Genomic DNA, 288358 nt, shown 5'->3' with positions numbered 1-288358 from the left:
CATTGGGGTACAGGTGCCCCTATGCATCAGTACTCCTGTATCCCTTGGATAAATTCCTAGCAGTGCTATTGCTGGGTCATAGGGTAGGTCTATTTTTAATTTTCTGAGGAACCTCCACACTGCTTTCCAGAGCGGCTGCACCAATTTGCATTCCCACCAACAGTGCAAGAGGGTTCCCGTTTCTCCACATCCTCTCCAGCATCTATAGTCTCCTGATTTCTTCATTTTGGCCACTCTGACTGGCGTGAGGTGATATCTGAGTGTGGTTTTGATTTGTATTTCCCTGATGAGGAGCGACGTTGAACATCTTTTCATGTGCCTGTTGGCCATCCGGATGTCTTCTTTAGAGAAGTGTCTATTCATGTTTTCTGCCCATTTCTTCACTGGGTTATTTGTTTTTCGGGTGTGGAGTTTGGTGAGCTCTCTATAGATTTTGGATACTAGCCCTTTGTCCGATGTGTCATTTGCAAATATCTTTTCCCATTCCGTTGGTTGCCTTTTAGTTTTGTTGGTTGTTTCCTTTGCTGTGCAGAAGCTTTTTATCTTCATAAGGTCCCAGTAATTCACTTTTGCTTTTAATTCCCTTGCCTTTGGGGATGTGCCGAGTAAGAGATTGCTACGGCTGAGGTCAGAGAGGTCTTTTCCTGCTTTCTCCTCTAAGGTTTTGATGGTTTCCTACTGTCAGGGTTTAAATAGATAGTGGTACTGTGTCGTCATTGTAGAGTCAAAATATGAATCCTCTAAAAATGTGATTTTTCACAGGAAGGTGCAGAATTGACTTAAGGACACATTTTTCCCCCTTTCATTTTGTCAGGTTTGACTACTGGTATCATTAACTTAAATTGCATAATCAGTCTGCTTCATTGCACCAGAGCAGTGATTACCATTGTTTTTAAAGCTGGTACTGTTTTTGTGGCAGTTTTTTAAATGACAGCTTTGAAACTCTTGCAGAATTTCTTCATGGAAAGAAAATTAACTGAATAATAATGCTATTGTAAGAATATCTACTTGAGATAATTGACTTACAACTAGCAAGTCCCGGTCAGGAACTTTTAGAAGACTTTACAACCAGTTTAAAAGGTAGTAGCAATTCCCTGTTGTGATTTGGCTTAGTGAATGTAGCTGAGACATACAAATTTTCTTTCTAGTTACTTACTAATAAACACATTATTTAGACCGAGATTCACTTTAACTAAATTGGTGATGTACATGCACCCTGGGGTTTCTTTCTACTTAAGTTAGTGCTGAATCAGCCTTGGGTTAAAACACTTTGTTGCCAAAAACCTTTGGGTTCTTTCCAGTTTCTTTGCTGGCGTATAGTTTCATCACATGAAAGAGAATTCTTTCATATATTTGCACCCCTTAGAAAGCTTTGACAAATTAGAATTCTTAGGACAAGCTATTTTTTTTTTAATTTCTATTATCATAGCAAAAATTCAGTATTCTTTTAACCTATTACATTATTTAATTTGAAATTCAAGTTTACAAACTACTGTTTTACAGATACTATTTTTCTCAAGCAAATTTGAATCTAGTAGCAGTGCATAGGAGTGCCTTTTTCAAACTCTGTAGTTAAAGTTACCCCTATAGGGCTGTTACTAAAGGACACTTTAGCACAGCTTATATGCTGTACTAAAGATCATTTCTTATAAACATGGACAGGTCAAAGTATTTGTCCCTGGTAGTAATTACCAGGATAGTGAATGACATTTACCTGTCGGTAAACCATTTGAAATTTATTTTGAACTTTTTTAATGTTTTTATTTTTGAGACAGAGACAGAGCATGAGCAGGGGAGGGGCAGAGAGAGAGGGAGACACAGAATCGGAAGCAGGCTCCAGGCTCTGAGCTGTCAGCACAGAGCCCGACGCGGGGCTCAAACTCACGGACCGTGAGATCATGACCTGAGCCGAAGTCAGATGCTCAACCCACTGAGCCACCCAGGCACCCCTTATTTTGCCTTTTATAACTTACTGAAAATAGTTTTCAAATTAGTATCTTCATATGTACTCTTCTTTGCCCTGGAAAGAAGGAGAGCACATTTCTAGCCTTTCAGAGCAGGCGTGCCTGTAATAATAGCAGTTGCCATCTCTTGAATGCTTATTACCTTAAGTAGCAGGCACCATGATGGGTCCTTTACATGTATTATTTCAGTTCATCTTTGTGAATAACTCTATGCAGCAAGGACTATTATCTCTATTTGTAGATAAGGCAGTTATCTGCAAATAATTTTACAGATAAATGAAGAAATTAAATAGTTTGCTCAAAGTGCACATCTAATAAGCAGTAGAATTTGAATCAGGCATTCTAACTCCAGAATCTGTACTCTTAATCACTAAGCTCTGCTGCCTAATTAAATTCTCCATGTAAAATCAACCAGTGGAAGTTGACATGTACTCACACTTAACCATGTATGCTTCTAGGCTCAACCCTGGCCCTCTGGTCTTCTCCTGTACTTCTCATTTGGCATTCTTATGCATACTCTTGGCCTCCAGTATATCTGGAAACTGGAGAACTTTCTCCAGTTGTCTTAAGACATCTTGTTTTTGTTTTTTGTAGTCACTTTGAATGTAACAGGATCAAAACTTAACTTGCCCCTGATCCGTTTCATCCCTACCCAATAACCTCCTCCTTTAGTGTTCTCTTAGTGAAGACAGCCATCTCCTCACTTCCTGAAGCCTAATACCTAGGAGTGTTCCATGACTCCTCTCCCCTCTCATCTACCTAGTCAGTAAGTGATACTGTTTCTACTTCCTTGGATCACTTGAGTACATCCACTTCTTACATTCCATTGTCCTCTTCAGATTACCATTACCTCTCAATTAGACTGCTGTCACAACCTTTAAACTGGTCACCTTGCATCCAGCCTTGTTTCTCTCTATTCCATTTTCCACTCTCTTAATAAAAATGCAAATATGAGCGTGTCACTCCTGTTTAAAACTCTTAAGTGAATTTCCATTGTTCTCAGGATGAAGTCCAGGCTCCTTAATTAGATTTGTCAGGGCCTTCCTACTCTGGCTTCTTCAGGCCACTTTAGCTTTTAGCCTCTTCTCTCATCCACCTTGGCACTCACACTGCATGTTCTGACATACTGAACTTGTTGTAATTTTTCTACTGTACCATGCTGTCTTTCATTTGATTCTCAGTGCACAAGGTTCTCTCTGTCTATAATACTTCTCCCACCCCACCCTGAAGCAGTTCATCCACCCTCGTCTCCTACATATCCATGAAGTTCAGTATAAACCTCAGTTCCTGACAGGGGAGGCTTTCCTTTTCATAACATAGATCATACTTTTGTTTAATGTCTCTCTTCCTTGCTAGGCGGTAAGTTGTGTATAGCAGAGGCCTCTGCTCCACCTCGTTTCCAGCACCTGGCATAATTTCCAGCACCTAGAAGATACTCAGAGCTTAAGAACAAATTAGAGATATGGTCTTTACTTTTAACAAGCTCGGGGTCTAGTGGAAGCTAGAATATGGAAAGAAAGAACCTCAGCACATATGATAAGTACTCTGATAAAATGCTGTCGGATCACAGAGGTGTACATGAGTGATTAACTTTACCTGTATAACTTTATACTACTAAAGAAATTGAATTACAACATTCAGATAGAAAAAAGAGTTGTGCTGAACAGTGGAATTAATTTGGTTGCATTTGCCTTGTTTTTTGCTCACTAGTTAGTTGGGAGTTTTGCAGTAGACTCTTAACATTCCAAGGTTATCATCTCTCAAGACCTTCAGAGATTCTAAGCTAGATACAGAGCTGAGTAGTCAATCAGCCATGTCCACTAAGTTGACCCACCCTTAAATCGTCCTTACAGAAAATTGATGCTGACCCTTTCATGTTCCCCATTTATTTCAAATCGTGTATTTTTGTCTTCAGATTCTAATCATTAGAATGCACAGTATTAAATCCATGAATACCAGAGGTGCTCTTCATGTTTAGAGTTCTTTCTTATCTTTTCAGCTTTGACCGCCATCGAAGGCACAGCACATGGGGAGCCCTGCCACTTCCCTTTCCTGTTCCTGGATAAGGAATACGACGAATGTACATCAGATGGGAGGGAAGATGGCAGATTATGGTGTGCTACAACCTATGACTACAAGGCAGATGAAAAGTGGGGCTTTTGTGAAAGTAAGTAGTGTTCAGTAGGAGGCGTGTCCACATTGCTCTAGGTCTTGCATAACATTTTTAAGGCTTTTTTCTAGCCATCCTTTTCCCACCTTGATCAGAAGTGGTCAGTGCTGATGACATAGTTATGGTCCTAAAGACTAGACTTATGAGTAGGAAGCTTGCGGTGTACTTACTTCCAGGCTGTCACTGGGCGGTGTATCCCACTCGTGTTTTATTTAGAGGTGATTTTCCGTTGGTGTGCACAGGTTGTCCCGTAAACCCTCGGGCAGGCTGCTAAATTAATTAATGTAAAACATTTTTTGGCAATGACGGAAACAGAACATTATGTTGAAGGTTAATTAATAGCGCTTAGAAGAAAAATAATACTTTTTTAAAATAACTTTGAGTGGAATGTGCTGTGCTAAGGGAATATTTGGTAGATAAAGTGTATTTAACTGCCTGAAACGTTAATGTCAGTATTGCCTCTAAAGGCAAGCCATGTTTTCAGGTAAAACTTTCTAACTGTCAAAGAACAACAGAAAACCTTGAACATACCTCCTTTGTTACCAGGTAACATTTTCAAAGTACTGGTTCTGATAGAATATTTAGGCATTCCTTAGAGATATCACCAAATATAGTCTACCTTCAGATGTGGGCCAGTATGATTTAGGTATTCCTGTTTAATACATCAAATTTTGTTGTTATATTACAAGAAGTAGTCTCTTCTATTTCTATAAATATTCCTAACAAAATATTCAAATGTCTCTTGATGAGTTCTAGATTTCTGCTAAAATGCTCCAGTATAGTAGCAAAATAATTTGGGGGACATCTATACCAATGCTATGATTTCCAGTGTTATATCACTACACTGGGAAGTACAGAGAACTTGAATATTAAATCAAGATCTCTGTTTAATAAAAATCCTTTTTATTTTTTGTTATGTAATTCGTCAGCTATCTTCTTGTAAAGATGCAACCTTTCAGGTAAGGCTAAAGAGTACTTTGACTACAACAGTATTTTTCTGACTATTGTTTTTTACTCTTCTTCTGTCCTGGTTTTAGCTCACCTTGGTATATAATCATAAGGTCCTCCTGGAATTTTAGTTTGAATTATATAAAAATTTTTATAATTACTAGCAGGAAAGCACCTTCCAAAAACAGGTTGATAATTGTTTTCTTTACAAGAAAGTGATTTCAATGAGTTGTTTTTTTTTTTTTTAAGTCCTCTTTTGTCAGATAAAGGCCACACACAAAAACCATGTGTCTTTAAAGTCAGATTTGGAAATAGTGAAATATTGTGTTTGTATGACTACCCAAAAGAAAATATATACTGATGTTTGATACATAAGCGGTATAAAATTAAAATACATTTAAAAGCATCTGACATTTTGTTTTTAGCTGAAGAAGAGGCTGCTAAAAGACGGCAAATGCAGGAAGCAGAAGTGATGTACCAGACTGGGATGAAAATCCTCAATGGAAGCAATAAGAAAAGCCAAAAACGAGAGTAGGTAGCACTACCAAGTCCATTCCTCCCCTAACACAGGCCATTACTGAGATAAAAAGCTAAAGTGTGGTATTTTTTTTCTTTTTGAAGTCTACTCCCAAAGACAGGATTTCTTAAGTTATACTATAAGAAAACCTATGAAATATGGATAGTAGGGCCATTACTTTTATCAGATTTCAGCTTGTTGGGATTAAAACATTATAAATACTCGTCACAAGAATGAACAATAAACAAAAGGGAACTGATTAAAGCTGTAATAGTTTCTGAGAGCCAAGAATACCTACACTGTTCAGATTTCAAAATGACGTAAAACAAAAGGAATTGTTGTCAGGTGTTTCGTTTTTTTGTTTTTGCTTTGTAATTGTCTTGCAGACAAAGACTAGAATTTAGGAATTTGGAAAGAATATGAAATGAGTTGACTGTCTTCCAACGTTTTATGTGCCTTACTTTTAGTTTTAGCTGACTTTTGTTACAGTCTGTGCAAAGATTTTAAAAGAAAATTGCCATGGTTATCATTGGATTATTTATTGGATACCACATTATTATAATTCTGTCATTGCAAATCTAGATAACTTTCTTAATAGAAATTTTTAAAATTAGACTGTTCTAAAATATTGGAATAACAGAACTGGTACTTTATATAAAAACAAAAGTAGCCAGAATGCTTTCTACATATATAAGTAACACAATTTAGTAGAAATCAAATATCAGAAGGATTCTATAGAACAGGGAAATTAATTTTTCTGCATTTTAGCTTTTGTAAAAAAAAAAAAAAGAAAGAAAACTTTTTCAAGTTTTTTTTATTTCAGTAATCTCTACAGCCAATGTGGAGCTCGAACTCAGAACCCCAAGATCAAGAGTTACATGCTTTTCTGACTGAGCCAGACAGGCGCCCCAGATTTTGTCAAAGTGTATATATATATATATTTTAATAGTAGTTCCAAAATATTGCTAATTTGTTTTGTTTTTTAATTGCTTATGTTTAAAGAGCCTATCGGTATCTTCAAAAGGCAGCAGGCATGAACCATACCAAGGCCCTGGAGAGAGTGTCGTATGCTCTTTTGTTTGGTGATTACCTGACACAGAATATCCAGGCAGCTAAAGAGATGTTTGAGAAACTGACTGAGGAAGGCTCTCCTAAGGGACAAACTGTAAGTGCACTTCCACGGCAGAATCTCTTGGCACACAGCACTTGTTTATTTTCACAGCAGTTTACTCTCGATGGTCTGCCTTCCTTTAGTAAGGATGGCTGCGAGGTAGAATATCTTTAAATACTAATTTTGCAGCAGATCATTTTACCAATCTTCTCAGACAGTCTTTTTCCTTAGTCTGAGAACACTTGTGGTCATCTACAGCGTTCTTGAGGTTGCATCTTACCACAATTATATTTGTAGTTTTCCAGATTCAATCTGTAAAGAGTGAAACATGAAGGTGATTATTTTTTTTTTATCTGCAGTCACTCCCCACTGCCCTTTTTCCAAACTTCAGATACTGTAGCTTTTGGTAATCTTGGTGGTTTTTTAAATGTTCATTATAGTACGTGTCCATTATAGGAAACTAGAAATACAAATTAAAAAATACTAAGAAAGTAAGCATCCTTCTGTACCACCCAGACCTGAACATTGGTAACATGTTACTGCATGCACACCCTTCTTGACCTTTCTCTTTGTGTATTTATACTGTGAATTTTTTATTAAAATGAGACGCACAGTCTTCTGTTCCGTTACTTGCTCATCCAGTAAATAGCCCTCACTGCTTCACTCTGGTAAATGTAATACCCACACAGTATTCATAGGGTGTTGAACCAAAACATTTTCTTTATACTTGTTTTGTCCAAAGCAGCATCCAGCCTAGGACTACACCTTATATTTGGTCTTTATTGCTAGCACAGTTCCCGCTTTTCTTTCTTATCTGTGTTAGAAACAGGACCCATTTTTCATTTCTGTTTCCTACAGGGGATGTCACAGCTAAAGGCTGATGAACACAAGGAAAATACTTTTGGCCCAGACTGCCTTATGGGGGGTGCTCTGTATCCCAGACTGCATCACACCAGTTGGTACATGATACCTGCTTAATTCCCCTTGGTAATAGTAAGATTGACAGCTGGATTTAGGGGGCCACCCCATTTCTTTTAAATGCTCTCCATAATTCAGGTTTATTGAAGGTATGGGATATGCTTAAATATAAAATTTCTAGTCACAGAGGAGGACTGTTTTCAGACTGTGTAAACAATAACAGGAATTGTGACCATAGTTTTCTGTAGGACCGAATACCTAACCAGTCTGCAGCTCTAACATGGTCGTGGTTTAATTTATAAACAGGTTATATCTTAACTGTTCCTCCTTTGTTTTCAAAGCTTTTTTCCCCTTCTTTGTGTAAGTCATTTTATATAAAATTCACACATACATTCTTTTTCTGCAGACACATTTGGCTCTGAAGTATGGTTTTTCTTCTAAGGCATCTTTTCCCTCTAATAATAGCACCTTACCGTGCCACGGTGCTTTATGTTGTACATTGCAAAACACTCTCTCTGTGGTAATTAATTCTAGCTGATGTAACAGACACAGCCCCCAAATCACAGTGGCTCAGCACTACAGAGAGTTATTCCTTGTGCATGCCAGGGTCGGTGCAGTTCCCCTGCCTGCGTCCTGTCTTCCAGATGGTGACTCAGTCAAGGGCTGCTTCTGCCACATAGCTGCAACCGTCTGAAACGTAGGGCTTTGGGGCCATCATGAAAGGAGAAGTGGGGGCTGGAGGATTCTCTGGAAAGTTTTTAATGGCCACACCTAAAAATGGTTCACATCTCTTTGCCGCATCCTAGACATGTGACCCCAAGTACAAGGGAGGCTGGGAAATAAAACAGAGCTCATGATTTTGATGAGCACTGGCACGTGATATATCTGCCTTTCTAATCCTCAGAAGACAAAGATCATGCTTTGGTTGGTTGGGGTTTTTTGTTTTGGGTTTTTTGTTGCTGTTGTTATTTTTTAATGAAAAAGTATGTGTGCTTTAGCATTGTAAAGTGACCTTTCTCTGTTGACCCCTTCAACTTGACCCTTGCTGCCCCTTTTTATTGCTAGGATAGTTTATCTTGGTAGTCTCTTACCATTTTCATTGTGTTTTCTCCTTTGCTAGGTAATGTGTTGATCATTATATCATTATAGGGGTTGTTCTCAAAATAGCTATCGATCAAGATAAAATAAAAGCCACGTTTGTGTTCAGCTTTGTTTTTCTAGTTAACATTTTACTAAGTTGTCTTTAATCTTCAAGGTAGACGATTTGTTTAAAGTTGTATTTCATTGTGTAAAACCTTGAATGCATTTCTGAGTCTCTTTAATTCCACAGTTGTACATACTTGGAGATTCAAGTCTTTCAGCATCTAAAGATTGTTGCGTCTTTTCGTAGTTCATAAAACCATGTCTCTGCTGGATACACTTCCACTAGGGAAGAATTCTTACTTTTATCATTTTATTTCAGGCCCTTGGCTTTCTCTATGCCTCTGGACTTGGTGTCAATTCAAGTCAGGCAAAGGTAATAATATGAAAACTTTATCATGTGCAACAATTTGAATTGGGTCAGTGTGTGCCTATGATCAGTTAAGTGTCTTTTGTTCTTTCTCAGGCCCTCGTGTATTACACTTTTGGAGCTCTTGGGGGCAACCTGATAGCACACATGGTTTTGGTAAGTAAGATTTCAGGGGAAGACTTAGAAACATTGAGTAGCAGAATGTTTGGGTTTTGAGGAGCCATAACTTTTCTAGCTTTCATGAACAAGATCTGCTTGTATTCATTCAGATCAAATATTCAGTTGAACGTTAAATTCTTATTAACAGATATAACACTTGAATCTACATGTGGATGAAAATTTGTAGAGTCCACAGTTTTTCTTTAAAATGATTAGTTTGGCTGATTGCCCTTAAAATAGAGATCTGATAAATGGCTTTTTTTTTTTTTTCTGTAAATTGGAAGCTTGTTTGTCAGAATCATTTCCTAGGTTGAGTTTTCACAGATTTTACATTTAAGTTGATTTTACATTGAACATTGATTTGTTTTACATTTATATTCACACGAGTAAGGAGATCATTACAGTACAAGAATCACCTAGAAAGGTCCTTAATTCACACTGGTGTCAGAAGGAGAGGTTAAAGGAAAGAGGTTAAAAAGAGGTTAAAAGAAAGTTTCTTTCTGAGGAAAGAAACAAAGTAACTTTTGAGGGATAAACAGTAGTGAATAGAAGTGGAAGGGCATCCAGACAGCAGAAGCAATATATACAGAGGGACAGCAACAAGGAAACATGGTGCTTGCAAGAAAATACAAGCTTTTTAGTGGCTGGAGAGGAGAATGCCAGGAAGTGCATCAGGAATCACGTAAGTGAACTCTACATCCTGCCAAGGAGCTTGGACCTTGTCTGTGACAGACACAAACTGCTGAAGTAGTTAAAGCCACTGAAAAACAAGAATGTTGCTCTAGCTTTCTGAAACATTCCTCACTAGTTCTGAAGCTTTTTTTCCCATTGGTTTTTTCATCTGTGGTCACATTTATTCCTCAAACAGTAATTGAAAAGTTGCTTTTAGATGAATTTTCCAGAAATTTGAAGCATTTATTTTTGTGTGGCAAAAGTATGTTAAATATTTTTACAGATAACTTTTTTTAATTTACCAATCTTCTTAAATAATGGCTACAGGATAAAAACATGAAATATTATACACGTAATTATACGATAACACCCTAAGGATTGTGACAGTTTGTAAAGTTGAGTCTGTTGCTAAACGACTCAAGAGGCTCTACTTTGCATCTAATGTTCTTTATAATTCACTATCTTCCCCCTCATTCTGAAATCATTTTTTGCTGGTGTCTTTGCCTGCATCCAGTAATCGTTTGTTTTCCCTGTTTTGCTAATTGTTGCTTCTTTGCTGGTTTGGTAAATCAACCCTGTTTTGGTTAAAATCCTGTCTAAAATAAGATTAGAATGTGTTCTTAGCAAGAGCCCAAGTAATTTTCTTTTACACATTAGATACACAGAGTTCATGCATAAGGTTCATAGCATCTGTTTTGATTTCTGTGGGAACTTCACTATTTCCTAGTGCTTAGCTATAGTCTGGTTGTTGGAGTTGCCGAACTTAAAACTCAGGATAAATGAGGTGGTGATGTACTGGGATCAAGGAACCATAGAATTACATCCTGAATGCAGGTGGCTTTCTTTGTTACAACGAGAGCTCCAGTGAAACCGCAGGCTTCTCACCAGAGATTGTCTCACAGGGTTACCGGTACTGGGCCGGCATCGGAGTCCTCCAGAGCTGTGAATCGGCACTGACTCACTATCGTCTTGTTGCCAATCATGGTATCTATTTTTTTTTTTTTTTTTTGCCTTTCACCGTATCAAAAGAAACAAAAACCAAAATGGATTTAACTTTAAATACATCTATTTTTGTTGTATTACTTGAAATAACCGTGACTGACTCTCTTAAGTGGAATGGTCTTTACCCTAGTTGACTAAGAACTTGTGTGTGTATGTGCACATGTGCTTTGGATTCCACTTCTTAAATAGTTTGTCGAAAAAACTGGGCTTCTGTAATTACTATTTTATAATCTGTAGATTACTGTTTGCATAAGGTCTGTCAGCATTTGGCAGCTGAAATGATACTTTTTTCTGTGGAACAATGCTTCTGACCTTCCTCCATGCTATTACTTCGTCCCCTTGTTTCAGTTGCTAGTGACATCTCACTGACAGGAGGCTCAGTAGTACAGAGAATACGGCTGCCTGACGAGGTGGAAAATCCAGGAATGAATAGTGGAATGCTGGAAGAAGATTTGATTCAGTATTATCAGTTCCTAGCTGAAAAAGGTGATGTACAGGCACAGGTATGTATTTAAACATCTCACGGTATATCTTACTGCATTTTATATTATAGTCTCGGGCAAGCACTTACATCTATTAGAAACATTTTTATTGCTCTGAGCGATTATTAACTATATATTAGAATCACCGGAGGAGCTTTTTTTGTTTTTTTTAGAGTGTAGGACTCTTGGTACTTTAAAAAAAGTTCCATTTGGGGGGTGCCTGGGTGGCGCAGTCAGTTAAGCATCGACTCTTGATCTCAGCTCAGATCATGATCTCACGGTTCGTAAGTTCAAGCCCCTCATGGGGCTGTGTGCTGATGACGTGGAGCCTGCTAGGGATTCTCTCTCTCCTTCTCTCTAATCCTGCCTGGTTTATGTGCTCACTCTCTCTCTCAAATAAACTTTAAAAAAAAAAAAAAAGACATTTCCATTTCCGTTAGGATTCATCTGGGATGTAGACTAGGCATGTGTTCCTAGAAGCTGGCCCTGTGATTGCACCACAGTTGAAAACCATTGCTTGAAAAGAGCAGAGTTTTACAGATGATGAGGCTCTTATTAGAGTCCTCAAGGATGAAAACTGCTACTTTTTTTAAACAGAAAGTCTCTGGAACATTTGTAATTTCAGATGCCCTTCAGAGCCATTTACTGTTCATGTTTCCTTTGCTTGTTTTAGACCATAATTTCCTCAAGGGCATCAACTTAAGTAGCCCAGTTCAATGTAAATTGTACAGTATATCAATCAAAACACCATGTATAATTTGTTATTTCATGGATTATTTGATAATCCTAAAAAAGGAGAACTTCAACACCTGCCTGTTTTTTTCTATGAAATTTAACAGATCTTTTCTGATTTAGAAATTTAGAGATAAGCATTAGATACTTTTTGAGAACAATTAATTTTGAGACTTAACAGAAGGGAATCTTAGGTTTAAGAAACAAAACAAACAGAAAAACGGGCCACCTGGGTGGTTCAGTCGGTTAAGCGTCCAACTTCGGCTCCGGTCGTGATCTCACAGTTCGTAAGTTCAAGCCCCGCATCCAGCTCTCTGCTGTCAGCACAGAGCCCACTTCAGATCCTCTCTCCCCCTCTCTTTCTGCCCTTCCTCTGCTCTTTTTCTCTCTCTTTCAAAAATAAATAAACATTAAAATTTCTTTAAATTTAAAAGAAAACCTGCAGTGGAATATCTAAATCTTAGCTTATGGAAATTATAATAGTTATCTTGTCTAATTAAACATCTTTCTTTTATATGAGAAACCAGTTAAAATTCAAAACCATCTAAATGCCTCAAAATAGGGAACTACTTATTTCAAATATGACACTTCCATGTGATGGAATTTTATGCAACCATTAAAAAACTATGTAGAGGGGCGCCTGGGTGGCGCAGTCGGTTAAGCATCCGACTTCGGCCAGGTCACGATCTCGCGGTCCGTGAGTTCGAGCCCCGCGTCGGGCTCTGGGCTGATGGCTCGGAGCCTGGAGCCTGTTTCAGATTCTGTGTCTCCCTCTCTCTCTGCCCCTCCCCCGTTCATGCTCTGTCTCTCTCTGTCGCAAAAATAAATAAAAAACGTTGAAAAAAAACTATGTAGAATATAGAATACTTCAGTGTATTCAGTGGAAAACTCAAGTGAAAAAAAATCCGTATGTGGTATTATGTATCATTTACTTCTTTTTACTACTTGAATTATGACCTTAATATAGAAAAGTACATAAATCTGAAGCATACAGCCCCCTGAATTATCACCAAGTGAGCATCCTGTGTAGCACAGCTAGCACCCTGGAGCCCCCTCTTCCCCAGGGGTAACCCACTGAACTGACTTCTAACACTATGGATTGGTTTGGCCTGGTTTTGAATTTTATGTAAAAAAAAAAAAAAAAAAAAAAAATCCTACACATTTTTTGGAATCAGGTTGTTTTGCTCAGCATTGTTTATGAAATCAATCCATGTGTTTTCATGTAGCTGTAATTCATTCATTTACATTACCCTGTGGTTATTTCATTGTATAAAATCCCACAGCTTACCTGCCCACTTTACTCTCCCCAGATTTGGGCTATTGCAAATAATGCTCTGTGCATATTCTCTTGCATGTCTTATGCCAGTACTGTCTTAAATTTCTGTAGCTTTAATGGATCTTGATATCTGGTAGAATACATTCTCCCACTGTCATATTCTCAATATTCTCTCATATATTCATATGTGACCCATGTGTAAATTTAGAAGTGAATTGCTTAGTTTTCATATAAATGGGGATTTTCTACTTTTTTGTTGAGTTCTAGCTTAATCCACCATGGTCAGAATGTACTCTGCATGATTTCAGTTTTTTGAGATGTCCTGACACTTGATTCATGATCCATCACTTGGTCAGTTTAGGCAAATATTGTATGCTGAAGAGAATATGAATTTTCCAGTCTTTGGGTATAGTGTTCTTTGTGTGTCAGTTGAGTCATGTTTCTTAATGCTATTGTTCACATCTTGTGAATCCTTACTGAATTTGTCTGCTTTTTCTGTCCAGTGCTGAGACAGTATTGTTTAAATTTCCCATTGTGGTGTGGATTTGTCTCTGTCTTCTTGTAGTTCTGTCAATTTTGATTTATGTATTTTAAGCCAGGTGGAGTGCACTTAGACTTAATATTGTTATCTTTTTGTTAAACTAGCTTGCATATCATGAAATGTTCTCTTTTTATGTCAAGAAATATTTTTTGCTTTTGTGCTCTGCCTGCTTCTAGCTATGCCACTTTCTTTTGGTTAGTATTTACATGGAGTATCTTCTGTATTCTTTTGTATTCAACTTCTTGTGCTTAAGATACATCTCTTGGAAGCATCAGAAGACTACTTTTATATCTTTATCCATTCTGACAGTCTTTTAGTTGAAAGTAGTTTGTGATATATTCAAGTTTAAATTTTCTATCTTGCTTGCCTTCTTTCCTTATGCTTTTCCATGCTTCTTTATCTCTCCTCTCTTACCTTCTTTTGGTTTGAGTGTTTTTGCTGTTGCTTCTCCTCCCTTCTACTAATGTGATAGTTGGACTTTGTTTTACTACTCTTTTATCAAAGTTTAGTATGAATGAGCACTTTTTACCGTTTCTTGGACAGTGCAAACTTTAGAGTACTCTGTATGTCTTAATTCTGTCAATTTTTGAATTCCACAAGATATTATTTTATACAGTCCATATAATTTAGATTACTCACAAATTTAACTTTCCATTGCTCTTTATTTCTTACTGCATCTTTAGGCTTCCCAGGATAAATTTCCTACCTCCTAAAGCACATCCTTTAGTGTTTCCTTTAGAGTAGGTTCCCTGGTGACAAGTTCAGTTTTAGTTTGCCTGCAATAAATGTTTTATTTCAGAAAGATGCCTTGTAATTAAAAGCAGGCATTTTCAGTTCTTAGAAAATGTACGTTAAAGTAGAGTAATATCTTCAGGAGTTAAGACTAAGTCTTTAAATTTTTGAATGATAAACAGAAACCTTTTTGTAATTGTAATTACACACCAGATGCTACCATTTACTTCTGCTCATTTTTGTTAATTTTCAGGTTGGTCTGGGACAACTGCATCTGCACGGAGGCCGTGGAGTAGAACAAAATCATCAGGTAACTTTCCTATTTCCGGGGCTTTGCACTTCATGTCGTAGATGGAAATGATACCCCAGATGTATTTCTTGTCAGTCAATGACAATATCAAGTTTGTGTTATTTAGATAATCTTCACAAACGATCTTTTAAGATCCAGCTAACCCCTGAGAAAGCTGAAGACTAAAAATGTGATTATACCTTATAGTGGTGGGAAAGGCTTTTTTAATTCTGAAACCTAGTTCTCAGTACTGCCAAAAATACATACACAGTGTCTTAGTTTCCTATAGGTATGTGATAGAAGTATGTCTTAAAACTCCCATTAGAAAATAGTTTAGGGGTGCCTGGGTGGCTCAGTTGGTTCAGCATCCAGCTTCAGCTCAGGTCCTGATCTCGCAGTTCATGAGTTCAAGCCCCACATCGGGCTGTGTGCTGGCAGCTCAGAGCCTGGCTCCTGCTTCGGATTCTGTGTCTCCCTCTCTCTCTGCCCCTTCCCGGTTGCACTCTATCACTGTCTCTCAAAAATAAATAAACATTAAAGAAATAAAAGAAAATATTTCATAGAACTTGGGAACAGTCATTGTTGAGGTTGTGAGCAGTAAGGAATATACAACTATAGCAGTCAGGTCTATATCCAGTCACCAGCTTTTGTCTGCCTTATGCCCGAAATCTCTCTCATCTCTTCCCTTCTATCAGTATACCTACCACTTGTGTGAATCATCTCCTGCTTGCATTTGCTAAGCAGTAGCCTGTATTTGTAAGCCACACACCTGATACTGTGTTCCCTTGCTTAAAACTCTTGAGTGGTCCATAATTTCCAGTCACTTAAAGACCAAAACCTGGCCTTTTGAGTCACAGGCACATGGACCTTTTCTCAGGTCTTTGAAAATATCAAGAACCTCCCTATCCCCGGATTTCTGGAATACTAGTCCCTCTGTCTAGAGTGAGTATTATTCTACTTCCTTTCTTTATGTAACTAATTCCTACTTATCCTGAAGAATTCAATTCCAGTATCTCTTACCCCAGAATATCTCCCTGCACCCCTAACCCCACTCCAGGAATAGGTCATGTACCACAGTTACAGTTTCTGAAAATCTGTATTTATGGCCCTTTCCCATTATAAATGTGTTAATTATATAATTAAGTTGTTTCCTCTGCTAGAACTAAGTTGCAAAAGAGCATGGACTTTGCTACTTTATTCTCAGCATCTGACAATATCTAGTACATAGTGAGTGCTTGATAAATGTTTGTCAGACTAATAAAGCTGTTATTCTGCCATAACAGTTAAATATTCTAATTAAGGGTATTTCATTCCCATATCCCATCAACTTTAAGAATTAGGTAACAGAGTACGCTTAAAACTATACCAGATACCCATGCTTTATTATTATTTATTTTTTAAATTTTTTTTCCAGACAGCATTTTGACAGCTTTCATTGCTGTAGGTCTTTAAAATGTATATCATTAGGCCAGATGAATCGGTTAATAAAAATGTCAGGTACAGAATTCTGGATGGTGAGTTTGCTGCATACCTTTTATACAAGTTTTGGGATATTCTTGGTGTATGGTGCCGACTTGTGAAACATTCACACAGTGATCAATTTTTTCAGTACCTTCACAGAAGAAATAAACTGAGTTCCCAATATATAACTGCATTAACTCAACAAATATCTGTTGCTTTAGGTGACCCAAGAAAAAAAGGAAGGGAGTGATCCATAAGTTCAGGGCAAGATAGTGTAGCTTAGCCTAGAATGGTGGTAGTGGGGGATGGTAGGTGGATTCAAGAGGAATTTGGTAGTGAAAGTTACAGGACTCAGTGATGGATTGGATATGAGATTCGGCGGGGGGGGGGGGGGGGGGGGGGGGGGTTACCTTAAGCAGCCAAGAGATGTCATGTTGCTCTTTACTTAAACTGAGATAACTGCAATATTACAAGATTTTTTAAATGTTCCTGAAATAATTATTTTGGTTAAAAGCCAAAGGCAGATAGATTCTATAAAAACTAATTATCTTAATAAATTCTTTTCTCACAGAGAGCATTTGACTACTTCAATTTAGCAGCCAATGCTGGCAATTCACATGCTATGGCCTTCTTGGGAAAGGTACTGTATGTCCTGTGAACATATTATGTAACAGCAAGAGGTGTTTGCATAATAAGCACATGTTGTATTTAGGATCTACGGTTTACCAAAAATAAAGTGGAAATGAAGTTTCCAATACAAGGATGTTGTGTCTTGTGGCAAAGTAAGAAAAACTTCCTTTTTCATTATTTTGAAAACAAATACAGTATAAACCAATGGGTATTTTCATCTATAACAAATCCTAAGGTTAGGATGCTCAGAATAAATATGTCACAGAAATTCTTGCAAATAGAAAAATCTCAGCAGTGTTTGCCACATAATTGCAGCAAGTTATTTGGGGCCTGAGAACTTTACATTCAGACATCCCATCTATTGTAGCATAGAAATTGGTATTCCTCATATATTTTTGTTTAAGCATTAATTTTCTATTCTTCTTTCTTTTGGCCCTTTCCTGGTACTCTGATCATTCAGTGTTTGAAACCTTTTAGTTCTTTCTTTTCCTGAACTTAAGACCTACCCTTTATCTTACCCTGGAGACAATAGTGGTGGAAGAGAAATGGAAGCAGATATTGGTAATAACACTCCTTTTTTTCTCATTTAATCACTGATCCCAAGCAATTTATCAACCACTTGACTGCCTTGGGATAGAGTGAGAGAAAAGATTCACCTTGAGTTAAAGATTTCCCCTCTTGAGATTGATCCGTGAGCTGATTTTAATGTATTCATATTTATAGAGAAGTCATAATGTGATATGACAAAGAATATATAATAATGCTAAAATGTTTACTTTTAATGCTTTGCTTTTAATTCTAAAATATCCTGTGGGGAATTTTAAACTTTGTTGGAGGATTTCATGATCTCTCACAAACACCAGAATGAGATGAGCTAGAAATACATTATAGGAGAGACGGTTATAGCTCGTAATAAAATCAGGCTTTGTTTTGTAGATGTATTCAGAAGGAAGTGATATTGTCCCACAGAGTAATGAGACAGCTCTTCACTACTTTAAGAAAGCTGCTGACATGGTAAGATCTCATGACTTAACATATTGAAGTGTGTGCCATATTATTATTTTAGTAAGTTTATTATACTGAAGGATTAGTCATAACCAACTCATGCCTCAAATTATTGAAAGCACCTGTGATTTGTGTGAATGGATTGGCTAGAAAAAAAACCTTCCCAATAAAAGGCATTTTATTGGTTGGGCAGGGGGTGGATAGAGAAGACCACATTATTGAATATTAAGCCTCTGTTTCAATTTCATTGAGAAGTTTCCTGATTAAGGAAATACTGATTTTAGTAATGCAATTGAAAGTCATATAATCTACCCTATTTGTATTGCAATTTGAGGCTTAAAACTTACACAACTAGGTACTTTCAATAATCTTAAATACATAATTTAGACTTTCTTTGGCCCAGAGAAAACTACATATGAATTTTTAAGACCCCATATGCCTCCAGTGTGTGTACTTATCTCCTTGCCAACTACATGTTACTTGAGTTCTAAATGTCAGTTGAGTATTTCCCAAAGGAGTGCTGTGACACTTTTTAAAAGATGCCTCTGTCCCTATTAGTTTAGATTGAATTTTAGATTTTTCTCTTGCAGGTCTCAAAACAGTGATTGTCTTTGCTCTGTGAGACTCCAGTAACCTTTAGCATATCTTTGCCACCTGATCCCAGTGTTGCTTTTTACCTGGTTGTTGACTTGACACCATAGCATCTTCCTTCTTTATCGGGGAGGGTGATTACCAATGAAAAACTACAAAAAAAGTGATATACTTTTTGGGATGCCTGGGTGGTTCATTTGGTTAAGCGTCCAACTTGTGCTCAGGTTGTGATCTCACAGTTCATGAGTTCAAGCCCTGCATCAGACTCTGTGCTGACAGATCAGAGCCTGGAGCCTGCTTCGGATTCTGTGTCTCCCTCTCTCTCTGCCTCTCCCCCACTTGCGCTCTGTCTCTCAAAAATTAATAAACATTTAAAAAAACAAAATAAAATACTACCTATTAAAAAAAGTGTTTAAAGGGGCGCCTGGGTGGCGCAGTCGGTTAAGCGTCCGACTTCAGCCAGGTCACGATCTCGCGGTCCGTGAGTTCGAGCCCCGCGTCGGGCTCTGGGCTGATGACTCAGAGCCTGGAGCCTGCTTCCGATTCTGTGTCTCCCTCTCTCTCTGCCCCTCCCCCGTTCATGCTCTGTCTCTCTCTGTCCCAAAAATGAATAAAAAACGTTGAAAAAAAAAAAAAAATTTAAAAAAGTGTTTAAAAAAGTGACCTACTTTTAGTTTAATAAAAAAGAAACACATTAGTCATGTTTTCTATCATAACTCATGGAACAGATGGTCATAAGTCACCAAAATTTAATTCTAGATAAATTTACTATTTGCTCTTTTTCCGCAAATTATTGACCCCCAAATCTCTAAAAGTCAGCATTACATTTAGCCTGATGGGAAGGAGAATTTTGAATTGAAAAATGCAGTGACATTTTTTGAATGTGTTTGTAAATTATTTCTTTTGCAGTCATTTATTCTTGCCTAGTTTCTTAATGAATCCATTCACTCTTTTTTCTCGGTTTGCAGGGCAACCCAGTCGGTCAGAGTGGACTCGGAATGGCTTACCTCTACGGGAGAGGAGTTCAAGTTGTAAGTTTTCAGTGTAACATTCTGACTTAAACAAGCAGTCAGCTGGTGAGTTGGAGAAATATAACTAGCTTCCAGCCTGGGTGAAATCCTTTCTTTATAACCAGAGCTGAACCTTTTCCTATTCTCTGACTTTGGCTGCTTACCACCCTTCACCCCGCACCTGCCATATGACTGCCTTCTTCGAATAGCTCTGTCTCTGGCACCTTTTCTAAAGGTGTGAAGCTGCTTCTCATTCTTCTGTCTATGCTGTCTACTCTCCAAGACTTAAGCTTCTCCCTCTCTACTTCTTCACTCAAGGCTAAGAAAATGCTTGTCCCTCCCATTTAGGAGAAAAGCTTTCTGTTCTATTCTTTGCTCTTCTCTTCTCTCCAGTCCTTCACTGCAAAGCCAGGTTTCTCCAAAAAATGAACGGTATTAGTGGCTACCACTCACTCATTAGCTCTTAGGCTTCTGCCTCACGTAACTGCTCTATGCAGATCACCAGTAACCTCCTAAGGGTCAACACCTGTTGACTTTTTGGCTCTACATCACTTGAACTCTTTCCTCCCTGGAATTCTGCAAGTTCTCTTGCTTTTCCTAAGCCATTGCTTCTTATTCTTCTCTACTACTTCCTCATGGTTGCCCCTGGATTCTCAATGCTGTCCTCTTCTCTTCACTTTATGAACCCTCCAAGTAGTATGTTTTTAATTGGGCCTGAAACTAAGCATTAGGTTTAAGATTCTAATCTGTAGGTGTTCCCTAGCACAGAAACCAGTATAGCGTGGTCTCATTTTGATTCTTTTTAGTCATTTTAGGACACTAAAGTTCAGTAGTGATCTTTTAGTTTCTCTCTGTGGATACGTAGGGTATTTGAAATCTAATAATCATATAGTGCTTGATAAGTTACACAGGAAAAGAATGAATAAAGAGAATAATTTTCCTTATTTAAGGAAATTAGAAAAATTAAGGTTTGGAAAAGATTTGTTGGTTAATAGGAAAGATTGTTTCTTAAGTCCTGATCTTGTGTTTCACTGGTGATGTGTATGCTTTCTGAGAGTGAACACAGCAAATCGTTTCACAAAAACTCTTACTTGCTTTTCTTTAGTCTTAAATATTTAAGTCCCTCTGTGACTTAAAGTAGACTACCCTCTGTACGTTATGAAAACTTAGAAGGTAGTCTTTTTAATGGCTCTTTGAGAATATCCTGTATGTGTTTTGTTGACTCTTTTTAATAAATGAATCTCCTAACTTCTAAGTATATCAGCCTTTTGAGCTTTCTTATCATGTGATCATGTGACCTCTTTTCCTACAGAATTATGATCTGGCACTAAAGTATTTCCAGAAAGCTGCTGAACAAGGCTGGGTGGACGGGCAGCTGCAGCTTGGCTCTATGTACTACAGTAAGTAATACTGGAATTAAATGCTTCATCCACCAACATCGAAATTGCCTATTTTCCATCAGATACCACTTTGATGTGGAAACGAGAGCTGTCGCATTCGGGCTGATTAATGTTCTCCCATTTCAGTAATTTGTGCATCTTGTTTTTCATGGTAAATTAGGTTCATCTGTATTAATATACAAATCTGTATTGCTAAGGTTCCCATCTTTCCTGAGTAAGAATTCTGAGTTTCATTTGATTTTACTCTTTATATAAGGCTGCTCTCATGCTTCAGTTAAATCTTATTTAAAACTATTTCTGACCTTTCATGTGATTTTCCTTACAGATGGCATTGGCGTCAAGAGGGATTATAAACAGGCCTTGAAGTATTTTAACTTAGCTTCTCAGGGAGGCCACATCTTGGCTTTCTATAACCTAGCACAGATGCATGCCAGCGGCACAGGTGTGATGCGATCGTGTCACACGGCAGTGGAGGTAAGGGCTGTTCTACCAGCTCGTACACAGGAACTTCATTTTCCCAGGAGGAAAGTCTATCGTTTTAATTCTCGTTTTCTTTGCATGATTTCTTCTACAGTAGAAAGAGATTCGACCTAATAGCTTGGGTACACTGAGGGAAGACACTGAGGGCCTGTGTGTCACCCTCATGCTTATTTGTTTCATTTGGGTCTCCACGTTTGTAAGGACAGTGGGTGTTGTCTGCAGTCTCTCTAGCACCTCCTAGACAGTATCTGAGCACCACGAGGTCTGTGTCGAATGAATGTTGCAAAAGGCAACGCTGATGTCTTCTAAATGGAACTTTCCCTCTTTAGCTCTCTCATAACTGGCACTGCAGAGTGGCATTTGCTAAATGCTTAGCACAGTTTCTAAACCTCTCTGTGTTTCAGTTCCCTCGGTTGTAAAATGGGCCTATTAATAAGACTTATTTCATAGAGTGTCCCCCATGAACCTCGTGGGAGCTGTAAGGGAGTTTCTGTACGTACTGTACATAAAGCACAAGAACAGTGCCTGGTGGGGGTAATGGTATATAATTGTTTACTATTATTTTTATAAACCTGCTGTAAAGACTAACTGAAATCTTCAAGTAAATATCCCAGACTTTTATATATATTTAATAAAGTTGCCAGAGATTCAAAGAGGTAGCTTAATAATCACTTGTAGCCAAAGTGCAAAAATGATATTCTGGCATATGTTCCTTGTTTTGTTACTGGTTTGGTTTTTTTTTTCCTGTTCTCACAGTTGTTTAAGAATGTGTGTGAACGAGGCCGGTGGTCGGAGAGGCTAATGACTGCCTATAACAGCTATAAAGATGGCGACTACAACGCCGCGGTGATCCAGTACCTCCTGCTGGCCGAACAAGGCTATGAAGTGGCACAGAGCAATGCAGCCTTCATTCTAGATCAGAGTAAGGTTCACTTTCATTCTGCCTTGGGTTTAGACTCTGAAGGCTCACATCAGGTAGCTCGTTTTTGTTTTAAAGAGAAAAGCCACAAAGAAACTTCTTTATTGTTGTAAGTAGACCTTAACAACGCACGTGCTGGAGTACTTTACCTCAGCTCCCTAAGCCATCAAAGTTAGTTTTGCAATTAGCATTAACTGCTTTCAGTAAACACATTTTTCAAAATACAGCAGATAGAAGAACCTCATTTTTCCAGTGGTCTGTAGATCCCTAGAAGTGGCTCCATGGTTACTCTCCGATTAGTTCTGTGGATAAAACACGTTGCAGAAAGTAGTGTTGTCCTGCTTACAGTGATTCTTTTGAACTCGGTATTTCCTTCTAATACTTGTTTAATTTCAATACAATACTTTGGTCATTTAATACTTGTTATATCCCAGTTATGCCCCACATATCCACCCTAGCTTGTAAATGAAGCCTAAAAGTCTAGTGCCTTTCCTTAAATGCCTAAGTTGTATTTATTTCATCTTCCCTGTAGGAGAAGCAACCATTGTAGGTGAGAATGAAACTTACCCCAGAGCTTTGCTGCACTGGAACAGGGCTGCCTCCCAAGGTGAGTAGCCCACTCATTCTAGGGTAAGAGTTTCACCCAGGGTTCTTTCTGTACTGTTTTTGTTTTGTTTTTGAATCTCCCATAAAAACTAAATAATGTCATTCATCAACATACTAACTGTTGCTTAAGTTGCATCGTGATTTATCTATTCTTAAAACGGAAGTTCTAGTCACAGGGTTTCTAAATTATTGAATTGTGATTGGTCATTTATATCACGTTATGGTTTACTCTTTGATTTTTTGTTTGAAGCCAGTTATATTGCATAAAATGAGAATCACATGGAATAGATAATAAAATATTAGTCTAAAACCCAAAAAGATTTTAACCTTTCCCCATCTTTTTTTGTTTGACTATTTTATTCTCACACATACTCCTCTCAACAGTGCCTGGCTATCCCTTCTTCAAACCTAAACAATGGTCCAATTGAACTACTTTAAAATGTAAATGGCAGAATATTACTCAGCCATCAAAAAGAATGAAATCTGGCCATTTGCAGTGACATAGATGGAGCTAGAATGTATTAAGCTAAGCAAAATAAGCCAACCAGAGAAAGATAAATACCATATGATTTCACTCGTATGTGGAATTTAAGAAATAAAACAGATGAATTTATGGGAAGAGGGGGACAAAGAGAAGAGAAGGAAGCAAGCCACAAGAGACTCTTGGCAATAGAGAACAAACTGAGGGTTGATGGAGGCAGGTAGGTGGGAGATGGGCTAGATGGGTGATGGGCATTAAGGAGGGCACTTGTTATGATGAGCACTGGGTGTTGTATATGATGAATCACTGAATTCTACTCCTGAAACCAACATTGTACTGTATGTTAACTAAGTAGAATTTAAATTTAAAAACAAAAAAGGAAAAGAAAGTATAAATGGCATGATAGACTAGAACATGCTCATTTGAAGAGTACTGTTGTGACATGGGGAGTACCACCCACCTTGTTATACCTCTCCCTGTTGCAAAACCTGCTTCAGAAGAGCAATACCTCTAGTTTCAATCTTTATTGAATTTATAGCTTGGCTGAAGGATTTGTTATAAAGTTTACATACTGCCAATTAAAATTGTGTTTTATGTAAGCATGTTAACAGGAGGAGAAACAACAATTTGGTCCGTTTTAAACGCACTTTATTTACTGGCAGTTTTGCATTTAATTTTTGTTTAAGGCTATACGGTGGCTAGAATTAAGCTTGGAGACTATCATTTCTATGGATTTGGCACTGACGTAGACTACGAGACTGCGTTCATTCATTATCGTCTGGCATCCGAGCAGCAACACAGCGCACAAGCCATGTTTAATCTGGGGTATATGCACGAGAAAGGACTGGGCATTAAACAGGTGAGGCTGGCTTCAAAACAAATGTTAGAATGATGTAATTGTGATTTGGGGGAAACGTCTGCATTTATTTCTAGAAAATAGGCTTTCTTTCGGAATGTGCTCCGATTTTAGGTACTAAGTTATGAGGCAGTTTTGTAATATTTCAGAAGCCCGCCCTTGCACCTCTCCCGTCGTCAGACATACGCATGTTGCTGTCACATGCACACTGCTTTATGTACAATAAGCCAAAAGCAGAGTCGTGGAAATGGAAATATGGTGCTGCCTCGATCAGCAACTCCTTGTTTGAGAAACTATCTGTCCATCTTCAGCCAAATTCTGTTCTTTGTAAAGTATTTTGAAATGAAGTAAGATGTTTGCTACTGACAAACGTATTTCTGACTCTTATACCTTCCTAATGGAGTCTAACATTCTTCAGAGCCGTGGTCTTAACTTTTTGCCTATATGCCCTTAAGAGAATTTTGAACAACTGTGTTTTGTCCTGCACATTTTTATTTTAATTTTTTTTGTTTTTAAATTAGGGTGAGCTCAAACAGGGGTAGAGGGGCAGAGGGAGAGAGAGAGAAAATCCCAACCAGGCTCCACACTGAGTGTGGAGACCAACGCAGGGCTCGATCCCATGACCCTGGGATCATGATCTGAACCAAAATCAAGAGTAGGACACTCAACTGACTGAGCCGCCCAGGCACCCCTCTCCTGCACGTATTTAATTTGACATTTAAAATTTTTCATCATAAGCTTCAGGTCTGAGTTCTACCTATTTTAAGCATCAACCCTTTTTTTTAAATAAAATGACTAAGTTACTCCAAATACCAAAATGTTGATACCCTCATCATTAATTTTTTTAAAAACACAGCAAATTTATTAAATGAAAATTGTGTCTTTTCCTTTTCTTCCTGAATTCATATTTTCAAGTCATTGTTTTCGTAGATTTGCATGTAAATGTAATGTTTTTAATGCTTAGATATTTTACTGATCAATCATACTTACCTGAAACAAAGTATGTAAATTCAAATTTTGAATTTTATTTCCTATGATTATAGGCTCTAAGTGTTAAGAAAATTTCATAAGATACTAGCCATAGTTGGTTAATTATCAATACAATATTGAACAAATCAACATAATACTATGAATTTCACTAAAATTTTACTTTCTGTGATAATTATTAAAAATGTATTTTTTAATGAGTTGAATGGAGCATCTTTTAAAAATTAGTTTAAGTATCATTGAGTAAATTTAGCATTAATTTCCTTTTTTTTTTTTTTTTTTTTAAAGTTTATTTTGAGAGTGTGAGAGAGTGTGAATGGGGTAGGGGCAGAGAGAGAGAACCCCAAGCAGGCTCCATGCCATCAGCACAAAGCCCAACACAGGGCTCGATCTCAAGAGTTGGACACTTAATCAACTGAGCCATCCAGGCGCCCCTCATTTTATAAATGTATGGCTGGAACCTTGTTCACATAAACAAGTATATGGAATTGGGGAGAATTTTATTATAGCAAGGTCACTTAGTTCTTTAAACTGCTTTCGAGTTGCTTGCTGTTTTCCTTCAGGCTGCTACACAAAATACCATAGGGTGGCTTAAATAATAGAATTTCTCACAGTTCTGGAGGCTGAGAAGTTGAAGTTCAGGGTGGCAGCAGGTTTGGTGTCTGGCGAGGAGGCCCTGTTTCCTGGTCAGAGACACCGTCCTCTGGCTTTTGTCCTCATCTGAGCAACGAGCAGGAGAGAAGCAGCAAGTACTTAGGGATTCTTTAAGGATGCTCATCTCATTCATGAAAGCTCTACCCCTTTAACCTCATCTAATCCTAATAACCTCTCAAAGACCTCACTTCCTAATCCCAACCATCACATGAGGGAGAATAGAGTTTCCACATAGAAATTTAGCAGGAGGATGGGACACATTTAGTCTATAACATATGCCAAAAATCAGAGTGATCTGTCACTGACACTTTGGTTAGGTCCCCCTTCAATCTTGTTGGAAACTGGAGACTTGGAAAGGATACATTTATTTATTCCCTTGTCACTGGAGTCATTCATTTTCTAGTTTCTGTAGAGAATGCTGAAAGGCTTTACCTAGGTTTATCAGATAACTAATTATATTCCTCTTCATCACTTAGAGACACTTTGTTGACCTGATGTGCTTAAGGGCAAGTTACTCATTTTCATTTTGCTAATGCACCATTTTTTGTCAAAGTGCCTTTTATTTTACCACATTTGAATATGTATTTTAAACCCAATATGTAAATGTTCATATTTTACATTCATGTTACTATTAGATACTTGAATATAGTTTTATCAAGACTCTGGAACTGCAGGTGGAGTACATTCAGTTTGTGGAAGATCTCTGCCATGTTGACCAAGCTACCAGAGCCTCTCTTAATTGGCAGACCACTCAGCTAGGTCAGACTTTGCCTCCATCAGCAAGACTGACTTCATTTTTTTTAATTCAAATAAAATTAATGTGTGTTTGATGACTAATAAAGATTACACATAGTTGTGGTTGTTTTGGGATACACTTCATAATAATTTACTGAAAGCAATCAAAATTAAAGTGATAGAACTCTGACAGTCTGCTTTTATAATAGATTAGAAACCAAGAAAATTAATTAGTGTGCATTCTCATAATGTAATTTGCAATATAATGTTATATGTAGCTTATATAAATTCTTGTCAATAAAGACAATGGTAAAGAGCATAGTATTCCTTTGATAAGAATGGGGAGGACAGAACTCAGGGATGCAGCTTTTAGGAATAATTAATCATGTGTAAAAAAAATGATTCCATTAGTTTCATTCCATGATTATCCATGATCATCTTTTCTTATTTTTTCCCAATTTTAAAAGCAGGAAACTTAAATACTACTAAAAACTATCAATCCAGCATGTAGTACAGCTAGAAAAATATTAAGGATTAAATGAGGATTGGTGTTACACAGAGTAAATAATTCAGGATGTGATTGATAAAATTTAGTTACCCCTTTGAATCATCCACACAAAAGTCTATGTTGTCACATAAAGTTTGATCCATGATCTTGAAGAATGTGGCAGTCCAGAAAAAAACTTGTTACCTTTTTTTTTTTTTTTTGAACCAAAGACACTGACTCTACCAGTACTGTTGTTGGTTGGAAGGTGCCCTTCTTCACTAACGACACCCCCTAGGGACAGTATAGGGAAGAGCTGACAGTAACTGCTTACATTGAACTATGTGGGAAGGTCCTTTTTAATGTTTAGCCTTTCTTTCCCATGTCTCATGGAATTCTTGCCTTGGAGTTTGGTATCCTTTGACAGTAGTCAGGGCATGGAGAAAGGGACGTTGTTAAATGAAAATTTCACTGTGTCTCCCCATGCCATTCAACATTTATCTGAATGCAGAGCACTCGGTCTGGGCCCGGATTCGTAATGACTCGTTTCACCCCTTATGGAAATATGTCTAAGGCAGGAAACCCAGCATGCAGGTCCCTTAACACTATCCATGCAAGTACCATTTGAAACGTCTTGAGCATATTACCAGTTTGAGGATCACTGCTCCAAACTGAAACCTGAATTGCTTACACTGAGTGAAGTTTTAAGAAACTTACTTAACTTGACCCAGAACTTGAGACTTCTAGGTTGCCCCCGGGAGTCTTCAGAGTGACAGTGTTATGCATACACAGCAAGTAGGATGTCAGACAGGAGGAGCAGGAGTTAAACCTTAACATTGTTCAGTTAGATTTTTCAAAATTAAGCCATTAGATGATTAAAGAAATATTACCCAATTAAAGGTGGGGTTTATCCTTTTAGGTAAGGGAAATTTTAAAATGAAAACTTGAAAGGTAAAGTCAATGCTCTGAATGCACAAACTGATATGACTATATAAACTAAATAATATTATTTTACTTATTTTACCAAGAGATGAATTTTGGTTTATTTCCTGTATTATAGGATATTCACCTTGCAAAACGTTTTTATGACATGGCGGCCGAAGCCAGCCCAGACGCACAGGTACCAGTCTTCCTAGCACTATGCAAACTGGCTGTGGTGTATTTCTTGCAGTACATCCGGGAGACAAACGTAAGTGTTCCGTGCCTCTTTTAATTAAAATATAAGTGATATAAGCTGCTCGGTCCAGAAGTTTTTATTGGAAAAGTTCAGGGAGTAGGGAGGAGTGTCCTTCAGGGGTCTGGTGCTTTCCCTTCTGCCCCAGATGAAGGACCAGGAGATCGCATCAGCTGTGGGGTGAACATAGCCACAGAGCAGCATGTTTTCAGGAACCATTTGACAGTAGCTCCAGGTGCTAAAGCAGTTTCCACTGATGCAGGTGTTTTCTGGCTCAGAGAAAACCGAGACCAACCCTTGGCGATTTGAAGGAGTGGTTAACTAAATTCAGTAAACATTAAATCAGGTGACTGCCTGGCAGTGGCTCAGACCAGACCCTTCAAAAGGGAGAAGGAGAACCTGAGAACTTGCCCAGGCTGTTGTACTTCAGATTGTGCTATTAGCAAGAAACATGTTAAAAACACGTCTCGAACTTTGTTCTCTAAAAATACCTTGAACTACTTTAAATAAGCTCATGGTGGAACCTAGACGAGAGGTGGGTTCCCCATTCCTTTCAAAACTGCTGACCTTATTTACCAGTATTTCTGTGTAGGTGCTCTTGGGTTCTCCAGTTTTACATTTTGTTAACTGTACTTCCTTATAATGGATTAACTGGAACAGGATTTAACTCCGAAAGTCCTGAAATGTGTGCAGAAACAAGGGCTACAAAACTTGAATTTACTCCAGACCAGAACAGGATGATGTTTCAGTCTTTAATTAACATCTTTCAGAACAGGTTGATACACCGTTTCGCATTAGATTCCAGAAAGGGCTTTTCCTCCTGTGTGATACAGGTGGAAAGGGTGATGTTCCTTTTCGCAGCCCTGTCTCGTGTACTGAGGTCCTCCCCGCATAGGGCTCCGAAGGACTGGAGGTGTTGGACTCCGTCCTCCTGGTTGCTTACACACTTGTAATGGCACCTTTAGAACTGCTTGGTGGCCTGAGCCAGACGCACCGTACCCTCCACCAGTGGAAACAGTCTTTGTTCCTTTCACTGAAAAGCTAACAGTGTGGCAGCCTGCTGTTTTCCTCTCTCGGGGCTGTTTCAGACCCTTGTCTCTCACAGTTTGTAAGACTAAGAACTGTTAGTTACAGACTAGGATTTAGTCACGCCTTATACCATACTAAGTGTATCCTATCTTTGTTGTTTTTTTAATACAGAAGTATAAAGAAGACAATAAATGCTCCATAAGCCTACCACCTAGATATTCCAACCAAAAGAAAAGAGTTACCAAGTATGGATGGTGAGAAAGTCAGTGCAGAAAAGACAAAAATCCCCTATCACAGGTCCCACCCCAGGAAACACAGTTAATAGTTTCTTAGAATCTTTTTTGAGGAAAATTTAGCACCTGCATCTACAAATCTATATTATGGGGACCTTTTAAATATAATTTTAGTTAAATATAAAGGATTATACCACATGTTTACTTCCTTCGTAGGTAAGTAGCAGTCAGGAAATTTCAGGAGTAACTTCTCTTAAGTGACACCCAAACAAAGTATTATGGACTAAGAACATAACTTTAAAGTTCAAGTTCAAAAGTGTTAAATATTTAGTGAAATCCTAGTTGAAAAGCATTAGTCATTCAGCTATTAAACGCTTGAATTCCTGCCATCTCCAGCTAGATGAGGGAGGAAGTGAAATAACCCTGCTGTCATGAGAACAGGGCTGCCATCACTACAGATAGGTGACAGGTGCTGAGAGACTGATTGCCTCCCTGTGGCCTTCCATTGTCCCCAGTATTCCTTGCAAATCTTTTCTGTGAAAAGTGGTTGGAAATGCATGCATTCGATTACTGATGGAAAGGAAAGGAACCCGGCTAGACATTCTGTATCATCTACTGTCATGAAATAATAACTCAGTTCCTGAGACACATTATTTTTTGAATTCTTAAAGCCTTTTTATTTAAGCCATTGCAAAACATTCCTAAAACCAATTATTTTAATAAGTTCTGTATTCGTCTCTGATTAGTGATACAACTTTTTCCTGCTTCCTTCTCTGACATTTTAGTGATTGTAATGATTTTTATATTATTCTCATTAAGATTCGAGATCTGTTCACCCAGCTTGACATGGACCAGCTTTTGGGGCCTGAGTGGGACCTTTACCTCATGACCATCATCGCATTGCTGTTGGGAACAGTTATAGCTTACCGGCAGAGGCAGCACCAGGACATGCCTCTACCCAGGCCCCCAGGGCCACGGCCAGCGCCACCGCAGCAGGAGGGGCCACCAGAGCAGCAGCCACCACAGTAACAGCCACCGTGTCCAGCCTTGATCAGTGACAACCAAGGAAATTGTTTGCTGAGAACACTTGCATTTGATTTAGGACTTCGGATCAGTGGTCACCTCCTGGAAGAGGCACAAGGAAACATTGAATTCCTAAAGCTGCTTAGAATCTGATGCCTTTATTTTCAGGGATAAGTAACTCTTACCTAAACTGAGTTGAATGTTTGTTTCAGTGCCGTTTGGAGTAACAACTCTCAGTGGCTTTCCCCCTCCCACCCCCCCCCATTTTTTTTTTCCTGGAAACATGTGAGACGCAATGTCTGCTGTACCCAGCTGTCTTTCTTGGGTCCTTTTGGTCATTCTCTCAATGTGCATAAGTTCTTCTATCAGCCACCTTTAAGGTCTTGTGCATCAACACTAAAAACTGATCACTGTAAAAAGGAAAAACCAGTTAGTTGCAAGTTTAACCTTAACATGTTTGAAAGTCTGAAAATAGAACTTGCCTTTTAAGTAAAAAAAAAAAAAAAAAAAAAAAAAAAAAAAAAAAAAGTCTTCAAAGTGTTTCAGAACTGCAATAACTGAGAAATTTTACCAATCCACATGCAAGTATACGTATTCAACATATTATTTTAAAAGGGAAGGCTGGGAGGTTTCTTCTTACTGGTGATTGTCACACTTGATACCGTACTTGTGTCCTTCAAAGACTGAAAGTCCTGTTAAAGAGTTTTACGTGACCTTCACTTCTCTGGAATGGAATAGATGAAACATTGTGAACTGACTCCTTGAGCTAACATGTGAATCTGCCCCACCTACTCGATGTAATTTGCTTGTTTGTTTTGAGTATACAGAGCCTTGATCCGGAAGCCAGAGGATGGACTAAGTGGGAGAAATTAGAACAATACTAAAGAACTCTGGGTGGGGTACCAAAATGATAGACACACTTGCCCGAAAGATGAAGTATTTGTTCCCAGGGTCTATTTTACTTTGCATTTTTTTATTGCAAAAGAACAGTTTGCACCCTCCTGAATTCTTTAAATTTGAAATATTATTGCCAAGATGTGGCATACAGTGACTACCATTATAAAACTAAAACTCTGAGAATCTAAGATGTATTAAACTCAGTGGTTGAGGAAAGCCAAAGCCTGTTTATACTGTTCAGGTAGATTTTTACTTCTGCAGTTTTATATTACAGTAGAAAGTCAACCACTTTGTTAGCTGTCCTATTCACCACCCTCCCACTGTTGACGTTAGGAAAATCAAGGCCATTATACTTCAGAGTCTGGTTAAATAGCGTGAAACACAACAACAAAGAAAACCGAGGATTTCACATACCATACAAATGAAGAAATTTAAACCGAATTTGTATTTCTTTTTACTATCAGATGGTGGTATTCACCAGCCTATGTCTAGTCTGAGACTACATTAGTATCTGAGCAGGCTTTCTATGCCTACTGACCTCAGTCTGTTTATATTAACCTTTATACTCTTTCCGTAGTCCCTCATCTGCCAGAAAACTTGAAGAGTTTATTACCTGTAGAGTTGTAAGACTTTGGGTTTTGAAATTGGGATTGTATTTAGAACTAGATTTAAGTAGTCTGTAATGAACACGAAGGCTTTAAATGTGAAGTTGTATGCTTTTCATGTGTGTTTAGAGTATTCTGAGAAACCTGGTAAGCAAATTTTACACCCACGTAGTTGCTTCCAGATTTGAAGAGGTGGCGACAGAGGGAACCATATGTATAAATGCATATCTGAAAGGTAGGAAATGCCACCCTCAAAAACATCCCCTTGCTTTGGGCAGCTCTTAAATATTAAGACTTCTTTGATCTCTTACACAGAGAGAGAGAGATCTGAGTGCAGTTGGTACAATATGTTGGTGTCTTCACCACTGCGTCTTCTCCTCACCCTTCAAAACTGTAATTCACGGTAGCAGCCACATTTCTTTTCGAAAGAACTGTTGTAATTTATTTAAATGTTTAAAAACCCCTCTAAGATGAGTAAACAACCGTTTGTTTCCTCTACCACCCACCTGATTTCTCCTTTAGCAGCATTTTTATCTCTAGCTTTACTTCCCTCCATTAGTACTCTGAGAAGACATTTCATAAAACAGTGTGCACTACCTAAATAAAGCCAGATGGGAAAGCGCAGTCTTGTTCTTCATGCAATAACAAACTTCCTGTTAGTTTACAACTACTTGCCATTTCCTCTTTATTACTAATATTCTAACCCTTTTCTTGGCCTTTTCCCCCCGTCCTGCCAAACCCTTGAGTCATTTGCTACTGGAAATTTGAACGGTCTATTTAAAATAACTTAGTTCCTAGACGGCTTTGTGACTTCAGTCCTTACGACTGTCTCAAAATACTCTGCTCCCTTTTTCTTTTCTGTTCACGGGACATAATACCTAGGCAAGTAGGAACTGGGTTTGGTGTTTCTCCTAAAATAATGCTCAATACTTACCTAATCAAATGGCATCCATTTGAATAAAATGACAGTAACTAAAGCTAGTTAATGTCAGTGACATTAAACTAACTCCAGAATTCAGGAGTTTTAATGTTAGAACTTAGAGTTAGCAGATTGAGCACAGCTTCATTTCTCCATGGTAGCCTGTCTCCTGACCCCTTTAATAGCCTGTCTTCCTGCCATCAAAGGTGACGACAGTAGTACTCCACTTAGCTTATATTCTCCTGTGCGTGTGCTTTGTGATTAGCCAACTGTTCCAGAGTTTTGAGACCATTCTTCTTCTTTTTTATGTCACAGAGGTAGCATTGGTGTTTGGGGTTGTTTTGTTTTGTTTCTTTCTGTGGTTGAATTTTTTTGTTTCTGTTCTCTGAGTAAGGCTTATCTTATTTTTGGTTAATATTCAGTGTCACAGAAAAAGTAACTACCCCCCCCTTTTTTTTTTTCAAAATTCATTATTTAGCACTGAAATGAGATTAACTTGGGAATCGTTTATCTTGATACTCTTGAGGATTTGTTACCCTTGTGCATATAAGGTTAATTTGTGAAAGTTTTACTGCTAAGCTGTTCTGTCTCTGTACCATTGGAAAGTTGTAGAAACTCTACCATGATCTGACCATGATCTGATGCTTTATTTAAGGAGCTGCTGTTGCCTCCGGGAAACTTAAGTATTTTGTATAGGGTTTTTTTTTTTTTTTCTTGCTTCGTTTTTCCCTCTTTTCTTTGCTGCTCATATTTGTTCTTCAAACCGGTGTTTTGGAAGTATGCATGCAAGCCTGTAAATGGAGACCACAGCTCTTCATGTGTATAGCATGTGTATTACTGTCTAGCCCCGTCTGCAAAAAAACTTCCCTCACAGAGGTTTGGACTAACATTTCACATGCACATTTCAAAACAGTGTCAGATAAACAGCCCCTTCACCTGCCAAGAAGAGCAGAATGGGCTACTTTTGCCCCGAGGACAGCCAGTATTTGTTCTGGAAGTGAGTTTAATACGTGTTGCACCACATTATGACGAGGAGAATGCAAGAAATAAAGCAAAAGAAAACGATTTTCATGAAAATCTTTTTCCTCAGTCATTGTCCTCCACTATAAATGAAAATGGAAGATTTTTGAACACCACACTGTCTGAGGCACTACCTGATTTTTAAATGTGTGGCAGTCATTGAAAAGCAGGTAAATTTCTCCTGCCACTAGGTAGTTCAAGAAAACCTAAAATACCCCAACTAAAAATGATTTGTGTTTTAAAATGACTGTTTGCACCAGCAAAACTCTGATTTTGTGTGCATGGGAAGGATGTCTTGGCTACGTGCAGGCAGTCCTCTTTACACGCACTGTTTTTCCTGTTTGCAATGACAAACACGCTGACACTAGTCTCTTTTATTTAAAAAAAAAAAAATCATAGTGTCGATTCGATCAAGGTATAACCACTGTCAATACTTAGGAGAAGCTTAAAAAGACCATAAGCTGGCATTGGAAGGAACACCATGGTAGACTTTTTTGTAAATTTATTTTGTATTTAATTAAATACGGTATAAAGGCTGGTGAAGTGTAATATAATTGTGTAAACAAATCCTGTTAATAGAGAGATGTACAGATTCGTTTTGTACTGTATCTTGAAACTTGTGAAATAAAGACTCCACCTCTGGTTATCCTGTATGCTGTAATATGCCGTGACCACCTTTCCAGTCAGACTCTTTGTTTTTTGTTTTTTTTTAACCTGAATGATTCAGTTTTTAATGGCCCTTTCTGGAATTTTAGAAGCTTCTGGGAACATTGATTTGGAGTAGTTTGAATCCATCTTTCATTTACTTTTAACTCCCTAAATTCAGAGTTTTATAAGTTGAATTTTGCCCTAGGGACAATATGAATATGTTAAGAAATGTTACTTTTTTTTTTTTTTTTTTTTTTACATTATAAAATCGCCACCATAAGTCTAGTTACCATCTGGCATTATATGAAGTTATTACAGTGTTATTGACTATGTCCCCTGTGCTGGAGGTTACATCCTCATGACTTATTTATAACTGGAAGTTTTACCTATTTTGCCCTATTACCACTTTTTAAGTAACCTCTACTCCCATCATGGGGCTTGAACTCACTACCCTGAGATCAAGAGTCACATGCTCTACTGACACAGCCAGGTGCCCCCTCCATTACCACTTTTTAAATCTCTGAGATCTTTGACCTGAACCAGCCTGTGATACATAGTGAAATGTATCTAAAGTGTATTTTATGCATTGCCCTGTCCCAGAAAGTTTTTGAGAGCTTACAGAGCCTCACACAATGATAAAATTTACATAGATTAAGGTTATCTGAGTAAAGAGGAAGTAAAGAGGAGTCACTTGGTACCCAAAATGCATGTTAGAAATGAACTATGCAAATCTGGCCCTAATTTTGTAGCAGCCACCTCAAACAGTAAATTGAGCCAAAATGTACCAGTTTAGGGGCATCAGATCCTTGGGTAAAATGTCTGGATGATGCAAATTGTGGCAAGTGAGAAATTGGATCTCCAATTTTGCTTCTGGGAATGCAATCAGCCACCCCACATGACCTTGACTGACCTTGGCTATAATTAACGTGGGGATGTTGGACGTCAGAGCTGTAACATCAGGGGTTTGACCATGCAACTTGGGGGGTGATGCTTATTTAGTGCTTAGTCTCTCTCACAAGTCGTTAAAATGGGTCCTTGGTCTGCAACTGGGTGAAAACAGCCTCGCTCCTTTAACTTCCTTTATGATACTATACTAATTTTGATTGGTTATACTAGCCCTGACATTTGCCAATACTATGTAACAGCATATACATGAATATATGCAAGTAAATAGAAACAACTTCTTTAGTAGAAACTCAAAAAAACATGATTTTTTTACTTTTTGGATATTTTTAGGCAAGTAACAAAGGGGTTTAGAATCTGTCCGTTCAAAAGGAGGTGCTGTGGTGTTACGGGTTTCCTATTTTTCTTCCTGCGTCATTTCTGCCACTACTTGGAAAGTCATCGGGTTAACCTTATGATTGAATCCTGAAAATTCTACCAACCTTATAACTTACTGTTAGTATTACATTTTGAGCAAAACTCTTGATCTTCCTAGTGTCCACATATTTTTTTGGGGGGGGGGGGGTCTGGATTAATTTTTTAAACATGATCTAGTGTTAATGCTGAATTGTGTATTAAACTCTTAAAACCCCACATACTTTTTTCTCATATAATGTGAGTGGAATGTGGCCAGTTACTTGACTTCAGAACGTTCGTATAAATTTCTTCTGTTGCTGCTGAATGCATTTTCCCTTTGCCTTCTTCCTACCTCTCATTAGAACTCTGTTAATTAGCCTGACAGGATTGAAAAGAATGTCTCAGAAGTAAGTGCTAGGTATGAAGTTCAAGTATCCTAAATAAGGAATCTTAACTTTGAACATAAAGCCGTCATTGATGTTTTGCATGATTCAAGATTTAAATGTGAACAGAAACTTCCGTTCTTGGAAGCAGATTTATTTCAAGATCTGACAGCACAGCTGTGGGTTTCAGAGTCGGCACATCTGGGTTTCCCCACTTGCCTCCCATGCCCTTGCCTGTAATCTTTTTTCCTTAGAAAAATTTCATTCGTTAGTTTTTTTTTTTCTAAATGAAATCTTTTGAAACGAGTAGAAACTAATCTTGCTTGTGCAAGGGAAGAGAGGTTCCCTTAAGGTTGGTAGAAGCGAGGTTCCCTCGCTTCCCTTAGGTCCTCATAAAGAATTTACTTGAATTTTTCCAACCTATACAAATAAGTTATTTTCTTTTCCATACTATTTGGAAAATGTTCTTTGGTGACATCTTAGATGATGCCCAGAAATTTGCTGCCAGAACACAGAGGTGAAAACAGTGCACTATTTGTCTACGGTCCCTATTTTGACTCTAGATGGAATAAGTGTGGTAAGTGGAACTGTCTACACTGGAGCAGTGAGCCGTAGCCTCTAGTATTTCAAAGGCAAAGGGGAAAAAAAGTAATTGAAGAAGCCTTAAGTTTGTTTAGTTGGTATCTGTATCTCCTCACTCATTTGAAACGTAAAAGCAATTAAAACTACATAACTAATTTACCTGATGCTTTGTGTCCTCAGGTTTGCTGAACCAAAGATGAATCTAATAGGTCTCACAGACACAGGAAAGCAGGTTAGAAACGGGACGTTTATGCCGTAAAGCAGTGAAATAATAGAAGGAAGGCCTAAGAGCTAGGATGAAACCCCAATCTTAATTACAGAAAAATTAAGTTGCATCCCAGAAGACTTATTACTATTACTAATAAAGGGACTTCTTACTTGTGAGTCATTGTTCTGGTGCGAGTCATGATGATGAGTGGGGACAGATGCAGAAAGGAAGGGTTCCCCACACAACCTGCATGGCCTGCAGGTGGGGCCTTGCATTCCTGACAGGTTCTCCCATTGGGTCTCCCCAGGTACCCAATCCCTTCAAAGAAGAGATTAGTGATCAGTCCTGACCGCACTGAATGGCCCTGAAATGCCAGGGAAGAGGGTAAGGATGCCATCACCATCACCAGCATAAGGGCGAAGGAGACTACAGGGAGCTCTTGCGTCCACAGCTAGTGGGTGGCCTGAGGCAAGCCACTCACTTTACATATGCACCGTGAGAGGGGGCACCAGGGATGGTCCTTAAGGTCCCATCCAGGCTTTGGAGGTCTTAAATGCCAAAAGTAATTGAATTGACTTATTTTTCCACTGACACCCAGCTCTTACAGGACTTCTCAGTAGAAATGACATATTTCACTGACCTAAAGGGTTTGGCTCCAGAGAATTTATGGGCAAAGTTATCCTTTATGTTAAAAAGATCAGTCTTCCCTCCCCGCTCGCACTCTCTCTCTCTCTCTCAAAAATAAACATTAACAAAATTTATTTTAAAAAGATCAATCTCAAAGTTTATAACATAGGATTTCGTTTTGTCATTCATGCAACACCCTTTATTAACCACTATTTCAGGCACTGAAATGTACATTGAATTTAAAGATGAGTAAGAGAAGGGGCACCTGGGTGGCTCAGTTGTTTGAGCGACGACTCTTGATTTAGGCTCAGGTCATGATCTCATGGTCATGGGATCAAGCTCTGTGTCAGGCTCTGCGCTGACAACACAGAGCCTAGTTGGGATTTCTCTCCCTTTTTCTCTGCCTGTCTCTCTCTTTCTCTCTCTCTCAATGAATAAACAAACTTACAAAAAAGCAGTAAGATCAGGCTCTTGTGCTCTGGGGATCACTCCCAATCACCATTTGATTAACTGACCACAAAATGTGACTACATAACAGGCCCTGAGTGCTTTACATGCATTATTAATCTCAAATACTCCACGATGTTGCTACTATTTGTATCATTCCCATTTAACAGATGAGGAAACTGAAGTCCAGGCTAAGCAGTTTGCTCAAGGCTGCTGAGCTAGTGTAAGTTATAAAACTGGAATTCAAATAAGAGACTGTCTTAGCTATCAAATTCAAGCTCTTGAGTAGTGTGCTATGCTGTCTCCTCAGCGCAGCATGGGGAGGTGTGTAGTGGAGATGTGAACACGCTGCTGGGTGGGGGGTGGGGGGACAGGAAAAAGTAACAACAAGACGCACAACGTTCTTCAGTGCGCCTCAGCCTTGTTCTGGTTCCTGCTAACATGCTGTTCTATTTTCAGCATGTGTTGCTAAAGCAGTGTTTGCAGGCATCTACTGCTGCTTTACAAATGTAAAGGCACAAAAAAACATCTAGAGCACATGGAGGTTGGTTCATGCCTGTTCCACCTGTCTGGGGCTTCTGCTGGGGTGGCTTGAATAGCTTCTGTTTGACATATTCCAGAGCCAGCACATCCAAGACTGCTCCTTCACTCACACCTGGTACCTGGGCTAGGATGGCCAGAACAGCTGGGCTCTGGCTGGCCTCACCCGCTCCGTGTGGGGGGGCCTCAGGGTCACGAGCATCCCAAGAGCCCGGGTGGAACTGTAAGGCTTCTTAGGACCTGGCCTTGGAAGTCCCAGACAGCATTTCCACTGCATCCTATGGGTCAGTGAGTCACCCGGGCCAGCCCAGATCTATCGGGTGTGGCGCAGAGGAGAAGATGCCACCTCCTAGTGGAGAATCAGCTGGGCGGAGAGAGAGGGAAGGCAATGATGACAGCCATCTTGGAGACTGGAGTCCACAGTCACACATTTGTTCTTCACAGCATCAGCAGCCTTTGAATTTAATAAATAGTCTGTTATGGAAATACCAGCAGTTGACCTGCTTCTAGATAACTTCTCTGTATAAAACTCCTGCTATTAATTATGGGAAAACAAGGGGACACGATGAATCAGACATCAGGCCCATCCTCAAGGACTGCATTTAAAAATGGCCTCCAAGGGGCACCTGGGTAGCTCAGTCAGTTAAGCATCTGACTTCTCTCAGGTCATGATCTCACGGTTTGTGAGTTCAAGCCTGGCGTCTGGCTCTGTGCTGACAGCTTGGAGCCTGGAGCCTGCTTTGGATTCTGTGTCTCCTTCTCTCTCTGTCCCTCCCCCACTTGTGCTCTGTCTCTCTCTCAAAAATAAATGAACGTGATTTTAAAAAAATGGCACCTGGATGACTCCATCCGTTGAGTCTCTGGCTCTTGATTTCAGCCCAGGCCATGATCTCATGGTTCATGAGTTCAAGCCCTATGTCCGGCTCTGTGCTGAGAGCACAAAGACTGCTTGGGATTCTCTCTCTCTCCCTCTCTCTCTGCCCCCCGACCCGCGCTGCCTCCCAAAATAAATTTAAAACCAATATTTTAATGGCCTCCAAGAGCTTCTCACAACCAAAGCTTCTTTCCCCAATTCCAATTTTTAAGATCTTCTAATGTAATTGTAGATGCTCCCACCTGATTTGTCTACAAATTTAGCACAAGACCTCCCACATCTACTTTCCTGAAACAGCTGAACTGGTGAAAACAATTAACAGAGCCAGTGTGGATGAGTGTGTTCCTGTGCAGCGTTCAGACCAGGCTTGGTTCAATTCCTTGCCTATCCCCCCGTTAATTTGGGTACGCCTGTTATGCATCCCCCCGTATTTTCCCTTTACAGCACTTCTTATCATTGATTATTCGCAGAGGTTGTCCATTCTAGGTCTCCCTGCTGGTAAATTCGAGGAAGACAGACACCATTTCCCTCGTATTCACCAATGTGTGCCCAGAGCGTGGCATGATGCCAGACACACAAATCAATTCAGTTAATGTTGGAATTCGTGGATGGACTTAAAAATAACATTGTAAAAGATGATGAAGATCCAGAGTCGGCTCTTGAGAACACTTGCTTAAATGCAGATGTACTTGAAGGGTTTATTAGTGTGTGATTTACTCACTTGGAATAAGATTCCCCTGTTGCCCCTGCTCTGTTCTCCCAATTGCCACCCAAAGAGGAGAAATCCCTACTAGAAAGCCGCCCTTAGGGGAGGGAAAGCAGTGGGTGCTTTCACGGGCTGTGGAGGCCCCACAGAGGGGTGGCTGTGCTCCAGACAGAGGGCTGGAGGACGCTGCACTGAAGGCAGCCCTTTGAAGTGATGGAGCCCTTTGCGAATTGAAAAGCAGAAAACATTAGTACAAAAGCCACAGCGCAGTCCGTGTCCTCTGCCCGGGACCGGTGCTCCGAGGGTGTACAGTAAGTTGTGTTGGGTTATAATGTAACAGCTCCAAGTCCCTTCCGCTGTGGTTTAATTGGTATTCTACGGCTCTCACAGCTAATCATTTAAAATCTGATTCTTTTCCTTGGAAAATTAAGACTTCGTTGTTACCACAAGCTCCACTAGAGGGCGCCCAAGGGCCACACCAGAGGAAAAGGGGCAGAAGTCTTTTCTGGGGAAAGTCTGAGGGGTCTATCCTCCTGGCTTCCCCCAATAAAATCAGAACTTTAATAATCGCACCAGACCAGCACTGTGAAGTGTTCACAAAGCTTTCTTGCTTCTGCCACCTAAAATATTTTACTGTAGCAGGTTCAGTGGTGCTTCCCAAAAAGACATTTTCATATCTTCACCCTGGCACCTGTCAATACAGCCTTTTCTGGAAAAAGTTAAGAATCTCGAGATGAGATTATGGATTATCAGGGTGGGCCCTGAGTCCAGTGACAGGTGTCCTTCTGAGAGAAAGACAGGAGATTTGACGCAGATAGAAGAGGGGAAGACAGAGGAGTGAGTCCATGGGAAGTCAAGGCAGAGATTGGAGTAATGCAGATACAAGCCAGCAAGCGCCTGGAGCCACCAGAAGCTAGAAGAAGCCACAGAAGAATTCTCCCCTAGAGCCTTGGCGGGAGCACAGCCCTGCTGACATCTTGATTTTGGACCCCTGGGCTCCAGAACAGTCAGACAATAGATTTCTGCTGTCTTAAGCCGCCATGTTTGTGGCAATTTGTTACAACAGTCCAAAGAAACCATTACAATCACTCTATACCATGTATTCTCAGTGAGGATGACATGGCCCCCAAAGGGGAGAAATTTTTTTTTTAAGTTTATTTATTTATTTTTGAAAGCACATGAGAGGTGGAGAGAGAGAATCCGAGGTGGGTTCTCCACTGACAGTTGGAGCCCAATGCAGAGCTCGAACTCGCAAACCATGAGGTCATGACCTGAGCAGAAATCTAGAGTCGAGAGCTTAACTGACTGAGCCACTCAAGTGCCCCCAATTTTTTTTTTAATTGGGGGAGGGAGTATGTGAAAAAAATCTTAGATATTACAATGGGTTGTCACCTCCATAGGACCACAGTGCATACACAGAGTGTGTGTGTGGCATTAAGATTGTATTCATGGGGAGCTGGGAGGAAGACGATTAGGAGAAAAATAACCTAAAAAAAGTTCTATTGGGGAATGATAGTTTTTGAAAAGTTGAGAATCCTACCCTAACCCCTATGCTGCATATACATCAGTACTACTTTTACTTGCTAAGATGACGTCTGGAAAAATTAAAATATAACAAAACAAAAAGAAAGAAAATTAAAAAAAAAAACAAAACTAGAACCTATGAGGTTTTTCCCCCCCTCAGAAAAAAGGATTTTATTGTATTTTTTCAAATGTTTATTTATTTATTTCGAGGAGAGAAGGGCACTGAGAAAGGGAGAGAGAGAGTCCCAAGCAGGCTCCACACTCAGCATGGAGCCCCATGTGGGGCTTGGTCCACGACTGTGAGATCATGACCTGAGCTGATATCAAGAGTTGGACACTTAACTGACTGAGTCACCCAGGCACCCCTATTTTATTTTTTTAAAGTAGGCTCCACACCCAATGTGGGGCTTGAACTCATGACTCTGAGATAAGAGTTGTGTGCTCTTAGAATCTCCTGCTAACTAGAGTAATGTCTCCCGTCTTCTCCAATGGATAATATTTCTTTTGTATGAGCCAGGCAGCCATCCCATAAAAAGTGTTTTAGACTCTTCCCTCTTTTCTAGCTCCCTAAGTACACATAATCTGCAGGTTAGGCACCCAACGTAACACTGAAAAATCAAGCTCACTGTCCTTGAGAGAGACACACAGTCCAGAGAAGGGACAGACCAGGCCATACTTCCAACTCAGTGGGTAAGGGGGGTGATGGAGGTGTGGCCTCGCCGCTCCTGGTTGGCGGAGGGAGGTGGTAGTTGGGGGGCTTTCTGAAAGAAGAGCTGGCGTGTAGAGGACAATTTGGAGTCAGCCAGGAAAGGGGGAGCTAGGGGCTGCAGGCAGAGGAGACACTCCCGTCTGAAAACAGATGCTTCCTCCGCCACCCTCTTCATTCCTGCTGTTACCATGTTGGTTAAGACCTTCCAATCTACCATTTAGCATCTCCATGCCATCTCTGCTCCTCTCCCCTTCGATCTCCGCTGTATACCAGACTAATTCCTCAAACAATTTACAACACACATTTTATCTGCTCAAGAACCCTCCATGGCTCCCCATTACAGGCTAAAGCCCTCCCCGCACTTGCTGCCAGAATCCCAACAATTTGGCCCTTCTTACCTCACCTGTCTCCCATCTAACCAATCCTGTGTTTTCGCAGACACTGGCACGCTAGAGGTAAAAATAGTTTCATATTGGGGCGCCTGGGTGGCGCAGTCGGTTAAGCGTCCGACTTCAGCCGGGTCACGATCTCGCGGGCCGTGAGTTCGAGCCCCGCGTCAGGCTCTGGGCTGATGGCTCGGAGCCTGGAGCCTGTTTCCGATTCTGTGTCTCCCTCTCTCTCTGCCCCTCCCCCGTTCATGCTCTGTCTCTCTCTGTCCCAAAAATAAATAAAAAATGTTGAAAAAAAAATTAAAAAAAAAAAAATAGTTTCATATTGACACTATTTCTTTGGCTCCAGCTCCCCCCTCGCTGTGAGAACCCTGGACCCATCGCAAATTCCTTCCATTTAGTCTTAAGAGTCTCCAGGCAGGCTCAGACATGGTCTTGGAATCTCCCGCTAACTAGAGTGATGACTCCTGTCTTCTCCAGTGGGTGCTACTTCTTTTGTATGATGTGGGCCCCTGCCCCCAGGTGCTCTGAGTTAGTCCCCGGGGAGAATGTGTCCCTCAGCCCCATCCATTCACTGGCTCCAAAGCAGCTTCACAGTGTGCTCCCACCGTGAAGAGAGATGTTCAAGAAGCAGTTCAGGCAGTTTTATAGTCAGCCTTCAGACTCTCGCAGGAAGCTGGGACACAGAGACACAGACTAAGGTCCAGACCCTAGGCTGTACTTAGATTTGTCTTCTCCTCCATCGCTAGTCCATTGTCCTTGGTACATATGTTTATTTTTCCAATGTTTATTTATTTTAGAAAGAGAGAGAGAGCGGGGAAGGGGCAGACAGAGAAGGAGACATAGAATCTGAAGCAGGCTCCAGGCTCCAAAATGTCAGCACAGACTCCGATGCAGGGCTCGAACTCACGAACCGGGAGATCATGACGTGAGCCAAAGTCGGGTGCTTAACCGACTGAGCCACCAGATGCCCCTCCCTGGTACATAGCTTCATGCTTCAACTGCTCTCAGTGAGTTCTTTCCCATGAAGATCCTGACACAAGGCAGGATCCTCAGCAAACACAGCTTAGATTCTCAATCTGAGGCCCCCCCTGCCTCTGCACATCTGGCTCTCAAGGCACGCAGGTTGAAGAGTTCCTTTACCTCCACCCACAGGTATTTTTCTGTCCTCCAAATTCCTTGTATTTATCGTCTGGGCCTCTCTTTGTCATCAGTGCTGTCTCCTTGCCCCACTTGTGTCATTTTCTTTTGTTTTTTAAATGAATTTTTTTTAGCATTTATTCATTTTTGAGAGAGAGACAGAGGACGAGCAGGGGAGGGGCAGAGAGAGAGAGGGAGACACAGAATCCAAAGCAGGCTCCAGGCTCAGAGCTGTCAGCACAGAGCCCGACCCCGATGCGGAGCTTGAACTCACAAGCCATGAGATCATGACCTGAGCCGAAGTTGGACGTCTAATTGACCAAGCCACCCAGGCGCCCCTGTTGTGTTTTGTTTTAAAAAACACTGAGGTAGCAGAGGACAGAGGCTGTCTGACAGCAACCGGACAAGTCGTCCTGTCTACCTGGCTTTGAATACAAGGACACAGGACACAAAGACCAGCTCCCAGGGGCCCAAACATTATGCCACTTCCTGAGACCTCCTTGTCCTCTGTCTTTCGTTCAGTCTTGTTCCTTCCACGCCCTCGAGAAGCTGAGAAGCAGATAGAAGCAGGCACTTGTGGGTGTAAAAGAATTTCGATCTAAAATAGAACCGGAAGAAACAAAATGGAAAAAGGTCCCACGTGTGGCCTCAGGAAGACAAAACTTGAGGACTAAGAGACAGATTTCCCAGAGGTGCCCGATTTACAGAAAAGTGATAGTGTTGGAATTTTCTTGGATGATAAGTTGATCAGGGGTTGTCTCCCATCAACCCTGGCAAGCTTTGCCAGACGTGTGAGCAAGAGCTGACCAGGTCGGGTTGCTCCCACAAAGCATGCTGACTTGAGCCTTGTTTGTGTGACTGGGCTAGTTTTGTCTGCTCAGGAAGCTTTCAAAGCTGGTTTCCATTTTTTTTTTTGTTGTTGTTACTTGAACTGAGCTCTCCTTTCTTTCCATACCCTTCCCACAAACATGGCTAGCCCAAACCCTCAGCAGACTCGCTCACAGTTCACTTGTCCCAAATTGCAATTCCTCTGCTCTTCCTGAATAAACTCATCTTTCTAAGGTTGCCTCAGTTTACCTCTTTGGGCACAGGAAGTGAGTCTCGCTACAGGTAACTCACAATGGGCGGGGAGAATGTCTGCCATATAAGATGTTCTCATTTTCCCAGTAAGAATCTCCAGAGCCTCCCAGAGCCTCTCAGTGTTGTTTTAGCTTGCATTCCTGTTATTTTTTTTTTTTTAATGTTTATTCATTTTTGAAAGAGAGAGGGAGGGAGGGAGGGGAGGGGCAGAGAGAGGGGGAGACACAGAATCTGAAGCAGGCTCCAGGCTCCAAGCTGTCAGCACAGAGCCCAATGCAAGGCTCGAACCTACGAACCTTGAAATCATGACCTGAGCTGAAGTCGGACGCTTAACCGACCTTTTATGAGTGAGACTGACCATCTCCATGTACCGTAACTCTCTGTGAACCATGCAACTCTCCATGCAACTCTCTGTGAACCATTACTCATTTCATTTGCTTGCTTTTTCTAGTGGGATTGTTGATCCTCATTGATTTCTATGAGCTTTCTATATATTAAGCAAGTTAACCTCTTGCTGTAAAATGAATTCATTTAGAGAATAGGCTGGATGGTGGAGAGAGCGAAGGTGGGAGGCAGCTCAGCCTCCCCATACTGTCCTGAGCAGTTCTACTCACCCTGAATGTGCATACCTCACTCAGGAAACATGCTCTATGTCAATGAGACCCTCCTCCCTGGAAGGCAGCTGGCGGCCACCAGGTCTCCTGGAGCAGGTGTCATGGGCAAGGTAGGGGTCCTCCCCCTCCCTCCAGATGTACCCTCCCTGAGAGGAATTCTTCATCTGGTTGCATTTCATGGATGTTTTTAGCATTTTGGTGACATTTACTTGCCCTTTGTGACCTGAGGGATTCCTCCCCCCCCATCCCCCCGCCACCCTCTGGCCAACCCTCCAACCTGGCTCTGCTCCTGATGAACAAAAAGAATAGACACAGGTCAGAAGCAGGAAGCTGGTTCAGCTCCAGGAAGGCTGGGCAAGGGTTGGCAATCATTTGTGAGGAGAAAAACAAGTGTGATGGACTGAGAAAGGAAACAGCTGGGTGTGGTGAGGGAAATGCCCCCTCCCCACCATATGTGCCACAGAAAGGGAATCCAAAACAAACAAGGAGGCTCACATATGTGTGAGCCCCGTATGTCTTCAGGGGATAAATGCTGTGTTAACCAGCCCTGAGGTGGAAAAGGACTCACAAGATATTTTTTTTCAATTTGAGCTTTGTTGAGGTAAATTGTCATATAAAATTCTAAGATATTTAGGGGCTCCTGGGTGGCTCAAAGGGTCGAGCATCCGACTCTTGATTTTGGCTCAGGTCATGATCCCAGGGTCGTGGGATAGATCCCTACATCGAGGTCTGTGCTGAGTGTGGGGCCTGCTTAAGATTCTCTCTCTCCCTCTACCCCTCCCCTGCTCATGCTTTCTCTCTCTCTCTCTCTAAAATAAATAAAATGGAAAAAAAAGTTAAAAATCTGAATGCAACAGCATTTATACTTTTTGGTGGATCTTCTTTAAACATTAGTGCTTGCAAAATTAGTAGGGTTCCACTTTTGCATCACCAAATGAAGGATTCTCTCAGTAGCTACATTTAAGGACCCAGCAGAACAGCAAGTGGCTTTTGTCTCCATTTTCTATTCCTACAATGTAGGAGTAAGATTTTATCATCGCAGGGTTTTCCATCACACGTCCACACCACAGAGAAAACTCTGTGTGGAGCCGCAAATGGAGCTCCCAGACTTCCATTTTCATCTCTTTGCCCAAGCACACAGGTAACTCCCAATGGCCAGATGTGGCTTGTCCCCATTGTTGTTGACACAATGACTTTTCACACTTGCCACAGTAAACTCTGGGTAAAGAGTCCCTGCGTGATTTGGTGAATATTCTGCAGTCAAAATTCCCCCCAAACATTCCTGCCTTCAATGACTCGCTTTCTAGGCATGGAAAATCATAAGCCAATGAGGAGTTCCTCACACGTTCAGTTTGCTGGATCCTTCCCCTTTCTGTCATTAAGGTTGTCACCCATCTGGATGAAGCTTCACTAAGCTCTTCTCTAAATTTAGTCACCAGGTTGCCATCAACAGGTATTGAGTATTAAGTATGGATTCATGAACTGAGTACTGGTTCCACTCTTAAGAGAACCCATGGCTTAGTCAAAAAGCCACTACTAGAGCATTTTGTTGACAATTATATAAAATCATGAGCAAAATCCAAAAAACCCATGGAGATCGCTGACATTCTTTTCAGAGGGCATGGAAGCACTATGAATATGGTAGCTTGTCTACAGCTATTAGCAGTCAGCAGTGGTGACATCATTGTGTTGGTATTGTTGTCATACCACCTTGAATTTGTCAATGTTCGATTTTTTTTTTAATACTTAAGAATATGGTCTTCAACAATATCTCAGAGCTGCCACCTTAGCTTTGGTGGAAGGACCCAGATCTTTCTCTGGTCAATGGAGCCTGGCCAAAAGTGGAGACAGAATCTGAGGATCTGTGGGTGGAGGTCAGGATGTGGTCCTTCCTGTTGAGGTGTTGAGGTTAGTGGAGGTTGTGGTGGGTCAGGAGCATGGGTCCAGTAGGGAGGGAGAGGTCATAAGGGGTGGGTGGGACCCATAGGGTTAGCAGAGAAGCTGACCTCGATGGATCTCTTTTGAGTGATGGAGGACCTAGTTCCCCAAGTCAGCCTGCTGCAATCATGGTTAATGAAAAAAGGGGGTGCAATGTGGCTCCGTCACCAGGAGCCTAAACTTCTAGTCTTCCAACTTCAATAGGTACCAGTCTGAAGCCATACCACTTTCTTCACAAGGGGTCTCTCATTTTCGTCATCCAATAGGTCTGGCTGGTGCCCCAAACCCTTAGAGACTATCAAACTGTAGTCTAACAATTTTATTTTTTTTTAATTTTTTAATGTTTTTATTCATTTTTGAGAGAGAGAGAGAGCACAAGCAGGGATGTGGCAGAGAGAGAGGGAGACACAGAATACGAAGCAGGCTCCAGACTCTGAGCTGTCAGCACAGAGACCGACATGGGGCTCAAACCCACGAACCATGAGATCATGCCCTGAGCCGAAGTCATACACTCAACCGACTGAGCCACCCAGGCGCCCCTAACATTTTTTTTTAAAGTAGGCTTCATACCCAGTGCAGAACCCAACACAGGTCTTGAAGTCACAACCCTGAGATCAGGACCTGAGCTGAGATCAAGAGCTGGACGCTGAACCAACTGAGCCACCCCGGCGCCCCTAAAAGACAATTCTTATCAAATTAGTTGTCAGTTGTCATTTTGATCTCGAGAGAAAAATAGCTAGCTGTATACTTGACAACTGGAAATCTTCCATTCCTTTGCCGCTTATGAGAACTTGCTCAAATCCCCAAATGGAAGCGGAATTAGATTGAAATGTAATATATTATATTTTAGATTTATTCTGGAAATAATGAAAAATAAATTTATCATTAGGCTGTGGAGTAGGTCTCAGAATCCTACTACAAAAAACTGACCCATCAGACAGCTCTAAAAGTCTAGCTAATTGAAATAGTTAGCCCAGCTGTTGAATATGAAGTATTGCCCCTGTCACTCTGTAAAGATCAAAGCTCTAGGCCCACCTGTCAACTAGGAGAAGCAGGGTATTGATTGACAGCCTCACTAGGGGCTGTGCAGTTGTGGGGGGATTGCGGGGGAGGTAAGGAAAGGATTTTCAGCGGGAGAAATCAATAGATTCCATTACAAATGCCATATTTATTTTGTGCTCTTAAACCATCTTTTCCCCAGGCAATCTACAATATTTTTTCAAGTGCCCAGAGTGTCCAGAGCCATAAACTAAGACTTCATGTCTTTCCCCTAAGGAGTTGAAAGCCTAGCTGGAGTATAGGCACATTAACACACCCATTAGTGAACTTAAAAACTGATAAATGACCAAGTACAATCATACACACTTTAAAAATTAAAAAAGAAGACATATCTGAGGCAAAACCTGCAACTATTCACTGTGACCATCCCTCTGATAGTCTGAGACAAAAAGAATCTATTTCAATGATTCCCAACTTCTCCCAGTATGAGGAATAATTTTTTTTTAATTTCCATGACCTTTATGTAATAGTCATATTTTTGTATTTTCGGTTCATGAACTAGGAAGGCCCTCAAAGGCATTTCTAGCGGCTTGCAATAACTCTGACTTCCACCAGGAGGCATCAGCACACATGTTTTTAAACACCAGTCTACCGAATGGCTTACTGTTCAGATTCCATTGAGGATGCGACTTCTAATAATTCACTTAATTTGTTACCAGGTCTCTCTTCACCATTAATGTAAGAATGGACTTTGAATAACTGTCATCGAGATATCTGTGGGATTAAAAAAAACATAGGCCCTGAAGTCTGAAGACACGATTCTCGTTCCACCCCTGTGTTGGTGGTGGCTCTGTGATCTACACAAGTTATCGACCTCAAGATGAAACACTGGGCATCATAGTAACCATGCCCTGCCTTCTTCATAGGGTTGTTATGAAGAGACAATGTCTTTAAATTGTTCTTTTAAATGTTTATTCATTTCCTGAAAAGGAGAGAAAAATAGAGCAGGGGAGGGGTAGAGACAGGGATACACAGAATCCAAAGCAGGATCCAGGCACTGAGCTGTCAGCACAGAGCCTGATGCCGGGCTCGAACTCACGAGCTCAGAGATCATGACCTGAGCCAAAGTTGGATGCTTAACCAACTGAGCCACCCAGGCACCCCTGAAGAGACAATGTCTCTAACTGGAGATATTATTCAGCTTACTCTTCTGCAGAAACCTCCCCCCTCAGTTAACAATAATGAATGTTAAGTGCCCCTTCATGGATAAGTAGATTGTGGCTGCTATACAATTGTTTGTTTCTTGTCCCCTGTAATTATCTCCCCAGTAATATAAAAGATCTAGATCTGCACTTTCCAATACAATAGCCATTTGCCCATGTGACTGCTGAACACTTGAAATGTGACTAGTTTGAGGTGAGGTGTGTTGTCAAGTGGAAAATTCAGACCAATTTTCAAAGATTTAACATGAAAAAGAGATGTAAAATATTTTATTAGTAATTTTAATTTGATTATATGTTGAGATAATATTTTTGATGTATCAGCTTAAATAAAAGATATTATTAAAATGAGCGTGGGTACTGAAAATTTTATTTTATTTATTTAATATAATTTATTGTCAAATTGGCTTCCCTACAATACCCAGTGCTCATTCCAACAAGTGCCCTCCTCCATGTCCATCACTCACTTTCCCCTCTCTCCCAACCCCCCACGTTACTGAAAATTTTAAATGATATATGTAACTCACATTATATTTTCATTAGACAGTGCTGGTCTTGACTATGCAGGTTTTCAGTTTCTCTCCTGCTATGAGGTTCCATGTTTCAAACATAAACACTCTGAGATGGGAAGAGAAGTTCCAGGGAAGCTTGGTACTTAGGTATTCTGCTCCTGGGAAACTATCCTTCAGAAACACATGCGTAGGTGCCTGTACAATATGCAGATGTTTGTAGTATTGTGTATAGCTTGAAGAAAATACTGGAAACAACCTAAATGTTCAATGATTGAGGATTGGCAAATAAACAATGGTACATCCTTATGTCAGACATGTGCAACTATTAGAAAAACAAGACATTTTGAACCATAAGAACCACCTGAAATGTTGCACCTAAAACCAATACAATGTTATGTATCAATTATATCTCAACATAAAAAATTTAAAAATGAAGTAATCTCTATACCCAACAGGGGGCTCAAACTCATGACCCTGAGATCAAGAGTCGCATGGTCTTCCAACTGAGCCAGCCAGGCACCTCTAAAATTTTAAAAATTAAAAAAAAAAAAAAAAAAAAAAAAAGTCCGCCTTGGTGGCTCAGTCAGTTAAGCATCCGACTCTTGGTTTTCGGCTCAGGTCATGATGTCACAGCTCGTGATTCCGAGCCCTGCATCAGGCTCCATGCTGTCACTGCAGAGCCTGCTTGGGATTCTCTCGCTCGCTCGTTCTCTGGCCTTCCCCTGCTCGTGCTCTCTCTCTCTCTCTCTCTCTTTCAAAATAAAAAAATAAACTTAAAAAAATTTTTTTTAAAGAACCACCTGAGACACTTATTAAAACTACAAATCTGTAAGAACTTCTCAGGCCTCTCTCTGAGAAATTCTGGCTCAGCAAGTCTGGGGTGAGACTCTGTGTTTAAAAAGTGTCCCCAAGACATTCTGATTTCCAGACAAGTTGGAGACGCACTAAAATAATTTGTGTGTGTATATGTGTATGTATGGAAAATATAACCCAAGATAGTGTTGGAAAAATATCACATGATGATTTCTGTTTATAAAACAATATTACGTGTGTGTGTAAACATACATATTTTATGCACAGCAAAAGGTCTGGATGGATATGAGCTCAATGGCTACCTGTGGTCGCCTTTGGGAAGCATAAAGGGGAGAGGAGAGGACTTTCCATTTCCATTTGTGTGCTCCAACTTTGGTTTGTTTATACATCATTTAAAGGGAGGAGGAGAACTTGTGATTTCATCAATTCCCAAGTGTTGAGGAGGGAGGCAAGGGCGAGGCTGCCAGCTGTGCTCACAGACGGGCCAGCTGGGGTCCCGGTGCAGCAGAATCCTTCCCAGGAGCCGCAGCCCCCGCTCCACCCGCCCCAGCCCTACGGCTCCCGCCTCGTGGGGGCTCTTCTCCCTCCGCTGCCCGGCCGCAAGGGGGAGCCCGAAGCCGACTCGAAGGAACGACTGGGGGAGGAGGGCTTCCCAGATCGCAGCTCCGCCAGAAGCAGAGCCAGGGTGGTGAGGTCACCAGCACAGCTGCGAACTATTTCAAGGAAACAGGTGGCGGCTCAGGGCTGGTTCTAGGCTGGGAGTTTGCTGAGAGAGGCCTCTGGAAGGGCGACCTCAAAGCCCAGCCATAGAGCCTCTGTTGCTGGGAAAGGGGAGCACCGGGTGATCCGGGAGCCTCAGGACCCTGCAGCTATCCCCCACCCCAGGGAAGGGCTGTCTCAGCCCTGGTGGCACACGCAGTCACTAGGGAGTTTTGGCAGTCCTGTGTGGAGTTGTACCCCATCAAATTGGAATCTCTAGGACCGGGCCTTGGCATCAGCATTTCAAGAGCTCCCAGGCGATCCCAATATGTGCAGCCGAGGTGAGAGACCACTGGCCTTACCCTTGCAGTTAAAGTCCCTGGATATGCAGCCTCCCCAGGAAGTCTGTTAGAGATGCAAAGTCTCGGACCCTGTTCTGGACCTAGTGATTCAGAACTTTGCACTTCCCCAAGATCCCAGGAGATCTGTGCGCTCTCTAGGGTTTGGTGAGGCTAGGAGATCGAACACACGGGCTCTGGGGGTCTTGCAAAAAGGTGTGGAATGCTACCAAAGCCCTTGACTCCCGTGTGCCCCTCTCTGAGCCTCATTCTCCTCACAGATACAATGACAATAAACACTCTTAGATCCTTGTAATGATTAAGCTTGACAATGCCTGTAAAGTGCCTGATCCTTAGCACTGGGTAAATATGAGCTCCTAGTTAGGATCGTACCGTTTTTCATCCTGAAACAGAACCCGTTCAGTTGGCCAGCCTGGGGTGAGCATGTTCTGGCCATGCTTCTTGTCCAGTTCATCCCCCCTCCCACCCCAGCATCAGATGTCTTTTCTCTCTAGGGACTCAGACTCGGAGACCAGAAAGTCTGTGGCTCAATCCAGACGGTTGGTCTCTGATTCCAGAGTTGTTTTTCTTGTTGAAACCATGTGATTGCTCCATCATTAGAAAAAGAAAAACAATAAAAGGGAGTAGGTTCTTGTAATTGCCATGGAAGCTGCAAATGTGAAGCTTTTCTGGGCCAGCCGGAGAGGGGAAGGGTTTGGGGAAGGTGTTTGCCAAATGTCCGCCTGCCTGGGCTTCTTGATTGCAGATTAACCCCAGACTGAGAGTCTGAGAAGCTGTGTGAAGGCCTCCCTGATGGTTTGGGGAACGACATGCTGATAAGGACAAGTCGTGGACAATATCAAGCAATGCTGTGCTTTCGGGAGTAACACAGTGTCATCCAACGATGGTACTGATGTTTTGGGTTTGTTTTTTGGTTTTTTTTTAAGAACTGTTCGTTCACTTAACAAACATTAATTAAGCACTTTCTGTTTGCCAGGCATTGCACTGTCTCATTTTATCATCGAAATTACCCCCTCGAGGCTGGTATTACTCTAATTTCATAGGTAAGAAAACAGGCTCAGATGTTTTGCTTGAAGGCCAACCAGCCGCTGAATGACAGATCGTGGATTCAGACGAAAGCTCTCCTGGGTCCACAGCCCACTCAGGTTCACTTTAGGTGACAGTTGCGGCTCTGGGAGCTGGAGCTCCTTCCAGTTCAAGGTGGGATTGTTTGTTATTCTTAGCATGTTTCCCTCCGGGTGTTTAGAGGCACCGTCTCCTGCAGTCCTCCGCCAGTCCCTTTACCGCTGAGAGGAAGGGGGTCCATTCCACTCTGAACCACAATTCTGTATTTGTCTGCAAAATACAAGAGTTTCTAAAGCATTCCCCTTAGTCTCTTTCACCTTTCCACTGAAGAAACACTTACCGAGAGCATCAGGAAATACACAGATGACTGAAAAGAAGACATGAGTCCTGTTTGAGAGACGGGAGCAGGAGGGAATGAGCTCTGGCCTGGGGGCAGTGGAGACCGAGCAGCAGTTTCATGGGGCCAGAGGAGACACTTCAAGGGGGACGGCACAGTAATGGCACAAAGACAGGGCGTGTGTCTCTGTCCTTTTTTTTTTTTTTTTCCTCAGTCACCAAAATGCAGGCCCCTTGAAATAAAAGCCAGTTGGGATTTTTAAGAACATACTTTATTTTGAATTTTAGGTGGATTCAAAATTACAATGTTTTACAATGTTAATAGCATTGAATAACTTCTAACACATGTGCCAGCCACGATCCTAAACACTTGATGTACCTTAACTCATTCACTCCTCACGAGGACTCATTTTACAGATGAAGAAATGCAGGCACAGTGAGCGGCTAAGCAACTTGCCAAGCATGACAACTTGTATCTGTGACACGAGTGAGCCAGGATTCCAACCCAAGCCTCCTGGCTCCCAGCTCTGTGCTCCTACCCACCTGCTGCTATCTTGTCTCTCAAATGCCAGATACCCTAACATATTGGTGCAGTCCCTGTCAGTCTCCTTTTGAAAATGCCTTCTTGTAACTTATTCCTCGTGCAGAGCAGGGCCGTCATCCAGGAGATCTGTAGCTCTGCGACAAATATCTGTGTAGTAAAATAGGAATAATAGTTACTATTTATCCGGTACCCACTATGCGTCAGGAACAATGTTAAGTATCTCCTCATTTAATGCTTACCCAAATCCTCTGATGTAGGTATATTATTACCCCACTTTATAAATGTGGAACGGAGGCCCAGAAACCAAACTAGCATCCCACAGCTGGGAGAAGGCAGAGCTGAATGTCAATACCAGGTCATCTAAAATCAGAATACTCCCTCTCAAAAATACTCCCACGGTGCCTCTTCATCTTGGTGGAGGTGGTGGGGGGTGGGGGGAGTGTCACTGAGCTTTCTTCCTTTTTAGTTTTCTTATATTTCAAGTGAAAGTATTAAAAATAACTAATATCTGTGTGCGCTTGTATAGGCCACAAAGGAGTCTCAGGGGCTCAGTTTCATTTGACCCTCCCAGCAACCATATCAAGGTAGAAAACATCTTCCAGCCAGGTCTTCCCTTGAACCCCACAGAATTCCTAGAATGTGATCGCCTTCAGTGTGCACCGCACTCCTACCTGCACACACTGCCCCCCAATGGGGAGGAGGGGGTGGATGAGAAGAGCACAAGGAACATCCATCGCCTGCTACATGGCTGAAGACTGGCCAGGGAGGGCATGATGTCACCACACTGGTCAGAGGCAAGACAGGACCCCACCCAGAAGGGTGTGCTGGCGTCGTGGAGCAACGGGCTGGAAATCTCCAGGAGGACATAGGTGTGAGCACTCCTGGAAACCTGGCGGGAAGCCCATGGAGAGGCTGGGGTAACTGCCCTGGGTGCCAGCACAGAGTGAAGAACGCCTGCCCCCGCCCCAGCTGCCCTCGGGTAGAGCAGAGGCAGCACTGCAGTTGGAATATGGCCAGTCAAGACCAGCGCGTGGGCCCACATACACAGCTCAAGCCAACATGTGCAGCCCAGCGCCCTAAACTCATCTTGTGTATGATGTGAGAGTCGCCCCAAATCGGCAGGCCAGCACCATTCTGGCAGCCCAATCTTGTGCGATCCTGCAAATTAAGTGACACACAGGCCAGTGAGGCAATCTGTGCTACAGGTCACCCTCCAGCCACGTGCAACTAAAAAGATCCCATGGGTGTGAATCTAAGTAGATCTTCAGGGTCTCTGGTCAAGTCCATGTGCAGAACAGAGGGTCTAGGAGTGCCCACACCAAGAAGTGGTAATGAGGGGAAGAGGCACATCCGGGTCCCAGCCTTGGCTCAGAAAACCCCACCTAGATAGCACTGTTAGCCCCAGCCAGTCTGGGGCACAGAGAAGAAAACTGTGGGGACGGCCAGGGCCCTGGTTGCCTGCCTAAGGGTGTCACTGCCAGCAGTGGTACGTGGCAATGTCCTCCTCACGGTTATGGCTGGCAGAGTCCCAGACTGTGCTAGTTCCTCCAGCCTCTCTTGCAGCCAGGGATGGTCACGAGCTCATTTCCAGCCAATGGGATATAAAGAGAACTTCACCAGATGGGGAGGAATGGCTGTTTGAGAAAGGTTTTCCTCCCCGATAAAGGAAAATTTCTTTCCCAGCTCAGTCCACTTCCTTTTTTCCTTGTACATGCTTTCCTAAAGATGAGAAACCTGGAGTTGTGGCAACCATGTTGCGTTTACAAGACAGCCAGCCTAAGATAAAGCCAAAAAGCCAAGGATGGAGGAGCAGAAAGAGCCTAGGTCCTTTAGATGTCATGGAACACTCTACCTTGGGGCTGCCAGCATCCAGAATGTTCATGTCCAATAATTACGTGTCTTTACTGCTTGAACCATTATAACTGGTTATTCTGATACTTGCAAGCTGGGAAGCATTCCTAACTTAAATACAGACTATAAGCATCAAAGTTCAACTCGAGACTGGGCTAGATGCTGATGCCCAGCATGCCAAGATTGAAAAAATCTCTTTTGAAAAGGAGCTTCCAGTCCAGAAATGAGATAAATATACAGATATGACCCCAGGCTGCCTCTTAACACTTGAAAGAGTGCGTAGGCCCAATCAACTACCTACAAGAAGTTAATCTTATTTAGCCAAATATGATCACAGATGGAAGTTCATGGATGGTGGAAACCATTTCTTTATGGGGCTGCCTTTTCATTCACAGAGATTCAGTGACAAATGGGACTCCTAAGGTTCCTTCTTTCCCAGACCTCCCTTTTTCATCTGACCCTCCCCTCCATGTGTTCCTCAGTCCTTCCTGCTGCATATCCAGATGCCACCTCCCCCTCGGTGGTTGTTATTTATGGAGTGTATTTCTAGTCCCATCCTGGTGGGGCAGCAGAGGAGTGGAGCGTTCTTGTAGTTGGCACATTTTTAAAGTTCTTCTTAGGATTAAATTTGGTTAAAAAAAATCTTCATAGTGGAGCAGCTAAAACTTAAGAGATTTTTCCCCCTCAATATTGACTTTACTTCTGGCACAATGTCAATAGATTGCTATGTTCTAAGTTTCCCTTCCCATCAGGTGGTAAATGGAATAATCAAAACTGGCAAAGAGGACAGAACACACTATTTCTCACACCAAAATGTCAAGATTACAAAGATACTTGCTGGTCATGGGTCCAGTGTTACAAGATGCAGGAAGGTATAAGAGAAGAGGCACCTTTGTAGGCCTGGAAGAGTCAGGGAGGGCTTCACAAAGGAATATATTTGTGCTAAGGCTTCAAGGGTGATTAGGACTCTATTAGGAAGCTTGGTTGTAAGTAATAAACTCAACTCAGAGTAGCTTAGGAAAAAGAGACTTAACTGGGTCTCTTTCACAAAATAAAAGGAAAAGGTGAATGACCTTAAAGAAGGAGGGACAAGGAAATGGCTGGTCTGCTGCACAAATGGAGTGGAGACTCTGACTCATACTTTGCTTGCCTCTGTGTCTCTCTGCATCTTAAAATAGAGAAAGAGTGACTCCAACTTTTTGCTCCTGGTAGGAAATTATCAGCTGGGACTTCACCTTCGTTCTATTGCTCACCTATAGGCCAATCGGTTGTAATAAGGGGTGCAGAGTGGTTTGAGAACTTGTCGGTGCCTTGTAGAGACACATGGGTGAGGCAGTGGAGGAAGATCCCCCAGAAGAAAGAGGCAGGTGGTTTTGGAAGGAATCCTGTTATAGTGTGTGTGTGTGTGTGTGTGTGTGTGTGTGTGTGTGTGTGCAGAGCACTAAGCAGATAAGTAGAAATGAGCAGAGAAGGGAAATGGAAGATAAGGTGCATGTAGTAGGGGAACAGCATACCTGGCAGAGGGAACAGCACAGAGGCATGAGAATATATGGTACATTCTGAGAACTACAAAGAGTTCAGCGTTGGTGGCATAAAGAGTAAGATGACAAAAGTTGAAGGTGGAGAGGTAGGCTAAGCCTGATCCAGGAGGACCTTGTATCCCATGGTAAGGAACTCAGATTTCTTCCCTTAGGTAATGAAGAGCTATTGAAGGATTTTGAATAGGAGGGAGAAAGTTAGATCATTCTGATAGGGATGGATCAGATCAGTGTTTACAAGTGTGTGGTACCCAGGATGAGCACAGACTTTTTTTGGTGCTGAAGCTGGTTTTAAGAGGAATGCAAGAGGGACATTAAATTTCATTGGCTCATGTGAAGAGAGAGTTATTCTTTTTTCTTTTTTTTAAATTTTTTAAAAGTTGATTTACTTTGAGAGAGAGATAGAGAGAGTGAATGGGGGAGGGGAAGAGAGAGAGGGAGAGACAGAATCCCAAGCAGGCTCCACATGTCAGTATGGAGCCTGATGCAGGGTTCGAACCCACACACTGTGAAATCATGACCTGAGCCCAAACCAGAATCAGACACTTAACCGAATGAGACACTCAAACGCCTTGGGAGTTATTCTTTTTTCAATTCTCTTTCAGTCAATTTGATTGGACCAAGGAGAAATGTTTGGTTCTGATATGTCTTTAATACTCTTTAAGTCTTGATAATCTTTTTCTTTATGAAAGAAATTGCAGGGCCTCAAACTCAGAACTTTTGGCAGCCAACAGTATCCAGCTAAGATGAGATAATGTGGTTTTACTTTCATTGTATTATTTTTGTGGTTAACATTCTATTTATGGCAAGTGATACTAGTTTTTCACTGATGATAACGAGATACAAATTCCTTTTCAATGAAGTTGAGCAAGATGAGAGCCAATGTAAAGAAACAAGTACATGATGGTGCAGATTATACATGGATATGGAAAAGCTGGTGACAGTAGGGCACAAATGCCTGATATTTGGGATAACTGGAAAAGAAGAAAATAAGATTAAACACAAGAGACTACTAAGAAGGATATTGCAATAGTAGAGGTGAGATATTTTAAATTCCTTGAGATCAGAGAGCCATATATATATATATGTATATATATATATATATATATACACATATATTCACTCAGGAATAAGCCTTGAGAGCAGTAGGAATAACTGTCCAGTTAGTACCCTTGTTAGCAATGCAAAACGTTGTCACAGATATTGAGCTGGATCTTGTTGCTAATTTATTCTTTCAAACACTGTTCTCTAAAACTTCTAACATACTACCTCAAATCCAATTTTGGAAAGTGAACAGTATAATGAATTAAATTTAAAAAAATGTTTTAAAAACTCTTACTCATCCTTCAAGTTCCTTTAGCTTAAATGTCACCTCCACTGAGAAGCCTTCCCTGATTTCTCTGTGTAAACCCACCTGCTGCTTGTCCTGTGCTTTCAGTGAACTTCCTACACACTTAGGCCAAACTTCACAGAACAATTTCTTTGTGTGCCTCTGCATAAGGCTCTAAACTTCCCAGAGACCCTGTCTTTGTTTTTATCCACAGCTCCTAGGACTGTTCTGGTACAAAAAGAAGCAGGAGCTCAATAAACATTTGTGCAACAAATGAATCTTGCTGCGGGTACACCACATTAAGGAAAAACACTTAGAAAGTCATTACATTCTATCGATTTCAAATTCAGTGAAAGTTCAAAGAAGGGAAAGATCAACATAAAGTGAAAGGGGTATTGAAGGAGTTAAGGATGTTACAAGGCTTAAATTGGAAACAGGAAATCTAAATAAAGATTCTTCAACATCACTTCAGCATCTTAATAGCAAGATTTCCCACTTGAAAGAGTATGTGTATGTGTTAACGGGGGATGTTGGAGGGAAGGAAGTAAGGAGTCAGGTCCCTATAATGGATTTATCTTGTCCCTTCTCCCTGTCTGCCTTCTCAAGACCAACCCTTTGGAATTTGTCTGACCTTGTCTACAATCCTTCCTCTTCTCAGACTTCCATATAGTGCTTGTTCCATAAATATTTTTGGAATGGAAGTTTTGCCATAAAGACAAAACTAAATGCTGTATTATTGACTGAAGTTCATTAAAAGTTCATAGAAGGGAGAAGGGTGGGAGCAGTGAGATCCTATTGAAGGATTTCTAGTGGATACAGGCTTGAGTCAGGCTATGGAACATATAGACATTGACTCTCCCACTCTCCAGTATTATCCCAAACTGTCAGTTAAGATGGCTCCAGTCCTCTAAACCAGCAAAAGCTACACTGCCAGTAGAGTAGCCTCTAGCCACATGTGGCAGTTTAAATTTAAACACAATTAAAATTCAGTTCTTCAGTTGCGCTAACCATATTAGTGGCTTCCATATTGAATAGCTCAGATAAAGATTTCCATTATCATAGAATATTCAATTGGACAATGCAGATCTAAGGAGTAAATCCCCTCTAAGTTACTGAAGGTGGGAGCATGAGGGAGAGACAAGCCAACTTTTTAACTATGTTTTACTGGCTTTTCTGTTCCTCTACACTTTTACACTGTTAGCTACTAAACACTCTATGATTTAACTAACATTTCCTTCATTGATGGTTTCTAAACTTTCTGAATGCCTGCTGTGTGTATTTTGTTTTGTTTTTAATAACTCAATGGTTTTTAGTATATTCACCAAGTTGTGTGCCCATAACCACCATTCAATTCCAGAACATTTTCATCAACCCAAAAGGAAACCCAATATCCACTAAGCAATCACTCTCCATTCCTCCTTCCCCTGACCCCTTGGCAACCACTAATCTACTTTCAGTCTATATATATTTGCCTACTCTGGATATTTCATCTAAATGGAATCCTACAATATGTGGCTTTTTGTGTCTGGCTTCCTTCATTTAGCATTATGTTTCCCAGGTCCCCCCATGTTGTAGCATGTATCAGTATTCATTCCTTCTTATGGCTGAATAATAATATTCCACTGTATGGATGTACCACATTTTGTTTATCTATTCACCAGTTAATGGATATTTGGGTTGTTTACATTTTTCAGCTATTATAAATAATGTTTCTATGAATATTCATGGGCAAGTTTCTGTATGGGTATATGTTTTAAATTCTCTTGAGTATGTACCTAGGAATAGAATTACTGGGTCTTATGGTAACTCTGTGTTTAACTCTTTGAGGAATTGTCAAACTATTTTCTAAACCAGCTGCATCATTTCATCTTGTGTACATTTAAGAGAGACCTTATTCTTCTTTTTACCTGACAGTGCCTCACATACAGAAACTACCTATTCCCTATTCGAGTGGATAGATGATCACTTTGACTCACATAAAATATCCATCCAGCCTGGAACTGGAGGATGCCCTGTTGAATAGCAGAGTGGTGTGGCCCCAGTCTCCTTAATGCCACCCTATTAGTTGGTAAGGGATTTTAGTCAATCAGTTCAAGTTTATTGAGTACTTACTACTGAGTTCTATGAACTAGGCCAGGCATTGGTAATAATTAGTTGGAGGGATGGCCATGTAAATGGATCACTAGAATACTGTTGCTTTGTGCCGTACTGAGAATATAACATGGGCACAGGGATCACTATTGTTGCCTGGGAGAGTTAGCGAAAGCCTCACAGAGGAAAGGACATTTTAGTTGAATTTTGAGTGATAAATAGGATTTGCCACAGAAGACATGCAACACAGGAGGCACAACTAAGCAAAGCATTTTTGGGGGGATGAAATGGGGATAGGAGCACCTGGGGGGCTCGGTTAAGAGCCCAACTCATGGTTTGTGAGTTCAAGCCCCACACCCCACTCTCTGCTGTCAACACAGAGCTCGCTTGGGACCCTCTGTCTCCCTCTCTCTCTGCCCCTCTCCTGCTCTGTCTCTCTTTCTCTTTCAAAAACAAATATACATTAAAAAGGTTTAAAAAGAAATAAATTAGGCATAGACAGATACATAACTAGTTCCTGCCCACAAGACCATTCCAGAGTGGACATGGTGGAATCCAGATTCTTCTTTCACTTCTCATCCCTCAGAAGGCTGAGTTTAGTGTGATCCAACCAGGGCTATGAATTTAAGAAATCATCTTGGGTCAACCTAGTTCTCCAGCTAAAATAACCTTTCTTCTTTGGAGAGAGAGGGTGACCAATCCAAATGGAACTTCTGCTTTGGCAAAAGCCACCACAATGGAAAGTGAGCGACTGGAAAGATGGGCTGATGTCTTCATGTGTTTCTGAAGCTTGGAGATGGATGCTGGTATAGGAACCATTCTCACAGTCTATTTTTCTGTGGTGTTCCTACCAGATAAGGCTCTACTCATGCTAGGCCATCTTTTCAATACAGAATGAACTACTTGCTTGTCCATTGATATAAATTGGGAACAGTGAGCTAATTTCCTCCAAGGGTCTTGGGATCCTCAAAGTAAGTGACGTTAAGCTCACGCGAAGGTAAAAATCAGGCTGTTCAGAGTAGGTCAAGCTGGTTTTCACTCAGGTGTTTATTTCTCTACCAACCCAAATTTCTCCCTCTAGGGTTCTGTCAACACAAGAGAATAGAACGAGGGGAGATACTTGTGAAAAATGGCTCCATACTTACTTTCAAGGTATGAATACCACTGGAGTCATAAGTGCTAGAATATAACCTGTGCTGATTATTTCTACTCACTGTTACCTGAATGCTTAGAGAGGGCTCCTTTTATGAGTGGTAAAACAAAGTTCTGGTGGCACCCTGATTTATAGTGATTGTTTTTATTCTTTAGAAAGGCCCAGTGCAGTTGAGACAAAATGTTCGGAGGGCTACAGAACTATGGGAGAAGAAATCGAAGATGGAACAATTTTATTCATTTTATTTTCTTTTATTTTAAATATGAAATTTATTGTCAAATTAGTTTCCATACAACACACAGTACTCATCCCAACAGGTGTCCTCTTCAATACCCATCATCCACCTTCCCCTCCCTCCCACCCCCCATCAACCTTCAGTTTGTTCTCAGTTTTTAAGAGTCTCTTGTGTTTTGGCTCCCTCCCTCTCTAACCTCTTTTTTTTTTTCTTCCCCTCCCCCATGGTCTTCTGTTAAGTTTCTCAGGATCCACATAAGAGTGAAAACATATGGTATCTGTCTTTCTCTGTAAGACTTATTTCACTTAGCATAACACTCTCCAGCTCCGAAGATGGAACAATTTTAAATCCCAATGCTCTCTTTCCGTTCTAATTTGTGCCTTTTCACTGTGGTGTGGAATGACTGCTGGGGTGTCTTCCGGATAAAAACCTCTCACACTCAGAACTTATGTCACTTGTCCACACGTTTCACAGGACATGTGGACATCCTTATGTCAGCTGTTTCCTGTATTTCTGTATTAATATATGTAAAGCACTTAGAAAAGTGCCCGGCAAATAATAAGAGCCATGAAAACGTTAGGGTCATCATTATTATTATAATTACTATTACCATTATTATTCAGCCCCATCTCCTTAGTTAGGTATTAAGTTCCTTGTAAGTGAAGATCTGTGTCACCATTTTTCTCGCTCTTACTAATTTGTTGACAAGACGAGGACCTCGCACAAGTTGCTTCCCTTTCGCGAACTCTAGTTGGACCGCATAAAGATTATGCATCAAGCCCAACCTAAGACCACAAACACATTTTGGCGCCCACTGTTTACAAGCCACTGTCTTGCGTCCTATGGCCTTTTTATAGTAAAAACTGTAAGAGTAAACACGTGGTCAAAACCGCATGTAGGAGTCCAGCCTTGGCAGGGGGTGTAGGAGAGACTCCAAGGCGATACCCGCTCCCCGTCACCCCCCCCGTCACCCCCCTGCTACTTGTGCCACTTTCCGCTCCGCCCGGTGCCTGGACAACCGACACCCCTCGGCGCAGAGGGCAGGACCCCGGGTTTGGCGTCTGGATCGCGGCCGCGAGGTGCAGCGGGGACGCGAAGCAGTGGCGCCGGGGGCACCCAGAGCAGGTCCAGGCGGCGCCGGGTCCGTCCCCCCGCCTCGGCTCCCGGCTGCCCAATCAGGGCGCGGCTCGGGCGCGCGCCGCGGCCAATCAGGAGCTGCGGGAGAGGAGCCAGGAGCCGGCGGGCGCGGAGCGAGCCTAGAGAGTCGGGAGCCGGCGGCGGCGCTGCGGCCGCGAGGGAGGGCAGCGGGAGCAGTGGGGCCGGGCGAGGATCCCCGGGCCAGCCCAGCGGGCTCTGCCGTGGCGACATTCCGGCCGACACTTGGGACCCTGCGGGCGACGTCGCAGGTAACCGCGCCCGCGCCCCGCCGTGGAGGGCCAGCGTGCCCTGCCGGAGGGGCTCCGCAGGTGGAGCCGGCGAGGGGTGGGGGTGGGGGCGGGCCGGCCGCGAGGTCCTAGCGCCGCGGGGGCTGCCCCTCGCCCCGCGTGTCCCTACGCCTCCGCGCGTGCCTCGGCCGGAGCCCCGCGGAGGCGCGACATTTCCACTGGCTGCCGGCGTCCAGGGGTGGGAGGGGGTGAGGTGAGCCCGCCTAAGGCGGAGAAGGGGCGGTGGGGGTGGGGGAAGACACTTGCGACCCCCGCTCCCGTACGCGGACACTGCAGACGGGTGTCCTCCCTGAGATGTGAGTCCCCGCGACGTCTTCGTTGGCCCAAGGCGACAACAGGTGTCCCTGGGGACGGTGACTTTCCCACCCCTCCCCCCCACCGCTCGAAATCCCGGCCTTGGCGTTCCGCCCCACCTTCGGGGTGTCGGAGACAGGACCCCAGCCTGGTCACTCAGGCGCGCTGCCCGCTGGACAGCGCCCAGAGGCGGCCTGGACCCAGCAGACCCGGGCTTTGGATGGAGTTTCCTCTGTGTATTGCCAAGCAATTTGCTGGACACCCGCCTCTCGCTGGGTGAGGAAGAGTTGAAGATGAGAGATAGAGATAGAGACAGAGACAGAGACACCGAGAGAATGTGCCTATGTTGCCCTTACTGAAAGGAGCTCCCCGAGGGCTGTGGGTGAATCATTAACTGTCGTCTTGTGCAGCTACTGACCTCTGAAAGGGAAAGACACCCTTTCTCTCAGGCAGGTCCTTCATGCTCTTATGTGCCTCACTCTCTTAATCTGTAAAGTGGCCATAAATGGTTGCACCTGCTTGATAGCCTTGTTTTGAGGATTAAATAAACCAGTGCCCAAAAAACACTGAGCACAACACTAAGTACCCAGTAAATGCTGGCTCTTATTATTTGTTATACGGAGTGGATGGTTTTTTAAAGAGTAAGGCAGACGTGTTCTCACTGGCCCAGTGACCATTTGGAGCTCTGAACAGCTTTCTAAACTCGAAGGGGAAAAATGCTATTATTAATGTTACCGATGGTATCATTTAAATGTAATAATGTCCTTTGAAGGAATTAAAAAAAACACAAAACTCCATTGGAATGGTGAGAGAGATAAATGGATTCCAACAAGTAACTGAGAAAAGCTTTGCAAACCCTGAAAAAGTTGTTATGAATGTTGTGTGAGAAGAATATCTTGGTGTTTTGTTGAATGCTTATCTTTCACTAATATGGCTGATGGGGGAGGACTTGAAGGTTCTTATACTTTCCAAACTCCTCCCTGAAACAACTTTAAAGAGAGGGGGAAGATGAGAAAAACAAATAAAAAGCTCAACCACACAACAAAATGCCAGCAGCTCACAGAAACCTAAAATTGCAGTTCCTACTTCAGGCAGTTATTTTGGTGTCTGACTTGGGTGGTCTGGTTCAATTCTTTGCCATTGTGTCACTTTATTATCCTCGTTTTCTTTTCCTTGTTCATTTACTTAAAATATCTATATGTAGCCAACTTGCTTGGAATTCTGAACCCTCTGCTACTTAACCTCCTACCTTGTGGCAAACCCAAAAGGACCTTCCCACAGGTTCCCAAGGGCAATGTCAGTGGGAATCTACCTGTCTTAACACACCACACTACCTGGGAAAGGTACAGACAGAATGCCCCAGTTCTCCAAAGGCTCCAGTGCATTTACTTGCCAGGAGCCTTCGAATAAATCCATCCACTTAGAGAAAGTGATTATCTTCTCAGGGGGTAAGAAGCCCACTTCCAGATGCAAGTCTTTCAAGTGTCAAATTAATTCCACAACCTTTTAGTTGTGGATAAGGAGACTTTTACTCTCACCACCACAGTGGGAGGATATGAAAGCTTGCTGATAGAGGAGGGAGGGAGGTGAGTGGGGCACAGGAAAGATTGCTACAATCAGAGCCATACCCACACTTGGTAAAAACTCTGTCTCTGTGGCCGATGGCTGGGAAACCTGGACAAGTCGCTTTGCTTTTCTGTGCCAGAGTCTCCCACTCTGTAAAATGAGGGCTTATTTATTTATTTATTTATTTATTTATTTTTTTTAGAGAGGAGTTGTTGTAAGGATAGTGCTAATAAATGGAAAGTCCCCAGCAAAGTTCCAAGGACATAGTTACTGGTCTGTAGCATTCAAAAGGGATCCTACAGGTGAGAGTCGATCGGTTATATCTGGGAATAAAAAAGACTTGATTGAGGAGATGACACCTGAGCTGAGTGAAGAATGATGAGCAGGTCTCTTATGCAGATAGGACTGAGGTGGGATTGGAAGGAAAGGTAGAGCAGAGGAAAGAGACATTCCAGGCAGAGGGGATATGGGAGATCCAATGTGCTATAATGGTCAGCTTAGGCAAAATAACAAATAATTCCCAAATCTCAGTGGCTTACAACAACTGAGGTGTATTTGTCACGATTGCTGCATGTCCAGTGTAGGTTAGTTGTGGTTCTGCTCCTTATCTGGTTCCTTCTGAGATCCCCAGAGGCTTAAGAAACAGCCTCTTCCTGGGGCAATACTGATCTCATTTATGGGAAGGGGAAAAAAGAGAATGTGATAAAACAAAAATATGGCACTTAATACCTGCTCAGAGATAGCAGACATCACTTCAACTCTCCTGCTGTTGGCCAAGGTAAGTCACACAGGCAGACCCAACGTCAGTGGTAAGGGGGAGTCTAAGCCTCCTGCAGACAGTGAAGAATGGCTGAGTAGGAGGGAAAGTGCAGAAGGAAACAGGGCAAGGGAGGTGGCCCGGAGGCAGGTGATGAAGGGCCCTGGGTCATGTGCTGGGACTTTATCCTATGGGCAGGGAGCAGCCATTGAGGGTTTTAAGTTGGGGTTTGACATGGTCAGATTTTTCAGGCCAAACACATGTCTCTAGTGGCAATGTGGGGAAAAGACCAAAATAGGTGGGATTAAAAGGTAAAGATGGTAAGTGCCCCAACGAATTCAGCAGCCTCAAATCTCCCTCACTATCTTTCACATGACTCGAGATTCAACTGTTAGAAAATTATTCCCTGGGCACTTGAATGATTCTCCTTTGTCCTCTCTTAAAATGTATATGCTCCTTCATCCTGAAGTATTTTATGGTATCATCTAAAGCAGCAGTTTTCAAACTTTAGTGTGCCTCAGAATCACCTAGAGCCCTTGAGAAAACACAGATTTGTGGGTCACACCGCCAGAGTTTCTTAATAGATCTGGGGTGGCACCTGGGAGTTAGCATTTCTGACAAGTGCTCAGGTGATGCTGATGCTGCCAGTCCAAAAACCACTGAACTAAAGGGAGAAATTAAGATGTGGTTGAGGAGGGCACCTTGTGGCTCAGTTGTTAAGCATCTGACTTTTGCTCAGGTCATGATCTCACAGTTTGTGAGTTCGAGTCCCATAGTGGGTGAGCTCACCCACTTCGGGGGAGCACGAGCCCCACTACTCTCTCTCTTTCTCTCTCTGCCCCTTGTGGGATTCTCTCTCTGCTCCTTGCTCACTTGAGCACCCCCCACCCCCAAATGTGGTTGAGGGAAAGGCCTGAATAGAAGGGCCTAATGGAACGGGGAAGAAGTCTGGAAGGTCTCAGCATTCTCCATTTGGCAGATTTGCTGAAGGCTGGCAGTGGCATTGGGGTCTGTAAGAGTGACTGAGTCTCTAGGTTTATATTAAATTGCAGATATAATTCTCATAGTAAGGACATGAAAGGAGCTTGGATTCATAGAAGAAACATACAAGTGCTACTTTATCCCCTCCTTTTGTAATTCTGCCCCACCCCCCCACCATCCGGCATGTCATTGAGCACACACCCTTTTGTCTGGCTCCAGCCCTCTCACTTAAGTTTGTCAGCTCAGCGTATTCCAGTCTCTGATCCATCACACTTCTTGTCCTCCCAGTTTTAATTTCTTTTGGAACTGGGGTTTGCCCACTGGGTGGATGTTTGGCTGACTTGTAAAATAGTCAGACCGAGAAATTTCTTGCTTCACTTGAGGTCATCTTCATGAATACACATCTGTACCATATGATCATGCAAATTGTGATCAACCCTCCCAAGATAACTAACCCCCTGAGAACTCAAGATGTCCATAGTTTAGCTTATGCTAATGGGTGGAGCGAGTCCCATCAATTCCTTTCACTGTGACTCACCACTCCTGTAATGAGAGAACATTCCAAGAAGGACGTTAAGGAGAAAATATGTTGGCATGTACAACATGACACAAGAAATAGAACATAGTGAGCGTTTGTTTTCTTTTTACTATTTTTTTCTCAATTCTAGATGTGGAAAAAGTTTCGACTCTACCGGGTACAGATAATCAGTGATATACCTGCCCACACTGTGTGAATAAATGAAATACTTTCAGAGTCAACATTTTGAGTGCTGGCCAGCAGGTTATAGTATTTGTTTCAAGGTGGTGTGAGTCTAAAATGATCCATTGAGACGTGGATACACTATCTTAGAAATACGCATAGGAAATTTGTATAAAACAAGAAATGTCATGGTAGGCCCGAGCTATAAAATGAAATGAGTAATATTTGAAAAGACCCTTTTTCCTAATTGAGATTTGACAATTCATACCTAAAAGGTGTGCTTTTTGAAACAAGAGAATTCCCTAGGGTTCTGCATACCTCCAGAGGTGGATGAGAAAATTTGGAACCATGACCTCTGGCCAGGAGGCCTGAGGCCATCTTTGTTGGTCTGATTCCCTCTCCAGGTAATTTTGGAAAATCAACTGTTTCACTTCCTCCTGCAGACGTGGCCTTCCCTTGGTCAGCTCTGTAGTGGAACCCTGTAGCTCCCTCGGTCTCAGGTCTCCAGGAAACTTGATCTAAAGTTGTGGGGCACCTGGATAGCTGTCAGTTAGGTGTCTGACTTCGACTTAGGTCATGATCTCATGGTTCTTGAGCCCTACATCAGGCTCGCTGCTGTCAGCGATCCCCGTTGGATCCTTTGTCACCCCCTCTCTCTGCCCCTCCCCTGCTCTCTCTCTCTCTCTCAAAAATAAATAAAACATTAAAAAAAATAAAGTTGCAAAAGATGTAGCAGATAAAACCCTAGGCCTGAGTGAGAGCCAGTGAGGGAAGGGACTTAAACTAGCCAGGAGGGATCTAAAATGCTGAATATATTCACTAGAAAGTGTTACTCTTCCCCATTGGATAGCATTTATCCAGGAATTTGATATTTAAAAAAAATACACATTAAACCACTACATAAATAGTATCTTCTCTATATGTTTGTATTTAATAAATGTTAAATGTAATATATATATATGTATATTTTCACATCTCTAGCAGTTTCAAGAGGTAGGTTTCTTGCACTGTCATTTTTCTGAATCGTGATTACTGAGAAACAGTTGGCCAAAATTCTATAGACAGATGGTGGAAGGGCAGGATTGAAAACTTAAAGTCCTTTGAATTTTCTGTTCGTTGTGTCCACTCCCATCATCCCAGCTGGCCTCAAACTAACCCAGACTTATGCTCTGAGGTAGCCTCACTAACAGGTAACAGCTAAGAGAAGCTTATTGTTCTTTGTGCAGTGTGATCATGAGTGTGAAGCTACTTTGCAGATTGCTAATGGCCCAGTAAAATCTTTGGAAGGTGGTTTCACAGGAATGGCATTGGGTATCTTCTGGGTGCAAGGTTCTGAGGAAGATGTGAGGAATTCAGAGAAGTGTAATGCTTATTCTTTGGACACAGCCTCTAATCTGGGAGTGAAAGGGCATAATATTTATACAGAATTAATAGTAGTCAAATAATAGTGGGGCCAGCCATATAATTAAAGGGGGCACTGCAAGCTGTGAATTCAGAGACAGAATCTTTCTGAGGTGTTGCTAGGCTGGGAAGGTTCACGGAGGAGCAGTTGCGTTGGATTGGAAGTAGAAATGGAGTTTAGGTGGGCACATCAGGATTTAGGGAATGGACCTCAGCGAACCATGGCTCTGACGGTCCACACAAGCTTGTTCCAGGCCTGTGGCTAGACTTCTAGAGCAAAGGAGTCAAGTAGAAGAGGACAGAGAAGTCTGAGGTAGACAGCTTCTTAAAGTCTTCCTTTCTTGACTGCCATCTGATTGTCTAATTCCAATATTCTGATGGCTTGTGTCACCTCCTGAAAAATGAAGCCATCTGGTGATTTGTTAGCAAATGAGTACTCTGGACTCTAATTTGTCCTCTTAACGTGTTCACTTTATTAATAGGAGAGCACTTTGGAGCTAAGAATGTCAAACCTCTTTATAAATAAAATTTAATCCTATCATAAACTCTGTCAAACTGGCAGGCGGTTGGTCTCACTCCGCTTGCAAGGTGACCTGGGAAGGTCAAGCAGCTTGTTTAAAGTCGTGCAGGTATCCCCTGGCACTTCTGTGCTCATTGGTCCCACCTCCCCTGGTGTCCAGCTTAAGTTGCTTTACAGATATTCACTAAGCACTTGGGGACCCTTCCATCCAATTAGGACTTTCTCCATCACTCTTTTATCCCGTAGAGACCCTCAGCCTTAATCCCAATGACCCTCATTAATTTTAATTTGGAGGTGGGATGATTACACCCTTCTCTTTCAGGCTTAACAGGGGCTCTCATTGAAAGAGGTACCGTTTTAGTGCTGTGGGTCTGTGCACACACACCATCTGAATGAATTGGTATTCTCAGCACTTTTCATGCCAGATGCCAGCCAGTATAGCAGGTCTATCAGTGGCTTTCAATCTGCCTGAACTTTGAAGTGAGACACCAGACCCTTGCCAGCTTGATAGAATCACTGCATTGGTTGCCCTTTGAAGTTAGCTAATTGCTTAAAAAAAAAAAAAAAAGTGAGATGCTTTAAATGAAAACAGATTTTATTCCTCTGTTTGCTTTAGAAACAACATATTTGTCTGTCTTTTTCGACTTAAGTTTTTAAAGAAGAAAGAATATAATACCATAGTGAAGTGGGTAAGGTTAGGGTGATCCCTAGTCAGTGAGCTTACTCAGTTAAATGTTATTTAAATGTGTGAACTGTCACACATTAAAAAAAAAACAAAACATAGCTGTCACAAATATAGTTTTCCTATTGTATTTTCCCACCCTTGCCAAACATAAAGTATTAATTTTTCTCTGCGTCATTCCTTGTCCCTACATTTCCCTTCACTTAACCCTCTAAACACTTGAAGGGTGTGAACAACTTTTATTATTGAGATTATCAAAATTACCATAAGTAGCCATCATTCATGGGGTCTTACTGTGTCCCAGGTCTTCTGCTAGCATTTTACTCCACATTATTTGAATTTCCGCCTCAACTCTGTGAGGTGGGGCATTAGTAGTATCTGCAAGGGTAAGTAATCTGTCGGAGGTTGTGGTGGAGATAGGGCTTTGACCCCACCTCTTAATCTCTCAGTTCTAGAAGCTGTGCCCTTAGTCACTATTCTATCTGGAAACAGAAGGAAAAGTCCTCTAAAGAGTTAAGGGGTGGGGGGCCGTCTGTGCACTCCGGGCACACCCACAGAGATCCTGCCAGAAGAACTGTCCTTGTTTTTGCTCCGTGGCTTCACTGCCAACAGGGCTGTTGAAGCACGCTTGCTTCTCTTATCTATTTCTTTCTGCTTAATATTTTTGGTATTAAAGTAACATCTAAAAGGGGGGTCTTTGGGGGGCATCTATTTGAGTACATTCAGCACATCCCAGTCACTCACCAACAGCCTAATTGGCCCAGGTGGGCAGTATCCTCTGAAGCAGCCCCTCCAGCCACACCATCCATCACATTCAGAGGCCCTGGAGCTCTCATGCTCTGCTGTTGGTTGGTGTTCAGTTCCTGATCCCCGAGCAGGCCTTGGGGAGGCAGTTCCAAGGAGGCAGGGTCATGTGCTGTCATATCTCAGATTCAGCTAGATGACTTGGCTGGTCACAGCCCAGTGCTCATGGGACAAGGGGCTTTGGTCTCTTGTCATTTAGTTGCCACTTTCCTGTGAAGAGGACAGAGAAAGTGCAGTCAGTCCTGGCCAGGAACTTGGCAGAGGTGGGCCCCGGCCATAAGAAAGCAAGATAAGAGTATAGGTTCCTTTCTGTACTTAGAGGAAAAAGTATGTTTCATGGATGGAGCATGGTGAAGTGGTTAAGAGCATGCACACCAGAGCTAGGCTGTCCACGTTTGAATCGTGTGGTGTTGGGCAAGCTGGTTAATCTCCCTGTATCTTAGTTTCCTTATCTACTGAAAGAGAATAGTGGTGTCTACTTCAGAGAGTTCTTATGAGGATTACATGAATTCTCTAGTGCTAATTAGCTGTAAAGCACTTTGAGACCACTGTCTGGGAGACAGGAAGTGTTACATAATAGCACGTAAAAAAAAAAAACAAAACGGTAGGTGGACATCGCTATACGCGGGTAGGCAGTGCTATGGTGGATGAAGCTCACCTAACTGCTTTGGGAAAGGTGCTCCTGCTGAGTTGTATGCAAATGAAGTCTTACTATGTGTACTAGGGGAACTTGCTGTTTTAAAGAAGCATAGGAGAAATCTATTTGTCCGCTGCCTAAAATGAACATGAGAGAAACCATGTAGGAAGAAGAGAGGAGTCTAGGATGACTTGATGTTGTGACCAACGCCACTGCCAAGATAAACTGCCATCACGTTGGATGCAGAAGGCTTCTGGTAGAGCAGCTTTGGAGGGAGCGTCGCTATCCAGTCATGGATATGTGACCTTTGAGAGGCCTATTAAACGCTGTCGTGAAGGCACTCAGTGGGCATCAGGTGAGAGGTCAGGGCTGGACACATCGATGTAGGGGTCCTTGGCTATAGATGAGAGTTAAATTCGTGAAGGGATTAAATTAGACCAAGAAGAGAAGGGGCTCTGGAGCTGAACCTGGGGGCCTTCCAGCTCTAGTGGAAAAGTCAAGCCGGCTCTACTTTTCCGGTTTGCTTTCTTGCCTTGCTAGAGGGAAATGAAGTGTGGACCCATTTGATGCTGGCATTCGCTTTGGATAGTTTATCATTCGAGCTCTATAATGCTTGGACTTCTGAGTCAATAAACTAGGGTTAGATACCACTTGACCTCTTCCTACCTTTGTGCCCTTGGGCAAGCTACTTACCATCAGAGTCTCAGTTTCCTTATCTGGAGATGGGAACTGGTAGTAAAAACTCCCATCTCGGGGGTTTGAGGGGTTCAGTGAGTGCAGCTGTATCAGTGCTATGAAGCTGTTTATCGTTTGATCATTGTAAAATTCTCACTGTTCGTGCCAGAGTGTTTGGAAGTAAGGAGCGGTAACAGCTCACACATTTTTAAAGCTCTTTGAATTTCCCCTGAATTGCAAGCCACATTTTAATTTAACCCATACTGCTACTATTTTTTTTGTTCTTATTAAAAGTAAAAGAGGTCAAGAAGATACTACAATAAATTCCACACACATATGTCAGCCATTTATGCTTTCCCTGAAAGCATAACTGAAACACTGCATCCAGAAATCAAGACTGGCCTGTGTATATGGCAGTTGGTACATGAATCCCAGATACACAAGCATTCAGAGAAAAGCGAAACACAGAAGAAAATGGATATCCTAGCAATGACGGTATTTCAACATCACATACGCTAACCTCATATGTGCTCTTTACTACTGTGAGGCAGGTGAGAAGGTTCTCACTTCTCTAGTAAACTAACTGATCCTCCCTTACGTTTTTTTTTTTTATTTTTAATGTTTATTTATTTTTGAGAGGAAGAGACAGAGCACAAGCTGGGGAGGGGCAGAGAGAAAGGGAGACACAGAATCCGAAGCAGGCTCCAGGCTCTGAGCTGTCAGCACAGAGCCCAACGGAGGGCTCAAACCCACGAACCACAAGATCATGACCTGAGCCAAAGTCAGATGCTTAACCAACAGAGCCACCCAGGTTCCCCTCTCCCTTACTGTTTTAAATTCCAGTTTTACACTTGGTTGGAGAAAGTATTCGAGACACTTGATTTCTCTCAGCAAATAATATGATTCTGAATCTATTTTTTAAAAAGTCTCCCTCTCAAAGCTACATAAGAATCCAGAGGCAGGGGAAATCAAATTCTGAAGTCTCTTCTCTGGATTCTTTAATTAGCATGTCTGCTGTGTTTGCATTTGTGGTTTATATGCTTTGAACTTGTGGCTTTTCTGTTTTGCAAGAGTTACTGTCAGTGAGACATTCACCAAAAGAAATACAGCTATTAGTGGTGGCAGGACCAAATACATGTAACGGTGTGGTTGGTTTCTAAATCCCTGCTAGAATTTTTGAGAAAACCTCTCCAGATGGCGGTGGGTGGTGTGAGGGCTGAAAGAAAACATTCGAAATACCGAAGCAGAAAAAATAATAGGAAAGAGCTCCAGTGATTAAATTTTTCTTTCTGGTCTTTCAGGTTGAGGAAGTGAAGAGAATAGGCATAAATGGTGGGAAATTTCCATCAACTTGGAAAACACAATAGAATAAATAATTCTTGGCCACGAGGTGAGAGCCCAGAGAGTCACAAGGTCAAAGGATCCTGTCCCATTTGTCTGTGGTGACAGCCCCCCTCCCCCCAAAAAGGAACGCCTCACCCTTGAACAATGCAAGTGTCCCTGGGAAGCTGAAAAGGTACATGCAAATGATGAAATAAATCACATCATTTCAGAAGTAAGTGGTGGTTATACTTTTCTATATTTCCCAAATTTTCTTTAGTGAGAGTGTGTTCCTTTTATAATAAAATATATATAAATAATGCAAAAAATAGATGCAAAAGAGGGAAATTTACTGGGAGTGTGGAGATGGGTTTAAAGGTGCCATTTAAAGGTGCTGAGTTCCTTGCATTTTATAACAGGATTATTTTGCCCTATAAGTCGTAACACTTCCTAACTTACCTGCTGTCTAAATTTACAATCTTCAAGAATGTACTGGGTGTCAGCCATACCTGTCACCCATCAAAACCCAAGACCCTGCTCTAGGAGAGCAGAGCCAGCACTCAGGCAACAGATATTTATTTGACTCTCACACTGTGCCAAGCCCACCCAGTGTGGCTATATTCCTGGCCACTATCCCCAGCGGTTGGAGACCCCCTCTTGCCCCTGTCTCAGCAGACATGAACTAGGGATGTTTCTTGTTTACAGGGGGATGGCTGCATGAGGATAATGTCACAGTCAGCCTGGGGCCCTTGGAGCTGCTCCTCACGAGGCCCACTGCGGAGGCCTGAGTTTTTGCATTCAGCTGCGTTGTTTTGGTTTCTGTGCCTGAGGTCTATTTTGTTGGGGCAAGGACAGGGATTCTTAGAAAAGGGAAGGAGATATCCTCTGCCTTACTGAAAACGGAAGTAAGGAATTATCAGTTCAGGGTCAGTGGAAGCCACAGTGCCTGGCTTCCTTTTGCTGTGCTCTTCTGGAATGAGTTGGTTTTGTTTTGAACATTCTGAAAGTGACATGAGCTAGATAAATTGTTCTAGGGTGGAGCTTTCAACAGGGAGTCCAGAGAGCCCTAGGGGATTCATGGAGGGACTTTGGCAAAGGTGTCTGTGAAGCACCTGAAATTTTAAATATGTTGCATGTATGTGTATTTACTCGGAGATGAGGGTCTCTGGCTTAAATTGTACCTCAGATCCAGAGAGCCATGCTTAAAAAAAAGAAAAAAAAGGCTAAGACCCAGTTCTAGGGGGAGATGTTCAAGTTTGAGTTACACATCTTGGCCTTGACTCTAACTAGAGAACTCTTCCTAATGGATGATGTGTTTGTAGTTGAAGTATTAGTGTAAATAGGCACATCTCAGGTGCACCCACAGAAGCCTGTGCTGCAAGAAAGGTGAGGAAGGTTTCACTTCTTCAAGTGCTGGAAAGCTGGAAATCCAGAAGTGCACAATCCCTGCAGTTCTAATGCTTCCTATTCTCCTCTTTCTGTTGTCCTTGAGCCCACACAGAGTTCCCTTAACTCTGTATTACCTGAAGAGTTAGCTTGTTGAAATGAACACTAATACCTCTTTTACCTGGTTTTTCTCTGGGCTCTAAGCAAATCAGGTTGATTTTTCCTGCAATGGAAGGCTGGATTCGGTGCAGGCCTTCATGATGATGATGAGAGCAGACATGTACAGTGAGTGAACTGCCACGTGGCCGTTTATCCAGTGCCCCACACATGAGTGTTGACCTTCCCACCCTTGCTTCTTGTTTCTCCTCACATTGCACATTTTCTCTAGGTGACCTCCAAACCCTTGGCTGCCAATACCTTTTAATCTGTATAATCAATACCTCTCTTCTTCTGACTTCTTGACCTGTTTAGTAGGCCCTAAGACGTCTCTGTGGTTGTCCAACAGGTGCATCAAACTCACTGGGTTTAAAACTGAACTCATCATATCCCTACCACCCCTCAATCATTCTTCCCTATGAAGCCCTTCTGAAGACCGGTGAATGGCCAGAAATCTATCCAGTCTTCCAAAGATCTTTTTCATCCGCTGACCACATCACTGCCTCCCTCAATCTAAATGAGCTTCAAATAGACTTTATCCCCATGTCTTGATGATCTTTCATTTTAAATGGCTCATAAAAAACATCCCTCCTGTTTATCCCTCATCTTGCAATGCCTGATCACTATAATTACTAGGTGATCTTCCCACCCTCCAGTCCATCTTCCTCATTGCTTCCAGAATGATTTTCCTAAAATATGATTGAATCGTATTATTTCTTCATTTAAAATTGTTTAATTGATCTCCATTGCCCTCCAAAACCCAACCTTGGCATGGCTTACAAGACCCTTCTGACTCCTCATCTTTCCAGCCTCTTCTCTTCTCTTCTCTTCTCTTCTCTTCTCTTCTCTTCTCTTCTCTCTTCTCTCTTCTCTCTTCTCTCTTCTCTCTTCTCTCTTCTCTGAGCTGCTTGTAGTTCAGAAAGCACAACATGCTTTCATTCATCTCCTACACTTTGTATGAATGTATCACATTTTATTATAGCTGTTTTTAAGTGGGGGAACTTATAAAAAAAACTGTCACACTTCAAGGTTCTAAGTCATGTACAAAACAGTCTAGCTCTGCATCACCCCCATCCTTGCCTCCTCCCCATTCCTAATACCACCCCTAAATCTCAGGTCGTCCTTGAACTTGAACCTCTTTTCTTAGCCTCATCTTCACCTCACGCCATGCCTTACTTGTATCTCCAGATCCTACCCCATCACTGATTCATATGTACTCCAGGGGTTGAGGTCAGTGATGAGTGATGTTCAAGAATGGGTTAGGTAGGCAGGAGGTCTGGGGATGATGTGAGAGACAGGGATGTCTATTGCACATACTTTTTGGTACCAAACTGGTTTTGCGTGTTAACACAACTGTTTAAACATGGCTAAGTAAAATGGCACCCTCTAATTAAGTTGCATTGTCCTGTTTTATTCTTATAGATGCTATGCTGCCAGCTTGGAATCTCCCTTTTCCCTGCCCCCAACTAATTTCTGTTCGTCTTTCAAGCCCCTTCCCAGGTATCACCTTCCCTCAGTTATTCTTTACTGACCCCAAGATTGGACTGGGTGCCACTCCTCTGTGTGCTAATGGCACTGTTGGGTTTACTGTATTGTGATTGTCTGTTTATTTGCCTGTCTCCTTCTCTCTCTCTTAGTCTTCTCTCTCTCTAGAATTTCACTAGGACATGCCTAGCAATAGGAGATGCTGAAGAAATGCTTACTGAATGACTGTAGAATGGATGATGTCCTGTGACAGTCAGAATTCTAAGAACCTGCAGAAGATCGAGGAGCACAAATAACCCACAGTCCAAGGAGATTTATTAGATCATCTCTTCCACTTTCTGTGAATGTGAAATTGCACACCAGTACTGGTTCGTCTCTAGGTTTAACCTTCCTCTGTTGGCTGCCTCTTACACACCATCTGAAATTCTCTTAGCCCCACTTCCTTCTCAGTTGCCTTGGTGACCAGCTCTGCTGGACTGTACCATTCTACCATCCAACGCCATGTTGGGCTTACTCCCACCACTTCTGGACTCAGATGAAGCACCACCCTGTAGGTATGGGATCTAGCTTCCTCATTTGCTGCTGAAGGAGCAAGACAATACACCCCAAAAGTGTGGGGGATGTTGGGTCACCATGGAATGAACCTTGGCCCAGTGGGGAATAAGAGAGAGTCAAGTGATGGCAGACATTTTCCCTCTCAGAGTATCGCTCCATTTGATGGAAACTTTTGGGAGGCTGTAATCTCTACCAGCCTCTTTGGGGGTGTCCCATATGACTGAGTGAGAAGTTTTGTTTATTGTGAAGCCATGGTTGGTCCTGCCCCATTTGTTATTTGATTTTGCTGTCTCACTTCTTTTTCTAAACTCAAGCTTCCTGGGATTGCTAAAATGGCCTAGAAGTTTGGTCTCAGGCTCTCATTTCTAAGCCACACAGCCTAAGACACATTCACACTTACCACTTTTTCCCTAGAGAAACGGGGGCCAGTGAAGGTAGAAGAAGAGGGAGGAACACTACAGATCAGGTGGTCTCTAGGGTATGGATCCGACAGGGCATGACTGGGAGTCTGAGCCTTCAATCCTCCATCCCTGTTCTCTCTTTTTCTGTAACACTGGCTGCCCTCATTTTGGGGAACTGGGAAGATGGGTCTATCAGTAGTAAAAGATCCATCATTTGTAACCTGTGGATCTGGTCCCTGTGTAGGCTAGCCATCTGTTCCATGGTTTCCTATTTTTAAAAATACTTCTAATTAAAAAAAAAAAAAACACATCAGACATCTATCTTTGAATGTCAGCAATACAGCTGTGAAAATTGATCCCATGAGGATGTGTGATACATTCTGGGTTTAAAGCTTACCTTCACCACTTCCAATGTGTGTAGCTTTGAGAAAGTTAGCTGATCCAAGCTTTAGTTTCCTCATCTGGAAATAGGCATTAACAATAACATTCCCCTAGAGTGGTTGTAGAGATCAGGTAAGACGATGCCTGTAAGACCCTTAGCACAGTGCCTTACAGAGTAAGCTGTTAGAAGGTAGTTGCTATGGTTGTTATTCTGTCTTCACAGTACAATTTGAGAATGAGAGAGAGTTAATCTCTGGATAGGAGACAAATGTAAGGTGATATATTTTAGCCCTTAAACGTTTTATTGGGTTTTCGGGAGGGGCTTTTTTGGTAAACCTCAGGCCAGTTTTATACTTGTTGAAACAGGTGGAAAGGCATGCTAAAACCCTTGCATGGAAGCAGCGGTTACCTGCTAGGTATTTTATTTTGTGCAACGTGTGAGAATCACATACGGTTGAGACTAGTTAAATATGTTTCCCGTCTTTTAAGTATTTTCAAGGTTGCAAATAAGTTTATATTAATCCCAAATTAATACATTTGTGGAAACAAAAGCGGAAAGGTTTTGCAACTTTGCCGTGGTCATTCAAAGAATTTGTGGCAGCGGAGATCCCAGGAAATCTCTTGCTTCTTATCTGAGGTGAGTTTCAATTCATGCCAGGTAAAAAAGAAAAGTACTTCCTCCATAGAAGTTTGTAATGGGGATTAACAGAGTGTACACTGTTAAAAAAAAAAAGGTAATTTTTTGCCTTCCTTTACAAAGTTGTATTAAGAGTCATTAAACTTTAAACTGTAATTATGGTATATTATTAACTCTTTACAATAGGCCTTCTAGTCCAGCTGCTTTACTCTGTTCCACAAATACTTGCTGCTTTCCTTCTGCGTAGCTGGTCCTGAGCATTGGGAATACAGTGAGAAAGGGCACAGACCATCCTTCAAGGAGCTGTCACTTTAGTGAACCTTCTGAAGGGTCAGACAGTGACCGTCCAAGCGCCTGTAATGTCTCTCTACAACATTTGACACTAGAGAAACCCACCTTCTTGAGACTTTTCTTTCTCTCATGACCCCAGTGGCCTCTGGTTCTTCTCTTCTCTCACATTTGGCTCTGTCACTTTGGGCGCCCCCTTTTTTCCTTCTCACCTCCCCATTTTCCTATATATAAAGACACGCTGCAGGACTCAGCCATCTTCTTTTGTCTTCTTCTTCCTCGGTTGGTAACCTGTTCCTTTCCTTGGCTTCATGTATCCTCTTTTTTGGGTTGTGTGTATGTGTGTCTCTTATCTAACTTTCTACCTCTTACTTCTCTAGGCCCCAGACCTCCATTTTCTATATCTACCCTTTTGTTTCACAATCCTTGAATCTCAGCATACCCCCAATTAAAATTCTCTGCCCACCTCCACTGCCAATTAATCCCACCCTCCTCCTTTCCTTAGGATACTTAGCAGGCCCTTCTCTGCCCTCTGTTCAGCTGTCATCCTCCTGATCACCCAGGTGGGATTGTATTTCCTATCACTGTGGTTTCTTTTGTTCTGTTGAACGAAGAATAATCACAGGGATCCCTATGGCTGTAGATATTTACTTCCATCTTCTTTCCCAGTCAGGGTTTTCTCCCAAACATTTATCATCTCCCTGCTGTTTCTTAAGCGTGGGTGAGTGGTGAATGAGTACGGGCTGCTGGATTGCACAGCTCTGGGAAGGCATTGGGGCAGCATTCCCCAGGCACCGTTCACCTTAGGGAACACCGTTCCCCTTAGGGAAGGCATTGGGGCAGCATCCCCTTAGGCACCGTTCCCTTCACATCGTGTGTACATGAATGGTGCCTCCCAGAGTTGTGCAGCGCAGTGTTGTGGGGGTGTTAGGGTGCCAGGGGATGGAGTGCTGGTGAGGGCTTCTGGGGGGAAGGGATGCTGAAGACTACAGTGGCCAGGACAGAGTTAAGAGGGACTGGCAGTGCAGCCCAGGAGGAAAGTCCTATTTCTGTGAAAGAGGGAAATATGGGGAAATAGTTTTTCTCTTTGCCCTCTAGCTCTGTGAGAATAAAGCTCTGTGTTTTTCTAGACAAATCTGCACTGAGCTAACCTCATTTAGAGCCACCCACCAAGCTTGAGATCTGTGGCCGGGAGCTTGATTTTCCTCTAATTTTTGTCATTCTTGATACAGGGAGCATTGGCAGGAGTTTCTAAAATGAAGGTCCCACGTTGCTGCCACTGTACTGATAGATTGGGATAATCCCAGATACTCTTGTCACAACTGGACCCTTTTAGATATGGTTTCCGTGTGGCCCAAAGGGGTTGGTGGCAGTGCTGGTTGTGCTACTGCTCTGTTTACAGAAGCAGCCCAGATGATTTGGACACACCAACAGTGGGAGGAGCTATGTGGCAGCGGTGACCAAGGTGCAGGACCCTTGGAGCACCTGCCCAGGCCAGTTGCTGTCTTCAGCCACATGGGTTGTGCCACGCATCCTCCATGGACATTGCTCACGTAGAAGATCTGCAAATGGAGTCCCAGAGTTGTCCTGTGTAATGTCCCTGCGAAGCATTTCCAGGCCAACTAATAATACCTCCCATCCTGCTGGCCGGGCCATTTCCTGCATCATGCTGAAGCTCACACCACTACTTCCTTTTTTCCCCAAATTTCTAAGGTCTCTCCTTTCCTTCCACTTTCACTTCCTGAATGCCATGACCACAGGAATGAAATCAGCAAGTTGTTGCCTGGTCTCCTTGCCAGGCTAACTCCTACTCATCCTTAGTAGAAATAGTAATATAGTAAACTACACTTTATTCAGTGTGTTGAAAATCTTACATACAGCATCTCTTTCTATCCCTATAGGACTCTCTGAAACTGTTAGGTAAAATTCAGGTTTGGAGAGTTTGAGATATTCCCATGATTACAGTTAACAGTGACGGGCTTGGCCTGCATGACTGCACACAGAGATTGTGCTCTGAATCCGTGTGTAATTCAGCTTCCTAAGACCCAAGATAGGCCTCTTCTAGGAAGCCTGCCTGAGCTCCTCCACCCCTGTGACCTTTGGTCATCCTCCATAGTTACCCATGCTGTCATTCAAGTTCAGTGCCTCTTAGAGGTAGTAGAGAGAGACCTATGTTCCTTCCTTTTTCTGAGGTTCCCAATACATTAAGGATTGAAAGAGTTCCAAGACAGGGTTAGAAAAATATTATGACCTTTCTTGTGTATTTGCATTTAACCAAATTAAAACCTTTGATGCATATTCTTACACAGAAAAACACAGAAACCCATACAGAAACACAGAAAATATAATTTTGCTGCATGCAAGATAACTATAGGAGTTATAAATGATATTCGTTGAACTCTCTAGGCAGAGTGGTTTGGTAATGGGGCATGAATTGAAGGTTGTAGGAGGCACCTCTTTCAATCCTTTCAGTGTATTCCTGTGACTAAATGTGTGCTTCCATTTTTTTTTAATGTTTATTTATTTTTGAGAGAGAGAGACAAGTGGAGGAGGGGCTGGGGGAGGGGGGTGTAGACAGACAGAGGATCCAAAGTGGGCTCTGCGCTGACAGCAGTGAGAATGATGTGGAGCTCGGTCTCATGAGCCATGAGATCGTGACCAGAGCCCAAGTTGGATGCCCAGCCAACTGAGCCACCCAGGTGCCCCTGTATCCATTTTTAATAATATTAAAGTCCTTCATGAGTATGAGGCGGTTGGCTAATTATAGCCTTTCTGGATTCTGTCATCTATTTCTCTATCCCTAAAACTAGCACAGTCAGGGCTTGGCACATCATAGGCTCTCAGTGCTTGTTGGTTGGCAGAATGAATGAGTCAATGATTGTTAGAGAACAGTCTCAGAACTTAGAATGATTTTGGTTAGAATCCCAGCACTACCATTTACTAGTGCTCTGACATGAAGAAGTTACTTAATCTCTCTGTTCTCAGCTTTTGTCATCTCGAAAATGGTGATATCACTAATAGTACCTACCTTAGAATGTTGGTTGGAGGAACAAAGGGGATAATGTGCCTCATCTATGGGATGACAGAAGTGAGCTTGTACATGAAGGGTGCTTGGGTATAGACTGGGAGAGGTAGGAGATAGGTCTGTGGGCATCATTGTTGATAAAGGGAGAGCCACTCCAGCTGCTGCCCTTCCCTGAGCCTGTGCCTCCCCAACCAGCCGTGAGGAAGAATGATTGGTGGCTCCAGGAGAGTTGCCAAAGCACCTGACTTTGTTTTCAGGGTGCTGTTTCCTCATTCTGCTGCTTGATTGATAACGATGTGCAGACCTTACTTTTGGAATAACGCTGCAATCTACTGACTACTCTCACCCACTTTGTTTCACTTAATAATTATTCAGAATTGTAAAATTGCCTGTGGTTTCAGGAAATTCCTGCCTGTGTTATAACATGCCTGGTACCTGCCCCTCTCCTGCTGACAGGGTTAGCACTGAAGATATTTGGATTTACTGAGTTCTTTAGAAGCATTTTCAAGTTTTTTTTCTCCAAGACTGGGATTCAAAGCATTTCATGGAGAAAGCCCCACTTCAAACTCTTTTTCTATTTCCACATGGTCGGGTATAGAATGGCCTGGTTGGTTTAGGACCTCTGTCTCCCACATGCCCATGTATTGAAGAGCAGAGTATGGCAGCACCCCCTAACTTGGGCTCCCTCCTCTTTTCTTTCCAGTTGGAGTCACTGGGCCCTGGGACTTGAGTCTTGTGGTGTACCTCCACACTGGCCATGCATGTAAGAACTTTAGCCACCCTTCCTACAGTCTCTCTCTAGTAGACTTGATCCATTCTGTGTAGTGATAACTTTTCAATGTATATCTCCAGCACTGAGCTCCAGACTTGCATGTTCAAGTTCACAGTTGACATGTCTCTTGGATGTCTAATAAGCATCCCAAATGCATCATGTTTAAAAAGAAATATTTACTTTGCCCCGAAATTCTGACTCTTTCCCTCAACTCAGTCAATGGCAGTGCCATCCACCCAGTCCTCGACCATAATCCAGGAGTTACTGTTCCACCCTTCCTCTCCCTACGTATGGCATCCATCAGAAAGTTTTATAGACCCTACCTCCAACATCTATCTCAGATATGCTTCATTCTGTCCATCTTCATTGCTCCCATCCTGATTCTGGCCACTATATATTTTTTTTCTTGATAAAAGAAATCACTTTAATTTTTCAATGACAGTGTACTAAGTGATGTTAGTTTTGTGATTGTTTTTATTACCCTATACATTTATAATCAGTAAGAGAGTTCTTAATGTTTTGACAAAAGGTTTTAAAGACCACAAAACGGTCAAATTTTTCTCTTTGATTATGAAAATTGCTTTGCATAGTTTCAGCTTACATGGTCATTTTTTATAAAAAATTTTATTTTAAAAATTGTGTTGAAATACATATGAAATTTGCCATCTTAACCATTTTTAAGTGATGGTTCAGTGGGATTAAATACATTCACATTGTTGGGCAACCATCCCTACCATCTATTTCCATAACTGTTTTCATCTTTGAGAACTGAAATTCTGTACTTATTAAATACTAACTCCCCAGCCATTTCAGCCACTGGTTACCATCGTTCTACTTTCTGTTTCTGTGAATGTGACCACTTCAGGGACATTCTGTGGAATCAAATGGTATTTGTCCTTTTGTGACAGGCTTATTTCCCTTAGTGTGTGTCCTCAAGGTTCATCCATGTTGTATGTAGCAGAATTTCCTTCCCCCCCCCCTTTTTTTAATGTTTATTTATTTTTAAGAGAGACATGTGAGCAGGGGAGGGGCAGAGAGAGGCGGGAGACAGAGGATCCAAAGTGGGCTCTGTGCTGACAGCAGTAAGCCTGATGTGGAGCTTGAACTCATGAACTGTGAGATCATGACCTGAGCCAAAGTTGGACGCTCAACCGACTGAGCCACCCAGGCGCCCCAGAATTTCCTTCCTTTTGAAGGCTAAATAATATTCTGTCCTATGTAGATACCACATTTTGTTTATCCATTCTTCCATGGAAGGACACTTGAGTTGTTTCAGGCCGCCATCATCTTTCATCTCAGCTATGTGACAGCCTCTTAATTGTTCTCTCCACTTCCACTCTTAACCCTCCCAATCTGTTCTCCACTCAGCTTCTGAAAAGGCAAATTAAATTTTATTGTTCTTTAAATCCTTCGTTGACTTCTCATTGTACTTAGAATAAAATCTAAATATCTAAATTTGGCTGATAAGACCCATATTCCTAAAAAGGAAACACCTTTATAACCGTATCTTAGGCTTCTGTCCTCCTGGCTCATTCTACTGTCAGTTTTTTCTTTTTTGTTTCTATCTCAGACTCTGCCTTTGGTTCCCTCCACCTTGAATGCTTTGTACTTCTTGCTGGTCATAGTTGGCTTCTTCTTACCCTTGAAGTAGTAATTAAATGTCAGCTTTTCAGAGAGATCTATCACCCTAATAATTAAGATCCCTTGTTATTCCTGGTCTTAACCTTGTATTGATTTGCAGATATTGTACATGTTTACAGTTGATTTGTTTCATCCTTGTTTTCCCCTCTTGGATGTAAGCCCCTTGAAGGCAGGGTCTATATTTATCTTGGTCTATATTTATCTTGATTACTTTTGTATCCTGAACATCTAGCAGATGTTTGCTAACAATTTGGTGGATGAATTAGTAAATATCCTATTTTTTAAAAAAAGTTTGAGAGGAGATTCCACAATCTGTTCTACTTCTCCTTTCCTTCCTTTTTGCTCACTCTCCCCTCGGCTGACTTTTAATACATTCCAAAATGTTGACATCCCTATTGTTAGGAAGAGGCATTGGTATGGTATCATCATTACTGCACCAGTAAACTGGTTGAATGTTCATTAGCCTCATGATGTTCAAAGGAAAGATACCCAAAATTGTAATTTAACTTTTTGTTTTAAAAACAATCACCCTTCCAGCCTTGCCCCATGTCTCTGGAAAGGCAGGCTAATTTTGCAGTAGTCTAAGTAAGCAAGGCAGAAAAAGACAAACTTTTTGGAGAGAGATCCTATGTAATATGTTCCAGAATGCTACATGTATAATTTTGTGTTCTTTTGCTATTTTGTATTATTTTTTTAATTTGTTTCCTACTAGGAGTAGTAGTTGATGTCAGTTGAGGTCCAGTCCCTTATCCACACTGGGAGGTTATTTTAGAAAGTCTTTGTTCCTCAAGATTTTGAACTCTCAAATAAATTTTCCTCCCATTTCTAAACTATGATGCTAGCATAGGATGGTTGGGTTCTCTATCCAACAGGGTTGAAATTAAGGATTGGCCCACTGTGTGCTCACTTGGAACTCAGAGACTTCTCCAAACTTATGCTTGTTGTTGGCAGGATTCAGTTCCTTGTGGTTTTAGGATTGTAGTCCCCCTGTGGTCATCTCCATCTGAGCAATGGAGAACCTTCCTTTCCTGCTTTGAACTTCTCTGAACTACCTCTTTTGCTACCAGCCAGAGAAAATTCTCTGATTTTAGTCACCCTATCTTAATGGCAACTGGCTATCATCTGAAAATCCCTTTTACCATTCAATATGACATAATTATGGAAGTTGCACCAGGACATGGAGATCATAGGGGTCATCTTAGAATTCTGATTGCCACAGTTAACCTAGAATTGCATTCATCTGCCTGTATCAGAAAAACTGATCATAATAGTTTAAACAAAAACATTTTTTTTCATCTAACAATAAATAGAGTTAAATGATTATTGATACAGGATCAGTGGCTCAGTGACATCAGGGCCAATGACTGTGATTCGCTTGCCTTTTCATTTGTGGTTGCAGTGTGATTATCACAATGCAGCCATCATGACCATATTCAAGACAGGAAAAAAGAGAAAAGGAAAGGATCAGGCCTGCATGAGCATTATCCGTGTCCTTCATTGAGACATGCAATACAAAGCAAGACAAAGCAAAGACAGAAACCACTTCTCAGAGCTTAGGATCTCACCATACCTTCATCTATGTCTCATTTGCCAGAACTTGGTCAGGTGGCCACCCCTAGGTGCAAGGGAGGCTGGGAAAGCAGGAATAGAAATTTTTGTGATTGGCTTATTAACCAGTAACAGTCCATCCCCTGGTGCTGGATGAGGAGAAGAAATGAATGTTGGGGATTCAGCCAACATACCTGTTATACCTATTTTCTGAAAAGCACAATGTGGTGGAGGAGAGAATATAGAAGTTAGAGTCAGAAGACTTGTGATCCTGACCCAACTCTGTCGTGGTTGTCTGCGTGACCTTAGCCTAGTCAAGCAACCTCCCTGAGCCAGTTCACATATCTATCAAATGAGAGAAATATTTGCTTTACTTATCTCAGGGTTATTGTAAAAATGAATTGAAATACTTAATGAAGTTATTTGCATCCTGGAAATACATACTAATTACAATTTTTGGTCAGTACTAAAAGTACATTTCATTGATGCAAAGAAATGTGTGTATATATATGTATGTGTCTATATATATACACGTATAAGTATACATATTTAAAAATATTTTATAATATCTAAAATTAGATGCATTTTATAACCCATGGGGCCTTAGTTTCAGTGAAACATGATAATAATATTTTGCTTAGCTTCTTGGAAAGTCTTAGGGTTACGCCTAGGAAATATGGCCACCATTGGGATCTGTAGGATTCCTATAGACGCCTAGGCAACGGACATCAATGCCTTATGATGGAACATCTAAAGTGATAGATTCATGGCTCTAAAATGTAGATGGAAAGAAATTATCCACACCAACGTCCTACTTTCATACAGGCAAAATAGTAGTATTCCTATTCCAAATATGAAACTAAAGTGAGCAAGATGAGTTTACCAAGATAGAGGAAACCAGATCCTTCTAAGAGTTGGAGGTACTAGAAAGTGTTCTGCAAACTTTAAAGGGTGACCTGTCAGGGTTATTCATTACATTCTGGATGTAACACACTGTTCAAGCACCTGGGGATGTCCTTCAGGGTCACTGCCTCAGGAATGCACCAAAGATCAGAGACAACCTGTTTTTCAGGCCAAGTGTGACTTAGATCCTTGACTCTGAATGTGGAGTCATAGAGTTCTTTAATTAACACAGCTATCAGGATTGTTTATTTTGAAGAGAAATCACACAATAGAATATTTGTAATTATAACATTGGGATATACATATACGCATGCATGTAAATATATACGTATATATATTTGTGTACATGTATGTGTATACACACACATATAATGTGACTTTCGAGAGGACAAAAACATATCTAGAGATAGGGAATTAGGATGTATGTGATTGAAAGAAAAATAGTGGAGAATCATCGATACATACTGACATTAGTTGAAATATGACATATATTCCTTTTGGAGTTCTTATGTATGTTTGACTTGAGGCTTGGGTATTCATTTTATTCACCAATTTTCAGTGGAAGAGGAGTGATCAGTCTTTTTAAAAAATTTTATTTATTTTTATTTTTAAAAATGTATTTTGAGAGAGCAAGTGAGGGAGGGGCAGAGAGAGAGAAAGAGAGACAGAAAGAGAGAGAGAGAGAGAGAGAGAGAGAGAATCCCAAGCAGACTCCTTGCTGACAATGTGGAGCCTGATGTGGTGTTTGAACTCACAAACTGTGAGATCATGACCTGAGCCAAAACCAAGAGATGGACAACTAACCATCTTAGCCACCCAGATGCCCCATTTAAAAAAAATTTTTAAAGAATATTATATTTAGGGGCGCCTGGGTGGCGCAGTCGGTTAAGCGTCCGACTTCAGCCAGGTCACGATCTCACGGTCCGTGAGTTCGAGCCCCGCGTCAGGCTCTGGGCTGATGGCTCGGAGCCTGGAGCCTGTTTCCGATTCTGTGTCTCCCTCTCTCTCTGCCCCTCCCCCGTTCATGCTCTGTCTCTCTCTGTCGCAAAAAAAAAAAAAAAAAAAAAAAAAAAAAAAAAAAAAATATTATATTTAAATGAAAGAACGAAAGAAAAAAATGGTGAAAAGATAAGAGCATATAACCAAAGCCCCTTACCTTTTCCCTTGGGGAACATCAAAGCATCTGTTAATTAAAGGGCGTGTGTGTGTGTGTGTGTGTGTGTGTGTGTGTGTTTTCCAGTGTTCAGATTCTGTTAAAATGAACTCTGTTCTCTCCTAAAGGAAAAGACTTTAGAAGAAGGAAGAAAAGCAGTGTTCCAAGTCCTGAATCTGATATAGGTCTTTGCCATAGGGTAATTGTGCCTTCTGGGCTTCTGTTTATTCTAAGAAGTTATGAAACAAGTGGCAGGGTTACTTTAACTTTGTGATTAAATCGTTGTGGTTTCTTTAGCCCACTGTGACAGAGGTCTTGGAGTATAAAACCATGCTTGGTATTATTTTGTATTCTACATTGCAAATGCTGAGTTCATAGTAGACGTTCAGTACGTTGGTTGAATGTCTTGCTTTGGAAGAAAGCTTTACAGAAATACATATAATCTATGCAGTCTTAGTTTTTTTTCATCCTTTCTTTCTTCCCAGTTTTCTTTTTGACCTTTAGATGCTTGTCTTTGATCAGAAAAAAGCCGAGGCCTGCTTTGGGGTTTGGAATGGGCACTAGGATCTAGTTTGAGATGTTTCTGCATAAACCCCAGACAGATGGCTGGATAGCGTTGCCAGTAGCCTCAAAACCCAACAAGTGGGTGCAAAGATTTCCAAAGTAGCCATCTTGTTGAATATATATGGCAGAGAGATACAAGAGGGAGATGGTTAAGTTCTCAGATTTAAATTACCTTTTTGGATCACTAACCGAATAAGAATTATGTTACAGTAGTATAAACCATGGCTCCTCTAACAAAATAAAAACATTTTCTCAGCTCTGAAGGGATGGAATTAATCCATATAGCTACATGAAACTCTCCTTTCCTTTTCATATGATGTATGAAAGTTTTCTAAAACTTCTAATTAACATTTCCAAGACATCACTATAAAATCACCCTAATGTAGATTATCTGAACTGGACTTCTTTTTTCTTATTAAAAATGATTACAAGTCAGAAGGGAATGTTTCAGGGGAGGACTTTCAATTTGGGCTATAACTGGTAACATACTAGTCCTTGTGCAGTGAACAACCGTGAAACTACTGGACCACTGTATGAGGCAACTGTTTTTAAGTATTGGTCAACAGAAAGCACAGTATTTCAATCATGAGAGAAAGCAAGCTCGTGAGGTGAACCTGATGATCACCTTGGCTCTCTTCCAGGGGAAAGTTTTCTGACTGCAGCATTGTATGCTGGAGTCTGCACTGAGCACAGCAGTCCTGCTGAGCTAAGGAAACAGAGATCAGAGTCTGGGACAGCGAAGCAGCTGGAATCTGCTGGGCAGGGCATTAGAGAAGAGAGAATTGCATGGGGAATGGGGGAACAGAAGTGTGTCTGGGTGTACCCAGGGAATCCTTGGCCTGGCTGGAGTGCAAATATACAGACTGAAACCATACGAGATTTCTCAGAAGTGGTGGCTCCAGGGTTGAGAATGGGACAGAAATACTAGAGGTCAAGCAATATTGGGAGATAGTGGCAGTCCAGCCTAGCCACATTGAAAAGACCTCCTTAACACATTCTAAGCATCCAGGAAAGATAGAAAGTCTGTGTCTTAGGGGTAAGAGACATGCTTTCAACCAAGGTTGGTAATTTTTTAAATAGATTTAGGTAGTAATTATTCTAGATCTTATGAGCTATACAGCATCTGTTATAACTACTCAATTTTGCTATTAATAGGACAAAAGAAGCCATAGACGGTATGTAAATGAATGGGCATGGTTTTGTCTCAATATAATTTTATTCATAAGGAAAGGCAGAGGGCCAGACTTGGGTCATGGCTGTAGTTTGCCAGCTGCTGCTCTACAGTAAGACCTACTCTAAACCCACCCTAACAAAGCCAGAGCTGTCAAAATCTGCCATGGAGATTGACTTTGAAAGTTGAGATCTGCAGTCAGAGGAGCTTAGGAGACATCTTCGGCTTTTCACAAATTCATCCAACAAAGTGGAAGGCCAAGCCCAGACAAGATGAATGTGAGCAAGCAGTTTGACTTCTGGCAAAAATCAACTCTGCAGAGTTGATTGTCTTCAAATTCAGAAATCTTCTGTGTATCATCAACAATTAGTAGGCATGCAAAAAAATAGGTAACTATTACCCCTAGTCAAAAACAAAACAAAACAAACAGTCAATAGAAACTAATCTCCAAATGGCCCAGATGTTGGGTTTGGCAGACAAAATCTGTAAAGGAGGTATTATAAATATGTTCAAAGAACTAAAGGAAATATTGTTGTAATGAGAGAATATATAGGGCATCTTAGCAGAGAAATAGAAACTATAAAAGTATCTAATGAATCTATTCTAAAATAGAAAAGTTGAGTAACTGAGATGAAAAATTCACAGGATAAGCTAACAGGAAATGAAGATGATAGAAGAACCGATAAACTTGAAAACAGATCAGTAGGAGAGGAGATAGAGAAAGGGGGCAGAAAAACGTATTAGAGGAAATAGTGACTGAATTTTTCCAAATATAACAAAAAAATGACATACAGATTCAAAATAGTACACAAACTTTAAATAGGGTAAGTTCTAAGAAAACCACATCTACACATATCATAGATAATTGCTGACAACCAAAGAGAAAGGGGAAAAATTAACAACAACATAAGAATCAAAGTCAACTCCTCATCAGAAACAATAGAGACCAGGGGCTCCTGGGTGACTTAGTTAAGTGTCCAACTTCAGCTCAGGTCATGATCTCGCAGCTCCTGAGTTCGAGTCCAGTGTCAGGCTCTGTGCTGACAGCTCAGAGCCTGGAGCCTGCCTTGGATTCTGTGTTTCTCTCTTTCTTTGCCCCTCCTCTACTTGCACTCTGTCTCTCTGTCTCTCAAAAATAAATACACATTAAAAAAAAACTGAGAGCAAAAGATAAAATACTGAAGAAAAGTCAACCTCAAATTCTCAAATTCTCAAATTCTTCTATGTCTACTGAAAAATGTTCTTGAAAAAAAAAGATAAAGAATGGATTATTTTAGAGCCATGCTGTTCAATAGAAATATAGTCCAAACTTTTCTAGTTGCCTTCATTTAAAAAATGTTAAAAGAAACAGGTGAAATTAATTTTAAAAATATGTTCTTTTGGACCTGGTATATCTAATATATTTTTAACATGTAGTCAATATAAACATTATTAAATAGGTATTTTACACATTTTTGTATGCTTTGAAATCTGATATATATTTTATACATAAAGAACAAAATTTATTATTTTATTTTATTTTTTTATTTTTAAAAATTTAAATCCAAGTTAACATATAGTGTAATAATGATTTCAGGAATATAATTTAGCGATTCATCACTTACATATAACACCCAGTGCTCATCCCACGAAGTGCCCTCCTTAATGCCCATCACCCATTTAGCCCACCCAGCCAACACCCCACCAGCAACCCTCAGTTCTCTGTATTTAAGAGTCTCTTATGGTTTGTCTTCCTCTCATTTTTGCTTCCCTTCACTTATGTTCATCTGTTTTGTTTCTTAAATTCTACATATAAGTGAAATCATATTTGTCTTCCTCTGACATTTCACTTAGCATTGTACACTCTAGTTCTATCCGTGTTGTTGCAGATGGCAAGATTTCAAAATTTTTTTTTTTTTTTTTACGTTTTATTTATTTTTGAGACAGAGAGAGACAGAGCATGAATGGGGGAGGGGCAGAGAGAGAGGGAGACACAGGCAAGATTTCATTCTTTTTGATCACCAAGTAATACCACATCTTCTTTATCCATTCATCAGTTGATGGACATCTGGGCTCTTTCCATACTTTGGCTATTGTTGATAGTGCTGTTGTAAACATTGGGGTGCATGTGTCCCTTTGAGTCAGCGCTCCTGTATCCTTTGAATAAATACCTAGTAGTGAAATTGCTGGGTTGTAGAGTAGTTCTATTTTTAATTTTTTGAGGAACCTCCATACTGTTTTCCAGAGTGGCTGCACTAGTTTGCATTCCCATCAGCAATGCAAAAGGGTTCCTCTTTCTCTGCATCCTCGCCAACATATGTTGTTGCCTGAGTTGTTAATTTTAGCCATTCTGACGGGTGTGAGGTGGTATCTCATTGTGGTTTTCATTTGTATTTCCCTGATGATGCGTGCTTTTGAGCATTTTTTCATGTGTGGGTTGGCCATCTGGATGTCTTCTTTGGAGAAGTGTCTATTCATGTCTTTTACCCATTTCTTCACTGGATTATTTGGTTTTTTGGGTGTTGAGTTTGATAAGTTCTTTGGATACTAACCCTTTATCTGATAAGTCATTTGCAAATATCTTCTCCCATTCCATCGGTTGCCTTTTAGTTTTGCTGATTGTTTCCTTCATTGTGCAGAAGCTTTTTATCTTGATGAGGTCCCAACCGTTCATTTTTGCTTTTGTTTCCCTTGCCTCCAGAGACTTGTTGAGTAAGAAGTTGCTGTGGCCAAGATCAAAGAGGTTTTTGCCTGCTTTCTCCTGGAGAATTTTGATGGCTTCCTGTCTTACATTTGGGTCTTTCATCCATTTTGAGTTTCTTTTTGCGTATGGTGTCAGAAAGTGGTCCAGGTTCATTTTCTGCATGTTGCTGTCCAGTTTTCCCAGCACCACTTGCTGAAGAGACTGTCTTCATTCCATTGGATATTCTTTCCTGCTTTGTCAAAAATTAGTTTGGCCATACGTTTGTGTGTCCATTTCTGGGTTCTCTGCTCTGTTCCATTGATCTGAGTGTCTGTTTTTTGTGCTAGCACCATATTGTCTTGATGATTACAGCTTTATAGTACCGCTTGAAGTCTGGAATTGTGATGCCTCCAGCTTTGGTTTTCTTTTTCAGGATTGTTTTGGCTATTCAGGGTCTTTTCTGGTTCCATACAAATTTTAAGATTGTTTGTTCTGGCTCTGTGAAGAATGCTGGTGTTATTTTGATAGGGATTGCATTGAATATGTAGATTGCTTTGGGTAGCATTGACATTTTAACAGTATTTGTTCTTCCAATCCATGAACATGGAATGTTTTTCCATTTTTTTGTGTGTGTCTTCTTCAGTTTCTTTCATAAGCTTTCTATAGTTTTCAGTGTATAGATTTTTCACCTCCTTGGTTAGGTTTATTCCTAGGTATTTTATGCTTTTGGTGCAATTGTAAATGGGATCAATTCCTTGATTTCTCTTTCTGCTGCTTCATTATTGTGTATGGAAATACAGCCGATTTCTGTACATTGATTTTATTTCCTGCAACTTTGCTGAATTCATGGATCAGTTCTAGCAATTTTTTGGTGGAGTCTTTTGGGTTTTCCACATAGAGTATCACGTCATCTGCGAAGAGTGAAAGTTTGACTTCCTCCTTGCCAATTTGGATGCCTTTCATTTCTTTGTGTTGTCTGATTGCTGAGGCTAGGACTTCCAATGCTATGTTGAGTAATGATGCTGAAAGTGGACCTCCTTGTCAAAGAACAACTCAATTTAGACTGGCCACATGTCAGTACTTACTTTGTGTCAAGTGGCTACTGTATTGAAATTGGATAGCACAGTTTTATCTATCTATCTACCTATTTATTTATTTAATGTTTATTCTTTTGAGAGAGAGTGTGAGCAGGGGACGAGAAGATAGAGAACCCCAAGCAGGCTCTGCACTGCCAGTGCAGACCCTGATTTGGGGCCCAAACTCACAAACTATGAGATCATGACTTGATCTGAAATCAAGAATTAGATACTCAACTGACTGAGCCACCCAGGCACCCCCTAAATTGGATAGCACAGTTTTAGATCAAAGAGAAAAGGGGATGTATGTGTTGCCTTATATCTAGAATGTTCCTGAAGTTATCTTATGTAAAGAGGTTAAATTAACCTTACTAAAACATTTACCTGCTCAAAGCCCTAAAGAGTGACAAAATAAGTTAATTTGTTCATTCACTAATTTCACCATCTACTCAACATTTAATAAATGCAAGACCCTATTCTAAGAGTTGAAGACATCAACAACAAAATAGTCCCCTTTTCCAGAGAGCATACAGGCTAATTAGCAAGTAATTTCATTATAATTTGGTAAATTAGTGTAAGTAAGATACCATCAGCACATAGACGATAGGGACAAGTGGAATTAGTGGAAGTCAGGGAAAGGTACCATATATCAGAGTTCTTGATTATAAGCAACCGAAACCAACTCTGGCTAACATAAGGAGAGGAGTCTGTGGCTATGAGGGCCATTGAGGAGTTTGTAAGCAGAGCCATGGCATGGACATTTCAGGTTTTAAGAAGAGTACTCTGGCATAATACATTGGGTAATAGGTTGGAGGGGTGTGACCATGAAGGCAGGGAGACAGGTAAGACACTGGTGATTATCTGGATGAGAGACAATAAGGGGATGAATCAAGGCATTGGCAGTGGGAATGGGAAGGGTAGTTTCATGTGTTCAAACTCATTCTAAGATTGAGAACTGTCACTATTCCAGCCCCTCCTTTTCCAGTGCACTCAACACCACTCCTACCATCTCCTGTAAACAGAACGTAACTCACTGTCAACTAGACATACCAGTCCTGTTCCCCCTCCCTAAAATGCCTTTGCCCCTCTGCTGTCTTGCTAAGAGCCCTCCCTTCCAGTTTAAGGTGTAGCTCATGACCACCTACTGCTCAGTAGTCTCTTAATACGTTTATGCTCTGCTGTCATTGTTTTGAGGGATCACCTGTCATAATAGGTTAGAGAGCCTACTGTATTAGTGTTTATGTTGCCGCCATACCCCCCTGCCATCTGCTTTGAACTACTTGAGGCCAGTTCTTGTTTTCCTTGTACGTTCAGGCCCTAAAATGGGCCCAGCACAGAGAACTCAGTACATGTTTCTGATGATGCTGCCCCCTTACTTCGCATGGACACTGAGGTCCTGTTGTGACCAATAGCTTTCATCTCCAAGTTCCTTGTCAGTGTGGTCCAAGGAGCATTCATCTCCTGTAGGTACATTTCTTCGGTCACTCTCCACCCAAACCTTTGGCAGCTTAACATTTCCCACTGAACTCTTCTCCTCAGCTGTTAAGGCTACCAATTCTCTCTCCCCACATTTCCCCAGTAAACACCTCAGCTCTCATCAGACTGACCTCTTCACCCACCTAGAAACAAGCCCACAAAGGTCTGACTCTTAATCTTCACTATATTAATGGTGATCCTTTGTCCCGGGGATGCCCTCAAATATCCTTACTCCTCCCTTCCGGTGGCCCAGAACAAAGGATGTCCTTCAGATCCAAGAAATCTGCTCAATTCTTTATGGCTCCAGCCCTTAGAGATCTCTAAGTGGCGGAGCAGCATTTTTGGTGTGTCCTCCAGCAGGATTATTCCTGGATTTGTTGTGTTTGCTCTTCTGTGTCTCCAGCTAGATTGCAAGCTGCTTGTGGGTCACTGTTTCAAAGGGTGCTTAGTACATTTCCAACACATAGGACTCATGAATGCGTATCAGAGGATTGGCACAAGATAGATCTATTTCTGCGACTCCCATCTTTTCAGCCAACTGTTCTCCACCCCCAGATTTTAGTGTGTAAGGCCACCGAGAAAGAAGCTGCTCTCTGAAGTGGCAAGCCAGAGACTGCAATGAAATTTGCAGTGTCTCTTGGTCAGTCCTGCTGCTGATACTGAGTCACGACCATTTGTGGTGATTTTCAGCCTAACTTTATGATTCACATTCTAAAAATGGGGTGAGGTTTTTATAGAGAAACCAATTCTAGTGTGAACTTAGCCTCACAATTATTGGGTTCCTCTGTGGTTTCTAGCTGCTAGCACAGCACCCACAAGGCCTAGTGTCTCATGATTTATTAGATGTGGCTGTTTCGTGGCAGATAACTAGAATCCATTTCACTGGGTTATGATAAAGGGTTCCCTGTAACAAATTTGTTCCACCAGGCTTTCTTGGGACTGCTTATTATCAACAACCAGCTTGTATCTAGATCTGAGATGGACAAGCTAAGGAAGGGTAGATAAATCCTTGGGACTCTTCTTTCATTCATACTTTCTGAGTAGTGGTCTTGATTCCTCAGCCAAAGTGTGCTTGTATCTCTAAAGAGGAGGTTGAGTGCTTGACTCTGCTTAACATCTGGGAGAACTTCTCTAAAAATGATTGAAAAGAGAAATGACTAAAGCCAGAATGTGTAAGTGACAGAAAAGGGTGGTTTCATGAATTTGTATTCTAGTCCCAAGACTTCTACTAACGAGCTGTGTAACTTCTGGCAAGTAACTTAATAACAGCAGTGGTTATAGCTGACATTTATAAGGTGTGTGGAATGGGGCCTGGCAGGCATATAGTAAGCCCTCTGTAAGGTTACCTGCTATTATCATTGTCATTGTTACAGAGTGTTTATTACTCCCAGTACTAAGCACTCAGTATGTATTATCTCTCTTAATCCTTAAAATTATGAAGTGAATTTTGTTATTCCTTCTGTACAGAGGTAAAATGAGTCTTAAAAGCTGCAGAGGATTCAAATCCCAGGCCCATGCTTTTATTCTCTGTTGCTACATTTGATTTCCTTGGACCTCAGTTTACTCATCTGTGAACTTGAGAGCTGGACGGTTGGTCTTTAAAACCTTTGAGCTCTACAATTTCTAGGTATTTTTTCCCATTACCCTCGCCCTTTTCCTTTTCCTCTTCCCTTGTCCCATCCCCCACCCACACTCATCTGTGAATTTCGCTGGATTCATCATCACGGGGTCAGGAGGATGTTTTCCCCACTGAGCTATGATGCTGCATGTGTCAGCACATGAATTTGTATTGTGGCTTTTTTGTTGCTGTTGGATCTGGTTTACATACTGCTGTTATTGGGAGAGGAGGAGTCTGACTCTTCAATTTTGCTGTCTTATTGTGGCCTGCAGCCATTACCACACTGAGTGACGCTGATGTCTGATGGCACTTGAGAAAGGCTTTATGGGAGAAGCCTGCTGGTGTCAGCTCTTAGGGTCTTTGGGCTTCTGCGTGGTTTTCTGGTGAGATCTGGGTTTGGAGCATTGCACTCTCTGGGCTGTTTGCACATGTCTGGTCTTGTGGTTGGTAAGAATCTTAGGAGAGGGACTTGGAAGAGAGATTGCCAGGCTTTCCATTTTCTGTACAGCTGGAATGCCCTGGCAGATTTCCACATGGGGAGTTCCACTGATCATTTCATTATGGTTCCATTGCCATTGATGTTTGTAAAGTGCTTTAGTTGGACGATAGTCTGCATATATTCTAGTACTGTTTTTGTGGCTTTGACCCAAAGATCAGAGTGTTTTGGCACCAGAAGACCCAGGTTTAAGGGTGTCATTGATAGCTTGGTGCATTGAACACACCTGCTTAATAGGGCCTCTAATTGATCATTCTGTGGATGGGATCTTATAGAGGAAAAAAAAGAGTCCATTTGTCACTGTCCTGGGATGTGTGAATTCTTCCACTTGGAATCCTGGAGGAAACATCTTAGGGCACCAAACAAAGGCCTGGAAACAACAAAAATGTTGGATAAGTCACTCCTCTCACCCCAAATTTCTTCATCTGTAAAGGAATATATAGTTAAATGTCTTACTCAACTAAAATGGCTATCAAATCAAATGAGGTATGGTATGAAAATATGTTTCTGAAAATTATAAATGTCTGCAAGCAGTTATTTTTAGGGAGTATTGTACAGCAAAACTGTTTTAGTTACCAAAAAAGGCAAAAACTATTACATATTTCTATTCAGATTAAGCCCAGCATAGATGATTTATAGCAGATAATAATCTACACTAAAATTTCCTCAACATGTTCTTTGTGTTATACACCAGTCAGAAGACTGTGAGTTAAATTGTTCTAGACTAAAATGAATATTGTGAATATTCCATTAATAAGAACTGGTAGTGTTCAGGGCAGATGGTAACTCTTTTGTGGAAACACATTAATTTTGCATTAATTCAGATTTCATTAATTTATTATGAGAGCAAGAGCTAGGTTCAAGTTGTAAATGGACATTACTAGTACAAACAGAATTATAAGTCTATTAAGTCTATTAAGTTCTATATACATAGAACATAATTGCAATGTGAGTAAAGGCTAGACTTTTATGTACTATTTCATAGTAGATTGAAAATGGGCTAGATTGAAAATATGTTTCTTTAACTCACATGTTTCACTAAAGCAAATATTCCCTCCCCCTTTACTCCAAATGAAAAAGATGACTCCATTTCTGTTTTTCTTGATTGGTAAACCATGCTTGGAGGTACCATCTGGAGATGGTTGGGTTTCTGCCAAGAATTTAAATCAGGCCTGCAAAAAAGCTACCTGCCTAAGGCAAGAAACTGCATTGATTTAATAGGAAAAAACAGGCTTTTATTTTACTGTCCTGTAAAAGAAAGTGAAAGTACTTTGAAAAGTTTTAATTTTTGTTTTACCATAATGGCATTATATTACAAATAAAAGTATGTCTAAAATATGATAATTGGGGAAATTTGGGAATCTAATTGCTAAAATTTGCATGATTATTTGCAAGTCTGATATGAAGTCACGTACAGAGATCTTAATGCTAAAGGCAGATACAGTAAAACCTTGGATCGCGAGTAACTTGTTCTGTGAGTGTTCCGCAAGATAAGCAAACATTTCTAATAAATTTTAACTCGATGAACAATCGATGTCTTGTAATACAAGTAGTATGTGACACCAAACGTCACATGATCACAACTGAGCCAACGGATCTTGAAATTTGTTTTGATAGACAAGTTCTTTGGATTACAAGCATGTTTCCAGAACAAATTCTCACAAACCAAGGTTTTACTTGTACAAGAATTGGGGACAAGACAGGGCAGAGAGAAGGAATACAAGTTGGAAACTCTCCAGAACCCCCTGTGGGCAGTGTTGAAAACCCTGGACCTGTGTGTATTGGATATAAGGTGACAGTTGTCATTTTAACTTTTATTATTTTTTTACACAGATTTCTGCTTGGCAGATTAGCCAGACAAGAAGGGCCAATCTATCTACGTTCTGAGTGCCGCTGTCTACAAGACCCTCATAACAGAGCTGAGGCCCAAGTCCAGCGTGCCACCATACCCCACCCCAGACATTACTCTGGGGTCTGCCCGAGGCCATCAGTGTGAAGATGACCAGTGCCTTCCTAGCATGACTACCTTGGACCATGTGATTGCTACCCACCAGTCAGAGTGGGTCTCCTTCAATGAGGAGCCACTCTTTCCTGTTCCTTCTGAGGGTAAGGAACACTTTCATTTCTTAGGTGAAAAGATTAGCAAAAAACCATAACTCTTTACGATGACTTCTACTTGATCATTCTTTGGGTGGGATCTTAATATGTACAAAAGAGCCAGTGTGTCACCTTCCTGAGGTGCAGATTCTTCCACTTAGAAGCCTTCTTAGAAGCCTTAGGAACCTTAGAATCCCAAACAAAAGGGTCTGGAAACAGCAAAAGTATTGGCTGCTTTCTTCCAAGGAGCATAAACTTCGTATTTACAAACTACTCTACACTTGGCCTTTTAGGGTGTTCCTCCCACCAGCAATTTGGATTTCCTCAGTTTCTAAAGTGCAGATGCGGAGAGTGACAGGTGTTAGAGCCAGACTGCTTGGGCCCAAATCCTGGCTCTGTCACAAATAAGTGATGTGCCCTTGGGTAGATTGTTTATTCAACTTCTTTGAGCGGTAGTTTATCTGAGCAGTAGGGGCAATCACAGTCGCTTCCTCGGGGTGGCTGTGAGGGTTACATGAATTAATATATGTAAAGGACTTAGACCAGTTCCTGGCACACGGAAAGAGCTCAGTTAATTGTCATCCATGATCATGATAAAGATGGCTAAATGACTTCCAGGGAACTGGTGCTCAGGGATGAAGGTCAAGGTAGGGGTCAGGAGATATTTGCAGAGCCTTGTCAGCTGGTTCTGTTCCACTGCAGCTACTGCTGTCAACTGGTATCCGCCCAGCTTCACTTACAGCACCTGGAAAGTGTGAGTGTACAGGTGAGCTCTCCAGGATGGAGCCACGTGGCTCTTGAGTCCTTGAAATGTGGCGAGTCCAAATTGAAATGTGTTTGAAGTATAAAATACCCACATTGAATTTCAAAGACCTAGCGAAAGTGAATATTTCATTAATAACGTTTATATTAATGACATGTTAGAATCATACATTTTGAACACACTGAGTTGAAATTTATATTAGTAAATGTAGTTAACCTCTTTCTTTTTACTTTTTTTAATGTGGCTACTAAAAAATTTTAAATTACATATGTGGTTCACCTTTTATTTCTCTTGGGCAGCACTAGTCTAAAGGGTTTGGTCACATGCAGATGGACTAGTTTGGCGAAGGATGAGAGAAAAAAGTTTTATATTCTTTGATTTTTTAAAAAGTTTTCATGTAATAGAGCTTGACTACTTTCGGTACACATTTGATAAACTTTAACACGTGTATAGATTTGTGTAACCACCACCACAATTAGGACATAGTTCTTTAAGAAAAAAAATTTTTTTTGAAGACTGTGAAGTGTTCCCGCGCCAATAAAGTGCTAGAAAGCTAGGGGAGAAGCTTCTGGGCCTCATTCAGCTTATCATTGGTACGGAGTTTGCACCTGGCGGTCTGCAGACATGTGTAGTTTCGACTGCACAGAGGTTAAAGTTTGAATTTCAAGGTGTTCAGTCCAGACGGATGCTTTCTTGTTCAGTGTGAGTGTCTACCAGTCCTTGTTGCCTTTTGCTTTCCTCATTCGACTCAGTTATATTCCTGTTTGGCCTCTATAAACATTTTTGTCTGTGACTGCCAAGCACTGGAATAGGCACTGGGGTCAGAAGAGTGAGTAAGACTGGAAGTCTCAGCCTGCCTGGATACTGACTGTGGACATGCAGAGGTTATCCTTTGTACACATTATTAGGGAAACACTCCTTGGGCATAGAGACAGATGGGCATGGCTGTTTCTTCACCCTCACCCACCAGAATGGTGAGTCTTGTGATCACCCCTTACCTACCCTTGGTTTTTCCTCCATGAGACAGTTTTGAAGAGTGGCCTCCCTCACATGATTGATGGCAGTGTCTGGTATCTGTTTCAGGGGGCACCGAAGAGCACCTCCCAGGACTGTCTTCTTACTCAGACCGGTCTGAGAGCTCCTCCGGGGAGAACCATGGGGCACATGGAGGCTCTCAGGAACTTTCCCACTCAGAGCAGGATGACTCCTCTGAAAAGTTGGGCCTCATCTCTGAAGCGGCGTCCCCTCCTGGGAGCCCCGAGCAGCCCCCACCTGACCTGGCCCCGGCCTTCAGCAACTGGGTTCAGTTTGAAGATGACACACCCTGGGCCAGCACGTCACCACCTCATAAGGAAACAAGGGAGACAGGTGGGAGGCTGTGAAGGGTTCTGACTTAGGTCTGTGCTCACCAGGGAGAAGTGGGTGGGGGCTGCTAGGGTGCTGGTTTACCAGAGCCCTCTGGCACTGGCCATACAAAAGAGCTGGCAGAGATCTCATCTGACTTAATTCTACAACTAGTTTTTGTTAACAAAGCATATGGAAGGATTAATGTGTTCTGGGCCATTTCTTGCTTTTTATACTTGTCCCTGGTTGTTAACTTGTCTTTGGAAGAATGAATATTTACTTATCTGTCTATTAGGTATTGCAATTATATTTACCCAGCATCTAAATTATATATAAGCTCCTTACAAGCAGAAGTGAATGCCTTTCAGAGCATGGACCACCATCAATTTCTAATAGAGTCACTAGTTACATATGGATATTCTTGTGTCCCAGACCTGTTGAATCTAAATCTTCAGAGGAAGGGACTGTTGTTAATGATAATTCTCTTATTTTTGTGGCATCTAAACAGCGAGAAGCTGCACTGGGGAGCTTAGTGAAGCCAGAGGAGTTGTTAGTCCCCATCCTGGTGACCTGGCTGCTTATTTGATTGTGTACCAAAGCATACCAGCACTGATTGGATAACCTTTGTGACTATCTTAGTTTTCTGTTTGCTGCATAGCAAACTACCATAAACCTAGTGGTTTAAACAACATAAACTTTATTATCTTATATTTCTGTAATTCAGAAGTCCAAATGGGCATCACTGGGCTAATTCAAGGTGTTGGCAAGGCTGCATTCCTTCCAGGAGGTTCTGGGGAAACCAGGAAATCTGTTTCCTTGCCCTTTCTAGCTTTTGGATGCTGCCCACATTCCTTGGCACATGGTACCTTCCTCTGTCTCCAAAGCCAGCAATGTTGCAGCTCTCTGTGCCTTTCTTCTGTAGTCACATCTCTCACTGATTGACTTCTGCCCATCTCTTCCGCTTTTAAGGACCCTATGACTACCTTGGGCCCACCAGGATAATCCAGGATAATCTCCCCATCCCAGGGCCCTTAATTTAATCATATCTGCGAAGTCCCTTTTGCCATGTAAGGTGACATATTCACAGTTTTGGGGAAGGATGTGGATATCTTTGCGGGGGTGGGGGGCATTATGTTGCCTACCATAGAGCCCTACTAGAAAAAAGCATGGTTGATATTATTTTTGTGGGTGGCTTAAATGTTTTGCTAGTTTTAATTTTTAAAAATAATCCTTTTTGTTTTCAAACATGTTTTCAGCACCAATAAAACAATTTAAGAAAATATAAAACATAATTTTATATAATAAATACTTCAATTTTTACATAACAATTCGCATGTTATGTATACCTTTTCACATTTAAACATCAGATTTTTCAGTGAATCATTGGTGAGAGAGCCATGACACTCAGAGCAGCAAGGATGAAATGACAGGTCCAGACAGGCTTCCCAGTCTTGCTGGTGGGAGGAAGTTACCTCTACTGAACACCTAATGCTGGCAAAACAGTGGGCTGATTAAGCATTTATGCATGTGGGGAAGAGTTACCCGACATTGGGGAGTGAATCAGTACAGAAATATTTTCCTTATTTTAATAAGATATATTTACCAAATACTTTCTTAGGCACCGTGCTCAGTGTCTTAACTACATCATCTTAACGCACCTCTTAACAACAATCATATGAGGAAAGCATTAACATTATATTGGACATGAAGAGACTGAGACAGACAGTGGTTTAGGAATTTGCCCAAGGTTGTATGCTGGCAAGTGGCAGGGGAGAGCTTCAAAGCCAGGCAGACAGGCCCCAGGGTCTTGGAACAGTCCAGGGATGCACCATGACTTAATTTGCTCCCATGTCCTGCTGTTCCTGCTATGGTTTTCTCTGCTCCCTCATTCTGGGAGGCTGGGGAGTTGAGGATAGGTGCAATGGTGTTTCTCTACTCACTTGCCCCAAAATGGCCCTGCTTTCAGGTCACTGCTGTATTCATGGCATTCAGATTTGCTCACATCTTGTTCATACCTTACCGTTAGCCTCAAAGATTTCTTGGTGGTTCAGAATTATGTAAATGATGGTCGTATAGATGGTCAGTTTGCTTCAACTCTTCACCACTTATTTTTGCAAAACTAACTCTGGGGTTAGTCCTAATTACGTTGCCTCCATCTGACTGAGGATCTTAGCTTGCCATTGATAGTGCTTTTGACATATTTTTAAAACCTTATCCTTTAATGCAGCAGTTCTCAAAGTGTGGTTTATAGATCACTGGGATTGCCCAAAAGTCTCTCAAAGGGTCCTTGGGGTCAAATTATTTTCATAATAATTCTAAGATTGCCTTTTTCACTGCATTTGAATTTGTATGGTACAAAAGTAATGGTGAGTAAAGATTCTGGCCACCATGTACCCATACTAAAAAAAGAAGTCAATTTCAACATAATATCCTTGATAAAGTAGTAAAAATTATTAATTTTATTGAATTTTATTAAATCTTGATTCTTAAATACATCTTTTTAATATTCTCTGTGACAAAATGCCATAAAGCACTTCTGTGCCATACTCAAGTGTAACAGTTATCTTGAATAAAAATGGTTGTCTTGGAAAAAAAATTGGGTTAAAATTTTTTTTAAATGTCTATTTTTGAGAGAAGGAGAAAGCATGGTGAAAGGGCAGAGAGAGAGAAAAGGGACAGGGAATCTGAAGCGGGCTCTGTGCTGACAGGAGACAGCCCAATGCAGGGCTAGAATTCACAAACTGACATCATGATCTAAGCCAAAGTTGGACGCATAATTGACTGAGCCATCAAAGTGCCCCTAAAATTTGTTTAATAAAAAAATTCATTTAGAAAATCAGAATTATTTTAAAGTTATTCAAATTTTCATTCAAAAATGAAAATAATGCAAAAAAAAAAATCCTTGATGAACAAAGTATCAGTATTTTAAAAAATAAGATTCAACCTATACTTGCATGACTGTCTCACCGGTACCCTAATCCTGGCCCTAGTTCCAATAAAATTTTATTTACAAAAATAGGTGGCTAAGTCTGTGGGCCATAATTTTCTCATTTGATATTTTTAAAATACCGCATTTAAAATGTTACTTGATTCCTGAGATTTTTGTTACCCCCTAAATTTTGCACCCAAAGGGAGTTCCTCACTTGCCTTACCCTAGTCCCAGGTGTGCATTGTAATAAGGATATGGGATGTATGGATATTACTATAGAACAAATCAAGAAATGATAGTTTTCAAATGTGTTGAAAGCATTATGTTGCCTTGAAAATTGTTCAGACAACAATTCCATATGTTTCCACATATGAAGATTTAACTCAGCCTTATAGAGGTAGAGCTCTCTGCCTTAGGGGGAGACTGTAGACTGGTTTCACAGCAGACTTGAGGCTCAATGTGTGGGCAACAAGCAGGAATAAACCATGTTTAGGGCCAGCCCTAAATATTACCTCAGGTAGTATTCTAGGGACCCAAGAACCATGTGTTAAGCATCAGAGTGGTAAAGAAAATGGTAATAAATCCAAGGCTCCAATCCCAACTCTTCTGCCAATACCCAGCCTTGACCCATCAATATCTCTATTACCCAAACCAACCTCACCCATGTATGCTAATTCCCTCGTGGATTTCCTTACACAGATTGGGTTTGACAACAAGGCAGAGTGGTTGGTAGAGCTAAGGTCAACATGATAAGGAGAAAGGAGGCTTCCACCCTCTCAACACAGATAATGCAGATCTCTCCCAAGATAGACAGTTCCATTCTGACAGCTGTCAGGCAGCTCAGATTTTGATTTAAATTCAACAGATTTGAGAACTTGTGCAATGTCAATAATATCTCATACGTAACTGCAGGCATTACACCAAAATAACACAGATCTGTGCAGCAAGTATCCTCATAGTGATAGAGACAGTCTGAGGTTTCTTAGAATCACTGCTGCCTGCTCTATTCTTTTGGTAATACTCAGTTTGGTAATACTCAGCTAAATAATGGCCCCCAAAGATATCAGGACCCACTCCCTGGAACCTGTAAATGTTATCTTATTTGAAGAAAGGGTCTTTGCAGATGGGATGAAGTTAAGGATTTTGGGGGGCACCTGGGTGTCTCAGTCAGTTAAGCATCTGAGTTGGGCTCAGATCATGATCTCATGCTTCATGAGTTTGAGTTCCGCATTGGTCTCTGTGCTGACGGTGTGGAGCCAGCTTGGGATTCTCTCTCTCTCCTTCTCTCTCTGCCCCTCCCCTATTCTCTCTCTCTCTCTCTTTCCCCCTCTCTCTCTCTCTCTGTCAAAATAAATAAATAAACTTAAAGAAAAAGTTAAGGATTTTGATAGATAATCCTGGATTATCTAGGTGGGCCCTAAATGTAATCACATGTATCCCTTATAAAAGGGAGGCAGAGGGAGATTGTGCCCACACAAAGAAGACAATGCAAAGACAGAACAGAAGGGTATTTGAAGATGGCGACCTTGTAAAGTGGAATGTTGAGGCCACAGTCAAGGGATGCTGGCAGCCCCCAGAAGCCTGAGGCCTACGCAAGCAAATGTGTTCTTTCCCAGAGCCTATGGAGGGAGTGCTTGCCAGGCAGGTATCTTGATTTCCACCTAGTGATTCTGACTTCAAACTTCTCACTTCCAGAACTGGGAGGAAACAAAGTTCTCTTGTTTTAACCCACCAAGTTTGTTACAGCAGCCACAGTTAACTAATGGACCAAGTGTCCAAAATCCTAAAGCAGAGCCTTTGCATAAGGCTGAAAATGAGTCAGTCTGGGCTAGAGGAGCATCTGTAATAGTGCAGGCCATTTATTAAGTAGATGTGTTAGCCGGTATGTTTTACTTTCAAACTTGACAGCCTTTTATAGTTTATTCATTGAATCACCAAATATTTATTAAGCATCTCCTCTGTGTAGTTGTCATAGATGCAGACATTCATATACAAAGCTGAGTAACATAAGTGCTCAGAATTTAACAGAAGCCCGTTGAGCTTCCTGGGTCCTCTAGTATGAAACCGGAGCCAGCCTGTGCTTCCATGATTTCTCCATCTGCCTCCAGTTGACCATCTTTCAACCACTGCATGTCTTTAAAAAAAAAAAAAAAAAAAAAGCTTTCCACTTCATGGTAGCTAAAAATCTGAGGCTTCTTTGAGAAAACAAAGGAAGAAGTGGATGTTGGGAGAATTGCTTGCCTAAAAGGTTCATTTTATAGCCAGGCCTATCATCTCTTCTTGGGAAGGATGAAAATTAGAACTTAAAGCATTTCCCCTTGTTATATATCCATTGATTGTGGGTCTTCTCCAGGGCTCTTGTTCAGTTTTGCCCTAGATCAATGATGCCCACTTGGAGAAAGCTATGTGTTGGCTGGGTGGCCAACTTCTACAAAATAAGTGTCCATCTCGTTCTTTTCAGTTTAATCTGACAGTATAGAAATGGTTTGTCCATCAATTTCTCATTTATCCACTTTAAAAAATGCTTCTCTTAGTTTATTAGTTTCCAGCTAGCAGACGCTGGGCCTGTTTTCGGCCGTAGCTGTGTGTATCAAGTGAACTTTTTTTACTATGGGCAGCATGTGCGTGGAATGAAGAGATGTTTGCTGTGCTGTACTGAATGTGCAGAAATTGGGAATCTGTTGGTGGACTATGGAATATGTCAGCGTGTCTCAAGGCACGTAGGTGGTGAAGTGCAGCCACAAATAAGGAAAGTCTGAGTAAACTGTTTATGGCTTCAGCCATTTTCTCATTCACAAGAGTATCACATCAGTATCAGCAGAGCAACACTCATTCCTAGAATGTAGTTGCAGCTTTTCTGTTTTTTTCCCATTTTATTTCCACGTCCTGTTTGCTTCTGTTACATGCTTAGCACTTTCTGATTGGACAGCTCTGTGTCAGGAGAAAGGGGAAAGTGTTTCTTCTACCCCTCAAAATTTCATTGGGCTAGTCTAAATTGACATGAGACAGGGGCGCCTGGGTGGCTCAGTCAGTTGTGTCTGACTCTTGATTGTGGCCCAGGTTGTGATCTCAGGGACCTGTGATCGAGGTCTGCACCGGGGTCTGTGCTAAGTGTGGAGCCTGCTTGGGATTCTTTCTCTCTCTCCCACTGCCCCTCCCCTACCTCTCTCTCCTAAAAAAATTGACATAAGAAATTAATGGGAAAAAGTGTAACTTTGTGCTACATACACAAGAGGCTCATAGACTGGTAAAATGAGGTGTATATGCCATCCTGAGCTAAGGAATGGGATAGGGCCTGATGCTTCAAAGGGGAGGAGGGTGATTCACAGGATGGTAAGAAGAAGAGTAGATGTTTAATAATTAGATGCCTGCCCTGCCATGCAGACAGGTCACTCAGATAAAATTTATCTCTGGTAATAACTCTTATTCTGGGAAAGATACTCCATTTATTTATTTTCTTTTTCTTTTTTTTGTTTATTTTTGAGAGAGAGCGTATGCTTGTGTGTGAGATGGGAGAGGGGCAGAGGGAGAGAGAGAGGGAGACAGAGGATCTGAAGTGGGCCCTCGCTGACAGCAGAGAGCCTGACATGGGACTTGAACCCATGAACCACCCATGAGATCATGACCTGAGCCAAAGTCAGACACTTAACCGACTGAGCCACTCAGGCACCCTCCATTTAGATTCTTCTAGGTGGTTAAGGGAGGGGCAGACGTTTCTCTTGAGCCTTCAGGGTCTCAATTGACTTTAGCTCAGAATAGTCCACATGCCAAAGTGGCACATTTTGAGGAGACTTGTTCTGAACGCCCTCAGCCCCATCCCATGCAGCCTCTTTGTAAATATGTTTTCATGAGACAACCATGATGTAGACCTAAAAGAAATAGGGAGGATGAGAAAGGAGGATACGTGGAACTGATTAACAAACACCATTGCCAGTCTGGATTTCTGGAAGCAAACAGTCAGCCTTACTTAGCCAGCTGTTCCGTGCCTTCACGTCCGGGCTGGCAAGGAGTAGTTGGGAAAGACAGTGCACGTGTGCACACATGGAGGAGTTAGGTGGAGAGATGTTATCTGGGATACTCCTTTTCCATTCCCCCAGCTCCTGTTCCTCTACTGTCCATAGTTTTTCTGGCAAATGAAGAGCAGAAAACAAAAGACTTACCTTTTAAGTTATGCCACCTACGAATAAACCAAGGGAGCATTGCATTTCAGCCTGGAATGGGATTGTACTATTAGCCCAAATAAAAATGCCAGGAGGCTGGAGGCACCGTGGATTAAAAACAAAGAGACCATCATTAGTGGTAAATCTCTTATTTTTGTGGCATATAATTGTCAGAAGCTGCACTAGGGAACTTCAAAAAGCCAGGGAGCTGTTACTCCCCACCTTGGTGACCTACTTATTTTATTGTGCCCTGAAGCATACCAAGGTTGATTGGTAACGGAGGAGCGACAGCCGATGGGGAAGACAACTCCAGGAATGTTTTAAATCCGTCAGGGGGACAACTTTGTTTTGGACTTCAACTGGTGCAGGATTTGAAATGATAAAGTGCCATCTTGGTTGGTCTGGGAAAAGGGAGACACACATGATCTCTCTCGTAAAAATATGAGTAAAATCACTTAATTCAGTGACCAAGCCTTTTTGTAACCAAACATATAAGAAAGATTGCTGGCATCAATTCTTTGGACCTGAGGATCCTGGAGTGAGGGTCATGTAAAGTCAGGCCCCTTTGGTAAATGTTGTTTCCTCCATTAAAAGCCCTAAAATTTGGTGGAGGCCCAATATGGAATTTGTACCCCTTTATTTAACAAGACCACTTAGGCTCAGGCCATGTTGTTGATAAATATTCTCTTTAAATGATTTTTATTAGAAACTTAACTGCCAGATACTTAAACTTAAGACAAATAGCCACCAGAATACTGTTCACATCTTGAGTGTGAAAATGCTATATGATCCATCTGGGTTACCTGGTAAAAAATGTCAAGAAGTTTAAATGAAAACTTGTTTGCTGAACCCCGAACCTTAATGAATAGGTATCCTGCTAAACCTTTAAAACAGCAACAGAACACAGCAGATCCAAAGTGTTAAATAAGAAAAAAACAAAAGCAAAAAAACACAACAAACTTCTGATCAATCTGTTCAAATCAAAATTGAATCTCTATATAGTTCTCTAAAGAAATATTTTCGAAAATGAACCTAACCCCAGGGGGTATTTTATTCACATCGAGTCCCTTAGCAGTAATGTTTCTGAGTTTCCCTGGTGGTAAGAAGTTTTCTTACTTTAGTATTTTCTCTCCTCTGTTCTAAAATTCCACTCTGTACCAGGAAGAATGTAGCAGTCAGCTCATATAACACCTAAATTCTTTGTAAACATCCTCTCAGAGCAAGGCTGATTTCATACATGTGCATTTTACAAGTGTATGTGTGTGCTTAGAATATGTTTGTAAATGCATGCAGATAAATTGAAAGAGCAAAGTTCATTCCCAAAATTAAAAGAAAAAAAATTATGGCACTATTTTCAGCGTGAAGCTTCCTGTTCAGTCATCATGTTATGTGCTGACCTTCCTCCACAGACACGGCAATTTTGTGGCAAGGCCAAGACTGAATTGGACCCATTATGCAGATGATGCAGGATATGCATAATTACAAACACAAAAAATTTTTCATTTCTAGGGCATTTGTTCCACAGCCCAAGAAAAACACTAATATTCCCTTGTGCTTCAAATGTCTTCCCCAAAAGCTTGGGCTGAGGCCTTCCCATTGTGTCTGGGGAAGCTAATTATCTAGGGCCAGAGAAAGAGCCACTTGTTTGGGGGGAAGACCAGAGATGATGTCAGCCACTTAAGAGGGAGGCAGGGGTGACAGCTGAGAGACTTAATCCTGAAGAAGACTAGCCCAGTGGTTAATTTCTATTATACTTTTTATTCTAGCTACTGCGGGTGAGTTGGTGGGTGGGGGTGGAATAAGATCCCAACCATTTGGTGACTGTGTAGCCAAGGCCCATTGCTTTTGGTATGCATATGTATTTCCCTCTTCAACAGAGGAGGTTTTATTTTCTTTTAATACCTTAAATGTTCTCTGCTTTTAAGAATAATTAATGACCTTTCCGGAATCCATCTCAGACAGTGATATACTGAGGAATGGATTCTAACAAAGCCCTTCTTCCTTGGGGCCTGATGCCCTCTGCCCCTGCCCACTGGGCACCACTCTGCTGTAATCGCTACCTCTCTTGCTGTTCCTGACAAGCTCATTACTGCTCTTGCTGTTCCCTTGGCCCCCAGAACTCTTCTATGTTTTCAACTCAGAGCTCTGCTCAAGCATCATTTCCTCCTGCTCCCAGCCCCCCCCCCCCCCGCAACTTTTTCCTGCATTAAATGTCTTTACAGCCCATGTTTTTACCTGAAATTAGGTTATAAGTTTGTTTATTGTCTCTTCCTCACTAGGGGAAAGAGACTATCTCCTTTACTCTCAATAGTATAATATGGAGCATGGAACTTAGTAGGTACTCACTTAGTATTTGTTGGATTAATGAATGAAAGATGTATATGAAACATAATGCAGAATGACTGACTCCCATTTATGGAGTGAATGAGCTATTAGGTGGAAGTTGAGGCATGGCTTCCTCTGTGAAGTATGTATATTTTTTAACAAACTAGGCAAAGAAAATAGGCCAACCTCTTCCCTATTATGTCACCAGCTGACTATCATCAGTTTTGATTTCCCATCATTATACACAGAGTGCACACAGCAGATTCATATACCTGGCACACAGATACACATGCATATATACATATACACACATAGTGTATGTGTGTAACATATGCACTTACATATACATGCATATATAATATAGGCATAACATATGTACATATGATACATATATTTATACAAACACACACATATTTTTCCCCCTGGGGGCTACCTTAAAAAGTGCAATTAAACCTGTCCATTATATTTTTGTCATATTTGAAACTACTACCATCATGCCATGTGGGCAGGGGAGAGGATCTCTTGAAAATTACTTCCAGTTATGTAAAATGGGCCTTAAAATATTTTATTAAAGCTACAATATTCTCCTCATCCAAAGAATGTGCTAACTCACCCAGGGGGTCCTTGTGGCCTATCTCACCCTCAGCGTGGGACATAAAACACAATAAACTGCCCAAGCATGCATTAATTAACTAGTTTATTCATGCAAAAAATATTTAGGTGCTGGGAATGCAATTATGAGAAAGTTGGCCATAGCCCCTGCTCTCCCCACGCTGAGGTTACCTAATGGTTGGGCAGTCTGTTACTAGTAAAGCCTTCTGGGGTAAGCAAGGGCCCTCTGAACCAGTCCTGGGACCAGCTGTTTGTATTGCCAACTATGAACTAGCATGGGAGCCACAAATGAAGAATGGAATTAGATCTATTTTGTATTCATGGATGGGCATGTTTATAGCATTGGAAAAATCACACAGCCCTAGTGAGTAGATACCAAAGTATAAAATAAAGGATATTATATCAAAATATACATAAGTATTTAAATTTTAACCTATTTAGGATCCCAAACAAAAATTTTGTCTTTGCTGTATTAATTGTTTTAACTGACAACTTATCAGTTTATTGTTTATTCAACCAATGGTGTTTTGAATTCCCACTCTGTGGCAGTCACTGTTCAGGGCACTGGGGATACAGTGGAATATTCCTGCCCCATGGAACATACTTTGTGCTGGAGAAGACGTACCAGAAACACAATAAAGGTGTAGATACAGTGTCAGTGTGTGAGACAGTGGTTAGCAGGAAGGAGAGACACATGAGGGAAAGAAAGAATAGAGTAGGGAGGATGTGAAATTTTACATAAGATCAGGGGTGACTCTCTGAGCAGCAACTTTTGGGTAAAGACATGTGGGAGGCAAGGAATGAGCCTTGCAGAAATTGGGGAAGGAGCTGTCCAGGTGAAAGTAACCACACATGACAAGCCTCTGATGGGTGTCTGTCTGTGTTGGTGGTATGTGACTGGAGTGGAGGGACATGGGGAGAAGGGAAGGGGATGAGGCGGACAGGTCATGAGGAATCAGACCATGTATGTGCTTGGAGGGCATGGGGAGGACCTTGACTTTTGCTGTGGGTAAGATGGGAAGCCATCAGAGAGTTTTGAGCAGAGGTATGGTAAGGTCTGACTTCGATTTGAACAGGTAATTCTATTAAAGCTATGTGGCTGCTCTGTTGAGAAGACCAAGAAGAGGAAGACACTTGGGGAAGCGGGGTGACCAAGTGGGAGGCCCCTGTAACTATCCAGAAAGGGATGGTTGTTCCCTGAAAGAGACATGTGCGAAAACAACTTCCAAAGGCCAAAGGAGCCCTAAGGCCAGAGACAAAGGCTGATAGGTCCAGTTTGACAACAAATGGTTTTTTAAAGGGACTTAGGGACAGAGGCAGGTCTTGGGCAGCTACAAGCTGAGTAGATCTCTGTGACCCCACCTCCCATAAGACCTTCTTTCATAGCCCTACAGGCTGGAGAGTCATGCTGGTGGACCACCCCGGAGGGACGGTTGGGGAGAAGTTGTGTGTCACAGTCCTATCTCCTGAGCTGATTGAGGACTTCATGCCCCAAGGGTGCACTTAAGTGAGGTTAGATGAGAAAGAATGTTGGGAGAAGGGGGCTGCACTCAGGAAGGCTTCAGGTCATCACCCTCGAGTCTGGGTCACACAGCAGTGTGTTCGGCCGGTGGTAGCTTGGAGATGGTGGGAAGTGATTGGATTTCAGATGTATTTTGAAGGGAGGACTAGCAGAAGCTGTGGTGGCCGAGTTGTGAGACGAATCAAGGGTGGCTCAAGATTTTATTCCGAGCACCTAGGAGGATGAAGGAGCCCATGTGGAGAGGGTGACAGGAACTTGGTTTCCAATAGGTAAGGTTAGACACCTAAGTGGAGATTTCAAGTAGATTTGGACATAAGTTTATATCTGGATGTAATAACTACCACTTGACCCTCTTTCAGCGCTTCCTTTGTGCTAAGCACTTTTCCAAGCGCTTCATCAATATTAACCTAATCCCCCTGTGAAGTGGGTACAACTTTAAGCTCCATTTGCACAGGTGAAAACCCAGCAGAACAGGTGGATTAAGTAACTTGCCTCTGGCTGCAGGGCTGGATACCAAACAAGACAGGCAGTCTGGATCCAGGGGCCTTGTACCTAATCTCGTAGGAAAGGAGGAGACAGATTTCTATCCTTTTTTCACCTTATTCCTTGCTGGATGGCTGTGGCTGTGAAGAGCCCTGCTGACAGCACTGTCTGGCCCAGGTATCAAAGGCCTGGCGCCTGGGAGAAGAATCAGCCCCAGGCTCCACACTTCAACATTTCAACTAATCTTGTGGCCTGAGGACACTCGCTTCAGAGCCCAAGTGATTCATCCAAGATTTCTAAATTGATAGATGAATAGTATTAGAGCAAATGAGAACAGTGTGTGAGTGTAGGGACTTTGCCTCTCCCAGCTGTGTTATTCCTCGCTTCTCTTTCAGGGGAAATACTGCAAGTTTTATCCAACAAATGTAAAACGCCAGTGTGAAAATACAAATAATTAAAATAGCTTTCTTTCACAGCATTAGAGTCTTTTGATATGTGGTTTTAATAAGCTTTATTATTGAATAAATATAAAGGAACATATTTAAAATGTATATTAAATTATAAAGAACAGCAGTACAACCCCATCACCCAGTTTAATAAATAGAATATTGTCATCACCCACAAGCCCTCAGGTTTTCCTACTGATCATATCTTCTTTCTTCCAGACATCCCATCCCTCCCTCCCTCCTATATCACCACCTTCCTGGGGTTTGTGATATTAACTACATTATTTTTCTTAACAGTTCTCCTGCCTACACATGCATCAAGAATGATATAATTTAATTTCACTTCTTTTTGAACCTTATGTAAATGGAATAATACTGTATGTATTATTTCATAGCTTGCTCCTTCAACACATTATTTGTGACATTTTCCCATATCATTACCTGCAGCAATAGTTCCTTTGGTTTTTATTGCTGTGTATTCCATTATGCTGATATACCACAATTCACTTATCCATTGTATTACAGTTTGTTATTTGCCTTGTTTCTAGTTTTTTGCACTTAAGAATGTCCTTCTATGAGCATCCTTTTTGTTTTTGTTTTTCTGTGAGCATTCTTTTTTTTTTTTTCTAATGTTTATTTTTTCAGGGAGAGAGAGAGAGAGAGAGAGAGAGAGAGAGCGAGCAGGGGAAGGGCAGTGAGAGAGGGAGACACAGAATCCAAAGCCGATTCCAAGCTCTGAGCTGAACTCACGAACCTTGAGGTCATGACCTGAGCCAAAGTTGAAAGCTCAACCAACTAAGCCACCCAGGTGCCCCTCTGTGAGCATTCTAAACATACAACCTGTGAACATGTGTAAGCGTTTCTCTTGAATTAAAAAGTCAGAGAATTGCTGTGCTGTAGGCTGTTTATCCTCAACTTTCTCACTTAGCACCAAGGCACTTTCTAAGGTGGTTCCAGTTTACTCTTATCAGCCATATATAAGATACTGTGTCTGCACTTCCTTGTCTGCACTTGGGATTGTCGTATTTCTCTATTTTAGTCAGGGAGATAGGGAAGGGGGAAGAGTAATGGACTCTCATGTGGTTTTAATTTGCATTTTCTAGATTATTAATGAGGCTGAACTTTATTTTTTGCCATCTGAATTTTTTTTTTCTTTCATAAAAGTCCAGGTATATTCTTGTTGAGGTCTCTCCCTTTTTCTTGCTGATGTCTAGGACTTCCTTGCAGATATGATGCATGGCAGATCTCTCTTACACATGGATGTAGAATAAATTGGATGGTCTTTTCATCTCTTTATGGTGCCTTTTGTAAAAAGTTCTTAATTTTAATGATATGAAATTTGTTTTTCTTTTATGGTTGGTGTTTTCTGTGTCTTGGTAGAGGAAATCTTTCCTTACCCTGAAGTTGTGAGCATATTTGGGTATATTTCTTCTAAAATATTTCTTGTGGAGCCTTTTATACTTTGATATTAAATCCACCTAGAATTGATTTTTCCATTTGGTGTGAAGTAGGAGTCTAATTTCAATTTTTTCTATATAGTATTTTACCATTATTTCTATTATTATTTTATTCATTTTAAATGTATATTAACATTCTACTTTGTTCACATCTAAATAGTGTGATTCTGCTTATTAATACGAGGAAAAAATACGTAAGGTTTTTGATTGAGAATTAACATCTTTACACACTTTTTAAACCCTAGTATAATATCTCTTTCCAGTTATTTAGATCTTCTGTACAATCTGTTAATAAACCTTAAAAGTATCTTCTCTGAGGCCTTGTGCTTATTTTGTTAAATTTATTACTATATAGATAGTTTTTGTTGGTATTATACATTTTTTTTAACATTTATTTTATTTTTGAAAGAACACAAGCAGGGGAGGGGTAGAGAGAGAGGGAGACACAGAATCCAAAGCAGGCTCCAGGTTCTGAGCTGTCAGCACACAGCCTGATGCGGGTCTCAAACCCATGAACTGTGAGATCATGACCTGAGCCAAAGTTGGACTCTTAACCAACTGAGCCACTCGGGTGCCCCTGTTGCTATTATAAATGCTATCTTGTTTTAAGATTAATTTTCTATATATTCTTTGTTACTTTTCAGAAATGCAGTCACTTGTATATATATTTAAAAACAAATACTGTGCTAAATTTATTAATTTGATAATTTATTAGGGTTTTTTTTTTGCATATTCTGTACACAAAAATATCATCTGCAAAGAATGAGTTTTGTTGTTTTCACTCTCTTTTACTTCCTGCCTTACTGTGCAGGTTCTGACCACAAATAGGATGTTGAACAGAAGTGGGAGTAATGGGTGCCCGTCATCTTGATGAGGATCTCCGAGGGAAAGTTCTCCCTTGCATGGTGTTTGCCGTAGGGGTTTGGGGTTAGCTCTATTAGATTTAGGGAGCTTCTTCTGTTTCTAGTTTGCCAAAAATTACTACCATGAAAAGATACTAAAATTTATTCAGTGCTTTCTCTGTATGCATTATGATGATAATATGTTTTTTATTCTTTTAATGTATTATTATGGTGAATTATATTAACTGATTCAGTAATGTTAACCCACACATTATCAGCAGAGTGATATTACCTCCAATGGGGCTAAGAATAGTTCTTTGGTGGGGGGGAAGAAATCTTATTCTTTTTATATGTACAGCATAGCTATATATACAGTACATGATAGGCATACAACATATCTTCCGTGTTAAAATTTAAGAGGGAATTGATACATTGGACTTCATCAAAATTAAAACTTTTGCTTTATGAAAGTCCCTGTTAGAGGATAAAGAGAGAAGCTATAGACTGTGACAAGATATTTGCAAACTACATATCCAACAAAGGACTGGTATCTAGAATATATAAAGAAAACTTAAAACTTAATAGTGAAAAAACCAAGCAATCTAATTAGAAAATGAGCAACAGACATTAAACATATTTTTCACTGAAGAGGATATATAGCTGGCAGATAAGTATCTGAAAAGGCATTCAGTATCGTTACCAATAGTGAAATGCAAATAAAATGAGTTATCACTATACACGTATCAGATGACTTAAAATAAAAATAGTGGTAATATTAAATGCTAGTGAGTATTCAGAGAGATTAATTGCATGTTTAGTTTAATAAGGAACTGTCAAACTGTTTTCCAAAGTCATAGTTACAGTTTACTTTCTCACCAGCAATGCATGAGTGATCTACTGTATGACCCAGCAGTTGTACTCTGGGACGTGTATCCTAGAGAAATGGAAACTTAGGTTCATACAAAAACCTCTCCATGAATATTCAAAGCACTGTTATTCATAATAACTAAGAACCAGAAACAGCCCAGATGTTCTTTGACAGGTGTAAACTAACTGTGCTTAGTCCATTCCATGAAACACTACTCAGGAATCAAAAGGAATGAAGTATCAATACATTCAACACCTTGAATGAATCTCAGAGGCATTATGATGAATGATAAAAGCCCATCGTAAAAGGTTACATACTGCATGATTCCATTTATATAGCATTCTTGAAATGACAAAATTATAGAAATGAAAAACAAATTAGTGGTTGCCTGGGGTTAGGAACAGGGCATGACAGGAAGAAATAGAAATGAATATAAAAGGCACCATTCCTTGTGGTGATGGCACTGTTCTGCATCCTGACTCTGGCTGTGTATACACAACCTATTACACACTGATAACATTACATAGAACTAAATACACACATAAGTACATGTAAAACTGGGCACATCTGAGTAAGATCAGTAGATTGTATTAATATCAAGTTCCTGGTCATGTTATTCTACTGGAGAGGAGGGGATTCAAGGGAGAGGATGATTGGGGAAGAAACCTGCTAGTGGGGCAGTAATGAAAAAAAGTTGAGAAATACCATGTTAAATAAACTAAACTCGTATTAACTGGATAAATCCAATTTAGTCATGATGTAATTCTCCTTTTCATTGATCTCTAGATTCTCTTTGATAATAATTTATTTGAGATTCTTATGTCTATGTCCATGATTGAGGATGACCTATAATTCTCATTTTGGAGAATAGAAGTATAAATGCAATGTACTTTGTCAGGTTTTGATGTCAGGAAATTCTGACCTCATAAAATGACTTGATGGGTGGTCTCTTTTTTTTTCTGAAAAAATTTTTTTCCTTTAAAGTTTGATAGAACTGTTCAGTAAAACTACCTGGTCTTACATTTTCCTTATGGGAAGATTTTAAGAATTCCCTTTATTTGATGATTATTGGACAAGTCAGGTTTTTAACTTTCTTCTTGGATCAGTTTTGAAGTTATACTTTTTTAAAACTTCTGTAGTTCTTTTTTCAAATGTGTTGGCATAAAGACATTCATTATTTCCCTCTCATTGCCTTCTAGATATATACAGCATGTATAATTATGTACCCTTTTTCATTCTTAAGGTTATTTGTGCTTTCTTTTTTCTTGATTTTCCTAACAATTTTCCAATTCTTTTACATAATCTTCTTAAAGAATTTTTACCTATGTGCTTTTTAATTTCGATAACTTCTGCTTCTATGATTATTATTTCCTTTCTAGTATTCTCTGACATATTTTGCAGCCCTTTCTGTAACTTGATAAGTTAGAAGCTTATTATATTAAATTTCAGTTCTTCTTTTCTAATATAAGCAATGCACCTGTCCCTGATAATACTGTTTACCTGCATTCTTTCTTTTTTAAATTTTTTAATGTTTATTTAGTTTTGAAAGAGAGAGAGAGACAGAATGTGAGTGAGGGAGGGGCTGAGAGAGAGGGAGACACAGAATCAGAAGCAGGCTTCAGGCTCTGAGCTGTCAGCACAGAGCCAGACACGGGGCTCAAACTCACAAACGGTGAGATCATAACCTGAGCCAAAGTCAGACACTTAACCAAACGAGCCACCTAGGCACCCCTGCTTACCTGTATTCTTAAAGTTTTTACATATACTATTTTCATTTTTGTTTGGTTCTGGATATTTTCTAATATTCATTAATATTTCTTCTTTGACCAACAATTCATTTAAAAGTATGTTTCTTAGTTTCTAAATTTTTCAAATTGTTTTCTATCTAGTTTCGGTAAGTAGATGCTAGTTATATCTAGATAACTGGTTTGGATAACTAGAGACATCATTGTATTGTGATCAGTGTTCATGGTCTATTTGATACCAGTTTTTTGGTATTTGTTAAAACCTGCTTCATGTCCTAGCATCTGGTCACTTGCCATAAGAGTTTTAGGTGTGGATTATGAAGAATATGCATTCTTCACCTGTTGGTCTGTGTATGACCATTAGATCAGCTTGTTCATTTTGTTGTTCATATCTTCTGTTTCCTTGGTAATTCTTCTCCCTCTTTGATCTATCACTTACTGAGAAAGGTGTAATTAAAAATCTCCCATTATGATGATGGACATTTCTTGCTTTCTGCACTTCTGTCAGTTTTTGTATTAATAATTTTGAGGCTAAGTTATTAAATATATACCAAATTAGAATTATTATTATCATATATTTCTGATGAATTAAAACATATAGTAATTTTGTTGTAACCCTTTCTAATAATGCTTTTACTTTAAAGTCTATTTATAGGCAACAATATATCAGGTTTTTTTTTTTGTTTTTTTTTTTTTTTTTTTCAACGTTTTTTATTTATTTTTGGGACAGAGAGAGACAGAGCATGAACGGGGGAGGGGCAGAGAGAGAGGGAGACACAGAATTGGAAACAGGCTCCAGGCTCCGAGCCATCAGCCCAGAGCCTGACGCGGGGCTCGAACTCACGGACCGCGAGATCGTGACCTGGCTGAAGTCGGACGCTTAACCGACTGCGCCACCCAGGCGCCCCATCAGGGTTTTTTTTCATTAATATTTTGTCTTATATGGATTTTTTATCCCTTTACTTTTATTATTGTTGAATCTTCGTATTTTTTTTAAGTTTATTTATTGTTGAGAGAGAGTGAGCATGAGTGGGGGAGGGGCTGAAAGAGAGGAGACAGAGAATCCTAAGTATGCTCCACACTGTCAGCAGAATCTTATGTGGGGCCTGAACTCATGAACTGCGAGATCATGACTAAGCCGAAATCAAGAGTCGGACACGTAACTGGCTGAGCCACCCAGGTGCTCCAAATCTTTGTATTTTAGATATGTCTTTTGTGAACAGCATGTTGGATTTCATTTGATTTTTCAGTTTGATAGTCTTTTTCTTTTAACTGGAAATTTTAGTCCATTTATGTTTATTATCAAGTACTGATATAGTTTATTTCTATAATCATATGTTTATTTTTCTTGTCTTTCCTTCTTTTACATTAATTGTAGTTTGTAGTTTTTGTTTGTCTAAATTGTCTTTATTTTTCCCTTGCTCTCTGAACATCTCCTCACTGAATAAACAGTCCTATTTGGTCATTTTCTGTCAGCTTATTGAAGCATTGGCTTCTCTTGTTGAGAAGATGGTAGTCAGTCTAATCATCATTCCTTTGAAAGTAGTCTTATTTAAGATCTTCTCTTTGTTGTTGGTCTTGTATAGTTTCGATGTCTATTTGCACAGTTATTTTTGGTTACCCTGCTTGAGATACCATGAGATTTCTAACCTGACGAAAAAATCTTTCATAAATTCTGGAAATTCTCAGCCAGTGTTTTGTTTGTTTGTTTGTTTGTTTAAATATTGTCTCTCATTCTCTACCTCTTCTCCTTAGGAATTCAGGTTAGATAGTTACCTATGAGCTTTTACCACTCTGTCCAACATGGGGCTCAAACTCACAACCTGAAGATCAAGAGTTGCACATTCTACCAACTAAGCCAGGCGCCCCTCCCATGTGTTTTAATCTCTCATGTTTTCATCTCTGTCTCTCTATGCTATCCAGATAATTTTGTATTTACGGTAGTAGTTTTCTTCTCCAGAAGCTCATTTAATTCTTTTTCAATTCTGTGTCTTCTTTTCTAATATTTTCATTTTCTTTTCGTATTTTCTTGTTTCCTTAAACATATTAAACATACTTATATTTCCTGCTAAATAATTCTAGTGTCTGAATTCTTTGCAGGTCTGATTCTGGCTTCCCCCCATCCCTGGCCCCCTTGCTGGCTCTGGTTTGTGTTTATGGTAACTTGATTTCTTATGTATTTCATGATTTATTTATTTTTATTTTTTATTTTATTACCATGTGTAACTAAGGAACATTCTGTCTGGGAAGGCTGGCTTTGAGGTATCTTCCTCCAGAAAGGATTAGTATTTGCTTTTCCCAGGTGCCTGAGGCCACTACCAACCTGGAAATACTTCAGCTATGTTCTCAGACTGGAAGGTTTTCAGACCACACAAGTAGTTTCAGCCGTAAGCCCCTATGTGGGACAGCTTATAGTTATAAATTCTTAGGAGATTTCTTTTCTCTACCCTGCACCCAGGCTTAAGGCAGACAATTTTCCTTGCTGTCCTTAGCTTGGGGGTGGGGCTTATTGCTAATTTACCCTTTAATTGAGCCCTTTAGGAATTCAAGCTTCAGGCATCACATCTTCTGTCAGATTTCCCATCTTGGGTTAGCCCTAGGTTGTTTTCCTTCTTTGCCTTCTTCACAAGACCTTTAAAAAACTCAAACTCAGAAGTCTCCTTGGTTTGTTCAAAAGCCTCAGGGTCTGAAAATCAGGATGAGTGCTCTGTTTACCATTCTGGATTCCATCTTGAACTTGGCCTCTGATAATTCTTTCTTGCTCACCCTCTAATATATTTTAAATAATGTTATTACGTTTTATTTAATTTTTTTCCACAGTAAGGTGTCTAATCCATTATATTGTAGGAAATGGCAGTCCTATAATAAGCCTTTAGAAGTTCAGTTTTGCTTTGGGCTGTTTGATTGTTTATTTTTTTCTTCTTTATCAGTTTGATTTTTTTCTATGTTTGTGTAGGAATTTTATAGGTACAAGTTTAGTTTTAACAGTCTGTACTTAGCATAGACTGTTATGAGTGTTTCTGGTGCTTCTGTTGATAAAACCAACAAATATTGAGTACCTATTCACACCAGACAGTGTTCTAGGAATGGGGATGCAGAAGTGAGTAAAATGGACCAAAATCCCTGCAGCCCCAACCCCATCCCCAAGAAGCTTGGATTCTAGTGGGGAAGACCCTGTATTATGTAGTACATTAGATGGTGATAATACTAAGGAGAAATGAAGGAGAGAAGGGACTTTGCATTTTTGGAGAGAATAGCTCAGGAATACCTTACTGGGAGGGTAATATTTTTAAAGAATAGGGGGTGTGAGCCATGAGCACTCCAGACAGAGAAAAGACCTTCATGTCTTATAAATGTCTAAGAGAATATGGAATGAAAATTCTCCATGGTTTCATATTTGTTCTATGTCACATATATTGCTATTTATTATTTTTTTCCTCCTAAATCTCAATTTTCTCTTTACCCAAATTTCTCTGAACCCAACTCTCAGTAATTTTGATTCTCTAGCTAGGAGAACTGACTGTTTTTAAAATTTTTATTGTAGTTTATTTATTTTGAGAGAAAGAGCACATGCATGTGCACAGGGCAAGGGCAGAGGGAGAGAGAGAGAAAGAGGGAGAAAGAATCCCAACAGGCTTCGAGCTGCCAGCACAGAACTCCACACATTGTCTGAACCCACAAACCATGAGGTCATGGCCTGAGCAGAGAGCAAGAGTTAGACGCTCAACCAACTGAGCCACCCAGACACCCGTAGGGGAACTGACCCTTCTTGAACAAGCTCTTTAACCTCTTTTCAGGTGGTTTCCCCTTGTGTCAGATGAGACCAGTGCCTGTCTCTCAGGATTGATAGTGAAGTGAAGTAACATTTGTATAAGTGTCTGACATTTCGTGAGTACTCAAGAAATGCTAGTTCTTTTTCTTTTGTTTTTCCTTCCCTGTCCACACTGCTTTCAGCACTTGTTTTTAGTACTTATCAATTAATTTGCAGTAAGATTCTCATGCAATTCCATGGAGAAACCGTGTGGTAGGCAATTAACTGAAGACAAATAAACGTTAGAAAACTTCATTTTAAAAAAAGAAACTTTCCAAAGTGGTTTTGAAAGGCTGAGTTTGCTGCTCAGGGTTTAGGAGATAAAGTCAAGCCCTGTGCATTCCTCCCTTGAAGTTTGTTCATTGTATTGCAGATTTCCAGCAGCCCCAGGAAATCTCAATTTGTATATGTAACTGTCTGCAGAATCTCCAGTTACAGTGAGACTCCAGAGGCATATCACCTTCCTATGAAGTACATATATATTCACCTATCTTCTCTTATCCATTAACCTAACCTAGCTGTAATTTTGCAGTATATTTTGGGAAGTTGGCATACCACTAAAAATGGATTCATGAAGTTTTTGTTTGAATGAAACAAATCTAAGTTTAGAAATAAAAGTAGAGCCAAAAATCACTACTTTTCTTTAGTGAGATTTTCTTTGATTTGAGAGTCATGAGAGCCCTTATTTGTGGTACTGGTTTTGATACGGACTTACAATGTGGGGGTCTCAGTCAGTTATTTTGCCGTCATAAGTGATATTTCCATCATTTCCTTCCCTTGTATGGCTGTTGAGATTTCGTAGGACCTGAGCACCGTCAAGGTAAGACAAGCACTAAAGATCAACGAGCACAACCAATTTATATTGTCTGCTTTTGGTTTTTGGTCTGTCCCCAGCCATACCATTGACCATGCCCTGCTGGACGTGCCCTTCCTTCGACTCCTTGAGGAGATGCCCTCTAACCTCCGAGAGCAGCTGGACCACACATTCTGAAGACACCAGTAGTCCTAGTTTTGATCCCTCATACACCGACCTGCAGCTTATCAATGCGGAGGAACAGATGAGTAGCAGGGCTTCTCAGGCTGACTTGACTGGTAAGATGGAGCCCACAGGGCTTTGAAGATCACTTTTGGTGACCTGTTGCCACTCCTAAAATCTCTGCAGCTTTGTTTGCAGAATGAGTTCAGATGTAGTAGTTCTACAGTCAAAAAGCTAGAATAGAGTGGTTCAAAATTGCATTGGGAAAAAACACGTACACAGATTGGCTGATTAGTTGGCAGGGTGTTAATATTGGGAAACCATTTGACAATATATCTTAATGTGTTATTTTCTACTATTCGGTACAAGTACTGTTCCTTGTCAATTTATTTTCTCCTTGGATGACTGAACTATACATAGTATGCACAAGGCTGAATCTTTCACCCAGCCACCCATGCATCTTTCATTTTCAGCAAGAGGGAGGTAGATTTGAGCAGAGAAAAAGCAAATGTTATGTCAAGTGGAATGAGTCAGGACTCAGCCACTGTGTCCAGACCACAAATCATTTTGCAGTTATATTTTTTCTTTTGTGCTTGAATTGAGCTATATACATCAGTCTGTAACATCCCGTGCTCTCATTTATTAAATTTCTAAGAGGTGTAGGAAGGATGCTGCCTGGCTTAGCAGGTGAAATAAGGGCCTATTAATAAGCACTGTATCTGGGTTAGGTTTAGAATGGCATTGGATAGATGTAGTGCATTCTTGGTGTTTTGTTTATTTGGCCCAAGGGATTATTTTCCTTTGAAAGTAATCAAGTTACTAATAATTTCTCTGTGGGTAAATTTGCCAGGTGTATCCAATAATTTTGTTTTTCTCAAAAACATTGTTTAGGAATTTGTCTCTGGATCATTTTTCAAATTTGGGCAACATTCGTCCTTATGCTGTATGTTATTGGAGGATTCTACACATGGAGAGAGAGATTTCTTGCAGACTAAAGGGTTCAGACAGGATTTGGTTTGGTATTTGATAGTATTGCAAAGAATCCTAGTTTATCATAGTCTGTCTTCACGAGCCCCAGTTCTTTATAGCATTTTGTTTTTACACCCTCTCCGTTCTGTTTAATCTCTATGGCTGAGGATCACGGTCAGTGGCTGAACTGTGACAAGCCCATCTCCACTGTGGGGAAAGTTTCATCTTGGGAAGGCACCATCAGAAGCCAAGGCAATTAGGAAAAGAGGCTGTACTCACCCCTTCCTTCGCCTCCTCGCCCTCAACCGCCAGCCTTCCCATAGAGTACACATAGAACAAACACATTGGTCAGGAGAACTCAGACTCTGGGGTTAGACTGCTCAGATCCTCATTCTTCCATGTACCAGCTGTGTGACTTTGGGCAAGATCCTTAACGTCTTTTTGATTCAGTTTCCTCACCTGGAAAATGGAGATAATAGTAGTACTTACCTTACCAAGCTGTTAATAGCTCCAAGTGAGACAGTTTATATACAGCAACTTATATGATGCTGGCCACAGAATAAGTGATCAGCAAGGATCTGGTTGTTTTCCCCTCTCTCGCCCCAGGGTTCTTACTGTTTCAGAGAGGTGGAGGAGGGTCCGTCACAGTGGGAAAGTCAGGACCTCTAGGCTCAGGTTGGTTTTTTTCAGTGGCCTCTCTGCTTAGATGAAAATTGCTTTAATTCCTACAGGTTCTAGTGATGAAAATCAGAGTTCTAGTCGGAACTGGGCATTATTAATCTGTCTCCAAAGCGTATAATTGTTTTCAGTATCTCCCTTTTCTGAAGCCATGCTAACAGTATTACAGTTCCCACTGAGAAAACCTCTTCTCTCATTGTTTTGATCAGGGTCCTGGCAGGTGGCAGATGGTATCCTCAAAAAGGTTTTATTTGAAGAGGATTTAGTGAAACGACTCTTACAGAGGCAGCAAAGCTAGAATCATGGGAAGAGGGGCTGGCCAACAGGTGCTGTGGCTGTATGAAGGACAGAGCCACTGCCAGAGATTTGGTGAAGTGGGGAGTAGGGGGGAATAAATGCCCAGATCTTGTGCTCGTGCTTCCCACTGGCAGATCCCAGCTGGAAGTCAAAGGGCACAGGGCCCTGGTGAGGCAACCCACTGAGATCAGCCCCCAGGGCATAGAGCTGTGGAGAAGGGTGGGAGAATGGATTTGGGGTGATGGTGCGGGTGAAGCATGTGGAGAATAGCCAACACACTTTCATCTCCACCAGGAATTCAGTGGCCTGGAGTCCAGGGTCACTCTGGAGAAGCGAAGGCAAAACTAGGGCTGTAGAATGATGAGCGATGCTCCTACATCTCTCCTTCAGCACGAGATAGTTTCTGTAGTTACAGGAGGCTAGAGGTATGGCCTTTTGGCAACCATCCTTTTTTATAGAAGTAATCGTAATCATAGCTAGCACACAGCATGTGCTGTGTGCCAGTACATGATGTGTATCATCTCTGGCCTTTACAAGAGTCCTGCGAGGGAGGAATCTTTCTCCCCATTTCCTAGTTGACCCTGAGTCGGGGAGGTTAAGATGCTTGTCTGAGACAGTACTACTAAGAAATGGATGTGCCTGGATTTCAACCAAAGTTCCAAAGCCTTTCCCCATGGTTCTCAAACCTAGTGGTGCCCCAGAGTCATCATGTTTATCATTTTGCTAAGTTACCCTCCAGACCTTCTATACAGATAGGGTAGAGGGTGCGTATGAATATATAACATATTTTGCCATGGGTTTATGTTTAACGTAATTAGAATCAAAAGGTTTTTAAATAAGGTGTATAGTAGGTGGAGTCTGAGGAAACAGTTCATGTTCCCTTAACAGATATGAGTGCTGATAGATAACTGCTATGTGCCCACAGTATGGTGTTATGTAAACACGTTTCCCGACACTCTACTTTGAAAAGAAATCTCCTCATTCTTTAGTAATCAGCCAAGGGTCCAGGTTGGCCCAGAGGAATGCCTCCATCTGTGTAGGGTAGAGCCACCTCCCTTCCCTCTTCACCCGCCTATTCTTCTAGGCCCAAAAGTGGCAAGCAGTGTCCCTTTGGGCCCTGGAAAAATGAAAGGCAGGGTGGTGAGCGGCCTAGGCTGTGTGGACCGCCTCTGGATACAGCCCCAGATATAAGACCTCCATGAGCCTCTTTCTGAACATCCTGACTTGTGTAGTCATGTTGGAGTTCTGGCTTTGAAAAGCCTTTAACTCTTCCTGGATAAGTAAATACAAGATTTAGGAGAGTGACCAAGTATTTCTAACCCTGTGACATTTATCTTTCTACTTCAGTCGTAGAGAAGTTATAAATGCTTTCATTTGAGCTATTGAGAGCTTCCAAGAGATCTGTGCTGATTATTATTCTGTACTGACTACCTGCCCACCGCCTGGCACCAGGGCTGTGTCAGTGGCCAACTCTTGGAAGGCTCTACTTGGAGGCTGGATCGTTCGGTCAGGATAAACGAAATCATCATGAGGCCATGGAGCAGATCCTCATCTGTCCATATTTCTGGGCACAGCCCTCTCCCCGGAGCTGTTGTTCCTCATCTGGGAAGTGGGGCAGAGGGTCCGTGTCCAGGCTGGGCAACAGGATGTGTGTGAAGGTGCTTCGTACAGTGCAAAGTGCAGTAGGAATTCACAAAATAAAATCCTGATTCCATAGCTCTGTGCCTCATTTCCCTCTGATATGGCAAATAAGGATAATTTCTGCCTACTCCTTTACTGCCCTAAAGAGGACGGTAAACTATGTACGTGGTGGGATGAGACCTGAGGAGGGTTTTGCAGTCCTCCGAAGTGAGCCATGCGTGCATGCAGACAGGTGCTGTGGGAAGTTCAGTGTGGTTAGTTTCTGTACCGAGGCCTTGAGGGTCCTTGGGAGGAACTGCCTTGGGGAGACTTGAGGTATTTATCTGCCTCCCCTGCCCCATGCCTTTTAGCACTGCAGAGGGAGGCAGAGGGTGAAGAATTGCAGCCTCCATCAGGAGACCCCTCAGCCTAGCTGGCCCCGGCTTTCTCTGGCAGCATGCTGTGTGAGTGTGAAACTCTGTGATTCATCTTATGTGTGCAGGGGGTTATGGGGGCCCGGGTCCAGCCTGTGTCCCTTGGCCCCACTGCTCCATGCTGGGCTGCAGCAAGCCGCAGACTCCTCCCTGTCTTCTGTGGCAGGACTTCTGCAGGGATTCGGCAGCCCTGCAGGGCAATCCTGATTCCCAGCACAATTGTGGAGGGCGAGACTCTGATCAGCCTACACTTTCTTCTCATTTTCTCACCAAGGGGGTAATTAGGAGGAGGAAGACAAACAAATCCCCTCACCTTGGTTACATCACAGAGTATGCCAATATTTGCTCGGGGATGCAGCTCTCCAGAGCAAATGACGGGAGAGCTGAGAACAGGCAAGAGCTTTATTAACACTTGTTTCCTCTCTCACCCCCTACTTCCCGAGGGGGCCCCCTTTCCCTAGATAACAGGCACGCCCTGTCATCTTCGCCAGTCAGCAGAGCTCTGTAATGCCACTAATTTTACATGGGATGATAAACAGGAAGAGTGTCAAGGGAATAAAAATAAGCCTTCTGCCTTGGAAGTCCATTGCAACCAGGAAAGAGAAAACACAGAAATGTTTGCAGTAGCGCAAGCTGTTGTTTAGGTGGTGGGCTTCCATTCTGATTTTCTTTTACCTATCAGGTAAGTGCAGAGTTTAAGTGTAGGATTAGAATGCTCAGGCATATATGCCAACTGAGGAATGTCAAGACTGGATAGAGCACACAGCAGGTGTTTAATGATTGTCAGTTGAGTGGGTCCTTGAATGAACGGAGATTGCAGGTGGGGAGGGTCATCTGCATCCCAGACATCCGTGTCCCATTTGGGTTTAGGAGTCCAGCATTTCCCTCAAGTGTGTTCCATGCAGCAGTTCAAGAAAAGCAAGATGCCGGGGGCCAGTATGTTAGATCATGCTGTGCCCTCTTTGTTGGAGAGTCCTAGCAAGTATTAGGTTATGAAAGACTTTGAGAAGTTCTGCAGGTGTATGTATGTGTGTATATAGGTATACTTTATATATATATTTTTGTATACATACATACACACATATATTTATGTACATATAAAAATACATTTAGCCTTCCATTAGCCCATACTGACTACCTGGTCAGTAAAACCCGTACATAACATAAATTGGCAAATTTGACTTGGAAGTTCATGCCATTGCTAAAGTGTTGGGAAACCAGAGAAACCGGAAAAAAATACTTTGAATTTCCCTGGATCTACAAAGTTAGCCCTGTTGTGTCTCATGCTCTGCTACACCTCTTGGCCATTTTTTTTTTTTCAATTCTAGATTCAACAGACCCAGGACTACATTTTGCCAGACTTTGTGTTAAACCCTCATGGGTTTTAAAACAAATGTAGACCATATGTTCTTGATTCATTGCATTTAACTGATCGCAGTGGAATTCTGCCAGAGCAGTAGAATATCTCCAGGGATTTTTGACTCTTTGTCTCAGAAATAAGTGTTTATGCTGGGTAGAAAGCTATGGACTTAAGATCTCAATTTTTGTGACAAGAACTTTTTAGATGCTCAGAATGTTTCTCTGGTTGTTGTTAGTTAAGGATGGTGGGAGAGAATCATCAGGGGTGCGTGACTCCTTACAAGATGTGACATGTTTCTCTGTTGTCGGTTTTGTCCTGCTCCTGCTGTAGCTGGTAGAGCAGTAGACCGGAATTGGGGGTCCAGATTCCCGGTAAACAGTAATTATCATCATGCATGGTGGGCTAACAGGGGGATTCTTATTGTTCTCAAGACACATTCATATTTCATGATTTTTTTTTACCTTGAATATATTTTCCTCGAAGACAAAAATGAATTAATTTGTCTTTTAAATTATTTTGCCTAGCTACAAATTTCATCAATATTCATATTCTTCCTAAACAATAGTCTCTTCCTCAAAATTAAAGAACAGTAGAACAGTTTTTAAGAAACAAATTACATCATTTTTCTCTTTCATTAATGTATATAAATTTGGCCACATTTCTGTTTTTAGTGTGCCCCGGGATCCTTGATACTCTTGTCCCTATTAAGTTGTGCATTTTGGATTTCAGTCAGTGCTTAAAACAAACAAACAAACAAACAAACAGGCAAAAACACCTCTAATGACTGGTTTCTTTGAAAGTTTCTCCAGAGAGATTCTAAAGTTTTCTCAGAAACACAAATGTTTATTGAGTAAAACTGGTATTTGCCAGTTGTTATGACTACAGAAATAGGTAAGTTATATGTAATAATCTGCAAACAGATTCTTTGCCATTCAAAGGATTTTCATACATAATTTTAAAAATAGTTTCTATTTATGGAATATGGATTATATGCCAGGAATGTGCTAAACACACACACACACACACACACACACACACACACACAATCTCTAATTTTCACAATCTTAAAAATAGATATTAATCCCTCATTTTATGGATGCAGAAACAATTGCTAAAGAGTTTAAATGGTTTGGCTGAAGTAATACAACTCAAAAAGGTAGTGCTGGAATTCAACCCAACTCTGTCTTGTGGGCTCACCTGCCTGGTGCCATGAGAGGCCAGTGTTTATGAACGCAGTGGGTTGTGGGAAGCGGTTATAGAGACCCTTTTGCACAGCTGTTGCTGCCTCCTATGCGTTCCCCAGGAGGTAAGTGCAAATGTGCCTTATGAGCTCATCTTATTAGACAGCAATGACTTGTTTGGGGGTCCCACTCAACTGAGGCCCTCTTAGAAGCAGGAACCACACCACGTTCTTCATTTTACATTTTCAGCATGCTGCCTGGCACATTGAAATTATACGGCGGATCTTTGTGGAAGAAATCAACTATTCTCATATGGGTCTGTGAGACCCTTCTCCCCAGACCTGCTCTCCATTTACGTATGCCTAAGTGTGTTTGCCAATTGAACTGTAGCTTCATGATGGGAAGGAATTAAGAGGACACGTAGGAGCAGCTCGTGTGGAAGGACGCCTCTTTCCCTTGTCTTCAAAAAATGTTGGGCAGCTCTCCAGCGGTCTCCATTCATTTTGTTTTTCCTGTTATTGCTGTAACCTTTTAAATGTTTTTTAAAAATTAATGTACATGGTTGTGTGTGGGTATGGTGGGGAGTACTCGCTAAGTTGGGTGTCTCAGAATCTCACCTGTCTTATACTTTGTGCAGTCTCTTCCCTATTTAGTCACCACAGTGCAAAGATGGCGAGTTGGGGAAGGCTTTTCTGTGCTAGTGAAATAGGTTATTGTGGCTATTAAACCAAATGTGTGGAGCAAAATCTGAGAAAGAGTGGCAGAGTTTAAGATGCTGTGTTCCAAACAGAGAATCTAAACTAGATATTGTGGGACCACTTAATTTAAAAACTGTGGCCTCCTGGGGCACCTGGGTGGCTCAGTCAGTTGGGGGTCCAACTTGGGCTCAGATCATGATCTTGTGGTCTGTGAGTTTCCAGCCCTGTGTTGGGCTCTATACTGACAGCTCAGAGCTTGGAGCCTGCTTCAGATTCTGTGTCTCCCTCTCTCTCTGTTCCTCCGCTGCTTGCACTCTGTGTCTCTCTGTCTTTCAAAAATAAATAGACATTTAAAAAAATTAAAAAAACAAACGTGGTCTCCAATCAAATTCTACAAGTCATTTGTAGAATTGCTAATGCGTCAATCCTAAAGAGGAAGTGACAGCTGAGATGCCTTTTATTGATTATCTTCTGTGGTGTTCTTTTCAGTCTTATGATTTTCCTTTTATAGATGAGGACACCAATGCCCAGAGCCACACATTAGTTAAGTGACAAAATTGAGATTGACACCGAGGCTTGTCAACACTCTGCAGCTGTGTCCCTCTTGTGGCTAAGCTCACTGGAAGGACCACTTCTCTGTACCCAGTCCCAGAAGGCAGAGTTTAAGATGTTCTGTTCTTTCAGTTCTAAATAGGTGATCAATACTGGGTATTTGTGACCACTTAGAATCCAGAGGGGCCATGAATTTGGAGGATAGGTATTTATTGTCTCTCACCTATAGGGAAGTTAGTACAATGAGCATTTCCCTCAATTATGGATGCAGGCAACAAACCCCAGTGGTACTAGAAGTACCTCCCACTTAATCATCAACAGAAATCACAGGTGTTTCCATATCACATTATCACTGTGACAGATATCTCAAAGGATCACTCATCTCATTGCTCCTTGGGAATCATGGTAGTTATTGGTTATATTACTGGTAGTGCTAACATACTGCAGTAATCTGGGTGGCGTATATGGTGGTCTGGTCTAGGGGACTGGATTAGATTAGAGGAAACTGAACAGATTCAAAAGACATTTAGTATTTAGAATGGATGGAACCCCAATCATACTGTTTCTCTCATTATGCTTCAAAATGTTCCATTTCTTTTTTTTAATGTTTATTCATTATTTATTTATTTATTTATTTATTTATTTATTTATTTTGAGAGAGAGGACAGAGAAAGAGGGAGACACAGAATCTGAAGCAGGCTCCACCCTTTGAGCTGTCAGCACAGAGCCTGACATGGGGCTCGAACCCATGAACCATGAGATCATGACCTGAGCTGAAGTCAGACACTTAACCAACTGAGCCACCCAGGTGCCCCAAAATGTTCCATTTCTATTCCTCTACTTACTCCTGCTTTTTACCCTGAGTAACTCCTTTTTTTTTCCCCATATGACAAAGTCTTACTGATTGTTTAAGACAAAATTCAAAAGAAGTTTTCTCATGAAGAATCCTTACTTTGTGCCGTGTATGTTCCTAAAGATGGGGCATTCCTGAGTGAGCTACCCTGAGAAAGTTCTCTCCCCAGCTTTACTCTAGGTCATAGTACCTGTTTCAGCTCTTCTATTTTTGGCAAGAGAGGTCTTTGAGTTTTTCATTCATTTCCCGACGATACTCAGGTCCTTGAGGGCAGCAACACCGATATTTTCCTACTTGGATTGTTCCAACAGTCTGGTCTCCAGTACAGTGTCTGGAACTAATGAGGTGTCCAGTGGATGTTTTTAGTCACATCTCTTGTTGCCAGATTGCATCAATGTTATATCCTTGCCTCCCACCTCAGAAAAAAGAAAAATTTGCTTCCAGGTACCTTGGTCACAAGTACACTCATCTAGAAAGAGAATTTGGGAAAATAGAAATGAGTTTATCTGGTCATAATTTTTAATTATTTTATGGAATATTTTAAATGTATGTCATCAGATTCACCCATTTAAGATGTTATATTCCACTTTAAGTAGCTCCCCGGGTGAGTGGTATAATATCACTGGTGTAAATGAGATTAGGGCTTGCTCACTGAGGCTCTTGTGCAAAGCACTCAGTACCCAGCAAAGTCAGGCTCCAAAAAGAATCATGAGCTGTGCTTTTTTCAGGTAATAAAATGTTAACTCAAACTCAACAAAATATCAGTGGACGTAAAAAGCTCAAACCACAGTGCTAGTATGCCATGCCCTCTCAAGTGTTGTCATTAGCCCAGAAGCTTCTGGAAATAGACGGCTTCGTATTTTGTCTGGGACCATAATGATTGGTTTGGATCCTTTAACTATCATAGACCTTTAAAGTTAGAGGAAATTTAAGAGATCACTTAGTAGAATTTCTTCATTTTATGGGGGGGGAAAAGCCAAGGACTAAGTATTAGCAGCAGAGTCAGGCCTTATAATTCCTTGTCCCTTACCCACCCTTTGAATCATTTAAAACCCTAAGAGATTTTTGGCCAGGTACAACTGGCTATTCTTCATTTCAGTCCTCTCTAAACGTTTTATCTTCTTTTTTCCCCCCTGAAATAAGCAATGGATCCTCTTTCTTGAGGGTTCAGTTCACTCATGAACAAGTTAAAAGCCCCTCAGATCCAAAGAATCATGTTGGTTTTTTTTGTTTTTTTTTCTTAATAATTTTGGCACCTTGATGAGACATGGCCATGGAAAGTCTCTTGACCCCCAAGCTAATGTATTTTAGATCACACGTTTCTTTTCCTGGTGCTGAAGTCTAGGTGGGACAAGGTCTGGGTCTTTGTAATTCTCTTTGGGGGCTCTTTTGCAGTGAGTGGCAGGCCATCTTATTGAAGATGTGCTAAAGTGCTTTTTTCCTAACAGATCTGTTCTCACCCTACCTGACTTTACCACAGTGGCATCTCTTCCTTCCATTTGCAAAGTCCTCAGAGCTTAGAAAGGCTCTTTATTAATGTTTTATTAACATAGGCTTTCTTCAGAAATGGGAGTTAACTTTTCATGCTTCTTTCAAGGGAGAGAATGAATTCTCAGCTTAAGCGAGGAAATAGATTATGGATCAAGTGAGGAAATGGATTATGCTATTTCCTCTAAAAGGGCAGCTGTCTTTGGCAGGAGTCATATCTGCCATGAGCCTCAAGAACAAATTCATGTCACCATCGTACAGTTCATCTAGAAACAGAGAGAAGTGCTAGACACAGGGTTATAAATGTCAACAAGATGTTAGCCCTTCAAAGTGGAAGCACCAAGGGTGTTCATCAGCTCTTTTACTGTGAAATGGACAACTTATGTGGAGTGCTAATTGTATTTGTTTACTAGGGCGGCCATAGGCTGAATGGCTTAAACCACAGAAATTTATTTCCTCATAATTCTGAAGGCCATAAGTCTGAGATCAAGACATTAGCAGAGTTGGTTTCTTCTGAAGTCTCTGCCCTATGTCTTCAAAAGGTATTGTCTCTAGGTGTGCCTGTGTCCTGATCTCTTCTTCTTACAGGATGGTCATACTGGATTAGGGCCCACCCTTGAGACCTCACTTTAATTTAACGATCTCTTTCAAGACCCTGTCTCCAAATACAACCACATGCTGAGGTACTAGGGGGTTAACATTTCAACGTATGAATTTGGGGACACACAGTTCAGCCCATAACATGATGCAAACACAACTTAAAAGTCTTCTCCCTTCCCTGCCCAAGATATGCAGATTGACACTATACACTCGTCATCTATAGTCTTTCTGGAACCATCATTAGCAGTGTGACTTGCTATAGAAACTGGAATCTGCATCTGATGCTCCACTTAGAGGCTACTTCCCACAGCTATAGTAAGGGGAAAGGAATTGCTTATGCTTAATAAATCCCTCGCTCAGCCTTTTCACCTGCTTATCTACAGAATGGCTTGGTGGGTCCTGCTAGACTCTTTGGCTTACATGCTAGTTCAAAAGTAAATATGTTCGTTCATAAAAGAAGAAATGCAAAGAAGTGATATAAAGAGATGATTAATCCCTATTCAGTTGTACAGATTAAACAAGAATATCTGTTAGCTTGGTAAAGTGTAAATAATTGAAAGCATTCTTGTGTTGGGAGTGGAGAATTGTGACTTTGCATGCCTGGAGTGTGGAAAGACCTTTCTAACCCTTAGTATTAATTTAAATGTCACACTCTGTAACTGTTATTTTGTCGCTAGAAAATAACTAGACATGTACCTGAGTATGCCATGCAGCACTGTTTATATTAGTAAAAGCAAACAAAACCCAAATATCCAACCAAGTAATCAAGTAAAATGGAATGCTATGCAGTCAGGGAAAGTGATCCAATTATACTGTTAATTGAAAAAGAGAGGTTAAAGGGGTGCCTGGGTGGCGCAACTCTTGGTTTTGGCTCAGGTCGTGATCTCATGGTTTGTGAGTTCAAGCCCTACATCGGACTCTGTGCTGACAACTTGGAGCCTGCTTGGGATTCTCTGTCTCCCTTTCTCTCTGCCCCTCCCCACTTCTCTCTCTCAAAATAAACATTAAAAAAAAAAGAAAAAGGTTAGAGGATAGAATGTATAATCATTTTGCTATATTGGCCTGTATATACTTTTGCTGTATTCGTCTGTGTGTGTGTGTGTGTGTGTGTGTGTGTGTGTGTGTGTGTATATCTAAGTATATAGAAAAAAGTTTGGCAAGATATATCCCAAACTGATAATATTGATTATCTCAGGGACTTTCCTTACTATATTTCTGCAAATCTGAATTATGTATAATATTCCTAGATCACTCTAAAAATCAGAAAAAATAAAAAATGAAAAATGAATTTAGAAAATTAAATATGTTACAGAAGCTGTTTTGAAAGTTTTTATATGGTAGATGTGTCTGTTTGGGGCAGGCTTATTTGTTGGGGGAGAGTATTGAGTGCTGGCCTCTTTGCTTTAGAGGGGGGTGGCTAGTATTTCAGATACTGCAGTCATGTACTTGTGTTTAAGTTTTCACTTATGTAATGCTAGTTGTTTATTCTTGGCAGGAGGTAGTTACAGTGTAATGGAAAGCTGTCATTCTCTGGGTTTGATAGACCAACACCATCTCCGCTACTCTCCTGCTCTGTGATATTCAGCAAATTGTTTTCTTTTTAAATTTTTTTTGTTGTTTATTATTTTTGAGAGAGACAGAGACAGACAGGCAGACACTGAGAGCAAGCAGGGAAGGGGCAGAGAGAGAGGGAGATATAGAATTGGAAGCAGGCTCCAGGTTCTGAGCACCCAGGACAGAGCCCGACGCGGGGCTTGAACTCACAGACTGCGAGATTATGACCTGAGCTATAGTCGGCCACCCAACCAACTGAGCCACCCAGGTGCCCCGTCAGCAAATTATTTAATCATACTGACTTTTAGTGTCTCAGCTGCGGAATGGAAATAATAATGGTAATACTGACCTTGCAAGCTTGTTCTGAGGGTTAAATGAGACCAGGTCCATAAAGTTCCTGGAATATGGTAAGGAGTTGCCATTGTGATGATGGCAATATAATGTAGTTTTTAGAATTCCTCCTATTTAAGAGCTAGCATCCAGTCTGTGGTAAGAAAATTTCTTAAAGTTGTAGAAAAACAGCTAAATCAAGCCCCAAATATGTTCTATTTTATGTCTGGCTAGTTTTTATAAACTACCTTTACAGAAAGGCAGTTTCTTTTATTCTCTCAGATCTCATTGGCTGAAGGGTGGGCTCACTCAACATGCCTGTGAAACTACTCGTGTCTGCCTTTTTTCTGCAGAAGTGAGATCCGGAGGAAAAGCTTTCCTGAGAAGAGGTGGGAGGGAGGACAGCGGGGGGTTTCGGGAGCAGCTGCCAGGTTTACTTGCATGCCCCGCCTGCTCACCCTCCCCCCCTCCCCCGACTTCAGGATTGGCTTGTTTTGTACAAATTGGTTGCCTCAAGCAACACGTTATTAGTTTGAGCCAGAATGTATCCCGGGAGACTTACTGTTTTCCTTTTGCCAAGTAATTGTCCTTTTCCTGCAGAGGATGCTGGGATTGTGGGGGCATTTTCCACTTTGGCATATTTCAGTCCAGTTCCCCCCTTTTCACTGAGTGTTTGCTATTTGCAAGGCACTTTGCCATTTCACTGCGTTTAGAAATCAACCAGTTGTGAGCTGTTAATGTTTATTTTCAAACTCCTGAATATTTCCCCCCTCCTTCCTTAAACATCCCAGTACTGTGTCTAAGGAAAGAAGATGCTATTCCTGGTGAAAATATTCACCATCCCTCTCTCTGATGTAGCACCCCCCCCCCCCCCCCCACACACACACATATACACTCCTGCAGAATGATATTATATTCCTGCCCCATTGACATCAGGCTTGGTCGGTGAAATGCAGGTGGACGTGATACTTCAGGCACAGAGTTCCGTGTGCTTCCAACACCACTCCTTTTCCCTTTGTCAGAGCCCCCACATGTCACCCTCAGGCAGACCCTGGCTTGGACCCTGTTTTGGTGTTCCTCTGGCTTCACTGGGCCTCACTTCCCATCTTCCAGAGCACAGTCCCTGTACCCAGGACTCCAGGACCCTCTTCCTACAGAGCCACAGGCCTGCTCCCTGGCTTCGTCCTGGACTTGTGCACCCGGGCACAGCCCACACTGCTGGTGTGTGCAGCCCCAGGCCGACGGGCTGAGAATGGAGCTTGAGTGTGGGGCCAGGGGGAGCCTCCCCAGTGCAGGCTGGGGTGGGCTGGGCTGGAGGAGAAGGAAGGGGGCAAGCCTCAGGCGGGGCCACTTCCTCCTACACAGTGATGTTTCTGTGTGGAGCCCCAAGGGGTCCAACAAGCTGCCATTCCATCTTGGCCTTCTGGTTTGTTATGAACACATACTCATCGAGGAGGATAGGATACACTTCATTTAACAGGTTTTAGCTTGGTCTGTACTTTTAAATACTGAGACCTATGTTAGCCAGCATCTGAATCCTTAGGGCAGTGCCCACCAACGCTTGGGGGTAAGTCTGATGGTCTAGACAGGGGCCGCTCTTCCGGCCTGGGCCTTGGAATGATGTGCGACAGAGCCGTGGCGGATTCTTGACAGATGTGAGATGTAAATCTTGTAATAAGCCATTGAGATTCTGGGCTTATCTGTTAACTGTGGCATCGTTTAGATTAAGGTCACTAATTCCAAAATGAAGAGGTGACATTCGTTGAAGTTGTCCTACTTTACCCACTTCAAATATGATATTGGCACAACTTTTTGTTGTTATGTGCATGGTAGCACTACCCAGGAGAGTCTGAAACAAATCCCAGGAGTTGACTGGAGTTCTTGAGTGGGCGCGTACAGGCCCCATACTGCTGTGATCCCTCTGTTGCTGCTGGTGAATTGTTAGCATTCAGTGACATTTCAGGTCCTTTTTCCAGTAGTGATGGTTTCAATTATCGATACATCTGTCTTTTGTCACTTCCCTTGTGACCTTCCAGAAATCAAATTCAGGTTCAGATTTTGGGGGAAAACTCATAAAATGAGAAAATACAAATGAAGCCCCTAATATGAAGAATAGTGGGTGGTAGGAGTGCCTGGGCAGCTCAGTCGATTAAGCATCTGCCTCTTGGTTTCAGCGCAGGTCATGATCTCGCAGTTTCATGGGTTCAAGCTCCATGTCAGGCTCTGTGCTGACAATAGGGCCTGCTTGGGATTCTCTCTCTTCCTCTCTCTCTGCCCTCCCCCGCCCCCCAAACTTGCGCTGTCTCTGTCTCTCTCAAAATAAACAAACACTTGAAAAAAAATTTTTAACAACAAAAAAAAGAATAGTGGATAGTATTTTTATTTTTTTTTAATGTATCCATTATCTATGAATTTACATTTGAATGTATCTACCCATGTGTCTCCCGTCTTGTACCAAAAAAAATGGTCCCCATGAATGGTCTTCAGATTCTGTCTTCTCATATCATATCAAGTATGAGGCTCTTACTAGAGCTAAGGGTGAGGTCTTTCTGGCTTGGAACAAAGAAAAGTCACCTGGACCTCACTGGAAGTAAAACCATAAACTAGGACTCAGGAAATAAAATAGAGATATTCATAATAGCAGTTATGGTAATTATATTGTAGGTGAAAGGTATGCTTATTTTCAAAAAGCTTTCACATACATAATTTTATTTATTCTTTATTATAGCCTGTGAGATAAGCAGAAAAACCTCCCTTTTCACAGAGGAGGAAACTAACCTATTAAGTTTCAATGGTTTGCTCTCTGTTCTGCTACCAATATTAATGTTGGTATTAGGAATATTAATGCACTAATTTATTAATATGTACTATATAACACATTATACTAATGATACACTTTACATTATACTTTATAGGTTTAATAGACTGTATATTATATTGCTAAGTATTAATTATTATTATTTATATAATGTCCTTGTCCAGGAGACTAAGCACTCTAACAAGTCCAAGATTTCAGTGTTTCTATATGGTTCCAAGTTTATTTCTCATTCATACCACTGTGAATGCAGAATGGGGACAGGGTTCCATGCTCCAGAGTTCAGGGACCCAAGCTACGATGTGTCCTCAGAGTCTCCTCCAGTCAGGTAGTGGGTGGGAGGGAAAGGAGAATATCGTATTGGCAGAGCTCAGGGCCTGGCCACGCCTTACAGCCAGAGAGGCTGGAAAATGTGGCCTAAGTATGTGGCCAGAAAGCAGAGAACACCAATATTTATGAACATGAGAAGTCTATGCCACAAAAGTTATAGAAATTCATACGATTACAGGGCCCCTGTTTAAGCTCTACACCATTATATTTTTCCCCAGCTTTACTGAAGTGTAATAGCCATAGACTATATTATGAATATTTATAATGTACAGCGTGATGTGCTTTGACACACATATACATCTGTGAAGTCATCACCATAATGAGGATAATGAGCATATCTGAGGAACACCCAATAGTTCCTCGTGTCCATTTGTAACCCTCCCTTTCTCACTGTCCCCCCACCTCCCGCCCCAGGTACCCACTCTCTGCTTATACAGATTTGTTTGCACTTTCAAGAATTTATAGAAATGGAATTATACAGTAGCCTCTCTAATTTGGGTTCTTTCACTTAGCATAATTATTTGGAGACTCATCCATGTTGCATGTATCAGTAATTCATTGTTTTCTATTGATGAGTAGTGTTCCATTGTATTGGTGTGTTACAATCTGTTTTATTTAAAACAAACAAATGCAACTTTTCAGTGTCAAAGGACCTGTAAGTCATTCCTTTTTGACTTGTCAGAAAGAACAGCCCCGGTGTCTCACACATAACCCCACTCACAAGACAAGGAGGAGTACATTGAACAGGTGCTGTGCTTTTCTTGTTTTTGAACTTCAGGTCAGGTAGATTATTAATCAAGATCTGACAACCTAATGTAGACCTAGCGTTGTGCCCTGTGGCCTTGGGAATACAAGAGAAATAAGACCACTAATCCCAGAATTTGATAGTCTGAGATCTGAACTGTCATTTGCTTGTCCCCTGGTCCTGGAGTCGCAGCCTGTTTCATCCAGGGTGGCATGGTGCTGCCCATGTCCCTCCTGTGTTTACAAACCTTCTGTGATTTCCCCTGCCCAAACTTTGACCTCCTTACCTCAACATCCACGAGTTACACTCAGGTGTAACCTTCCCTAGCCTGTTTCTCACCTACAACATGAGGCTGACAATGTGTATCAGGAAGTATTTACTAAGAAATATATTGAAATAAATAAAAATTAAGTGAAATATTACAAAGTACCTATCCCCATGCCTAGTGGATAGTACATGTTCAAAAATTACATGTCTCCTTACCTTCTGCCATTTCTTGCCCACTCCGTCTTCCCTCAATTCTGGCCTTGTCTTACCTTTCCAGTATGATTTTTAACCATTTCCCTCTATCAAATGTGCTCTCCATCCAAACCAAACTTTTTTGTTCTCCACACATACACCTTTTGCTTTCCTCCCTTTGGACTTTGCTTTGCAGTGTTCCTTTGCCACGAGTACAAATGGTGTTTCTCTATTAAGGTCCAGCCCAAGTGCCTACTCCTCTGGGAAGCCACCTTGGATTCCTTGTCATGCGCCCCAGAGATGCACCAACACCCCAAGGTAGGAGTCACTTCTCAGTAGCTCCACTGTGTCCCTACCAACTTCTTGTTTATCATATTCATCCCAGACTGGCCCACTTGGTGTTCTGTGCCTCTAGGCTCTTTCCCTTGCTGTTCCCTCTGTCTGCAAGGCTGTTCTTCAATAATTTCACACATCTTGCTCTCTTATTCCATTCAGGTCTCTGCTCGTTTACCACCTCCTTGGATCACCCCATCTAACACAGAGTCACCTGCACCCAATTTACTGTCTCCTTACCTGCTTATGTTTCTCCATTGCACTTAACCCCACCTGAGGATATTTGCCTGTTTCTGATTGTCGTACCCACATGAACTCTGTGTGTGCAGAGACTTTGTGATGTTGCTGATGTATCACCAGTGCCTGGCACATAGCGGATGCTTGATAATTATTTGCTGACCAAGTGAATATTCGCCACCCGATTATACTGTAGTCTCTATCAGATGTGCCCTGGGGGTAAGAGCAATGCCAATGTCTGATTCCTTATTGGATCACCTCAAACACATTGCCTAGAATAGTATCAGTAAACATTTCACCGAGAGACAAGTCAACAGTGAGGAGAAAACTCCCCAAGGTCCACGTGACTCAATTGCAGCTTTGGCCAAAGCTTATTGAGTACCTACCATTTGCCAGGCACCATCAGCTACTTTGATGTATGCTGTCTCAGCTGAAGCTCACAGAAGTTCTCACATCCTCACGCTAATATTCTAGTTAGAATCTTGGGAAGGTTCCATGACCTCTTCTACCTCCTTTCCTGTCACTGATGGAACCCTACCACCTCTTGGCCTGAAATCTTGCTCAGCCGTGCTGTTGCTGATCATGTATTGGAGGTCAGAACCCTCTGCCCTGCTCCTTTGGCTTCCATTCATTTATTCACTCACTAATGCATACACTCACTCTACCCCAAGCCGTCTTGTAGCTGTTGAACCCTAGCTGCTGGTGAGGAAATATTCCTGCCTTCTCTGCCTGTATAGTGTGTTCCTCATAATTCCTTGTCCTGAAGGAGTCTGGCTTCCCCTGCTCTCTCAGTGGCCTTAATTTCTCAAACCTTGGGAGGACTAATGTAATGCCCATTCCCCTAAATTACTTTCGGTGCCACTGTTGAGCTGCCATCATTCCACACTTTTAGGTGAACCTCCAGTGCCCCACTTCTACCACTGTCTGCCCAGTTCATGCACATCACACTGCTGATGTTGGCCCTTGACTTATGTCCTCTTAAGTCTATCTTTCCCTTAATGATATTTCCAGTACTCTGAGGTCGTGGTGTAGTGAAATGAGCATTTGGAGGGCTTGCTCTCCAGCTTAGCAGCGATAAGACTTTGGCAAATCACCTCACCTCTCCAAGTCTCCATGTCTTCATCAGGAACACAGTGATAGTGATACCCACTCTACCTGACTACCTCACAGGATTTGTTGAGAAATAAGGTGAAGTAGGCAATGTCAAGTTACCTTATAAACCAGGAACATTATATAGATGTCAGCTATTACTGGAACTTGTCTTCTCAGCTGTTCTACGACATACCAAGCTTCAGATCTCATTTTCAGCTGGAACTTCTTGGGTGATTTCCTGGTTTCACTTGCTTTCCAACCCTGGCTGGACCCCAAAGGCAGTTTTTTTCTTCAATACTCTATGAGTAGCCTTAGAGTTCTCAGAGAACCCTGACCTGCCACCATACCCTTGGACAGTTGTCAGTCCTGGGTGACTCCTACCAGATATTCACAGTCTCTATGCTGCTAAGCTCTGCTAAAAACCAAAGTTTTGATTTGATCCTTTTGCCTCATCAAGAACCTAGCTCCTTCAAGCACCACCCCATTGCATATTGTGTATTTGTCTCTCTCCCACATCACTAAATTCTCTCTCCCCTAAATATGCTTCATTAATTCTTACTCTTAACAAAACAGTTTTTTCAATGTTGCCTTTTCTCATGTTGACATTTAAAAAAAAATTTTTTTAACGTTTATTTATTTTTGAGACAGAGAGAGACAGAGCATGAACAGGGGAGGGGCAGAGAGAGAGGGAGACACAGAATCTGAAACAGGCTCCAGGCTCTGAGCTGTCAGCACAGAGCCCGACGCGGGGTTCGAACTCACGGACCGTGAGATCATGACCTGAGCCGAAGTCGGACGCTCAACCGACCAAGCCACCCAGGCACCCCTCATGTTGACATTTTTTTGAAAGACCTTCCTCAATTAGGTTTCAAGTTGTAGTGTAAATTTTGACAGGACTGACTCCATAGTAAATCCAAGAATATTATTTATGAAGCTTGTGGAATGCACAGCTGTGGTTTGAAATCCTGGTCTCCCTCTAATTTAGATCTTTTTCCCCTCCCTCCATTCTGTCCTGTATCTCCCTTGTAGATGCAGGATTTTTCATGTAGCCACAGGACTGACAGTCCAGCTGTGTCCATGGAACCAAAAGAAAGAACAGCTCTTGAGAGGTGAAACAGTGACTTTTCTTCAACCAGCACCTTCTTCTGTTTCATCTGTCTCTCCAGACCGTCCCTGAACATCTTGTTAGATGGAAACGGCAGGAATGTTAGGGTGGGGAAGACATACTTGGTCAGTTTTGAGAGCATCATGATTAGGGTTTGTACTAAGATCTCTTGTTCCCTACTTTCTTCTTTTCTTTCTCTCAGTTCTTCCTATTTCCTTTCCTTTCCATTACCACAGAGAGCTGGTTCTTGGAGAGTATCTCTTGTCAGTCTTCATACAGGGAAAGGGTCACATTTTTAGTGCTGACTCTTGTAGTTAAAATTGGCAGCCAGTCTTTTGGGAAGGAAGGCATTCTTTCTTTCCAGTTTTATTGAAAAAAGTAGCAGACTTACATCACTGTATAAGTTTAAGGTGTACCATGGAATGATTTGATATACATATGTTGTGAAATGCCTACCACAGTAAGTTCAGCTAATATCCATCTTCTCGTATAAAAGAAGAAAATTAAAAAATTTTCTCTTTGTGATGAGAATTCTTAGGATCTACTCTCTTAGTAACTTTTCTGTATATCCTACAGTGGTGTTAACTATGCTCATCATGTTATACATTACATCCCTAGTACTTATTTTAATTTTTTTTTTTTATTTTAGAGATAGAGTGTGTGTGCGCACGTGAGTGGAAGAGAGGGGCAGAGGGAGAGAAAGAGCGAACGTTAAGCAGGCTCCATGCTCATCACAGAGGCAGATGCAGGGCTAGATCCCACGATCCTGGGATCATGACCTGAGCTGAAATCAAGACTCGGACGTTTAACCAACTGAGCCATGCAGGCGCCCCAGTACTTATTAATTTTAGAAGTGAGATGGCTTGAAGGGGCAGTACGTCTTTATTCAGGAGAGCAGCCTGGCTCCCTGTGGTGGCACACCAGTTGCTGTCGGGTGTTTCCAAACCTCCTGGCGTGTTTATTCTTCACCGCTCTTCCCCTGCTCTATCTCTGCCTTCCACTTGCCAGGGCTTCCTTGCACCAGCCTCACTTGTGGAAGTAACAACAGCCCACGTGCTTCAGATCCCTAAAGGAAGATCCCTTTTCTTCCAGATGCCCAGGAAAGGCATTTTGGAGACATTGGTAAAGAACTGGAAGCAGAAAGGGAGACAGATATGAAGAGCTTGCTTAAGGGCTAGAATTCTAGTTGTGGGCCCTCAGAAAAATAAAAGGTGGTTGTTTTCACTATTTTAGAGGTTCTAGAAACTTGGTCATGATTCTTACCTTAATTAATTCATGGCTGGATGATGAACTCAGCACGTTATCAAACTCCTTTGTTTTGAAAGCTGTATAATGTGTGGTGAGACTTGAATGGTGTCCTAATATTTAAGTAAATGAAGAGAAGGAAAAAAACAGGGAGGAAAAATGAGCCATCTTTCAACAAATATATTATTTCACTTCTCTTTTATAGGTACTTGTTAGATTCAGCACTTCCAACAGAGAGGACGTGGGCATTGGTTTGGCCAGTTACTAATGTTCTGGAGGCACCACGGTGACTTATGTAAGGCTGGTTTAATGGAGTCTTACCTGGCCTCTTATTATCAGGATTATCTTTAGCCTCATGGCCGTGCTTGAACTTTGACATCCATTCTGACTGGAGCTTGCTTGAGAGTAATGTGCACTGCAGGTGCCGTGTAGCATCTTTCCCACTGCAGAGACTGGCTTTAGAACAGAAACTCTGACAAGCTCAGATTGCCGTCCGCTTCCAAGACGAAGGCAGAGAGGCAGTTTCAGAACAGGTGTGCAAACCAAGACCTTTTCTTTAGATAGGAATCGGGATATCACCTGGGATCACAAACTGATCCTCTGCTCTTTGAATGACATACTTTCTGACAAAGAGGAAAAATCTATCTATAGGATCCGTCCAAACCTAGAAAATAAAAGCGTGTTGATACTAAGTAGTGCAATGCAGTGGAATTGGAAGAGCTGAGTATCACCAGGGACCTGAATCCCGAGTGCCGCTGAAGTTCTCACTCTGGTAGTCATTGCCTGAACACCTCTTGTTTTGAAGGAAGCACTTCCTAGAGAGACAACCCGTGCTGTGTTCATATACCGTTGCAGTGGATGAGGTATCACTTTAGCATCTAACCACTAGTCCTTTGGAGGCTAGCTGCCTAATTTGAACACTGGCTTCCCTACTTACTAGCAGTTTGACTTTGTATAATGCACTTAACTTTTCTGAGCTTCAGTGTCTTTGTTTTTATTTATTTTATTTTATTTTATTTTGAGGAGGGGAGGGGCAGAGAGAGAGAATCTTAAGCAGGCTCCACAGCCAGCACAGAGCCTGACCTGGGGCTCATCTCATCACCCTGGGATCATGACCTGAGCCAAAATCAAGAATCAGACCGCTTAACCGACTGAGCCACCCAGGGGCCCCAAGCGTCAGTGTCTTCATATGCAAAATTAGACCCATCTAGTAACAGTTTTAGAGGGTTGTTATGAAGGTGAATAAAAACACTATAATACACAAAGAAAAACACTTGATATAGTAGATGTATTTAATAGATGTCATATCGTCCAATAAAATCATGATAATTTTTAGAGTCACTAATAATAATTAGAGTTATTATGATCACCATGTCTTAGACCCATAAAGGAAAAATCTATCTGTTTTCATGTGATAACTTCTTCCCTTTGTGAAAACAGCTAGACATGCTCAGTCCCAGAAATAGCCAACTTGTCAGCTTAGTTCTTCGAAGACGACAAAGAAGTTCAAGGCCCTTGGAGATATTAATAGTAAAATATTCTAATATCTGAATCATGACAGCTTCTTCCCGGGAAATTTCTCTCCCTGAAAGAGGGATTTAAAGAAGATTAAAAAATCACTTTAAGAAGAAAATGATTGGGTTTTCTTTGCTGGATTCAAAGATAGTATTTTCTTATGGTACTTATTTATTCATTCAGTTGGTCAGTCCCTCAGTCTGCCATTTGTATGCTAGAATCGTGGACATTTTAGAGTGTGAATGTGGCTTTTTTTCAGAATCATGCCTAACTTGCAAAGAAAGCTGGATATTCTCATTTGCTGGTACATGGCATCAGGCAGCTAAGCCTGTAGCTTCAAGACCAAGGAGGTCCTGGCCTAAAAAGTGCCATCTGTATTAGTGGCACAGTGAAAGCCATGACCTCCACCAACTTTCCCTCCCTCCCCAGTGGTGACATTGAGGGACTTCCTAAGGAGTTTCATTTTAGGGCTGGGAGAAATCCAGTCACCTCTCAGGTCTTATAACCTCATATACATGTTTATGACCCATTTTATTGCTGACTCTGGTTTCAAAGGCGGATCTGCTATGTTGTTTGAGAATAAAAATCAGTCCCTTTCAGATAGCCACAGAATTTGTTCCTGGGAAGATGACAGGCCAAATCTTCATTAAGCTGTTGAGGAATGAAGGAGGGAGGGGCTCCCTTTTTCTCTTCCCACAGTGGCTGGCAGCAGTTAGGCTAGGCAGTGTGGGCTCCTGGGAGCCTTTTGTTTGGTTTCTATGGCTCTAACCTCAATTAGCTGCTGAGCATGCAGAGGAGGGAGGATGCAGCTTTTCAACTTACTTTGGTAGTTAACAGTGGGGTTCTCTTTTTCTCCTCTGTCCAAGGCTGGAGGTATGTGTAGAGGCCAGCCTTGTGGAATCATTTGATTCTCCAAAGTTCAGTGCTTCTACTGGTGAGCAATGGCTTTGGGTATGGAAGAAAAAAAAGGCTGGGGACTAACAGTTTTGCTTGATCCTGGTTCTGTCAGCACATATGGCCATAGCGTTGAACTGTGGTCATGCAGGAAGTCTTTGCTAGACTCACCAAGGCACGAGATCCAATCCTGGCTCTGCCCCTTCTGGCCAGTTTCCCAACCACTGAAACAGGGTCAGGACGACCTGGTAGCGCCTCTGAATGGAATAAATAAAAGAGTAGATGTGAAGAACTTAGCACAGTGTCTGTCACTTAATATGCCTGCCCCCACATTTCCGAGACGTGTGGGGCCAATTCTCCTCGTTGCTTCCAGCAAGTATCCCAAGCATCTGTGGCAGCCACAGTGGACAATAAAATTCTAAAGTCGCTGAGAAGGCCTTTATTGGCTTTAGGCTGCAGGTGTTGTACTCATGCCAGTGCACATGCACGCATGTGTACACGCATGCTCACATCTGTCTCCTGGGCGCTGGTGCCTCATAGGTGGATCCCTTAGACCCACTCGCATGTTTTGCCCTATGCTCTCAGTGGTGCCATTTCAGGGCAAACCAATAGGAAATGATTAAACAGATCCTAAAAGTGAGCGGGATGCTTAGTCACAGTCTCTTCTGCCTCCTCCCTTGCCCTAACATAACCACTGGGGCAGCTTGTCATGGCTCGTTTTCTGGAAAGGTAGAAGTCAGTCACAGAGTTCCATCTGCAAGGCCAGCTAATCCTGGGGCATGGTGGGCTTTTGAGTAGGTGCTAACAGATGGTGTGAAAGGAGAGAATTCCTGCCGTGGGGGAGCTAATCCGGGAAAATAAAACTAGCACATCTGAAATAATTAGCTACCAATTAAGTGTGAAATCATGTGTTACTGACCCCATGTTAGCGTGCAGTGTGGGTGGGGGTAAATTGGAGGGCAGCACTATCTCCCTAGGTGCCTGGAGCATTGCCTTGCTGAAGGATTGAGCAGTGTTGTAAATATATACACATATATATTTGTGAAATAAATAAATAACAGAACAGCTGCCTGTGACCGCTTTTCCCACATCTTTTAAAAAAAATTAGATCTGAGTTTCAACTTTAAGCATTTTATTGTAAAACATTATTATAATATGAAAAGACATTTTAAGGAAAAAAGCCATCTCTGATCCCACGTCCCATCCAATCACTTTATCGAAGACTGTAGCTCATTCTTCATTTTCCCAGTGTCCAGCCCAGTGCCTGGCACACAAAGGGGGCCCAGTGAGTGTTTGTGAATGGCCCCGATCACAATTTTCTGTTTGCAGATATCCAGACAATGATTTTGCAGAGGGTACCAAGCCAGTACCATCTGCGTGCCAGGTCCCCTACCACACCGTTGCATTGACTTCTTACTGTTGAGGGGTGGTCTGCTGGGGCTCAGCATGATTAGGTGACTACCGGAGTGTTTGGGAGCATCACCTTTAGACCATAGAGCCTTCCTGACATACACTAAGGATAGAAAGGTGGATGCCTAGGCTGGAGCGCTGTCCCCACCACGCCTGCCTGGACAGCACTGTTGCCCCTTTCCGCCTGCCAGATTCCACAGAGAGCATGCTCATTCCCAAAGTGTCAGTGCCAGCAAGTTCCATGACTTCTGCCTACTTGCTTTTCAGGTAAAGCAGGCTTGCCTGCTGGTACTTGCATAGCTTTGAAGAGTCAGTCATAGGCCCAGTTGATACAAGATGAATTAAAATGGAACAGGTTCTCTTGTCTGGGATTCCCCCCTCTCCTTTCCTCTTTCTCACTAGACAGTTACAGGCACAGGTGGGCTGATTGGTCTATACCTTTGGTCTCGGTTCACTGGATGTATTCGTTTCCTAGTGCTGCCATAACAACTTACCACAAACTGGGTGACCTAAAACAAGAGAAATTTTTTCTCTCACAGTTCTGTGGGCTAGAAATCCCAAACAGCATGTCAGTGGGGCCATGTTCCCTCAGATAGCTGTAGGGAAAAGTCAGTCGTTCCTGCCTCTTGTAGCTTCTGGTAGTTACTGGCAATCCTTGCCATTTCTTGGTTTGTGCAGCATAACTAATTTCTGACTCTATCTTCATCCCGTCTTTTTTTCCTGTGTACCTTGATACCACTGGTGCCTTCTTATAAGGACACCAGTCATCAGATTTAGAACCCCCCGCTAATGCTGTAAAATCTCGTATTAACTTGGCTACATTCTCAAAGACTATTTTCAGATAAAGTCACATTCTCAAATCTGAAGCTTAGGACTTTAGCCTCCATTTCTGTGGGACACAGTTAAACCCACCACACTGAGTGAGGCCTTAATGCACCTCAGGTCAAATATGATGACAATGCTGGTATATTTTCCTTTTGGTGAAAATTGATGTCTTCTCATGTCTTCTCATGTAGTTGAGTTCGTCGTGCTGCCCTCTCATGTCCTGACCCCATGGGTTACTAATAGGTCTTATTTTCAAAAGAGCCAACTGGAATAATTCCCCTGGGAGCAAAGAATTCCCTCTTCCATTCCTGCATAAAATTCATGAACGGGAGTTTTTGTTCACATCTGTATCCCCAATGTCTTGAAATATTAAAGCACCATCAGCTTGGGACAGAGTAAAAAGAATCAACACTTTTTCCACCCAGCATTTATTGAGCTACTGCTGTTTGCCAGGCACTGTGCAAGTTACAGGGGAGACAATGGTACAACTAGTAGTAACTATAATTTATTGAGCATCTACTATTTTTCAGCCACTGGAACAGGCTCTTTGCATAAATCCTCACAGGAGTCATAAGATAGGCATTATTATGCCTATTTTATAGATGAGAAAAGAGAATAAGGATGCCAAATGAAGGTAAGAATGCCAAAAACCTTGAGCAAAGTCCTAAAGCTCACAATTGTGGGGTGCCTGGGTGGCTCAGTCGGTTAAGTGTCCAACTCTTGCTTTTGGCTCAGGTCATGATCTCACGGCTTATGGGTTCAAGCCCCACATCGGGCTCTGTGCTGACAGCTCAGAGCCTGGAACCTGCAGCAGATTCTGTGTCTCTGACTCTCTCTGCCCCTCTCTCTCTGCTCACAGTCTTTCTCTCTCTCAAAAACAAATAAACACTTTTAAAAATTAAAAAAAAAAAGCTCACAATTGAAGGAATCACATTTGAATCTGAATGATGTACCATGGACCAGTCCTCCTCTACCTTTTGATTGAAGGTTTCCCTCAGAAGTCGAGTAGTTTTTTTTTTAATTAAACTTTAAAATTATCTTTTCATTATTAATGAGATATGTAGATAGGAAGGAACTGATATATTGTTTAAAATATATCAGACAAAAATGGCTTTCTTTTTTTGTCTTTCATTTCATTTCATTTCATGCTTTCATTTCAGTCAAATATCAACTTTTAATAATAATAGCATCCGATTTAATAAATGAAGAAGTAATGGGAGAAAAATCACCATTTTCCAGTCCCCATGAAGTAATGCCCTCGACGCTGATTCTCAATGCTGCCAAGTGCACACACCAGAGGTAATCAAATATGAGTTGCTTCCCGATGGAAGTACACAAGAACACCTATCAAGTAACGATTCTGTCCAAAAACCAAACATGAATTGGGTCAAGCCTTTAGATTTAACTGTGAATTCACAGGAAATACAGGGGCAGACGAACATGTTAAATCACACCATTGTCAAGATGTGGTCGTGGGATAGTCTATATGACGAACCAGCTTCTTTAACAAATAAATCGCAAGGAAAAAAAAATAAAGATGGATGAAGAAGCTTTGGATTAGAAAAGACAACATGTATCTACCAGTTGCCTAATTGATTTGACCAAAGTACAAAAAAAAAAAAAAATCTTTCAAAGATTTGTAGAAATTTAAACACTAACCGGATATTGGATTACAGTAATATAGTAGTTCTAGTTTAGTTTTGATGTAATATTTTGGTTATGTTTACACACAGAATCCTTATCTTTTAGAGATACCTGCAAAAATGTATATGGATAAAATGATATGATACTGAAAATTTGCTTCCAAATAATCCAGAATGGGGAGGGAAATGGGTGAAACAAGATGTGAATGAGTTGGTAATTGTTGAAGCTGGTGATGTATACATGGAGGTTTGTTACACCTTTTTCTCCACTTTTATATATGCTTGAAATTTTTTATGACAAAAAGATTTTTTTTAAGTTTATTTATTTTGAGAGAGAGACAGCATGTGTGTGAGCTGGGGAGGGGCAGAGAAAGAGGGAGAGAGAGAATCCCAAGCAAGCTCAGTGCTGTCAGCACAAAGCCCGAAGTGGGCCTCAAACCCATGAACCATGAGATCATGACCTGAGCCAAAATCAAGAGTCAGACACTTAACCAACTGAGCCACCCAGGTGCCCCTATAACAAAAAGTTTAAAGGCTTAAAGCAAAAAGGTTTATAATTATGCTAAAAGGAAGTATTTCAGAAAATCTGATAAAGCAAGAATGGAGGAAAACGTCTGTGTCCACATGAAATTAAGCTGGTCTGTTTTCTACTGGATCTATGCTCACCTGCCAGTTAATATCGTGATGCACCTCCCTTGGGAACAGCAGCTGAGTAGGCCATGTGGTGGGAGATGATGAACAACAGAAACAACTTGGTTCCTCTTTTAAAGCGATTATCGTGCTCCACCGCCAACACATTTAGAGAGCCAGAAGCCGTGATGGTCACTATCTGATATTTGTGTGGTGCTGTGCCATTTACAAAATGTTTTACATACTTCTTTCAGTTAATCTTCAATCACAGCCTTATGAGGTAGATGATTCTCACTTTAGAGACCAGGAAACTGGAACTCTGACCTCTGACTTCATCAGAACATAACTAAACTGGGACCCAAGCCCTGTCTTGGATGCAATCGAGCACTGTTGTTCCTTCCCAACCCTTTTTTTTTTTAATGTTTATTTATTTTTGAGAGAGAGACAGACTGTGAGTGGGGGAGGGGCAGAGAGACAGAGAGGGAGAACCAGAATCCCAAGCAGGCTCCAGGCTCCCAGCTGTCAGCACAGAGCCACAAACTGTGAGATCATGACCTGAGCTGAAGTCAAACACTTAATCGACTGAGCCCCCCAGGCGCCCCCTTCCCAACTGCTGATTGCAGAGCAGCTGAAGCAAGCATTCCGTGTCTTTTAAGTGTGTGCATATGTCAGAGCAGTGCTGCGCCATCCATTCCTGGCGTAGACTTCTTTCTTCGTGGATGGTCATGGCTGGATGTAATTGGGAATAAGAAATAATGCATTGGACGTGAAGATTGTGCTAAATTAAGAGGGCAGGATGGGGGACAAATACCCCCCCCCAAACGAATAAGCTCCTATCGCATTCTCAATACTGTGCTGTTGACCAGAGTCTAATATGGGTGTGAGAGTCACAGCTGGAGGAGGGAAGGAGTCAAGGCTTTCTTTGCTTGAGAAGGTAGATGGGGAGGAAAAAAAGAAAAGAAAAGAATGAGAGAGAGATGGGCAGGAGGATCGGGTCAAAGCATGGGCACCCCGAACTAAAGCTAAGGCCCAGGGTGATGCCTCAAACTGTAGAAGTGCTGCCACCACCATGTGTAGGGGAAAAGTACCCAGTGGACTAATTCTGAAGGCCTATGGCTTCTATAGGAAAATATTGAGAGAATAAGATGGTATTCACATTATTCCTAGTCTTTCTAGGAGAACTGAGTCAGTCACACCATTCCTGACATGACCTTTAAAATTCTAAGGAGGCAGGGAAAACTACTTCTAATTAAATGTCCGATGCTTGTTCTAACGTGTGTGTTAATGTTGTGTCAGATTTGTGATACGGTATATTTTGTATATACATATAGAATTATGTTGGAGTCCCTTAATCACATGGGTTTGAAATGTATGCACAATTAAAAATTGTTTCATGCTGAGATAGTGTAACAAGGTCTTAGAGAAGACCCACATATTTTCTGGATATGTTTTCATTGATCAAGAAAGAGGAGGGGTTGTAGCAGCCAATCTCTCAAATGCTCTGAGCCATGGAACCTCATTTCGCTGTTTTGAATGATTATGAGATTTGTTGTAGCTCTGTTTCTACAAGACTTTATTATGTCTAGAATTTATAGTAAGCCAAGGTGAGGTTTGGGAACAGAACCCTTAATTATAACATTGTTAAGGGAAAAATGGGATCCGCTTTACAGTGCCACTGTGAGGAGTATATTGTGTCAAAGATCAAGGTTGCTGACATCATGTTTACTTAATTGATACAACTTCAGGCATTTATTGTGCACTTGTGTGCTGGGTATGCAGTGGGAGATGGCTCTTTCAATGTGTAAAATGGGTCTAAAATAATACCTACTTCACAGGGTTGTTGAGAGCAAGGCTTAAATTAATACATAGAAGGCATTAAGAAAAATGCCTGGCACAGAGTAGCTGCTCAATAAATGGTGGCTGGGATGTCATTGTCGTCATTGTTACTGATGCTCACGACAACCTGTGATATGAGGTAGGGTTTAGGTTCTTGCCATCTTATACATGAGTGTCAAGTGTGGAGGTTACACAGAACCGAAGGCGAGGCTGGGCATTGTGACTTCTAGTCTTGAGGTATACTGTGACCCAGGTAGGGGACACTTTTATAAAGCAGTAATCCCATATTATAGATGTTCCTTTTGCTTTTCTCTGATTTATCAGTAGCAGTTCTGTAGGCTGATATGAAAAATCTCAACTCTATCATTAACATTTTTTTAAGTGCCAAATAATGCATTGTGGGTATGCTTTAATCCCAAATGTGATATCTTAAAAAGGGTGTTCATGTGTGCTTCATATGCATAAAAATTTCTAAAGCAGATTCCTAAGAAATTTCTAAGAATGCTTACCTCTGGGGAGTGGGACTGGTGGTTACAAAGAATAGGTAGATCCTCACTTTTTCCTTTATACCCTTGTATGCTGTTTGAATTTTTTTGTCATGAATTTTTTTATAAATTAAAAAAAAAAAAGATTTCCTGGTCTACTCGGGCTGCTGTAACAAGATACCACAGACTGGGTAGCTTGTAAACAACAGAAATTTATTTCTCACAGTTCTGGAGGCCGGAAATCTGAGATTGGGGTGGGAACGTGGTCAGGCAGGGGTCCTCTTGTGGGTGGAAGATTCCTTGTGTCCTCACATGGTGGAAGGGGCTAGGCGACTGTGTGGAAACCCCTTCGGAATCCCTTTCATGAGGGCTCCACCCTTATTATGTAATCACCTCCCAAAGGCCCCACCTCCTGACACCACTTTGGGCATTAGGGTGCCACATGTTAATTTTGGAAGGAAGCTAACATTCAGATTGTAGCAGAGGGGGAGAAAAGTACAACAGTGACCCATCTCTAGAACAGTGTTTCCCCAACCCAAAAGATCCTCTTTTCCCACTCACAAAGGCTTCAGGAAAGGACGTGTGGCACACCAAGTCTCGAGCTTGGAGGTGTACCATATATGGTAGTATACTAAAGATTGTAAAAAGCTACCATACAGAAACCTATACAGTACATTCTTTTTAACCTTTGTTACACCTGTTAATATCCTGCAGAATTGTATTTCACGGCACATCAGTTTTGGAACTGATGTAAAAATTTAAGAAAAGGTAACTTAGGCTTAGGTGGACTGCAAGAGGAGAAAAGGTGACTATTTCTTCAGGAATTGTGGGGGACATACCTGGTGGAATACCAGGAAATGTGGGTGACATAACTGTGGGTGACATACCTGGTGGATGAGTCTGGGTCTCAGATTCAAGCAAACCTGGGTCCAAATCCTGGGTCTTCCATTCCCTAGCTGGCTGAGCCCTAGCCAGGCTACCTAACCTCAGAGTCTCAGGGTGCTCACATGTGAAAGAGGAAGAATACTTCCCTCAGAAAGGCATTTTCAGGATTAGCTAAGAGAAGTACCTCGTCCACAGTCGGTACTAATAGGGTTAGTTCCGTCCTCCTCACCCTTGGCTCTATCTCCCCATCTCCTTCTATTGATAAAAGGACAAATTACTGAAGGGTCCCTCCATTTATGAAAGGCTTCATTTCAGGATTTATCAGAAGTCAGGCTATCAGGTAACAAGGTCTTGCATTTTCAATGGGAATCCATTTCTAAAATCTTGATTTCTGCATACCTATTTATCTCAAGCCTGTGTCTCTTATACAAGGCAAGGTTCACAGACTTTAGGAGACTGTTGAGAATCCTGTTTCTCTAAAATTTAGTGCCTAAAAGATAGAGAAATTCACTGTCTTAATCACACCCAGGTTTGCCTGCTCCAGGCATTTCCAGGCCCCTGCACCAAGGTTGCCCCCTTACTCTCATTTCCTAGTCTAGTGTTAATGCTCAAACACAGCGGAAACAAATTTCAGGATTAAATTTAAAAGTACGTGCACTAAAGCACTGCCTTTTCAAAGTAACCTTTGCATGAAGCTCTTGGAATCTAATTACCCAAGTGTTATTGGCCTCCCCCAAAATACCCATGTTGGTGCAGATTGGGTTTAAAGTTCAGGAAGTATTAACAAAAGGAATCAGAATCAAGATCTCAGGCATGGCCTCTGAAGAATCTCCCTGTCTGTGCTTGGCCTCTCCTCCTCCTGGGTGTGCCCGCCTGGGAAGGCCAGTGAGTAACCTGCACATTTTTTTTTTTTTTTCATCTTGGCCCTTCCCACCCAGACGAGAGGACGGAGTGGCAGACAGGCAGGCAGACGGCGGTGAGTCCTGTTCAAGCATGCACGGAGCATACCTCTACCTGCACCCAAGTCCTGGACCCCTCACCACCCTTACCCCACCCCAGGAGGAGCCAGAGCCCCTGCGGGGGTCCGGAGGGGGCCTCTGCTCCCAATGGTAAGGGCTGCCAGCAGCGGGACCACTTAGTTCATTTGCTTTGGTGTTGGCTTTTCTTTTCAGTTATATTTAGATGGGAGAGTTTCTGATGGAATTAAAGATGTTTTGTTTGTTTGCTCTCAGTGGTCCCAAGACAAAGAAATGTCTTCCCCCAGCAGGGTTTATTAGAACTTGTAACCTGTTAGTCTGGCCTTGAAACAAAACTTAACATACTAATTATTTCTGGTTAGTACAGTTTACCCTTTTGGCCCTCCTAAAAAAAAAAGGAAAAGAAAAGAAAAGAAAAGAAACCCAAAGAATATCATTTACCAGATAGCTTTTGAAGGAAGGAAAGTGCTAAGGATTGTGGCCATTTTAATACATGGGCACCTCTGACTAAATTGAAAAGTAGCTTGTTACTATAGCTTTAGAACAGACCAAGATGACATTTTGTCTTAAAATGAGCAAACAGAAAACCCTTTTTAAAAGATTTCAGTGTTGAATGAAGGATGCTGGCAGAGGGGTGTGAATAAGAGAGTTACAAGATAAGTTGGTCTAATTAAATATATATGAACATGAAAGTATTGCAGTAAATCTGTGCTGCTGTGGGAAGAAGAAAGTCAGATGTTCAATGTGGGATTCATGTGGTATTTAAGGGAGAAAACTGAGATCTTTGTGTAGTGTGTTGAGACTTCTTTGAGGGGAGGGTTGGAAGGCAAACGGAGGAGGCTGGGAAGCAGGTTTTTTTTTTTTTTTTTTTTGCGTGGGGCTGGTGCCAACAACTTCTCCCTCAATTGCTGTGGGTGAGAGTAGTTCAGAGTAATCAAGTGCTGCATTGTTAGCAGGCTTCTGAGTTTCAAATATTTATTCTAAACACAAGCCATTGATTGCACTGGCATGGGAAAGAATGAAACTGCTGCCTCTGGTTCCTGGCCTAGCCCAAACTTTACTACCTGGGGAGATTTCAGGAAAAAGGTTGTAGGAAAGATAAAGCTAGAAGTGTAATGTGAATTTGAAACTACACCACTATAGTATATTTGAGACGGCCCCATTCCTTTAGCCTTGAGGAATTGTATTGTGGTTACATCTGAGCTAAGGGGGTTTTGTAAGAGAATGGTTTAGAAACTGCAGTAGAAACTGCCCAAAGCTGAGGCACTCCCATGACACATGTGGAAGTTTGGCCTGTGCCCATGTGTCCCTGCAAATGTAGTACAGGTTCATTCTTGGCACCACTGTGCAGGCAACTTAAGGATTCTCTATAAGGAGCAACCTGTACATCACATAGGTAGGTTTTCAGAGCAGCGGTAAACAGTAGCCCTAAAAAGTACTGTACCAAGAAGGGTATGAAGTTGTGTGTGCATGTGTGTGTAAGTGGGGAGGGGCACAGGCAGGGTGAAAATCCCCTTCTTAGATTGCATACCCTTCTTCTGAGTTTCAGGACGATACATTTTATCTTTTGTTGACAAGAAATGAGTAATTCGTCATCATTATCATTATCAAGGTTCCTGTGGTGATCATACGAGTAGTTTGTTTTCTTATAGCCTTGCTTTCCTCTTGGCTAATTAATCAAAAGCATAGTCTGACTGCAGCCCAATCAGCCAGCTCATTAAAAGACCATCCAAGAATGTCACTTACTTTGTTGTTGTTTTTTTTTTTTTTTTTTTTTTGCCTAGTGAGGGTGGGCACGATTATGGTAATTTTACCTGGGATGCGAAGTTTATATTTTCGACTCTATTGAGTTGTGATTGAGAAACAGACGGATGCCACTCCAAGCCACCCGCAGAGTTGACCGCGCTTGGTAGCGCTTCTAGCCTTCACGAGTGTCTGCGGTTTGGTTCCTACATGTTCAGGTCTAAAACTTCACCAGTCCTACCATACCTGCCTCACTCCCCGATCAAGTGCTCGGGAGTGGAAGACAGTTTGGAGGGGTGCGGCAACATTTCCTCCTATTGATGGCCTGTCCACACATTTTCAAAACTTCATGGAGTTTTTTTCTCAAACTAAATTAAATGCAATACCTTCTTGAATTTGGCTTTTCTGAGGCATCTTTCTGGTGAGTTTAGATTTCTTTTCGTTTCATTGTGTTTTTCATCCAGTCCTGTTGCTTAGTCTTTTGAGCAGTCATAGCAAGCAGATTGAGGACTGGCCACATGCTTGGGGACCAAATATGCACTTAAGACAACCTTGCGTGTGAGCAGCACATGCTTTCTCCTTCCATTCTTTGTATCCACATCCCTTCCAAAGAGCCTCCACGCACTACTACCCAGCCCTGGCCACTTCTCTGCCATCCTGTGTTTCCTGGTTGCTGGAATTCTTTTCCCTACCACCCCCTGCTGTCCGAAACCTCACAAGGAGGTGTTTAGAGACTTCCAAAGGTCATGGTGGTTTTTCTAAAAAAACAGAAAGCAACACCTTTATTGTAGGGATGCTGTAATAAGTGGCTGCTACATACCCCCAGGCTGCATACATCTTAGGGCCTGGGTCAGGGGCACGGTTGTTGATCCAGTCACCGCCCTTTTAGTGCGCTTCCTAAGTGATCAAACACCGCGAGTGAAGTAGGAGTGGAGTGAAGCAGCTGGCGGCTAGAATATAATTAGCCTCGGTCTGGAATCTTCAGTGAGTGCCAGTTTCCTGCTCCTCAGGGCTCTTTTCTGGTCTAGTGTGTTATCTTTTTCCTGTAATATTTCTTAGGCATTGGTGCTCTTCGGTTAATGCTGTGGGGTCCTTTGCAGGATGTAGCCCTATGATCATTTGGTCACATTTCATCTGTAGACACATCCTAAGCCAAGAAGAGACATCATGGAAAGACTCACCCTGAACAAGTCCTCATAAGGATGGCATGTCATCCACATCATCTTTAAAAACCTCAGAGGATAATATGAAAATGCTGAAAGGAATGAGACCGAGGTCTTGAGGAGTAAGTAAGGTGTGTGAATGCAGGCAAGAATGCAGGCAGAAATGAGGAGTATCAGATGAAACTTCACCCTAATGATTGTATAACTTTTTTTGAGGTTAGGGTGAAAACCTCGGCCTGCACTGAGAAATCATATTTGACTTAAGGCAACCTTTTTCTCCCTTTGGTTGTATAATAGACTTTGAAGCTAATCTCTTGTGATATGACTTTGTAGCTCCTCTTGTCAAGAGGTAGGGTCTAATTACCCAGCCCCTGAATGTGGGCTTGGCCTTGTAACTTACTCTGACCAATAGAATGTGCAGAAGTAGAAGGGTGAATGTGTATCCCCAGCATAGGGCTTAAGCGGCCTCTCACACTTCTACTTGCTCACCTAGAATCTAGCCCGGTCACCATATGGACACTCCTGGACCCACTTGCTGTGGCCCAGAGACCCTTGTATCCCCAGCTGATGGTGGTCTTGAGCAGATATGTGAGGAGGAAATCCTGGACCAGCCAGCTGACCTGACATGTGAGTGGGCCCAGGAGAGGTCACACCAATGGGTCCGAAGACTCAGGAGCAATAAGTAGTGCATATTGTTTCAGCTACTGAACCTTGGAATGGTTTGTTATGCTAATAATAACGAATGAATTCGTGTGGTCACCTGGAGATACTGCTCCTGTGTTCACTTCTTGGTCTGCTAACATCACCACAAATGCTTGGTGCAACTCAGCATGAGAAATTCAATCCATGAAGGAACTCTGTTAGATGGGGGACATTTCCAATTCTTGTGATCATCAACATTACTTTGAGAACTTTTTAACAACACATACACCTATGTCAGATTATTCAACTAAATATCTATAGATGGGGACTAGGAATCTGTAATTTAGAAAGCTCTGGTGATTGGCTAGGATTGAAAACCAATAAGCCAATGGTCTTGTTAGTCCCTTACATTACTGAAAGATGCAGTGATTCCAGTTCCTCTGTACTTGGACAAACAACACTCCAGTGGTTCAGAGTTCTTTACTGATTTGATATATGTACAACCTTGGATCACGAGTAACTTGTTTTGTGAGTGTTCCGCAAGACGAGCAACACTTCTAATTACATTTTAATTTGATAAACGAGCAATGTCTGGCAATACGAGTAGTACGTGATGCTGAAGTCACATGATCACAACTGAGGCAATTCTCAGAATTCGCTTTGATAGACAAGTGCTTTGGATTATAAGCATGTTTCTGGAATGAGTTTTACTTGCAAATCAAGGTTTTACTGTATCTCGAGCCACATAAGAAAAGTTTATAGTCACCTTTGAGCAATCGCATTGACCTGATCCTGGATGAGAAAAGTTCACAGGTGCAGATTGATGGCTGCAATTATACACTTTTACTATTGTATCCCACGAGATTTAGAACATTGTATAGATTTCCTGAATAAGTCTTTGGCATTGGGGATGTAATAGGGCCCTTACTTGTTACTTATTAAGAAGACAAGGCAAACAATGTTTTAGCCCTTAAACTACAGGTGAATTTTTGCTGTGGTGGGTGTATCAGTTGTTGCTACAATAATGTTACATTACAAACAACCACAAAATCTCACTAGCACACAACAATACACTTTTTTTAAAAAGTTCATTTATTTATTTTTGAGAGAGAGAGAGAATAGGCATGAGTTCATGGTGGGGAGGGAGGGGCAGAGAGACAGGGAGAAAGAGTCCCAAGCAGGCTCAGCACTATCAGCACAGAACCCTACCTGGGGCTCAATCTCAGGAACCATGAGATCATGACCTGAACCAAAACCAAGAGTAGGACCCTTAACCGAATGAGATACCTGGGTGCCCCACAACAATATATTTTTATTAACCCCTATGTCTGCAGGTTAGGGTGGGAAGAATCAACTGATCTTGACTTAGCTTCATTGGGGGTGGCTTTGTTTTACATGTCCCTCAATTTTTCTCTCGGATCAACTGTTCGGGCACGTTCTTCTCACAATGATAGCAGACATAGAAGAGAAGAAGCCACAATGAGCTATAGCTCATTTCAAGCTTCTGGGTTATGCCATTGACTGTTAACATCCTGGTGGACAAAGCAGGTCATATGGCCAAATCTGTCAAAAGCTAGGGAAATACAAATTTGCAGAGAGAAACCGCAAAGTCACGTGGCAGAGGGCATGGGTACAGAGAGAAGTAAAGAATTAGGGTCATTAAAGTAAACTCCCATGATGGGGGAAGGACATGTGAGGGATTTATATTTTTTCCTTCTTTGAAAAGCTGGTGAAGTCAAAACTGGGTTCCAGAAAGTGTAGAAGTAAGTGTCTTTGCTGCTATGATCTGCAATGGAGTGTTAAAGGGAAAAAAATTCCTATAATTACCTCAAACTTGATAGATAAGAAAGATGGCACTAGAATGCCTCCATTTCTATTCTCACCCCATTCCCCAAAGTGTAAAGGGATCATGAGTTCGGTTATTCACTGGCCACTTCCAGGAAGGGCATGATTTGGGGTGAAGTCATTGTGTTAGGTCACATCACATCCCTTTGCTACCATCACTTCTTTCCAAGGCAAAAAGAAATGAGTTTCCATCTAGTCAGATCATTTGGAACCTTTTCCCAAATACTAGCCCAATGTTGCAGTGGTTAAAAGAGATTTTCGTGAATATACTTTTTGATTGCCTCTTTCTGGATTGCTTAATGAAAGATCTATAGTCCTGTGCCTCTGGTTGAGATAGGAAACCCATGTTCCGAAATATGATTGAGCTTCTCAGATATTCTCCACAACAGAAACTATGTTTTACGGTGTTACTAAGAATAACAATGGAGTACAGTTGATGTTGAACAACGTGGGTTTGAACTGCACAAGTCCATATATACATGGATTTTTACAGTAATGTAAATGTATTTTTCTCTTCTTTATGATTTTCTTAATAACATTTGCTTTCTTCTAGCTTACAGTATTAAGAATACAGCGTATAAAATATATACAAAATATGTTAATTGACGGTTAATCTTATCAGTAACGCTTCTGGTCAACCGTAGGCTATTAGTGGTTAGGTTTTGGGGAGTCAAAAGTTACATGTGGATTTTTCAACTGTGTGGGGTGTCCGTTTCCCCAACTCCCGGGTTGTTCAGGGGTCAACTGTACTTTATTTCAGGCCACAGGTTTATAGGCGTTGCTATTGACCATTCTGTGCTTTTGGATCTGCATAGTGTATTAAATTTACTTCCGAGGAAACTGAGATACAAAAGATTATGTAACTTCCATGAAGCCACATCTACTGGCCATCTGAGATTAGAAACCTGTCCTCTTGGTTTTTCAGCTTTTTCTTGGCAGTCTTATCGATGCTGCCTTGTTTCACAAAAAGCAGATGAGGCTACGATTACCTAATGGGTTTCTCTTCCTAAGAAGCCCCTCCCTCCTAGTATTTATGCTCCATGGGAAATAAAGAATTCTAGCAGGAAGGTATTCAATAATATAAGATTTCTGTATTATAATGTTAAGGAAAATAAGCTGGATTATAGGTCATTTCTAAATTCTATTTGCTAAGGTTTCTTTGTTACTGTTTTGATCACAGAAATAAATTGGGGTGGGGACTGTTTAGATAGAAGTCCTCCCAGGGTCCCTGTGACTGTACTTACTTCATGTATTTTCTGAGCCCTCACCTGCCATTTCTGTTGCCTAGTGACTGTTCAGCAATTGCTTGCAGTGGTTCTCTAACAAACAATGCTCTATTTTATGTGGAAAGCTGATTTGATTAAACAACTCACTTAAACTAATGCTTCGTAGGAGCCATGATATGATTGGAACAGGCATTTCTAGGGGTAGTCTGGTCAAATTAGCACATGCAAACAATCAAGTAATTGCAATGGCTCTGAATATATGGAGTCTGCTACCATTACTGTATAAGCTGGTTCTCTTGGATAGGTTGTTTCCATTCTGGTGATGGTTTTGCTGGAAACCTCTTGTGTCTCCCATATAACGCTAATGCTGCATAATATATTGTTATTTGAGCAATAATTTAATATCCTACACCTCCTCTTACTCAGTCTCAAGGGCCATATCTGCATTGTTTACCACCAAAAACCTAGGATCCAACATAAGAGAATCTAATTAGGTACTAAGTGAATGCATGAGTGAGTGGATGCTGAGAGTATGATATCTAGTGCCTAGGACAAATTTAGGATTCTTCCCAGGTGATTCTGCCCCCAAGAAGGGGTAGTGAAGGGTTAATGTTCTCTTTGGGAGCTGGAGGGATTTGGATATGGATCTCAGCAGAGCTGCCTGAATCACATTCTTTCTGCTACTATAGCAACAGGTTGAGAATTCTGCAGGCTTTGTCTCCTGCCTACATTGGAAATGCCTGTATGCAGGCGACCTCATTGTCTGAGGGACAACTGTGTGTGTGTGTGTGTGTGTGTTTTCTATGATGTTTCAATGAAGCAGCTTCTTTGCAGACACAAAGAAGCCAACACAAAGCAGGGGCTAAGAATCATGGAAAGGCTGAGAGAGATCTTGTTTTGATTGGAGGGACATTTCCAATCTTTTGTCCCCTGAAGAGATGTGAAGTGGAGAAGGATTTGAGGTTTAGAGGTAGTCTATAGTATCTTCTTAATGAGACCTGTCTTCTGAGAGATGCCTCTTGGCAGCTTTTGGAAACCTTTCTCTCTCTCTCTCTCTCTTTTGGGAACCTTTCTCTTACTGTCTTTGCTTAACAAATAGGTGGTAGTGAAGCTCTTGGATTATTGCCCGTGGTGTGTTCACTTCTAAGTTTGGAGATGCCAGAGTGGACCAGAATGTAGGTCTTTCCCTCTGTATTTACCAGTCCTTCTAATCAACTCTGTATCTTTGTTGAGAAGGAAGGACAAGTTAACTGAGACAGAAATGGAGGTGTTAGTCTTTACTTGCTGTAGCAGTGTTGCAAAGAGAGGAACGAAAATGGGGAAGCTGCTGAGGAAAGTCACTTAGGTGGTATTAACTTCCCAGGAGGTGTCTGTCACTGGCATTTAAAAAATGCCCTGCCTGTTTACTCGGGACTGCTTCTCAGGTGGGTTAAGATTAGAGTTTAGGGCTAATTGTAGTTCTTGTTGGACTAATGGGTGAAGTCAGCAGACCTTAAATACCACTTTGAATTGATTAATCACATCACCACAGTAGTGTTTTCACTTTGCACGCAGATGGAGAAATCTGCCTGGTTCACTCTTTGTTGCTGGTTTACGAAAACATTTTGGTCAGAAATATCTGAACGTCTCCAGCCATTCTTTAGAAGCAGCACTGAGTTCTTAAAAGTTCCATTTTAAAAACTTTTATGGCGCCTGGGTGGCTCATTTGGGTTGGGAGTCCGACTTTGGCTCAGGTCATGATCTCACGGTTTGTGGGTTCGAGCTCACATCGGGCTCTGTGCTGAAAGCTCAGAACCTGGAGCCTGCTTCCGATCCTGTGTCTCATTCTCTCTCTGCCCCTCCCCCACTTGTGCTCTCTCATTGTCTCTCATAAAGAAATGTAAAAAAAAAATTTAAAAACTTTTATCCCTGACCCACTACATACCATTTGAATATGGGATAAGCCCTTGGTCTGTATGTCTCAGAGTTCCCTCAGCACTGCTTTTTAAGTCTAGTGTGGCCACTGAAACTCCCAGTTCTTGCGGTGTGGTCCAGTGGGCTCTGGGCTGGGAGCCAGCAGCCCCTGGGGGGGTCTAGTCCTAGCCTGAGTGGCCTTGGGCAGCTCAAGTGGGGATTTTAATTCCACTGCATATAGAATGAGAGATGTGGATGACATTGCTAACATTTCATTCACTTCTCTCATACACACACAAAAACTGGAACTCCGGTTGTTGGAAAAGTAGAAAATGCCTTTGCTTTCTTGAAGGTCTTGTAATTTGCAGCTCCTTTAACTCCTCATACTTTAGGTCTACACTTCAGTGTCAAAGATTCCTCAGGGAAGACTTTCCTGACCCCCCAGGCTAGAGCAGGGCTCCAGGCATATGCTCCCTGCTAAGTGTGTTCCTTTATCTCATCATACTTAGTATAGTTTGTAATTATCTTTTTTTTTAAGTTTATTTATTTTGAGAGAGACAGAGACAGAGTGAGTTGGGGAGGGGCAAAGAGGGAGGGAGACAGAGAATCCCAAACAGGCTCCACACTGTCAGTGTGGAGCCCGATGCGAGGCTTAAACACAAAAACGTGAAATCATGATCTGAGCCGAAATCAAGAGTCGGACACTTAGCTGACTGAGCCATCCGGGCACCCCATTTTTTTTAAGTCAATTTTCTCTCTCGTAATGTGGCTAAGGTCTTTGGGAGGCAAACACCCAATCTGTTTTGTTCACCATTGATTCTGCATAGGAGTCACTCAGTAAACATTTGTTTTAGACTGACAGTGCTGCATTTGGCTGTCTGGAGGGTGCAAAGATGATCACATCACAGTCTGTGCCCTTCAGGTTCTTCAGATTTACTTGTCCTGTTTCTCTTCCCTACCATCTCAACCCATACCCAGAATATGCTGTAAGAAATTGACAAAAAACCCAGGGCTCTTGTCATTGATCTGATCATTAGATAGATTTTCATTTTCCTTGATGGGACTGGTTAGTCTTTTGTGACAAAATCCATGAACTGAAGCAAGGTCCTGAAGGAGGTTATTAGAAGACAGTATAGAGAATAAAAGCAGTGGATGAAAAAGAAAAAAAAAGAGAGAGAGGGAGGGAGGGAGAGAGGAGGAGGAGGAGACAGCAAGAAGAGCTTTGAAATCATGTGGTTCTATCTTTTTAATTAATTTGCCTGTAAGTGTCCTTATGTGACTGACAGGTTTTACAAGCAAGGACATGTTTCTTAAACAGAATTCATACCTGAAGTGTTGAGTAATGGAAACACAAAGAGTTTACAATCAAAAGGTGATTATAAGCACACAAAGAGTTGACGGGACTCCAGAAATCTCTTTGCTTTAAAAACCAGGAAGATACCAATTTTCCAGAGGATTGGCAGGTTCCTGTAAACCAGTACAGTTAGGATCAATACAGGCCTTCGCATTATGAAACCAGAGCTGGCATTGCACATTTGAACAGCAAGCCTAGACCAGATGCTGCCAGGAGGGAAAAGCGAGAATTCATCAACCAGGTACAGGAGGAAGAGGGGGGGGTTGATTAAATTAGAAAATGCAGGGGCGCCTGGGTGGCGCAGTCTGTTAAGCGTCCGACTTCAGCCAGGTCACGATCTCGCGGTCCGTGAGTTCGAGCCCCGCGTCAGGCTCTGGGCTGATGGCTCAGAGCCTGGAGCCTGTTTCTGATTCTGTGTCTCCCTCTCTCTCTGCCCCTCCCCCGTTCATGCTCTGTCTCTCTCTGTCCCAAAAATAAATAAACGTTGAAAAAAAAAAAAAGAAAACACTTAAATAAAAAAAAAAAAGAAAATACAACTAACTCCTTTTGGTCTCACTGAGTTTGGAGGAGAGTGACTTAGGGAAGTTATACTGATTAAGCTTCTGTAGAAAGCATGAAATCTCTAGCTTCAAAAAGCCAAATAACTTCAATTTATCTTGAGAACAGGTATAGAGAGTATGGATAGCTGAGAGAGGTGTAGTGTCTCTTCTGACTCTCTTTAGAGAGTTCAGCTTTCCCGGCAGAGGACAGCCTTTGCCTGCACACTTGTTCCTGCTTCCCTTTCTCACCCAAACCCACAGGCCCAGAGGGTGTCAGTCGCCGGCCTTTAGGCTTGGTCCACCGGGGGGGTTAAACCCCAGCCAGACTACAGGCCTCCCAAAGCCATTCCAGGAAGAGAAGAATGACTAAAACAGTCACATAATCTCTCTTCTTTGTGGGGAGGAAGGAATTTTAGCCAAGAATGCAAGGTGTGCCTGTGGGCTTTGTGCCTACGCTGCATACATCCTACACACACACACACACACACACACACATGCGCGCGCACATGCACACGTATGTCCACTCTGCTTGTTCACTTACTTGGGCAGAGATAGTACGGTATGCCATGTTGGCCAAAGACCAGGACGTAACTGTGTTGAGTTGACAAACAGCCGGGCCATCAGGCTCACGTGTCTCACGAGGCACTATTAACTGGCCCCTCCTTCATTTACAAAACTATGCTCAACAAAGATAATATGTGGAATGTGTTGCCTTTCTATTTGATATCCCCTTGCGAGGTAGTTTCAGAGCAGGTCAGCTCCAGGCGGTCTCTTGGTTTCCTAGGAATTTGCCCTTTTCTAGCACTTTCACACAATTCTTTAAATCCCTTTGTTTCTAGTGGCAAAGCCTTTGTCTTTATATGGAGTTAATAATAATGTCTCTCTCATTGGAGCCTTCTGGGAAGGAAATAAGATCATCTAAGAAAATTTTTTTGCACAGTGTCTGGCATATAGTGTATGTTGAAAACTTGTTGCCATTTTTAATATGATGATGAGATTTCAGCCTTTTTTCTTCTTTCCTCCTCCTGAGTTGGAAACACCCCTTGACATTTGGTAGTTCTCAATATCAGGGTTTATTCCAGTGTGGGCAGAAGAGAGGGGAGCAGTAGCTGGGCAGGAATGGGGGTGATGGAGACCTGTGCCCATGTTCTTCTACTCCCTCCTATTCCATTGCTCTTCCTGGTATATCATACCGATTCTTTACCTGTTGATGGCTGGATGCAAAACTGAGTGCAGTGCAAAAAGGAATGTGCATTCAGCTCTGTCTTCTAGGAAGTGGTAATCTAAGTTCCTGACCCACTTTTACCTATTCTGCAAGGTGCTCAAATCCTAGCTCAAACTGACCACACCAACTAATGTCTAACATAGCAAGCGCCCTAGGGTTACCACTGGTACCAGTTGATTTGATCAAGGAAGACAGGAGTAGTCATGGAACAGTTTGGCACCTAGAGGAAAACACTGTTTAAAAGTCAAAGAGCAAGTCAAGTGTCAAACTTTCTGAGCTACCCAATCTCTCAGGAATGAGAGGAAGGAATATGAATCACTGGACCTGGAAAGAAGGCACAGGAGAAAGGAAACAGGAGGTCCCCGGTTCAGCCCCTCTGTGAAAGAGTGGCCATTACATTATAGCTGAGTAGCAGAGCTGGGACCCTAAGCTTCTGTAGCCCTAGCCTCCTGACCCACAAAGTACAGGTGGTAAACATAAGGTAATGTATATAAAGCACATGCCTATAAGCCCTGGAATAAATACTCAACAAATGTTAGCCATGATCAGCTCATGCAGAACACCTGTGTATTCAGCAATTTGGCTGCCACTTTTGCTTCCCAGTTCAATGTGACTTAACCTCCACCACTTGTTCCTGATGCTGCCTACAGCTTACATGTTGACCACAGTTAGTGGGGAGGAGGCATCGCATCTGTCTGCAGCCCTGGTTAGTCTTGACAGTTCATAAGTTGGAATTAAATGAGCCATTTTGAGGATTCACAGATAGTGTTCTGTCATTACCATAGATGGTGACAAAGAGCAGGCTCATCACACAAGGGGCAGGCAGCTCTCTGATAATGACTGCAGGATGGCAGTATGTGTGTCTATGTGTGTCTATATGTGTGTGTATGTGTGTATATATATATATATATATATATATATATATATGTTTTATTTTATTTTATTTTATTTAAAAAAAATTTTTTTTTCAACGTTTTTTATTTATTTTTGGGACAGAGAGAGACAGAGCATGAACGGGGGAGGGGCAGAGAGAGAGGGAGACACAGAATCGGAAACAGGCTCCAGGCTCCGAGCCATCAGCCCAGAGCCTGACGCGGGGCTCGAACTCACGGACCGCGAGATCGTGACCTGGCTGAAGTCGGACGCTTAACCGACTGCGCCACCCAGGCGCCCCTGTTTTATTTTATTTTTGAGAGAGAGCGCACACCAGCAGGGGAGGGGTGGGGAGGGGGCGGGGACAGAGGATCCAAAGTGGGCTCTGTGCTGACAGCAGACAGTCCGATGCAGGGCTCAAACTCACATGCTGTGAGATCATGACCTGAGCCAAAGTCAGATGCTTAACGGACAGGTTAAGATGCCACCCAGGTACCCCAGCACTGTGTATATATTTAACTTGAATTCATATTTTATCATTTCTTTCATTTTTATGATCAAAGCCATATTTTATTCTTCATTCATTCTGGTGAGAGTGGGGTGGTTTCCATTGGTGTCTTTCACAATAAAAAAGTAGAAGAATGGGTATAAATTATACAGTTTTAAACACGAGACAAATTCAGTGTTATTTAATTCACCCTGCTCACTTTACAGATGTGGAAGTTGAGGCCCAAGGGTATTAAATGAATTCCCTGAGTGGCAGAAGGACAGGTCTTCCAGCCCTAATTCAGGGTCCCCTGTGTTTGGTCTTTTGGTTTATTGCTCTTCCAAAGTGACCATCGCCATAAAACAATTGGAGAGCCATTGTTTTTGAAGCGTGAAGGTGGTCATCTGTGTGGAGAAGTCTCAAACAAGATAATGACACCTTTGACCCAGTCTCTTCCTGTCTTTGGCACATTATCCCTGACTCGCTACAGGACATACACATCTATTATGTGAAAGAGGCAGTGATGACAGAATGAACAGTTCCTGTTTTTCCTCTCTGAAAAAGAACTCCTCCACTAACTCTGTGCTGTTAGATATATAGTCGTGATCACAACAGAAACAGACCCCCTGTACTCCACACATGGTCCAGGGGATTGATTGAAGGAATATTTCATCATCTAGTGAATATCCATCCTCTGTGGAATCTCATCCTCTAGCTCTGTAATTCAAAGAAAATGTCAGACCTGTGGAGCACAAGACCTGGATATTCATGAGTAGATTTTCTCAAGGATAATTGGTTAAGTGGCTTTTAATTCTTTTAATAAAGCAAAATTGTAAGATATATGTAGATAAACAAGGAAGTATAGAGAAAGTATCTGGAGAAAATATACATTCAAGATATAATAGCAATCGTTCAAAACCAAGATTCAGCAAATTGTAGAATTATCCAGACTAGACTAAGTTTTTCTCTCAATCTATAAATTATCTTCTTAGTAGTTCAGATGCAACATTTTGCATTTCCTTCTTTGTTTCAAGCCAATAATAACTTATTCATCAAGCAACTACTATGTGTCAGACACTATAATGATGCTTTTATGAGGTCACATTTAATTTGCATAGTACTGTGAAATGGGTGTGATTTTCCTCATTTTATTGACAAGGACACTAAGACTCAGGGGTCAAGGTAACCAGACTTTGTGGGGTATTTGATGACCTATTTTTGCTCCCAGAGAAGGAGAGCAGAGTAAAGTTTTAGACAAACACCAAGGAAAGATTGTTAATTCAGTTGCTGAAACAAATGAAGCTTGACCACCAGAAGACCAGCGTATTCTTCTACCAGCGTACCACCGTAGAAAACAGCCCTTCTGATTTTTGAAGATGCAGCTTATTAAAGCAGCCATCCTGACCCTGATCCTCCTGCAGTGCCTTAGTGTATATGTCTGTGGGTTAAAGATGTCCTCTGAGTGAATCCGGTTTCCTTTGAGAACTTCTCCTTCCTCCATCAGTTCTTTCATTTCCCCCTGCACCAAAAGCTACCGTCTCTGCATGGGCCTCATCATGGGCATTGCTAGGGATGGGTCAGAATTAGAACATGAGCATCTAGGCCTCCTCTGACACCAAGAGGCACACCTGTGAATAAATGCTCCAGCTTTAGTACTTGGACTCAGTCATTGTATTTTGTTCTTAGGGTCCTTTTAGAAATAATTTCTGGGTCTGTGCTGGATTGCATAAATCCAGAGACAGTGCAAGTTGTGTCACTCACTAATGGTGATGGCTAAAATTTGTAAACTGTTTTGTGGCAAGTCGTTTCAGAACCTGTTTACACTCAACAGACAAAAGCCTTCTCCTTCCTTAGTCACAATAATAAAAGCTAAAGATATAATAGCTTCATATACATTATCTCATTTACCAACTACACCCATCAGACTGTTAGTCCCTTCTGACATATAAGGATATTGAGACTCAAGTAGGCTGTCTTGTGTTCAAGATCATATACCAGCAAGTGTCAGAATAGAGATTTCTTGGGGACCCTGGGTGGCTCAGTCAGTTAGGCATCTGACTTGGGCTCAGGTCATGATCTTGTGGTTCACAGGTTCAAGCCCCACATCGGGCTCTGTGCTAACGGCTCAGAACCTGAAGCCTACTTCGGATTCTGTGTCTCCCTCTCTCTCTCTCTCCCCTCCTCCTCTGCTCGTGCTGTCTCTCACTCAAAAATAAAAATAAAGCACTAAAAAATTTAAAAATAATAATACAGATTTCTCTAACTCCAAAGCCTACACTGTGTTGTGTTACCATTTTTTTTAATTCATTAATTTTTTCTTTTTAATTTTAGAGTACAAGCGGGGGAGAGGGACAAAGGGAGGGAGAGAGAGAGAGAGAGAGAGAGAGAGAGAGAGAAAGAAAGAATCTCAAACAGACTCCATGCTCAGCATGGTGCCCAATGCGAGGCTATGTTCCACAACTCTGGGATCATGACCTGGGCCAAAATCAAGAGTCTGATATACAAGGAACTGAGTGACCAGGCATCCCAATGTGTTTGTCCCCATTTTTTAAAAAAGGAAATATATTTATAGAAATTTACTCACTAGCTTTGACTCTGGGTTTTGACTGTTTTTGAGAATCCAATCCAGTCAATGTCCAGGAATAGAGATTTGCCACCACTAAGGTCATGCTGAAAAAAACACCATAGTTTCTAAAAACACATTACATCTCAAAAAGATGTAATCCAGAAACGCCTAATGTTACAACTGCATCAGTGCAATATATGTATGACTTGCCAGCTTAGACTCATTTGGAGATATAATTTCTTTGCTTTTAAAAAAATCTCTCTTGTTCATGTTGACCTGTGGTCTGATTTTGTGAAACATAAAGGGTCCGGGTGCATGATTATTGAGCTGGTTCCCCAAACACTCTTCCAGTTATAACAGTGCTTCTGCAGATTGCCACCCCCTTCCCCCATGCTTCCTACTTAGGATAATTTGATTTTTAGAAGTTCTCATTTAAATAATATTCTACAAAGTATTGTTTGCTCTTCTACTTATATTATCAATGCTCATTATTATAGCTATCAGTGAAGAAAAGATAGTAATTAGACTTAGGCACAGCTGCAGAACAATCTTTGCCTGATACTTTGTTGAAGGTAGTTAATGCTCTCTCAGTTATACCTTTTTATTGTCTGGGTTTTTTTTTTTTTTGAGAATGTCCAGATTTAGCTAGATTTCCCCTTCTTCATTTCTCTAGGAGCCAATGAGTTGAAACTGCCATTGTTTTTCCTGATGTAAGTGTCACAGCAGAACCATCTCTGGGATGTCAGAAAGCTCATAGTTTTTGAAAATGGTACTGCACTGGGGCACCTGGGTGGCTCAGTTGGTTGGGCATCCAACTCTTGATATTGATATCAGCTGGGGTTATGATCTCATGGTTCATGGGATCGAGCCCCGTGTCAGGCTCTGCACTGACAGCACAGAGGTTCTCTCTGTCCCTCTCTCTGCTCCTCCCCCACCTGTTCTCTCTCTCTCCCTCTCAAAGTAAATAAGTAAACATAAAAAGAAAAGAAAAATCACACTATGGTCATGAAAGAATTGAGGACTGAGTTTCAAGAAGATGAAATTTCTTATTTGCACAGTGTAACTGATCAAGCTATACTTTTGTGGTTAGTGCCACATGAATAGGTAATGTCAATATAGAGAGAATGAAAGAAGGAATCAGTAGAATTCTTTGATTGTAAGCAACAGTAAATAGACTCTGGCTAACTAGAAATTGTTAAGTTTTTTAAAGTATTTTTTAAGTTTATTTATTTATTTTGAGAGGGAGAGAGAGACTCCCAAGCAGGCTCTGTGTTGTCAGTACAGAGCCCAACGCAGGGCTCAGTCTCACAAACTGTGAGATTGTGATGTGAGCCGAAATCAAGAGTTGGATGCTTAACCCACCAAGCCACCCAGGTGTCCCAGAAATTTTTTTTAAAGGAGAGTTTATTGGAAGGACATGGAGGGGTGAGGGGAAAGGTGTGCTCACAGAATTGAAGGAAAAACTGAGAAATCAAGCTGAAAAGCCATACTCAGGAAGAGCGGGGGTAGAACAGAATTTGGGTCTCTAGTGAGGACTTGCAGGTGGCTTCTTCCAGTGCTGTCATCTTGATGAATGAATAACAGCCATTTTCAGTTTCATTTTTATTTTCCTAAAGAGTAAAATTCCAGAGAAAGAGCTTTGCAGTGGCTTAGCTTAGCACATGTGGCTTCAGGGAGACTGGGGACCTTGCCTGGCAGCCCCACCAGTCAGTCTCTAATAAAGCAGCCCCTAAAAAGCACATTTTAAACAACACTCAGAAAGTACTAACTGTAAAGGAAAAAATTGATCAACTAGACTACATTAAAGTTACAACTGTTTATCAGTAGGTGAGAGAGTTAAAAGCAAGCTACATCACGAGAGAAGATACTTGCAATACATACATACCTGACTGAGAACTCCTATCCAGAATGTATAAGGAACTTCTACACATCAACTTCTATAAAGCAGCAGACCACCCAATGGAAAAAAAGCCTTGAAAAGGTACTTGCAGAAGAGGATATCCAAATGACCAGTACATGCACAAATTCATTAGGCATCAGCGAAAGCCCAATTAAAGCCACAGTACCTATCATCATGCACCTACCGTTATAGCTAAAATGAAAAACTAGACAATATCAAATGTTGACAAGGATTTAGAGCAAAAAGAACTCTCAGTCGCTGGAGATGGGAGTGTAAGTGGGTATGATCACTTTGCATACCCAATGTCATATCAGTTCCATACCTGGTTAGGTACCCAAGAAAAACCCACGCATGTATGTGCCAAAAAGCATGTATAAAAATATTCACAGAAGCATTGGCTACAGTTAATTAAGTTTGGAATCTATCAACTGTCCATCAGCCAGAATGGATAAATCCATGTCACACCCACACACTTCAATATAGAAAGTACAATATAGAAATGCAAAGTAACACACCATATGCAACAAAGTGGATGAATTTCACGGATATACAGAGGACATACTATATGATGTCATTTATATAAAATTCAACAGTAAGTAAATGAATATATGGTGTGAAGAGGCAGGTTAGTGGACACCCTGGGAGGGTGCAGTTAGTGTCTAGAATGGGGCGCTAAGGGGCCTTCTGGGGTGCAGACCATGTTCTGTCTCTTGATCTGGGTGTGAGTTATCTAGGTGTCTTTACTTTGTAAAAACCCATTGAATTGTATTTATTTTTTTATTTTTTTGAAGATATCTGCATTGATGCTTTATTTGAAACAGTTCTTCTGAGTTAGAGGGTTCTTGCATCAGATGAGTGAAGATTCAAAGCAGGGAGAAAAAAAAGGTGCTTGTCATTTTGAAAGTCACAGATAGTTTATCTTTCTATAATTAGATTAGGAGACAAAAAATGATCCCACTATTAGTGGGAAGAAGCTTCTAGGGTCTGGCATTTGATGAGGTAGATATTCAGTTGCTGGGCATTCCCATTGTTTTTCCATGGCAGAACATAGAGCAGAGACTTGGGAATACGCATGCCTGAAGCCAGGTTACTCTTATGTTCCATATGTGTGTTGCCTGCGGGGCTGTTGTTGACACAGTAGTTGGCTGTGCCCCCAGACAACTGGGGGTGCTGCTCTGTTCCCACAGATCTTAATCCCAGTCTTCACCACAAGGAAGGCACTGCCATGTGCTCTCAGCCAGAGTCTCCTATCCTCTAGGGTTCCTGGTTTGGTTGATAACATTCTTCTCAATACAACTTTTATCATCACAGCTTGAGATGTGATGACTGATTTTGGCCCAAGGAACCTGGTGAAGGGACAAGTAGCCAATTGGTTTGTGACATCAAGATGATTCTTTCTGCACTTGGTAAGATGATAGAGAAACCTACAGGCCCTGATCTGGTGGTTTTTATCATAGGAGCATTGTAATAGCTTTTCAGCATCCAGGGAATCCATGTACGTTTCTTTCATGTGGGAAATGAAGGCGCTGAATCCAAGTGCCCAGTTCAGACAAGCTCTCCCCACGTTCAGAATGCATTGAACTTTAAATGTGTGATTTATGTTGTCTTTTTTCTACGGGTGTTTTATATTTGAATAAAAATGTTAGAAAAAGAGAAGAGAATAATGAAAGCCCTCCCATTGACACATGCCCTGGAATAACAATGCCTGGGTTTGAATCCTGACTGTCTCTCTCTGACTGTTTGACCTTGAGCAAGCTGCTGCTTTGTGCCTCAGCATTGTTATTTGTAAAAGGGAGGCAATTGCAGTACCTACCTCATTGGACTGTTAGAAGGATTAAATGAGATAATCCGGGTAAAATGCTTACAACAGTGCCAGGTACACAGAAAGCAAAAGTTAACTGTTAGGTACATATATTGTGGAGTCATTTCTTCATGCAGGACGCACCAGGGGAATGCAAAGAAGTATAAACCCTTGGCCTCGAGGAGCTTATAACAATAGTAATTAGAAAGACAAGGTATGTAAAAGAACAAATAACTGACACTATAAGAGGGTATTAGGAAATTACAGATAAGAAAAATCGAAGAATTCAATGGAAGGAGAAATTACAATATGTTAGAGTATTCCAGGCAAAACTCAGAGAGTTGTGAGAAGTCAGAAGAGTGGCTGCCCTTGGAGTGGGTGTGATAAGAAAGCGGTGCGAGGGGACTTGTTTCTTCAGCTGGAACTGCTTACATGAATATAAAAATTTTTGATATGTACGCCTTTCAGTATGTGTGTTGTCCTATAGGATTTTGAACCTGGTTGACATTTGACCTTAGGCAAGGTACTTAACCCCTGTGAATTTCATTTTCTTCACCTGCAAACTATACCTAACACCTTCCATAGGGTTGTCAGGAGGATTATTGAATGCGGTGTGTGTAGGACGCCTAGTCCAGGATGGGACAAATATATCATGTATCTGATGTGCTAACTGGGATAGAAGGTGACTGACTGGGACAGACCTTTCCTGTGTTAAGATTTGGAGCCTTTGTTTGGGGCTTATTGCTTTGTTGAGGGAATGACCTCATGTCATTATTGGTGTTGTGAGTGGAACCTGTCACAGTGTGTCAGTGTGAAAGCGCGGTGACTCAGCTGCTGGGACAAAGGGCACTTCTGCTTATCAGAATCACTGCTGGACAGTTGTCCCACACCACCACTGTCCATTTCCTTTTCCTGCTTAGTCAGAGCCACACCTGCGAGCGAGAGTCAGTGTCTGATCCAGGTGTGTATCAGTAAACATTTACCGAGTGTCTCCTGGGTGTCAGGTGTTGTGGTAGAGTCTGATGGAGTTTGTAGGAATGAATAAAAACAGGGTAAAAAGTAACATAAAATGAAAGATAGGCCTTGCCTTCAAATAGCTTATAGTCTAGTAATAAGATACAAGTTCTTTTTCTGAAAGTCGTTTTTCCCCCTTCTCTCCCTTCTTTGTCCTGTTACCCTCCACTCACCCAGTACATGTTCTCATTTGCACACCCCCCTCCCCATCACATGCAAACCCTTCCCTGAAATTCACCCCGTGTAAGCAGGCTAAAAGCCATTGAACATGGCCTCTATCCAACAAAAGCAGTCAACTCGTAGCACGTATCTTTTCCTTGGCTCCCCCCAAATTATAGAGAGCCACGCCTTAGGTTAATTATGATAACAAGAATAACCACTTATTAGGTGTCTGGCACATGCAAAGAATTATGCCAGGCACTTGCCTACATTATCTGTAACTCTCACGGCATCTTGCAGGGCATCATTATTCCATTTTATAGGTGAGGGACCTGAGGCTTGAAGAACTTAAATAATTTGCCTAACATCATCCACAGCCTGCTTGTGGCTGCCACAGAGCAAGCCTGTTGTCTCCCACGTGCCATGCTCATTGTCGAGCTGTTTGCAGTGTTTGCTCTGATGATTAAATAATGTAAACACCCTTCTGAGTCAGTTCATCAGTCAACTGTGCACATATAAACCTATGTGGTTAGGAGAGGTTGGTGCCATGGTCACTCTTGCTGTAATTATTCTACCTTGACTGGATATGTCAATAAAGAGCCACTCAGCCTTGCAAACAACTTCTGAGCTCTTGTTTTGTAAATGCCTTAATATTCAGCAGCGCTAGCCTGCTGTGCCATCGGAAGGGATACTGAGCCTATTTCATGATCTATATTAAAATCTTGGATGCAGGTGCCACAGGAAGAGCCTTTATGTATTGAGAAAATTCTGCCATTTTGGTCTTCCCTTAGTAGGCTGTCTCTCTCAGATTAATTGATTTCTTACCACTAGCCTCTGTTCTAGAAATCTGTACACCGATAGGGGTATCTCATGCAGATTAAAGTGACCATTGCTGTGAGCTGGGCACAGAGGAGACAGTGATAAAGTACATGTTCTGAGTGGTTTTGTACAAAAAGGAACAATGCAGAGTGACTGCTATTCCCACTAGTCCAAGTGTTTTTGGGTCTTGGCTTCTAACCCTGTATAAGCCACTCAAACTAAGATAGCCAACTCTACTTAATCCCAAGTCTCATGGTGTATATTGGGCACAAGTCATGTTCAAACGAGGAGGGAGATCAAAGCCAGCAAATCACTATGGGTTTGGGGTCTAATCTTAAGCTTTTCAAGCCTAGAAAGTCAATCATGTTCTTGTTTTGAGAGGTAAGGCTTTCTGGAGATTGACACACAATTTACAATAGGAGATGTATGTTGGCAGTATGAGTAACACCAGTTATTTGTTCAAACACTAAAAGCTACTATAAATTGAGTTTCTTCTGCATGTGCTTAGATCCTTAGGTATTCACAACCACCCCTCAAGTTTCTGAATAGTTACTCACATTTCACAAATATCAGTACTGAGCCAGCATCCCAACCAGGTGGACTTAGTGCCAAATCTTACACTCTTTCCACTCTTCCTCAGTGCCTGAAAGCATTCTATCTGCTGTTATATTATCAGCTGAAATGCCCGCCCTTTTGCCAGTTTGGCTTCAGCCAACTCAGGCAGAATTATCAGTCATTTTTCATTTTGGGATCACACAGCACTTTGCATAAACCTATGAGAACACTTTGTATTGTATCATAATTGCAATGACAGTGTCTTACACATTTTTTTTTTTTTAAATGTAGGACCTGTTGCAGTGCCTGGCAGTGTTGTGTAGTGGAAGGACTGAGTTTAAATCTTGTGTCTAATTTTGCTAACATTATATCCTTAGCATGTGACACACCACCTGTTAGTAAACCGTATGTGCTCAGTAAATCTTGAATGAACTAATGAATGAGTAAATACAATCTTGGGTATTTAGTTTTCCTCTGTGAATCTTTTTCATTATTAAAACTGATGGATAATAGTATCTACTTTGAAGGGTTGGTGTGAGATTAGATGAATCAATGAACCAGGGTAAGTGATGGTGTGCTAGTGACTTTTGAGATTCAGGTAGTGGTTTTAAGATTTATCATGTTGCTGCATGTCTAAATATTTAGGTTTATCATAACTGTAGTCCTCTATTATATTAATATGATGCAATTTGCTTATCCCTTCTCTTATTGATGGATATTTGGGGTGTTTCCAGTTCTTTAATGAATAAAGTTGCTGAACATTCTTGAACAAATCTATCTGTGGACATATTTCTCACTTCTCTTGTATACAAACATGGGAGTGGAATTGCTGAATCATATGTTAGATGAATGTGTAAATTTATTAGAGGCTGCTAAACCATTTTTCCAAGTGATTTTACAACTTTATACTCTAACCAACAACATAAGAGAGTTCTAGTTGTTCTTCATCCTGTAACACTTGATATTATCATGCTTTCCAGTTTTAGCCATTCTAGTGGATGTGTGGTATCTCATTGTAGTTTAATTTACACATCCTTGATGTCTAATAACCTTATCATGTGCTCCGTGGCCATTCATATAGCTTCTTTTATGAAGGGCCTGGGTTTTTGGGGGGTTATTTCTCTTTTTATTATTGATTTGTGAGGATTCTTTAGGTATTCTGAATATGTCTCTTTTCAGTAGCTTGCCTTTTTACTTTTTAAGTGATATCTTTTTTTTTTTTTAATTTTTTTTTTAACGTTTTTATTTATTTTTGAGACAGAGAGAGACAGAGCATGAAGGGGGGAGGGGCAGAGAGAGAAGGAGACACAGAATCGGAAGCAGGCTCCAGGCTCTGAGCCATCAGCCCAGAGCCTGACGCGGGGCTCGAACTCACGGACCACGAGATCTGTGAGATCGTGACCTGAGCTGAAGTCGGACGCTTAACCGACTGCGCCACCCAGGCGCCCCTTTTTAAGTGATATCTTGATAAATAAATTGATTTAAGAAAATCAACAATAGCCAAAGTATGGAAAGAGCCCAATGTCCATCAATGGATGAATGGATAAAGAAGATGCAGTATATGTATACAATGGAGTATTATTCGTCAATCAAAAAGAATGAAATCTTGCCATTTGCAACTACATGGATAGAACTAGAGGGTATTACGCTAAGCGAAATTAGTCAGAGAAAGACAAATAGCATATGACTTCACTCACATGAGGACTTTAAGACACAGAACAGATGAACACAAGGGAAGGGAAGCAAAAATAAGATAAAAACAGGGAGGGGGACAAAACATAAGAAACTCTTAAATATGGAGAAAAACAGAGGGTTACTAGAGGGGTTGTGGGAGGGGGGATGGGCTAAATGGGTAAGGGGCATTAAGGAATCTACTCCTGAAATCATTGCTGCACTATATGCTAACCAACTTGGGTATAAATTAAAAACACAAAATTTAAAAAAATGAAAAAGAAAAATAGATAAATTGACAAAATCAATTATTTTTTTTTTCTTTCATGGTAGTGCTTTCTTTGTCCTCAGAAGTCATTGCTTACCACAGGTCATGAGGTGGGTTTTTTATGTTTTCTTGTAGAAGTGTTATAGTTTTGGCTCTCATATAGATCTGTGATCTTTCTCAGTTTAATTTTAGTATATATAGAGAGAGGAAGAGATTAAGGTCAATTTTTTTTTTCCATATGTATGTCTAGTTGCTCTAGAACATTTTATTGAAAAGAACTTTCCCGTTCAATTCTTTGGCACTTTTGTCAAAACCCAAATGACTGTATATGTTTGGGTCTACTTCTAGACTCTCTATTCTGTTCCATTAACCTATTTGTCTTTCCTATCATGCTGTCTTAATTACTGAGTGTTTACAGTAAATCTTAAAATTTAGTAATGTAAGCCCTCCAGAATTTTCTTCTTCAAGATTATCTTGGCTATTGACAGGCTTTTTTAAAAAAAAAAAATTTTTTTTTAACGTTTATTTATTTTTGAGACAGAGAGAGACAGAGCATGAACGGGGGAGGGTCAGAGAGAGGGAGACACAGAATCTGAAACAGGCTCCAGGCTCTGAACTGTCAGCACAGAGCCCGACGCGGGGCTCAAACTCACGGACCGTGAGATCATGACCTGAGCCGAAGTCGGCCACTTAACCGACTGAGCCACCCAGGCGCTCCTGATAGGCTTTAATAAAAATTGACAGCTTATCCATTTCTACCAAAGGGAAAAAAAAAAAGTCTGGGGATTTTGATTGGAATTGCATTGACTCTATAATTCAGTTTCACAAATTTTTCCATCTTATACTTTGACTTTTCAAATCCATTAACATGAAATCTCTCCATTATTTACGCCTTCTTTAATGTCACTCAGCAGTGTTCCATGGTTTTCAAGTATAGAGAGCTTCTGTATCTTTTATTACATTTACTTCTGTGTATTTGATATTTTTATCATATTGTAAATCATAATTTTTAAAATTTCATTTTCCAAGCATGCCTGGGTGGCTCAGTAAGTTAAGTGTCTTACTCTTGATCTCAGCTCAGATCTTGATTTCAGGGTCATGAGTTCAAGCCCCACATTGGGCTCTGCGATGGGTGTGAACCCTACTTAAAAAATACACATAATAATAATAATATAAGATAAAATTTTCCATTCATTTGTTACTAGTATTTAGACATACAATTTGTTTTTAGGTAATGATTTCGTATCCTGAGACCTTGCTGTATTCACTCATTACTTCTATGATTTTGTTGATATTTTTGGATTTGCTGAGTACATAATCATGCCACCTATGAAGAGTTTTAACTCTTTATTTTGCTTTTCATTTCCTTTCCTTACCTTGTTGCCATGCATATGCACTCCACTACAGTATTGAATAGAAGCAGTGAAATTGGGAGAAAACATTCAATATTTCATCATTATAATATTAGCTGAGTTTTTTCTTATATATACACCCTTTAACAGATTGAGGAATTTGTCTTCCATTTCTAGTATGCTGAAAGTTTTTATCATAAATGGGTATTAAATCTTCTTCATTTATTGAAATGGTCTCACAAAATATTCTTATACAACACATTATTGTATGCATGTGTAAATAACTTCTGTAATATTCCAAGGAGGTTCAGAGGACTTGCCTAAGAGGACAGAAGTCCAGGCACATATTGTAAGGTGACCACCAGGTCCTAGTACAGTTTTGTGTCCCATGATTCCCACCTGAGTCCTACAGTTAACTATGTTATTTTCAGTTTCCCCTTCATCAACCTTTATAATAGTACAGATGTCTCTTATTTTGATGGTAAAAGTGGGACTTTGGATGCTTTTTATTATTTTTTTCGCTTGCCTGTATCTTCTAAATTTTCTTCAGTGAACATGAACTGCTTGTGTTAGAAGGAAGTTTTTAACCTTTGGTGTAATTAGTGAGATTACAGATTAGTAGACTTTAGACCCATTCCTATCAATTCTTTCTGAAATTATACCCAAGTCACCTTTTAATTTAACGGTAGATGACTAAACTCTTCTTTGTTGATCTTTCTATTACTTAATTTCTGAAGATGTTCATTTTTTCCGCTTTCCCAACTTAGGGTTCCTAGATGAAGTTCCCAGCACAATTAAGTTCAAAAGACTGTAATGTAGTAGCCAGAGTGGGAAAATAAACACAAAGAGATCATGCCTGTGTGTGCTCTGGCAAAAGTGTAGATCAGGGACTTTAGCCCTGCTTGAGCATTTAATGACTTCCAGCAGGTTGGTCTGATTCCAGAGTGATTTTGCTCAAAGGTAATTCTTTCTAAACTTTTTTTGTAATATTTGTTTATTTTTGAGAGAGAGAGAGAGTGAGCATAAGCAGCAGAGAGGCAGAGAGAGAGGAAGACAGAGAATCTGAAGCAGGCTCTGCCCTGTCAGTGCAAAGCCTAATGTGGGGCTTGAACCCTCGAACCATGAGATCATGACCTGAGCCAAAGTCAGATGCTCAACTGACTGAGCCACCCAGGTGCCCTTCTAACCTTGGTTTTAAGTTCTGGCATTTATGTCTATCCACAACAGTTGGGGATTTGGAATCCTGGAGCTGGAGAAGCCTCTGTGAGACCAGACTGAGAATGATAGCTCTAAGATATGGAATAGGGACTAGATAATAACAGACAGGCTGTTATTTCCAGCTGCTGTGCTTTGTTTTCATGGAACTGGAAGTCATTATCTGGAGAGCCACAAGTCCTTGAAAGTTCATTCCACTTCCGGGAAGTAAGAGTCACTTGCCTGCCGGCAGTTAGAACAGGCTTTTATCACTGGAGATGCAGAGCACCACCCACCCCCCGCCCCCCACAAAGCCATTCTAAGTCACTGCCTGGTCAAAATAATCACAATTTTTTTTTCTTTCTAGTCACAGGTTCCTGATACAGGAATGTTTCCTGCTTTTTCTCAATACCTAATGTGCCTACCAGTGAATATTTGTTATTTCCATTGCTTTATGTTGATTATTAAAATTAAAATGTTCATACTAAGCAAAAACAAGACAAACAAAACAAACCTCAAAATGAAGAAATAAGTGCCCTCTTTCTCTTCTTTCATCAGTAATAATGAAAGTAATTTAAAATGTGTAGCATGCCATGGGGTACCTGGGTGGCTCAGTCAGTTAAGCATCCGACTCCTGATTTTGGCTCAGGTCATGATCTCACAGGTCATGAGTTTGAGCCCCGCATTAGGCTCTGCACTGACAGTGCTCAGCCTGCTTGGGATTCTCTCTCTCTCTCTCTCTCTCTCTCTCTCTCTCTCTTTCTCTCCCCCTCTTTCTCTCTGTCTCAAAATAAGTAAGTAAATAGATAGATAAATAAATAAGCTTTTAAAAAAATGTGTAGCTTGTCATATTTTACAAGTGACATGCAAATGTCTCGTTTGGTTCTCACAACCCTATTGTGATAGATAGATCAGCTTATTTTTATTATCCTTTTTAAAAGTGAGGAAACTAAGACTTAGAAATTGAGTAACTTGCTCGAGATTAGCTAGTTCTATAGACGATGAGCTGCAATCCTAGTGCTGCTGTACACGAGAGTGGTCAAGCTGAAGGTCGTGAGCTCTGACCTCCTGGGTTCAGATTCTAGCTGCACCACTTACTGGTCTGTGACTTTTGTCAAGTCATCTAACCTCTGTGCTTCAGTGTCCCCATCAATAAAAATGGGAGAAGGTAGGATCTATGTTATATAGTGTTCCAGGATCAAGTTAAAAGTTTCCATACAGTTCTAGCAGGGCATCTGGCATACGGTACACGATTGGGGAGCGTCAGCCAAGCCACTGCTGTTGTCTTGAACATAGGGGCAGTGGTAGGTTATTCTTCCTCTCTCCTTCCAGCTCCCTCTCTTGCCGTAAAACCTCAAGTCTGCTCCTCAAGTCACCAGAGAACTCTAGACACATTCCAGAAGTCACCAAGGGCCATGTGGGGTTAGACAATCCAATCCCAAATGAAATACTTTAAAGAAAAACTAACACCATAAAGATCTCTTTCCATGGCTCAATTTTGCCCTGATTTCTGAAGACAGTTTGTGCTTATCTTCTCTTATTCTTAACCATACTCCTCTTATTCTTAACCAGAAATCTTAAGGTGTTAGATAGAATACTTCATCCTCTCTAAATATTTTTGGGACCATTTATTCTTTATTTGCTAACAACCTTTATCAAATGCTGACTCGTGTATTTGCCCCAGTCTGCTCTTGAAGATAGGGCAGAAATTCCTTTGCTCTATAGTGCATGCTGTTGAAAAGTCTTTGAGGAAGCAAACCTCTGTTTTATGTTGTGCAACCTGCCCTATAAAGTCACCAAGTTTCATGCTTTGAAGTAGGCGGATGATTCTGCCTTTATGTCCTCCACTTGACTTCTCTCATTTATGCGAAGACAGGGCAACAGGTAGCCACACATACCAATCTGCTGTGTGTCCAGCTGCAGAGGACACTCGATCTGACACTTAGGAAATGCCCTCAGTGTGGGAAACAAAGGTTACTATTTTTAAAGACTGGAAGGCAGCATGTTTGTCAACATTTCAGCATGTCACAGCCAGGCAAGCTTTAGATTTGAAAATAGAAGCCCTGATCCCATGACCTCATCTCTGTCTACTGAAGTCCCTGACTCTAAATGTCAGTGGGAGTCACATTTACTTCATGAAGCAAATTATCAGCATCGATCACCCTTTATCCAGCATCTCAGTTTCTCATGACCCTTCACGTCCCCTGCATGTCCCCACCAAGGCAGCCAGACACTACATGTATATACTGGAATTAATACAAACTGCCCTCCAAACCCGTTTAGCATCCATCATGCTCGTCCTAACAGCGTGGTCAGCTACTGCCAACAGCTCCTGGCACGTACTGTCTTCCACACTGCCTGTTTTCAGTGTTGTCCCATGAAAACTCTGATGTGCGAATATTAACAACAACAACAACAACAAAAGTAGGTTCTAAAACCGTATATGCAGAATACTCCTGACTTTCAGATAGGTGTGTGTTCATGAATGTGTACTTGCACAGTGAGACAACTTGAAGGAAACACTAGAATGTGATGTCACTTACCTCCGGTGGCAGCCAGATTCAGGTGCTTTTGATGGTATGGGTTTCTGCACCATCCAAATTTTCTAAAATATAACTTGTTCCTTAAAATTATCCAAAAAAAGTTAATCTTTATATTACAGAAACAAATTGTTAGTTATATTAGAACTTGGTGACTGGAACAATTCAAAAAACCAGTGTGCTTTAACATGAATTCACATATGAGTGCCTTGGATTCACTGGGCCTTAAATCCCGAGGTGTCCCCCGCTAAGGCAAAGAACACTCAACCCTGGTCCTGTGGACAGGTGGGGAAGAAGTTGATTAGGCGGCATCTGTCACTTCAGGATGTAGAAAGGTATGAGTGTGTTTTTGGTCTTCCACTTTCCCTACTCTCAGGTTACTTGATGCCATTTATTTCCTCAGAAATACTGATGGTCTCTGGGACAGTTTTGAAAAGGCTATGACCTCTTTTTTTTTTTAATGTTTATTTTTGAGAGAGAGAGAGAGAGAGAGAGAGAGAATGCATGGGGGAGGGGCAGAGAGAGAGGGGGACAGAGGATCCAAAGTGGGCTCTATACTGAGAGCAGAGAGCCCCATGTGGGCTTTGTACTCACAAACTGTGAGATCCTGACCTGAGCTTGTGAGATCATGAGCTGAGCCAAAGTCACACGCTTAACTGGCTGAGCCACCCAGGCACCCCTAGGCTGTGACCTCTTTGATCTGATATGTAATCAAGCCTCTCAACATACAGGGTTTTTTTCCTGTTATTTATTTAATTTAATTAATTAATTTGTTTGAGATAGCATGAGCCAGGCAGGGCAGAGGGAGAGAGAGAATCTTAAGCAGGCTCCACGGCCAGTGCGGAGTCCCATGTAGGGCTCAATCCCACCACCCCGAGATCATGACCTGAAACCAAATCAAGAGCTGGATGCTTAACTGACTGACCCACCCAGGTACCCCTCACCACACAGGTTTTGGTATATCTGTAAATAACTCTTTATGCCAAGATTGCTTTTTGCATTTCTCTTTCTCTGTCTAAATGCAATAACTCTCCACCTAGCACCTACTCAAATGGCATGAGAAATTGTAGGACTTATTTGGAACCTAAAACCACCTCATTATCTGAATAATAATCATAGACCTTACCAAATAGCAATTGAGCACTTTTGAATGTTTAGAAACATGTTCATGTGTGTTACTTCATATTTGCTTCCAAACTAGAACAGGGATTATGATTATCCCATGTTACAGATGGGGAGGGAAATGGCACAAAGAGCCTTGCCCAAGACCATAGCAGGTTTGTGGCAGAGCCAGGACTAGCAGTAAAGCCTTCTCTTCCATGGCTTTTTCCAAGCTCGCACAATACCAAATGTCTTTTTCCAAGATGTTCCCCAAGGGAACCTAGACTCTAAGGAATAATCATTATAATAATAATACCAAATATTTATGTAATGTTTGCTGTGTAAACTTTACCTGTATTAACTCAGTCCTTACCACACTTAAGAGGTAAATATTATTATTATCTCCATTTTACAGTGGAGGGAACTAAAGCCTACTACATTTAAGTAACTTGCCCAAGGTCACCATGTTAATAGGTAGAGTAGCCGGGATATGAACCAGGCTAGAGCCACAGTCCACAGACCACTTGACAATGCAGTCAGAGCCTAACTTCTTCCCACCTGTTTATGTCTAGGGTGACCCAGACCAAAGATGACAGCTCTTCAAATAAGAGTCTCAAAATTCCTCCCCTCTAAACTTAGAGTTTGAAGTGTGTCTTATATTATTTCAACAGTAAGAATACTATTCTATTTCCTTGTGAAAAGAATAAGGGAGAATGGAGAGGAGCAACAAAATAGTTTTGCTCAAAAACCAGACAAGTTTGGGGGCACCTGGGTGGCCCAGTTTGTTAAGCATCTGACCCTTGATTTTGGCCGAGGTCATGATCTCGCAGTTCGTGAGATTGAGCCCTGTGTGGGGCTCTGCACTGACAGTGTGGAGCCCGTTTGGGATTCTCTCTCACTCTCTCTCTCTCTCTCTCTCTGCCCCCCACCCCCCCACACACTCATGCTGTCTCTTTTCTCAAAATAAATAAGTAAACATTAAAAGAAAAAACAGACAAGTTTGGAAGTTTCTAGAAATTTATATTTGCCATGTTTCCTACAAAGATCTGGTCATTTGTCTCCTACCTGGCTACTAAAATAATTTCGATTGCAAGCAACAGAAGCCAACTTTACTAACTTTAAGTAAAATGAATTCATTCTAAGGATATGATAGTTTACAGAATTAGAAGAAAAGCTGAAAACTCAAACTCCAGGAAGTTGGTGTATCAGCTTTTACTGTGCTACATAAAAACCACATTGAAAATTAGCCCCCCGCTCCCTGACACACACGCATACCCAGCTCCCCAACAATCATTTGTTTAGCTCAAGATTCTGCACATCCACAGTCCGGGCAAGCTTGAGCAATTCCTAGTCTGTGCCAGGCTAAGCTGTTCACCATAGGAGCTCACTCATGGGTCTGCAGTCACTGCCTGGTTGGCTAGGGTGCCTTGCATCTCCTCCACATGGTCATTTATCCCCCTGCAGACTCACTGCATCATGGTCTTGGGGTTCCAAGTACAGCAAAAGAGGGCAAGCACCGTCACACAAGCACTTTTCAAGTTTCCATTTGTGGTGTATTTGATCCTGACTAAAATGAATCCCATGTTCCAGCTCAGAGTCCACATGGAAAGGGACTGCCCAAGAGCCTGGAGAGAGGAAAGAAGAATCTGAGGCCATTTTTGCCATCTCTCAGAGATGGTCAGAAATCTTGGCAACTTTAAGCATCAAGCCAGCAAGAACTAATATGCAGGCTCTTCAGGGTGCCTCTATCTGAATAACTCAGCTCCCACTACTTTCCTGCGCTTGCTTCAGTCTATTCAAGATTTCCAGGGGCGCCTGGGTGGCGCAGTCGGTTAAGCGTCCGACTTCAGCCAGGTCACGATCTCACGGTCCGTGAGTTCGAGCCCCGCGTCAGGCTCTGGGCTGATGGCTCAGAGCCTGGAGCCTGTTTCCGATTCTGTGTCTCCCTCTCTCTCTGTCCCTCCCCCGTTCATGCTCTGTCTCTCTCTGTCCCAAAAATAAATAAACGTTGAAAAAAAAAAAAAAAAAAAAAAAAAAAAAAAAAGATTTCCAATAAGTATCTGACTTTGCTTGGGTCATATGCACCATGGATGGGGCACACTGAGTGAAGATCCATGAAGACTTGATTGGGGCGGGGGCGGGGGGTCTGATTGTGAAGTGGTTACCCAAAATAGGGGGGTGGCGGTTGCAGGATAGGTAATACAGTATTTCTTCCATCGGTATTGTTGACTCCATTGATTTTGTCCTTCTGCTCTGAACCATGTAGGTTGAATTTTCCTCGGGGCTTTATTGAGAGCAAAGGTAACAGTCGCAACCTGTTACTCGAACAACAATTAAAACATTTACTTTGAAGACACTTGCTGAGCTGGTGATGTCCTTGGCACTGACCAGGATCTCACAGACATCTTCCTGCCATTGCTATTTATTCCCTGGGCACCAAGAGTGTAAACAAGAAAGGGAAATGAGGAGACTGGTGTTCTGATATTGAGGTCACACAGTCTTTGGCCCTGGCATCGACTCCAACAGTTATTAATTTAGGTCAGTTTCATAATTTCTGCAGAATTAGAAGACTGTTTTTAAAACTTTCTAGAAAGCAGGGAGGAGTGGTGATGAAGTCATATTTAGCATGATTCTAGGCAAGAGGGAAAACCTGAGATAGGTTGTTAGCATGACTACAGGAGCGCTGGGGTATTTAAGATTAAATTATTGCCCAAATAATAGAGTTTAAGGGAATAAAAAATCTTCTTATTTGGCAAAATACTTCTCTCTTTGGACTGATAACCAAGACCATTTTTTTTCTGGTTACAACAGCCCACTGTTATAAAGGACAGGGAAGAGGTGATATCCTTGTGTGTATGTGAAGTCATGCTAAGTATTTGAAACATGCCTAGTGCACCATAACAATTTTCTCCAAATGTTTGGTCATGTTTCTCCAAAGACTTAATCATGAGCCTCTAATATTTGTGTGTGTGTGTGTGTGTGTGTGTGTGTGTGTGTGTGTATATTATAAATTTATTTATATATTACAAACATACTAGGTATTTTAGTAAATGTTTTATAACATATAAACAAAAATTAGAAATGTTTAAAGGATGGGTTAAAAAGTGAACAAAAATAGAGGTTCTGATGTTTTCTTCCCACACCCCAGTGGATCATTCTGGATACCTCCTTGAGTGCATTCCTCTCCACTTTGAGGATTACTTGTCCAGAATACAAAAGCATCTTAGACCTGCCCTACAATTACAAAGGCACTTCTTTGTACCAGAGGAATAATAGAAAGTTGGATGTTCTGTCTTGACCAAAGTGTACTCAAGACTTAACACTTCCTCATGTGATAGACTAGTGCTGCTGTTTTGTAGTCACAATGACTTTGTGAATGCAGACCCTCAGATCCCTTATCATTCCCAAGCCTTTGGGGATTTATCTATGCAATGATTGTGGAAAGATTTGGACTCAAGGAATCATAACCGGAGATATTCTTCTCTCTCCATCCCCCTTTCCATTTCTTCCAGTTTTCTTCCTCCTTTCCTTCTTCAGTCTCCCCTTCAGTCTCCATCAGATTGATAATACAACTTTAAAGGCATTCTCTCTCCTCTTTTCCTTCCCTCTCCCTTTTGCTTCCTTGAGAATTCTAATAATATTTACATATTTTTATTGTGATAGCTAACATTTATTGAGCTGAAGCCCAGTTAAATGCAGTGTCCGTTAATGATCTCATTTCCCCTCACAGTCCTGTTAAGTGGGTACTGTTATGATTTGCTTTGAGAATTGAGAAATCCTGCAGTTTAGAGAGGGTTAAGTAACGTGTCCAAGATCTCATAGTTTTCTAATGGCAGAGCCTGGACGAACTGACTCCAGAGCCCAAGCTTTACCCTTTTCTGTCTGCAGTGACACAAAACAGGCAGTAGAGACCAGCGTGAAGCCAGGAATTCAATCCATCATTAGTACAAACCACTTTAAAAAATTTTTAAATTTGTTTAATGTTTACTTATTTTTAAGAGAGAGAGAGAGTGAGCGCGTGAGTGGAGGAGGGGCAGAGAGAGAGAGAGAGAAAGACAGACAGACAGACAGACAGACAGAATCTAAAGCAGGCTCCAGGCTCTGAGCTGTCAGCACAGAGCCCTACACAAGGTTCAAACCCACAAATGGTGAGATCATGACCTGAGCCGAAGTCGGATGCTTAACCAACTGAGCCACCCAGGGGCCCCTGGTACAAACCACTTTTAAACCAGCCTTTCCCTTGCGAGCCTTGTGTCCACCCAGGAGCTGCTGGTGTATATATGCCAGATGGTGGGAATGCTGTAAGAAGTCAGGAAAAGTACCAAGTGTGCAAATCATCTGGAAATAACACTTCACTGTTTGCCTGTGGATTATCTACCTCATGAGGGCTTCTGAAAAATTTGAGATGTTCAGAAATACAAATAGAGCTCCACCAGCTAGAATAAATTTATTGTCATGCTAGAAATTAGTTGCTCTCCTGTTTTTCTAAAAAATTACCTTAACTTGATATGTTTACAGTTTGTAAGTTTCATCTACCCTCGGTCTACATAAGAATGTCTCCTTCGATCTTGATAACTAAACAGGAGCTGGATAAGTACTGAAATGAAATGAAATTACCAACTCCAAATTCAATTGAGAAGAAGTGGCTTACTGCACACAGGAGCTGTTGGTTATTTCGTTACTGTCATTGCTGAAAGTCCACATGAAAAACAATGAGCTTTGGGCAATATGGGTGAAAAGGGAGTGATTTACAGAGATTTTTTCAGCTATTGTCAATTGCCCTTAACCTTTCTGTGGGTGATCTTAGACTGGCTAATGGTACCCCTACCACCAACAGACCTTTAGAACTTCTCCTGGAAGCTGTGTTATAGCCTAGCAGAGTTAACACATGGAAGGAAGGCTTGATACAGACTCCGTCAGAATGCCCGTTCTGCTCCTCATCCCCAGCACACATGTACCCAAGCAAGCATCTGTAATACTGTGTGAGAGCCCCCAGCTCTGTTCCTTTGCCCTTATCACAACCCCCCTGTTGAACTCACCGGGTCAACCTTGGAGAAGTAACAGTCCCCGTCACTAAGACTCAAGTGGGTGGTTGCTGGGGTCTTACCTCACATGGTAGCCGGATGCATAGTGAGTAAGGATATGGGGGCACACATGAGTGACACATCCACAGTGGCAGAGGGACAGGCGGTCCTAATGACTCAGCTATCCTGGTCACAGTAAGGGCATGGGCACTGTAGGCTTGCGACTCTTTCAGGACATTGTCCCAGTGGCCCTGCAGGTAGTCCTTGTCCTGGTCCCCACCTCTGACACTTCCTGGGTATGCAAACCATGCTCCACTTAGAGTCAGGATGGAGACCCTCTTTTTTCCTTGCCGTTCCCTTATGTTCTCCCTTAGAGTAACTTATGGATGCTTCTCCTCTTTTAAGCTCCTAAACCAAAAGAACCTTTTCTACTTCTCATCACACCAGAGATGAGTTGTTGTTGTTTTTAATTTCTATTTGAACATATTTGACGCATAAGGTTACATTCGTTTCAGATGCGCAACATAGCGATTCAATTTCTCTTATACCTTACTATGCTCACCACAGTGTAACTCCTATCTGTCACCATACAATGCTACTATAGTACCATTAACTATATCCCCTATGCTGTGTTCTTTGTTCTCGTGACTTACTCATTCCATTACTGGAGGCTTGCATCTCCCAGTCCCCATCATTCATTTTGCCCCTACCCCCCGCACCCCTTTCCTTCTAGCAACTATCGGTTTGTCCTCTGTATTTATAGGTCTATTTTTGTTTATTCATTTGTTTTTTAGATTGCACATATGAGTGAAATCATATGGTATTTGTCTTTCTCAGTTTACTTATTTCACTTATCATAATACCTTCTGGGTCCGTCCATGTTGTTGCAACTGGCACAGCCTCGTCATTTTTATGGCTGCATAGTGTGTGTGTGTGTGTGTGTGTGTGTGTGTGTGTGTGTGTGTGAGAGAGAGAGAGAGAGAGAGAGAGAGAGAGAGAGAGAGAGAGATTCCTTATCTGTTCATCTGTCTGTAGACACTTAGGTTGCTTCTAGATCTCAGCTATTGTAAATAATACTGTAATAAACATAGGGGTGCATATATCTCATCAAATTAGTGTTTTCATTTTCTTTGGTTAATACTAGTAGTGGAATTAATAGGTCATATGGTAGTTCTATTTTTAATTTTTGGAGGAACCTCCTTACTGTTTCCACGGTGGCTGTACCAATTTACATTCCCACCAGCAGTGTGTGAGGGTTACTTTTTCTCCACATCCTCACCAATGCTTGTTATTTCTTGTCTTTTTTATTTTAGCCATTCTGAATGGTATAAGGGAATAACTCATTGTGGTTTTGATTTGCATTTCGCTGATGATTAGTGATGTGGAGCATCTTTTCATATGTCTGTTGGCCATTTGTATGTCTTCTTTGGAAAATGTCTATTTATGAGACCATAGAAGAATTTTATGGTCCATTAAGCAGAGCTTCATTGCCCGTTCAAAAAGGCTTAGACTCTAGAAAGTCCTTTGTTCACCCCTCTTTGGTGTGCTCAAATAGTTGAGGAAGGAAATACAGGAGCTTTTTGCTATGGCAATGACAAATAAATAAAACACAGGTTGGGTTCTCAACAAGCCTTATTACTAGTTAAGTCTTTGATATACTTCAGTGTGTAAAATATTAAGAGATTAAGTTATAAAATGGAATGTTGATTTTTCAATTTGTTATAGATATTGGCATCTATCCCTGTTCCCTGCCTATGACCTCTGCTGGGGAACTGGAGTGACTCTCTCAGACAACAGCAAGGTATTTTGGTAGGATCTCTGCCCTGACGAGAGTTGAAGAATAGAGTCTTCGTCTAAGACAACATGAGAAGCTGATATTAAGCCAGGGAACCAGTAAGCCAGTTGAGTGGAGATTTAGTTGTTAGAGGAAAGGAGCCAAAAGCAGGGATCCAAAGGTTGAGTACCAGTGAAGTGGGGGGTGATAACGCAGAAACAAAAGTTTAGAACCAGAGAGAACAGATTCACCAGGAACACACAGGTTCCTGGAACAGTCATCAAACTTAAAGTCTGATACTTGCTTTTCTGAGCAAGAGATGATATATGTTGCTTTTCTGAGCAAAACAGAGATGAGGAGTGTTGAGTGAGCTCATCTTGATAAGCAGGGGTGGGGGGAGTTGGCAGAGCAATTGACTACTGCCTCATAGGTCCTCTTAGCAAATAGAAACCAGAATGTAGTGTCAAATGCTCCTGCTAGGAAGTCTGTCAACTAGTGGTGAAGTACTAGTTTGATGAATTGGCTTCTTCACTTTGGGGATATCCCTGACCAGGTAACTTTACCAGCACCAAATCATCCCGTCTCCTGGATAATGCTAAGGACAAATGAAGAGACTCAAAAACCCTCTGGCTCTCTTTATCAGTGTATTGTGATGACTAAGCAGGTCTCAGCTTGTTTTATCCAAGTTAGAAGCTCCCGTTGATAAGGTTCAGATGACTAACTCTTTTCTCACCCTTACACATTCACACATCAGGGGCTGACATCACCTGACCTTATGCCCAGAGGCTTCTTTGTGTAAATGGATATAAATCCTTGTTTAGTTAACTTCTTTTCCCCTACTGAACAGTGCTCCCAAAAAGCTGTGTGTCAAGGTAACTGTTGCCCATCTCAAAGGCAGTGGGAAAAATTAACCAGATTTTAGCTTAGAGAACAAGCATTAAGAAAATAACAGAGGTAGTGAACATTGAAAGTAGGACTTTGTAAATGTTACCTTGGGTACTTTACTTAAACTTCCTGAGCCCCTCAGTCTTCCCAGCAAAATGAAGGTCAAGTTTTATTATTTCTAAAATCTCTTCAAACCTGAAAATGCTGTGGTCCTCTTTTCACTTTCTAGATCATTCCACAAATATGTAACGGCCTGCTGTGCATCTGAGGCTGCTTATACAGTTTTAAGTATATGCTCTTGTGTAATAGTGACTGCTGTCTCATCTTGAGAAAACGGCAATAATCTAAGAATATTTGTTCTTGCCTCTGCAAATAAATTCAATGAACAGCACTCATTTTTTGCATTTGTCATTGCATGAACAAATTAGGTTAACAAATGGAGAAAGAAGAGGGCGGAGTATCTGCTGTATTCAAAATATAGAAACTTAGTCTTCCCCCATAGTTCTTACTTTTTCTTCGGTTTGGTAACTTTGACTACCATTGTAATCATTTAACTGAGTCTTTGGGGCACTTAAAATAGATTGTGGTCTAGCATTGAAAGAATCCAATGTCTTTTTTGTTGGCATCAGTAAAGACATTAGGAAGCTCGTAGGTACTAGCTAGCTCTCCCAGTGGGCCGATGAGAACCTGATTTTTATACATGGCTTTGGTTTGGCAGCAGCCCAACTCATAATAAAAGTAATTTGGAGGTAGCAGGTGGAAGAGATAGTAATTAAAATTATGCTGGATTTTTGGCTTTGGTTTTATTTTAATAAGTCAATAAAATGAAATTCTGGATGATAGTTAATTTTGTTCTGAGCATAATTAGTTTTTGCCTGTTTCTTACTGAAGAAATTTGCTGGCTTTTTTTTTCTTTCTCTCTCCTCATTGTTCTCAGTACCAACTACATCAGTCATAAGTGTCATGGGAAAGATCTAACTGCTGCTTTATCAACATGAATTACAGCTAAACTGTTCTCTTTCTCTAAGGTTAATTAGCAGGAGTGCGAAGGATGTGTTTTGACCTTTTACTATTTATCTTGTAAGCAAACAGCATTTTCTTAAAGAATACAGATTTAATATTTTTTAAATCACCTCTTACCCCACAGGACACATTGGTTTTCACATCAAAATATTTTGAAGTATTATATTCCAGTGCTTTTTAAATATATGTATACTTTATATCATGAAAATGTATCCTTCTAGTAGGAGTAGTGATAGCAGCTAACATCTACTGAACACTTATCATTTATTACTTGCCAGGCACAATTCTAAAATCTATATTAAATTTTCCCAACAACCCTGACAGGTAGGATTTAATATATTTTTTTAATGTTGTATTTATTTATTTTGAGAGAGAAAGAGAGCATAAGCAGGGGAGAGGCAGAGAGAGGATGGGAGAGAGATAATCTGAAGCAGGCTCCACACTGTCAGCATAGAGCCCGACACGGGGCTCGAGCCCACGAACCTTGAGACCATGACCTGAGCTGAAATCAAGAGTCAGACACTTAACCAACTGAGCCACCCAGGAGCCCCGGGATTTCATGTTTTCTTAATGTCATAGATGGGAAGACTGAGGTGCAGAGAAATTTAAAAACTTGCCCAAAGTCACATGGCTAATGTGCTACAGGTACGGAATTGAAACCAAGGCAGTTTGACTCCAGATTGTAGGCTCTTGTTACTGTTCATGCAAAATGTATGTCATAATCAGCTTCTGTGTGAATAAACATGTGTCAATAACATTTGCTTAATAGCTGCATGGGATTCCATTTTAGGAGCATAATACTCGATACAAACAATCCTCCATCGCTGGGCATTTATGTCGTTTTCCAATTTTTCTGATACAAACATTGCTGTGATAAACCTACACTAAATGTATCTCTGCATGCATGTATTGTTCTTTCCTTACAATACAGTTGTACGAGTAGAATTTTGGGGTCACATTTTTTGAGACTTTTGTACAAATTTTCAAATTGCCCCCAGAAAGATTTTTTTTAACTTTCATCAGAGTGTAAGTTTCCTTGGGTCACCAATAATGATTATTATTCTTTCCCAATTTTTGTCTCTATGGCACAGAGAGAATTGTATTTATTGTTTTATAAAAAGGTTGAACTTCTTTTTTTTCCAAATAGTTATTACACATTTATATTTCTTCATTAGTGAATTATTCCTTTTTAAAAACATTTTTAAAATATTATTTACCTTTGAGAGAGAGAGAGACAGAGTGCAAGCAGGGGAGGAACAGAGAGAGAGAGGGAGACACAGAATCCAAAGTAGACTCCAGTCTCTGAGCTGTCAGCACAGAGCCCGACACGAGGCTCGAACCCATGAACCACGAGATCGTGACCTGAGCCGAAGTCAGACATCCAAACAACTGAGCCGCCCAGGCGCCCCTCCTTTTTTTTTTTTTTTCCAAAGTATCTTTGTTTTAAGAGAGAGACAGTGTGAATGGGGGAAGGGCAGAGAGAGGGAGAGAGAGAATCCCAAGCAGACTCCACACTGTCATCACAGAGCCCGATGTGGGGCTCAAACCATGAACCATGAGACCATGACCTGAACCAAAACCAAGAGTTGGATGCTCAACCACCTGAGACACCCAGGTACCCCCATGAATTGTCTGTTCTTATCCTATTTTATTTTACTTTATTTTTGTAAGGGTGTGTCATTTTTATTAAGAATACACCATACTATTATATGAAGGACGTCAAGTTTTTGTCATATATGATATATGTTTCCCCAGAAATTTTACATACAGATAAGTTACTTTTTATATGTGAAAGTCTCAAATAATGTAATAAAGAGGTTTTAATTAAAAGAGACTCAGAAAATATATGACCTAATCTTTGCAAAAACCATTGAAAATCTCAGTGATAAATGACAGAAAGTTAAGAGCTTACAAATAGAGAAGTCAGTGTTAATAAGGGATAGTTTTTCAAAGTAGTGTTTGTCAGTCCTTGGGTTTGCCCCAAGAAATGCTTTATTTTCATGTGAGCTAGAGACACTTTTGCTTTTCATCTGTAAAAGTATCTTTATTAAGACATTTTTTATAAATTTATTAATTTTGAGAGAGAGAGAGAGAGAGAGAGAGCATACAGGGGAGGGGCAGAGAGAGAGGGAGAGAGAGAGAATCCCAAGCAGGCTCTGCACTGTCAGCACAGAGCCCAATGCGGGGCTTGAACCCTGAGATCATGACCTGAGCCAAAACCAATAGTAGAATGCTTAGCCAACTGAGCCACCCAGGTGCCCCTAAGACATTTTTTATTTAATAAATGATTTTTTAGGGAAAAAAATCTCCAGAAGTTTGACCTATGTCCCACTGCCGTGCCAAATGATGGATTTTTTAAAGCAGTTTGTAATCACGGGAGATGAAACTGTCAAAGGAGAGAATATTTTGTAACAAAGTCTTTTAATACTTTTCAATGGCCATCAAAGAGAATATAGAATCTCTAGAAATTAATTTAATTAAAAACTTTCCCTCCAGATTTAAAGAAGATTCATTTAAATTGTATCTTAAGTCTAATGCTTCAAAACCGTCTAGGACTTTGTGTGATTTTAAATAGCTTCATTTAAAAAGAAATTTATTGTAAGAAAATTGTGTCAAGTGGAGACAAAGCCTCTTTTTTTTTTTTTTTCCACCCCCCTTCTTTTTTGGCTTCATAGAGGAAAATGAGAAATGCTATTTTGGAGACAGGATTCCCAGCAGAAGGGAATCCTTTGGCAGCAAGAATAAAAACAGCTTTGGCAGAAAAGCACCCTCCAGAGGAAAAAGACTTGGGCTTGTTTAAATGAGGGAGTGGTCATGAACCCCAAGGCAAAAAGGATATCCCTCCACAGGGGCTGGGTCAGTATCAGGCTGTTCGGGTGGGAGCACTAAGGTTACAAAAGCTCCTTAGAGTGGCTTCAGAAGAAACTGATGTTTTGAGATGCAACCCCAGTTGTCTAGGGAGGATCAGTTACTGTTCCAAGGAAGTGATTGTATTTTACTCCAGGCCACACTGTTCCCTTTAGCCTTCATTATGATAACAGTAGTAGTTGTTGCAGTAATAGTAGTAATAAGGATAATGATAATAATGATAAATAATACATAAATCCTACAAACCTGGGTTTTCTTGACCCCTTTCCCTTCATTTTTTCAGAAAATAAAGCACACATCTACAAAAGTGTATTAATGATTAATTTGAAGGGAAGTCTCATTTTTAATTTTAAAATGCTTTGAGGGACACCTGGGTGGCTCTGTCAGTTAAGCACCTGACTTCAGCTCAGGTCATGATCTCACCCAGGTTCATGGGTTTGAGCCCCACATCGGGTTTTGCACTGACAGTGCAGAGCCTGCTTGGGATTCTCTCTCCCCTCTCTCTCTGCCCCTCCCTCACTCTCTCTCAAAATAAATTAAAAAAAAAAAAAAAAAAAAGATGAATGACAAGCAGCCATCCCACCACATGTAATTCTACTTCCATTTATGTGCAGCATTACTAATTTGGTTTGATCAGATATGATATTCGTGACAGTTAAGGGAAGTGGTCAGAAAACTCAACTACTTGACTCAACCACTGAGCATCCATTTCTCTTTCATGCCAGATTACTGGAAATAGAAACAGTGGGTAAAGTGGTGGCAGAGGTCCCCCCTCGACATGTCTCCAGGAACAGAGTAAATAGAACTGCTCCAGTGCAAACTCTTTTCTCACTTAGTCACTCAACAAACTTTTACTGAATATCTACTGGATGCCAGACACAGATTTGTTTTCCGTGCCACTCCTTCATCAGAATCCACTCCTTGCTAAAGTCTTCACTTTCCCCTCCCTTCCCACAGTCCCCGCAGACACACAGGGTCTTGATGCTGACTGAAAGGTTTGGATCTTTCCCTTATGGAAACTCGAGTCCTGCCTCCCCTTCCTTGAAGGCCCTGCCAGGGTGGAGTTTTATTTGTAATAATACTTTTTTATCTGCATAAAATAAATAAACTCCAAGATGGAAAAGTATTTTAGGGAAAATAGAAGAAATTATAAGTATTTTCTCATGTTATTGCATACTTGTAAACATTTTAATGGCTGGGTATTCTATTGTGTACCTCGGTTTCTTAACATTCACCCAAAGCTTCGTTCACAATTTAGATTTATTTCCTTAGGGAAGAATTACAAAGTTATTATTTACGCACATTTGTAAGGCCTTAATACAAATGGCCCAACCACTTTCAGAGAGTTTGTAGCAACTTAGAGTCCCATTAAAGGTCTATTTACTGTTCATATCATAGTACCCTTACCTTCATTGAAGAGTAAAAACTTTAAGAATCTTCACTGATTGTTTTTAATCTGCATTTTTTTTCTTATTTCCAGTGAGATTGGACATTTTCACATGCTTATTAGACATTTTTAGTTTCTCTCTCCTGAGCTGTCTGTATGTGTCCTTTGTCTGTATTTCTATTGGAGTTTTTATAGCCTTCTTATTTACCTGTATGACCTTATTCAGGATGTTAACACTTTGTTTTTAATATTTATTGATCACATTTGGGCAAATTCCCCCCAATTACATTATTTGTAATCATATTATCACTTAGAGCAGATAACTTGTCTTGTCTAATGAGATCAGCTTTATATCATTTTATGTAGGAGGTGGTTTTCAATGTCTAAGAATTAAGAATGCATACTTTATAGCACAGTAAAAAAATAAATCTATTCTAGAAACTTCTATTAAATAAAGGGAGAATGTATAAGAGCTAAACTACAAGGGACCTTGGGCCTATCAGTGCTTCTGTATTGATAGACCTATTTGTATTCTTACTGCATTTGATGTGTGGCCCCTTTGGTGTGCTTATTACAAAATTATGAGATTCTGTGCCCAGACTAGCACTTGAGACAGGTAGTGAGCTGCTTTTGAATTTATCAGATTCCAGATAAAATTCTACTCATCCTTCATTCCCATACCTCAGTTTCCCGTACTTGTAGAGGCCCTGAATAGCAGCCCTCATAAGCTCTCCTTTTTCTTGCAGACAGTTCTTCCTCACTCCAGGAAGATGAAGAGGTAGAGATGGAGGCTGTCAGCTGGCCGGCCAGTAGTCCAGCCACGAATGGACACCCTGCAACTCCAGTGACTTCTGCTCGTTTCCCCAGCTGGGTCACTTTTGATGACAATGAAGTCTGCTGCCCTTTGCCACCAGTCACCTCTCCCCTGAAGCCAAACCCACCACCTGCTGCATCTGTGATCCCAGATGTATCTTATCACTCAGCTGGGTCATTTAAGAAGAGGGAACGTCCCAAGAGCACATTGATGAACTTTTCCAAAGTTCAGAAGCTGGACATTTCCTCCTTAAACCATCCGCCTTCCATAACCGAGGCTCCACCTTGGAGGGCAACCAATCCTTTCCTGAATGAGACTCTGCAGGATGTACAGCCTTCCCCCATCAACCCTTTCATTGCTTTTTTTGAGGAGCAGGAGAGACGCTCCCAAAACAATTCCGTTTCCAGTGCCACAGGCAAAAGCCAAAGAGATTCTCTCATTGTCATCTACCAAGATGCCATCAGTTTTGATGACTCAAGCAAAAACCAGTCACACTCTGATGCCGTTGAAAAACTCAAACAACTCCAGATTGATGATCCTGATCACTTAAGCAGTGCGACACTACCAGATGATGACCCGAAAGCCTGGATTGAACTAGATGACCACCCACCTGGTTCAATGCTGTCCCAGCCCAGGGATGGATGGCCAATGATGCTAAGGATCCCTGAGAAGAAAAACATCATGTCGTCTAGGCACTGGGGACCCATCTACATCAAACTGACAGACAGTGGTTACTTGCAGCTGTATTATGAGCAGGGCCTAGAAAAACCATTCCGTGAGTTCAAGCTGGAGATATGCCATGAAATTTCGGAACCCCGGCTCCAAAACTATGACGAGAATGGCAGGATCCACAGCTTGCGAATAGACCGTGTCACCTACAAGGAGAAGAAGAAATACCAGCCCAAACCTGCTGTGGCCCACACAGCAGAGAGGGAACAAGTGATCAAGCTGGGCACCACCAATTACGATGACTTCCTCAGTTTCATCCGAGCTGTTCAGGACCGGCTCATGAATCTACCAGTGTTGTCAATGGACTTAAGCACAGTGGGCTTGAACTACCTTGAAGAGGAGATTACTGTGGATGTCAGGGATGAGTTCTCTGGCATTGTGAGCAAGGGAGACAACCAGATTCTCCAGCACCATGTCCTGACACGGATCCACATTCTGAGTTTCCTCTCTGGGCTTGCAGAGTGCCGCTTGGGCCTCAACGATGTCCTTGTCAAAGGGAACGAAATAGTTTCCCGGCAGGACATCATGCCGACCACCACCACAAAGTGGATCAAGCTCCATCAGTGCCATTTTCATGGGTGTGTGGATGAGGATGTATTCAACAACTCACGGGTTATTCTGTTCAACCCTTTGGACGCCTGCCGGTTTGAGCTAATGCGGTTCAGGACAATATTTGCAGAAAAGACCTTGCCTTTCACACTCAGGACAGCAGCAAGCATCAATGGGGCAGAGGTGGAGGTGCAGAGCTGGCTGAGGATGTCAACCGGCTTCTCCTCTAACCGAGACCCTCTCACCCAGGTTCCCTGTGAGAATGTGATGGTTCGTTACCCCGTGCCCAGTGAGTGGGTGAAAAACTTCCGCAGGGAAAGTGTCCTGGGGGAAAAGTCTCTAAAAGCTAAAGTGAACCGGGGGGCAAGTTTTGGTTCAACTAGTGTATCTGGCTCTGAGCCTGTCATGAGAGTAACTCTGGGAACTGCCAAGTACGAGCATGCCTTCAACTCCATTGTGTGGAGGATAAACCGACTGCCTGACAAAAACTCGGGTAGGTACAGGCTTCTCTTCTGTGAAAATTGCCACATGGTTACAGAAGAACAGGGGTCCAAGTTCCACACTCTGTTCCATGAAGTGCTGGTTTTTGTTGGGTGACAAATGGTAATGGAGGAATGGGACCAGAAAATCAAAAATACTTGTGCGGAGTAAGGAACAAACGTGAATGACCCAGTTCACAACATGTTCTCACCCCTTTGTTATCACGCTTCTTCCAGAGAACTCTGCATTATTAGCGGGTTGAGCCGCTAAGCACGTTTCCAGGGCAGCTTATGAGTTTGTATTCTTTTCTGACTCATGTAAGTATTATATGTGGAAGCTGTTTCCAGATCCTAGCAGGCTTCTGGGTTCTGAAGAGGTATCTTTCTCAGTTAGATTTAAGATTCCAGTCACCATGTGCAAGATCTGTCAGTCATAACATCTCCAACTTGGAGTTGGGATTTGAGGATGCAGGAAGAGGAGAAATGGCCTCTGATGAGACTGAAGATCCAGCCAGGACCAGAAGGTCCAATAGGGGCTGAAATTCTGTCAGACAAAAAAACCAAATCAATAAAGGAAGGTATGTTTGAATTACACAAAGAAAGCAAGCTAACCAGCCCTAGCTGGCTTGCTCACGGCTATCAGGGGTGCTTTTGTGCTTGAGTGAGCACAGAAGGCAATGACTTTCCTCAGGGGTCCAGTGAATTTAACGAAATGACAAAACTAGGGAGTGATCCAACTAGTTCTAATAGCCCTATTTCTTAGAGGAAGTCCGAGTGACTCCAATGACAGGCAGTAAGCTCATGATCCTGTGATCCTTTAAAGCACTTCTCTTCTTGTCTATAATAAACTGTGCCCATCTGTTAACAAATAGATATCCGAGCCGAGCAAAAGGAGTAAAGTTTAGAAAAACTCTTGACGGAAATGTCCTTCTCTTATGCAGATATTCTTCCATTCTACTATTAAATCCTAGTGGTGTGTTTATAGAGTCTTCATTTCCTGTTCTGAAGGTGGAGTGGTCCTGTCATCGTACCCAAAATGTATCGTGATGTGATGGCAAGAGGCAGTATGATCTGGTCACCTCCCCAAGCAGTCCAGGGGGGTGGAACACACCGGGGCATTCTGTGTCAGACACTGGGTGTAGCGGTGCAAAATGAAAAGACAATTGGATCTCTGTGTTTGAGGCTGGGTTGGCCATCCCCCACCCCCCTGCCATTTCTAAACTGACAGGATTTTAAAAAACAAAGTCTTCCTCTCTGTGCTTGCATATTCCTTTCTCCCGGTCAGCACTGTATTCTCCTAGTGATAGCACGGTGATCTCCACCTCAGCCATGGGGCCCACCTGAACTGACGGAGGAGAGGAGAAGCCCTGAACTGTCCTTTGGCACAGAAGCCCCTGAGAAGAGAACTGAGGTGGTAGGAAGCAAATTACTGTTTAACCTGCTGGAGACTTGACATCAGAAAGGACAAGGCCTCAGGTTTATGTTTATCGGAATGCTTAGCTCTTCAGTTTGTTACCTATGGATTCAGATAACTTCATTATGGGATTACTGAGTTTTCAAGCTGGAAGGGGCCTTGGGAATAACTTGATTCAAACCTCTTCATTCTACAGATGAGAAAATTAAGGACCGAGAGTGACATGACTTATCTGAAGTCACAAAGCCACATCCAGGGGTCTTTTCTCAATACCACAGCTGCCTCTTAGTAGAGGACACCAAATAGACACAAACATGAAGTAACTTCCTCTAAGGGAAGAGAGATTTTCAGTTTTCTCAATGTGTACACCTCTATCTCATTTGCTTCAAAGTTCTCTCTCTCAAATATTTAAAAGTACTGTATGAGGAGTTTTGGTTACAAGCAGCAAAAACAAAATGAAACAAGATTGTTGGAGGATAGCTCAGAGCGCTGAAGGAAAGGCTGGAAGGGTTGAATGAGCAGGCATAGAAAGGATGGCTCTTGAAAGCAGAGCTGTGAGATGCCTCCTCAGTCCGCAGCTATTGGCATAAATCATCACAAGCCATTTTCTGTCAAGAGTCAAGGGGAAGACAGCGCATTTTGACTGACACGACCTCCAAAATGACATGCAGTGCTGGGGAAGATTATCTCCCAAAGCAGAGGGAGGGGGAAAAGATTGTTACCAGAAGAAAGGGGGGAATGGATGCAGGACACGGGTAAATATAGGTCTTCAGCAAACATGTTCTTTAATGCTTTCCCAGCAGGTGAGTGTTCAGTAGGCTCAAGGCCAAGTTAATGAAGCTTATATATTACAAATGTGTTTCCTGATTACTGGAACTTTGTGAAAGATTTTTGAAATCCAGGACAGCATAAGGATATTTGAGAATGTTTCTCAGTTAAGCTACCCCCTCATCCCTGCTTTTGTTATTCATGGTTATGCATTTTTAGTAGCAACCCCCCACCCCCACCCCGGCAAAGGGCTTCTAATACTACTCCTGACCAATGGTATATTTCTGGGTCTGTTCAGGAAATTGATAACACCCTTTTCTGGCAACTCAAGACACATGGAATCTGAATTAAGTCAGACAGCAGGTTCTTAGCGTTGCTGGTGTTCCCTGGGACCAGCTCCTCCTGTCCCCATCCAGTGTGCCCTCCATGAAACCACCGAATTGATGATCTATTAGTAATCATCCCTTTTCTGAACTCCTCTATCTTGGACTTCAGAGAGCCTTGGGAAAGTGCCTTTTACAGGTTATTTTCCGTAATTCTCACACCTCTGTTTACAGTAAAGGAGGCCTCAACCTCTGCGTGCTTACTTCTACCGGCAGTAGCCCTGTATCCCTAACTTGCAGCAGGCAGGACAGTCAGACCACAGGCAGCACGGGTCTGTAGGTCTGTAGGTCTGTACCCCTGGCTTTGCTGGCATCTGAGGCTGTAGTCACAGAGGGCTTGTCCCAGTCCCAGTCACCAAAGACTAACAAGCTGCCACTGGAGTCCAACATGGCCTGAAGTGGTGGGCCTAGCCCAGCTGTGTGCATGTACAGTCATCCCCTCCCCACACCCCCTGCACCCCCACCCACACTCTTCAGGGACCCTTTCACCCTGACCCCAAAAGCTTTTCTTAATCCTAGAAGGCACCAGAACAAGTCCTACTGCTTTCCCAGATCATCCGCCAGGAAACAAAGCATTCTGTCCTGCACAGGTAGCTTTCTTCGCTGGAACTCCAGTTCTCTAATATTAGACCAAGAGAAAAGCAATTTCAATATAATTCACCTTTTATGGAAAGTAGAAATCTAAATTTTAAATTAAATTTTCTTGGTTTCATCAAGGAAGATGACAAAATGTGTGGGTTCACATAGTTCATTACCATAAATCAAACTGTACTAGCTTTCAGAATTGCATATCCCTATCTGTCCCTCAGCCTTATACATCGTGGGCGTCCATTAGTGGACGCCTGGAATCCAGAGGGAATACTGCTTTCATAGGGTTTGCTGTGAATACACTTTGGAAGGTGAGAGGAGGCATCTGCTTTGTGGAAAGTAATGATTTCTCAGTATTCTGACAATGTTTAAATAAGGGTAACGGGGTAAAACTGTTGTTGAAGTTGCCATTGAATTAAAGTAAACTCTGTGTACTTCAGAGTGATCTAAATCTATAGCAATATATTGAGAGGAGTTTAGGACATAATTTGGAATCTGTCAGATCTGAGTTTTATTCCCAATGCTGCAATTTAGTGGCTGTAAGACCTCAGGCCATTTACTTAAACCTCTCAGAGAAATCTTATTTTCCTCATTTACAGAAGAGGATTATGAATACCTAGCTCATTAAGATAGAAATTAGATAATGCTTTTAAGTGTTTAGCAGTCTCTGGCCTGTAAGAAATGCTCAGTAACTGAAAGCTGTGTAATCACAATTGTAATTTAAAATAAATCACCTGGGTTCATTTTTAGATAATATAATTTTTACTAACATATGTATCAAATTTAAATTTCTTTCCTAGAAACCAGTGCAAGTTTCTCAATTTCCCAAAGTATTACTCTTTAGAAATAACCACTGAAATATGTTATTTGTGAAATAGAGCAAAACAAATACTTCACTGCGTGATGTTTTCCTTGGAGAGCGGGTGTGTATGTCCTCACTCTCCGAGATTAAAAAGTCCTGTCCAGACCAATAAAGAAAATTGAAATTGTTTATTTGGGGAAGCTCAGATAACTTAGGACTCTTGCTGTTACATAACAAAGTCAAAGCTGTGTCACGTTGTTTATCCATGGTGAGTTGTTGTATGGGGGTTCTTACAGCTCACTTCTCTACTCATGTCACCCTGCAAAACCTGGTCTTGAGATGGGAGACCATGAGGGTGGCTGTGACTCAGACAAAGTGGCTAAAGCACTTTGGAGACTGACTGCTTGGGTTCAGTTCTCATTCTGCCACTTTGCAGTTCTGACTGGGCGGCTCGCTTTACCTCCCCGAAGCCTTGGTTGCCTCATCTGTAGACTGGAATGGCTGTGACCTCAAGGGATTGTTATGAAGATGCGGGGAGAGGGTGTGCACACAGCAGCTGGGACAGTAAAGGATGCTCAACAAACAACGATGCTTCAAAGGTTATAGTCACAGAACTAAGCTCTCTTTTCACTCAGATAGCTAATAACGGTCCTCAAGTTTTTCAGCCACGTACAGTAGAACGAACCATAGATTTGTAGAATTAAAGAACAGGAAAGGACTGTGCCTTGCATTGACCTACCTCCATTTCCCCACTTCCCAAATCAGGACTTGAAGCTGGAGAGAACAAGGATGTGGGTGCAAGATTTCTGACACTTAGCAGGAGAGCTAGAAGTCATACTCGGTGTCCTGTTGGCCTGTGTTCTACCCAGCATACCATGTGCTTCCTTAATGCAAAGCTGTTGTTTATAAGGGCTTCATCATTTACATGTGCCATTTACCCACAGAGACATTCCAAAAGCATCTTTGTAAAAATATGAGATGATTAAGATGATTAAGAAAATTCATCTTCTGGGTGCCTAGGTGGTTCAGTTAGTTAAGTCTACAACTTTGGCTCAGGTCATGATCTCGCGGTTTGTGGGTTCGAGCTTCGCGTTGGGCTCTGTGCTGACATCTCAGAGCCTGGAGCCTGCTTTGGATTCTATGTCTACCTCTCTCTCTTCCCCTGCCTTGCTCGCACTCTGTCTCTCTGTCTGTCTCCCTGTCTCTCAAAAATAAACATTAAATTTTTTTTAATTAAAAAAAGAAAATCCATCTTTCAAAGGGAATTAATTACTTTGCTCCACATGGCTGTCATTGATGCTCTATTAGGTGCTAAGTGCTGATCCCTTTTATTCCTTCCTGCCAATTTACAGCCTCTATTACTTATTATTTGTGTTGTGTTCCCATTATCACCCTGACCTGAGTGGGTTTCTCAGGCTGTGGGTTTTATTGCTAGGATACAAGGCTACTGTAATCAGAAGGGTCTGAGGCACAGGCAGTGTGATTTCTGTTGTAAGTCCTCCGCTCAGCATTGGACCCTCGGAAAGACTGCCTGGTGCTGAGCCTCCTTTGCGATTGAGTGGCTCTTTTGGCCTCTTCTTCCATGTCCTCCCCAAAGAACCTAATGTCTAAATTCTTTTCCTTTCATAGCTTCTGGTCACCCACACTGTTTCTTCTGCCACCTTGAACTTGGCTCTGACCGGGAAGTGCCTTCCAGATTCGCCAGTCACGTGAATGTTGAGTTCAGCATGCCCACAACTTCTGCCTCTAAAGCTGCCGTAAGATCCATCTCTGTGGAAGACAAGACTGATGTCAGGAAGTGGGTCAATTATTCTGCACACTACAGCTACAAGGTAGCCTCGGGAGGCGTCTGGCTAATGTTTCCAGGTCCATTTGTTCACCCCCTTCCCCTCCCCTGTCTTGTTCCCTTTAGCAGTGCCTGCCTTGAATGCAGGATGTTCTCTTACCGCCTTAGAGAGAGGTACACCATGCATAGCTGTGGATGAGTCTGCTCTGATTTGAATGAATAGTCTCACTGGTGGGCAAGAGAAAGGTTGGGAAAAAATAAAGAGGTGAATGAAAGAGGAGAGTATAATGTTTTTCAGTCATCATGAACAACAACAAAAGAGTCATGGGGTAAAGGAATTAGTATTACTCATTCATAATATATGTTGCAGAAGTTGTGAACTTGAAAGTGGAGGGGAGTTCAGGAAAGTGCTAACCCAAAGCATGTATTTCATTCAGCTTCAGAGTTGGTGAAGTAGATCTGAGTAAAGTCAGGACACCTATGACCTGGTCACTGGGCTATACCAGGACAAAATTCAAAAGCCAAGCAAGCTTCTGTAATAGTAACAGGATCAGGGCTGTGGAAGGAGGAAACTAAGTTGGAGTGTTCTGATATAAATAGTGATTCTATCTTCAGGCATTGGAAACTCAATAGCAGATTAAATGCCAAAGATAGAAAATGGGGGTTATTGAAGAATTATTTTGCAAACGGTTTAATAATTTTTTTATTCATAACAATATCCTTAGTTTTTCAAGGTTATTTATTGTTCTTCAATGTTTCCTTAGTTGTGTGATCTAAAACCTTAAACTACCAAAAAGAACACATACTCCATCTTGTGGCCAGGGAAAATATAGCACTTTCATCAAGCATGACCCTCATCTGTTTTTTCTTTAATTGTTCCCTTCATCATAAATATCCAAAGTGGTGAAGAGAAGAGCAGTTTTAATTATGAAACTCTCTAGCTTGATAGATTTCCTTTCTGACTTGTCAAAGGCTTCAGCGTGTGTCACTTTCAAGGCAAGATGAATTTATTAATCCCTTCATAGTTGTAGCTGCCGTATTTTGCAGGAGACACAGGAAGAACTATAAACACTAGAGTACTTAACTTTGGAAAGAGATAAAGTAATGGAGAGTATAAACAGCCAGATGGAAAGGGATTCAGTCATTTTGATAAACTTTTGTGCTTGCCTGCTGTATACCTACATTATTGGAGTACAATAGTCAACAAGGGTGTACCCCTGTCCTATGTAGCCTGTGGTTGGGGGGCAGCCGGGCAGGTGTACCAGGTACAGTGGAAATATGCCCAGGAAGAACGCCTCACTCTACCTAATGACTTGGGAACATGACTCAAGGTGACCTTTGAACAACTATGCAAGACAAAGAATAAGAATTTTCCAGGTGGACTGTGAGGAAGGGGGATTCCAGAGCAAGCAAAGAGCATGTGCAAAGAGATAATCCTAATATACTCAGGGCCAGTATCTTCAGTGTGGCTAAAGCCCAAAACATTAACAAAATTACAGGGGATCTCAACGAGCGTGGTGAGGTATTCTCTTTGAGATTATTTATTATTGGGATGTTTTTCTCCTCTTTCTGATATTTCTCTCCAACTTCTATTCTTGGCAGGTGGAAATTGAGCAAAAAAAGAGTTTGAAGCCAGACTTTGAAGGAGATGAAATGGAAAATCCCAAGGAGTGTGGGGTCCAGTGACAAAGCCCTACTGCAGGGGGCATGACCCAAGTTCTCATGAATAGCTGAAGTTCAAGTCAGTACCTACCATGACTACTCCATGTTGGGAACAGTATTTTGGACCTTCCTTTTGTAGTTACCTGTATTTTAACAGGAAACCTTGAGGTGGTTGCTTTGGAGAGACCCTGATATGCCTGATGATGCACCTAGTTCACCTGACTTTTGGGGCTTATTGTCTAATTAAGCCTCCTTTTCTTCACTCTGCTTATCTCACAGCTGTTGGGTGTGGTTTGTTGTCACTGTTGGAGTCAGGAAGAGAACCTTCCACATGAGTGTTGGCCCCATTTCCTTCTGATGTTCATCTGTCACTTACATGATTTTCTAGAAAACACAGTCTTGAGAAAGTTCATTCAGAATCCACCTCTGTCACTCCCTCTAGAAAAAGGTTCAGAAGAGGTGAGGTACAAAACACATTTCCTCTTTGGGTCTACTAGGCTCTTTGTACATGTCTCCATTCTTTAAATGTTAACACTATGCAACAGAAGTTTTCAAGACGTTTCCCTCCCAGTTCTGGATGGTTTTGATTAAAACACTTTTTCCATCTCTCTGTTCCCAGGGTTCACCACCCTGAGTCACAATAAACAATGGAAAAAAGGCACAATAGGATACTTTTTTATTCTGTGATTAGCCCCACATTCTGCAAAGGGTGGCTATTGAAGGGAAAGCAAAACTGAGCTGATTTTTCTTCATTCTGGGGAAAAGGGCCATTAATTGTAACATAATATTCAATTCAGGAGACAACTTCAATCTCAGAGAATTCCCAAATTCACACTGAAAAATACAGGCCATTTCTGTTTCTGAAACAAATGGATGGATATATATACATATATATACATATATATATATATACATATACATATATACATATGTATATGTATATATATATGTATATATACACATATATATACATATATATATATACACACACACACATATATATGTGTATATATATATATATATATGTATGTATGTATACCTCAGGCATTTGTCAGGGCATTTGGGAGCTCTTTTTATACCTCAAGCCTATAGACAGTTGCATGTCTCTTTAATTCAGACTTTACAGGAAGTATAAGTGGAAAAGATAATTTTAAAAGCTGTTTTAAAACTAAGCTTTTAGTTTTAAAAATTTAAAAGCTGTTTTAAAACTAAGCTTTTAGTATATGAGCTCTCCCCCCAAATTCAGAGTTTGATAATTACAATATTGTAACAGATCTAAAAGGCGGAAGACTCTAGGGTAGAAATGGGGGAAAGGCCTATTTTTCTAATGTTGGGAGCATTAAATCTGATTCCAAAAGTCTGGGACACTCGATCTTCTTTCCCTTCATATGTTCCTGCTTATATTCTGTACTTCTACTTCTTATTTCTATCTTGGTGTCTCCTTACCATACAAGGAACGATATTGGCCATCCCAAAGGGAATACCTGCTCAGCAGCTTAAAGGCCGGTTCTATCTGCCTTCTTCTCCTGTGAAGAATAAAGTAAGGGGACAGAAAGCATACCTGTAAGATTTGTCAGATGATACAGAGAAATAAATGATATATCCAGTCTCAACTGGAAGATTTGGGATTAATTTATCCAGTGAATTTTCACTGAATTGTAACTACGTACTGACACTAGAACATAGACATCATTACCATTTTTTTTTGAAATACCTGAACATAAGACTGAAACTAAAAGGATAAAATTCAGTAGGCATTAACAAGACACTATATTCTGAGTTGCTTAAACACTATATTCTGAGTTGCTTAAATACAACCTTCTAAATACAGAGTGGTGTTACCTATGTGTGTGTTGACAGGAAGGTTGTTGAAAAGTCATGGTTTCACAATGGTTCCTGTAGAAATGTTTTCTTAGGGAAATAGGACTTCAGTTTGAATTAGGAGTGTATGGTGACTATCACAAAGTTAATGCATTCAACCTGTGGTAACAGAAGCCCAGAGAGCCCTGCATGCTGCACTGGTCAGTCCACATTTGGATGGAGGGTTGGATTCAATTGTGGATACTATGTTTTAAGAGAGACATTAATCAGTTGTGTCCAGAGGCAGGTGACCAGGGTTGTGAAGGGTCTAATTACATAAGGGACAGGGGAATAGAATAGGAGAGAATAAAATAATATAGCTGCCCTGAAATTTCCATTGAGTTTTAAAAAGGGAGAAGAATAAGACTTACCTGTGTAACTTCAAAGGGCAAAAATAGGAACAAAGAGGAACTTTATAGATAACAGATGTTTGCTTCAACATAAGAAAGAATTTTCTAATAAGAGGTTCTAAATGTGGTGGTTCTAAAGGGGAAAAGACTTGTGTAGTAATATTTCCTATTGCTGCAAATGCCCAAAGGTTAAAATAATCATCCATCCCAGATGCTATGAAAGGGGCACTGGATTTGGGCTAGATGGCTCCCAAGATCCCTTTTGCATATAGGCTAATCTCAGTAGTAACTCTCTAACTCTAGTTGTTTTCTCCTTGATAAGTGGTTTTGTAAACTTTGTGAAATACATTGGGATTTCCTGAAGGTCTCTGTCAAGTGAGGCAGAGCCCTTCCCCTGTTGTACGAAAGGCACATGAGATTCCTCACAGAAACATCAAGATGCACTAAAGAACTGGCAAGGTAAAGGTCATTCTGACACCTTCCTTACCCAACGTTAGCACCTGCGCACCCTGTCAAGATCTCTGCCTCACCTGCCAGCATCACATGTGTGCTGCCTGTTGGACGATTTCTCCCCATCTTAGTTAATTCTCATTGCCTTTGTGCTTTTACGTGGATTTTTTTTTCTTTCAACCAAGGGTTAGGAAAATCCTTTCCATGCTATCTGCATTCAGCAAGCAAATTATTATTAATAATAATTTTTTTTAAAAAACCTACCACCTTGATTTCATCAAATTTGCTTTCCCACTGCTGTTTTTGGGAAACTGATTATGGGTAGCCTTTGGGACTTTGGGGGATATAATACTATCTATTTTGAGGCCTGGTGTTATGTGAATAGCCTACATAGAAAACACAGGCAAATTACCTTTTTGGTGTGCAGATGTGCAGATTCTTTTACTACCCTGGACCTGGATTGTGTGTATGTGTGTGGTCACAAGTAGTCCTTGTCTATGTTATCAATAATGTGAAGATATTAAAAGTAAATTCACTTTACCAATACATAGTATTACTATTAGAACATAAATTAGATGTCACATGATATTAAGAGCTATGCTTTCTTTTGAGTCTGATGGCTTGCTTTGTGACTTTATAGTAAAAGAGGATAAGAAATGTACTTGTTGTGATATGTCAAACAAGAGAAGCTAAGGTATTTTGTGGTGGGCCATTAAACCCCCTTTGCCACTCTTGTAAACATAATACTAGTTATTTTTTCTCAAAATTTTATATTTCACTTAAATATCATCTGGACATTTTTTTTTTTTTTTCATTTGGTTCTTTCCCCGCTCTCAGCACTCCTGCATTATTGACAGGACTCATAACCCTTGAGAACATTTTTTTTTAATGCAATATATTTCTTATTTGAAATGGGAGCAATTTCTATTCAAATCCAGTGGGTGAGAACAAGAGTTTATTTCCTTAGATATTAAAGTCCCCAAGAAATATGATCCATGATGGCAAGGAATATATCTTATTCTTTATGTTCAGTACCTAGGAGAAAGCTTGGGAAAGGTTTCAGCCACCTTAAATCCTTGCTGATAGGACAAACATATATTAGTGAAATAAAAGGAAATTATTAGGGGGTGCCTGGCTGGCTCAGTTGGTAGAGCATGCACCTTTTTTTTAGATTTATTTTATTGATTTTGAGAGAGACAGTGTGCAAGCAGGGGAGGAGTAGAGACAGAGGTAGAGAAAGAATACCAAGCAGGTTCTGCTCTGCCAGCACAGTGCCCAACAGAGGGCTCGATCTCACGAACCATGAGATCATGACCAGAGCTGAAATCGAGAGTTGAACACTTAACCAACTGAGCCACTCAGGCTCCTGGAGCCTGCAACTCTTGATCTCAGGGACATGAGTTCAAGCCCCATGTTAGGTGTAGAGATTACTTTTAAAAGAAAGAAAAAAAGAAATTATTAGGTATTTAATAAATGTTTGTTAAACGCACACTCACCTGAAACTCTAAGAAACTTAGCCCTTACTTATCATCAAATACTTCTATTAAAATAAGCAAGCAAGCTTTATTTCCTGAAAGACTTAATTTTTTTTTTTTATTCCTGCTTCCACTGTCAACAATGACTGTCAGCACATAGCCTTCACGTGCAGCTGAATTTAAACTACAGTTTTTCTCACTCATATTGAAAAACATTTTTGTGCCCAAAATACAGTAGCACAGATGCTACCCATGAGTCAAGATTATTGATTCAGTTTTGTTCCTTCAAGTCAGACATGTCTTGCCCATTTGAATAGTCAGCAGGAGGAGAAAGCTTGGCCAATCTTGGTGTGCTATGTCTTTGGTTTCCCCACCATTAACTACTGACTGGTGTTGCTGTGTTTTGTCACCATAGGCAGATGGAGGACTGAGATGGTAAGGATGAAACTCGTGAAATTAAATCATGATTTCAGAGCTGCTTTCAATCTCTTTATGAGGTTAGTTGTGGGAAAGCACAGGATGATCTGAAATTGTTTAAAAGCCTTGGGAATATTAAATTAATTTCAGTAGGAAGCATTGCCACCTAGCCTACTTTTAGAATTCTCCCACTTGGGACTGGTAATTTTAATGGTTCTCCAGATGATGATCGTAAGTGAATTCTAGCATATCTAGAGTTTTAGGTCATGTGAAGAATGCCATTTAACAGAAAATTCAAACAAAACTGACCAAAAATGTCCACACACACACAAAAAAAATCACCTAGTAAACAAATCATCTTTAACAACTTATACCAAGTCCCATTCAAACCATGACTGCTCTTTATATAAAAATAGTCATCTCATTCTCCCCAAGTTTTCAAGATGTCTTCTAAACATTGCCAATGTCTGCCAATTTCCTACAAGTCACCATTTCTCCATCATTTCTTAATTGTGCTTTTTGTAAAGGAAACTTGCATTGGGTATTGTGACTTATATTTATGTATTTAAGGAATTAAAAAGTAAACAAGATGTAGAAAATAAATGTATCAGTAATATTTTCCCACATATTAACTCAAAGAAGAAATACGGAGTTTTACATTTCTTCTAGTGTGCCTTAGCAAATCTGACTGAGAGTCTCATCTTTTTTTGTTTGTTTGTTTTAAGAATTGGGGGAAAAATATATCTCTGAACTTGCAATTCCAAGCCTGCACAGATAGAAACTATCCATAGGAAGGTGTTTGGTAGTGTCTACAGAGAGGCAAATAATACTGGGTAATGAAAAGCCACAAAAGAGCAGACTTAAAAATGAGAATTTCAACATGAAAAGATAAAGTGGACAGAGGTGACAAACAGCACTAGCCACCAAACTTGAACTAGAGGCTATCCCTTAAAAGTAAGGGACAAATAAAAGGTTATGCAGCAAGGATAAACAGAATGATTTCAGTTCAACAAATGTTTATCAAGTGTCTACTCTGGTCAAAGTGCTGTGCTATCAGCCAGCTTCCCTAAAGGGAGGTAACGTCAAAGCCAAGGACACTGAGAATTGTTGATGTGAAGTCATCAGAGGGAGTGTACTTTATCAAGGGAAAATTGGGGTTTCTATGACTCTTTGAAGGACATAGTCATGGAGACAATCACCATGTGAAGTAACCTGCTCTTTTCCCAATCAGGACTCAGTAACCTCACCTAAAAAAGTGAGGAAGCTGGACTAATTGTCCCCTTAGGTCCCTGCCCACTTCAGTTTCATGGATTATTTTATAAAATATCCTTTGGTGCCACTGTCAGTGATACTTCATGTCATGGGTGCTCTTCATATAGTCTTAAGAACCAAGAAATTTAAAATTTGAAGATTGGGAAAATCAGCTGCCCCATCTTTTTTCTTTTCCTGTCTTCATCCCTTACCATCTGCCCAGACAACAAACACAGTCCTCTATTATGTAATTGTGTAGTTGGAGGATCAAAAGGATGGTGAACATCAGTTAGAACACTGCCCTGTAAGTTCCACTGGCATCACCCAGCACAACAGTGGTGTGAATGTGGAGAGGAACAGACCAAACAGGTCTCCGAAATGGATGTTAGGATTTGAGTATCACTTGAAGCAGAAGTAGATCTAACCCTCCAAGGTACTGAGGGGCCACGTAACAATGATCTGTGATTTATAGATATGTCCTTTTACACAACAGACTGCAGAAATTGAGGGGGGGGGGGCGGGGGGGGAAGTGCTCCGTAAATATGCTGGGACTATTTGTAAAACAGTTAAGGCAAAACGAGATGAGAGAAAGGGTCAGGCCTCTTTATATTCTCACTGTCTCTTAATAACATGAAAATGTAGTTTAATTTTTTTTTAAACATGCACAAGCTACAAAATACCATCTTTTTAATGTGTTAGTATGACTTTAGTTTCTTATACTTAGAATTGGGTCAAATGTAATGGCTCGATTCTAACTGGACAGAGCAAGACATTCTGGCATCCCCTTCCTATTTAGCTCCATGCTGTGCCTCAGATCAAACCCTCAGTGCCAGTCATGGACACTGTCTAGCCACCATCATCGTGCCTCCATGTGCTTCAGGATCAGCAACTCCATGTAGTGTCCAATGTGAGCAGTTCTGGGAAAGCAGATGTGCAGTCAGAACCTGACAGCAACCTATTGGACCAAAGGGTTTAAGGGTTTAGAAGTATGGGGGTGAAAGAAAGGAAGATTATGAACTCCTCTGACCCTAAGCCAGCATTCATTTAAACCTTTGTGTCCACCTGCCAACAGAGCCTGGAGAAAACTCTACCATATTCAAGAAATTAAACAGAATCAGTGTTTTAGCTAGGGAGTGTGATAAAAGAGCACTCCTTCTCACCCTCCATTTTTGTCATGTCTGTAAGTGAATTTCAGTCTGTTAGGATGATGGACCCTAGATCCAATGAGTGATTCAGCTGATCCAAGGCTTGTATTTTTCCTTCATTCATCATCCATCCTCACTTGATATAACTTCTTGTACTATTGTGATTAATTTTATGTAAAACCAGTTTACTTTTAAAAAAAAAGAATATGTGCCTATGTAATAAAGTCTACACACTGGCTAACTTTATAGAGGTGAGGTTTTATTTTTAATTGTTCTGCTGATTCTCATTTGTAATACCCTTTTTTTGAGCTATGAAAGTGAGCTATTAATACATTTTTTTCATTGTTTTTAGGAGTAGAATTTAGTGACTCATCACTTACATATAACACCCAGTGCTCATCATAACAAGTGCCTCCTTAACAGCCATCACCCATCTAGCCCATCCCCCACCCACCTCCCTCTATCAACCCTCAGTTCATTCTCTACTGTAAAGTCTTGTGTGGTTTCTCTCTCTCTCTCTCTCTCTCTCTCTCTCTCTCTCTCTTTCTCTCTCTCTTTTTCCCCCCTTCCCATACATTCATCTGTTTTGTTTCTTAAAATCCTATTAATACAAACATTTTAACAAAATCTGTCACCATGGAAGATTTAATGAGGTAAGACATAATGAAAAGTGTTTATTATAAAGAAGGCCTATCACCCAGTTAATGTGGTGTGATCATAAGATGACAAATTAACAAGTGACACATTAAAAACTGTTTATCCTAGTTAAGTTTATCATATATATAATTTAGTCAATTCAAAATATATTTATTGCATTCCAATTTTGTGCCCAATTGTGCGAGAAAACAAATTAAAATGATATAACCCTTAAGGTTTTCTTGGTGATAAGTGCAAATGCATATAGTAAGTGAGAAATAGAAAAGAATACATAAAAAATATCATTTCTGCAATATGTTCCTGACATATTCCTGTCAGCGCTCAACAAATAACTATTCAATCGATTGATGAATCCAAATGACTAATGTCAACATAAATTCAGATTGGGGAAAAAAATCAATATGGACTAGAATACTTGGAAAGTTTTCAGAGGAAAGATCACTTTTAAGTGAGACCTTGAGGTGGGGGTAAAATTTGACTCAGTTGCAAGAGGAAGCGAGTTTAGAACTGGAAAGAGTCAGGTGTACAAGTGGCATGTTGGATTGGCAGGAGGTGAGCCTGACCTGAGCAAAGGGTTCCTGCCCATCCGAAGGTCGATAGCGAAGCCAAGCTGAGATCTAGTCTAAGGTTACTCAGTCTAGTAAATGCTACAAAGGCATTTTAGAATCTTACTAATAAAGCATTATTCCAGAAAGGCTAATCTGTCTACAATGTGCCAGATATTTTGGACTAGAGGAAAGCTTAAGGGCAAAGAAAGCAAAGGTTTTTTTGGAGTAAACAAGGCAAGAAAGAAACAGCTTTGTGTTTAGTTCAAATAGACCACAGACATCTTACTGCAAAATACAATGATCTATTAAGAGGAGAACTTAGACCAGGTCCATGGCCCCCTGCTAGTGAAAGAACTCTGTGCTGAACAGAACACAGAATTGTATAGCCTGGTCAGTCTGAAATGAACTGATATTAGTAATTGATAGCAGATGCACAGAAGGGTTAATGGCCAAATAACAGCATAAAATTTTCTTAGGTTGGGGAATCTGAAGAATAATATACTCCTTCCCCCTATCTCTGTCTGCCAAGAATCCTCTTGAACCAAGTTTTGAGACCTGTCTAGGTTCCACATTGGCACAAGGTTTCAGTCTGCTAAGGTCCCCCTGTCCTTTAATATTCACATGGAATAACTGCAAGTGGCTGTTTGAAGCCAAGCATGTCCTTAATGTTTCTCAGCATGTGGGGGAGGAGGAGTTGAGAATGAGAGGAAATGAAGATGAGAATTTAAATATCCTCAGTGTCATTTGTCAGCACTTTTCCAAGCTCCTCCCACCTCCTCTCCATCATGATCCTCTATTTCCTCTTTAGTCCTCTATGCTGGGCAACTTTCTGTATTCCTGAAACATAATATGAGCTAGCATTTATGTAGGGCTTATATTCTGATGCGACCATGTGTGCTAAGTCTTTTAGATGCATCCTTATCTAATGAAGGCAGCTCCCCTCTCCATTCTGCATGGTACTAATAATTCACGGCTGATGGTACAACTGACATTTATTGAAGGTTGACAGTTAATAGTGAGTGCAGCACAAAACAGGGAAGAATTTAAAACTGAATGCCAGACATCCCTGCACCTAAAGTTCATGGCTCACACCCCACAGAGGGAATCGTTAAACATCTTTCTCCCTCGTCTCTAGTCTGAGTACATGGAACCAACACCTCAAGTCCCCAAACTACTGTCTCCCTGACTGCCAAGGGAAAACTGAAAACTTCTTAAAATCTCATGTTAAGTGGAGATTAAGTTCTAAAGTCAACACTCTTGAAAATCAAAGTAGCCATAGAATAGTCAAAAGCGTAAGTCTTCTTTAATGAAAGTTGCTCCATGACCCTCAATTAATTTTTCAGTTTCTTCATTGAGAATTACTGACAGAGTCATCAACGCCCCAAATCCCAGCTACCTGAACAATGTGTTCCAGTTCATGGTCAATGTGGGGAAGCCATTAAAATGAGTCACAATTATTTCCTGAGTTTTACCAACATGAATTGACCATTTCAGGCTTGACAGCATCTTTTATCTGCCTCACAGACCCACTGAGTGGAGTGGCAGACCGAATAACTTGAATAGACATGTAATGAGTCTCCATTATAGTTCACTTTCTTATGCAAAACAATTTTTAGTTCCACTCCATTGCACCCTGTAATGGACCCATTGAAGTATCTTTCCAAACCAGAGAGAAGTCTATCTTAGATCTCCAAAAAGAATTTACATAAACACATTTTTTTTTTCTTCAGAGGTCTCAAAATGACAGATAATATTTTCACAAGAAATTAGAGCCAAAACTACCTGTCCTTTCCTCCCCCATACAGTCTAGGCAGCAGAAATAGATAAAATCTATTTTACACCTGTTGAGAGCAAACCCCAGGAGTTACATTTTTTAACCCAGAGACCACATGTAGGCATTCCACTCAACAGTCTTAGCTAAGGTCTCAGCTCACAGCTGGAATCAACGAAGACACACAGGTGCATGAAAATTTAGAGGATTCTAGCCCTCAGACTTTGAGTCTTCCAGCTGAGGCACCCAATGTCACAGAGAAGAGACAAGCCATTGCTCCTGTACTGTGTCCAAATTCTGGATCCTCATAATCCCTAAACCTAATAAATAATGGTTTCAGGCCAATAAGTTCTGGGGCAACTTGTTACATAGCCATAGTCACCAGAACACTAACGTTAATTGAGTATTTAAGAAGTGCCACACACTGTGTAGGATGCCTTGTATTTTATATCACTTAGCTATTTCTGTGTAGCAAGCCATTGGAAACCTCAGGGGCTTAACACAATAGTTCTTGATTTTTATAGCTCAGAGATGTGTGGTCTATTGAGGATTGGCTGACCAAGGCTAGGCTCACTTATGTGTTTTAAGTGTTACCTGGGAGCTCTGCCCAGCCTGGGCTTGGCTGGGGCATCTTAGCAAGGACAGATCCACTGTAGGTATCTCTTACCTTCCTCTTGGAATTTACAGGCTTGACTGGGTATGTCATTTTCATGGAGAGGAAGGAGCACAAAAACGCATAGGCTTCTTAGGGCCTAAGGTCAGAAATGGCACACCAACACTTCTACCAAATTCTATTGGCCAAATGGACTCACATGATCAGGCCCAGATTAAAGGGGTGAGAAAACAGACTCCATCTACTTAGTATACTGCAAAGTCACAGGCACGGGTGTGCACAGAGGGAGGGGTGAAGAATTGGAGCCATTCAATCTGCTGCATATTTAATCTCCATAATTATCAAGTAAGTACTATTGTCATCCCCATCCCACTCATTTCATAAACTGAAGCACAGAGACTTTAAATAATGTGAGTTAACAGAATTCCTGGAGCTTCCAGTGAGACTACTGCTCCTGTGGCTGTCTCATCACTGCAAAATGTCCATGAGACCAAACTCTCAGAAGATGTCTTTGCCTTTGGGTGCTAGACCACAACTGGCTGCGCTGGGTCACCCATGCTTCCTGTCATAAACCAATTCTTGACCTTCCTCTAATTGGAACTGAGGATCACTATGCCAATATGTGTTTCCATGAGATTCAGGAACCACTAGAAGCCCAAATCCTTTTCAGTCTATCACCCCAATTCATCCATAAATATGACTCCTTCTCACACTCCTCCCTAACTCCCTGGACACTTTCTGTGCCTCTAAGACTCAAGACCTGTCATCAATACTCTTGATCTGTGATATCCTCTCTGGACAAGCCTTCACTCACATCTCCCTTCATTCCATCCTGTTATCCCTTAAGAGCACACTGCTCCCACTGCTGTGCATGTGGGACATGCTTTTTTCTCAAAAGGACATGCTTTTTTCTCTTATACCATGTACCTCTGGGCTTGAAGATGAGAAAGCAGTATCCTACTTGCCTCCTATTGTAGTTTCATCAATCATTCTCCTTCCTCTTCAAAACTTAGATCCTATGAAATTCATGCTATCAGACACTATAACCCCAAATACTGCCATCTCATTGACCTTCAAGTCATACAAACAAAGCTTAATTTAGCTTATTTTGCAACACTAACTTGACCTGGGTTATTTCTTAATTATGCATCTGGAAATCATAAGCAAAACTTGAACTGGTTCCCAAGGTTAATATGAAGCCACTACTGACCAATTCCCTATCATTTAAGAAAATTCTAATATAACCAATCACTGTGAAGTATAAATAATCACTTCCTTTCCACTCTATAAGCTACCCCTTACAGGAGGGGCATTGTCATCCAACAATAGCTTCATTCCATGCTTTGGTTTGCATGCTCCCAGTTTGCAAACTGTATTTTGGTGTGTGCTCAATAAACCTTTGCAAATTACTACTTTGCTGATTTATTGGTTTTCTGTTATTTATGAACTATTTATGAACTATTTGTCAATAGTCGCTCACTGAGGTCCAAGGCACCTTTAGGAAGATGTTCCAGAAGTTGCCCACATCACATCTTATATCCATTGGATCAAATGTAAGCACAGGGTGACAGCCGCAAAGGAAGCTCAAAAATGTAATCTCTTGCTGAATAAGACCAGCTAAAACTCAGGGAATTCTATTTCTAAAGGAAAGAGGAAAATGGTATTTGGGGATAGTGATCTTTGTCACATTAGTTGAGCCTATTATGATAGGGAAAGATAGGATTCAGTAGGCAGAAAGGGAGAGGCTAAGTCTTGAAGGTCCCTGGGTGGGGAAAAACACAAATTTTAAAACATTTCTTCTGGGAACATCTGACCTCGAGCAAACTCCCTCAGGCATAAAGTTCCTCTTGAGAATGTGACAGACCCCACCTACTCCTCCTCAGGTTTCCCTCAGGAATTTGACAAGACTTGGCTAAAAATAACAGACCCACAAAGCACCTATGGCCATAGACCACCCCTCATACAATGGAAACAAGCCAATCAAAAAGGAATGACTAGGCATTTAGAGTTATCAAGCCAATAATGGTAGAACCTGAGAAGGAGCAAGGGGGAAGGGAAGGGAGGGCTGACCAAAACCCTACAAAGCAAAGTTCCTTGCCTATAGTCATGGGCATTCACTTTGGAACGCCCCCCTCTGCAATGAGAGTTTTCATACTGTTCTTACTTTCTTAATCTTATACTCTTATGAACTTTTGCCTACTGCTCATTTTATTTTGTGTCCACCTCTTTATTTTTCCAAGTGACAAGAGAACAAATTCTGGGTATCGAGGTAAAAAAAAAAAAAACAAAAACAAAAAACCTGCAACACTATTATTTACCTATTCTATGTCTTCCACAAGTAGCTGACTGAGACCAGAGAAAAGCACCATAGCCATAATGATTCTTATCCTAAATCTCAAAAAAGCAATTGCTTTTCCATAACAATCTTATACACTTTTTAAATACATCTGATGTTCTACCTGCAACAAAATGACAATTTCATATGTTCTCCTCTCTTCTCAAACCTTCAACAATTCCTTCCCAATTTTACAACTGCACTCTCAGCTGATAACCGTTGTATTTTATTGAAAAATTTTAAACCATCATGGGAAGTTCTTTTCTTTCTGACCACCAAATCTATCAACCCACCTACACATTTCCACCATCAATTCTAACTTTCTTTGTTCTCATCCTGTTTGTTGCAGTTTGTAGAAGCTCTCTGTTCCCAGCAGAGATGAACAGCTCCCTTTTTGCTCTGAAGCCTATCCTCACTGGCATTTCTCAAAAAGTGATGACTGCAATCATATGCAATTTCTCTTGTGTCATTATGTTTTTTTTTTCTGTTGACTATTCCCAGCAGCTTGGAAATAGTTTCTAATAAATCCCACCTTCAAAAAATGATTTGGAGAAAGGACTCTGGTAAGTTGGTGGAGTTGAAGCACCAGGAATCTGTCTCCCCACCTAGACATCAATTGCATTGGCAGAATCTGTGGGATATGACCATGTTGGAACTCTGGAGTCTATTGAAGGCTTGCAACTTCCAGGCAAAGGCTTGGACGGTAAATTGCAGCTAGATTCAGTCAATGTCAGCTCTTCCCACAATAGCAGCTCCCCATTTCCCGCCTCCCAGCCCTGTGGCAGGCAGCCCTGTACATCCTCCAGAAGCTGCTTGCATGCACTTGCAGGAGCCAGAGTAGACACAAAGGACCCTGTTCCCCAAACATGGGCAATCTGTGCTCTGACTGCTGATTGCTATTTCTGACCATAGAGATACAAAGAAGATATATTTGTTCTCACCATTTTCTCACTTCTTTTCTTCTCAGTTGCCTTCAATTTATCTTCCATTTCCATTACGACATGATAATGACTTTTGTCAATGTCCTGCAACTTGACAAATCTAAGATCTTTTCTATCTTATATGCTTCTCGTCAGCATTTGACAGTTTTAACTATTCTCTTCTTGCAGCAATCTCTTCCCTTGGTGTCCACCCCCACCCCCACCCTCACTAATGTTCTCCTGGTTTATATGCTACATCATTGCCAACTCCTTTCCAGTCTTGTTTTTTGGCTTTTGGTTTTTTTCTCCTTGGTCCATTCTCTAAACATCAGAATACCTCTATTCTCTTCCCTTATACTCCTCACAGGATCTCATACATTACCATGGCTGTAAGTACCTATATATGTTAGATGATTCCCAAACATTTATTTCTAGGTCAAATTGCTGGGCTCTAAGCTTGTATTCACCAGTTTATTTGACTCTCCACTTGACTGCTCAACAGACATCTAAACCTAACCATAACAGAACTTTTCTCATCTAAACGTGTCTTTCCCTCAATTTCCCCCAACCTACGTAAAGGGCACCAACATCTTCCCAGTTACCTAACAGAAACCTGTGAAAATCTTTGCTCATTTTTCTAAGACCCCATGTTCTATCCAAAGCAAGCCTTACAGAATCCCTTTTCAAAACATATGATGGGAGCTCCTGGGCAGCTCAATAGGTTAAAGATCTAACTCTTGATTTTGGCTCAGCTAAGGATGTCACAATTCATGAGTTCAAGCCCTGCATCAAGCCCCACATCAGGCACAGCACAGAGCCTGCCTGGGATTCTGTCTTCCTCTCTCTGTGCCCCTCCCCCACTCTCATGCATCTGCTCTCTCACTCTCTCTCAAAAATAAACATTAATAAAGATCACTTGAAAAAAACTAGTTTAAAAATATGATGAATCTTTCTTTTTTTTTTTTTTTAAACTTTATTATTTTGAGAGAGAGAGACAGAGCACCCAAGTGGGGGAGGGGCAGAGAGAGAGAATCCCAAACAGGCTCCACTCTGTCAGCACAGAGCCCAATGCAGGGCTCGATCTCAGGAACCCTGAAAATATGACCTGACATGAAGTCAAGAGTTGGAGGCTTAACCAATTGAGCCACCCAGGTGCCCCTATGATGAACCTTTCTTACCTCCACTCTACTCACCTGGATTTCTACAAATGCCTAATGTATAACATTTTACTTATTTATCTTGTCTATTGTCTGTTTCATCAGTCTCATGAGCTTCATAATGGAAGGGGATTTGGTTTGTTTTCTCTTACACTAGTGCCCTCATAGCCTAGAATAGGGCCTGATTCTCAGTGAATATTTTTGAGTGATTGGAAGAAAAGTCTAGTGGGACTCAGACATGCAAAACTGAATCATAATACATTCTTTTAAATGGGAGTGTGTACAAAATTTAGAAAGGGGAATATTTGGAGATCTTGGGAATTAGACACAACTTTAGTCTTTCTTTTTGGATGAAAGAAAAATAAGCCAAGAACAAAGAACATTGTGAAAACATTTGTCTTACTTTTCCTTTTAGAATGTATGTTGAAGCAAGAAATTGTATCAAATATGATCACTTCCCAAATAATTTACAAAAATAAATATAGAGAAACAATGATGGGGGAAATAATGGAAGGAATTAAAGCTTCCAGGAGCTGGATTTTTCCAGAAAGGAAAAAAGGTAAGTGGAGAAAGACATTGTAAGTGTGCAATGTGAAGAAAGATACAGAAACAAATTTTTAAAAATTCCTTTTCCTGGAGGAATGAGAAAGGAGTTGGTCTCAAGTTTACAGGACAGCTATGTGGGACCTTTATAGAGTCAGAGAGCTAGTGAGGACAACCCGTCCATGGATGGCTTGTGACTATCGACTAGTATTTAACTTGTAGAAATCCTAAGATCAGTCAACTTCATTTCTAAGACTCTATCCTACAAAGATAATAGCAAAAGTATATAAAGGTACCTTCACAAAGACATTGTTGCAGCAAAATTTAAAATAGCACAAAAGGAAATAGTCTAACTATTCCTTTATGCACCTACAGAGGTGACTTAAAGTCACCTGAGACAGCATAACATTTACTGGTCTAGAAAGAGGTCTGTGATATACTGGGTATATGAAAAAGCAAATCGTATATAAAATTAAAGGCATGATTTCTTTTTTGTAAAAAACAAAGTGTAGTCATATTTATCTACATATATATATCCAGAGATGCTTTGTGGAAATAGGAAAAACATGTGATTGAGAGATATGATTGGAAAGACAGAAATACATGGATTTCATCTTTTATATTTTTATTTGATGGATTTGGGTAATCTAATTTTTCTTGTTTTGTTGTGTTTTTTTCCTTCCAAATATTTTTTTAATGTCATGATTGCTTAAGGATAAAATTAAGAGGGCTAAATATGGAGACTAAGAACATACTGAGATTTTGAAAATGGTCTGTATTTGATAATCATTATCCATTTTTAAAAAGTCAGACAGATTCTGATTTGATTTTTTAAGCCAATAATGGAAGGATGAAAATACATGAAGGGCATTAAAAAAAGGCTATGTTTGGTATTCTGTAACTACTGTATTAAAGAAGAAGAAAAGGGGAGCCTTGGTGGCTCAGTTGGTTAGGCATCTGATTCTTGATTTTGGCTCGGGTCATCATTTCATGATTGTGAGATCAAGCCCCACATTGGGCTCATGTTGGACGTGGGGCCTGCTTAGGATTCTCTCTCTCTCTTTCTCTCTCTCTCTCTGCACTTCCCCTGCTCACGCATGCACATGTGTGCTCACTCTCTCAATAATAATAATGATAATAATAAGTAAAAAGGAAAGCAAAGGGACAAATGGAGACAATGAGGAGGCAAGAGGGAGGGAGGGAGGAAAGTAAACGAAGGGAAAGGGGGAGACAGAAAGAAGGGATTTGAAATTGATTGTGTTGTTCACCAAAATCAGAGAAAAATTAAGAAGCAATTATATAATGAGTTCTATCGTTTGAAAATAAGACCATGGGGTACTTGGGTGGCTCTGTCAGTTAAGCGTCCAACTTCAGCTCAGGTCAAGATCTTGTGGTTCATGAGTTTGAGCTGTGCATCGGTCTCTGTCCTGACAGCTCAGAGCCTGGAACCTGTCTTCAGATTCTGTGTCTCCCTCGCTCTCTGCCCCTCCCCCACTTATGCTCTGTCTCTCTCTCTCTCAAAAACAAATAAACATTTTAAAAAATAATAAAGAAAAGAAGACCATAGTTATTTATTACTAAGGAGGCTACAAAATCTATGAAGAAGAAATGAAACACCACTCTAAGGGACTGTGGTTTCCTGGTTCTACGTTCTATCTGGGCTCAGGTGTATTTTGTCATCCTGTGTCCAAATAGCAGTATTGATTGTCTTTTATCACACACTACAGTATATCTGAGGGCGGAAAAATCTATCATTTCAATTTAACATTTATTGAGGAATGGTAATGCATTCTACACTTGACAAATGAGCAACTGTATCTCTTGGCTAGAGATTTATATAAGGCTTCTAGTTTTAAACAGTCTGAGTCATTTCAGGAAGTAGATGATTTTCAACTGATGTAGAAACAGAAATCAGTTATTCAAATGATTTAACCTCAATGAAACCGGTGAAAAATTTACTACTTTAGAGTGTGGTATGTGTTTCATCTCAAACTTGGAATTGCTTCCTTCTTTGATTCTAATTTTATAGACGGGGGGAGAAAAAACCTTACATGTGCAGAAGATATATACAGCTTTGCTTTATTGGTGAACTCAGTTCAGAAATATGTTCTAATTTCTATTTGTTCCGCTCCACTGTTCAACATGATCTAGACAAAGACAAAATGGAACCTATTTAATTTTCTGTACCATCAATATTATTATCGTTGCTACGGTCTTCAATATTTACTAAGGACCTACTTTATGCCAGTTATTGTGCTAAGGGGCTGCACGTGGATCATTTCTTAATCCTCACATAATTATCTAAAGTAGGTAATATTACTAACCTGCCACTCTACAGATGAGGTCACTTGCCCATGGTCAGAGCAAGAACAAGCATGTTGGTCTACCTGACACCCGAGGTCACATGCTTGGATACTTGCTAGACCAGTATAGCTGTCGATATATACTAGATATATACTACCTCTTCTAATTTATTGTGCCATGACATTAGCACATGCCTAATTTACTTTTTTTATCTACTTATTTAGAGTTATGCCACTGGCTTATTAGATAAAATAGAAAGAATTCCCCTTCCTAATGTTCTACCTCTAAAAATGGTCATCCTTTATTTTGTCTTATGAAAGCATTTAAAATGTAAGGATAAAGCTAGACATAAATGTTTTGATTATAGACAATCTTGCTAGAAAATGGCTGTTCTTGACAAATTCAAGAATTGAATTGAGTCATTCAACTGAAGTGAGTAACTGAGTAGGTGCTATTTAAAATGGAAAATGGATGATTTTCAAGTGATGTAAAAACAGAGGAATTGGTTATTTACATTATTTAATAAATGCTTCTTGATGATACTTTTATGAAGGCAATTATATTTAATCAGGGCAAAGTCTTGGTTTCAGGGCTCAATGTTGCATAGAGTTTCTTGTCTCCCAAATGAAGTTTAACACATTATATAATTAACATATACTTGACAAACTTAAGGAGCGACATGATTCGATTCAAAACCGTTGCATTCTCCTGGATTGACAGCTTCTTATTTCTAAGACAGGTGGAAAGAGCCCTGAACTTGTACCTCTAAAATTTCACAAGTAAACAGCAATATGACCTTGGGCAAGTCACTGTTGAAGGTAAGTCTCAGTTTCCTAATCATAATAAAGGCATAATATTACTTATCTCATTGGACTGTTACAAGCTTTAAATGAGGTACTGTGTGATTAAAACTTTTACAATAAATCCATTGTTGTTGTTGTTGTTGTTGTTGTTTCTTAGCTTGGCAGGAACACAAAGTGGCAAATTCCTCATCTTTTTTTTTTTTTTTATCTCCATTTTTCCTGCTTAAGCATCAATTATTTTTTGCCCACTGGCTATCTCATTACTTTGAAGAAACAACCAATAACATTAACCCAGAGCCTTGTTTTCAACAAGTTATTTGAACTACACCCCTTGATTTTTCTCACAGAAACCCATTAAAAGGAAGACCAGCCCTCAGTAGTTAAGCCAATTCCTTACTTCCACTCTGGTCTGGAATCTATGATAATCTTTCTGCCACCTCCCCTTTTACAATCTCTACCACCTCTGCTACCAGAGGAAGGTAGATTCTGGAGAAGAACTGAAATGGGTTCATCTAGTTCCAGTTACAGTAATAATTCTCTAAGATATAGCTTACAGATAAACTGCAGATTTATCTGCTATAATGTATTATTTTAAGCTTATTTATTTATTTATTTTGAGAAAGAGAGAGAGAGAGAGAAAGTAAGACAGAGAGAGAGAGTGTACATACAGGTGGGGTAGGGACAGAAAGAGCAGGAGAAAGAATCCCAAGCAGGGTCCATGTTGTCAGCAGAGAGCCAGAGCCCAACTGGAAGCTCGAACTCACAAGACTGAGCCCTGTGATGTATTTTATTATAAAGTTATCTATGTAGGGGTACCTGGCTGGCTCAGTCGATAGAGCATCTGATCTCAGGGTCATGAGTTCAAGCCCCACGCTGGGCATGGAGCCTACTTAAAAAAAAATAACAACAACAACAACAACAATAATAATAATAATAAAGAGGGGCGCCTGGGTGGCTCAGTTGTTTAAGTGTTCAACTCTTGATTTTGGCTCAGGTCATGATTTCACAGTAATGGGATCAAGCCCCCTGTTGGCTCCTGGTGTGGAGTCTGCTCAAGATTCTCTCTTGCCCTCTGTCCCTCCCCTGCTAGTATGTGTGCATGCTCTCTCCCTCTGTCTCTCAGAAAGAAAGAAAGAAAGAAAGAAAGGGAAAAAAGGAAAGAAGCTTATTTATGTAGAATTACCTGTCATATCAGGAGGCTCTATCTGGATGAAGGTATATGAAGAAGATAAAGTTGGCATGTAAATCAAAGATAATTTCTCCACTAGAAGAATACTTACACAAAAACATCAGAGCACATTTTCAACATTTTTAATTGTCCTAAGGCACAGCTGTTCAACTTGTGAATCAAGATAAGGCATATGTAGGGCACCTGGTTGGCTCAGTTGTTAAGCATCGGACTTTGGCTCAGGTCATGATCTCATGGTTCATGAGTTCGAGTCCCACATCAAGTTGGGCATGAGCCCCACATCAGGCGAGCCTCACTTTCTCTCTCTCTTTCTCTCTACTTCTCTCTCTCTCTCTCTCCCTCTGCCCCTTCTGGGATTCTCTTTGCACCTCGCTCACTTGTGCCCCCCCCTCAAAAAAAAAAAAAAAAAAAGGCATATGTGGCTGAGGTCCAAAAAACAGAGAAAGAGAAAAACCTATGTAATTAAAGTGTTTAATATTAATTACATTTGTAACAATACCAGGCCTTCTTGGGAATATCAACTGTCTTTTGACAGAAAGACAAGTTGTCTGGATAAAGAATCATCACTGATTGTAAAATAAAGCTTCATTGGCTTATTTTTAATATTTTATATGAACAGTTTCATTTAATTCAGTAACTCTTTAATTTCATCAAATATCCAGTAAGTGTTCAAATTTCCAATTGTGTCATAATTGTCATTTCTTTTACAGTTTATTTGCATTGGGATCCAAATAAGTTCCATACATTGTGATTAATTGATACGTCTCTTAAGTGCCTTCTAAAAAATTTATTTATTTATTTATTCATTCATTCATTCATTCATTCATTTAGAGAGAGACACAGAGAGAGCACAAGCAGGGTAGGGGCAGAGAGAGAGGGGGACGGAGGATCCAAAGCAGGCTCTGTGCAGACAGCAGAAAGCCTGATGAGGGGCTCAACCTCACAAACCGTGAGATCAAGACCTGAGGTGAAGTCAGACACTTAACTGACTGAGCTACCCAGGCGTCCCTCGTAAGTGTCTCTTAATCTGTAGGTTCCTCTCTCCCTGAATTTATTTATTGAAGAAATTGGACCCTTTGTACTATAGCTTCCCAGGGCCTGGCTTTTGCTGATTGCATTCCTGATATATAGTTTGATATGTCCTTGAACCCTCTGTATTTTTTGTGAATTGCTAGTTGGGTCTACAAACTTAGATTCTGGGTTTATATTTTTGGGTGGTGGTCATGAAGGTGAAACTACCTTATAGGTGGTGGCATGTTTTTTTTTATCAGGAAGGCATATACCTCTGGTTGTTTCCCTTTTTGTAATGTTGGCAGATGTCAGTGCTTAACGCCTCCATCTCTCAATTCATTAGAGGTTGCCCAATGGTAATATTTTATCATTCTTTATTTGGTTTTTGGCTGGAACACGTCTCTTTTTTTATGTTTATTTATTTTGAGAGAGAGAGAGAGAACAAGCCGGGGAGGGGCAAAAAGGGAGAGGAGAGAGAGAATTCCAAGCAGGCTCCCCATTGACGCTGACCCAGTGGAGTTCAAAGGGGGGGCTCGATCTCACAAACCATGAGATCATGACCTGAGATGAAATCAAGAGTCGTATGCTTAACTGACTGAGCCACCCAGGTGCCCCTAGCTGGAATACTTCTTTAATGAGAAACTTCTTTTCATCTACTGTATTAGTTTCCTAAGGCTGTTGTAAGAAATAAGCTTGAACTTGGTGGCTCAACACCAACAGAAATTTATTCTCTTGCAGTTGTGGAGGCCAGAAGTCTAAAATAAATGTATTTCCAGGGCCACATTCCCCCAAGAGGCTCTAGAGGAGAATCTGTTCTTTGCTTCTTCTAACTTCTGGGGGCTACACATTACCTGTGGGTGCATTGTTACAATTTCTACCACTGTGGTTACATTTCCCTTTCCTCTTCTTTTTACTCACTTCTATGTATCTCTCTTTTAAAAAAATTTTTAAACATTTATTTATTTTTGAGAGAGGGAGAGAGAGAGGCAGAGCATGAGTAGGGGAGGGGCAGAGAAAGAGGGAGACACAGAATCTGGAGCAGGCTCCAGGCCAGAAGTGGGACTGGAACTCACAAACTATGAGATCATGACTTGAGCCGAAGTCGGATGCTCAACTGACTAATCCACCCAGGCACCCCTATGTATCTCCCATAAGAACACTCACCATGGGATTTAGGGCCTATCAGGGTAATCCAGGATAATCTCATCACAAAATCCTTGACATAATTACACCTGTAGAGACCCCTTTTCAAGTAAGATAACATTCATAGGTTTTGAGGATTAGGACATGGTCATTTTCTTTTGGGGGCCATCATTCAACCCACTGCATCTACTATTTGGTACTTGGTGGTACAGTTCATGTAGGGAAGGTTAGATAAATGCTTTTTTTTCTCCATTTATCAATCTTCAAAATAATGAATGAATCCCTAGCATCCTCCAATAGTGACCAATTAGAATTTTCATATTTTGTTTTGTAGCGATATTATAAATTAATGGAAAGTGTCTCATCTTTGTCCAGTGGGAGCCTCTTCATGTTGGCTCTAAATTCTTTTGACATGACACTAGGAGTCTTTGATATCTTCTCTCATGGGCTGAATTGTGTCCTCCAAAAAAGAGATGTTGAAATCCTAACCCCAGTACTTCAGAGAGTGGCCTTATTTGGAAACAGGGTCTTTACAGAGGGCGTCAAGTTAGAATGTGGTCATTAGAATAAGCCCTAATCCAATATGACTGACATCTTTACAAAAAGGGGGACTTTGGACACAGAGACAGACAGGCGCAAAGGGAAAACAATGTGAAGACACAGGGAGAATGCCATGTACAGATGGAGGCAGAGATTGGAGTGATGTGACCTTAAGCCAAAGACAGGAAGGACTGCTGGCCACCACCAGCAACTGAGAAGAGGCAAGGAAGGAGTCTACTCAGAGTGTCAGGGAGAGCATGGTCCTGCTGACACCTTGATTTCAGACTTCTAGCTCCCAGGACTGTAAGAGCATGAATTTCCGTTATGTTAAGCCACCCAGTTTGTGGCACTTTGTCACTGCTGCCCCGGCACACTAATACACCTTCCTTGCTATCTGTATGAAAAGATATTCTAGATTCAGTTTGTATTAGGTCAGGCAATAATTGGCAATTTCATTTGGTTCAAACTGATATTTTTCTTGCTCTAGTTCTGGAGTCAGCAATATCTGCAAGGAGCCTTGATTCCTTTCAGTGGAAAATGGTATTTCAAGATCATAATCTGGGATCTAGAGATGCTCACAGTTACTAGATTGGTCGCTGTGTTTAGGCTCTTTCAGAGCTATGTGTCTTTCATAGGCTAAAATATATTGGGTCTGGGTTTTTATTATTTAAAAAAAAAAAAGAGACATTTCTTGCTCCTGATGTGGATCAGAATAAGACATTTATCCAAGGAGTGCTGGTCTTGAAAGGCCATAATCTATGTACTAGGTATACTCATTGCCACTGGGTTAGTTATTTCTAGGCTTCTTCAGAGGCAGGGGAAAAAATAAGACAAAATGCATCATGATACTTAAAAAATCTTTTTTTCAATGTTTGTTTATTCTTGAGAGAGAGAGAGAGAGACAGAGCACAAGCGGGGAAGGGGCAGAGAGAGAGAGAGAGGGAGACACAGAATCTGAAGCAGGCTCCAGGCTCCGAGCTGTCAGCACAGAGCCTGATGCAGGGCTCAAATCCACGAACCATGAGATCATGACCTGAGCTGAAGTCGGAGGCTTAACCTAATGAGCCACCCAGGTGCCCCTGCACCATGATACTTCTAACTCAGATTCAGGACTACAGAATTTTTACTCTTCCCGCTTCTATCTTATATCTGTATTTCCTTTACCCCATGTTGGAAATCTCAGTTTTTAAGAATAATTGAGATAATGTAATTAGAACATCACATAATTACTCATTTTATTTATCCCACATGCCATTAAAAAAACAGGATATACAAACATTATCATCAACAATACAGAGAAGAGCAAATATTTTTTTTCACATTTGTTTTTAGAAAATATCTCACTAAAGATGCAGACTCAAATTACTGTGTTTTAAAGTCACTTGAAAAGGTTCCTTCCTCTCTGTGTGCTATGAAATACTGTTAGCTTTATTTGCTTTATTGTCTTTCAGTTTTGAGACTAATTAAAATTAATTTTATTTTATAAATAATTTTGTTTTATAATTAAGTGAATGTTTCCAGAGTAAAATATAAAAATATATTTTCTAGTTTCTATTCCTGTCATCATATTATTTTCTCCTTGTCTTCATAGGTAACCTTCCTTAAAAAAAATTATGGCTTATCTTTCCTTTTTTTTTTTTTTTTTAACATAAGTATGTATGTATGTACACATGTTTTTATAGTTCCTCTTTTCTTAAATGGTAACATACAAAGAACACTTATCTCTACTTGTTTTTTTCACATAACACACTATACTGAAAATTAGTCTAGGGTGCCTGGGTGGCTCAGTCAGTTGAGCGTCCGACTTCAGCTCAGGTCAGGATCTCACAGTTTGTGAGTTCGAGCCCCATGTCGGGCTCTGTGCTGACAGCTCAGAGCCTGGAGCCTGTTTCAGATTCTGTGTCTCCCTCTCTCTGCCCCTTCCCTACTCATGCTCTGTCTCTCTCTGTCTCTCAAAAATGAATAAATGTTAAAAAAATTAAAAAAAAAAGAAAATTAGTCTATAGTGGTAAATAGAGATATTTCTCATTCCTTGTTATAGCTGCATAGTATTTCACTGTGTGCAAATACCATGGTTTATTCAACCTTATAAAGACATATAAGGGTGTTTCCTTTCTTTGGATGTTATAAGCAGTCCCATAATGAATAGTCTTGGGCGTACACTTTTCATATTTTTGCTACTATATCTGTGAGATAGAGTCCTAGAATTGGCGTTGCTGGGTCAATGGGTAAATTCATCTGTAATTTGCTAGATATAACTGTACATGTGTGTAACCAAGCAACCTGATTAATTCCAATGATAAATCAACATTTTGCTTAAGGAATCTTATCTCATGACAGCATATATTATATTTATATACAAAAGTTACACTATATACTAGCCACTTAAGGTATCAAAATTTAGCCAAAGGTAAATTAAGTAACAAAATTAAAGTAACAAAAAAAATTAAGGTAACAAATTTATTTTGTGAATAAATTCATCATCAACCACTGGCATAATTATTAAAATCTCATACTAGTGTTCTACAAAGTGAGTTAAAAAGACCTTCCCCCTACTTTGATGTAGCTGTTAATACACTTACCATTAATAATAAATACATCCACCCAATACTTATCAAAACACTTTCTAGTACCCTTGATCTTCCTAACAATCATAGGTGGTGGTTACTATTTCATCTTATCAGCACAGAGAGGTTTAGTTACTGCAGAAGGTCTCACAGTAAAGTAATCGCATTGTCAAACTTGATTGCACAGACTCTGCACTAAGTTATTTTTGCTAAGCCACCACTAACTGACTTATATTTCCATATACAAAAAACAATTGCAAGTTAGTTGCTGTTTTAAGATATGGAGTAGCAATTTTAAACTATAAGTTACAAGGGAGGGAGAGAACATTAAAAAAAAAGATTTAAAAAATCTCCACCTCATGTGTATAAAAGTAACTTGTGTGAACAGTAATTTCTTTTTATATACTACATCAAACATCACTGCATATGGAAACCAACAGGTTTTTTGCTGTTGTTGTTGTCTTGCAAAAGCCTAAAAAATAGGTGAACTCTGAATATTATTTTTTTGGTAGGACTGAAATACATCAGTGCTTCTAAGATCTTGAATAAATGCTGTAACTATGCACTAACTTTACAATAGGGGCTTTCATTAGGATTGGTAAGCTTGAGCAACAAGATCTTTCCTCTTCACTTCTATATTCTCCACAAGTGCCCAAAATTATTGAGCATATAAGGGCTGTGTGATGCCTAAATATGCCAGAATTAGCTTTACTGATCTATTATTTTAAGAACATGGAGACTGCAGGTAAGTTATATAATGAGATTTTAATGCAATCTAATTTCCAGGCGCAATCTTTTTAGATTTTTTTCTTTCTTGGCATTGTTGTTAAAATAGTCATGTGGACAGTAAAACATTTTAATGTTTGGGCATACAAGGTTTGGTGTCATTTTGTTTAATATTAAAATTCATGCACTACATTTTTCCTTTGCTTTTGTTGTTTGGCAGTTATCCAGTGGTTTAGGCAGAATATTAACATTAAAAAGAAGTAACTTTTTCTCATCCAGTAAATTTTGAAAAAAAAAAAAAAGATTCATCACAAAGAAAGAGAGGACTATTATGTATCTGTTTAAGTATATAGTTGTTACAAAGTATGAGTTTGCAAACTGATAATGCAGTATAAATACTTCATATATGGTACAAGAAGTACTAAAATTAGAAAAGATATTTAAGCTCTGCTCCTCCCCAAAAAGTTCATATAAAAACAATTTAAAAATAATGCTAAATCTAGTCTTACGTGAGAAGAGATTTCTGTTCACAGATTTCCAGTTTTGTGAATTAAATGGCTGTGGCCTTCAAATTATTCACACCGACTATTTTGGTGCAAGATCAGGTAATATCTCTTCCTGAAATTAAGCTGGCTGGCACACATATATAGTGATTGGAGGCATATTACAACTAAATGAGCATTTGGAAAACAGTAAACTGGAACGGAATACATGGTGGTTACTTAGGTGCCATGCACACTGGAGGGAGAGGGAAGAGTTCTAGGTAAAAATTAGCCAAGTGCTTTTAAAATGTGTGAAAGAGGCCATCTCAGAGCCTCTAGGAAGTATGAAGGTCTTAAGGAGTGCAAGGCTGGGTTTTCTGCCTTTTTAATCCAAAGACTATATTTTGTTACTTCAGAGATGAGACTCAATCAGAATATAACTGTCACTAATACCCCTGGGAATAAGTCCATGGAGAGTAAATCTAGATTCTAACCCACGTTCTGTATACAGTGGTCTTAATCTTAACTGATGGCAAAACATCTTATCATTTAGTTAATACCAAATGGTTAGGGAAGAAAATGAGGTGGAAGGAGAGGGGATTCCATGTGCAAATTATTCGGTAGTATGTACACATAATGAGGTAAAAAGGAGTCCTCTTAAAATAATAAGCGGTGAAATTTACCAGGGTCTGTACTGTTTAGAATAACTTGTCGGGCTAATGGTCACCTGAATATTAAATGAATTACAAATATTGATGGAACCCCATTTTTATGTATCAAGAGCACTGTTTTCCTATGACTTTTTTCTTTAAGTTTCCTCAACAAACAGGCAGCTGTGCAGGGAAGTGAAATGCACCTGAGTGTTAAGGCAAGAATTTAGGGTCAGGAGGTTTTAAAAGAAATCTCAAAATTATTTGATATTCTCTCTGCCCATCTCAAACATACCGACAACTTCCCATTTTCTGAGTATTAATGGCTCTGCTTTCTCTAAGGTCTTCCTTCAGGTCCTGGCAGGTCGCATATTTTCCTCTCTGGTAAGCTGCCTTTGATATTCTCCAAATCTGCATTCAGAGGCATATAACTGTGACATTTCGTTTTGCTTTATGAGGATAAACTCCTTCACTTGTCCAGACTACATTCCGCGTGTCTCTCAAAATTCCTACGGACAAGAGAATTAGGTACTGTGAGTTCTGCCTTCCAAACAGAGCATTCTCTGTTCTGCGTGAAATGTTGCCATAAAGGCGTGATTTGCCTGAGCAGAGCAGGGCAAACGCCTATTTAATTACACTCCCAAGACATGGACTTTTTCTGCCGGCTCTCTCACAGCGAGAGGCCACGAGAATTGGTGGGTCAAGGGCAAGTATTTTAGGTGTTAGTCACTGCACGCAGTCCACGTGGAATCACAGAATTTGGGCAGTATTAAAAAAACAAAACAGAACAACGGAGGGGGGAACGTTATGGTGCTGTCATAATCCGATGGCTCATGTTTCATTGTTGTGTGTTTCTGGCATTTCCACTACCGCAACAAATCACTTAAAGTACACGGTCTACTAGGTGGACGAACCTTGAGGGAAATGAAACCCAGAGACTTTTAGCTGTACTGGGGGAGACAACTCAGCCGGTTTCAGAGGTTACTAATTCTGAAATGTGTTAACAGTGGGCCCAAGCCAGCTTTCCTCCCCTTTAGGAACAGGCACACAATTTCGCAGGCCAAAGGCCCACCCTCCGCAAGTCGATCGAAAGCCTCGGAGTTCTAAGTACAAGACTAGCTCACTCCCTTGAGATGACTCCGCATTTAAAACTCTGCCCGGAGTCCGAGCGCCTCCGGGACCGGAAGCGGGGTCACGTGACTAGTCCTCCGCCGCAGCCATTGCTTGCGAGGCAGCTTGCCAGTGCCCCTTCCGTATTTCTTAGCTCCTCCAGCTCAGGGAGATGCAGAAACACCTGACAGGAGGGGTCCCAGGTAGCTTTGAACTCGAGTGTCACCAGAACGCACGTCGCTTCCAGCAATACTTTAAAAGCCCCTTATCCCAAAAGAGCTGTCGGACACTTCCGCCTGTGGGGGCCACCACGTGATCACGCGAGACTTGGGAAACCTGCGGGGCGACTTCACTACTCCAGGCCACAAGGCTCCGCCCGCCCAGCGCTCTCCACGGCGCGTGACGACGCGGCCCAAGGTGGCCTCCGCCCCGGCGCGCCTGCGCACGCGGCTCTCGCGGTGTCTCGCGCTCAGCCCCGCCCACCTCTGCCCCCGCCCTTTCCGCCCCTCCCTCCCCCTCCGCCCTGTCTCTCGGCGGCAGCGGCGGCGGCGGCGGCTCGCGCAGCTCGTTGGCTCACTATATAAAGGGGAGAAGCGGGCGGACCGGACGGCTGGAGCTGCAGCCGGTGGCGGCAGCGGCGGCGCGGGGAGCGGCGACCGGTGGTGGTTTCCCTCCTTGGCGCGGGGTGGGGAGCGGGCAACGCCCCCCGGACCCCACGAGGGTCGTGGCTTTTTTCTTAAGGGCGATTCTCGAGGTTTTTTAGCTCCGGGAGGACTGCCCCCCTCCTCCTCCTCCTCCTCCTCTCACCGCTCCCCTCTACTCTTTCAGGATCCGATTTTGTTTGAAATTTTTACCCCCAGTCTTGCGGTGGCTTGGGCCACCCTCCGGGTGTTTTGGTTTTCTTTTTTTCTTTTTTGGTTTTGTTTTTATCTTGTTTTCTCGGGCTTGCCCCCCTCTTGTTTGTGTTGTGTGTGGAAATGGCGAACTCGGCAAATACAAACACCGTGGTAAGGACGTGGTTTGGTGGCCGGCGGGGGCTTCGTTCAGGCGGCAGCAACGGCCGGACCGGGCGGGGGCGGGGACGGCGGCGACTCCCGGCCTCTACTCTCCTCAGCCGCCCGCGCGGCCGCCGCCGCCACTTCCCGCCTCGGGCGGAGCGGGCCGGGGCGGCGGGCGCGGGGGGGCGCCTCGGGCTCGCGGCGGCGGCAGCGGCGGGGAGGGCGGGGGCGCCGGCGGGGCCTGGGGCCGCCGCGGGGCGGTCCGGGCCTCGAAGGCCGTTGGGCCGGGGCGAGCGCGCGGCCCTGGCCCCAGACCCCGGCCGCCGGGTGGGAGGGCGGGTGGGAAACCGCCGCTTCCCCCCGAGACGGGTCCGGCCACACTGGCTCGAGAAGGGCTCCCGGAGCAGCCTCAGAACAAAAACCGCGTCTGGGGAATTGGGCGAGTCCCCAGTACCCACCGTGGTCCACTTCAATGCGGTGGAAGGTGAACGGCTACTTTGGGGGTTACTTGGGGTGTTTCTGGCGGTTGTGCTTAGGGAGCCTTCACTGGGGCCATTTTATATTTCTTTAAAAAAAAAAAAAAGGACGAAGGTTGAAAAGCACTTATCTCGGTTCCTTCCGAATCGGTAAAATGGCGAAGGGGAAGCAAAACCCCCATCGTATCTTCCACTAGCAAAAGCACCAAAGCAAACAAAAACCTACAGTGGTCAAAGTGCCCCCGCTTTCGCCTTGAAATTTGCCTACTTCTCCCATTGACCCTTTTTGGTTACTTGCGATCACGTAGGTTTGCAAAAAGCAGTCACATAAATAACCTTTTCAGTCACGAACGCAATATGATCACTAGTCCACCCCACTCTTATTTTTATTCTGACAATAAAACACGTTTTTGCCCGGTCCCAAATGCCGCAGACAAGCCCGCGGCCGCCCGACTCCGTACCGTTGGCGACTCGGGTCGATCCATCATGGCTGCGGCCGCTTACCCTGCTTTTCAGTCCCTGAGCCTTGTGGTCCTCCTCCCTTTGGCTGCCCTGTTTATATAGAGCCATTGCCGCTCTCTAATATAGACTCTGCCAGGATGGGAAGGTGCTTTTCAGGCCTACGTCACCGCCTCTCCATTTAAACACTAGATCCGGCTTTAAATAGTGAGAGCTGCTGAGAGCGGGGCTGGGAGGTGCGTGCTCCCGAGGCGAGAGGCAGGAACGTGCAGAGCTCAGTTTATTTCTAGGTCCTTTCCTTACCCTGTTATTTCGCACCCAACAGGGCCGCTCTCAGAGCCCCAAGTTTTTTATTGTTTTGATGCAGTAGCTAGGATTTCCTGTCTTTGTTAGGGGAAAATAGAATTGGTGTCCATTCTTTTCATTTTATTTTTATTTTTGCTTTTAAAGAGAATTGTAGCTCAGATGTCAAATCGTTTTTGTATTGGAAAATAAGTGCGTTATTGACGGGGATTAAAAAAATGCTTCCTACATTAACTGTTGGCTTCAGGGGACTTTGGTAGTGTTTTGATCATTAAGTATTCAGAAAATATGTTAGAAACAAAGCTTCTGATGTGTCATGTTTTCCTATTAAGTGTTGGAGACAAAAAGCTTTTCGAAGAAATAGTTAAGTGCCTAAAAGCTTCAACATAGGACCTTATGCCCACGATACATTTACCTATAAGGGAATTGTAAGTAGTAAGAGTGAAGAAGTTTAGTGCAAACCGGATTGAAAAAAATTAAAATTCTAAGTAGATAGTGTTTTCTGTTTCATTGCATATCGATATCCCATACAGAAGTTAATCCAATTTATTTCCCAGTATTACCCCAGGAGACTAACACTTTGAAAGGAACCTTCTAATTAATCATTGGGTACTGCCACTGTCTTGGCTCTTTCATTTACCAGTTTTTAAGTTTGGAATATCTGTGTTAAAACCAGGACAAACCTAAATTACTTGGTAATTTGTAGAAGGCAAAAATTTTGGCTCAAGTAAGGTTTAGCATTTTAAATAATAACTTGGAAATTGCTTGTTTCAAATTGTGTGTTTGTACCTCCATGCTTTTAAAAACATCGGTATTTTGAGGGCTTATCAACTTATGAACAATAATGCTAAATTATTCTCTGTGTGTTTATACTTCATGAAGAATACACATTTCCTTTCAGCTACAGTGCTTTTAAGAATCCTTTAAATGGTCAGGTTGTGGGTGATTTTGCACATAAGCAAAATCCTAAAACAGAATGGTTTCATTAAATGGGGAGTACCTGAAGAAAACAAATTTTGTACTTGTAAATGCCTGGATCTCCAAGCTGGAGGTTTTTAGGAGTGATTGACTTCAGAAAACACCAAAGTATCCAATTGGCTGAAAAAATAATTTTCATCATCAATTTAAGATTCTGAGTACCGATTTAAAGTTTCACCACCTCTTTATAATGCTTTAAGGATCATTGCTGGCTTAAAATAAAACGACTTTTTAAATGTTATTTTTGTAATTCAGTGGTTAAGTCACCATGGATAAGGTGATACCCATAGTCAGTTACACTTTCCTTATATACAGAATCAATGTTAAACATAAGGAGGCCATGTAGAGTTTTACATTTTGCATGTGAAAATTTAAAGTTCACAGAGGCAGATTTGGCAAAATAAAAGGTTAGTGAGTGGAATAGCAAAAGTGAGAACCCAGATATGTGAATTGTTTTTCTGATTGTAATGAAGAGGAACGAATAATTTTTAATACTTGAGGTAAATTGTACAGAGGAACTCATTATTTATATTTTGGGCATTGCAAGGACACATTTTCTTAGAGGGTTCTCCTGTGATAACCATGTTGTTGATAGAGATGCTAATGAAACATTTAAATTTGTTTGAGCTTTGGTTATGAAAGCAAACCCTTGGTTTTATTGGGTAACCAGTAATTTTTACTATAAGCAGGATATAAAACACAAATGACAAACATTAAAAGAAAAAGTCTGATAATCTTAACTGTGTGTGATAATGGGTAGGATTTATAATGAGGCACCACTAGTTTTGTCCCACTGACATGCAAACTTTTTGCCTAACATGTTAAAAATAGGATGTGGGTTGGGCAAATTACTGTCTATCACCTTTTTTGATTTTTAAAAAATACTTTATGCTTTTGAAAGTGCTTTCACATCTGTATCATTTTATTCTTCTGGCAACTTTCTAGAAGTCATCTTTCCCTCCAACCCCTCCCAAGAAATAGCAACAATAATAGTAATAATAATTTAAAAAACAAACATTGAGGCTGTCCATGATTCTATTTCATAATATCATTTGGGCAGTGGTTGAAGGAAAGAAATCTTGGGAAAGAGATCAGTGTGCCTTGTTTCTCTGGGACTTCTGAGACCTGTTAGTGTGGGTATATGAACAGTATAATGGTGTAGCTTAAAGGCACAGACTGGTTAATAACAACAACAACAACAACAACAAAAAATTAGGTGATACTTAAATTTGAATGTTTTTTAGGTTGCAGATGTCACAAATAACTGTAGGATGAAGGTTCTCTAGTTTAAAGCTTAATGAGGAGGTTCTGAGATAGAAGAGGAGTCAAACAAAGGAAAGAATAATGGGAACCAGACATAGCAACCCATAAAGCTGTTATTGGATCACATTAGGTGCTTTGAGTATAACAACATAGGAAATTATAACTGGAAATTGTGTGGACCTTGTATGTGTAAGGATCTTCCCATACAAATTACATTAAGTAGTCTACGCCTTTTAAAAAAATATGCAGTCATAAAATAATTCATTTTAACTGAAGCAAATGAGGTTTGTTAAGATGGTGATATCTTTAAAGTTGTATCTTCTAAAATAAGTTTTAGATATTTGGAGAAACGATTATATTTAATTTGTTTTGAATTTGTGAAAACGTGTCATACATTTAATATGTAAAAAATGATCTTTTTCAAGTCTTTTATTTTTCCTTTAAAGCCTAAATTGTACAGATCTGTGATTGAAGATGTTATTAATGATGTGAGAGACATCTTTTTGGATGATGGAGTTGATGAGCAAGTTCTGATGGAACTGAAAACTGTGAGTTTGCCTCCCTCTTTTTGTTGTTGTTTTTAGTAGTCATACTTTTTCCTTCCTCCCTTAAAATACTCTCTTCAATCCGCGACTGATCCCTAATTTTTCCATGGGATGAACGTTCAACTTTGCTGCAGGAGGCAGTATAAAGTTAGGTGAAGGGTGCTAGTTTTAAATCCCAGCTCTACAGTCCATCCTCCCTCTGACTTTAGGCACATTGCTTATATTTCAGTTTCTTTGTATGTGATGTGGAAATTAGTAGGACTTACCTTTTTTTTTTTTTTAAGTTTATTTATTTTGAGTGAGAGAGGGAGAGAATCCCAAGCAGGTTCTGTGCTTTCAGTGCAGAGCCCAGCGTGGAGCTCGATCTCACAACTGTGAGATATAACCTGAGCCAAAATTGAGAGTCCGAGGCTTAAGCAACTGAGCTACCCAAGCTCCCCCTTATAGGTTTGTTTTAGTCCATTAATGGATGGTTATGGTCTAATTATTTGACAGTTTTTTTTTCTTCCTTATTTCTATGGTTTTAATGTACATATATTCTAAAATGTATTTATGTTGTAGAAATTAAGTGCTGGGTGAACGAATTTCACGTTCTTAAGTTGTGTGTTTTTTGTTTTTTGTTTTTTTTTACATGGGCCAAATATTGGGTTTATAATCTATTTTACTTTGGAACTGGTTTTCTGTCTCTTGGATTTTTTTGGATTTAAGCGGAAGCAGTTCGATATTCTTATTTAGCATTTATGTTTTCTTGGTATTGTAATGACTCATGAAATAAATCATGCAATCTTTTTGCCATATTGCTCAGAACAGTGGTTCTCAAAATAAGGTCTGTGGAGTCCTGAGGTTTCCTCACAGATTGTTTCAGGGGGTCCATGAGGTTGGCCAAATGCCCAAGTCTGGAAATCATAGTTTGTCATATTTCCAGTAAAAGTTGTGTTCTGACAAGTGGCCAGTTAAAGTAGCTACTCAAATGCACAAGTGCTTTTCCTTGAGGTAACTGTTCCATATGCACAGTGCTTTATGTATGCATCCCATTTTGATGCAGTGAATATTAAAAAGATGTTTACTTAAGGGTCCAGAGGAGATCACTGTTACTATTAAGAAGTGCCATTATTTGATACTCTTTAATGAAATGTATTAACATTTGGAATATCTGCATAATTCAGTGAATTTGTATTTTCCAAATGACCAATGCATGATGTTGCAAAATCCTTTCAAAGTGAAAGATAAATTAATGGATTTTGTGTATGGTTTCAGATTCCACATTATAGCTAACTTTTAAGAAACCATAGTTTAAAATACTTTTTCTTTTCCCAACTGCCTAGCTGTGGGAAGACAGATTTTCTTCTACTTCAACCAAAACAACAAAGTAGATGTAGAAGCAGATAGGAGAATCCAGCTATTTTTTCTTTAAGCTACTTGTCAACTAAATTTGATCTGGAAAATATGGTTATTTTTTTTAAAGATATGTTATTTATGTTAACATATAATGGATACATTGCTGTTTTTAAATGCATTCATAAACATAAAAAAAAAACAACTTAGTTATAATTTCATAAAAGCTTTTTGAGGTCCTCAGTAATTTTTGAAAGGAATAAAAGATCCTGAGTCCAAAAAGGTTTAGAACTGCTGGCTTAGAAATTGGATATTGAGTTCTTTGAGGACAGTAATCACAATGCTAAGAACATTTGTTTTGGCATTATTTATCCATTCAGTGGAAGTGTGGAGGCTGCAGCTTAGCAACTTATTTTATTATTTTTTAATTTTTGTTAATGTTTATTTTTGAGAGAAAGAGAGAGCACAAGTTAGGGAGGGGCAGGGAGAGGGGGAGACCCAGAATCCAAAGCAGGCTTCAGGCTCCGGGCTGCCAGTACAGAGCCTGACGGGGCTCGGACCAGAAACTGTGAGATCATGACATGAGCCAAAGTCGGTTGCTTAACAGACTGAGCCACCCAGGTGCCCCTAGCAACTTATTTTAAATAAAGCAAACCTCATATTTATTATGGTGATAAAATGTATCTTAGGGTGTTTAGGCATCTGTGGGCAACTTCTGTAGAGTTTTTAACAAGAATCTGCCTGTGGGAGGAAGGAAAAATATATAGATTTAAGTGAAATGAGGAAATTTTTATTTACCTTGAGAGAAATGTAATGGTTACTAAAAGTAAAGAGTAGGTATCCAGAATCGCTAGTGAAAGGACACCAACTCTTGAGGCATGAGTTGGAAGAATAGCAATATAAACTACTGAAACAGCATAAAGTATCTCAGGGTATGAATAAGAGAAGAGTAAGATTAGTTTGATTCCTTTGTGTTCTGTGGAGCAAATACTTTGCTGTTTACATTACACTGGTACAATGGTTGACCTTAAAGTACTTTGAACTTATGTAGAAGATGCAACATTTTTAAATGTAGGAAATCAGCCCCAAAGACTTACCTTAAGTCATACTGGCAGTTAATCCAGGTTGTTGGTTATCTACTCTTGCTTTTCACAAAGTGTGGGGAATTGGTTTTTCTGAATGGTTCCAATAGAATCAAGGCATTCTCTCAAAGAGAATGAGTTGTCTTTGAGATTAAATAGCTCTACCTGTATTTTTATTATATTTGGCTGTTTAAATATATATTAGTGTAATCTATACAATGGAGTATGTAATATATTGAATGATATATATATTATGCACCTTTTGTTTGTTTAGTGGCTAGTTTTTAATAACAAAAATTGTGAATTACTCATCTTTGAATCCCTAGCCTCTAACACAGTGCCTTCCATATGTGGTTGGTATTCAGTAAATATTTAATTAAATTGGTTAATAACAAACATGACTCCATAATCTAACTGAACAAAGTACTGTAATATTTTTACTGTTTTTCCAAATGGGGCATACTCTTCTTTTCTAGATTGTCACTGGATTTAAAAATAAACTGTTAGGCTAAACTGAGTTTATGTTATTTTAATTCTCTGTACTAAATTTCTTCAGAATCTCATTAGAATTTCCAGAATGTGCCCTGTCTGTGGTGATGAAAACATTCCATATCTGTGTTCTCCGGTATAGTAGCCACTAGCAGCATATGGCTGTTAAGCACTGGAAATGTAGTTAGTGGAACTGAAGAACTGAGTTTTTAATTATAATTCCAATTTAAATCACCATGTGTATGTGGCTAGGGGATATTGTATTAGATTCTACAGGTTTAGACATTCTTGCTAATAAAGACTAACAATTGATTTTGTGTTTTGTGTTTTACAAAGAACTTTGTCATTAGTTCTAGCCCCTCCTCTCCTCTTTTGGGCTATTTCACAAACTTTTATCAAAAATTTCCCTACTGCTGTGAAGGATACATGGTGAATTAGATTATGAATTAAGATGAGTAGTGACTGTGCATGTAATTTAAAGTTTAACTAACTAGATAATGCTGGAAGGGAAGTGATGGGGAAAAAAAATCAACCCGGGCACCAGGGTGGCTCAGTTGGTTGAGTATCCGACTCTTGGTTTCAGCTCAGGTCATGATCTCATAGTTCATGACTTTAAGCCCTGCATTGGGCTCCACACTGACAGAGCAGAGCCAGCTTGGGATTCTCTCTCTTCCTCTCTCTGTCTCTGCCCCTCCCCTGCTTGTGCATGCTCTCTCTCTCTCTCTCTCTCTCTCTCTCTGTCTCTCAAAATAAACTTAAAAAAAAATTCAACCCAATTTTCTAGGTTATCTCTTGAAACACTATAGGCCTACTTTAATGTATAAACTATGGGAAATAAAAAAAAAAATCACAGTCTTGATTTTTGATCTATCTATACATACATATTTTAAATATATGTATTTAAAAAATGTTTTTAATGTTTGTTTATATGAGAGAGAGAGAGAGAGACTTGAGCGTAAGCCGTGGAGGGGTAGAGAGAGAGGGAGACAGAATCTGAAGCAGGCTCCAGGCTTTAAGCTGTCAGCACAGAGACTAGTGCTGGGCTCAAACTCAGGAGCCATGAGATTATGACCTGAACTGAAATTGGATGTTTAACCAACTGAGCCACCCAGGCACCCCTTAAATATATTTTTTTACTGTTTATTTTTGAGAACTAGAGACACAGACAGAGCACGAGTGGGGTTGGGGCAGAGGGAGAGGGAGACACAGAATCTGAAGCAGGTTCCAGGCTCTGAGCTATCAGCACAGAGCCCGACGCGAAACTCAAACCCATGAACCGCGAGACTGAGCCAAACTTGGACCCTTAAACAACTTAGCCACCCAGGCGCCCCATTTTTTAATCTCTATTTGAATGTAAGTTGTGATTTGGATTGGTGAGTGATTATGGATGGGAATGACAGTCTAGAAATCCTCTTTAAAGTGAATGATAAAATCATCTTTCTTTCTACACTGTCAGAGCTCCCCATATCTCAACAGCAAATACTATGGGAGATATAAAACATGGCCTCTCCTAAAGTTAACAACTCAGGAAACAACAGATGTTGGCAAGGATGTGGAGAAAGAGGAACACTTTTGTGCTGCTGGTGGGAATGCAACCTGACACAGTCTCTCTGGAAAACAGTACAGAGGTTACTCAAAAAATTAAAAATAGAACTACCCTACAACTCAGCAATACACTACTAGGTATTTATCCAAAGGTTACAAAAATGCTGATTTGAAGGGACACATGCACCCCAGTGTTTATAGCAACACTCAACAGTAGCCAAATTATGGAAGGAGTCCAAACATCCCTCGACTGACGAATGGAAAAAGCACGTGTGTGTGTATGTATTTATATGCACACACACACACACACACACACACATATATATATATATAATATTCCACACACAATGGAATATTACTCAGCAATCAAAAAGAATGAGATCTTGCTGTTTCAACAACGTGGATGGAACTAGAGTGTATTATGCTAATAAGCGAAGTAAGTCAGGGAAAGGTAGATATCATATGATTTCACTTATGTGGAATTTAAGAAAACAGATGAACATAATTGGATAAAAAGAGAGGGAGGCAGACCATAAGAGATTCTTAAATATAGTGAAGAAAGGAAGGGTTGCTGGAGGGGTGTTGGGTGGGGGATGGGCTAACTGCATAATGAGCATTAAGGAGGGAACTTGCTGGGATGAGCACTGGGTGTTACATGTAAGTGATGTATCACTAAATTCTACTCTTGAAACCATCATTACGCTATATGTTAACTAACTTGGATTTAAATAAAAAAACAAAAACCATGACCTCTTTTCTCAATAAAACCGTGAGAAAAAATTTTCTCAATTGGAGACAAATCTGAAACTCACTTTGTCTCTAGATCAGATTTCTCAACCTTGACATTTGTTAATTCTTTGTTGTAGAGGGCTGTCCTGTTCATTGTAGAATGTTAGCAGCATACCTGGCCTCTACCTACTAGATGCCAGTAGCACCCTTCATTTCTGACAACCAAAAATGTGTCCATGCATTGCCAAATGTCCCTGGGGGCAAAACCACCCCTGATGGAGAACGATTATTTTAAATATATTCTAGTTATATATAAATACTTGGGTCATAACTTGAACAATAATCCATTATTCCACTTCATTTGTCCTTGTGGAAAACTCTGTTCCCCAACCCCAGTTCAAGAGAGCCCATACGTAAATGAATTTGTCTTATGTTTTATTCAGGAGCTAGATATTTTGTGAAAGTAGAATTCTTCAGAATTTCTAGCCTAGCAGACTGCCAGGAAGCGGTAGATTAATAAAAATTTATAGATAAAAAAATAGACTTGGAGAGAATATGCTTTGATGGGGTCATTTATCATGGGCTAGAGACTTGAACCTAGGCCTTTGTCTCCAGATGACATTCAATACTTACCAGTAAAAAGAAGGTACCAGAGTTGTGACTAGGCCTGCTCTGATAACAGGAATATAGTGTAGAGTTTAGAAACTTGGACCAGAGCTGGGATTAGGGTGAGGCAAGCAGGTTGCCTAGTGTGCCTGCTCACTCTCAGAATCCAGCCCTGACTGGAAACAGTGGAGTCAGACTGCCTGGATTGTTCTTCATTTTTGCCTGCTTTTAGTTGGTGGTCTTGGATAAATTATATAACTTCTTGTTCCTTGGGTTCTTTTGCTGTAAAAAGGAGCTAGTAACAATGTCAGTGTTCTAGGATTTTGTAAAAATGAGTCTGTACCTATAAAGTACTCACAAAGTGCACAGTTAGAATACAGTATTAGTCTAGTTAACATGATACACAGGTGTATATCTGAGTCATTTGGGGAACAGAAAAAGAATTTTCTCCATGTCTAATTTCAGAGACCTGGCAAAGATGGCTGAAGTAGGATTGCCAGAAATAATAGCTACTGTGTTGGAGGGAAAATAGTATTATGAAAAGGAAGAAAAATAGTTCTTCCTATTTCCTTAGCAAAATAAATAAATAAATAAATAAATATGTAACAATTCAGTATTCTTGGTTGTTGTTAGTATTAATGTTATCTCTGTTGATGAAAGTGGGTATTGTTTAGTTTAAATAGCTGATAATTTAAAAAAATAGAATATTTTGATAAATACAATTAAAATCATATAAAAAATGAAATTGGAGAGAAAACATTCAGCCAATTTGAACTTTATATTATGTGATGTTAAATTTTAATGTTAAGTATTTAGGGTACTGTATTTGTATTTTTTACATTACTTAGTATTTGGTGCTTAGTAAATGGGGATTCTTTGTGGACTACTCCCATCACCCCTTTCTTCTGTCTTCCCACAACCCCCAGCAGTTGGAAATGTATGGGGCCATGTTTGCTTGTCTTAGTGACTAGTGGACACCCTTGGCATTTAGTAGGCTACAGCCAGGAATGCTGTATTTTCTGTACACTTCCTGTGGCACTACCCTGTATGATAAAGCATTGTCCTGGCCAGAATGTCAGTAGTATCCTTACAGAGAAATATTATGCTGGAAAACAAGTTTGTTTTCCCTTCTCTTTGAAATTAATACTAAATGTCTGATAAGCTCTTAGTCATTTTGTTAGCTTCTGAATAAGACACATAGTCTTTGCCTTGAAAGAATTCATACTTTAGTAGAGATGATAAACAGTGTGAAAAGTACAGAAATTTCTAGGGTATGGAGGCAGTCAGTGATTTCATTGAGGCTGTGTGACTTTGACATTTGCATTGTTTGGGGAATTGTGAGGAGACTGTCAGAGGGAATAGTTTACTAAGATTTAGACATGAGATACGTATGCTGTATTCTGGGAACTGCAAGTAGTTGGACACTGTTAGGAAAATAGAATACAAGTTATAGTAGCAGCTAGGAGAGGTGACATATTCTGTACTAAGGAGCTTGATTTTTTCTTAAAGTGAGAAAGATTCTCTGGGATGCTAGTTAAAATGCAGATTTTTGGACTTCTGCTCCAGCGAGTGACTTGATAGGTAGTCTGACATTTGCTTTTTAATTCAGTTATATTTACAAAAAAAAAAAAAAAAATTAAATTTTAACAACTCACTAAAGGGCTACAGTATGCAGTTTGAAATGCATTAGTTTAGACTTTAATAGCATGCATTAAAATGACCTGGACAGACTATTAAAACAGATTTTTGGCTCTATCCCAAGAGTTGCTGATTCAGTAGGTCTGGGGTGGGGCCTGAGAATTGGTATGTCTAACAGTTTCTCAGGTGATGCTGATGCTGTTTGTCCTGGGACCACATTTTGAGGACCACTGATTATTGTAGTAGAGGATAGATTGGAAGAACAAGTTTTCACTAGAATGTAGTCTCTGTGAGGAGAAGGATATTTATCAGGTTTGTTCACTGTCTGTTCTCAATGCCTCTACTAGGGTCTAGTAGATAGGAGATCTCAGTAATTATTTGCAGAATTTATGACTTGATGTGGGGAGCTCAGAGGACTTAGTCATTACAGTTTACAGTAGTGCTGGTGGGAGGAGAGGACTTGAAGCAGGCCCGTAACAGTAAACAATCCTCTGGAAAGGATAGTGACGGTAGTGATGAGGTGTTGGGTGGATTCTGACCCATAGGCCGTTGACTTCAGAGGCTAGGTGAGTAGTACCCAGCACTTAGCACATGATACATAATTACTAATATTTGCCATTACCATGGAAGTTTCATTGAAGTAATGTGATGGATCAGATTGCAGTTGGTAGATCAATTGGAGGTGATAAAACTGAAGCTTTCAATTTAATAAAAACATGGATTAAACACAACTGTTTCTTAAAGCATTAATTAATAGTACTTTTTTTACCGTGATTTTTGGCTCACCAGAGACCAGGTTTTGTTTTGTTTTAGACTCTTTTTTTTTTTTCTTTTTTTTTTTAATGTTTATATTTGAGAGAGAGGGGAGGGGCAGAGAAAAAGGGAGACACAGAATCTGAAGCAGGCTCCAGGCTCTGAGCTGTCAGCACAGAACCTGACATGGGGCTCGAACTTACGGACTGTGAGATCATGACCTATACTGAGGTCGAATGCTTAACGAACTGAGCCACCCAGGTGCTGTAGAAGGTTTGGGTGAGTGCAGACTGTTTAGAAGCCTTACTATATGTTAGTTGGAATGTGTTTTATTCAATGTGTAGGTGTCCATTTTGCTCTGCGTGCTATGCTAGATGCCCACTTCATGGAGATGAACCAGATGCAACTTGGGCTCCCAGAAAGTCATTCTTTGTTACCCTCGAAAGAGCTGTTTTCAATCTGAGATTTTTCAGAGACTTAGATTTCTTAGCTGAAAGTGAGTTTAGAAGTAATTGAACTTGTTCTCTTTTTAGATGAGGAAAATGCCCAAGAAAGATATGTAATTTGTCCACAAAGCTAAATAGTGGCCAGACTAGGACTAACTGGGTTTCTGACTTCTGGTGTCATGTTCTGTTACACAATTAATAACCACCACCACCATAATAATGAAAATAACATTTATTAGTGCTGACTTTATGCTAGACTCTGATAACTACATGAATATGTTATTTAGTCCTCACAGCAAACCAGGAGATAGATATTGTTACTATCTCTGTAAGAATAGTCTTCAGGCAAGTCTAAATACTAAACCTGTTAGGGGAATGGTTGTTTGGGAAATTGACCGTTAATTTACTTTTTCAGCAAGCCATTAGAGCTATGCTGGAATTGTAATTAGCATGTAGCTACAAATATAGAATTTCTAGAAGTTGGAAGTGTCAGGAGATTATAAAAATCTTTGAGTATTGGTAAAGGGAGCTTCTTGAAGGATCTGATAGAAGCCTCAGGTGAGTTAGGCAATATTCCAAGAGCATATCTTAGGGGAGAAAACAAAGTATGTGTAGGTGCTTGTGTACAAAATGACTGAATTAAATTTCATTTGTATATTTAAAGAACAGTTCCTTTCTTGGGCAGTTTCTTATAAGGGTTGAGGCTCTCTAGATTGAACACAGTCTGGTAGAGAGGAAATGTGTTAGGAAGAAGGATGAAATAGTCATAAATACTTTATTTTCTGTGTTCCTTTTGCCCATGTCTTGATCTCCCCCCCCCCCCCCCCCCATCATAAAAGCTGTCGTATGGTGTGATGAGAAAAGAGAAGGGGAAAAGCAGAAAAGGGTTGTCATTTCTTGTCATGATGGAAGACAGAGGGGAATTTCAAAAAGTGTAGAGGGTTGAGAGTGCCTCTAAAAACCTTAGGCATTGCTGCTGCTTTATCCTTGTGTAGGATTGGACAGATGGAAAGTTACCCTTTTCTAACTTGAGGATTGCCTGTATAATGTTTCTCGTTGTTCAAATCAAGAGAAGATGAATTTATGTTTTGCATATATAATTTAAAAGATATTTCATTAAAGAAAGATTTCCATAAAAGTAGTAATTGATTTGGTGTTACAAAAGGATAATCTTTGATTATTAAAAACTTGCTTCTGTGAAACTGAGTGGAATTACTAAGGAATTACTGTAGAAAGTTTGAAGATATAAAAAGAAAATTCTCCAGTACTCTAAGATAGCAAAAAATGAAATTTGATACTTTCTTTAATGTTTTTTTGTTTACTTTGAGAGAGCATATGGGCATGGGAGGGACAGAGAGAGAGAGAGCGAGCAAATCCTAAGCAGGCTCTGTTCTGAGAGCGTAGACCAATCCGTGAGATCATGTCTTGAGCCAAGAGTCGGATGCTCAACTGACTGAGCCACCCAGACCCCCCTGAAATTTGATACTTTAAAAATTAGTTTTGGGGTCACCTGGGTGGCTCAGTCAGTTGAGCGGCCGACTTCAGCTCAGGTCATGATCTCGTGGCCCGTGAGTTTGAGCCCCGCGTTGGGCTCTGTGCTGACAGCTCAGAGCCTGGAGCCTGTTTCAGATTCTGTGTCTCCCTCTCTCTGACCCTCCCCCGTACATGCTCTGTCTCTCTCTGTCTCAAAAATAAATAAACGTTAAAAAAAAAATTAAAAAAAAAATTAGTTTTGGTTATTGCATACACTTGGATAAGAATTAGGGGTTGGTTTATTTTGTGGTTGTATCAGTTTTGAAAATGGAAGAATTTTATGAACAGACTAATATGTTTTGTCCATGTCTGGATTTATCTTCCTTGATGTTCACTTAGAATGTTCTTTTCTTTACCTTAGTTGTGGGAGAATAAACTAATGCAGTCTAGGGCAGTCGATGGATTTCATTCAGAAGAGCAACAGCTTTTACTGCAAGTTCAACAACAACACCAACCTCAGCAACAGCAGCATCACCACCACCACCACCATCAGCAAACTCAACCACAGCAGACGGTACCTCAGCAAGCGCAGACCCAGCAGGTCCTTATTCCTGCCTCACAGCAAGGTGAGGCTGGGTATATTTTTCTACTTACAACTTGGAATTGAAATTTGTCATTTTCAAAGAAGAGAAATACTCTAGGTTTTTCCTTTCTATTGGCCGAGGGATTGGTATATATATATTTGCCGACAGATTTTATATAAAAAGTGGATTTTATTTTTGTAGTAATGATAAACAACTGGTTAACTAATTGAGAGCCTAAGATGATACTCAGGTAAGTGTATTAATACTTTTGAGAAGTCTACATAATGCCGGATTTCCTATAATAAGTCAAATCTATAAAGGTTTATTTAAGGGTTTCATTATTTTATATGGGAAAATCATCTACTTTTGTAATGAAATTGATTTATTCCTCCAAAGACCTATTTAAGTTTAGTGTTTATAAATATATCTGAAACGTTGGAGAATTTTTGTAATGATGGCAATCGGAAATTTCAATTTCCTAGTAATTTAGTAAGTGTAAATTGAATTAGATTTCTTTTAAGCGAAGAGTGTATATATAACATATCTTAATTTATATTACTTGGTTTCAAGGTAAGAAAAACCAAGTATTTATAGATTGTGTCCATAGTGCTTTGTACTGTGCAAGTAATTTCGTAGGTTTTGTGTCACTGAAGCTTTACAAAAGCTTTGGGAAGTAGCTCTTCGAACATTTCAATGCTCAGGAAAATTTGGGCCCTGAAAAGGCTAAGAAGCTTGGCCTGTTGCATATAACAAGTATTTTCTGTCATGACAGATGTGTTCAGTTATGAAACTTCGGAGCATTTGAGTTTTGTAAATCTTGTTATTGGAAAGGAGAATGAAGGTATATGAAAAATTTTATTTCAAAGTAACAGTTTAGTTACTCATATGCCTCATTTGAGAGTATCTGAGAATATACTTAAGACTTAAAATTGATAGTGATATATGGTAAATGATGTACAGTAGAAATGTCTATTTGGGTTATTTTACTGTTATGCCAAATATGACTTTTAATATTTGATTTTATTCTGTATCTGCATCAAATAATTTTATCCTTTTAATCTTTTTTTGTTTTTTGTTTGTTTTTATTCCTTTTAATCTGTTTTGATGACTGTTCCTCCTATTGCCTTCAGGTCTGGCACTAGGATTTTAGGTCATCATAAATTAAAATTTGATTTTCTTCACTCAGAGAATATTAGGATAATGGGATTATCATTTATTCTCTGAAATTTGCGGAATCAAACACTTAATTCCTTTTATACTTCTGTAATATTGCCATTATTTCTGATTTATATTTTTAAAAACATTGTTGGAAGTAACTTAAGATTCTGGCAACTGTCAAATGGGACAAAAGGGCTCTGTAGGTTTAAAAAAAAAACTAGAGTTTTTTTTTTTTTTTTTAGCTCATTCTTAAGGGGTTAATAATTCATTCCAACAGTAGCATCATTATATCGATAAAATAGTTCATGCTGAGTTACCAAGACAGGATTAAATTGTGTTTGATGATTTCCAGTTTAAGAATGCACAGAGCTGTATACATATAAATATTAGGTGTCTCACTACTTCATGTTCCCAAATTCTTTTGTGTCCTTATGTATTGTTACTTAATTCTTTTTTTTCATTGATGTTTTCTAGTATAAGATGGGTATGTCAGAGCTGTTATTTATAGATATTTATAACATTCTGAGATATCAAATGGGTGAATGCATTTGAATGCAGAAAATGTGAAAAAATTTTCAGCATTGTATAGCATTCTTAGGATTATGAAACAACCTCATGGTTCCTTGTTTGCATGTGTCTTTTTTTTTTTCTTTTTACTAGCTGCTGCACCACAAGTTATAGTTCCTGATTCTAAGCTGATACAACATATGAATGCATCAAACATGGTGAGACTCAAAATGTAGCACTTTGCTTGGCTCTACTTTAACTCAAAATTGTGATTATGCCTGGGTATGTTGTGTATTAACAGTCTGAAGTTTATTCAAAACTTGAGCAAAATGGCTGTTTTATTTAGTTTCCTAAATATTGGATTTAGCAGCAAATCTAAAGTTTAGCTTGATACTTACACATTGAGGTTCATAAAATTATACAGTTTTCTGTTGAAAATACCAAAGGAATGGTGCTTTGTGAGAGCTGTTTTATTCCATGCTATTTTTGAAAATAGGTTTTGAGACCTACCAGACATACTGTGCCAATTATAGTTCTGTTTCAGAAGATCCATTAATTGCAAGAGGTCAGGAATGCTGAGAATTATAAGCTCTAAAAATGAAAATGAACTATTTGCATAGTTCAAGATAACTGTTTTTAAGATCAAACTTTTAAAAAGTTTTGCTCTGATTTAACCATAGCATAGCCTTTTAAGATTTATTACGACATGTATGTTACTACTTTAAAGTGCATTATAACCAGTTGAGTTATGTATTAGTCTTTTGATATTTCTAAGGGATATTCACTGAACATAAGTCCTTAAATTTTCACATTTCGTTTAGGGCATACAGTATTTCCCATCAAATATTCAAAAAACCTTTTCAGGTTCTTAGAGAATCCTTACCTATGAACTTAAAGCTTTTTTTTAGTAAAACATTAAAATGAAGTCTTTTTTTAAAAATTTTTTTAACGTTTTATTTATTTTTGAGACAGAGAGAGACAGAGCATGAACGGGGGAGGGGCAGAGAGAGAGGGAGACACAGAATCGGAAGCAGGAAAAATGAAGTCTTATTAGAATAGTTACTCCAGCACTTTCTTATAAATGACTTTTCTTCTGTTTACAATATATAGACTGTTAGTGGTGTCTCAGTTCTAACATTTCATTCTTAAATTCAGCCAGATCTTTTATTTAATGATTAAAGAATCATTAAATGATTATCATTTAATAATAAGAGTCATTTAAATGATTAAAGAACCATTTAAAAAAAAAATCTTAGCCTAACGCCAGCAATGAGATTTTTTTTCAGATAGTTTTTTTTAAATGAAAAAGTATTTTAATTTTTTTTTTTTAATGTTTATTTTTGAGACAGAGAGAGACAGTGCATGAGCATGGGAGGGGCAGAGAGAGAGGGAGACACAGAATCTGAAGCAGGCTCCAGACTCTGAGCTGTTAGCACAGAGCCCGAGGCGGGGCTTGAACTCACGAACTGTGAGATCATGACCTGAGCTGAAGTCAGACGCTTAACCGACTGAGCCACCCAGGTGCCCCTGAAAAAGGAGTATTTTAAAAAAAATCACTTCTGTTTGGTGAGTGATGAGTAGTGAACCTCAAACTCATTTGTGATTGATAAGCCAGATAGGAAACAGGGCTCACCTACTAGACAAATGATTCCTTTTAAAATATGCCAGCCTTATAAATTTATAACTTGACAGAATTGCAAATTTCTGAACTATAGTGGAAATTACAGTTTTTAAATTCACAAAAAAAATCAAGCATATCTATTTGTACTTCCAGTTAAAGTTGCTGGAATTAATTTTTTCTGCATGAAAATCACAAAATTCCAGTCTATTATGGAATCACAAGAATTTTTATCATTCAAAAATTCCATTTCAGGTCTAATACCCCCAATTATTTTTTTTTAACCTCCACCCTTAAAAATAAAAGTCTAACTGTATGATATATATTGCAGTTGGTACTATTGAGACTGTTTCCTAGGGAATAACTTGTGTCATTTTAAAACCAAGTTTTGTAGAATCACTTGGAGTAGGCCCATCTTACTTAGATTTTCTAAGAATTTTAAGTGTTTGCGAGAGAATTTTGAATTAAAATTGTGTTTAAAGAGACTGGGGCAAAATCAGTAGCCCATCTCTTACCTGTTTTTTTTTCATCTCCTTGATTCCAAAAAGCATGTATTTAAACAGATCATGGGTCAGAAACATCAATCAATAAAATGCATTAGCATCTATGTGTATTTTAGTATTTTACTTGATGTTGTCAGTGTTTGCCTCATACATTTTATATGTTCTGAAACATAATCACTGTGGGCTCCTTACCAATAAAAGGTTTTTGGGTTTTGTTTGTTTGCATTATTATTCCTGATTAGAAGATAGCCATTAAAAATAGTTTTGGGGTACCTGTGTGGCTCAGTTGGTTACGCATCTGACTCTTCGTTTGGCTCAGGTCCTGATCTCACTGTTTTGTGAGTTCGAGCTCCATGTCAGGCTCCATGATGACAGTGCAGAGTCTGCTTGGGATTCTCTGTCTCCCTCTCTCTCTGCTCCTTGCCCACTTATGCTGTCTCTGTCTCTCCCAGAATAAATAAACTTAAAAAAAATTTTTTTCTAAAAGTTCTAATTTTTTTTTTTAAAAAGGATTTTTTTTTTAAGCAATCTCCACACCCAGCATGAGGCTTGAACTCTTGGGTCACATGCTGTACTGACTGAGCCAGCTAGGCACCCCAGTTTTGATTTTTTTTAATAGTTATGCATGCTTTGGAAATGAACACATTGAAAAGTTAAGTAATTCAGTAAGAATGGAGGATAGTGGTAATATATTAGGTAGAAAGGTATTTGAGAGAAATTACAAAACAAGACCAGGGTACCAGGGTGGCTCAGTTGGGTATGTGTTCGACTCTTGGTTTTGGCTCAGGTCATGATCTCCTAGTTAGTCAGCTCAAGCCTCCATCTGTCAGCTCTGTGCTGACAGTGTGGAGCTTTCTTCATATCTTCCCTCTCTCTGCCCTCCCTGCTTGTAGTTTCTCTCTCTCTCTCTCTCTCTCTCTCTCTCACTCTCACTCTCACTCTCAAAATAAATAAACTTCAAAAATACTAAAAACAAAACAGGATCTTCTATCAAACCAGTGTTGCAGGTTCTCTTTATGAAATAATTGCTCTAATGCATTATTCTAATGCTATTTCATATAATACGAGAATAAATTTTCAGTAGATATCAATAAAGGATGGTTTGTGTATGGTATGTCACTCCAGAAATATTTATTGGTAGCAACTTGAACGTGTAGAGGTGTGTAGGTGGTCATTGTGTCATGTATGATGTGTAGAAACTAGAGTTGTCATTTTGCCAGTATAGGGAGATCTATTAATCTTATAAAATATGAATTATAAGCCCTTAATATGTTTTTTTAATGTTTAGTTTGAGAGAGAGAAACCGAGTGGGGGAAGGACAGAGAGAGAGGGAGACAGAGAATGCGAAGCAGGCTCCATGCTGTCAGCACAGAGCCTGACATGGGGCCTTAACCCACAAACTGAGATCGTGACCAGGACCAAAGTCGGGTGCCTAAGCGACTGGCCACCCAGGTGCCTCTAGGCCCTTCGTATTTCTAAATAATATTTCTCAGTAGTAAATGGCTGTTAACTTACTCCTCAGACTTAGATTACCTTTCATTTGCCTATACAGACAAGATTTATTAAAATAAATGAAATGCAGAACCTGCATTTCATGAAGATAACCTGGTGGGGCTATAGCTGTATTCTGGGGACATAGTGGGAATTTGAGGCTTTAGGTGTAGAAATGACAAGAAGAAACACATTTTCTTTTTCTTTCTTTTCTTTTTTAATGTTTATTTTTGAGAGAGAGAGAGAGAGAGCGTGCTGTGTGAGCAGGGGAGGGGCAGAGAGTGGGAGACAGAGGATCCAAAGTGAGCTCTGTGCTGGCAGTGAAGAGGGGCTTGAACCCACAAACCATGAGATCATGACCTGAGCCAAAGTCAGACACTTAACTGACTGGGCCACCCAGGCGCTTCATATTACTCTACTTAGTTGAAGTCCTTAAGCAAAGCATTTAGGCTAGGTAGTCTTATCATTTTATAAAATGGGATTTAGTCTCATTAGAACTTTTAGTATTAGTATACACTAAACAATAAACTTCCAAATACTGTTAAAATGTGCCAGAGTTAAACTGAGGTACTCTTGTGCCCATATGCGGTTTTGATTTTTTTCCTTTGCTTTTTTTTTTTTCCCCCTCCAGAGCGCTGCTGCTACAGCTGCTACCTTGGCACTCCCTGCAGGCGTGACTCCTGTTCAACAGATATTAACAAATTCAGGTAATTAGGAATAACAGCACCATTACGTATATGTATAACTCAGAAAATTGTACCATCTAGTCTTTGTTTTGGCCTCATTGAAAAAAATCAGTGTTTGTTTTGTGATTTAGCTTATTAGGTTATTAAAATAAGATCAAGTACTACTGCACATTAAATGATAATTATTGCTGAGGATGCAGTAGGGAAGATGAAAATTGCACTTGAGCTTTTGATCTGTGAATAAGAATCCTATTTATTGAATGAAGTATAATCATATAGAAATACATAGGTTTTTACACCTTTACATAGATTAATACGTACATAGATTTAATACTTACATAGATTAAACACCTTTAACTTGCCAAGTAAAACTTGACTCCTTTGAACAAATTTGTGATATCAAACTAAGTACTCTGTTTTATATAGCATGTCTGCATAAACTAACAAAATTTACTTGGGATTTTTGGCATATTAACGTTGGAAGAATTTATGTGGCTTTTAAGTATTCTTTCTGTAATCGTAATTATATAATTTCTTATTATCTTGCCAATAAAATTCTAAATTTGTAAAGAACTTTCTACATATTTTTAACGTGTAATTGTTGCTTTTTAATTATTTGAAGATTCTGCATCATCTAAAACAACAAAGAGAGGGATTCACTTCTGTGTGTATAAGCCATGCATACAGTTAGGATTATGTGGCAATGATAATTGGTTCAGCAAGCTTTGATTGTTTTTAAGCATTTTGAAACTAAGTACCCTGGTGCTTTGGCTCAAGATACTAACAAACTGTTACACTTTCATGTCTTTAAGCTTTAAAAACAAAGAGCCCCTGAAAACATCTGATCTTGCTTACTGCTCTTTCATGACTCCTAACATGTTAGTAAAGATAATTTAAACTTCTAATCAATTCTCATAATCTGTTGTTAAAACTTTATTGGAAAAGAGTTTTATGAGGATAAGTAAGGAAAAGAAAACATTTTAAAACATTTATAAAACATGGAGAAAAGTGAGGAAGTTAAGTTTGCTGTGTATGGGTGACAACGCTTAATAAAATCGTTAGACTTCTTATTTGAGAATTAATAGGGCATTTTGGTGGTTTGACATTTACCATGAATTCATTTATTTGGAGATGGTTACTGCTAAAATGGTAACTTGTAATATATATGTTTTGCTTTAGGCCAGCTTCTTCAAGTAGTCAGAGCAGCCAATGGTGCCCAGTATATCTTCCAGCCTCAGCAGTCAGTGGTTCTCCAACAACAAGTTATACCACAAATGCAGCCTGGTGGAGTACAAGCCCCTGTTATACAACAGGTAATAGAGTCATAAGTTATGATCACCATGGGGTTCTTTTTTCTTCTTCTGTTTGAATTCTCTGGGTGGTTCCCTTTCTCTTTCTCATGGCTTTGTCTATACAAATGCTTAGACTATTCTCTAGTACTATACATCCTGTCATTCTAAATTACTCCTGTACACGTCACAGCTTAACTTACATTCAATATGTTTAAGACTAAGTTGTCATTATCCTTGCTTATCTTTCATCATCCCTCCGAACATGTTTTTCAGTCAGTGGCACCACTCTCCAGCTTCCTAAGCCTCCCAAGTTATCTGGTATTCATTCAACAAATATTTACTGTGTGGCTGTGTATCAGGGTCTTTGCAAGGGACTAGAGATTTAAGAGTGAACAGGGCAGGCATGAATCTAGTTTCATGAAGCTTATACATTTTCTGGAAGTGGGTGTGGGGTGTGGGATCCTCCCCCTCCTTTACCTTTAATATGCAACGCATCACAAATTCCTACCAATTCTTAATAGCTCCTTTTTTTCAGACTGCAGTTTTAACATGTTTGCAGTTCCTTAATATGTTTGAAACTAGTTTTCTTTTCTCAGACTCTCTTATCATTTCCTTAGTTCATGCTTTCTTAATTTCTCACTTAAAATACAATTATCCTCTCAGTACTATATATATATACACACACGCTATATACTATGTGTAAAATGTGAGCGGGGCACCTCGGTGGCTCAGTTGGTTAAGCGGCCGCCTTCGGCTCAGGTCATGATCTCGTGGTCTGTGAGTTTGAGCCCTGCATCAGGCTGTGTGCTAGCAGCTCAGAGCCTGGAGCCTGGTTTGGATTCTGTGTCCCGCCCCTCCCCCCAGTAGTGCTCTGTCTCTCTCTGTCTCTCAAAAATAAATAAATGTTAAAAAATTTTTTAAAAATGTGAAGGTGTTGTATATACATATGTATATATATATATAATTACACACACTATATACATATATATACACACTTTAATACTATAGTTATCCTCCTAATTGATTTCCCTGACTCTAGTCTTGTGCCCTCCTAACCTGTTACTCTGTATTTGTAGTTATTTTTCTAAAATCCTTAAAATAATGATTTCCCCTTGCCTATTGGAAAAAGTCTAAACTCCTCAGCATGGTTCACAGGATCTTTGGTTTTTTTTGGATCTTGTTTTTTTGTTCTCTTCAGGTTTATTTCTTGCCATGCTTCTAGTTATCTGCTTCAGCTGCTGTTTAGATCAAAGTTAAATATTTGTATCTACTTGTGTGCCAGGTGTTAAACTCTTATACTATGAAGACAAAGAGGAAAGAGAAATGGTTATTTTCTTGAGGAACTTAGGTACTTTAAAAAAGAGACACATAAATACATAATGTTTGTATAATAGTATGAAGATAGAGGTAAGATCAGAGAAGCATTAATCCATCTGATTTACAGCTTTCCAGATTTTCTCCTGCTATTACTTTTGGGTTTCACTTGATATTACTCTTCTACTTAGAATGTCCTTTGGCCTTCGTTCCAGCAACTCCCTCCACTCCCGCTGCCCCCCAGGCAAACCAACCAACTGACCAAATGGAAAAACCTGGCTAATCTTCCAAGCACAAATGAACTCAAGTATTAACCTATTAGGAAGGCTTCTCTGACCATACCTTGTCCCTCAAGCTGAATTTAATACTCTGTCCTGTGTTTTCATAACATCATATCATACTTCTGTTACACCTTCTGTCTTTTTTTTTTCTTTAAAGTTTGTTTATTAGAGCGTGCAAGCAGGGGAGGGGCAGAGAGAGAGGGAGAGAGAATCCCAAGCAGGCTGTGCACTGTCAGCATGAAGCCCAGAGCTTGAACTCCGAAACCAAGAGTTGGACGCTCACCCAACTTGAGCCACCCAGATGTCCTTAAGCCTTCTATCTTCTTGAGTTGTTTTATTGCTTTGCCTATGCACCATTAATCTGTAAACTTCTTAAGAGAAATATTGTTTTATTTTGCGTTCCTTGAAACTAAAGGCAAGTAATTGCCATTCATTGTTTTTATTTATCACTAGGAAGTCTCTGCTTTTTATTTATTAAGTATAATTATAAATATGTTTATTATAAAAGATATAATTAATATTTGTTGATATGTTCTTTTTGAGTTGTGGTTTACCTTAGAATTCCAGATGCTGAAAGGAACTTGAGAAATTGTCTGATCTGGTGTGGTTGCATGGTTAGAATCAGCTGGGGAGCTTTAAATGATTACATTTCTGCTCACACCAGTTAAATCAGAATAATAGGACTGGGGCCCAAATACCAGTATTTTTTAAGTTACCAGGTGGTTGTAATTTGCAGCCAGGGTTGAGAACCATTGATCCTAGTATAACAGTGAAGTGACAAAAGCCAAGGGAGGTTAAGTGACATGCCTCTGCTACATCTCTACCTGGGATCTTAGACAAAACTAGGACCTAAGACTTCACATTTCCAGTGCGGTGTTCTCCACAGGGAGGCAGTGTAACATAATAATTAGAGCAAAGTCAGAAAGTCTAGCTTAAGATTTTGCCTTTTAGTGACTGGCAGGTTGGTGAGTTACTATACCTATCCATACATCAAATAAATAAACTTATATGTAACTCTTAGTCCAGAATCTGCCATGTACATATACAGAGCAAGTGCTCAGTAAATGAAACAGTTATTTTCAGAAAATCTTTTTTCCTTCAGAAATTTGAATGGTAAAATGGAAGTGGATCAGTATACTAGTTAAACATTCCTTTTATGCCTTGGTAGTTTTAACGGTGTGAGATACGGTCATTTTTGGTGACTCTTCAGCTTTTAGGTCTGTCTGTGTACCACATGAAACTGAGCTGCTTGGTCCTCTGACTAGTTTTTAATATGGGTTTCTTTTGCCTTAGGTACTGGCCCCTCTTCCTGGAGGGATTTCACCACAGACGGGTGTCATCATTCAGCCACAGCAAATCTTATTTACAGGAAATAAGACTCAAGTTATACCTACAACAGTGGCTGCACCAACACCGGCACAGGCACAGATAACTGCAGCTGGCCAACAGCAACCACAGGCCCAGCCTGCTCAGCCACAAGCTCCATTGGTGTTACAGGTTGATGGAACTGGGGATACGTCATCTGAAGAAGATGAAGATGAAGAAGAAGACTATGATGATGATGAGGAGGAAGACAAAGAGAAAGATGGAGCTGAGGATGGGCAGGTAGAAGAAGTAAGTTTGTAGTAAAAGACTTGAAACGAGAAACTATTAGTTTCTTTTATCCAGTGCCAAACTGATGAATTATATTCTATTTTTTCAGAGGCTGTTAAGGTATTATACAATACAGATTTTAATATAAAGTTAGATTTTTTTTTTTTTTTTTTTTGTTTAAAATTTTTTTTTTTTTTTTCAACGTTTTTAATTTATTTTTGGGACAGAGAGAGACAGAGCTTGAACGGGGGAGGGGCAGAGAGAGAGGGAGACACAGAATTGGAAACAGGCTCCAGGCTCTGAGCCATCAGCCCAGAGCCTGACGCGGGGCTCGAACTCACGGACCGCGAGATCGTGACCTGGCTGAAGTCGGACGCTTAACCGACTGCGCCACCCAGGCGCCCCTAAAGTTAGATTTTTAACCTAATAAGGGTTTTAGATTTTTCTGGTTGTATTTATCTTCATGAAGTATTGTTTCATATAGCTGACAATAAAAAATGTGTATCAAATTGAGTTGTATTTATAAAGGGGGTGGAGACAGTGTACGTAATGCTAGTTTTCTGGCTTATGCATTCACGATATGGTTTAAACATACGACATTGGTAGAACAGATAAATATGGTTAATCTTTTGCTTCAGTAATTAGAAAGGTATGGCAACATTTGGGAAGAGAGGAGACTTGAGAAAAAAGCTGAACGTGACTTCCTTTTGGTCTGTATTCCATATCAGTTCCTTACATCACTTTATCTACTCTTAGTGTCCATCATGAGTTAAGCAAAGTATTCTTTCTTAGTCTTTCTTAGTTATGTATTTCTAGAAGCGTATATCTTTGTTTATATATCTTTGTTTTCCTTAGTGTTCTTGCTTAGTTACTTGTGTTCAAGGTGACATTTGTCTTAACAGTTTTCATTGTTACTGCTTTCTGCAACCTAAGATGTAAATTTGTTTATCCTAGTACAAATTTCTTTAAATTATCTAATGTTTTTTTAAAAAATATTTAAGATAAAAACATCCTTACATCCACCTCTAGTTAAAAATAATCCCATACTTTGTTCAAGTCCCCTGAGTGCCTCGCCCCAATCCCCATTCTCTTCCCTCTTCCTTCTGTCATCAGAGTAACCATGCTCATGAATTTTGTGTTTACCATCTGTACTTATATTCCTGAAGAGCATATTGTTTAAGTGTGAATGCCTATTTATAACATAAATGGAGTAATTTCTGTATTCTTCTGCAGGTTGACTTTTTTTTCCCCTCAAGGTGGTATTTCTGAGGTTCATCTAAGTTACTGCATATACCTAGAATTATTTTCACTGTTGAATATACCATAGCTTATTTATCCATATCTGATGTGATGGGTTGTGTCTACTTGTTTACTGTTATAAAATATTTTGGAGTGTGTCTTCTGAGGACACACGCATGACTTTCTTTTAAGTGTTATACCTAACCATTGAATTACTAGATTCTAAGGCATGCACATCTTCAACTTTACAATAAAATGCCAGATTGTACTAATGTCTTCACTGATACTTGATATTGTTAGGCTCCTTAATTTTTGGCAGTCTGATAGGTAGAAAGTGGTGTTTCTTTTTGGTTTTAATTTGCATTTCCTTGATTAATCATGATATTTATCATCTTTGATTCTTTCATGTTTTCTCAATTGACAAATATTAAAAAGGGCAGCTTTTCTTACCTCATTGGCTAAACCTTCCAGAACAATATTGATTAAAAATAGCAGGCACCCTTACCTTGTTTTTTTTTTTTGTTTTTTTTTTAAAGTTTGTTTATTTATTTTGAGAGAGTACGTGCGTGCAAACAGGGGAGGAGAAGAGAAAGACGGGGAGAGAGAATGCCGAGCTCCACTGAGTGTGGAGCCACGTAGGGTTCAATCTCAGGACCCTGGGATCATGACCTGAGCTGAAATAAAGAGCCACATCAAGAGACGCTCAACCACTGAGCCACCCAGATGCCCCTTTCTTCTCTTATTCTTAATCTTAAAGGGAACCCTTTCTATGATTCACTATTTAATATAATGTTTACTATAGATTTTTTATGGATATCTTTTCTCTGGTTAAGGAAGTTCTCTTTTATTCAAATTAAGAGCTTTGCTTTATTTTTTATATCATAAATAAATATTGAATTTTATTAAACACTTTTTCTGCAACTATTAGATCATCATACAATTTCTTATCCTTAATCTGTTATTTATAACTACTTGCACTAATTGGTTTTCTACATGTAAACTAATTTTGTATTCCTGGGATAGCATGACTTGAGTATTGCCCTTTTTATGAATTGCTGAATTACTTACACTTAGTTCAGGATTTTTGCATGTATATTGATGAACAATACTGTCTGATTTTCTGTTCTCATACTCTTTTTACTAGGTTTTCAGGTTTATGATAGTCTTATAAAATGAATTCTGGCAAATATTCCATCTTCCTTGGACTTTTTTTTTCTAAGATTATACTTAATTGTTCTGTGAATATTTGTTAAAGTATGCTGTTAAAAATATCTGATGCTAGTAATGTCTTTACTCTGTTCAAGTATCTTTCTTTTTGAGACTGAATAAGTTACATTTTCTAGTATTACATATTTAAATGTTTAATTAGCATAAAGTTAATGATAATCTTTTTGGTGTCAGAATCATATGTAGTCATTTCCTTTTTTTTAATATTCTCATTTCTGATATTTGTGTCTTCTTGCCCTTCTTTTCTTGTTCAGTTTTGCCAGAGGCATATTGATTTCATTGATGTTTTTTAAGAATCAACTTTTAGCTTTATTCTCCTTAGTGTATTTTTTTCTATTTCATTAATTCTTGTTGTGACTAAACTGTTTTATTTGTAGAGAATATGATCTGTGTGACGGGACTTGCTTTATGTGGTCACTATTTGCATATGCTTCTGTATATTTGAAAAGACTGTTTTCTGCAGTTGTTTTGTTGTCTTCTGTATGTACCATTAGAATTAGATGTTAATCGTTTTCTTTGGATAGTCTACTTACATATCTAAGGTAAGATATGTCTACCTTACTAAAATTTTTGTGTGCTGACACCATCATTGATTACTGAGTGAGATATGTTCAGATCTCCTACTATGATAGTGGATTTGTTTTGTTTTCATTATGCTTTTTATAATTTGAACCTAAAAATGGATGTACATAAGCTTAAATATGTGTTTTCCAGTGAATTGAACCATTTATGATTATATAGTTTCCTGTTTTATCTACAGTTTTTTTCCCCATACAGTCTGTTTTGTGTGACATTAATAGAGCCATGTCAACTTTGTTCAGTTAGAATTTGCCTGCCTGGTATGGCTCTATTCATTCTTTTACTTCAACATTTTTTTGGATCCCTAAGTTTTAAGCGTGTCTTTTTTATGTGAAATACTGCTATGTATGCTGTCATGTTACAAAATTTTTATATGGGCCAAGACTATTCAGTAGGAAGGAATGGTCTTATTCAACAAATGTAGCAACCAAATATCCATCCGCATGCAAAACAGTGAAGTTGGACCCCTACCTCACACCATATACAAAATTAGCTCTTAATGGGTCAAAGACCTAAATGTAAGAGCTAAAACTATAAAACTCTTAGAGGAAAACAGGACAGAAGCCTCACAACACTGGTTTTGTTAATAGTTTCTTAGATGGGACACCAAAAGCACAGGGAATAAAAATAATAATAATAATAACATGGACTTAATAGATTAAAAACTTATGTGTGTCTAAGGACTATGTCCAAAAAGTGAAAAGTCCGTCTACAAAATAGGGGAAAATATTTGCAAATCACATACCTGATTAGAGCTTAATATCCAGAATAGAGAACTTTTAAAATTCTACAACAAACAACTCTATTCCAAAGTGAGCAAAGGACTTAAATAGACATTTCTCCAAAGAGGATATACAGATAGCCAACAAGCCTGTGAAAAAATGTTCAATATTACTGTTTATTACAGAAATGCAAATCTCAAAACCACAAAGAGATACCACTTGATGTTTATTTACCGGGATGGCTGTAATCACAAAAGAAAAAAGGGAGACAGATGTGGGGCATGCCTGGGTGGCTCAGTTGGTTAAGTGTCCGACTCTTGATTTTGGCTGAGGTCATGATCTGACAGTTGTGAGATCGAGCCCCGTCTCAGGCTCCACACTGAGCCTGTTTGGGATTCTCTGCCCCCCTCTCTCTCTTTCTCTCTCTCTCCACCCCCCTGCCCCCCCCCCCCCCGCTCCCATCCACTCTCTCAAAAAAAAAAAAAAAAAAAATGCTAATAAGAGAGAGACCAGATACTGTTGGGGATGTGGAGAAATTGGAATTCTTGTGCATCGCTGATGGAGATGCAAAATGGTATAGCTGCTGTGGAATATGGTTTGGGGGTTCCTCAAAATGTTAAGCGTAAAAATATCATATGACCCAGCAATTCTTCTAAGTATATGTATAGGAAAATTGAAAATAGGTATTCAAACAGAAGCTTGTGTGTGAATGTTCAAAACTGTTTACAAAATCCAAAAAAATGTAAATAACCCAAATGTCTTATCAGTTGGTGGAGGGACAAATTAAAATGTGGTTTATCCATACAACGAAGTATTATTTAGCCAGGAAAAGGAACAAAGTACTGGCTTATGCTACAGCATGGATGAACCTCACACATTATAAGTTAAAGAAACCACACCACAGGTTATATGTGTATATTGTATGTTTCCATTTATATGAAATATCTAGAGGTAAATATATAGTGACAGAAAGCAGTAAGTCGGGGGCTGGGAAGAGGTGGGAATGGGGAGTGACTGCTTAATGGTAAAGGTGATGAAATTATTCTGGAATTAAATAGTGGTGATAATTGCACACATTGTGAATGTACTAAGTATGATTGGTTGTACACTTTAAAATGGTTAAAGTGGTGAATTTTATGTGAATTTTACCTCAATAAATTGCTTTTACCTTTACATTGGTGATATCTATTTTAAATGAAAGAATACATATACATACACATATATGTGAGATACAGGCCTAGTTATAGACATAGACTTAATATCACCTTATTTTCCTTTCCACTTTTATTTTGTCCTGTCTTCTTTTTCTCTGTTAATTAAAAATTTGGGTTATATCTTTTATCCTCTCAAATAACTGAGGTCAAATTTAATATCTTTGGTCATTTTATACACTAGTTAGATCTTGGTCTTTAATTCTTTTGGGGACTGAGATCCTTTCCCACCCTTCCACAGGTCCCCTTTTCATTTGAATGCCTTAGGTAATTATACTGCAAGCCTCCACCATTACCATCAGAATGGTAGACCTGCTAATATTATAAACAGTCTTAGTCCTCAGTGTTGTATACACAAGCCAGACTCCTAGCCTGTTTTAGAGCCCCTTTTTCCTCCAACTTCACCATTTTTTCCCCTTTTACTCTGCTACTTCTGGTGGTACATAATGCCATTATCTCATTAAACCTTTGTATTTTCTTAGGTCCCCTTCTAGGCATTTAAACAGTTATTGAAGAGAATAATCGTGTGCTATTCTGAAAGAATGAAGGAAATAAAATCTCTTTTCAGACTTTAAAGTTAGGTAGCTTAACTACTTTAATTTTTGGTTTCTTGCTGGCATTTCAGTACCCTTGGCAAAGTCTTAACCATAGCTGATTAACAATATGTTTGTGGTGTATATGTGTGTGTGTGTGTATGGTTCTATCTGACCCTTCATTCTCGAAGAACATCAAAGTCATTGTGTATTAGAAGGGGCTTTTTCTAGTAACACGTGAAGTATAAATAAATCCTGTTCTTTCTTATTTGTAGGAGCCCCTCAACAGTGAAGATGATGTGAGTGATGAGGAAGGACAGGAACTCTTTGATACAGAAAATGTTGTTGTATGCCAATATGATAAGGTAAGGATTTTATCAGATTACTGACATTTTTTTGTTATGATTTCTTCCCTAAATATCTGTTCTACCTTGTTCAAACATTTGGGCAGCTAATTGATGCCTCTTACATTCAGTATAAACAGTGAATGAAAACATTGTTATAGTTGATTATTTTAATAAAATGAGAAATTATTTATGTAGCTGTACATTTGAAAAATGTTACAGTAAAATCATGAGGAGAGGTAGGCGTTTTCCAATTTACTCTGTCTTCCACTTGTTAACAAAGTAAACAGAGCCACTTTGAGGTTGTCCTTTAACATTAATAATCTAGTGGAATAACCCCATTTTCCCTTTAGCTTCAACTACTTTAAAACTAAAAGGCTTTAATTGAATTCTGTCACTTTTTTTTTTTATTACTAAGGACAGAACTAGGGCAATAAGCAGGACTGATAACAAATAGATGTGTTTTTACTAAAAATCATTTAAAAAATTATTCACCTTTGCTTTATTTTGGTAGCATTAGGTATTTTTAAACTAGGTGTCTGAGAATTGGTTATTGAATCTTTGTTTTCCTAGCTCTCCAGAAGGATGCTACCATCCAAGTATCTTTGTTGTAGTTATAGGCATTATTGTTGAGATTTTGTTACTTGCTGAAACATTTAATTTGGAATAAAATTGTTTGCTGATTATAATCATTAAATTTATAATAAATCTACAAAGTATATTGCATTTATAATTTAATTTCAGCAGTGGTCTTTACAAAATGATGAAAACCCTAACCGAAGCAATTGGGTTTTTGTTTGTAAGCACCACTCATTCATGAAACAAATACTTACTAAGTATCTACATGTGCCAGGCACTGGAGCTGCAATCATGATTATGAAAAATTTGTGCTCTGCATGAATTTCCTTAACAAATGATGAAGAGCTTAAATTTGTGTTGCTTCTATAGAAATGAATTTCCTAAGTAGCCATGCTTATTGCAAAGAGAACTGTAGGGAAATGTCAAAACAATGAATCTTAACATTTTGTAATGAAAAGGTAAAGTCAAACCAGTTAATTTATCAGAGAGATTACGGAATAAAGTCTGTGAGGCCATTGATACCGAATTACCAGAGCATCCACTCTTGTACTGTGTGACTTTTGGATAAGCTTCTTAAAACCTTATGTTATAATAAATGTAGTTTCTTGTTACATTTATGTAGAGGAAGAGTATTAAGGTTAAAATAGATACCAATAAACCTTTGTTCAGGAAATGTGAAAGGAACCTCATACAACTAAATTATCCAGAACACAATTTCTTTTTTTTTTTTTAATGTTTATTTATTTTTGAGAAAGAGCTTTCAAGCATGCAAGCAGGGGAAGGGCAGAGAGAGAGGGAGATAGACAATCCCAAGCAGGTTCTGTGCTGTCAGCACAGAGCCTGACATGGGGATCGAACTGAGATTATGAGATTATGCATGAGATTATGACCTGAGCTGAAATCAAGAGTCAGACGCTTAACTGATGGAGCCACCCAAGCACCCCCAGAACACAATTTCACGATGACAAGAGGTCAGATTTATTGGGCTAGGGAGGCCTTTACCCTAGCTAGATTGAAGAATATACTTCTCAGTATTTTCATATTATAAGAATGGTTGTATTCTCCTTTGTTATAAATTGTGCATATAATATTTGAAATGTTCAAATTGGTTTGATTTGCTCCTAAAGACATTTTAGTGTTTTAAACAGAAACCCAAAATAGCTTTAAATAGTATATTGAATGATAAACAATTGTAAAGTTTACAGAGATCTAATTTGTAGAATCAAGTGAGTTCTGGAGGGCTGGGCTTGATGTTTTAGTCAATGATAAAGAACACTGGTGTTCTATGAATTTGTTAAAATAGGGTTGGATATAGTTTGAGCAACTTGTATTTTAGGATTTTATATTTGAAGCCTAAACTTTAGAATTTCAATAGTGAGTCAATTTTAGAATACATTATCTTATTTATAGAAAGAATAATGAAGTCAATGTTGCCAATCAAAACCATAGTTAAACCTAATAATGAGGCAGAGTTCTCTCTTATTATGAATAAAGACTGATGGCATTAGGTGTTGAGGCTTCAGCTTTATTGGTAATTTTACTTAATATGCTTGAAGTGTTGAGTATATGGACTATTATTTGATCCTGAAACTTTTTTACATTTGCTTTTTGCATGTTGTCTTACAGCAGAATGCCATCAATTTCTTTACTTGTCTGGGGAATTTCTTTTTCTGGGCTACTCAACACTTTCTTGTTTATATAAACCCATTGTCTTTCAGGTTGCAGTCACTTGCTTCATGCTGGAAATAAATTTGTATACCCATTTTTGGGTAGCTACTACTTTCTCTGTAGGAGTAGTAAAGAAAAGAGGAAACAGAGGTCTTTTCATTCAACAGTGTCTATGATGTACCAGGAAACTGTGCTAGGAGGTTGACATACTCTAGTGAACAAAATAAAACAGTTCCTGCCATTAGGAAGTTTAGTCAAGGGAAACAGATGCTAAAACTTAATAATAAATTATTATGGTATGTTAGAAGCTGATAATTGGTATGGATAATTGGTAGGAAAGGGACAGGTTACAGTTTTTAAAAGATTAGTCTTATTAGATCTTTTGAAAAAATAACATTTGAACAAGACTTGAAGAGAGCTGGGGTGCCTGGGTGGCTCAGTTGGTTGTGTCTCTTGATTTTGGCTCAGGTCATGATTTTCAAGGTAATGGGCTCGAGCCCCACGGAGTAGAGAGCCAGCTTGAGATTTTCTCTCTCTCTCTCTCTCTCTCTCTCTCTCTCTCTCTCTCTCTCTCTCCCCATCCCCTGCTCACACTCCCTTTTGCAAAATAAATAAACTTAAAAAAAAAACAACAACAAAAAAACCTCTTGAAGAGAGTTAGCCTTGTCATTATCTAATAACAGAGCCTGCTTGTTGTGTGTGAGGGGTGGCACAGGGGCCAGACCAGAATTGTTGGACTGGGGATGCAGGGGAGGGGATATAGTAGTAGATTAAGTCAGAGGTAAGTGGGGGCAGGTGGTGTGGAACTTCACAAGGGTGTGGGTTCTTGTGCGTGAATTGGGAAGTTATTGGAAGGTTTCAAATAGATAGATGTAGTTATCACTTGCATTTTAATTCTAAAAGGATTACTTTGCTTTCTTTATTGAGAGTAGATTGTGTAGAGGAAGCAGAGGTGAAACAAGGAGACTAACAGGATGTTGTAATCCAAGTGAGAGACAATGGTGAGTCAGGCTTGGGGGATAGTGTTGGAAATGGTGAGAAGCAGCTGAATCTTGGATATGTCTTGAAGGCAGAATCAGCAAGATTTTCTCTTCCTGGCTATGTGGTAGAAAAGAAAAAGAGGAATCAAGAATGATTCCAACATTTTTTGATGAGGACCCAGAAAGAAGAATGGAGATGCCATCAGCTCAGAAGGGAATCTTATCTACATAGTGTATTTTTCAACCAGAGCTATAAGACCACTTAATGCAAGAGTTTCTGCCCAGTCTACAGTTTTAATTTTATGTTGCTCTATTTTCTTGTACTAAGTAAGAAAAATTTGGTAAATATTAAATGTGTATATAAAGTTTAACTCAGTGATCTAGGGGAAAAGTATGACAGTTTTCAAATACATGAAGGGTATATATATATATATATATATATGTGTGTGTGGGTGTATTTTGTTTTTTTGTTTTTTTAATTAAGTCCCTGAAGGTAGAGTTAGGATCAGTAAGTGGAAGTTTCGAGAAAGCAGATTTCAGTAAGCGGTAAAATATGAAAGACTTGTAGAGAGCAGCCCCAGAATGGAATAACTTAATTTGCAATTCTTTGACACTCCCCCCCCCCCCCCCCCCAATCCTACTTAAGCAGACAGTGAACAGCAGTTTGCCAAGAATATGCTATGGAAATGTTTGCATTGGGAAGTTAGACTGTGGAATTTTAGGAATGAGTTCTCAGAACGTATCTGTACAAGTGAACATTTCTGGATAATTATATGAAATGACCTGATTTAGTAAAAAGTGTGTTAGACCAGAACTTGAGAATCATCTTTGTCATTTATTAGCAATATACCCCTGGTCAACTCATTGAACGTCTCCAGGCATAATTTCCTCTTTCGAATATGAAAGCCTAACCTACTCAATTTTGAAGTCCCTTTAAACCAGAGAAGAGGGAGAACGGTTGGTCTTTCTTTGAAGATGTGGAGCTTGAACCGAAAATTGAATGATGTATGGGACTTGGAAAAGGAAGAAAGGGCATTTCAGTTGATTAAATTTTCTGACTTCTTTTTCCCCTTAAATCCATGAATTGCAAACAACTAAAAACTATAAATGAAAGTAAAGATGGGAATGCCCAAGGTCTGGTCCAGTTTGAACACTGCCATTCCCCCTTTGGCTTAATTGCAGATATACATAGTTTTTGAAATCTAAGTAATCAGATATATTTGTTAAATACTGCCAAGTATAAGGTTCCACGTTAGGTCTTGAGAAAACGATGTTTTACTTTGGTAGGAGAAAATAATTTATATATATATATACTTAGAAATGATACTAGAAATGTGTTTAGGAATACCACTGAAAATTAACAATTAGACTACTTTTTGAGGCACCTGGGTGGCTCATTTGGTTATGCATCTGACTCTTGATTTCAGCTCAGGTCATGATCTCATGGTTCATGAGATTGAGCCCCGCATAGGGCTCTGCGCTAACATTGCAGAGCCTGCCTGGGATTCTGTCTCTCACTCCCCCAACCCCTGCCACGTGCATGCGTAGTGCTCTCTCTCTCTGTCTCTCTCTCTCAAAATAAATAAATTTAAAAAAAAAAAGTACTTTTAGCTGATGTGATTAGGGAAAGCTTTGAGAATAGTTATTTTTGAGGTGGATCTTGAAATAGGAATTGAATTTGTAAAAATGGGAGCAAGGGATGAGACTTCTTTTGATTGAAATAAAGTCTTTGAGAAATGTGGAGGTAGGAAATAAGCTTGGAAGGTGAGTTGTTACCAGGTCATTTAGAAATAGAAATAGTCAAGCAGAGGTGATTGGGTTTTTTTTTTTTAGGTTTTGTTTTTTTTTTTTTTTTAATGTTTATTTTTGAGAGAGAGAGAGAGAGTGGGAGTAGGGGAGGGACAAAGAAAGGGAGACACAGAATCCAAAGTAGGCTCCAGGCCCTGAGCTGTCAGCACAGAGCCCGATGTGGGGCTTGAACTCATGAACCACAAGATCATGACTTGAGCCAAAGTCAGATGCTTAACTGTCTGAGCCACCCAGGCACCCCTCAAACTCTTGTAAAACACAGAAGAGGGAACATTGTACTAAAATCATTTTATAAGTTCAGTATTACCCTGACACCAAAACCAGACAAGGACACCACAAGAAAAGAAAATCATAGTAGGCCAATATTCCTAATGAACATAGATGCCAAAATCCTCAATAAAATAGCAGCAAGCTGAATTCAACAATGTATTGAGATGATCATATACCATGACCAGGACCAAGTGGTCTTTATTTTAGGGGATCCAAGGGTGATTCAACATACACAAATCAATCAATGTGATAAAAAAATTTTTAAACTTTTTTAATTAAAAAAATTTTAAAACTCTTAAGATCATTTCAGTAGATGCAGAAAAAACATTTGGCTGAATTCAGCATGCATTTATGATAAAAACTCAACAAAGTGAATATTAGAGGGGCCGTATGTACCTCAACATAATAAAAGGCACTCATGACAAACGTGCAGGTAACATACTCAAAGATGAAAAGCTGAAAGCTTTTCCTCTAAGATCAGGAACAAGATGGGTGTTTAATTCTTGCCATTTTTATTCACCATAATAGTAGAGGCTCTAGCCAGAGCATTTAGGCAAGAAAAAGGAAATAAATAGCATCCAAATTGGAAAGGAAGAAGTAAAACTGTCACTATTTACAGATGACATAGTATTATATATTATATATAGAAAACCCTAAAGACTCCACCAAAAAAACTAATAATTCAGTGAAGTTGCCAGGTATAAAATCAATATACAAAATACGTTGCATTTCTGTATGCTAATAAACTATCAAGGAAGTCAAGAAAACAATCCCATTTATAATTGCATCAAAAAGAATAAAATACTTTGGAATGAATATAGCCAAGGAGATGAAAGACCTGTGCACTGAAAACTGAGACATTGGTGAAAGAAATTGACGAAGACACAAATAAATGAAAAAATATTTTGTGCTCATTGATTGGAAGAGTTAATATTACAGTGTCCATACTACCTAAAGTGATCTACTGATTTAGTTCAGTCCCTACCAGATTTCCAAGGGATTTTCATAGAAATGGAACAAAAAATTCTAAAATTCAAAAGACCCGGAAAAACCAAAGGTAACTTAAGAAAGAAAGAGGCATCATGCTTTTTGATTTTATTTTATATTACAATACTGTAAAAAAACAGTATGGTATTGACATAAAACCAGACGTTCAGATCAGTGGAACAGAAGAGAGCCCAGAAATAAATCTACGTATACGTAGTCAATTGATTTACAACAAAGGAGCTAAGAATATACAGTAGGGAAAGGACAGTCTCTTACATGAATGGTGCTGGGAAAACTGGGCAGGCACATGCAAAGGAATGAAACTGGACTGCTATCTTACAACATAAGATGGATTAAAGACTTGAATGTGAGATCTGAAACCATAAAACTAGAAGAAAACATGGAAGTAAGTTCCTTGACATGGGTCTTGGTGATGATTTTTTAGATTTGGCACCAAAAGCAAAGGCAACAAGAGCAAAAATAAACGGGAATACATTAAACTAAAAAGCTCCTGCACAGCAAAGGAAACCATCAACAAAATGAAAAGGCAACCTACAGAATAGGAGAAAATACTTGCAAATTATATATCTGATAAAGAGTTAATATCCAAAATGTATGGAAGCTCACTCAGGTCATGATCTCCCGGTTTGTGAGTTTGAGCCCTGCGTCGGGCGCTCGCACTCTCTCTCTCTCCCTCTCCCCCCTCCCACCCCCCTCCTCACTTCTGTCTCTCTCAAAATAAATGAACTTAACAAAATAAAAAGTAAATGAAACATGGGCAGAAGAACTGAATAGATGTTTTTCCAAAGAAGACGTAAAATGGCCAACAGGTACATGAAAAGGTACTCAACATCACTATCTGTCAGAAATACAGATCAAAACCATAATGAGATACCACCTCATACCTGTTAGAATGACTGTTATCAAATGACAAGAAAAACAAGTGTTGGTGAGGTTGTGGGAAAAAAGGAATCCTTGTACACTTTCGGTAGGAGTGTAAATTGGTATAGCCACTGTGGACAACTGTGGAGGTTCCTTGAAAAATCAAAAATGGAACCACATATGATCCAGCAGTTCTGCTTCTTGGGTAGTTATTCGAAGGAAATGAAAGCACTAACTCTGAAAGGCTTATGTCCTCCCATGTTCATTGCAGCATAATTTACAGTAGTCAAGACAAGGAAGCAACCTAAGTGTCCATCAGTGTATGGGTGGATAAAGAAAACATGGTATATGTTTACATACACATGATGTATTTGTATATTATTGTATGCAGCCATAAAAAAGAAAGGAGGCTTGTTGTTTATGACAACTTGGATGGACCTTGAGAGCATTATGCTAGGTGAAGTAAGTCAGAGAAAGGCACGTACTGTATTATTTCACTTATTTGTGGATTCTACAACAACCAAGCAAAAATAAACCAAAAAACAACTGAACTCATAGAAACAAAATGGTCATTGCCAGAGGCCAGAGGTTGGAGACTGGGGCAAATGTGTGAAGGGGGTCAAAAAGTACAAACTTGCAGTTATAAAATAAGTAAGTCCTACAGGTGTGAAATACAGCATGTTGATTATAGGTAATGCCATATTATATATTTGAAAGTTTTCAAAAAGTAGATCTTAAAAGTTCTCATCACAAGAAAACAAATTTGCACCTATATATAGTGATGAGTGTTAATTAGACTTATGATCATTTTATAATACCGAATCATGTTGTGCAGCAGAAACTAATGTTACCTGTTATCTGTCAATTAAAAATAATTTGTAAATGCAATAACGTACAAGACAAAAGTTTTTTTGATGTGAATGGGTTTTCGTTTCCTATCTTTTGTATCTCTTACATTCTTTTTTTGTTTCTTTAGATACACAGAAGTAAAAACAAATGGAAATTTCATCTCAAGGATGGCATTATGAATCTTAATGGAAGAGATTATATATTTTCCAAAGCCATTGGAGATGCAGAATGGTGAAGAGTTGGTTCTTTTATTTTATAAATAAACAAAAGAAACTTAAAAAAAAATTTTAAGTGGACAGTTTGAAACTTGGGACATACACCAACCAAAACTTAACTTCTGCATGTCAGAAAAGTGCAGTAGAATCAAAGCTACTGGAACAAAGAGACCTTGACAACATAGACACTACTTCTAACTGGCAAGCCATGGAACTGTAGCACCTGGGGTTGTTGGGGTGGGGGAGGCTGGGGTTTTGGAAAACCGTAATTGTTGATTTTAAATACAGGTACCTGCCACCAGTAATTAGCATGTAAAGCTTTGTCTATATTCCTTCCTCCAACTTGGGTTCAATCAGAAGATATTTGTTGGAACGAACTGAAGAAAATTCCCTTTTGATAGATTGACCTGAAACTGCTTATTGTATGTGGTTATATTTGGTAAAAATTGCGTGTGAGCTTTTTACAAAAGGGTAAGAATTATGGTGTTGAATTTTAATTCACTTGTATAAGGAAACAATTTAGAACTCTCATAATAGGTCTTAAATATTTTTACTAGCTATTCTCCCTCAGTAATATATACCTCTTCCTTCCCTGCTTTATGAAACATCTGTTTAAGAGTTAAAGGAAGTAATCAGTGATCACAGTTTGGAGACAAAATTTGACCCAGGAATGGATATTTATTTTAATTAGGTTCTCATTAAATGTAATTTAAAGACTTGGGTCTCATTGAGTTGAGCAGAATTAAAATGATGACTTCGGTTTCCTTCCAGAAAAATCATATTTGTTTTTTTTTGTTGTTTTTTAGTCCCATACCTTAAAAAGAAACCCCGGAGTGGCTCCTCAGGAATACAGTTTTAGTTCACAGAGGTACCATCTAGCTGAAATTACATACACATGAATAGATAGATTTTTTTTCCTGTTGGACTGAAGAATATGCTTATATGTGTTTAATCTTTAAGCTAAATATTCAGGTAATACTCTGTATTGATTGAAGCATTCATTGGGCAGGTGGTGAGGACCTGGATTTTTCTTAAACGATTTAGTAACTATTAAAGTTTCCTGTATTTACTAGTAAAGAATTTAAAAACTCTTCTAATTGGGGAAAAAAAAACACTTTTAATTGCAACTTTGTAATTTGAGGGGAAATTTTGGGGGTTAGAGGGGGATGGGCCACTAAGTACATATTTACCTCTCTTTGATTTGGTGGCCCTTCCAGGCCATTGATAATGTATACATGGGCTCCAGTTTGCACATCAAGAAGAAAGCATAGAAATTTGACTTGTATATTAAGAATAATAGAAATTTAATATGTATATTAAGAATACACAGCTCTGTATTCTCTAAGGGGCTCTAAAGAACAATGTGGCAGTGCTGTGTTCTGTGTGAACTAGTTGCCTGGGAGAACTGTAGGATCACTTGTCTTCACCTATATTTTCTTATAACTAATTCTTTTCATGGTCTATCTTGGCAAAATTCACATGTGGTAAAGTTACTCATATATTGATTTTTTTTTTTTAAGTCTTCCATTTTTGTCTTCCTTTTTATTTGCCTTTATATGTGTTTCTAGAAGTAACATAGAAACGCTTTACATTGCAAAGAGAAACTGTGAGCTATTATATGTTTGTTTTTTTAACACAGATCTTTAAACTTCTCAAAAAGGCAAATCAATTTGTGTGTGTGTGTGTGTGTGTGTGTGCGTGCGTGCGTGTGCGTACTTACTTCCCACCCCACATACCATCTTGGACCCTTTAACTTATGTTCTGAACTTTGGTGTAAATGATGGTTTCTAGCATGCTAGTAGTTAGGTTTTATTTAGATGCCATTAACTGGTAATACGGTTTTAATTTTTACTCTATTTAGTTTTTTGGAGGCGAGGTTTATTTACCCCACTACTCTCAAAGCACACACAGGTTTTTTTCTTTTTGTTAGTGAGACTGGGAGAAGAGAAGGGAGGGGGTGAAATCACAGAAGTCCTGTTGTTCATTTGTCCTTCAGTATAGTTGTTAGTAGGGTTTGTATTTACCCAATGAAGAAGTCAATGACCTGAACTACCTATAAAAGTTTAGCAGTGCTGCAATGTTGATTAAAACCCTTTGGCTATCGTAGTTCTGCTACTGAACCTTGGATTACTATATGATGTTCAGCTCATGTTTTGGGCCCTCTATGTACACAAACATTTGTATTCATAGTAGAATTGTATACTGGCCTGTTTTTATAACATTTTCAAACATGAACAACCACTGCTTTCAGAATGACTCACTAGGGCTATTTTGAAGCAGGAAATAACCATTTGTATTTGCACCTGTATATTGCATATTAATTATGGCATACTTGGCAAATGCTTTTCTTTTACCTGTGAAAATTCTGAAAGCTGGTCCAAACAACACTGCATACCAAATTGTGCTCTTATATATTACTGCATCGTGTTCCTTTTTAATCAAATAGAATGTTTTAGTTTTATTATAGTGGCTTGCTATAAGAATGCCACTTGCTTCTCTTTTACTGTACTTGAATTCTTAATCATGCTTTTAATGTATTTAACAAATCATTTCATTAGGTTCCATAAAATGTCATTCCTTTGAAAAGGCAAGGATTCCCACTTTCAGATTTTGAAAGTGAAAATAACATGTTACTTTAAAGAGGGAAAGTAGTTCAGACTTGGTATTATGAAAATAAGTAAAGGTTTCAGAAGAAGATTTGTTTAGATTTGCACAGATGGTGATGGCACCTTTTATTCCAAAAAAAAAAAAAAAAAAAAAGATTAATGTTAACAGTGCTAAGGAAAATTTACACAAAATTCTAGGTAAAGTGGGGAAATGTGTGCCTTTCAGTATATGTACCCTTTTTTGGTGGTCATTTGTATAATCAGACCATTTGAATTGCCTGAGAGCACATTTAATTTCTGTAGAGAGCCACATTTGGCTAAACCAACTCTAATGTGCAATTAGTTTCTAGAGTAAAATGTCTGTTATATGAGGGGGATCTTTATATTGGGCTTTTATATTTTTTTTAAATGTTCACATTTAACATTTCTTTCTGTTAATTAAATGCCATCATATCACATTTATATTGTTGCCTCTTAAAATCAAAGCCACCTTGATGTTATTCTTAGGAATACATCAGGATCTGAGCATGTGTATAGTGATTAAAATGTGTTCTTGAAGAGCGTATTCTAATAGATTTTCGTTTTAGACAGCAAGAACATAAAAATATAATAGCTTTTGTATAAAGATTTTCTTTTGCTATATGAAAATCAAGGATTTGGTTTTCTTTTTTCTGGCTTTTATGGAGGAATAAAAAGGGTTGACTCCCTCTAAGAGTAATTTTTGGTTATCTTATAGCAATAATGTCACCATTCTTTTCAAAAGGTAAATATGCCTTGTACAGGAATGTAGACATAATTTCCTCTTGGGAGTTCCCTTTATAACTTTGCATTTTCTTCCACTTGAGAAAATTCCTATATTTTCAGATTATTTCATCTTGGACTTTTTTGAGCTTTTGTGCAATGGAATATTTTATTGATCCATCTTTGTACATTTTCATTTTATCTCATGTCTGTTTCCCACCTATCTGTCCGCTATTTCAGATTTTGAATTCATTGGTTAAAACATAGTTGCTTTAAATAGTTCCTCATGAGTTTATGTTAAATAGTTTTGCATTTTAATCTATTATGCTATGGAAATTATTCTCAAGTTTATAATTCCCTTTTTAAGCCTGCCTTAGTCTATCTTTTGTCATTTTTATGATTTAAGGAAGAACTTTAAACACCGAGCTTACTATTTTTGTTTATTTTGAGGAACAAGAGAACAAGAACAAGTTCTTCCCTTAAGGGAAGAACTACGTGGAATTAGTAACTACAATTTTAGTCAAGGTTCCTTAAATCAGTCCAGTATGTGTCAGGGCTACAATTTTGGGGGAGGGGCTAATCCTTTTGCTGTTCTGAGCTACTATTGTCAACTGCTGTTGTACATACTGTTATGTGTAAGGGCGTAAATATATTTATTATGTTTGTAAAATTCATTCTGTACAATTGCAGATCAAGGTTGCTCTTCTGTGATATACAGGATATTATGTTTTAAAGACCATCTTGGAATACAATTAGAGAACTTAGTATTTTGATGTACTAAGACCTATTTTAAGTTTAATATTTTACCTTTGCAAAAACTTTAATTAAAGATGTTATTTAAAAAAGAGTAATGTTGCTTGCTTTGTTTACTAGTGTATAATATTATGTAGCCAACTGAATAAAACTATACAGTTTAGAAAGGAAAATACATTGTTAAGTTCCATTTATCAAAAAAAAAGTGTATCGTTAAGTTCTATACCTTTAAGTAGAGTGGGATGACAATCTGAATTATTAAACTGTATTACAAATTCAGAGTAGCTTTAAAAAGAATAGTTGTATTTTCCAGGCACCAATAAAATGTAACTAAAATTGATAAAATTGACATATTAAGTAATTCTCCAAAGAATAGATTACTTACGATAGAATTATATGAGGACATGTTTTTAAATTATTCTGTTTAGCTAAATCTTTTCTTTAGTTTAGAGTTTGTAAGTAAATGCATAACAGAATTGAATTATTGAGGTTTGTATTACATATTATATATATTTTGTGTTATTTTAGAAGGTATTAAATAATTAGGCATTTAATTTTACAGTTAATCCAAATGAATCCTTAAGAAGCTTGGGGTAGTTTTTGTTTTTGTATTTTTTAAATTCTGCTGCTACTTTAGGAAACCAAGTTTTAACAAAACAATCCTAATAAAGACATTTATTGCCAGCAAATCTTGTATTTTTGCAGTTTAAGCTACTATGTTGATCTTAACCATTTTGGCCTCAGTTTCTCCATCTGTAAAATGATGACAATCTGGTTTTGAAGACTGAGGTATAGTGCATGTAAAGCTCTCAGAATTGTGCTTGGTAACAGCAAGCACTCAGATGTCACAAATTACTAATTTTGTAATTAATGTACATTTAAAATGATTGGTGGAGCTGAAAAACGTTTTTTTAATGGTGGCAAATAGCAAAAGAGAATGTCATCTGATTAAGCTGAGGCAGTGAAAGATTTGGTTACAACCAAACAAATTAAGCCTGGGAGGTTGAATCAGTAAAGCAAGGGCTGTAGCAGAAAGTGCCTGCGGGAAGAAAAGTGAAGGATAGCTATAGGGGATGGTAATGAAACATGGTGTGAAGGCTTTAAGCTTTTTTTTTTCTCCCCACAAGTAAACATCGTCTGAATTATATGTCTAAAATTGGTTGAATTTTCCCAAAGCTAAAACTAGTAGAATTACAACATTTGTAAAAATTATCAATGGATTCTTCCCAATTCATTTATGGAGAAAAACACTGATATTGAGATATCGTTATAAAAGATTTTGAAGTTCTTCATTTTGTTACCTGAGTCTGACCTGAATCTTCTAGTGATTGTTGGCAGTCCTACTTCTGGAGGTAAGTGGCCTTTGTGTCAACCCTCCTACTCCTCAGCCAAGGAAGAGGCAGAAAGAAGTAGTTGCTTGCTTTTGTTTGTTTTGAAATACAATTTTCTTAGTCTGAGAGGGTATTGAGCACAAGCATATATTAACTCTCTCATTCAATTCACTCTGTAGTGACCTCCCATGGGCCGGGAACTGTGATCAGTTCTGGAGGACCAAGAGATAAGACGGTTGCTGTCTTTGAAAAGCAGTGATGTTGAGGAGTGCCTGGGTGGCGCAGTTGGTTAAGCATCTGACCAATGATAATCTCATGGTTTGTGATTTTGAGCCCTGCTTTGGGCTCTGTGCTGACAGTGCAGAGCCTGCTTGGGATTCTCTCTCCCTCTTTGCCAGTCCCCTGCTCGCTCGCTCACTCTATCTCAAAAATAAACATTAAAAAAAAAAAAATGTTGAATTGTGTGGGTTCTAATTCTAGTATAGATTGGATTAAGAGCAGTGTGAACTTGGATATGTTACCAAACCTGACTACCTCTGGGTTGTTGTGAAGGTGGTGAGAATAATGCATATGTTGCATTTAGCACACTCTTTGGCACATGGTAACTGCTCAGTAAATGTCTATATACCCATATATTTTAGTAAAGAATAATGGCCCCAGAGGAGTTCTTAGATTAGCTAGGTTAATTGTGTGAGTTTTCCTAATCTTCCTATCTTAATAGAAACAGGTTAACAGCCTGTGACGATGCCTCTACAATTGTATTGAGGGATCCAGAAGAATTAATATTTGAATTATATTGGGCACTGAGTTTATCAATAAGAAATAGAGAATTCTAGAAGCATAACTGTAGTTGTAGCCTTCACATTGGAAACAAATTTTGTGTTCTTGAATCAAGAATGTTCTGAATCTTTACTTACCTTCAAACTTCACCTTTCTAAAGGTGGTGGAATTGAAATGATACCAGTTACCTCCTAAGCACTTCTCGAATAGCCCACTTCCTCAAACACAAGGTTGTAGAAACAATTCATTCCTATTTCTATTTCCCTATACAAACCTGGTGCATCAGTAACTACTGGGATTTGAAGCTTAGTGTCATCTGCATCTATATCTTCTTCCCTAGTCTTCTCCAATATTAATAAATGGCTCTACTGCCTACCAGGTGCTCAAAACAAAACCCAAGAGTCATCCCTGAAACCTCCACCCCCCCCTCACTTTATCACATCCAAATCTATCAGCAAGTTTTGCAGGGTCTACTGTCAATATGTACATGGACCACTTCTATTTTTGCTGATTACCTAGTCTAAGTCACCCCTAAGCCAGAATGTCCTCAACCAGTTTGACAAAGCTTTGTTGTACTTGACCTTTCATATGAAGGGAGAAAAAGTGGGTCAGGCTCCCTCAACCGGATTGCAAATGTATCCATCAGAGACCCCCACCACGGCCTATCTCTCTGTGAGAGGATGGGGGCCCCTGCCTGTTATTCTTTTGCTTGCCTTGACTTTGGTAGATTTGTCTCACTAAAGCCCATTGACTCATACCCATGTGGAATTCATTTAAAGTCCTGATGCACAAGTGGCAACCACATAGGGACCCATCTGGCAACACAAGCATGCAAAATTCAATTCCTAAGCAAGGCATTTGCACCTGATTTTGCCCTTTGCCTGCAACACTCTCCCTTTAGATCTCTTAGAAGACTTTTTAAAAAATTTTTTAAAATTTTCTTTATTTTTGAGTGGCAGAGAGAGAGCGTGAGTCATGGAGGGGCAGAGAGAGAGGGAGACAGAATCCAAAGCAGGCTCCAGGCTCTGAGCTGTCAGCACAGAGCCCGATACAGGGCCCAAACTCACCAACCGTGGGGTCATGACATGAGCTGAAGTCAGACGCTCAACCAACTGAGCCACCCAGGCACTCCTCCCTTTAGATCTTTATACTCAGAGAATCAAGAACATTGAGACCATTGAGACCTCCTAATGATTTGTCTTTTCTTGTGCCAGGTTTGTTCTAACTTTCTTTTATTAATACAGACAATTGATATTTTCCATATATAATGGACTCATACAAATTTATAAGATACTCCACAAGGGAAAATGGACACATAGAACAAAGAAGTCAGTTCTTCAAAGAAGAAAGGCAAATGTCAATTAATTGGCCTTTTTCATAATTGAAGGAATACAAAATAAGACAATAAGAAACTATTTTTTTATATCTGTCGAATGACTAGAAGATAAAGAATGACCTGTCATGGTCAGGGTATGGGTAAATGAGCTTTAAGATAGATTGCTTGTGGAAGTGTAAATTGATACAAACTTTCTGGTGGACAGAGGAAACAAAAACCACAAATGCTTAGAGTCAGGAAAGGGGGATGGTGTAGAAAGGTACAGAAGTTTATCCAAAGAGGCTTGATTATAGTGAGCATGGGAGAAGACAGATATTTGGGGGAGGAAATAAAAAGATTCATATTTGATATATTTTTAAGTGTGCGGTGCCTGTTAAGGCATCCAGGTTGAGGTATCAAGATGTCAAGTTGGACATAAGCAGATGAGCTCAGGAATGTCTGAGCTAAATAATATCTTTGGAAATTATTATCATGTGGAGAACATTTAAAGCCGTAGAAATGATTCACCTAAGCAAGAGCACAAAGAGAGATAACAGAGAAAGGAAGAGGGTCCAAGATCAATCCTAAAGGCACTCCCAAGGCAGAGATTGGGAAGAAGAGTAGTTAACAACCGACTACATAATTTGCAGAACCTAATTAATGCAAAATGAAAATGTGGGGCCCTTTGTTCGAAACTTACTAAAAATTTCAAGACGGTGACAGCAGAGCATTAAACCAAGAGTGAGGCCCTGTGTGGCTGCACATGTCACACGCCCTTGAAGCTGTATCTGAGAATCAGTGGGGTGAATGAGGAAGCAAGGCCGGTAAAATAGGAAGAAAGGGGAGAAGCTGTCAGTAAGGACAGTGTTTTGGTGAGGATTAGGCCATCCTACTGCTCTGGCTATGGTCATGGTTTCAGGGGTGGGAGTGTGACCTAAGAAGTCATTCTGTGAACTTTGGGACTCTTGCTTGAAATACTCAAAATTTCTCTTGGCAGATTGGAATGAGGAAGCATGTAGCTCCAGTTGAACTAGCAGCTATTCTATGACCTTGAGGAGAATCAAGCTTTATAGACACAGGACACAGAGAGGCAGAGCAGAAGATGGAAAGAAACAATATCCTTAATGACACAACTCAGTAGGTAATTTATTCCATTTCTAGTTATCGTAGATATGATTTTATATTTTCTGTTTACCATTCTTTTTCTTTATTTCTTCTCCCTCCGCCCCTTGCTTTCCATTAGCTGTATACAATTTTCTGCATTTTCCCTTGCTGATTGCTGGCTTGGTTTAGGCTTAGGTTATGAGACTGTGTCTTTACTCTCATGCTTCCTTAGAATTGCAGGGGCCTATATGCATATCCGTGGATACATAGTGGAAAATAGAGTGAAATAACACAGGCTTTGGAACCAGATTGATCTGAAGTCTAGTGCCAGCCATACCTACATTCTCTGAGCCTTGATTCCCTCATCTGAAAAACGGACATAATAATGGTTATCTTTCATCTTTGTTGGGAGGTACAGTATGTGTAAAGTGTAGGGCACATGTTAGACTCTGAAAATATTTTCTTATGTTGGTAAAAAGGGCTTTAGGGTTCTTCTGGTTTGAGTTTCATATTCTACACTTGAGTCTTTAAAATGCCAAAATGTGATTCAAAGTGGCCGATGTTGTGCAACTAATAAAAGGTATAGCCAGAAGGTCTACCTAGGTAGGTTCCCTTTCCATTTCTCGAGGCAGGCAACCTATAGTGATGTTACATGACCATGATTTGTTGAACTTGATTAATCATATACAATAGTGCTTATTTATTCTTATTTGCAATACAAGAATAGGACTTCTCTTCCTACACCCAGCCTACTTTATGTATTTATACCAAATGCATGTGTTCCTTGGCATTGAGTCTGTGTCCCATTTGACAACCTGTCAGCCCGTCCTGTTGGTTTTAAGAACAGATACAAAATGATTTATAAAAATACCTCATAAATAAATTTATATATATATATCCCATTTAACTCAAAGTCAAGTAATTACCCTCTTGGACTTTCTGTCTTCTCCAAGGCTTATTGGTGAGAAGCTGCTGAAAGCTTTGTTGTCTTTTCAAAATAAAAGTCAACTTTCTTCTGAAAGGCAAGCTTTGGGGGCCAGAGAGGGATACCTGGGGACCACCAGAATGTCTGTGTTTACTTAGCCTTGTACCTCCTTGTGTGAAATACGCCTAACTGTAATCAGAGAAACAGCCACAGCTGGCTGCTTTGTTGTTTTAAATCTCAGGGAACTCCATTTAATGGAGTAATTTCTATTCCTTCATAGTCACCTGTTTACAAGAGTTCTAAAAAATGTGAAAAAGCTCAACATCTGAAAACTTTACATATCCCATAGGATGAGGGAAATTTAGGAGTCATTGGGGTCTGTTTTGTTTTGTTTTGTTTTGTTTTGTTTTGTTTTAGGGATAGCTGCTTGGAGGCCATGAAGCTGATCACAATTTAGGGGATTGTGAGCAGCCTCCAGAGAAGAATATTCTATAGGGTTCCATAGGGGTGAATATTGAGTCACTGGACTATACATTCCATTAGGGCTTTGACTGTCTTTCAAGTTCATAACTATATTTCCAGGACTGGACTCTGTGCGAGGCATGTAGAAGTACACATGTGTTGAATGAATGAGTGATGAGTGAATAAAAGTGATGCATTGGTTAATTGGAAGGAAGTCAGAGACCTATGTCCTTCATTTTGAAAAGAGCCCGCTGACTTTCCTGCACAGCCATGGGGACTTCCACATTGTGGATAGCGCAGGGGAGGGTGACAGTGCAGGGCAGGGCAAGCGGTCCAGGAAAACCAAGAATTCCAGCCAGCTTAGTTTTGACAGATGATGAGAATAAAATAAAGATGGCTGTTTAATTTCAACAGGATGAATGAGAGATCTTTGTGGTTTAGTCTTCACAGAACACTCTGCCTGTTTTGTTTCATGCCAGGCAGGATGGAGGGCAGGGCTGTGCATCTGTTTCTGGAAGTAGGAAGTGGTTCCTTACCAGCCTCTGTATCTAGAAACAGGGGCCAAAATCTCCAGGTACCCAGTCTGATGCTTGCACTCAAGACTTTGACTTTTTTTTTTCAGTTCTTTTAATGTGTTAAAGGATAGAAACATAAAATTTACCATTTTAATAGTTTTAAGTGTGCAGCTTATGGTATTAAACACATTTATAAAGAGCTACCCTCACCACCATGCATCTTTAGAACTCTTTTCGTCTTATAAAACTGAAACTCTATGCCCATTAAACAGTAACCTCCATTCTTCCTTTTCCTCAGCCCCTGATAACCACCCTTCTACTTTCTGTGACTTTAAGTATAGCACCTCAGTGAACTCATGCATTTTTTGTCTCTTTTTGACTGGTTTATGTCACTTAGCA

At 40.4% G+C, this 288358-nt stretch overlaps 3 protein-coding genes, 1 long non-coding RNA gene, 1 other non-coding gene and 1 pseudogene across 11 annotated transcripts in view; 4 read left to right on the top strand and 2 right to left on the bottom strand.

Moving 5' to 3' along the window:
• SEL1L (SEL1L adaptor subunit of SYVN1 ubiquitin ligase) overlaps positions 1-34868 on the top strand; it is a 53948-nt gene extending 19080 nt beyond the window's left edge. Inside the window, exons 4-21 of the mRNA XM_060620461.3 lie at positions 3964-4131; positions 5508-5613; positions 6602-6764; positions 9091-9144; positions 9235-9294; positions 10872-10953; positions 11320-11474; positions 14988-15044; positions 17056-17124; positions 18051-18128; positions 19679-19741; positions 21033-21120; positions 21446-21594; positions 22357-22522; positions 23052-23126; positions 24293-24465; positions 28383-28511; positions 30578-34868. Of these exons, the coding sequence (XP_060476444.1) occupies positions 3964-4131; positions 5508-5613; positions 6602-6764; positions 9091-9144; positions 9235-9294; positions 10872-10953; positions 11320-11474; positions 14988-15044; positions 17056-17124; positions 18051-18128; positions 19679-19741; positions 21033-21120; positions 21446-21594; positions 22357-22522; positions 23052-23126; positions 24293-24465; positions 28383-28511; positions 30578-30787 (2045 nt within the window). The 3' untranslated portion in view covers positions 30788-34868. The remainder of the gene's footprint in view (positions 1-3963; positions 4132-5507; positions 5614-6601; positions 6765-9090; positions 9145-9234; positions 9295-10871; positions 10954-11319; positions 11475-14987; positions 15045-17055; positions 17125-18050; positions 18129-19678; positions 19742-21032; positions 21121-21445; positions 21595-22356; positions 22523-23051; positions 23127-24292; positions 24466-28382; positions 28512-30577) is intronic.
• Positions 34869-63931: 29063 nt separating this feature from the next.
• STON2 (stonin 2) lies at positions 63932-210099 on the top strand. 5 transcript variants are annotated; one of them, XM_060620454.3, is made up of 10 exons: positions 63932-64081; positions 74439-74692; positions 99685-99957; positions 101795-102079; positions 124150-124347; positions 141432-141512; positions 156268-156438; positions 199944-201782; positions 207353-207555; positions 209112-210099. In XM_060620454.3, exons 3-10 carry the CDS (start codon positions 99870-99872, stop codon positions 209193-209195), a joined length of 2949 nt encoding a protein of 982 aa, XP_060476437.2. In that variant the 5' UTR covers positions 63932-64081; positions 74439-74692; positions 99685-99869; the 3' UTR covers positions 209196-210099. The 5 variants fall into 5 exon arrangements, with proteins under 5 accessions (XP_060476437.2, XP_060476436.2, XP_060476441.2 ...); XM_060620453.3 differs by lacking the exon at positions 74439-74692; XM_060620458.3 differs by lacking the exons at positions 74439-74692; positions 141432-141512.
• LOC132670160 (gametocyte-specific factor 1 pseudogene) lies at positions 174723-175312 on the bottom strand (annotated as a pseudogene).
• On the bottom strand, positions 207386-237643 carry LOC132670161 (uncharacterized). 2 transcript variants are annotated; one of them, XR_009606475.2, is made up of 5 exons: positions 237425-237641; positions 236374-236587; positions 210618-210697; positions 207670-207737; positions 207386-207493 (listed from the first exon to the last, which is right to left on the bottom strand). It is a non-coding gene; the product is annotated as an uncharacterized LOC132670161 (long non-coding RNA). The 2 variants fall into 2 exon arrangements; XR_013556001.2 differs by lacking the exons at positions 207386-207493; positions 207670-207737; positions 210618-210697 and adding an exon at positions 225861-226810 and having other exon boundaries at positions 236374-237643.
• A 122-nt stretch (positions 237644-237765) lies between these two features.
• Positions 237766-281621, top strand: GTF2A1 (general transcription factor IIA subunit 1). 2 transcript variants are annotated; one of them, XM_078447948.2, is made up of 9 exons: positions 237766-238195; positions 242112-242213; positions 252728-252932; positions 254709-254773; positions 258799-258874; positions 260033-260166; positions 263034-263354; positions 269120-269209; positions 277340-281621. In XM_078447948.2, the coding sequence occupies exons 1-9, from the start codon at positions 238166-238168 to the stop codon at positions 277445-277447; spliced, it is 1131 nt and encodes a 376-aa protein (XP_078304074.1). In that variant the 5' UTR covers positions 237766-238165; the 3' UTR covers positions 277448-281621. The 2 variants fall into 2 exon arrangements, with proteins under 2 accessions (XP_078304074.1, XP_078304075.1); XM_078447949.2 differs by lacking the exon at positions 237766-238195 and adding an exon at positions 238553-238670.
• On the top strand, positions 253993-254135 carry LOC132674368 (small nucleolar RNA SNORA79). Its single transcript, XR_009608512.1, has one exon. It is a non-coding gene; the product is annotated as a small nucleolar RNA SNORA79 (small nucleolar RNA).
• Positions 281622-288358: the final 6737 nt, after the last annotated feature.

The sequence above is a fragment of the Panthera onca genome, chromosome B3, assembly GCF_046562875.1.
Source record: "Panthera onca isolate mPanOnc1 chromosome B3, mPanOnc1 haplotype 2, whole genome shotgun sequence".
Classification (NCBI taxonomy): Eukaryota; Metazoa; Chordata; class Mammalia; order Carnivora; family Felidae; genus Panthera; species Panthera onca.
This window is presented reverse-complemented; position numbering and strand designations above follow the sequence as displayed.

What these genes read in the sequence shown, in the direction of transcription:
- STON2 (XM_060620453.3), top strand. Translation starts at nt 99,870, where the DNA reads ATGACTACCTTGGACCATGTGATTGCTACCCACCAGTCAGAGTGGGTC. An exon ending in TAAGGAAACAAGGGAGACAG is followed by an intron (nt 102,080 to 124,149) that starts GTGGGAGGCTGT and finishes GTCTGTCCCCAG; the next exon opens with CCATACCATTGACCATGCCC. An exon ending in GGGGGCCTCTGCTCCCAATG is followed by an intron (nt 156,439 to 199,943) that starts GTAAGGGCTGCC and finishes TTTTTCTTGCAG; the next exon opens with ACAGTTCTTCCTCACTCCAG.
- GTF2A1 (XM_078447948.2), top strand. Translation starts at nt 238,166, where the DNA reads ATGGCGAACTCGGCAAATACAAACACCGTG. An exon ending in ACAGATATTAACAAATTCAG is followed by an intron (nt 258,875 to 260,032) that starts GTAATTAGGAAT and finishes GTTTTGCTTTAG; the next exon opens with GCCAGCTTCTTCAAGTAGTC. An exon ending in TTGTATGCCAATATGATAAG is followed by an intron (nt 269,210 to 277,339) that starts GTAAGGATTTTA and finishes TTGTTTCTTTAG; the next exon opens with ATACACAGAAGTAAAAACAA.